This window comes from Crinia signifera, chromosome 4 (genome assembly GCF_055691185.1).
Source record: "Crinia signifera chromosome 4, ASM5569118v1, whole genome shotgun sequence".
Taxonomy (NCBI): domain Eukaryota; kingdom Metazoa; phylum Chordata; class Amphibia; order Anura; family Myobatrachidae; genus Crinia; species Crinia signifera.
The window spans coordinates 30,979,290-31,267,647 of record NC_139220.1 but is presented as its reverse complement, the minus strand read 5'-3'; the positions used below and the strand labels follow the sequence as shown (position 1 = coordinate 31,267,647).

Here is a 288,358-nt window from a genome sequence, read left to right as displayed (position 1 = left end):
CAACAGACAGACTTGGAGGTAGGAGGGCCCTGCTGCAAGCTTACAATCTATAGGGATAACTATAGGGTAGATGTACAAAGCAATGATAAGGGGGGAGAAGTGAAAAAGTACCATGTACTTTATCACCGGCCAATCAGCTCCTTACTGTTTAGTTACAGGCTGGGTATAAAAAGGAACAGTTGGGAGCTGATTGGCCAGTGATATAGTACCAAGCACTGTATCACTTCTCCTCCCTTATCACTGCTGCATACATCTACCCCTATGTGTTCTGTGGAGCAGTGGTGCTCACTGGCTCCCTCAGATAGGACAGTCCCCATTTATCAGGATTATCCGGCTGTAAATTGGGAGGTATGCGTTTACAACAGTAGGAGAGCCACACAATAGTGATATGCAAGTAACTGGCTTCATATAATTCACTGTGGTCTGCCCAGTGAATTATATCACTTGCCCCCTAACAGCTCCCCATGCAGTGGCATGACAGACCACCAGGAGAGGAGGACCACTGCACTGGCAATGCTGGGAGTTGGACATATGGCGGGATAGGTGTGGAACAAGCATATAACATGTCTATATTACTAATACTAATAGTATGTCGGCATTTGAACGTGTTGGTATTCTGCAATGGTTTTTGGTATTTTTACCATCTGTAGTTTCACTGTCCAAATTTACTGCATCCCCTTCATCAACTTCTCCAAACTTTATATGGAACGTGCACCTACCCATGTTCTGTAACGGGTAAATTTACTAAAATGGGAGTTCTATTGAAGATGGGATGTTGATCATAGCAACCAATCAGATTCTACTTCTTATTTACTGAGCCCATTTCTAGAAGATAATATATGGAATCCTATAGGCTGTATGGGTAACTTCGCATGGCGGGGGACGGGGGGGAGGGGGTGGGGGTGGGCACAGCCTCTATTCCTGCAGCCAGGGGGCTGGGGGCATAGCCAGCAGCACACGGAGCTGCTGGGCATGCCACCACAGCGGAAAATACAGGGCGTGGCGTCACAGGAGAGCTGCAAGTATAGACCATGCCCCTTTTTATTAGGCCATGCACCCCCAGAATTTTCAATGCGGCTTCGGCGTGCTTCTTACTGTCCCTCCTCCACCTTCATGAAAGTTGGGAGGTATGTTGTGACTTTTTAAAATGAGGCACCCTATATTACCATATTATTCTATTGTATTGTGTGTAATAGTCAACACAATGAAGACACAGACAGATGGAGCGAGTTCCATCTTTGCAGGGGCTGGCGATAGAACCGCCAGCCCCGCCTGCGGCTGGCTTCCACCAGGGGCGCACGAGATGCTCACACGCCCCTTTGCAAACGGAGCCTGCCGCCGGTCCCTGCCGCCTCCCCGACCTCCCCAGCTGGTCCCTCTCACTTCACCGACCCCCCCCCCCCCCCCAAACTGGGCAGCGTCTCCCTGAAGTGGAGACGGGCAGGGAGACGCTGCCCAGCCACCGTGATACTGGGACGCACGTGCGTGTGAGACGCACACTTTAGTCTCTATCGTCGGCGCTCACCAGTGCAAGGGATCTAGCGAGCGCCGGACAAGAATGATGCCCGCTCCATCTGTATTGGACTTTTGCTAACTCACTGCACATAAAACTGAAACAAAAAGTAAAACGACACAAAGAAGACTGAAAGACACATCCCTCAGACTCACATTTATAGCTCTGCTTTTAATTTGGGTTTGCCAGGTTTTAATAATGAAACAAAGAGATTTGGCACCGTAGGAAGGGTAATTTACGCCATTAAACAGTGTGTGTTATACAACATGCCACAACTAAAGGGTATTTTTGTCTTCTGGTATACAAAGATTTAATTATCTGGCACTTCCCACTGACAGCAATTGTCATAAGGCGCCAAGTGAATGGACCATAAGTCTTTTGTCTCAGTTTCTATTCGTTTTTGTCATTCTAGAAGACGTGAAAACCATACAAAAAATGAGCAAAACTTGTAGACGTTGAAAACTTTTTTTTGGCATAGAGAATTTTTATTTTTATTTACCCCTTTTTGTGCCATAAAGTCTACAAAAAGTATATTTTTGTTCAGCAAATGCCCCGATGACACATGACAATTTTTTATTTTTTATATTTAAAAAAAAATAATACGTACGGTATTTTTCTGATTTTTAAATAAATAAGTTTTTGTAAATTTAGAAATGTTCTGAAAATGGTCTCAAGGCTTACGTTACAAAAAAGAAATGCATCAATGAAAATAGCTACACCCAGGGTTTAAGGTTAGGATTTTTTGCATTAATTTCTTTAATTATGAATTTTCTCTCTGTATTGCAAAGTTCTCCTATTAAAATATATAGGAAGGTGTTGCCCATGTTGCCGTAGTCTGTCATGGCAGTTCCCACAGAGTTAAAGGGTGACATTTAATAGTCTGTGATTTTTTTAATTTTGGAGATTTTTTCGCAAAAATGGCCGAATTCGCACTTTTTTCCTAAATCACCGTGAATCCGCAAATTAAGAATTGGCGATTTCTCTATTCACATCCAGATGTTTTCCCATTGAAAAATATAGAAATCACCAATTTAATGGTTTGCGAATTTGGAAATCACCCCCCCCCCCCCATGCTAAAAATCGCAAAAAAAAATAATATATATGTAGGGGAACTTGGCGAACCACAAGTCCCAGCATGCAGGGCATTAATGGGCCTGCTGGGACTTGTAGTCCACCTGTAAAAAGAATGTTAAAATAAAAAACACACTCAGAGAAAAGTACAACTTTATTACACACACACACACACTTTACTTTTACAACAATATACTATATAGAACCAGGGTACAGCGCTGCCTCTCTCCTCCACAGCCAGCTCACCCCGCACTGACAGCGGGTGAGCCAGCTTTCTCCGTCGCTTCTGACAGCTTCTATAGCGCTGTCCCAGCGCTGAGGACAGCCATTTTCATAACTAGACCCTTTGTCATATAAAAATAGATATCTCGCAGTTGCAACTGAATTTATGAAATGTTTTTATTTTTTGGAGTTTAGACCTACCTTTGCTGAAAATCCAATCTATCTGGAAACCATGTAAACCAACAGTTTTATATAAACACTAGTTAAATGCCCGTCAAAAACGATAGCTTCTGAAATGTACTTTCAGCTTGAGCTGTGACAGTTTTTACTTTTACATTCAGCTGTGACAGTTTTTGGTCTGCTCCTAATACCAATCTGTCTTTACAGCTCCCTTTCTTCATATCCAGCAAGTCTGAAAAAAAAGTGTCCCTGCAAAAAATGCTTTCCATCCGCTGGTCTCCCTTCTGCTGCAGAGCCCGCTACCCCCGCACTGACAGCGGGGACAACCGGGTGTCTCCGATGCAGCTAACAGCTTCTGTCGCGTTGTCCCAGCGCAACAGAGGCTGAGAGCGTGATTGGGCGATGCGTCTCCATGGAGACGCATAGCTCAGCCCATAAGCCGAAGACGCTCTCAGCCTCTGTTGCACTGGGACAACGCGACAGAAGCTGTTAGCTGCATCGAAGACAGCCGGTTGTCCCCGCTGTCAGTGCGGGGGTAGCCGGCTCTGCAGCAGAAGGGAGACCAGTGCTGGATCCTGGATCGGTGAGTATGTGGGTGTAAAAGTGAGGTGTGTGGATGTGTATGTAATAAAGTTTTACTTTTCTGTGTGTGCGTTTTCTTTTAACATTCTTTTTACATGTGGACTACAAGTCCCAGCGGGCCCATTAATGTCCCACATGCTGGGACTTGTGGTTCTCCAAGTCCCAGCCTGTAGGGGAGGTCTGCTGGGACTTGTAGTTCTCCTGTATAAAGCAATGTTAGGATTGAAAGATTTTACACCATCAGGCTGGCGTCCACTGGCCAGGGACGCTGGTGACAGCTCCGGGCTTCAGCCCTGGACGGGTGAAGCCTTGGGGGGGGGACCCCTTTATTGGGGGGGTCCCCACTCCTCCAGGTACCCCATCCAAGGCTGACCAGCCACGGTGCTCATGGTACGGCCGGGGGACCTTATGTAAAAAGTGTCCCTAGGCTGTGGCATGACACTGCGGGCTGTTGGAGCCCGGTGCTGGTTTCAAAATACGGGGGACCCCCAGATTTTTTGTCCCCCGTATTTTTGGAACCAGGACCGGTCCACGTGCCCAGGGCGGGTTTCAGAAATATGGGGGACCCCTACGCTTTTTGTCTCCCGTATTTTTGGAACCAGGTCCGGCTCAATGAGCCTGGGGCTGGTTATGCTCAGGAGGGGGGACCCCACGCAATTTTTTTTTTTTTTAATACAAAACCAAAATCGCACATAAGCTGAAATGCGCACATTTTCATGGCTAAAAATTGCACATTTTCATGCCGAAAATTCGCCCATTATCGCACACAATCACACTTTTTAGCCTCTAATGCGCATCCCATTAAATATGCGAATTATGACTAAAAAATGCGAATTCAGAAATTGCGAAGTGCGGCGATGTGGAGTGCGATAAATATATGCGCTTTTCTCGCATTCCATAGAATGTCACCCCATATGTCAGGCGTATTTTGATCTCTGTTCTCCTGTTCTGCATGTACTGTACTGTACAGTAGAAGGGCATAGAGATGAATTGGAACAGAACAGTAGGAAATCTTTCAAATTAGCCTTTAACAGCAGATATTAAAAAAAAAAAAAAACATGGTGATTTAAATATAACCTTTGCCGTTGGAATAAGGAAACTGCCTGACAAAAATTCATTTTTTCCCTTTTAAAATTTTTTAAACTGCTTTCACCAGACACATCACAAAGCGAGAATTTATTGTGTAAAAAAATAAATAAAGTTTGAAGATTTCAAAGACAATTTATTTATTTAGCCAAATGTAAAAAGTTTAGCAAAAAAAAAAAAAAAAGAACAACCTACTGTACACGTAACACCACAAATGATTTACTGGATAAGACTAAAAAACACAAATACTATATACAGCTATCACTGTTCCAATCGCTCTTCTGCCTCTGTGCGCTATTTGTTTTATTGGCGTTTTTCTGATGTTAGAAGAGCAGGTACACATCCAACAGTGTGTTTCCAGATTGTTCTAATCCTGTGTGGGTACAATACAACCATTAAATTGGAAATTGGAGGTGAAATAAGGACATCTGTTGTATGCATTGTTCCCTCTGTATTAGACCATGTTGTCGAGTTTTCCTCTATTCACTCATACAAATGGTATCATCATTATTATCGTCTGCGCTTTGTGACCAGTGAAAGACCCGGTGCAGATTTTTCTTAACAATTGGAATTTTCTGATAATACGGGTGAAAAAAATAAACAACACAACAGCAAATATTAGCAGCAAATGTCCTGGTCTGGCAGCTTTTAATTCATTTTTAATAGGGTTAGATATAGAGGCCGATGCAAAGACGTGCGCTATTTACATGTTATCCGGAACTATACAGAATACAGAAATTAAAAAAAGCTAATTATCTCAGCTTTTCAATGATCGTTTAATACCTACAAAAATGATTACCTAGTAATATTGTGCATATTAACACAAAGAACATTGTTATACAATTTATCAGCACAGTGGCAAGTTCATAGTGGGCAAATAAATGCACACTGTGCCTGATTCATTCCTTTTCCCTAGGCTTACTTTTCAGATGACTGTTGCCGTCCGAATTCAGGGGTAGCGCCAGGGGCTGATTGGGACCCGATTCCGGCCCGGGAGTGGGGGGGTACGGCCGTATGTAATGCGCGCACGGAGGGGTGGTGCGGCGGTATGTAATGCTCGCCGGGGGTGGGTGGCGGTATGTAATGCGCGTGTGGGCGGTGGGTAGGCTCACCTTCTTTGTGCAGCAGCCTCCCGCAGCCATTTTGGATTTGTGCAAAGTGCTGCGCCCCCTGCCCGCGGCCCAGCCAGCCCAGGGAGGAGCACGGCCGGCCCCTTTTTAAAGAGTTTGGCCCGGCCCACCGGGAAATGGCCTGGTTTTCCGGTGGGCCAATCCGCCCCTGGGTGGAGCTGACCTCAAGTGATGTCAGCTGCCCGTGCCACGTAGACATCGATATGCCTGCATTCCCAGGGGAACGCCCAGTGATTTTCTGGGGACACCTATAGAATGTTGGGCGTTCCCCTGCTTCTAGCACCTGCCCTCCCCTTACTGTGCTAACGCCTCGCCTAACAGAGAACAATGCTCTAAAATAAAGTCTCCTCTCTATTTTTTCTTTTTACAAATGACAACAGGATGCATCAGTACAAGCTAGTGGGTATGGGTCCTAGGGTTGAAAGTCGATAGTCAATAGGTCGACCGCTATTGGTCGACAGGCCATAGGCCGACATATAAAAAAAAGTTGACAAACCTTAGGCCAGGGGTTCTCAAACTCGGTCCTCAGGACCCCACACAGTTCACGTTTTTCCAGGTCACCCGACAGGTGCAAATTTTAAAAGATCCACAAAAACTCATGTCGACCCTTTTCATGTTGACCTCTCCCTTGTCGACTTATTGCTTTTGTCGACTTTTTGACTAGGTGAAGATGGCCCTGCACATATGAGTTTACAATCTATAAGGGACATGGTGGACACAATGGCAAAAGAGGGCATACACTAAAAAGTTAGATGGATGGAAAACTAGAATGGAAAAGAAAGCTGGGGAGACTGGGTGTCAACTGGATTGCGGGGGAGAATGGCAGTCAACTGGGTGAAATCCTGAATACGGAAATGGCAATTGGTGATCAGAGAAGAATTATAAGCAGAACAAAGATGGTGTGAGGGAGTTAGGCCGAAGATGTAGGATGTAGTAGCGGCAAGGTGGAGAGTTTTAAATGTACTGTAAGAGAGATTAAAGATGTAGCGCCTCTCAGCCAGTGCTGGGAGTCGCCCTGCCCATCTCCGCTTCAGGAAATCGGGCAGGGTTAGTGCGGGGAGCTACAGGGGGGGGGGGGGGGGGGTCGGTGGGAAGCAGCAGGGAGGCGGTGCAGGGCAGCAGCGGGCTCCATCAGAATGGGCAGTGTGAGCATCTAGTGCACGCGTGGCCCATTCTGGCGGATGGCGAGCGGCGGCGGATGGCGATAGAATTGCCGGGAGCATTTCTGATGAGAGCTGCTCCATCTGTAGTATGAAATTATAAACCTATCAGATTAGGTGTGTCGTAGGCGTAAAATCACTTGAACGTTAAAAGTAAATAAGGGAATCAAGACATAGATTTGGCAGAGAAACTTAGCTCATTTATTGATTCCAATATTATTAATAATTTTAAAGAGCATGTTGGCAAAGAAAGGACAGCCAAGAAATCAGCCAATCAGCAAAGCCCAAACACACCCATCACCAATCATTGCAGGTAGAGTGCACAAACACTCAGCTTCTACCTTGACTACCATTTGGGTAGTGCCCCTCTTTAGGGTTGTACAGGATGGTACATCCAACTACCTGTCAACGAAGGGACAACTGGTGACCTGGCGATCTTTCCCGCCACAATAAAGCCAACATAAAACTGTGACCAAAACCCAAAGGGGAGGGATGGCGGGAAGCCTGGCAGGAAGAGATTAAGGCCTACATAACTTAAACACTCTCTGCAACCATGCCCCTGCCCTGCTATAGGCTTCTACACTAGCGAGCAGCACCCATGCCAGCCTCTGTTTCTCTTCTGAGTGGTTAAGGGTGCCAGGGAAGTGACATAAATCCCACAGTAGGGCCCTTATTCACATAATTCTCACTTATACATATAATGCCCACAGTAGTACCCCTTATACACATAATACCCAGAGTAGTAATGTCCCTTATACACATAATTCCCACAGTAGGGCCCTTATTCACATAATTCTCACTTATACATATAATGCCCTCATTAGTGCTCGTTATACACATAATACTGATAGTAGTAGTGCCACTTATACACATAATTCCCACAGCACTGCCCCTTATGCACATTTCTGTCTTCAGCAACCTCCCTGCCTCTTTGTGTTCCTCCAGCCCCTCTTACATTGTCCTCAGTATGCACACAGCCTGCTCCTCTTAGTGGCTCTTCTTCACTTCAGCGACGGTGATGGAATGACATCCCATACGCTGTGCCAGAAAAGCAAGCCGCTGGGATGGACTTTTCTGCTAGAACTACTGTGCATGGCTGTGGTGGAGGTGGAATTACCATTACAGTTGGTGGAACTCAGTTCCTCCCCATTCCCATGTTTACATACATCATTACATGTATGTTTATTTGTGCATCGTCCCCTCTGCAGTCTTTGATTGATGCTGCAGCCTCCACTGGTCCAGACAGACACGCAGTCCCTTAAAATTGTTACAGTACTGCAGGATTGGACCGGTTCAAGTAATGCAGCACCGTAGACTGTAGAGACTGTGCTAACATGAGAACCAGTCATCTAGAAAGAGTCCAAGAGGGGAAGGTAGCAATGGGGACGCAGTGTCAAATCGTCCATTTCACAACATATATTTAAAAATATTTCTTAGCTTGGAAGTGAAACTCTGCATTTCTGTTGATCGCAGCCTATTATAAATGGTGCAGGAGGTGTTCCCCGCCTGATTGCTTTTACCTGATGGCTCATCCGCTGTGTAATGCTAACAGTGTCTGCCTCTTTAAACACCTGGCTGCAGTTGTTAATAAACACCTTCTTTTATCGGCTTAGACCTCTCAAACAGATCCATTTATGTATAGCAATCCCAGTAAGCAGGATAAACGATAGCACAGCACATTTCTTTGGCACACAGGCAGAATCAAAAAGCAGCAAAAAAAAAATGGATATATTTCATCCACGACATATTCCTGTCCTTACAGCTTTTACTGAAACTTGTACCTTGACAGCAGTGTTATCACTTTAACCCTTCGCATGCTTGTGTATGAGGTTATTCCCCATATTTACAAATCAGCTACATTTAGCGAACTCTGGGCCAGATGCACTAAGCTTTAAAAGTGATAAAATGGAGAGTGATAAACAACCAACCAATCAGCTCCTGCCTGACATTTTTCAAACACAGTCTGTGGCATGGCAGGTCAGAGCTGATTGGCTGGCTGTTTATCATGCTGTGGTCTTAGCGGCTCTGTGACTAGAAATGAACTACAGTAGCTGCTTTTCCCTTTGGAGCCCTTCACAGGATGACAAATTTATATCATAACCCATGTTCCAAGTAGCAACCTAGGCACAGGGGCGGGCTGGGCCGGGGGGCAGGGTGCCATGTGCCCCCCGGGCCGCTTACCCAGCCACCTGCTGCGGGCCGCGCGGCGCACTTCCTCCAGCTCTCCTGCGCTGGCCGCGTCTTCCAGAACACGGCCGCGGCCACAGGAAAATGGCCGCCGGCCCCCTGCACTGAGGACATATCCTTAGTGCAGGAGGCCAGCGGCCATTTTCCTGTAGCCGCGGCCGTGTTCTGGATTCTGGAAGCAGCGGCCAGCGCAGGAGAGCTGGAGGAGGTGCGCGGCCTGCACCGGACTAGGGCTGCAGGGTGTGGGCAGGAGGGGAATGAACTGCGCTCTCCCCCGCCCCCCCTCCCCCAGCAGCAGCATCAGCAGCAGCAGATATAGTTGAAACAGCAACAATGGTGAGTTGCAAATTCTGGCACTGGGGTATATGTGTTTCTGGCACTGTGGGGGCATGTGAATATTTGGCACTGTGGGGGAATATCTGGCACTGTGGGGGCATATGTGTATCTGGCACTGTGGGGGCATATGTGTCTCTGGCACTGTGGGAGAATATCTGGCACTGTGGGGGCATATCTGGCACTGTGGGGGCATATCTGGCACTGTGGGGGCATATGTGTCTCTGGCACTGTGGGGGCATATGTGTCTCTGGCACTGTGGGGCATATCTTGTACTGTGGGGGCATATGTGTCTCTGGCACTGTGGGGGCATATCTGGCACTGTGGGGGCATATGTGTATCTGGCACTGTGGGGGCATATATGGCACTGTGGGGGCATATGTGTCTCTGGCACTGTGGGAGAATATCTGGCACTGTGGGGGCATATCTGGCACTGTGGGGGCATATGTGTCTCTGGCACTGTGGGGGCATATGTGTCTCTGGCACTGTTGGGGCATATCTGGTACTGTGGGGGCATATGTGTCTCTGGCACTGTGGGGGAATATCTGGCACTGTGGGGGCATATGTGTCTCTGGCACTGTGGGGGCATATGTGTCTCTGGCACTGTGGGGGCATATCTGGCACTGTGGGGGCATATCTGGCACTGTGGGGGCATATGTGTCTCTGGCACTGTGGGGGCATATGTGTATTTGGCACTGTGGCAGAATATCTGGCACTGTGGGGGCAAATCTGGCACTGTGGACATCACATTGTGCAGTACAATGGGCATCATGTTATGGGGCGTAATGGGCATTACAGTGTGGGGATCATTGGGTAATTGCCATCACATTATAGAGTGTAATGGGCATCAAGGTGTGCGGCATAATGTGTAATTAGCATCACAATGTGCAATCTGCAGGTACACAATACAATCATGGAATCATGTTAGGCCACAAGTCTAATTTTTCTGCGCACCTCCGGCGCGCGCAAGCGTTCCGTCTTCCAGAGAGTTGGGGGGGGGGCTATGGGCCAGTGCTCTGGACTTGCCCCCTAGGCTAAAAGTTGCCAGCCAGCCCCTGCCTAGGCATTACTTTACCACAATATGAGGCAGTTGATCGGTATGAAATCCCGGCGGTCAAAATCCCGACGCCGGAATCCCGACCGCTGAAATCCCGACTGAAAGGGGGGGGGGGTGTAGATTGCCCCCCTTGCGGGCTCGCTGCGCTCACCACGCTCAGCACACTACTTTATTCTCACTCTATGGGTGTCATGGACACCCATAGAGGGACAAAGTGCCGGGACTCCGACCGCCAGGATACTGACTGCATACCAGTTGATACAAGGGGTAAGACAGACCTGATCGCATGGCCACAAATTCGAACGGTATCAATATACTTCTCATGCATAGGGCCTGCAGTACGTATGCGCGAGGCCATCCTGCGATGAAATCCTGCTACTTTTTCTATTTGCGAGCCGCCACACGGTGTTTGACAGGAAGTAGGTGTCTGTGGGCAGAAACCGTCCATTTAGTGGGAGTGCTAAGAAAAACGCTATGTGTGCCTGGGAAAATGCTGGGAGTGTCCGGGAAAACTTGTGTCCGAATGTTTTATGGGAGGTGTGTGATGTCAGCTCCAGGCTGGATATGCCTTCGTCCATCGCACCCCCGAAGAGCGGCGTTGCCTTGTAAGAAAGGGGTGTGGCTTCACAGGAATGACACTCTCACTATCCAAACCCCCGTTGATGTCTTTGCAAGGGGCTCGACCAATGCTCAGTGATTTGCTTGCATGCCCCCAGTCCCTCTGTTCCCATGAATAGATGCTGTGTGCATGAGCAAAAGCAATGAGTGTCAGGGGGACTTTCAACTGCCTCCCCGTCGTGTAACTCTTCTGCCCGTGGGTGGGACTGCAGGACAGTCCCATAAAAACTGGACTGTCCCACAAAAATCATGACATTTAGGAGGTATGTTATTTCTCTCCTCTTTGTCAGTCTCAAAGGCTTGGTACACTTGCCCCATAAACAGTACCCCAAAGTACATGAGGGGAAATACAGAATAATGCAATTCGCAAACCTTTATTTATGTCCTGTTTATGTTTTTTTTTCTATTGCCTGGTAGTTGCAACTGTTACTACCTGCTATTTAACCAGCTCAGACCTCCCTGGTCACAATATTGGGCTTTAATAAGTAGCTTGTCTTATATTACAGAATAATAGTAATATCTAACATATGTTTGAACTATCTTATATGTTTTTTAGTTACAACTAGAGAGTACATAAAATCACAGAACTCCGCAAATCCCATAAGTTACCGTCAAATTGACAATTTGCTCTGACTCACCTGTGTAACTCTCCATGACGATCTGTCTCAACCTGGTTCAAAAATTCAAATGTTTTAAAAATACACTCTCATCTCATTTTAATAATCTTCTCAATGCACAATCTTGTGGTTACATGGGTCAGCAAAACAGAAAACGAGGAACACAGTTTGCATTTTTCAAGACACTCCAATGCTCTAACAGACTCTGCATGCACCATAATCAGAAAAACACATTCCTTCCCTATGGTTTCAAACTTAACAGTAGCATGTTGCTGCATCTGACATCACCAAAGAGTACTTTGTACTGCACATTGGGTCTTGTGCAAGCCATAGATAGCCTCCAATGGTATTCAAGTCTTCATATAACTCTCGAGCAGGCATGTCCAAACTGTGGCCCTCCAGCTGTTGTGAAACTACACATCCCAGCATGCCTTGCCAGAGTTTTAGTATTTCCTAATAGCAAAACTGGGGCAAGGCATGATGGGACGTGTAGGAGGGCCATCGTTTGGACATGCCTGCTCTAGAGTGTTTAGATGGAATATGAAAAAATTGTGACCAAAAATTTGCCTTTGAAGTTTGATAACTTAGACCAGGCATGTCCAACGTTGGCCCTCCAGATGTTGTGAAAATACACATCCCAGCATGCTTTGCCACAGTTTTGCTATTAGAGAATGCTAAAACTATTGCATAGTATGCTGGGATGTGTAGTTTCACAACATCCGGAGGGCCAACGTTGGGAATGCCTGACTTAGACAATTTAGACTCTAGTTGTACAATAGCTGCAGTGTTGTCACTATGGGGGTGTGGTCTGCTCCCAGGTGTCACCTGCTAAGGGATATCACCAAAGTTCTGACTCCTCCTCGGTGATGTAACATTACAAACAGACGAGACAGTCTCCGGGGGCAGCCAGCATCTTCAAAACCAAAACCCCCAGAGTGATAAAAAAAAAAACCTGCAGGCAATGCTCTTCTTTTACAGACATCTACTGACCATGAACCCTTCCATACCAAGTGCTAAATGAAGTAGGAGCATCATTGAGAAGCTGGATATGTATTTTATCCCAATCAATATATTATAATACTACAGTAAAATCTCAATACATATTGTTCTTGAGATCGGGACTTGGTCAATTTGATGGTTTTCCATTGTTGACACGTCACATTTTTGAATAGTTTTTACAATAGTTGTATTTGTTAGAATTGCACTGAGGTCAATGTTTTATTATAAAACGGGCAGAAACCACTTTCAAAAGCTAATGCGGAAAATATTGGTCAATCTTCTTTTGCCAATTTTCCAGCAGATTTGGAATTATAACAGGACAATTTAGGTATGACCTCCATTTACGATTTATGAATGGGATAATTGGTTGGATCATTGTCCTCTCTTCCAAAAACATAGGGGGTTATTCTGATTCACTCAGAAAGGCACAATCACTCTCTAATGGACAAAACCATTGCAGTTTGGGCTGATGTAACATGTGCAGAGACAGTTAGATTTGGGTGGGGGTATACTTCAAACTGATATCTATGTTGCAGTGAAAAAATAAAGCAGCCAGTATTTACCCTGCACAGAATCAATAAAACACCCAACTCTAACGCTCTCTGCACATGTTACATCAGCCCCACCTGCAGTGCATATAGTTTTCTACAAAAATGAGGAAAAGTTTTCTATTGCGCAAACAAAATAGCAGCCTGCCCACCTACAGGGGTTATCTTCCTGTCAATACAATATCAATACACAAATACAATGTGGTGGGTTAGCGCTATACTGAGGGTTTCAATTTGGTTTATGGATAGATCTCACACAAGCTGATCTCCTGGTTCAAAAGTTCCCAAATGTGGCTTTTTTTCTCTCTCCTTCTTTCTCTTTCTTCCAGATGTTTCCCATGGATATGTAAACAAAAAGATGGAAAGTACATATAGTGAAGTATGTCCAGATGATATAAATTAATAGGGATGGGAAACTTTAATGTTCTTCCTTATGACCCGTGTAGAGAAATGTCCTTTATAGGGTCACCACGTGTGCTGTTTTCAAATAGTGCTTACAATAAAGCTTACTTAAAGGAGTTAAGACCCCCACACATAAAGGTTTCTTTGTCCTCTATGGGGTCACCATATGTGCTGATTTTAAATGATGCTTACAATAAAGATTACATAAAGGAGTTGAGACCCCCACGCATAAAGGTTTCTTTGTACTTTATAAAGAACTGTTATCAAGTCGATGGTATAGATAAACGATGCTCACTTGTATGCTTACGTTTATAGACGTCGATCCACTCGCATCAAGGTTTCTCAGGGGGGTGATTGCTTAACGGCTGCCAGTACCTCCAATGGTTGAATAAAACAAAACGGACACCGCACCAACGCGTTTCGACCTTCACAAGGCCTTTATCAAGGTGGTCCATAAACCAAATTGAAACCCTCAGTATAGCGCTAACCCACCACATTGTATTAGTGCATATAGTTTTGTCCATTAGAGAGTGATTGTGCCTTTCCGAGTGAATCAAAACAACCCCCATAAACAGGTCTTTTAAATTTAGGTTTTAACAGATGTTCTCATTCTTTGGGTGTGAGATTTGGTGGCAAACTTATAAATTGCTTTTGTGTACTCAGTATCACTAACACTAGGGTAGGGGAGAAATACTTACACAATTTTTTTCATTTGCACATTGAATTACTAGTTTTATTGTGCGCTTGATATTTATGTGTACCACTGGGGCGTGTGTCTAAACATATCATATGCATCCAGCGATACACCTAATTTCCTTTACTTACCCAAACACCTGAGGATTGGAGGACTGAACAGAAAGTAATGGTCACTTGACCCCTAAGACCTAGAAGATTCAAGTGAAGGTACAGTAAGTCACTGCATGGCCACTAGGATGAAGTATCGACATTATAACATGTCAACATTTCATCTCTGTCTACATTTATGTAGATTTATGTTGACATGGCCAAAGATAACATTATTCATTCTTTGGATGTGAGATTTGGTGGCAAACTTATGAATTACATTTATTGTATGCACTCATTATCGCTAACATTGCAGGTTTGGAGAACACAGACCTTTCTACAGTATCACAGATATATTTAATTTCTGTGCTCCGTGAGTGAATAAAGAGTTGCTTAAGTTTTTCTGGGCACTGAGGAAGCATTGACTCCCTTCACCACGCCACAAAAACATTCCCAATTTCCTCCTGTAGCATTTTAACAACTGCACTTATTGCTATAATTATGAACGGCATTTGTATTTCTGCACCTCCGTAAGTAATAGCGTTAATGAAAAGTGCTGGAAAAAAAAAATCAGTTTTATGCAGGACGCCAGCTGATATGTGTTGCTTGGGTATTTTTATACCAATTGAGCTAACAGCACTCATGGCAATTAAAAAAAGAATTCTATTTTGTGCCTGCCTGAGTATTTTGTCAAATACAATTTCTACAATTATAATGAATTGTGCAAGCATTTCATATCCTACAGCATGATACATAGTTACATAGTAGGTGAGGCTGAATAAAGACTTGCGTCCATCTAGTTCAACCTATGTTTATAATAGTTTATCCCTTGTTGTCAGTGCTATTTTTCAGCAGGAACCAGCAGGAACTCAGTTCCTGAACCTCTAATTAAATATGACATCATCAGGAACTAAAAATGTACTTTCCATAAGATAAGTTTTATTTTAAAGTCACCTGTGAGTGCCTTTGTTTCTAAGTAAAATATATACATCTATCTCTCCCTACCTCTCTTTGGGCCTTATTCTGATCGGTGTGGCCGGATCCAAATATGTGGCCAGGACCGTGCGTGCGAAACCCCGCCTTCCATACGGATCGCCAACTCCGTCCGTACGCGGTAAGAAGCTGGCCGAACGGACCGCACGTGTATTTTTCATGGAATACGCCTCCTCCATCTCAGGGAACCTCCCCCATCATTCGATGGTCGCAGACCATCGAATGCAGGACCGAGTGGTCCACCAGCTCCCGCAACCTCAGACCACACGGACATTTTTCCATGCAAAAGCAGGGATCTGGGCGGGCGGCTGACATCCAGCGATGTCATATGTCCGCCCCCTACACGTGCGTCACGGCCGCATTACCATACGTACGCCCAGCGTTTGCATGGGAACGCCCATGAAACGCGGGGCGTATGCATATGGTAATGAGCCCAAATAGCCCTTCACGCCCCTCTCCACCCCCTGTTCGGAGTGTTCACATTTCATGCGGGATTTTGCAGTACGCCCCGCTCGCACATGCGCAGAGATGCCTCTGCACATGCGCAGACACAAAACATCGGCGGCACGAACGCACGCGGATATTACCGCACCAACCAGAGTAAGGGCCCTGATTATGTATATTATTTTTTATATAATTGTTCCATTTCCAGACCTGGAGTTCCTGGACCTATTTTTCCAGAAAAATAGTACTGCTTGTTGTACAGTATGTTCTGTTATTTTCAAGACAGGTTATGTTACTTATTCATACCCGTGGATGTTTTTAACCAATAAATGTTTATCCAACCTTATTTTAAACGTATTTTCTGTGTCTGGCGACACCACTTCTTCAGGAAGAGAGTTCCAAAATTTAACTGTTCTGACTGTAAAGAATTTTTTTATTCTAGATGAACAAAATCTTTTTTCTTCTAATCTAAACTTGTACCCTCGCGTCCTAGATTCCTGTCTAGCAGAAAAAAGGGTGTTTGACAGTTCCTTATATTGGCCCCTGATATATTTGTACATGTTGAGTATGTCCCCCCTTAAACGTCTCTTCTCTAGTGTAAATAGTCCCAGCTTGCTTAATCTCTCCCCGTAGCTTAAATTCTCCATTCCCCTAATAAGCTTAGTTGCTCTTCTTTGGATTATTTCTAATTCTATGATGTCCTTTTTATAGTGTGAGGTCCAGAACTGCACTGCGTATTCGAGGTGCGGTCTAACCAATCATTTGTACAGAGGCATAATTACTTTTGAGTCCCTAGTTTCCATGCTCCTTTTAATACATGCTAGAGTTTTGTTGGCCTTTTTGTTGCTATATTACATTGATAGGTACAGTAAATACACTGCTAACAGGGTGTAGACATAAGGGTTATGATGCAGGCAGGTGTTAAGGTTAGGCATTGAGGGGGGTTATACATAGGCAAAAGAGGGACAGTTAAGTGTAGGATTTAGGGTTAATTGTAGGGGAGAAAAACTTACCCAAATGCCTGATGATTGGAGGTCTGACCAGGAAGCAATAGTCACATGACTCCTAAGACCCAGAAGATGCTTGTGTAGCCTCCAGGAGAAGGTAAACCACTGCTGGGCAACCAGGACAAAATATCAACATTATAACATGTCAACATTTCATCTCTGTCAACATGATTCATATCGGCATGGCCAAAGTCTACTATTATTTATGACCATGATGACATTCGCAAATTGACATGAAGATTGCAGACATTATGACAAGTTATTACATACTCAACCCCTCCTAAAAAGTAAAGAATACAGTTGTGTTTTAATTACGTCACTGTGATTTAAGGGGTGATATACTGTACGCACTTTATCAGAGCAGCGGTCCTGTGTTCAGTCTCTGTGCAGCCCCCCACCACCCACCACGCTATTGACTTTTTCACATTTCAGCTACTGCCATTGGTCTTATTCTCATTCTCCAATCAATGCTATTTTTAAGGGAATATTTGTTGATGTTTTTGCTTTACAATGTAGAGATCTTGACATCTTTTGTTATTTCAATGTTGGCCAAATCCATACACCCTCTACCAATTACGTAGCTGTTGAATGGATTGTAAATAGGCACTACACCTGGCAATGTTTTGTGACAGTTGCAGGGGGTGGCATGGTTTTGCGAATTGCATCATCACAGCCGCACCTCTGATGAAATTTACAGCAATTTACAGCATTTTTTTTGCAGGAAGCAGGGCAGCAAATCACGTGTTCAGAGCCCGACTTTCCCCACTTCACTGCAGAAGGCAGGCTTGTCTGGGATCAAGGGAGAGCTCTCCAAAATCTCGGGACATGTGAGAGGGGTGTGATGCGGTCCCTGCTGCTGTGCAGGTGTAGAAATAAATCCTACCACAGGCGCCCCAATTCAGACCATCAGCACGTTTAGACTAAAAGTGGTCACCGTACAGGAATATGTAGGAAAGTATGGTTTCAGATGTGCTATTCAAATGTTGAGATAGAGGATGATATTCAAAATCGTTTTCTGCAATGGATTCCGGAATTCTCCGTATACAGTATATACAAAGAGAGAAAAAAGAATATAATCAACAGTGTAGTACTGTATAAATATAAGTCTCCTGATGTGTCAGCGGTGACTAAGGAAAAAGTGCTCCCAGTGTACCCTGAAGATTCCGAGGGTACTGCAGGATCACCTTATTCGTGAAGAAATGAAATGATGCTCACATGTCAAAGGCTGCAATCAATCATATAAAGGTTTCTTTAGATCCCTTTCCGCAGATAAAGACAGTGTTTCAAGCAATCATCACAATGGATAACTAGAAATCCTTTTTATTACATAAAACCAAGGGCAATGCTGGACCAAACATCACACAACACCTCCGACCATTCTAGATATGACCCGGGTATTAGGTATGGTACCAAAAGTGTCAGAGAATAAATGCTCCACACACTGCCACAGTAAAAAGACCATAACATCACTTAAGACACTAATATTGACGCGTTTTGGCATGCAAGATGTGTGTCAACAACAGATTATCACTAGCGCATTTCAGATCCCTCCACGTGCGCAAGATGGCCTGCCTCCCCCGCTGTCACCGCCTGGAGCCTGGAGCCTGGGGCTGGTTTAAAAAAAATAGAGGGAACCCCTATTTGGCCGGTTTTCTGATTTTTTAGAACCAGCCCCAGCTTTTTAATACTTTTTTTATACTACAACCTGCATGGGCCAAATACGCCTGGAAAATGAAGTGTATTTTCCAGGCGTATTTAGCCGGCAACTAGCGGGCATATCCCGCTTATTGCCGATAATTACCGGCCGTATTGAAAAAAGTATTCTTATGAATGGTGATTCCTATTCGTATTCTGTCGATGGCGTACACATTCGTATTTGTAAATCCAAATACGAATGTGCTATAAATACGAATACAAATATGCGTATTTTTGGCATAGTAAATGCCAAAAATACGAATATGCCTAAAAACTCTTTTTTACTATAAAAATACTATTTTTTTAGGCGTATTTGTCTTTTTAAATTCCCCCCTATATGTCACACCACTTCACCAACTTCAACAACACAGCCCTCGACCTACCACTGTGTATGTATTGCGTCACAAATTCTGACAAATAAACAATACTAACAAATGTGCCCTACACAGTGGGGCAGATGCACTAAGCTTCAAAGGTGGTAAAATCAGCACCTACCTGCCATGTCACAGCCTGTGTTTGAAAAATGTCAGACAGGAGCTGATTGGTTGGTTGTTTATCACTCTTCTTTGAAGCTTAGTGCATCTGGCCCAATGTCACAACACAGGGGCAACCAAAAGTTCTGTTCATATAGACATCTGCCTATCTAGAACTATTTAGTAACCCCTTAGTTGGCCAGATCTTTTCTATTTCCTGGGTGGAAAAAGACCACTCCTCCATACAAGGAATTTGACTGCAAAGCATCTCTTATGCCTACTTGGTCTGTATAATTACAGGCTAGTTGAGAAAATCGGGTCTAGTACCCAAGGTCAATTTTACCTGAAGGGGGCTCTTTAATGAACAGGGTCTAGTGCCTACTTAATTGTCACTCAGGCCTAAGGCCTGACTTATGGCTATGTGCCAAGTGCCCACCTATTTCACACTGGGCTGAGGGATCTTCCTACTGTGACTCAGACCTCTTACCTGTCTATGTCCATAGGCCTAGTGCATGATCACTGATGGTCTGGTAAGTTGGGGTGGGAAGACAGTAAGACCTCACACGTGACTTATATGTTCAGTTTGGAGAGGCTGCAGCAGGGAGCTACACTAGCTTTTGTACTGTACATTCCTCCACTGCAGCACTCCCCGGTCCTCATCTTCATTCTTCTGCCACTGGCTCGTCTTGGCCAGCAGTGCCACATCTTCCTTTCAGCATCTGCTGGATGTTATCCTTCTTGAGCACACCATTATCTGTCCTCTTCCATGGCTACTGGAACTCTTTAGCTGGCATCTTCTCTTCTCCTCCGATGCACTTCTTCCCCCTCTCCTGTCGGGAGGCATCTGAAAGTTGCACGCTGTGGGTCCAGCTTTGTCATGGCACAGCTCATCATGGCTGTCTCCTATTGGCTGCTATTCCTCAATATGGTGGATAGTGCCATATTCAAAAGTACACTGCCGCTTTTTATTATAAGATGTTGGAAAATGTTGCCTAGGCAACTGACCGGGCTCTGATAAATGATGGGTCGCAAAGCAGCTACTTAGCGGGAGGGAGTAATCCCTCAAATAACCAAAAGGTAGATAAGAAATCTAAGTTCTGCACACGAATGAAGATATAAAATCCTCCACGACTCTGCAGAGTGACCGCCACTGCTGCTGTATTCCCAGTCCTGGCAGGGGACATGCCCATAGACAAATACGGGGGGGGGGCTATATACCAGTGCTATGACAATAATACAATAATAGCACTGGTATATAATATGATTAGTAGAACTGCCACCACATCATGCAGTGTAAGGGACAGAGCAGAGCTGTTACACATGCCTAGTGTAGCAGCTTCTTCTACCACATTTACTGTGTGGATCTGAGGCCTCAAACATCGCAATGGACCAAAGAGCAGCTGCCAGGAGGAAGAAACAGGAGCCTTACCATGAAGTGGGAGATTGTGAGGTTAGAAAGTGCAGTACTGGTGGTGCTATAATGTTTGTGTATTTATTTATTATGGCATGTTTAACCTTTTCCTGACCACTTATTTTATTAAAATATTTGAAACAGCCTATACTATAGACCAGGGGTGTCAAACTCAAATTCATCGGGGGCCACCCTCAAAGGGCCGCTGGATAATAATAATGCAATGACACCACAGGCTGCTCCCGCTGTATAATAATAATGCAATGACACCACAGGCTGCTCCCGCTGTATAATAATAATGCAATGACAGCACAGGCTGCTCCCGCTGTATAATATAACAATAGTAATGCAATGACACAAATTATTATACAGGGGGAGCAGACTGTGGTGTCATTGCATTATTATTATACAGAGGGAGCAGCCTGTGGTGTCATGGCATTACTTTTATATTATACAGGGGGAGCAGCCTGTGGTGTCATGGCATTATTATTATACAGGGGGAGCAGCCTGTGGTGTCATGGCATAATGCCATGACACCACAGGCTGCTCCCCCTGTACAATAATAATGACACCACAGGCTGCTCCCCCTGTATAATATAAAAGTAATGCCATGACAGATATATTGTTTTTTTTTTTATGTAACTGTATTTTATCCCTCAGGCTCCTTTACTGCTGCTGCTGCTGCGGCTCCAGTAATTTCAATTCCACTCTCTGCGCCGCGGCCTGTCCTGCTGCGCCCCCCCGACTCGGCCTGCCTTCCTTCCTCTCTGCAGACGCGTGGGTGGGAGGCGTCATCGTCATGACGTCCCCACCCAGTGTCTGCCACTGCCTCGATAAGAGGGAAAAGGCTGCCGGGCCCTTCTCCACGTAGCCGTGGAGGCCGGCGGCCATGTTCCTGTGGCCGCAGACATCTTAATACATCTTAAAAGACCACAGGAACATGGCTGCCGGCAGTGCAAAAAAACCTCTAAAAAAAGATCTAAAAAAAAGAGAATAAAAGGTGAAGGCTGGCGGCGGCTGCGCGGGCCACATGACGAGGTCTGTCGGGCCGGATTTGGCCCGCGGGCCTTGTATTTGACACCCGTGCTATAGCCCATCTGTACTGTTACATATTAATACTGTATCTAGTGTATAAAAGACCAATTTTTAGGGCTTTTACATTCCCCCAGATTCCCATTCTTACTCAAATGCAGAGTGGGAGATTTTGCATTACATTTGGAAACCCCCCTCTAAAAATCATGTGTTTGCCACTGATGCATCGGGACACAATTCCACAGACACTGTGGAAGAATAGACGAGCCTGTCAGCACAAACTACAGACAATGTAGACTCACTTGGAAGATATTTTTTTTCACAGTAGCAGACATGCACCTCCGCAGACCTTACAAAACAAATTAATAATATAAAGCTTTTTATCCGCACCTAACAAAACACAGAAATAAACGGACATGTACGTGGCAGATGCTATTATTCATTTAGTGGTGAAACAGATGCCGTTTTGAACCCAGTGCAGTAGTTCACTCACTATACCAGACAGTTTAAAAGAAAAGAGAGACAGATGGATTTGGGTCACAAATAAGGGCAGTTAGTAAATTTACCAGTTTTATATGTATTTGCTTTCTTTCCATTTGCATAATAAGTGATAAATATCAAAATGTTCAACTTATTTTTTTTATTACATTTTTTACCAATTCTATATAATAATGATGAATTCACAGAACTAAGAACCTTATTCAGGTCTGTTCGCTGCCGCCCTGCATTCGCACGGGGACTGATGGGCGCTATGTGTGCATTTCTGCGCATGTGCGTACGCAGGGGGCGTGCACCCACAGTGGCCACGGCAAACACATTGTTCACCAGGTGCTTGCTCACAAGACTGCGGGTGTGGGGTGGCGGGCCGGGGGATGCAGCCATGAGAACGCCAAGCATGTCATGGGTGTGCCCATAAAAACACTGGACGTTCCCATGGACATTTCCCAGTACCACGGGTGCCGGGGGCGGGCAGCTGACATCACCGGATGCCTGCCATGAGAACAAATGCATAACTAAGGTCTGCGACCTTCAAATGATGTGGGTGTTTCCCCATAGGCTGGGAATGGATGTTTATGCTAAATGGGGGCGGCGGCATATGCAAATGGTGAGCAGGCAGAAAATGACATGCAGTGCCAACCAGAATAACCCCCATAAGGTAGAGTAACCCACAAACCCTTTCTCTTTTCCCAAAACAATGTAGATGCCCGAAGTGTGGATAAAACTTCTGGGGTCATTTAGCGCCTATCAGACTGGGCCAAAATTAACCCTGTTCGGATAGGGGGGGGTCTGTGCATGCGCTTGTGTGTATTTACCCCGGGAGCGAACGGCTTCAGTGGTTTTCATACTCACCAAACCGTTCGCTCCAGAGAGGGCCGGCAGGGATGTATAGAGGAACATATCAGGGGAGCGCTCACCGTTTTATGAGCGTTACCATGAAATCGATGGGTGTTCCCCTAAATGGAGGACAGCGAAGGAAATAAAAGCCAGTCTAGATCAGAGGTGGCCATTACATTGATTACAATCTATCGGTCGATCGCAGATTGCATTGCGCGGGTGCACAGGTGACGTCAGCGCGCACCCGCGCACTGCAAGTGAGGAGGACTGAGGAGCATGTTGTCAGCCAGCATATGTGAGCTTAGTGGGAAGGCTGAGCGGCGGAGGGCAGACCCCTGAGCGGCAGCATGGGCAATGGACAGCAGCAGCCAAGCATCGATCTGGAAGGCACCAAGGTTATTATGCACCCAGGGTTTTTTTTTATGGTTTTCATGGAGAGTGAGGGGGAAGTCGCTCTCTGTTAGTTCATTCCAGTAGAATTTATTGGAGTTTTGTGCCCCCCTCCTTTAAAAAAAAAATATATATAATTAAGATTTACTTAAACTTGCAAAGAGGTCCCCTCCCACTGCATAACAGCATATACAAATATTATATACTGTATTGTATAATATATTTAATGTGTTATGCAGTGGCAAGTGTAAATTCATCCTAGTAGTTGCTGGTGTTTTATATATAATGTTTTTTTATATGCTGTTATGTGGTGCTGTCACTCCCTGTCCCTGCTGTCACTCCCTATGTCCCTGCTGTCACTTACTATGTCCCTGCTGTCACTCCCTGTCCCTGCTGTCACTCCCTGTCCCTGCTGTCACTCCCTGTCCCTGCTGTCAGTCCCTGTTGTCAGTCTCTATGCCCCTGCTGTCAGTCCCTATGCCCCTGCTGTCACTCTCTATGTTCCTGCTGTCACTCCCTATGTCCCTGCTGTCACTCCCTATGTCCCTGCTGTCACTTCCTATGTCCCTGCTGTCACTCCCTGTCCCTGCTGTCACTCCCTATGTCTCTGCTGTCACTCCCTATGTCTCTGCTGTCACTATCTCATTCCCTGAATTTTGGCTCATTTAGTGTGGCATAATGTGAATTTTGGGTCATATTGTGTGGCATTATGTGTAAGGGGTGTATTGCACTGGGAGGGGAATACTTTTTGCAGAGGGGTAGATGCCGGTAGATCATCGGTAAGTAAGTGTACAAAAAGTAGATCCCGGGTTACAAAAGTCCGGCCACCGCTGGTCTACATTGACTTTTATTTCTGTAGGGGGGACAAATCATTCGATGGTCGTTGACCATCGATTGATTTCTCTCCCCTATGGCCGCATGCGAGGAGATGTGTTCGCGTACATCCCCTCACATGTTACCGAAGGGATTTGGCATTGGGGCGGGCATTCGGGCGAGCGGTATGCGGCATTAAGCTGCTCACTGAGCAGCAAAAGATCGCTGCTTAGCAAACTGTGTTGAATCACCCCAAAAGTAACACTACCAAATCTGTATTATATAAAAGATGAATATAAATCATACCAAGAACGGGTCCAGCCCTTGCGAGCACATATCCATGTAAAATGACTTTTTAAAAATCTCACATTGGTAACAAAAGGTTAATTGCACTTAATTACAATCAGACTCTGCACGGAATTAAGGCGGCAGCCATATTTATCGCTGATGTCATTGAGAATACATAGAGGATTAGAAGGCACGAGGAGCACTGACATTCATTTCCAATCTTCCGGAGGGTCTATTTCGGGCACACCATGAATATCTTCTATTCCCATTCACATTTTTTTTTAATCATGTAATTTACACTTCAGCCCTGAGAAAGTTGTGTTTCAAAAGGAGCAAAAACTTAAACCATTGGTGATAAATCTCAATGCACTTCAAATTGTTTACTGCTGCACGGGTGTAATTTAAAAGAGGTGAAAAGGAGACATTCAGAATATAATTAGTAAAGAAGAAAAATAAAATTAGATGCCACATGGCATATTTGGCCAGAAATTATTATCTCCAGAATGGCCGTATATTTTTTATGCAGAACACTACACAATTTTCACTGCTATGCCAGTTTTATATTTTATTAGAGTATAATATGTTAGGTGAAGCTATTTTAGCCGCTGTGAATATTTTCTGTTTTAAGGAGTTTATTACTGTATTTTATTTACAGTGCTTGGCAATTTACTAACCTTTGTACCACCTCTGTCTAATCTGAATTGTTGTTCTATACAGGTTGATTCCAAGTCACATACTGTAGACGGTATTACTCTGTACCTAGCATTGTTGAGGCAATGATATCGCCTCTTATCATTAAAAAGCTACGGTATATACAAGTTGAATATAATGCTCTATAAACTGTATATTATCAATTTATTTACAGTTTCATATATAGCTCTTTACAATTGGAAACAGTAATAAAACAAACTGGGTAGTAACAGTCCGATATAGAGGTATGAGGGCCCTGCTCGCAAGCTTGCAATCTATAGGGATAATATGAGGGATACATTAGGATAGGATTCGTGGCAGTCCCAGCAGATTTGGCGATTAGTGGAGAGTCTTATTGTGTGTGGAAGGGCATTCCATAGGGTGGGAGCAGCCCGATGAAAGTCCTGTAATAGTGAATTGGAGCTGGTGATCCATGCAGAAGAGAGACGCAGATCCTGTGCAGAGCTGATAGGTCGGGTGGGGATATATTTTGAGTTAAGCGAAGAGATGTATGTTGGTGTAGTCAGGTTAATGGCCTTGTATGTGAGTAGAAGTGTTTTAGATTGAATACGGTAGGAAACCAGTGGAGGGACTGACAGAGTGGATCAGCAGATGTTGAACGTCTAGCCAGGAAAACCACCGCTGCATTCAAAATGGATTGTAGCGGTGAGAGTCGTTTCTTAGGAAGACCGGTGAGGAGACTATTGCAATAATCAATGTGTGAGATATAAATCCCTGTATCTGTCCACAAACTAGCAGTTTCTTGATGTGCAGTGGACCAACTCATTCAATGGTCCATCCAGGGCCGGCGCTACCCACTCAGCAGTGGATGCAAAGCAGGAAGGCGCTGGCCAGGAGAGGCACACTGCCCACTTTGCATCTCTCTGCTGTCCTGCTTTTACTGCCGGCCCGGCTGCTGCACTGTCAGTGTGTACTGTGTATGACAGGCAGCGCCGGAAGCATGACCTGACCTTCAACCTCTGTCCCTTCCAATAACGCCTCCTCCCATGTCCGTCCCGGAGTCCGCACAGGCTGGCAGTAGAAGCTTCAGCAGCATCTCCCTGCTGCTTTATGTTCCTGCTATTAAGCAAGGAACTCTTCCCCCTTGCACTCCAGTTACTAGCCCTCCCCCTCTACATCAGGGTTGCCGACCCTCCCGGAATTCCCGGGAGTCTCCCGAAAATCGGGTCCTCCTCCCGGCCCCCCGGAAGGGTGGGCAATCCTCCCGGAATCTGGGGGTCCCCCCTGAGCCCCCCGAATCGCGGCATTTAAATGCCGCAATCCGCGGGTCTCAGAGGAGGGGGCGGGGCTAAAATGGCACAATCGCGTCATTTTAGCCCCGCCTCCTCCATAGAGATCAGTAATTTTTCCTGTTTCCCGTAATGGGGGCGGGGCTTAATGACGTCACAGTCAAGCCCCGCCCCCCGATCGGGTAAGGAAAGTCTCCTCTCCGGGCTTCTCCCGGAGAGGAGCATTTATAAGTCGGCAACCCTGCTCTACATTCTACATGCTGCTGCTGCTACACGAGCCAAGAGTGACTGAAAACAGCTTTAACCCTTTCACATCTGAGTTTTATACAGTAAGCTACAAGTGTGTGTGTGTGTTTAATTTTTACAGAGCTACATAGTGTGTGTATTTATATTTTCTCTCTCTCTCAAACACACACACACTCATGCACTGTATATATTGTATATTTTAACTACTTGTTGCACCCAAACTTCCCAATCTCCCATCACTGTCACCCCCTGTGGTCTCTACCTCTCTCCCACCCAACAGCTGCTGTCGCCCCCCCCCCCCCCCCCCCCCCAACCCCTGTGGTCTCTACCTCTCTCATAAATGGTCACCCCTGTGGTCTATACCTCTCTTCCACCACCGACCACTGTTGCCCCCGTGGTCTCTACCTCTCTCCCACCTAGTTGCAGCTGTCCCCCCCTGTGGTCTCTACATCTCACCCACACAGCCACTGTTGTCGCCACCCCGTTGTTTTCAGCCCGACTGCAGTGTCTCACTCCCCTCCATCTGCTATCCCACTACATACCTCCCAACATGACCCTCCCCAGGAGGGACACAGTGCTCTGCTCCTGGACTTCCCTCTTAATTTATTACTACCATCACCTGTGGTATAACGCCTTTCTTGTCCATTAACCTGTTTAAAACAGGTAACCGGAATCATAAATTATGAGGAAAGTCCAGAAACAGAGCATTGTGTCCCTCCTGGAGAGGGTCATGTTGGGAGGTATGTCACTACCTGGCTGCTACATCTCTTCCACCCAGCAGCGGCTATGTATCTGTGTGTGTCAGTGTGCGTTTCTCAGTGTCTGTGTCTCTGCATCCATGTATCAACGTCTGTGTGTCGGCTTAATCTTTGCATCTGTCAGTGCAGGTGTGACAGCTTATGTGTGTCAGCTCCTACATGTTAATGTCAGCATATGTCTGCATGTCAGCGTCCATCTCTCTGTGTTAACATCATTGTATAAGGATCTGTCAGTGTGTCAGCATAATTGTGTCAACATCATTGTGTTAGCATTTGTGTGTGTGTGTCAGTTTGTCAGCTTCGTTGTGTCAATGTCAGAAGGTTAACGTTTGTCAGCATCTGTCTTAGTGTCTTCTTGTAAGCATCTGTGTGTCAGCGTATACAAGTTAGTGTCAGCATATGTCTGCATGTCTGTGTCAGAGTCCAGCTGTCAGCATTTGTGTGTGTCATTGGCTGTCTGCTTGTCAGCATCTTTGTTCAAGTGTGACAGCGGCTGTTTGTGTGTGAGTGTCCACATACGTCTACATGTGAGTCATCGTTTGTGTGTCAGAAAACATCTGTCAGCATACATGAGTTTGTAAGCAGCTGTCTGCATGTCACCATTTGTGTGTGTATGTGTCAGCAGCTGTCTGTTTGTCATCATTCCTACCCCAGTCTTCCTCACTGCCCGTCATTTTAAGGCCATGCCCCCTAAGGGTCCCACTAGTATTTTTCTTCTTTTTATTTCTTTGTTTTGTGTTTGAGGATTTGAAAAACCCCCTTTCCTCCCTGTGGTTCCTGTATGACAGACAGGCAGCAGTGGCAGGCACTTTAGTTTCAGTACCACTGCCCCTTTCCTTCCTGTGGACATTATTAGTAAGGGGCACTACTAGTGTGGGCATTATGTGTATAAGCAGCACTACTACTGTGAGCATTATGTGTATAAGTGACACTAGGCATTATATATATAAGGAGCACTACTAGACATTGTTTATAAGCGTCACTTCAGTTAACATTGTGTATAAATTTCACTACAGTGTGGTGTAATGGGGTACTACTGTGTGTTGTAATGTGAATAAGAGGCACTACTGTATGACAATGTGAATAAGAAACATTACTGAGAGACATAATGTGGATAAGAGGGGCTACTGTGTGTCACTTTTCTGATATACACCTTCTGTCCTTTTATTAATTATGGTAGAGAGGGCGCAAATTTATAGTTTGCAGGTAGGCGCCAAACACCCTAGCACCGGCCCTGGGTCCATCGAATGATTTGGAGCGTATATGCAAATCTAAGGCACTTGCAAAAGCGCGAGTGATGAGATTTAAATCGGGCCCTCAATCACAGTTCCTTGAGATGAGAGCGACCACATCGGCACATGGCCCTTGCGATTGCTGCAAATGCGCAGTCTTTTAAAGATAAATTATTTATAATAATAAAACATAGAAATATATAAATAAAATAAATTACTCGGCCTGACAACATTTGATTAAATGAAACGTGTCTGCAATTCTCTGTCTGGCTCCAAAGGTGTGTGGTGCGCCAATTTAAAAAATAACTACGATTTGTCTCTAAGAAGTAAGGATTTTTCACATAATGCATGTGAAAATATGGGAAAATAGCCTTTTTTATTTTATTTTTGACTTATAACCAAAAGTTTAAAATATTCTGATGCACGGAAAAACGTAATAGAGAACCATTGCATAGTGTTGCTTAGATTTACATCTTCTTATACTGCATTTTTTTTCTTTTATAGTCAAACTACTATTGGTAGTTTTTCTTCTATATTTTCCTTGCAGCCGTCGCTGTGCAGTACCCGACAGTAGCCGCTCATCATGTTGACATTCCATCTTCCCTGTGCGGTTACCGCATTTCCTTCATGCCTTCGTACAATCTTTCTTCTTGCTACTCACTAACAGGTCCGAGGCTTTCAGGACAGTATTCCAAGTACTCATGCAGTTAATGAACTTTCAAGTTCATCGAACAACCTAATGCTCTTTCTATATCTAGCATATGTTCCAATAGGTGGTTAAAGTTGGGATCTTTTCAATTCTAGAAAGTAGGGGTAGTTAGGGGCACTGGTTTACAGTTAACAGTGGTGTTTATTTTACCGCTATAGTCAGCAATAAGGTACTGTACGTATAGCATTATGGTCTAGATTACCTTAATAAGAGGCAACGTTTAAGCAGACAGATGGTGCTCCCAAGAGTTATACAACTTTAATGTAAAGAAAAGATCTCTATTGGCTGGGGCCGTAGCTAATACCAGAGCCAGATTAAGGTCTAAATAGGCCTGGAGCTGAAAATGATCAAGGGCCTATTATGCGCAATAATAGTGGTTGTGGCCAGCACCTAATAATGTGGGGGACGTGACCAGTGTTCTGGTTGGGCGGTCTGCTCATGGTTGTATTTGTGTAAATACTTTCAACTAATTATATATGCCTGGAAAAGGCAGGGGGCTGGCATAGGAAAAATGCAGGGAGATATATTGGCTGCCGATGTCCTAAAATACTTGCGAGGTGAGGCAGCACTCGAGTCATCAAAAAAAAATACTGAAAGCCAAAACTTGGTAAACAACATTTCAGCACCTTTTATGTGGTCACCTGAGTTTACCACACCATATACCCCTTATACAAATCATGCAACACAATAGTAACCCCCTTATACTGTACTGGGTGCCAGATGGGGTCCCGACAGTCAAAACACAGGCATTCACCCGACGTCAGGATCCCGACTGTCAAAACACTGACAGCCAGGTTCCCGACGGCCACCAGCTATTTTGCCTCGTGGGGGTCCACGACCCCCATACAGGGAGAATAGAATAGGTGGCTCACGTAGCGAGCCACCTTGCCCGCAAGGGGCTTAGTTGCGCTCACCATGCTTTCTGGGTCCGGACATTCAGGATCCCGACGTCTGGATAATGAATGTCGGAATCCCGACTGTCGGACCCCTATACCACACCCACTGTACTTGCCTCTTACACATTATGCCACATGGAATGAGATGAAATTTACACTGATTGAGCCAAAATTCACACTATGGCACATGGATTGAGTAAAAATTGAGCTTAAAGGGGAGCTGGTAAAACCAATAACAGAATTATTCAACCAGTCATTAGCTACTGGAGTAATCCCAGAGGACTGGAAAACAGCGAATGCAGTCCCACTGCACAAAAGTGGAAGTAAGGAAGAGGTAAGCAACTATCGACCAGTGAGCCTTACATCAGTAGTAGGGAAATTGATGGAAACACTCTTAAAATAAAGAGTTGTAGAATATCTCAAAATCAGCAATTTACAGGATCCAAAACAGCATGAATTTACTGGGGGAAGATCATGTCAAACAAATCTTATTGACTTTTTTGACTGAGTGACTAAAGTAATAGATCAAGGTGGGGCTATAGATGTAGCTTACTGTATCTAGACTTTAGAAAGGCTTTTCACACTGTCCCACATTGCAGACTGTTAAATAAACTTGAAAGCTTCCGATTGGATTCTAAGATAGTTGAATGGATAAGAGCGTGGTTGCAGGACAGAAAACAGAAAGTTGTAGTAAACGGAGTACAGTCAAAGGAGGGAAAGGTTACAAGTGGAGTACCCCAGGGATCTGTACTTGGACCAGTGCTTTTAATATCTTTATTGATGATATTGCAAAGGGAATTGAGGGTAAAATGTGCCTTTTTGCAGATGACACAAAGGTATGCAACAGGGAAGACACACCAGGAGGGGTAAAACAAATGATTGATGATCTAGGTAGATTAGAGGAATGGTCAAGAGCATGACAACTTCAGTTTAATGCCAAAAAATGCTAAATCATGCACTTGGGTTGCAAAAATCCAAAGACTAAATATAGTATAAATGGCACTATAATGGAAACTACTGAGGAAGAGAGGGATCTACAGTAGGTGTCATTATTTCAGGGGACCTAAAGGCAAGTAGGCAATGTAACAAAGCAATGAAGAAGGCAGGTCAGATGCTTGGTTGCATAGGGAGAGGTATCAGCAGTAGGAAGGAAGAAGTAATAATGCCACTGTATAGATCATTGGTACGACCTCATCTAGAATATTGTGTTCAGTTCTGGAGGCCATATTTCCGGACGGATATAAATACATTAGAGACTGTACAAAGAAGGGCAACTAAAATGGTACATGGCCTACATCACAAAACATACCAGGAAAGACTAAAAGATCTTAATATGTATACTTTAGAGCAGAGAAGGGAAAGGGGGGACATGATAGAAACTTTTAAATGTATCAAGGGTTTTAACAAGGTACAGGTGGGAGACATTCTTCACAGGAAGAGGAGCAGCAGAACACAAGGACATGCACTGAAACTAGAGGGAGGAAGATTTAGGGGAAATTTGAGGAAGAATTACCTCACAGAAAGAGTAGTAGATAAGTGGAATAGCCTCCCATCAGAGGTGGTAGAGGCAAATACAGTAGTACAATTTAAACATGCTTGGGATAGGCATATTGATATCCTTACAAAAAAATAAGGATCAAATATGGCTTGAGGTAACATGTTTGAAAAAGGGGCAGACTAGATGGGCCAAGTGGTTCTTATCTGCTGTCAAATTCTATGTTTCTAAATTCACGTTATGCCACACAGATTAAGGCAAAATTTACATTTTGCCACATGGATTGAGCCAAAATACACACCAGGCATGTCCAAACAGTGGCCCTCCAGCTGTTGTGAAACTACACGTCCCAGCATGCCTTGACATAGTTTTAGCATAGTTTAAGTTTTAGCATTCCCTAATAGCAAAACTGTGGCAATGCATGATGGGACTTTTAGTCTTAAAGCTGGAGGGCCATAGTTTGGGCATGCCTGCACTATACCAAACAGATTGAGCAATAATGCACAATATGCTTCTTAAATAGGGGCACTGCGTGCCAAAGGTGCCATAATGCCCATTACATGTTAAGCCACGCACCATAATCTCCATTACGCATTATGCCAAACACCATACTGCCTATTAAAATGTATGCTACATAAGTGTTGCTTACCTACATGTTCATTGCCAGGGGTTCAATTGCTCATTGCCAGTGGTTCCATGCTCATTGCCAGTAGTTCCATGCTTGTTGCCATGTGGGATTTCATGCTCATTGCCAAGGGGGAATACATGCTCGTGGTAACTGGGGGACAGATGCCGCCGGGCAGAAGTGAAAGCCATTGACAGCCAAGCAGAGAGCAGAGGGCTGTCCGGCTGTATTCAGAGCACTGCATGTCCCAGCTATTTAAAATAATACCCCTTTCACACCAGAAAATGCAGGGATTTACCAGGTAATATGGTCCCAGGATCATGCAGGGACATTCCCGGACTGGCCCTCTCGTCCCTGAATTTTCTGGTGTGAGGGGGAGAGAAAACCACCCCCGCCCCCCTTTAAACAACCAGCTATATCTTCAGAACCAACTGACCCATGTAAATGTAGGCTTCGAAATAGTTTAGCCCCTTGAAACTGGGCCGTTTGGTTCCAGAGAAATCTGTCCTCAAACAACATGAACAGCCATGAAATTAGATTTCAGAAATTAAAAAAAAAAAATTGGTTTACCCGCAATATCTCTAGAACCAATGAACCCATATTTACCAGGTATCAGATTGAAGGCCCAGCGATATGGGTTCAACTGAGATGTCAACCTCGAGCTTCTGTGATGCCGGAGGGGGAACTGGCAGCCGTTGGAACCGGGTTGAGATCAGAATTAGTGGGTCCCATGTAATCCTATGGGGAAAACGTTCCAGGTTTTCCTGGCGGTATCTCCGGTTCCCGGGGGGCTAGCGACGCAGGGCTGGGCTTGTTGGAAAGCCCTGGCCCTCAGCTACAAAATGGGCCTATTTGGAGAGTGGGCCTGGAGCTATAGCTCCATCAGGCCCATTGTTAATCCGGCTCTGGCTAATACAATTTTATTCCTTAGATTTTCAATATTTTTTTTTACTCAAGAACTGGTTAAAAATTTCCTTGAAGATGTTTAAAGACTCTGGGAGAAATTTAATAGGATGAGAGGTTCAGACCGTGAGAGATTTGGTAAGAAATCCCTTGGGTTTTTTTTAAGCGGCAATTATTTACACTGCAAGACCAGTTTTATCTTGAAGTGTAAATGATTGCCGCTTTAAAAACCCTGGAAATTCCTTACCAAATCCGTAACTAGGGGGTGCATATTAAGCTGAGACAGTCAATATTGCAGCGGGACACTGACTGCCTTAGCGTGAGGGAGAAGACGGCGCATTCTGGCTCACTGAGCAGAATAGAAATGGCCAGGGAGAGAGAGGTGAGATGCCCGACTGTCTTCAGAGTGGGTCCACATCTGTTTGAAATTTTGTGCTGGGTCACCAGCCAATAGGAGGCCCCATGGCCCGGCAGCTACTACTCATTTGCTCCAGTGCCGCAAGCTCCTATTGGCTGGCGACCCTGCATGAAATTTCAAACAGCCGCGGATCCACTCTGAAGACAGCCGAACAATCCACCTCTCTCTGCCCAGCTGTCACATTGGTGGGGAGGCTTGCAGCCTGGTCTGGTGGTGCCATGCTAGAGTCTGTACTGCGGCTGGTGGCTGCAGTGCTGCTGGAGCCTGGATGATCCCGCCCTGTCTCTTCCCTCACGGGCCATCCTTCATGATGATGACATCAGTTCTTTTCCCGATGAGCATGTGGGTAAGTGGCACTTATGTGGCATAATATGTCATGGGCATCACAATGTGTGGCATGCATCATGTGTAATAGCCTCTAGTTTTGATTTACCACCATTTCTGCAAATTGTTATTTTTTTGTGTGTGTGGGGGGGGGGGGGGGGGGGCGCGTTGGAGGGGGGGGGGGGGGGGGGTATTGTCACCAAGTGACTGCCTTGCCCCGGGAGCCAAAAAAAAAAATAGCTTTTGCCCTGCCAAATCTCTCAATTAGCTGTTAGAAGTTTTTCAAAGTCTGGTCCAACAAAAATGTTTCTGTTCAATTTTACATCTGCCGGTCCTGGAAACTGGAAATGGTCACACCCATGTTATCTTTCTGGTCCAAAAAATAATCCTTTTACTTTAGCTACTGTATGTCAATTAATACTAAATCAAAATAATATGTTTAATTGCAAGAATAAACAAATTAATGGAAGTAAAATAACATTTTCTTTTTACTGAAAGTGGTACATGCTGGTTGGTTTGTACTGAACTCCACCAACATACAGTACACCCTATACATTAATATACCCTTCAGCACACCAAGAACCTCTCCTATTCCCCAACATACCCCCCTATACACCAACATGAACTTCAGCACGGCAAGAACCTCTCCTATCCACCAACATACCCCCTATACACCAACATGCCCTTCAGTACACCAACATGCTCTCCTATCCACCAACATATCCCCTATACACCAACATACCCTTCAGCACACCAACATCCTCTCCTATCCACCAACATTCCCCCTATACACCAACATACCCTTCAGCACACCAACATCCTCTCCTATCCACCAACATACCCCCTATACACCAACATCCCCTTCAGCACACCAACATCCTCTCTTATCCACCAACATACCCCCTATACACCAACATGTCCTTCAGCACACCAACATGCTTTCCTATCCACCAACATACCCCCTATACACCAACATGTCCTTCAGCACACCAACATCCTCTCCTATCCACCAACATACCCCCTAAACACCAACATCCCCTTCAGCACACCAACATGCTTTCCTATCCACCAACATACCCCCTATACACCAACATGCCCTTCAGCACATCAGCATGCTCTCCTATCCCCCCACATGCCCCCTCTACACCAACATGATCCCTTCACACAAACATGCTCTGCTACCCAACTATATATATTGCACATGCCCCCTGCACTCCATTACTCCCCACGCATGCCAACATGCTCCCCTGAACATAATACCCCCTGCATACCAACATACACCCTGCATACCAACATTCCCTTCTAATTCCCAACTTATTACATACAGCAGCAGCACACCGTGTCGTGAGTACAATGTGACTGCAGTAGTTACATGACAATCACAACAGCATGGGGTCATCTGAGGGGGCATTATTAGGCTATTTCCCTTCCCTAGAGATTTATTATTAAATGGAGATTGTGACCTCCTACCAACCCTGGTGACCAGAACACAAGCTCAAGCTGCTTCACCCACGCTATGCACTGCTGTTGGAAAAGAGCCAGCGTAATGTAATACAGCAAAAATCTAGACATAAATGAAAAATTATTAACATAAAATCCATGAAATTATTATACATTATATTTAGTACTCTTTACCTGTAGAATTTATAAACACAGGAAACAGAAGTTTAGAAAGGTAAACACTGATCGCCGTCAAGCTAAGCGCTCATCCTACACTGTAAATAATTGTCAATTAAATCATTTTACTGTAGCTTAAAAATATCTCTTCTCTTTTATCTTCCAACATTTCTAATAATACAGTGAAAGTTGGAAACACAGGACCATTGCATATTCTCACATAGGGCCTTATTCTAGTTCACTCTTTCTGACAAAATCCTTCTTAGATGGACAAAACCATGTGCACTGCAGGTGTAAAATGTGCAGAGAGAGTTAGATTTGGGTGAGTTACTTTGTTTCTGTGCAGGGTAAATACTGACTGCTTTATTTTTACACTGCAATATAGATCTCACTTTGAAGTAAAACCCCACCCTATTCTAATTCTCTCTGCACAAGTAACATCTGCACCACCTGCAGTGCATATGGTTTTGTCCATCTAAGGAGGATTTTGTCAGAAAGAGTGAACTAGAATAACCCCCATAGTCTCATCAGACCTCAAACTAACTATTTATGACATTTAAAGATGATTCCACCATGCATTACTTTGGCCAGCACGGTGTGTAATTGTCTCAACGCATCAAGTCAACATCTCACAGAATGCAGCCCATACAATATTTCTATAGTACAGTAAGTGGTGACCCTATTGATAATTCCATCAATGTTTGGTTACCTTTTATTGTGTCTCCAACTCAGAATTGTCAGCAGTACATTGACCAGTTTAAGGGGCACATGTAATAAGGTTCAAGTTTACAGGATACCAGCTGATCTTGGACCAGCATTTGTGTCCAGGGCCGGTGTAAGGCCCAGATTTAAGTGTTAGGCCGCCCCTAGGCACAACATTTTTCTCCGCCAACACCCCCTTCCACCCCCACCCACCCCAAGAAAGAGAGAAAGGTAGGGAGTGAGAGAGATAAATTGAGAGAGAAAGGGAGGGAGAGAATGTGGGAGGGAGAGAGAGAGAAAGCGGGAGGGAGAGAGAGAGACAAAAGGAGGGAGGCAAAGAGAGAAAGGGAGGGTGAGAGATAAGAGAAAGGGAGGGCGAGAGAGAAGAGAAAAGGAGGGAGAGATAAAGAGAGGGAGAGTGAGAGAAGGGAAAGGGCCGGAGGAAGAGAGGGAGACAAAGGGAGGTAGGCAATGAGAGAGAAAGGGAGAAAGCGAGAGAAGAGAAAAGGAAAGAGTAAGGAGAGAGGAGGGAGAGTAAGGAGAGAGAGGGAGCGCAGAGAGAGGTAGCGCACAAGCCTAGTGGGATATTCTGCCCTGCTTAGCACCCTAGAAAAAACTTCAACTTAGTACAACCGCCCAAACCCTACACTGCCACCAATACACACACTTTCCCACGACTCAATGAAAGTGTGGAGGTGGAGTCTTACAAGTTCCATAGCCGCCACCTGCATCAAGTACAAAAGGAAGCCTTCATCATAGACATCCTTAATTCTTTGATAGGCAGCCTTAATGGTGCCCCCCCCCTTTCCCAGATCCTGGTACCCTAGGCAGCTGCCAAAAGCTGCCTATTGGTAGATCCATCCCTGCTTGTATCTCCAGTAATGTGCTTTAGCCAAGTTGTAAAGATGAGAAAACACACTCCGACACACATTTATACACATGAATAAACTTTATTATGAAAAACATAAATACACCAAACCTAATAAGTACACATAATTGTTATCCATTTTAATAATAAAAGTGACAGGATAATTGAGTGCATCTCTGCAGTGCTATTTGCTAATCATCAAGAGTACTTTCCTGTTTCTGCTTACACTTCTAAGCAAATATAAATGAAATAAAACATATTTAGCTATATTCGTAAAACAAAATTGGTTCTATTAAAAAATAGAAACAAACAAAAAATACTTTGGGAAACAAGTAAGCCTGAAAAGTATTTCAGGGGCAGATGTATTAAGCCTGGTAAAGAGAGAAAGTGGAGATAAAGTGGAAGGTAACGCACCGGCTAATCAACTCCTAATCAACTGCTAATCAACTGTCATCACCTACTACTTTATTTCCACTTTATCTCTTCACCAGGCTTAATGCATCTGCCCCTTTCAATTGATGTCGAAACTGGCGTCTTGACAAAAAGACGGCAGTTTTTAACATTAATAGGTCGGAAAGGGATCCGACCTTTTCAGTGCGAGCTGTTGGTTTTTTGGCAAATGGAATAACCGCCAATCCCTCTTCTTTTTACGGAAACACAGCCAAAACTGAAAGGTTTTGCCTATGTTTCCAGCAATCTCAATCCACCATGAATAGATGTAGGATTAAGGCAGGGAGGATGACGCCGGGTGAGCAGCAGCAACTTACACTGCACTGTCCTCCTGTCCGCTGCCTCCCTTACCCTCCCGCCGCCTCCCATACTCCGACATACGTATTTGGCCACTGCATTGAATAATGGATGCCGGATCCATTCCGTCAAAAGATTTTCGGAATGGATCCGACATCCATTTAATATACTCCAGTGTCTAACAAGCACCCACTATACTGTAGCACAATGTATTCTGCATGCTAAATGTAAAGGTTAATATATACATGGGGATACTCTCGTTGTGGCCACCGGCGAACCATCCATAGGTTTCTGGCAGATGGCGATCCAGCGGCCGGGGACGGGACATGGACATGCGAAGATGGGAGGGTTTAGATGCAGTAGATCACAGACTCTCAAACTCAAATTCAGACCAGATCGCTGCTATGCTAATTTGCAGAGACCTGCTGTCAGATAGCCACCGCCTTGCCAGAGTGAAAACCCGCCTCGTACAAGTCTAAGAATGGCTTGAGAAAATATCACCGATCTTCGTCCAGCTGAAAATCCGTCCGCCCGCCACGTTTAAGTCCCCGAATATAAAAGTCATTTGAGACTCACTTTTATTTGTGTAGGCAGGAGAAATCATTAGATTGTCCGTGACCATTAAATTATTCCTCCTGCTAGCGGAGACATGTGTTTTCGTATACATTCCCTCACATGGTACCAAGGTTATTCGGCGGCCGGGAGGCATCTCAGGCGTTCAGTAAGCTGCAATCTCCGAAGTTTACTGAGCCAACCTGAATAAGGTTCGGAGGGTCACAAAACCGGGGTCAGTTGAAGGGTTTAGAAGATACCAGTTTTCACCTGGCATCATAGGACACTAAACTTGACCATATCCAAAAATATTTTGTCCAGTGTCGTAGAGGATATTTGTTCCCTAGAGAGCCGTCCAGGCAGACAGTTAATACTTCAACTTTCATTTCTCTTTCATGTCTTCTATTCCAGGATAAAGTTGATTTAAGCCGGGAACATGTACGTCATGATTTGAATCTCTGGACACGCGATCTCTCCTTTTAATCATATTTTCCAGGGAAAGCAAATGTTCGTTGTATACAACTCTATAATTCCTACTATGATGTATATTCTATAAGGTATCTGACATATTTCAAAGAAGAAAACTGTTCAATAGTTTTGTGTTTTGAAAATGAATAAAATATTTATGACATTTTAATGCGTTTGCATTACATTTATTTTCTTGCATGAAGCAAAATGATAGAAAACACGGAATGGAAGTGGTCCGTGAGATCAAGGATTATAAAATTCATTTATGAAAATTTTCATGGAAAACCCATTTTTTTTCGTGTGCAAATTGCCTATTTTTGTTCACCTGATTTTGTAGGGTAGCGCAATAATTTAGAAACCAGGATGGCAGCATCTGCAACTGTTGCAACATCTGAAAAGAGGAGCTAGATCACAAGGTTAAAATGTGACAATAGTTGCCGCATGTTTTAGTAATCTGTGGCAGACACAGTGGTAGTGGAGCAAGGTATCTTGCCTATACTGTAGTGTGGCGAGTGAAGTGAGCCTGGAAGGGTACATATTTCCACTAAAAAAGGTGTGTTGACCATTTTCATGTGGGGACTTCATTTGTTTTATGTGGGGACTTTATAAAAAATGGAAAGTCACAACAGATACTGGAGATATGCACTTACATTTGAGACAAACATAATTGTCATCCTACCCCTGGAAATATTATTCTTTTTTGGTTAAAAATTATTATTTGCTTACTACTAAAGGAAATTGTATTTTTACGTGATGCTCCCATGTTTGCACAGTGCAATTCTTGAGATTTTTCAAGCTCTCCTTTAAGCTAGTGTGTTTTTAGGGTACTTGTGTATTATCACGGCGCCCAAGTTTCTTACGTACGGCACCGTTGGAAAATCGCATCGCATGGGCCATTTTAAGGGTCATGTGATGTAATTTTTTTATGTAATTAATTCACTCCTCTGTACGCCCCCCCCCCCGGGCCTACAGAGGAGTGAATAAATTACATAAAAAAATTCGCATCCCACCGCCCGCGAAATCGCATTCGATTTTATAGGGTGTGAGATGCCATGACATTAGCTATACCATAATATCATTGTATGACATACAATGATGTTTTTTACGTACCCCCTCAATATCCACGCCATCCCGAAGCATGGCGAGCCCCGTGAGGGGCGGCGGAACGTGTATTCCGAAGTTTTCATTCCCCCACCGTCCACGTCGGCGTGGAGTTGATTTTATATAGTGTGGCGAGCGAAACAAACCACTGAGCCCGAAGCGTGGTGAGCGCAGCGAGGCCCGCGAGGGGACGCGGATTACTTTACATGCGATCGCATGCAATTTTGCGTGAAGTGTGATGCGATCCCCCGGAGCTGAGAGAGCAGTGAATAAATTACATAGGAAAATCGCATCGCACGACCCTTAAAACAGCCCATGCGATCCAATGCTATTTTCTTACTCAGAATAGCCCACTAAGCAAATTGCTTAGTGGGCGCCGTGATAATACACAAGTACCGTTTTTAGTCTTTAGACTAGATCTAATTGGCTCTTGCAAGCTAGACTAGATGTAATTGGCTAACTAGATCTAAAGGGAGATCTACAGAAATTGGCACAAAGTTACTCTGTTCTCAATCTTACATTAAGGGGTACATTTACTGAGATGGGAGTTTTATTGAAGATGAGATTTTGCCCATAGCAAGCAGATTCTACATCTTATTATGTAGCACCTTCTAAAAGAAAATATATAGAATATGATTGGTTGCTATGGGTAACATCCCTTCTTCAATAGAAATCCCATCTTAGTAAATTTACCCCACAATTAGGTCCACTAAACTGTATAACAAGTCTGGTTTCTGGACTTCTGGACCAGAGAATAGATGGGCATCACCTGGCATACATATGGCACACCCAGCAGCAGTGTAAAGTGAGCCAAAATGGACAGAGTCTGCAGTGGCCACATAGGAATAGATCACCATGCTTTCAAAGTTTCCTGAGCCAGCTGCAGGTGAAGTTTAAAGCTGAAAGGTTTCTGATTGGCTGCTGTTTTCTCTTTCAAATACCCATGAGAAGTGATTGTGCCAGTGGCAGTGTAGTAATTATAAATATGTATACACTAGTAAGCCTGCCCGAAGCAACAGCTTCCAAAGCTAGTAGATGTAGTTTCACTTGTCGCCAACAGATGGCAGTGTTTCGGTGCCGCAGTGGGGTGTGGTACGCAGGCTCATACTGGCCCAGCGGGGAACCGGGGGATTCCCCGGTGGGCCCCTTTGATTTATGACCCTGCCTGCCCACTTTAAAAGCAAGGCGGGGCCTAAAGCTATCCATCATACGCCGCCGGGTAGTCAATAGCTTTCCGCTATGCTACTAGCGGATGACTTACCCAGCAGCAGAGGCAGTGAGCTGGAGGCAGAGGGGGCAGCTAACAGGCTCTGGACGCCAGAAAGTGCGCCGGACAATGCACACGCTGCTGCTGACATCTTCAGGCCATAACACACAGGCTTCCCAGCCTGTTGCTGTGTCTCTATGGTGATGGCCCCTCCAAAAATGGCCGTCGCCTTGTAGAAGACAGACACTAGAGGTACTGCCATACATCTAGTGTCTGTCGGAGGAGCGCAGCATGCCCAGCCAGTGGTGTAACTAATGCTCCGCAGTCCGCAGGCAGAGCAGTGGTGTGGGGGAGCCAGCACCACTGGGATGCATCACGGTAATGTGACTCTCTGTGCGGCGCTAGGAATCTACATGCGCTGATCCCGCTTCCACCCTGCCCGCTACCCTTCCTCTGTGGAGCTGGGGTATGAACCGTGCGGGAGCCTGACCCTCAAAGCGGTCTTAAGCTAGAAGCAGGAGCCGGGAGATGGACCCTCGCTGCTCGCAGTTGCCGCGAGGCCGGAGCTGGCAACCAGAAGTATGGGTAAGAAGCTGGAGGTTTCCTTTCTATAGTGAGGGTGATCCAGCCTCTACTGATTTACAAGGTGTAGTAGTTCTGAGGGGCATGTGGAGACATTTTAGAAGTAGCATACCTCCCAACATGACCCTCTCCAGGACACTGTTTCTGGACTTCTCGCTTAATTTATGATTGCCATTACCTGTGTGGAAGCACCTTTCTTATCAATTAACTTTTGTGTGAAACAGGTGATGGCAATCATATATTATGAAGGAAGTCCAGAAACAGAGCAATGTGTCCCTCCTGGAGAGGGTCATGTTGGGAGGTATGAAGTAGCCCATAAGACAATTTGGGTCTGTTTTTTATTGCTAAAATGTAATGTGTGTCTCTGCCAAAATTTATTGCAGTGCACATGTGGCCCTTGAAGTATATGATGTTGCTCATCACTGAGGTAGATGGTTTGTGGTTGGGATGGAGTGATAACATAAGGCAGCATTGTCCGGTGCAGAGTATAAGTGATGTTTTCTACATCCTGTGATCCTGTAATTACAGAAGTATAGAATGTGGGAGATAAAGAAAGAGGAAGAAGCAGTGCCGTCTTTCCCATTGGGCTTAATGGCCAGTTGCCCAGGGACCCAAGGATTCGAGGGGCCCTTTCGCCCACCCCAATGGAAGATGGTACAGCCCTGTGGAGCTGCTAAGGCTGCAGTGGCGGGTGGCAGGCAGCAGTGGCTGGAAGCTGGTCGGCGAGGCGGGAAGGAAGCGCTGCTGAATTTGAAAAGACTGGCCGGACGCTGGTTGACTGGGAGGATTCAGCCAATCAGCGTCCAGCCAGTCTTTTCAAATTCAGCAGCGCTTCCCGCCGCCCGGCAAATAGCACTACAAGCTCCCTGCAGAGGGGTCTGGCCAGCTCTGTCCAGGCAGCGGGGATCCGGGCAGCGGCAATTGGGAGCTTGTAGCGCTATTTTCCTTGCGGGAAGCGCTGCTGAATTTGAAAAGACTGGCCGAACGCTGATTGGCTGAATTCTCTCAGCCAAACAGCGTCCGACCAGTCTTTTCAAATTCCCGCCTGGCAAATAGCACTACCAGCTGAGCTCCCAGCCCGCACTGCCCTGACCATGCTGCCTGCATGGAAAGGGGGAGGGGGGGCAGTGAATTATTTTGCCATGGGGCCCAGGCTAATATAAAGACAGCCCTGAGAAGAATGGTTTTGTTCCAGTGCACAGGAGGAGAATAAGGAGGGCAGTGAGCCACAGAAGTTAAAGGGTGAGGCTGGTAACACATAAGAATTCAATAAAATAATAGGAAGGAACATTATTAGAGACCGGGATCCTCTGAGCAGAGTGAAATGCTCTACAATTTATAAACTATATACTATTGAGATGTTGAACAATTTTTCTTTAGGGTTACTTAAGGCTGCATTACCACCTATTGTTGCTACACCCCTTCCCCACCCCAGAGCTGCAGCAGCTGCTCCATGCAGTATTTTTTCTCAGACCTCGGGGGTTCATCACCTGACCATCCTGGCTGAGAACCAGCGCTGGGTGACGCTGCAAGAGAATGAAGTAAGTGGGAAGGCCAATCACAAGCTGCATGCTGAAAGGTTCTGCCATATAAGTAACAATGCAGTGTTACTAACCAACCCGCAAGATTGACCCCAACTTCAGCATCTTTTTTTTAATTTGCAAACAATTGGTGGATTCTTAGTAAATAGAGAACTCTGTCTTTTAGTGATGTAAATAGTTTAGAATAAATTTAGGAATCAAAAAGGTGTCTAATCCATAACATCTCCCACTGTCATGGTGCCCCCCCCCGCCCCCTGTCATGTTGTTCTGGATCCACCCCTGGGTATTACAGTGTGTGGCATAATGTGTAATTGGCATTATGATGCGTGTCATTATGTTAAGGGCATTACGGTGTGTGGCATTATGTGTAATGGGCATTATGGTGTGTGGCATTATGTTTAATGGGCATTATGGTGTGTGGCATTATGTGTAATGGGCATAATGTTTAATGGGCATTATGGTGTGTGGCATTATGTTTAATGGGCATTATGGAGTGTGGCATTATGTTAAAGGGCATTAGGATACAGGAAAGGCATGGACAGGCGCACCTCTCTGGTCAGGAGGCCACACCCCTTTGGTAAGGAGGCCACACTCCTTAAATGACCCCGCCCCTCGGTGGGCCCCTATGAGTGCATTTCCCTGGCGGACCCTTTATACCCCAGTCCGACACTGGTGGTATGGGACTACGACAGTCGGGATCCCGACAGTCATTAGCCCGACGTCGGGATCCTGACTGCCTGTACTCAGACAGCATGGCGAGCACAAAAAAGCCCCTTGCGGGCACGGTGGCTACGCGAGCCACCTATTCTATTCTCCCTCTATGGGGCTCGTGGACCCCCACGAGGGAAAATAGCGGGTGGCCGTCGGGCACCCGGCTGTCGGCGTATTGACAGTCGGGATCCCGACGTCGGGTAAATGACTGTCAGGATCCCAACTGTCAGGAACCCGTCCGGCACCCCCGCAGTGACACTAGACATATATATATATAAATGATATTTATAGATAAAAAACAAAAAGAAGGGGGGTGGGCAGCGCTGATTGAAGTACTGTGGATATGCAATATTAAGCAAAAAATTAAAAATGGAAGATTGGTTCGATCTAGAACAATTTAATACAATTTCTAAAATAAAAAGCCAGAATAAGGCTAAAAACAATGAACAATGATAAATATAAACGATAAAAATATCATCTCACCACACCGAACCACATGTAGGGAAGACCCTGGAAGTCCCGAATGTCCAGAGGATGTGCACAGGTGGCGCCCACTCGGTGGTGGGGATTAACCGGAATGTCCAGAAGATGGTATTGATACGGTCCCCAAGCTGCAGTATGGAGGGAGGGCACAAAGATGTAGATGCCAGGAGTGGCCCAAGATGGCACGAATCACCAACTCCTGTCGCCGGATGTTGTAGGCGTGGTGTCCTCAACCTCTACTATTAGTGCAGAGATATTTGTAATCCAAGGGAATAAACGGGGGGCCAGTGAAGCTGGTGTTGGACTTCCGGAAAAAAAATATTAGATGGTTTCCTCAGAGTGGGGAGCCAATGAATCTGGTAGTGGACCTTCCAGGCTGTATATAGGATAATTTCCTCAGAGTGGTTCACCTAGGTAGGTGGTAGGGTGGGTGAGGCAGAAATCCTGACCGGTTTCGCTGCTCCAGGCAGCTTTATCAAAGTTCCTTTGATAAAGCTGCCTGGAGCAGCGAAACCGGTCAGGATTTCTGCCTCACCCACCCTACCACCTACCTAGGTGAACCACTCTGAGGAAATTATCCTATATACAGCCTGGAAGGTCCACTACCAGATTCATTGGCTCCCCACTCTGAGGAAACCATCTAATAATTTTTTTCCGGAAGTCCAACACCAGCTTCACTGGCCCCCCGTTTATTCCCTTGGATTACAAATATCTCTGCACTAATAGTAGAGGTTGAGGACACCACGCCTACAACATCCGGCGACAGAAGTTGGTGATTCGTGCCATCTTGGGCCACTCCTGGCATCTACATCTTTGTGCCCTCCCTCCATACTGCAGCTTGGGGACCGTATCAATACCATCTTCTGGACATTCCGGTTAATCCCCACCACCGAGTGGGCGCCACCTGTGCACATCCTCTGGACATTCGGGACTTCCAGGGTCTTCCCTACATGTGGTTCGGTGTGGTGAGATGATATTTTTATCGTTTATATTTATCATTGTTCATTGTTTTTAGCCTTATTCTAGCTTTTTATTTTAGAAATTGTATTAAATTGTTCTAGATCGAACCAATCTTCCATTTTTCATTTTTTGCTTAATATTGCATATCCACAGTACTTCAATCAGCGCTGCCCACCCCCCTTCTTTTTGTTTTTTGTCTACCATTTTGTACAGGACTAACTACCCTGTCCCAGGGCAGCTGCTTAGAAAAAACACTCGGTCAGGCGCACCTGTTCCTGAATCACCCAGTGTGATCCAGGTCCACCCCCCTTTTTTCCATTGATATTTATAGATAGACAATTATTATTATAAGTGTCCGTTATGATCACAAGTAGATAACTTATATCGTCATTTAATAAGACAGTAAACACACAATTATAACTAGGTATGAACCCCTTTCAGTGATGATAGGATATATTGTTTCACTTACTGCTGTAACATTTAATGGTATTAAAGACATCTAACACTGCACACGTCTTTGCAGGATAGGGAGCACTTGTTAATTATCTGTTTTAATTACTTTCACTTGTAACCTCCCTCCTCTCTGAATCCCGACATCCCCATCTCATTCCCCTAACGCTAAACCGACACACCATTCATGAATTTAACTTGTGATCTCTTTGTTATTTAGTCACAATGGCCCTTATTCTGATCGGTGCGGATATATCCGCGTGCGTTCGGCCCGCCGATGTTTTGTGTCTGCGCATGTGCAGAGGCGTCTCTGCGCATGTGCGAGCGGGGCGTACGGCGAAATTCCGCATGATATGTGAACACTCCGAACAGGGGGTGGAGAGGGGCGTGAAGGGCTATTTGGGCTCATTACCATATGCATACGCCCGCGTTTCATGGGAGTTCCCATGAAAACGCTGGGCGTACGTATGGTAATGCGGCCGTGACGCACGTGTAGGGGGCGGACATATGACATCGCCGGATGTCAGCTGCCCGCCCAGATCTCTGCTTTTGCACGGAAAAATGTCCGTGTGGTCTGAGGTTGCGGGTGCTGGTGGAGCACTCGGTCCTGCATTCGATGGTCTGCGACCATCGAATGATGGGGGAGGTTCCCTTAGATGGAGGAGGCGTATTACGTGAAAAATACACGTGCGGTCCGTTCGGACAGCTTCTTACCGCATACGGACGGAGTTGGCGATCCGTATGGAAGGCGGGGTTTCGCACGCACGGTCCTGGCCGCATAATCGGCTCCGACCGCACCGATCAGAATAAGGGCCAATGTCCTTTGTTACATTTCAACATGCTGTTATACCTGGGATTCAAACACATCACCTTTAGCATTGCAGTCATTTCTCTGGGATCATTTTTGCCATGCCCCTCGTGACAAGGGTACGCATCATATATCCCTAGAGAAAAAATAGAGCACCAAAAAGTTACTGCTCTCTTGGCAGAGACTGTATTTCTCATCCTTATTCAGCCTTTAGAGGGAAATATTGAATCTGTCCCTAGTCAGTAATTGGAGAAGAATAGTTATCTGCAGCTCATAGTGAAGCAAATCACAACCTCCTGTGAAGACGGATTAGTTTTGTTTTTGAGTTCAAGGCGATGTGACTGCACCGGTATTAACATAGTCAGCCTTCGCCCTTCTTATTGGACTTGCGTAATGAAAGCCACAGGGAGATGGAATGACAATGTGTTCTGCTAGGTCCAGCCCAACCAGAGTAGAAATGTATTGAAGATAACAACTGCTTGACACTTTAGTCTTCCTCTTGGGACAATCCCAGAGCCAGGAATGTAAATAAGCCAATCAGCTCATATTAACAGATGTCACGTTTGTAGAGCCTTGTGCTAAGAGTTTACAGCCCTTCCAAAGCTCATTCACATGATTTATGTACAGTAGATGCTCTCTGTCACCGCGGCTATTAGTAGCCTGGGTTACTACATGCTCGTTACCATTTTATTATTTTATTACCTGTTATTGATACAGTGCGCTACTGATACATACTCTGCAGCGCTTAGCAGAGAATATTTCACCATCTTACAGTACATCAGTCCTTGCATTAACGGATCTCGTACTATGTATTCCCTACTCCTAAACCTCAATCCTGCTGTCTAGGAAGTAAAGGCCCCCATACACGCTGCAATAGCAGTGCGCAATGCAAAGGGTAATCGGCTGGATCGCAACGCATGCGTTTTGCATGTGATTTGCGTGTGATGCGATCCGGGGGCAGTACAAAAAGTATATGCAGCACATACTTTTTGTACTGTGCGATGCGATGCCCGCGGGAGCGTGCATCGCATTGCACGCTGCTATTGCAATGGATAAGATTGAAAAGGACAATGGATAAGATTGAAAAGATAGATCGGTACTTGTGGAGTATCACGGCTCCCATCGCATGCCATCGCATGCCATATATAGTGGCATGCGATGGCATGCGATTGGATACGATTTTTGCAAAATTTTAACATTTTTTTAAAAAATCGTATGCGATTGTTTTTTAACAGAAAAGCATCCAAATGCATTGAAATTAGTATCAAACATGTTCAATGGCCCCCAAATGTCATTTTTGAGGCTGAACCACCCCCACTTTCAACGCGAACCCGAAGCGTGGCGAGCGCAGCAAGCCTGCGAGGGGCTGCGGTACGCGTCCTACGACCTTTTCATACCCCCACTATCCACGTCGGCGTGGAGTTGAGAATAGAAAGTGTGGCGAGTGCAGCGAGCCACCGAGCTCGAAGCGTGGCGAGCGCAGCGAGCCCCGCGAGGGGACGCGGACACCTGTGAAGCCCGCGAGGGGACGCGTATATATACCTGTGAAGGTATCCGTGTCCCCTCGCCGGGCTCGCTGCGCTCGCCACGCTTCGAGCTCGGTGGCTCGCGGGCTCGCCACACTTTCTATTCTCAACTCCACGCCGACGTGGATAGTGGGGGTATGAAAAGGTCGTAGGACGCGTACCGCTGCCCCTCACGGGCTCGCTGTGCTCGCCACGCTTCGGGTTCGCGTTGATAGTGGTTGTGGTACAGCCTCAAAAATGACATTTGGGGGCCATTGAACATGTTTGATACTAATTTCAATACCCCCACTATCCACGTCGGCGTGGAGTTGAGAATAGAAAGTGTGGCGAGTGTAGCGAGCCACCGAGCTCGAAGCGTGGCGAGCGCAGCGAGCCCCGCGAGGGGACGCGGACACCTGTGAAGCCCGCGAGGGGACGCGTATATATACCTGTGAAGGTATCCGTGTCCCCTCGCCGGGCTCGCTGCGCTCGCCACGCTTCGAGCTCGGTGGCTCGCGGGCTCGCCACACTTTCTATTCTCAACTCCACGCCGACGTGGATAGTGGGGGTATGAAAAGGTCGTAGGACGCGTACCGCCGCCCCTCACGGGCTCGCTGTGCTCGCCACGCTTCGGGTTCGCGTTGATAGTGGTTGTGGTACAGCCTCAAAAATGACATTTGGGGGCCATTGAACATGTTTGATACTAATTTCAATGCATTTGGATGCTTTTCTGTTAAAAAACGGTATACGATGCACATCGTGGGAGCCGTGATTGTCCACAAGTACCGATAGATCATTTGAGTTGTAAAATATTTAATAATAATCTTTTTCTTCATGTACATATTATTATTATTACTTTTTTTTAAATTTGTGTTTTGAAATAAAGAAAAAAAATCTTCATTTGAAACCATCTAAAAACATTTTTTTTTAGTCCTATAACTGTTAAATGTTTTGGATATTTGAAAATATAAGATTTAGTGGCAGCTCACATCACACTTTGCAGGTGGAGCCAGTTAGCACATATACTGTAAATAAACATACTGTGCATGCAGAGAAGTATGTGACATACTGTATGTTCTGGCTGGCTGCAAATTCCTGGGAATCAGTAGAGCTACTGTATGTCTATGACAGCACCCGGAACGCAGCATTAGGGATGGCCATCGACCATAGATGATTCATAATCATCGATGATTTATGGCTGATGGAGAAAAGTTTTGCCATCGATGGCGGAGAACCAGATGGTTTTCTTTATCGATGGCACAGCTTAACCCAATCGTTTTTTTTCTCTCAAAGGACAGGACACTGAGTATGGCTCCACCCCCAACCCTTGTGAAGCCCCACCCTCAGGTTCTGATTGGCACATGGGCCAATCAGTCAAACAAATGGATGACCACCTACAGGTAAAACCATTGATTGTCATCCATTGCAGAGTATGCAGCCATCTATGTCTGGTAGCACTAGTGCCATCAATGTTAACCATCAAGGACAATGGCAACAATGACCATCAGCTTCTTTCTCCTTCAAAGCCCACCTAGCAAAAGGGAGCCTGGGGAGGGCTAGTCATGCCTTATGTTGAGTCCCTCTTGCTGCATGGCGCATGTGAGATCTTTAGGGACTTGTAGCCAGCACATACATATGTTATATACATCTCTCCATATATGTTTATATGTGATAAGCTCTCCTTCACCTGCACTATTAAAGTTGGTGGTACCAGCCATGGTCTGCAGCGGCCACTGATGAAATTTGTATTTTGGGTATTGAAATACAGTATGTCTAGCATAGGCGTGCGCAGCCCATTTTCTTAGGGGGTGCACTATTGGGGGGGCGTGTCCATCACCGCCTACTGGGCATGTTCATCATTGCCTATTATTAAACATAATGGCACACACTGTAATGCCCATTAGACATAATGCCACACACAATAATGCCCATCACACATGCCCCCTATGCACACACAGGTATATACATACAGAGCCCCCACACACATAGTATACACAGCCCCCTACAGTATGCTCACACATATACACACATACACCCCCTCTATGCATGCACATGCACACACAGACATTATACATACAGGCACAGCATGCACACACATACACACACACACACACACACACACACACACAGATGTATTGTAGTATACACAGAGCCCCCTCCCACACACCCACACTGCATACATACAGTGTACACAGCCCCTTTATGCAGACACACATGCAGTATACATACAAAAAGCTGATACATACACACACACCTTTTTGACATAATAAAAAGCAGGCAGCATGATTAAAGACAAATATAAAAATAACTTTTTATACACCCCCCCCCCGAATAAAACAAAGCCATAGACTGCCCAGATAATATACAAATCCCCCTGTTACAGCACCACCCGAGTCCCGATAAGTTGAGCACACCTGCAGCAAATTTCAATCAGCAGGCAGGAAGTCCTCACTCCTCCGTCCCTCCTCACCCAGGCAGCAAAGCTGTGCATGTCAGCTCCCCCTAGAGGTAGCCAGGGGCGTCACTAGATACAGATAGTACTGTAGTATCCTGCTGCAGCAGCCTCGGCCACGTCTGTCACACACTGCATCCGGCCCGAGCTTGCTCCCCGATGTCGGCTCTGGCTGCAATTTTGAGGGGGGTGCCCATCATTAGGAGGTGCCTGTGCACCCCTGGCACCCCCTGTGCGCACGCCTATGATGTCTAGTTATTAGCCAGATGTCGATAATCTTACCCTCTCGATAATGATGGAGTAGAGGCTGTCCGAGTGATATGAAGACAAAGGAATCTTCGGGGGTCTTTGCAATGCACATGCTCCGGAATCAAGCATGGCAAGTAGAGGGCATTCAGGGTTATAGGCATGGAAAGTACAGGGCATTCGGGGTTATACGCATTTCAGACAAATCTCTACTTGGGCCTCAATGGACACAGCTGGGCTGTTTGCACATTGAGTGTAAATCCTCTTCTTAATTCAGAATGTACTGTATCCTTACATACTGTATGCTATTACCATGTAGCATAATACTAAGCAATTATATGACCGTGGGTGGGTGTTATTATTACGTAGGGTTAGGGATCACCAATATTATATTTTTATAAAGGTAGCATTCACATCTTATTGCTGATCCTTTTTATAGTGTGCAGAAAGTAATATTCTCCGATGTATCTCCGTTCTCCTGATCTCTGCTTGTATTCTGGATAGTCTTTTGTCTTCTGTCTGCCTGGAACTTGGACCATGACCGGACGGCTCTACTTGCCAGTCCATGCGCTTTGATTGCTTAATTCTGTAAACCACCTACTGTAGCTGGATGTTTTTGATGGTCAGAATCCCAACAGATGCTCAGTAAGAATACTTACCCTCTCCACCTACCCCTCCCCTTCCCCACAGCCTAACACCCCCCCTTTTAGCGGCAAACTCTATACTTTCTCCTTGTATCATAAATCTAACCCTCCCCCATAAACCTAACCCCCCCCTCTCGTGCCCCCACCTAATACCACCTCCCCCACCAACAGCCCCTAGCATAATTACGATTAGAATGCTAGCATGACTGCTAGCACCCCGACCACCGGTACTTTAAATTCACTCCCCCTCCCCGCCTGGTTACCTCTATTACACTGTCTCATCTACCTGCCAGCTCCACATTCACGGCCCCATTTACTTGCAATCTGGTCATTTCAACAATGGGATTACCTTTGGCACAAAGTTTTTAATAATCTGACTCCCCTGCCGGTTCTGTCATAACACTTCCTAGATTAGTATTTAGCTTGTTTGGATAAGCAACATGATCTTATTTTTGAACTTCTGACTTTTGGCCATTCCTGTAAGTGGGCTTAAATGGTGCCGTGTTTAACATCCAGCGCAGGATTCACTATGGCTAAAATGCTAAACTTGTTCCCTTATACAGTAGATAGATGGTGTTGATTAATAGAAATTTATGGGCTTCTCTCCACAGTCTCCTCTGAGAAGGATCCAATCAGATTCCTTCCAGTTTCCCCTGCGACTTGTAAGTCTGCCAGTGCAGTATTATTATTATTAACAGTTTCAATATAGCGCATACATTTTCCACAGAGAGAATATTTGAACACTGACACCAGTCCTTGCCCCCAGTGGAGCTTACAATCTATATTCCCTAACACACGTACACACGCACACATTCACTCTTGGATTAATTTTGTTGCAAGCCAATTAACCTACCAGTATATTTTTGGATTGTGGGAGGAAACCGGAGTACCCGGAGGAAACCCACGTAAGCACGGGGAGAATATACAAGCTCCACACAGTTAGGGCCATGGTGGGAATTGAACCCATGACCTCAGCATTGTGAGGCAGTAATGCTAACCATTACACCATCCGCGCTGCCCCAGTAGGACTCCCGGGTCATAAACTCCTTTCTGAAGAGCCGTCCTTTCCAATTATAATCGCAATTCCATTTGCAAATCAGCATTATTACTGCAACTACACACGTGATAGTTGGTGGGATGTATTGCATTCAAAATGTTTTGTGAAGCACATTCCGCCCCCAGTACGTATCCCTGAATGCAAATCCTCCACACAAGTATGGGAGGGATGGTAAGGATTGTAATTATGAGGCTATTCAAAAATCGATAATGCCCAATATGTTGAGGTGAAACATGATCATGGCAAAGAGAAAAAAAAGTTTCTGGTAGAACATATCAATGTAAAATACACTATTTTAAAAAGATAATTATTCTCAAAGCCTTTCTCAGAAAATATTACAGTATAGGATGCAATTAGTATTACGGTACATTGGTCATCCCAACCAGGAGACTGTTGCCCACATCGAAGATCCCAAATTATTTAAGGCGAGTTAGCATTAGGCCATGGGGGTTTTGGGAAGATATTTAGGAACTAGGAGGGGACTTAGTGTTAGGCTTCAGGGGGGGGGGGGGGTGTTAGGGTTGGGCTGCAGGGAGGGGGGTTTAGGTTCATAGAAGGGGGTCAGGTTTAGGTGGCAGGTAGGAGGGTTAGGTTTATGCACTAGCGGGTATAGTTAGGGTCACGCTATGGGGAAGGAGGGTTAGGGTGGGGGGAAGGACATCCATGTGTTTTCCATGAATGGAAATGTATACAAACCTTAAAGCTAGGTACAAAATAGCATTGTATGAGAATATCACGCACCATAGGAAACATGCACAGTTGACTACAATAGTTTGGAAAAACTTACAAATACAGTAATAGAAATGTTTTACATTAAAAAAAAAAATCGGTTTGATTTACACTTAATAAATTCTGTTTAACGCCACAGGGATCGGCATATATTTTACTACCCATGTCCCACAAAATAACTGAGCGATAATATAATAATTTGTTCTTAGCCAAAAAAGGTAAGCAGAGGAATACCTTGGACATTTCCGTAAGAATATGTTACAAGGTAAAGTTAGAATATTACGGCTCGTTCATTTTACCATTTTAGAGGTCATACCTGTTTTTACCTAGACTTGGATCTGTGACACAGAGACAGATCTGATAATACTTGTACAGGGTGAATCTTTTTTAAAATCCTCAAACTTAGCATTTTGACCCTAAAGCTTCATCACAATCACAATGGGATCTCATTATTTTCCGTTATGTATCCCTAGTTCTATATCTGCTAGAAAGCAAGAGGGGAAATGTCTGTTCCGGAGAGAGATTATAATCTGTTTTTTTTTGTGCTGAAATAAAGTACCGTATCCAAGGTCACTGTTAGGTGTCTGTATTATTTTTTTTTTATAAGCATGAAACAGAATTGTTTCTTAATGTTGCAGAGATTCGGAATCTGGTACAAAATACTGCAGACAAGGATTATTGCAGTGCTGCTACAATAGGCAGTCAGGGGTATTGCAGCAGATTCTCTCTGCTGTATAGTAGAGAGAATCAAACTAATTACCCATTTAACGGACCATTGTCTCATCTGCCCAGAGAACTAGAGAAAGGCACAGGAGAGGCCTTGTCTGTCGCCGGGTCCCAGATACAGGTGTAACACACCTGATGACCTTTTGTTGACCGGAGGGAACGTGCAGCTTTCGTTCTGTAGTCTTAAATGCTCTGATGATTTTCTGAAAGAGCTGGAAGGTGGGAGATGGGCTGTTTTAAAAGCCAAATCTCATAAGAAAGGTTAATTGTAAAATTAAACTCTAGTTCACGCAATGTATAACCACAGCTGCGCTTTCACAGTGTATAATAGTGGGATGACGTGCGATAAGGCGATGCATTGAGAGAGTATCTTCTATTGTGACTCATGCCGCAGACACTTTTGCTGAACTTATAAAGATATGGTGAGTAATTCAAATGAATCTTTTGTGCGTTACTTTAGTTTTAAGAATGAAGAACCTTCTTTCCGGGTTCCCATTTGCATTTCAGCAATTAACATTGGATTTGGATGTCAGCTGTTATTCAGTTTGTGCAGGGGTGGTACCATACTTGCCTACTTTTACATTGTCCTCTCCGGGAGAAGCCCGGTATGGTACCAGGAGTCTGTCAGCATCACGTGTGGGGGGTGGTGGCCTAGTGTAGATGTCAGCAAATGGCATATTTTGCATATTTAGCCCCGCCCCCTCCCGACGAATAGCTGCAAATGGCGGTAATTCAACGATGCGGCCGGGCAGCTGCTTTGGAGATCCGGAGGGTGAGGCAGAATCCGGGGGGCCGGGAGGGGGACCCGATTTCCGGGACCCTCCCACCCAATCCAGGAGGATAGGCAACCCTGGGTGGTACTACAGCTTTAGGCCTGCACATAAAAGAGGCGCATCATCATGATGACATCCAGCTGGCCACATGTTTGGCCATAGGTACAGTATATGTTCATTAGGTTGACACAGTAAATGTTGACATGCATTGGGTCCATCCCTGAAGGTTGACATGGCTTAAATTAACACCTGAAATAGGTCGACATGTCTAAGGTCAACATGGATGGAAGGTTGACACAAGCATTAGGTAGACAATGACTAGGTTGACAGTTAAAAAGTTGACATGGCTTTCTCACTTTTTTTGAGCTGACATGTGCTGACATGCGGTATTTCATGCCCTACCATCCAATATGGCATGAAGGGAGAATAGAGTAATTTGCCAAGTGTAGCGAGGCATCATGCCTGAAGCATGGTGGACACAGCAAGCCAAGCAAGGGGACGCCATACACTTAGACAGTGTCCATGTCGACGGTGTCGACATTTGGGAAAAAAAGGTGAAAAAACCTTGTTGTAAATCCGATGGCTGCGAAACGCCATCTCTAAGGAATACATCTCCCTGATCAAGACAAGTTTAGTAAACTCTGTTTGACTTGATTGGTGGAATTGTGTGGGCGGTGCCTTATGCCCTCAATCCCTAAATTATGCGCCATTGACATTTACACCAAAGCAGCAAAACATTGAGCTCTGATAAAACCTTGTCTTATCTCCTCTCTCTAAACTTACTGGACAAGTGTCTGATCCATTTTTGCCGAAGAGTTGGACTCTCCACCTTACAGTATTTCCACAGTAACCAACATTATCAGCACATCAGACTCCTAATAATGCCTTCATTGAAGGGAGTAATGTCTCCTTAATAATGTAGTTTGTGGGCGCACGTGGACATGATTCAATATGAAAAAAGACAGACCAGCTCTAACTACTGTATTTCGGTTGAATTATTCTGGACTAACAATGGCTGTTGTTAACCTGCTTGGACAATCCCTAATTGACAGTACCAATTTCCATGCTGGACAAAGACACTCATGTCTACAAGAAGAAGCTCCTGGTTCAGTAGTCTACATGCCAGCTCCACTGACAGTGCTATATAATGTATATTTATTTTGAGAAAGATTCTTTAGCCTACAAACCTAAAGTTATAATTGAATAACCAAAAGAGAAACCAAATGGCATGAAGGAACATCACATGACTTATTCTGCCTATAATGTGGTAGGCACATCATGTGACTTAGCCTGCCTATGGTATGGCAGGGAGTATTCTGTGCTGGACTTTATTTAAGGACTTGTTGCCGTGAGTAAACACTATCTGTTTCCAGTCTTTCCTCCCCTCTTGTTGCTGATAATTGAGCGTTGGTTGATTTGTGGTAGGAAAGATCGGTAGATGACCAGTCTGGATGCAATTGCTTAGTTGAGGTGTGCTCCCTGTTGACCGCTAGTTGGCTGTACCACCTTTAAGGGGTCCAGTGTCATCACCCGAATGGGTGGGTAGTCAAGATAGACAGTGAGTGTATATCCTTTGTTGCATATAACAGTTTTATGGTAGCATTGGCACTCAGGGCAATATCTGCCTACAATACAGATGTAGCCCCTGTCATCTTTGGCCGGGCTCGCTCGTTGGCTGGGCAGCGGCATCCTTCCCGTCTCCTCTTCAGGGAGATGGGCAGGGGTAGGGGGTGTCGGGCGGCGAGGGGGACCGGCAGCGGGGACCCGGGGCAAGCTCCGTTGCCACGTGGCGCGCGAGCGTCTCGTGTGCGCACGCCCCCTGGCTAGAGCCAGCGGCTAGTGTGGGCTGGCGAAAGTATCGCCAGCCCCTGCAAAGATGAAGCTAGCTTCATCTGTACCTCCTTGGGCATTGCAGAATTGGCTGATTCTTGTCGTCTTTTCTTTGCCACTGTACTCTTTAAAGTTAATCATAATATGCCATTTAATAAATTAGCAAATAATTTCTCTGCCAAATCTGCAGATGGAGCAGCTCTTTTGTGATTCTATCACCAAACGCCGCTGCTCGCCGTCTGCCAGAACGGTCACGCACGTGATGCTCACGTGCCCCATTCTGACAGAGCCCGCAGCCGACTCCCCCCCCCACTGCTCAACCGTAGCTACCCACACCCCCCTCTAACCCTGCCCGTCTCCCTGAAGCAAAGACGGACAGGGATTCCGCTCCCCGCCGCCATGTGTAGGGGACACGTACGTCCCCGTACGTCCCCGTCATATGCAGTGCTTCTCCACCAGCGTTCACCTGCCGATTCCATGAGCTGGATGAGAGGCGCTATATCTGTACATCTACATGCCTTTGATGATTAGATCTTTATTATTATTATTATTATTATTAACATTATATTATTGGCATGTGATTTACAGTACATACATGACACACCTCACCCGGTAGAAGGTTTAATAATGGTATAACTCTCTTGAAAAATAAGTTGAAAAATATAAGGAAAAAATTGAAAAGTTCATTCCTATGGATGCTCTTATCATTTACCATTGACACATGGTACAGTGCCTCCAATGTATAGTACAGAAAATAAATGTTCTGGATGGGGAATAAGGAAACACTGACAGTTTCAAGAGGCCCAAATGACATTTGACAAGCACAGTATCTTCTGTTTCATCAAGAACTTCTTCCCCTCATGTTGCGACAGCTGTGTCCCGCACAATAGCACGAGACTATCGGAGCATATGATTGGCAGAGAAACCATGAAAGGAGAAACGTTGAAACGTTAAAAGACAACTGTAGTTCTCTTAATATATGGTCTTCCCAGTCCCGGAGGTGAGAGTATTACTGTCACACCTGTTTGTGTTCATTAGGATGTAATCCTGAATACACAACGGAACTCATGTGCAGTGCTACAAAGTTCTTTCTTGTTTTCTTGTCATCTACACACTTCCCGTACTGAGCATGTGCACCGTACTGAGTATGCAGGCAGCTGGTGGTATATGCATGCAGAAGCGGCGGCATCTTACATCTGCACACGCCTTATGTGCACACAGGTGGAATGGGTGAGGGAAAGGATGGTTAGCTGAATATAATAAGGGCAAAGGTGCCGATTTATGTTTTTGCTGGTGGGTGCTCAAGCCAAAAATATAGAGGAGTGGCTTCATGGGGAAGGGGTGTGGCCACAAAATAATACCAATTTATATTACGGAGCACAGTTGATTCCAATATTCAAATTACGGCAACAGAGTTCCACATGCATAAATGCCCCCACAGTGCAGGTACTCCGCGGACAGAATACACTCTTCCCGGCATACTATTTCCCAGGTGGCGGGTCCGGCGATGTGGGTGCTGCAGCCGCATATTAGCAAGTTAATATGGTGACCAAGCAGCGGGACTCAGGCCAGTGGGTGCTCATCAATTTCCGTGGGTGCTCGGGCCCTTGAGCACCCACAGAATCGGCACCTTTGAATAAGGGTGCGTAAATTAGAGGTGATCACATCTACATATATGCATGGAGATAAGCATCAATAAAATATATTTTTTTAAAGAGTCCAAAAGAGTAAATCAAGCAACACCGGTCATATTTTAGGTGTCATGGGCAGCACGGACGGTGTAATGGTTAGCATTACCGCCTCACAGCACTGAGGTCATGGGTTCTATTCCCACCACAGCCCTAACTGTGCAGAGTTTGTATATTCTCCCCGTACTTGCGTGGGTTTCCTCCGGGTACTCCAGTTTCCTCCCACAATCCAAAAATATATTGGTAGGTTAATTGGCTCCCAACAAAGTTAACTCTAGAGTGTCTGTTTGGAAGATAACAAAATACCTAGTATAAACAAAAGAATGAATCTAGGTGTAACCCAAGAATTTCCAGTGCCCTAATTGTTCCCGGGACATGCGGGATGTAATCTCTGGGAATCAGAGTTCTTATTTCCCTAGGATGCATATTCATGGTGCACCTGTGTCATCAGTATTAGTTTGCATAAACAGACATATGGCTGTTTTCCTATATTTAGCATCCTCATAGAAGCGTAAAGTAGATTTTTTTGACTAGTCAGAGCACATAGTGTATTCATTCAACATAGCATTGGAAGGACAGGACTTTAACAACCAAAAGTGTAGAATTATATAACAGGCAAAGGGTGGTATGCAGGCAAGGGGTGGAATGTAGGCAGGGGGTGGAATGTAGGCAGGGGGTGGTATGTAGGCAGAGAGTGGTATGCAGGCAAGGGGTGGTGTGCAGGCAGGGGGTGGTATGTAGGCAGAGGGTGGTATGCAGGCAAGGAGTGGTATGCAGGCAAGGGGTGGTATGCAGGCAAGGGGTGGAATGTAGGCAGGGGGTGGTATGTAGGCAGAGGGTGGTATGTAGGCAGAGGGTGGTATGCAGGCAAGGGGTGGTATGCAGGCAAGGGGTGGTATACAGGCAAGGGGTGGAATGTAGGCAGGGGGTGGTATGTAGGCAGAGGGTGGTATGTAGGCAGAGGGTGGTATGTAGGCAGAGGGTGGTATGCAGGCAAGGGTTGGTATGCAGGCAGGGGTGGTATGTAGGCAGAGGGTGGAATGTAGGCAGGGGGTGGTGTGCAGGCAGGGGGTGGTGTGCAGGCAGGGGGTGGTATGCTGGCAAGGGGTGGAATGTAGGCAGGGGTGGTATGTAGGCAGAGGGTGGTATGTAGGCAGAAAGTGGTATGCAGGCAAGGGTTGGTGTGCAGGCAGGGATGGTATACAGGAAGGAGGTGGTATACAGACAGAGGGTTGAATGCAGGCAGGGGTTGTTATGCTGGCAGGGAGTGGTGTGCAGGCAGGGGGTGGCATGTAGGCAGTGGTGGTATGCAGATTAGAGGTGGTATGCATGCAGGTGGTGAAATGCAGGCAGGGGGTGGTATGCAGGCAGGAGGTGGTATGCAGTCAGGGGGATGTATGCAGACAGGGGGATGTATGCAGACAGGAGGTGGTGTGCAGGCAGGGGGAGGTATGCAGGCAGGGGGTGGTATGTAGCCAGGGGTGGTATGCAGTCAGGGGGTGGTGTCACAAACCGCAGATCCCACCATCGGAAACATCGCTCATTACCATCTCGATGGTCTGTACTGCGTGAGAGGCCTGTCATCCGCATGGCTTCTGATGTGTGGCGCGATGTCCCCTGTGTCCCCACGGCCCGTTGCCATGGTTCCCTGCCAAGCGCACGCCATTCCCGGGCAGCATGGGTGCCGCCATGACACTCTCAGGTCAGCTGATTCCCCAGACCAATCCCCGCTGCTCATCCACGTCACCTCTGACCCACACACCTGTACCTGGATCAAGGTGTGTGCTCCTTTCTCCAGCATTGATTGGTGCTGCAGCCGGCAGCCAATCACAGACAAGCAAGGGGGATAAAGCCGGTCTGCGGCCTTCCTTCCTTGTCTTGAACAATTGCTTACCTGCTCTCAGTATTCTCCTGTGACAGAGAAGTTCCCAAGACTCCGAGATCTCCAGGCTCCCCTGTGTTTCTCTCCAGCGTTATCTGCACCTGCTATACCTACCTGGGTTATCCATCTCCAGAAGACTCCTGCCTTTCCACCTCTGCAGTCGAGTACAGGTGCCTCGCCATTACCACCATTGGCTTCCAAGCCTTTCAGCGACTTTCTCCATCTTGTCCTGAACTAGCGACTGGCTCCGTCGACACCAGCGTCGACATTCATCTGCTGTGCTCTATAGAGACTTTACCAACTACGTCCTATTGCTCCAGCATATACCTGAGCCACCCACCAGCCGTCGGCACCATTGTCGGCACCGCAGTCTACCTCAGTTGTCGACATCCTGTGCAATCCTCCGCAGTTTCCAGATTGCCTTTTCTTCTGCATTATTACCTCCAGTATCATCTCCCTTGCCTGCGTCCAGAGAACCAGGGCAGGGGGCCGCGACCTGCCTGTCAGACGCAGCTAAGTCCAAAGTTCCTTGCGGGGCTCCCTGGTGAATACCGCTGGCAGGTTAGACTCCGCGCCCCTGTTCCTGGTCTCCGTCAACTCTCTGGTTCGCTGTGCCCTGATCTCCCCGTGTATGTCCTACATCAAACCTTCTGCCTTTAGCTCTCCAGCGCCCTCCACTGGTCCACCACGGTCACAGCCGGGAACACAGAACCCGCCTGCGTTGACAGTTTGTTCAAGACCGATGGACTCGGCTCAAGACCCCAGTGTGGGACCAGCGGTCATTCAAAATGTTACCGCCCGAATAGAGACTCAAGAAGCCACGCAGCAGCGAGTGATAAAATTCCTTCAAGAAGTATCCAATCGCTTGGACACATTGCAGCAGTCACTGCCGACTCCTGTGTCAACTGCCCAGGGGAATCTATCCCCACCCGCTGCTTTTCCTTCTCGTCTCCTGCTACCAGTTCCCAGCAAATATGACGGCGATCCAAAACTCTGCCGGGGGTTTATCAACCAGTGTCAGATCCAGTTTGAACTTCTTCCACACAATTTCCCTACCGCCAGAATTAAGATAGCCTACATGGTTTCTTTGTTAACTGGCTCCGCCCTCAACTGGGTATCACCGTTATGGGAGAGATCTGATCCCCTGTTGTCAGACTATGGCAAATTCTTACAGACTTTCCGCCGTATATTTGATGTACCTGGACGCTCTACTTCAGCATCCACAGATTTACTACGGGCCAAACAAGGGTCCCGATCCATGGGACAATATGTGATCCAGTTCCAGACTTTGGCCTCTGAGTTACAATGGAATAACGAAGCCCTGACAGCCGCGTTCTGGCTAGGGGTATCAGACCGCATTAAAGACGAACTGGCCACCCGCGATCTTCCTGATTCCTTGGAAGACTTAATCTCCTTGTGTGTAAAGATTGATCTCCGCCTCAGAGAAAGAGGTCTAGAGAGACAAAAGAAGTTAATTCCCAAGTTTACTCCTCGAGTACGCTCAGAGTCCCCTGCGAGTGAAGAACCAATGCAAATAGGTAGATCACGCCTGACTCCTGAGGAACGTTCCCGTCGGCAGCGCAACAAACTCTGCATTTACTGTGCTGCTCCCAGTCACTTCATCAATGATTGTCCCGAGCGGTCGGGAAACTCCAGGGCCTAACCTGTAACGGAGGAGTTAGGTTAGGTCATGTCTCAAAATCTCCTCCCTGTACTGACTTTACCCTTCCAGTGTCCTTAGAGACCCCTGCTGGACTCAGATCAAGCTCCGCTTTGGTCGACTCCGGGTCGGCAGGAAATTTCATTTCTCAACATCTTGTTATCAAGTTACAAATTCCCGTGATGCCTCTACATCCTCATCTCATTGTCACAGCAGTGGATGGCAGTAAAATTCCGGGCAGTGAGGTACGTGCCTGTACCGAACCGGTTCTGCTGAAAGTGGGCACATTACATCAAGAGCACATAAATTTTTTTGTCATTCCTAAAGCGTCTTATGATATTATATTGGGTCTTCCCTGGCTCAGACTCCACAACCCCACCATCAACTGGTCGCTTTTACAATTAGAGCAATGGAGTCATCATTGTCATCAGCATTGCATTAACCCTGTGATACCTGTGCGCTCTGCCGTGGCCACCTCTGTGCCTGGTCTCCCCGAAGTTTACAGAGACTTTGCTGATGTGTTCTGTGAACAATCAGCCGACACACTGCCGCCCCACCGTCAGTGGGATTGTCCAATTGACCTCCTCCCTGGAAAGATTCCTCCCAAGGGACGTACATACCCCCTATCGGTCCCTGAGACTCAAGCCATGTCTACATATATTCGTGAGAACTTACAGAAAGGCTTTATCAGGCCCTCAAAGTCCCCAGCGGGCGCAGGATTCTTTTTTGTAAAAAAAAAGGATGGTGGTCTGCGACCTTGTATTGATTACAGAGGGTTAAATAACATTACAGTCAAAAACAGCTATCCGCTCCCCTTGATTACAGAATTATTCGATCGAGTGAAAGGTGCCACCGTCTTCACCAAGCTGGACCTCCGTGGGGCATACAACTTGATACGTATCCGCAAGGGTGATGAGTGGAAGACTGCATTCAATACGAGGGATGGTCACTACGAGTATTTAGTGATGCCCTTCGGTCTCTGCAATGCCCCAGCTGTCTTTCAACAATTCGTTAATGAGGTCTTCCAGGACATGCTGTACGTCTGTCTTGTGGTCTATTTGGATGACATTCTAATATTCTCCAGAGATTTACATTCACACCGTTCCCAAGTCAAAGAGGTCCTCCTCCGTCTCTGAAAAAATCGACTCTACGGCAAGATTTCCAAATGCACATTTGAGGTACCCTCTGTTCCATTTCTAGGATACCTAATTTCCGGGTCACAATTGAGCATGGACCCCGAGAAATTGGAAGCCATCACTGGGTGGTCTCAACCCACTACATTGAAAGCCGTACAACGCTTTATTGGCTTCGCCAACTATTACCGAAAATTCATCCGGGGTTTCTCCACTCTGATTGCTCCTATTACGGCTCTCACCCGCAAGGGTAGCAACCCGTCTGTCTGGTCCCCAGAGGCCTTGTCGGCATTCCAGTTGCTGAAACAGTCATTCATCTCTGCACCCATCCTGTCCCAGCCTGATATGGAACGACCTTTTTCCCTAGAAGTCGATGCCTCTAACATAGGGGTAGGTGCAGTACTGTCTCAGACATCCGAGGATGGGAAACAGCATCCCTGTGGTTTTTTCTCACGCAAATTCTTACCAGCAGAGAGAAATTATTCCATAGGCGACCAGGAGTTACTGGCTATTAAATTAGCACTCGAAGAATGGAGGTATCTCCTGGAAGGTGCCAAGTTTCCAGTCATCATATACACTGATCATAAAAATCTCCTGTACTTGCAGTCGGCTCAGTGTATGAATCCTCGTCAGGCCCGGTGGTCTTTATTCTTTTCCAGATTTTCTTTCAAGATCTTGTACCATCCTGGTTCTCAAAATGTAAAGGCCGATGCCCTATCTCGCTCCATGGAAGAGGATCCTCTAGTACCCGAGAATCATCCCATCATTGACCCCATCGCATTTGCTCCTACGCAACTTTCTCCGGCACCTCCTCCTGGCAAAACTCTTGTACCCCCTGAGCTCCGCCAAAGACTGCTGTCCTGGGCTCACAAGTCCTTATTCTCCGGACACCCTGGCGTCCAGGGCACTTTTGAAATCCTCCAACGTTCTTACTGGTGGCCCCAGATGAGAAAAGACGTCAAAGACTTTGTGGCATCGTGTACTGTCTGTACCCAGCATAAAACCCCTCGTCAAATTCCTGCTGGGAAACTTTGCCCCTTATCTATCCCAACGCGTCCATGGACGCACATTTCAATGGACTTCATCACAGAGTTACCCAAGTCCCAAGAATACAACACCGTCTGGGTGGTAGTTGACCGTTTTTCGAAGATGGCCCGATTCATACCCCTCTCCGGGTTACCCTCCGCTCCTAGTTTGGCGCAGTTATTCGTGCAGCACATCTTCAAAAGCCATGGCCTGCCTACAGAAATCGTCTCTGACCGAGGAGTGCAATTTGTGGCACGCTTTTGGAGAGCCCTGTCTTCAGCCCTTCAAATTAAATTGAAGTTTTCATCTGCTTATCATCCGCAGTCCAATGGCCAGACAGAAAGAGTCAATCAGGACCTCGAGACATTCCTACGGCTGTATATCTCATATTCCCAAGATGATTGGGCCAAGCTACTCCATTGGGCTGAGTTTGCCCATAACTACAGGTACCATTCATCCACAGGTCACTCCCCCTTCTTCATTGTTTATGGCCAACATCCCAGGCCACCCACCTTCGAGGCATTAGCAACCATCGAAGTGCCAGCAGCTACCGCAGCCCTGAGACACTTTTCACAGATTTGGAAAAAAGTGCACTTCAATCTGAAAAAAGCTTCGGTTCGTTACAAGTTCTTTGCAGATCGTAAGAGGCGTGCAGTACCAGAATTCCGTCCTGGTGACAAAGTATGGCTTTCTACCCGAAACCTACGACTGAGGGTCCCCTCGATGAAATTTGCACCCCGATTCATAGGTCCATATATTGTCGAACAGAAGATCAACCCGGTAGCATACAAAATAAAATTACCCAAGTCTTTGCGCATTCCCAACTCCTTTCATATCTCTTTGCTACGACCTCTAATTCTTAATCGCTTCCAGTCCTCGTCCCCGGTATCACCACAAGTCAGAACTGAGCGAGGAGTTGAATTTGAGATAAAAAAGATCGTGGATTCTCGCCATCGTTATGGACGCCTTCAGTATCTCATTGACTGAAAGGGATATGGTCCTGAGGAGAGAAGTTGGACTAATGCTGAAGACGTTCATGCTCCTCGTCTAAGAGAAAAGTTCCATCAGGAACATCCTTCCAAGCCCAAAGGGTGTTCGGTGCCCACCCTAAAAGGAGGGGGTACTGTCACAAACCGCAGATCCCACCATCGGAAACATCGCTCATTACCATCTCGATGGTCTGTACTGCGTGAGAGGCCTGTCATCCGCATGGCTTCTGATGTGTGGCGCGATGTCCCCTGTGTCCCCACGGCCCGTTGCCATGGTTCCCTGCCAAGCGCACGCCGTTCCCGGGCAGCATGGGTGCCGCCATGACACTCTCAGGTCAGCTGATTCCCCAGACCAATCCCCGCTGCTCATCCAAGTCACCTCTGACCCACACACCTGTACCTGGATCAAGGTGTGTGCTCCTTTCTCCAGCATTGATTGGTGCTGCAGCCGGCAGCCAATCACAGACAAGCAAGGGGGATAAAGCCGGTCTGCGGCCTTCCTTCCTTGTCTTGAACAATTGCTTACCTGCTCTCAGTATTCTCCTGTGACAGAGAAGTTCCCAAGACTCCGAGATCTCCAGGCTCCCCTGTGTTTCTCTCCAGCGTTATCTGCACCTGCTATACCTACCTGGGTTATCCATCTCCAGAAGACTCCTGCCTTTCCACCTCTGCAGTCGAGTACAGGTGCCTCGCCATTACCACCATTGGCTTCCAAGCCTTTCAGCGACTTTCTCCATCTTGTCCTGAACTAGCGACTGGCTCCGTCGACACCAGCGTCGACATTCAGCTGCTGTGCTCTATAGAGACTTTACCAACTACGTCCTATTGCTCCAGCATATACCTGAGCCACCCACCAGCCGTCGGCACCATTGTCGGCACCGCAGTCTACCTCAGTTGTCGACATCCTGTGCAATCCTCCGCAGTTTCCAGATTGCCTTTTCTTCTGCATTATTACATCCAGTATCATCTCCCTTGCCTGCGTCCAGAGGACCAGGGCAGGGGGCCGCGACCTGCCTGTCAGACGCAGCTAAGTCCAAAGTTCCTTGCGGGGCTCCCTGGTGAATACCGCTGGCAGGTTAGACTCCGCGCCCCTGTTCCTGGTCTTCGTCAACTCTCTGGTTCGCTGTGCCCTGATCTCCCCGTGTATGTCCTACATCAAACCTTCTGCCTTTAGCTCTCCAGCGCCCTCCACTGGTCCACCACGGTCACAGCCGGGAACACAGAACCCGCCTGCGTTGACAGGTGGTATGCAGTCAGAGGGTGGTATGCAGGCAGGCGGAGGTACTGTATGCAGGCAGGGGGAGCTATGAAGGCAGGAGGTGGTATGCAGGCAGGGGGAGGTATGCAGGCAGGGGGAGGTATGCAGGCAGGGGGTGGTATGCAGGCAGGGAGTGGTATGCAGGCAGGAGGTGGTATGCAGTTAGGGGGTGGTACTATGCAGGCAGGGGGTGGTATGCAGTCAGAGGGTGATATGCAGGCAGGTGGTGGTATGCAGGCAGGCGGAGGTACTGTATGTAGGCAGGGGGAGGTATGCAGGCAGGAGGTGGTATGCAGGCAGGGGGATGTATGCAGACAGGGGGAGGTATGCAGGCAGGGGGTGGTATGCAGGCAGGGGGTGTTATGCAGGCAGGGGGAGGTATGCAGACAGGAGGTGGTAAGCAGGCAGGAGGTGGTATGCAGGCAGGGGGAGGTATGCAGATAGGAGGTGGTATGCAGACAGGGGGTGGTATGCAGGCAGGGGGTTGTATGCAGGCAGGGGGTGGTATGCAGGCAGGGGTTATGCAGGCAGGGGGTGGTATGCAGGCAGGGGGTGGTATGCAGGCAGGGGGAGGTATGCAGGCAGGGAGTGGTATGCAGGCAGGGGGAGGTATGCAGGTAGGGGGAGGTATGCAGGCAGTGGGAGGTATGCAGGCAGGGGGTGGTAAGCAGGCAGGGGGTGGTATGCAGGCAGGGAGTGGTATGCAGGCAGGAGGTGTAATGCAGTTAGGGGGTGGTACTATGCAGTCAGAGGGTGATATGCAGGCAGGTGGTGGTATGCAGGCAGGCGGAGGTACTGTATGCAGGCAGGAGGTGATATGCAGGCAGGGGGATGTATGCAGACAGGGGGTGGTATGCAGGCAGGGGGAGGTATGCAGGCAGGGGGAGGTATGCAGGCAGCGGGAGGTATGCAGGCATTGGGTGGTATGCAGGCAGGGGGTGTTATGCAGGCAGGGGGAGGTATGCAGACAGGAGGTGGTAAGCAGGCAGGAGGTGGTATGAAGGCAGGGAGAGGTATGCAGACAGGAGGTGGTATGCAGACAGGGGGTGGTATGCAGACAGGGGGTGGTATGCAGGCAGGAGGTGGTATGCAGGCAGGGGGTGGTATGCAGGCAAGGGGTGGTATGCAGGCAGGGGGGTGTATGCAGACAGGGGGTGGTATGCAGGCAGGGGGAGGTATGCAGGCAGGGGGAGGTATGCAGGCAGGGGGTGGTATGCAGGCAGGGGGTGGTATGCAGGCAGGGGCAGGTATGCAGGCAGGGGCAGGTATGCAGACAGGAGGTGGTAAGCAGGCAGGGGGTGGTATGCAGACAGGGGGTGGTGTACAAACAGGGGGTGGTATGCAGACAGGAGGTGGTAAGCAGGCAGGAGGTGGTATGCAGACAGGGGGAGGTATGCAGACAGGGGGTGGTATGCAGACAGGGGGTGGTGTACAAACAGGGGGTGGTATGCAGGCAGGAGGTGGTATGCAGGCAGGGGGAGGTATGCAGGCAGGGGGAGGTATGCTGGCAGGGGGAGGTATGCAGACAGGGGGTGGTAATCAGGCAGGAGGTAGTATGAAGGCAGGGGGAGGCATGCAGACAGGGGGAGGCATGCAGACAGGGGGAGGTATGCAGACAGGGGGTGGTATGCAGACAGGGGGTGGTATGCAGGCAGGGGGAGGCATACAGACAGGGGGAGTAGTAGTAGTACGTTTATTTATAAGGCGCCGCAAAGTGTCCGCAGTGCCGTACATAGCAAACAAAAAAACTAATTACAAGGTAACGTACAGGGTGTGTTGAAAAATACAGTATAAATAGGGGTATAGCTGGTAGAACTAAAATCAGCATCAGTTCAGAAGTAGGTGTCAAAATTGTCGAGGAGACTGAAGATGAAGTAGAGGAAGGGAAGAACAGGACAGGAGCACAGGTGAGGTAAAGAGGTAGGGTGAGTACGTGAGGAAGGAGGACCCTACTCATAAGAGTTAACATACTAAAAATAGGTGGGTGGATGAACAAAATACAATAGGATAAGTAGGAATGGAGGAGAACGGAGGCAGGATAGGAGGATCAAAAGAGGTTAGGAGGAGGGATAGGCTAGTCGAAAAAAGTGGGTTTTGAGGGAGCGCTTGAAGGAGGTAAGGGAATCAGATAGCCTGATGGGTGGCGGGAGGTTGTTCCAGTGCAGGGGGGCAGCGCGAGAGAAGTCTTGGACACGGGAGTGGGAGGAGGTGATTAGGTGAGAGGTCAGTCGGCGGTCAGCGATGGAGAGAAGAGGATGGGAGGGAGTGTGGATAGAGATCAGTGAAGAGAGGTAAGGAGCGGTGGAGGAGGAGAGAGCCTTGTAGGTGGTGGTGAGGAGTTTAAAGAGAACTCGGAAAGGAATGAGGAGCCAGTGAAGAGATAGACAGAGGGGGGAGGCGGAGGTAGAGCGGCGGGAGTGGAAGATGAGCCTAGCAGCAGCGTTAAGAATAGATTGGAGAGGTGCGAGGCGAGTGAGAGGTATGCAGACAGGGGGTGGTATGCAGACAGGGGGTGGTATGCAGGCAGGAGGTGGTATGCAGGCATGAGGTGGTATGCAGGCAGGGGGTGGTATGCAGACAGGGGTGGTATGCAAGCAGGGGGAGGCATGCACCTTCTCCTGCATTTGCATTGCCAATCGTCACATTTTCCAAGCTGCTGCAATCAGTTGAGCACATACAAATCAACCTGAACGAGTACCATAGACCATCAGTCCTCCTAACATCATTTTGCACTGACTGTCTCATTTTACAATGGTGTCCTTTTTTCGAATTTTTTGCAATATCTTCTGCTAATCGCAGTCTGCACTTCCTGCAATTTCATTGGAAAAATTACTTCCCCTGTAGGACTGAATGTCTACCAGCAGCAGAAGTCTAGTGTGAAATCACTGCCCCTACTAGGGGATTACTGGTCTTTTAAAAAAAAAAAAAACATGTCAACATATGACCACACTGACAATTTGACCATGTCGACTTTTTGACCATGTTCATCATATGCATGTTAACCTATATGGGGGTATTCAATCCGGAATTTCGTCTGTCGGAATCTTGGCCATTTTTCGCTGCCTTCCGACATGATCTCGACAATTGGTATTCATTGTTCCAACTGTCGAGTGTCGGAAAGTGTCCGTGGCTCGTTGAAAGTAGCGCCATTTTGTCAAAAAATAGCTGCGTATTCGACAATCAACAGTCGTCTCCTACAATACAGACGTGCTTCCATAGGGAGGTGAGTCTGTAGCAGGTAAATCCTGGCCGGGATTTAACCCCTTCCCGACGGGGCGTTTTTTGTTAACTTTTCTTTTTTTTTTTCTCCTCGCGTTCAAATAAGCGTAACTTTTTTAATTTTCCGGCTATATAGACACATGAGGGCTTTTTTTTTGCGGGACAAGTTGTACTTTTTAATGGTACCATTTACTATACCGTATAATATTCTGGGGAATCAGGAAATAATTCAATGTGGGGTAAAAAGGAAAAAAAAACGCAATTCCACAATTTTGCGCTGGTTACGGTTTTTTTGGAGTTCATAGTTCGTTTTAAATGATGGGTTATCTTTATTCTATGGGTCGTTACGATTCCGGTGATACCAAACTTATATAGTTTTCGTTACGTTTTACCACTAAAAAAAAAAATAGAAAATTTTACGGTTTTTCTAATTTGCGTCGCGTCGCCATGTTCTGCGGCTTATAACTTTTTTATTTTTCCACCTACGGACCTGGGTGAGGGCTCATTTTTTGCGGGCTGAAGTGTACTTTTTAATTAATACCATTATGGGATATGTGCGACTTTCTGATCTCTTTTAGTTACATTTTTTTGGGTAGGCGATACGACCAAAAAACGTAGTTTTGGCGTTGGGAATTATTTTCCGTTTACGCCTTTAACCGTGCGGGATAACTAATGTTATATTTTAATAGATCGGACTTTTATACCAAATATGTTTATTTTTTTTATTTTTTATTTATTTTTATTTGTGAAATGGGGAAAGGGGGGTGATTTGAACTTTTAATATTTTTTTTTTTTTTTTTTTTACTTTATTTTTTTTTTTTTTTACTTTTACTACAAGGCCCCCTAGTGTACTTGACCACTAGGGGGCGCGATCGCCTGTACTAGGTTCAGCCATAGAGCTCTATGGCTGAACATAGTGATTTTCAGCACTTCCTATTACATCCTGCCTCAGGCAGGACGTAATAGGAATGCTGACATGGCCAGCACAGGGTTCTACATTAGACCCCTGGCTGCCATGGCAACCGATCGGCACCCTCCGATCTCGGCACCCTCCGATCAGCTATTTAAGCACTGCGGGCGCTTTGCCCGCGGTGCTTAAAGGGTTAAACGGCCACGATCGGCGAACTCGCCGCTCGTGTCCGTGAGAGCAGGTACCTGGCTGTAATATACAGCCATTACCTGCTCTCTTTCAAGCCAGCTCCCTCCGTGAGCTGGCTTGATTCCCCCGCAACCGGCATATGACGTACATGTACGTCATATGTCGGGAAGGGGTTAATACTGGCAAAGATTGAATACCCCCAATTGGCTGTTGGCATATTGAATATTGACCAATCGACCAGAGATCGCTCCTAGGTAGTCAATCCTGGGGCATTTTTATAATCCCAGGATTTGGGATTTAATTAATCGAACCCCCCAAGTGGCCATGCTGCAGATTTAATTACATGTGCAGCAGTGGGTGGTGCAACCAGGAGCGTGGTGGGAGGCAGGGGTGTGCGACGACCGGGTGCAGGGGTGACACTGGAAGTGGGCTGGTGGCAGTGGCACAGCCTGTGCCACTTGACCTCTGACCGTCACACTGTGTAGAGCCGCACGCCGGGGATAATGAACAGGCCTGGCATTAGATTGCGCATGCGTAGTCTAATCACGAAATCCCGGGATTGGAAATTCCAATCCTGGGATTGAAATCCCGGGAATTTAGGGGCCAAATCCTTTGATCCCGTCAATCCCAATGGCCACCCTAGTATCACAAACTGTATGTTTGCATATTCTGCAATCTGTACATGTTGGTGGCAGTGCTGTGCACTGGACTAGTAGGGTAAAAGATAAATCAATGAAAGAGATGTAACACCTTAACATTTCCTCGCTATCAGTCCAATTTCGTCATGGAGAGATTATACAGTAATCAATAGTCCTCTTTGTGCCTAGACACATTCTATACATTCTGTGCTATGCACAGTGTCAGCGCCTAATGAAAATATATTACCGGACATCTATACCGAGAACATTTCTGCTTTAAGAATTGCAATAAATATGACACTGACGGACAGAACGTTAAAACAGAGACAAAATGAAAGCGGTAACTGTCTTTTCACTCCTTTTTCCTTTTTTTTTTCATCGTTCCTCTGTATTGATCTGCAGCAGATCATCTCTTCTCCTCTCAATACGAGACATGTATAACATGAGCTTTTTATAGACCCAAACCCTTCAGTCTCTTGCTTTCCCCCCCCATTCAATTTCTCCGCAACCTGCATGTCAGCATCCCCTGCCTGCATTTTCTAATCAATGTTCTTTAATCATTTGTATCTTTCTCCAATATCCATTCTCTTTATTGCCACGTTGCCCTGTGTGACACCTTGTGTCCCGCCATCACACCGCCAAATCCAGGAAGAGTGCACACGTACGTTTCATCTGTTCAAAGACAAAATAAATAAAATGAAGACACGTAAGAATTTAGCACACTTCGTTTGGACAGGTTGAGTTGTCAGACCCTGTCTACACGGAGACTCTGACTCTTCCATTTACTAGGTGAAACATGTAAAAGATCAAAGCACTCCATAACATGGGATCGATCTGGAATTAATTAAAAGTAGTGCTTATGGCTCAGGGTCTTCCTGAGAATACTGTCACATGCGATGACACTGCTGAGACAAGTAAAGTGTGTTTTGTTGCTGAGTTTTATTTTTTTATATATTTTTTAAATGGTTCTGCCATCATGGATTAAATCAATAAATCACTGAATAGGCAAAAAAAAAAACCTTTGTCCCGGGAGTTTCCTCCTTAATACTAGCGGTAGTCATACAATAGTTAGCTTTCCTGATGCATTGGGAGACAGGGCCTGATTCAAGAATGATCGCACGGCAGCAAGTTCGCGAATAGTTAACAGGCCACCCCACCATAGTGTAGTCCCGCCCTTCGCAAGCCTGCACAAATGATGTCACCACTGTGTGCAGCCTGTGTGTAGCCCTGGATTTACTCTGATTGATTGAGGCCAGAGCTGACATCGCAACCCCTCCCCTAAAACGCTTGGTCTTGCCTCTGTTTTCCTAACACTCCCAGAAAACGTCCTGTTGCCTCCCAGAAATGGCGGATTTCTGTCAATCAACTTGCCATTGGTCCACAATAAAAAGAAGCAGCACGGCGGCCTTGCACATCTAGTACCTTTGTAGCTTTGTATCACCTCTATTAGTAATATTCAACTATTTGGACTATTTATTAGCATTATTGTTATTATTATTATTACTACTGTTACTAGTAAATATTTAGTATTAGTGCTAAATCCGATAACTTTCCAGGAATACCCCCCAAAGTGCTTAATGCTGGCGATGGACATCTGTAATGCCAGTAGCGGGACCATCATAATGCCGGTACCTCTTATGCCGGCAGTGGGTCCCTTATTTAAGAAAAAAATCTCTTAAACGACAGGGGAGGTCCGTGCCTTGGTGCCCCCTCCCCTGAATCCGACAATGTTTCCAGTCTATCTTGACCACACTCTCTTTTTTGACATGGCACTTGCATTTACAAGGAAGGCGCTTACTAGCACACCAAAACCCATGATTCTGGATTTCTACCCGAAATCCGAACAGATCAGAATCAGGACGCATTTCTACTTGGATCCTCTAAATTTGGGTAAACTCTGATTTCTGTAAAACGATAAAACGACATTTCTAACAGTTACTTGGTCTGTCTGCCTTTAGTACCAACTGGCGCTGAATGCTTTAATGTAAACGGTATATTTTACCGAATTACGATATAAAAATTTGAATGCTACTATAGAGTAGCTTTTAAAACATTGATTTTTTTGAAGTTTTGCCATCCCACCTGTCACATAAACCTGTATATCCCTCTGTGACTCTCTCAGCCCTCTTTCTTAGTGCAACGCTTAAAAAAATGTACTCCCCTGGGACTAATAAAGCTCAACAATTCTAGTTTTTTTTTCCCTTCTCACCGGCCTCTAAAAGGCTTCAGTCTTCTATGCCAAAAACTGATCTACGAGCCCTATCCGAAATAGACACTCTATAAACTAGACATTATATAAAGGCTGAAGATTCTCCTTACTAATACATAATTTACAGCTCCATCGTCTGACTACATCCTATGGGAGATTGCAGGTAAAAGTTAGATGCACACAATAGATGCCGTGAATTAGTTACTTAAACATGACATCTAGAGAAAAATGAGTATGTTTAAGAGGGGGGCTGAGAGTGGGAGATGTTAGCGAAAATAAAATATAAACAATTGTCAAGAATAAATGATGGTGTTAGGGAGAAAAAGATCTAGGTTTGAGAAGGCTTAGGAATAAAATATAAATATGCACCACTGTGGATGTGAAGACAGTTCAAGTTTAGATGCAGAAGTTATAAGGAACATTACAGAGGTGGAACTCTATGGACTAAGCCTTAGAAAGTGATAAAGTGGTGAGAGAGCTAAAATTCCAATCAGCTCCTCACTGTCATGTCACGGGATGTGTTTAAAAAATGACAACAGCTGATTGGTTGGTATCAGGGGTTAAAGTGCGTGTGTTTGTGTGTGAGTATTTACAGAAATGAGTTCCACCAGCAGTAACGGTAGTTGAAACTAGTTGCAGATGACGCAGCGCATGCCCCCGAAAAAGGGGCATGACCTATGTCAGACGGGGCGTGGCCTTGTGGAGTACTGCACTTGCAAGTCACACCACATTTTTCATCACTATGGGCACATTCCCCCCCCCCCCCCCCCCCCCACTGCAGGACACTACTGGCCCAGTGCAGGACATGGGACAGTCCCAAAAAACTAAGACTGTCCTGTGCAAAAAATAATAGGGACAGTCAGAGGAGGTATGTAGTTGCATCTCCACCACAGCCTTACACGGCAACAGAAAAGCCCTTCCCAATAGCTTCCTTTTCTTGTTTGGCAGATGTGATGTAATTCCACCACCACCACCACTGAAGTGAGAAACAGTCAATAAGAGGAGCAGACTCTGTGCATGCTGGAGAAAAGCTGAGAGGGGGCTGGTGGGACAGAGAGGTGAGGAAGCTGTTGGAGGGACACAGGGCATGGAGCTTGTGGAGGTGACAGATGTGCATAAGGGGCACTACTACCGTGGGCATTATGCGGGAACTGTTAGATGTCTTGCGTATATACATGGAATGATAGAGGAATGTATACATTGAGCAGAGGCGTAGGGAGGGCGGAGCCACCGGAGCTCATGCTCCCGGCGCCGATTGGTCGAATGGCGCCGCCGGCCCGCCCCCCCTCCGCAAATGATCCTTGCATAAGGAGGATCATACTAAATAGTAAAATGGTAACGCCGGGCAGCGTGCGCGGTGGCTGCCCTGCCCGGCACCTGTCTCCTGCTCTGCTCGCCCGGCGGTCCCTGAGCCGGGAGTCGGGCAAGGAGCCGCGAGATATGGCAGGAGCCCTGTGCACAGCATACAAGCCTCCCCGGCAGCCCAGAGCGCACAGGTCCAGCAGCCGTGCGGGGTCTCAGCGGCCAGGTGTCAGCCCCCGCCTACCATTACCAGCAGCCATTGAGGGCCCCTGGGGAGAAGCATCCCACCTACGCTCTCTACCCACCACCTGCGGAAAACGTCCAGGCTGCAGCCCAGATCAAGCAGTGAGCAGAACTCCAACCCAAGGACATGGAAGGTACCTTTACCTCCCTCTCTCCCTCTCTCCCCTCCCACCCAATCCCTCTCTGCCAGCCCCACTGTCATCCATCTCTCTTTGCCTGACCCTCCCCTCTCCCTCTGCCTGACCCCACTGTCACCCATCTCTTTGCATGACCCTCCTCTCTCTCTGCCTGACCCCACTGTCACCCAATCCCTCTCTGCCAGGCCCCACTGTCACCCATATCTCTTGACATGACCCTTCTCTTTCTGCCAGACCCCACTGTCACCCTTCACTCTTTGCCTGACCTCCCCTCTCTCTCTGCCTGACCCCACTGTCACCCATTCCCTCTCTGCCAGGCCCCACTGTCACCCATATCCCTTTACATGACGCCTCTCTTTCTGCCAGACCCCACTGTCACCCTTCACTCTTTGCCTGACCCCCACTCTCTCTCTCTGCTAACCCCCCCTCCCACCCAATCCCTCTCTGCCTGACCCCACTGTCACCCATCTCTCTTTTCCTGGCCCCTCTCTCTCTCTCTGCCGAACCCCCTCTCTCTCTCTGCCTAACCACCCTCACCCAATCCTTCGCTCCTGCCTGACCCCCCTCTCTCACTCTCTCACGTAACTCCCCTCTCTCCGCATGACCTACCCTCTCTCTTTGTACCTGACCCTTCTCTCTCTTGCCTTTTAAATCATCTCACCCCCTACTCTCTATCCCTGACAGATTCCGTTACAGTGTCTTATATAGCGCAGCAGATTCCCTTACAGTGTCTTATATAGCGCAGCAGAATCCATTACAGTGTCTTATATAGCGCAGCAGATTCCGTTACAGTGTCTTATATAGCGCAGCATATTCCGTTAAGTGTCTTATACAGTACAGCAGATTCCGTTACAGTGTCTTATATAGCGCAGCAGATTCCGTTACAGCGTCTTATATAGCGCAGCAGATGCCGTTACATCGTCTTATATAGTGCAGCAGATTCCGTTACAGTGTCTTATATAGTGCAGCAGATTCCGTTACAGTGTCTTATATAGCGCAGCAGATTCCGTTACAGTGTCTTACTGTATATAGTGCAGCAGATTCCGTTAGTGTCATATATAGCGCAGCAGATTCCGTTACAGCGTCTTATATAGCGCAGAAGATTCCGTTACAGTGTCTTATATAGCGCTGCAGATTCCGTTACAGCGTCTTATATAGCGCAGCAGATTCCGTTACATCGTCTTATATAGTGCAGCAGATTCCGTTACAGTGTCTTATATAGCGTAGCAGATTCCGTTACAGTGTCTTATATAGCGCAGCAGATTCCTTTACAGTGTCTTATATAGTGCAGCAGATTCCGTTACAGTGTCTTATATAGCGCAGCAGATTCCGTTACAGTGTCTTATATAGCGCAGCAGATTCCGTTACAGTGTCTTATATAGCGCAGCAGATTCCGTTACAGTGTCTTATATAGCGCAGCAGATTCCGTTACAGTGTCTTATATAGCGCAGCAGATTCCGTTACAGCGTCTTATATATGTCCTTGCTCCGGGCACCATGGCACCTAGCTACACCGCTGACATTGAGTGAAAGAGGGACATACAAAGGGTGACAGTACTATATATACATGGGCAAATAGAGGGACATATAGGCGGAGTTACAGTGGCGTACAGTATATAAATGGGGTTACAGTGGGGCATATATGTTGGGTGACAAAGTGGCCTACAGTATACACAGGGTGACAAAGGAAAATATATATGCATGGTGATAGAGGGACAGACACACGAGATGACAGAGGGGTAACAGGAGTATACATGGGGGTGACAGAGCATACATGGGGGTGACAGAGCATACACGCAGGGTAACAGCGAGACATAAACATGGGACAGGTGGACAGTGGGTCATGTACAGTGTGACAATGCATGTTCCCCCTGCACCTCATTAGCCACTGGCCTGTACAGCCTTCTTCATGTAAAGTGACAGTCTCCCTCCTTCATCCCGTCCTTCCACTCAGGTGTACGAGTGCGGAGACTGTAATTCTTATCCTGTAGAAGATGCAGCTGCTGGCCGCTACAGCAGATGTTTGCTTGGCAGTGTGGAGTCTTTACATTTGATGTTGGGGATCCGATATGATATCCCGGCGGTCGGGATCCCGGCGGTCGGAATCCCGACACTGGAATCCCGACCGCCGAAATCCCGACAAGGGGGGGACATGGATCGCCCCCCCTTGCGGGCTCGCTGCGCTCGCCACGCAGCGGGCCCGGTGCCTCGCTACGCTCGGCACGCTATTTTATTCTCCCTCTATGGGTGTCGTTGACACCCACGGAGGGAGAAAGTTTCGGGATTTCGGCGGTCGGGATTCCAGTGTCGGGATTCCGACCGCCGGGATCCCGACCGCCGGGAAATTAACCGCATCCCGATGTTGGGAGTGTGTACTGGAAGCAGCACCAAATATATCAGCTGCCTGGCTCCTCTCTGGCCAGGCTGCAGTGATCTGCACAACATGATGGTGGTGCTGCTGCTCCAAAAGAAAAGCCAGAAATTACTGGGTAAGTGTGCCTACCCCCCACCCCCCTTAATCCGCCACTGGCGATATTACAGGCATGGCACAGCAGGGGTCGTGGCTTAAAAGACTCAGTTCTGCCGAAAATGGCTTCATCAACCACCTGTTCTGCCAACTGCACTTGGTAACTGGGCAGTTAGGTGGCATGTAGCGGCTGCCACCACTCTTCCGGGCGGTAAGTAGCACCACATGATTTTCAGGGACTAAGTAAAAATCGGACCCCGACAAGACCCCGGAACGCCGGACCAGATATCAAACTCTGCATGCCGGAGCTTGGGTTATCCGGGGGGAAGCCTGTGATAGCTTTCACCAGGGACATGGGGAAGGGGAGATTACAGCCTCCCCGTGTGGTCTGGACCATCCGGTTTTTGCTACATGCCCGTACCATACAGGGAGGTATTCTGTCCCTCCTCCTCTCCCTGGTGATAGCTGTCACAGGCAGCCCCCCAGACAAAACACCCCTGGAAAGGACATCCCCACCCGGACCGGACATCAAACTCTGCATTCCGGAGCTTGTAGTGTCCGGTCCGGCATTTCGGGGGTCTTGTTCGGGTCCAGTTTTTACCCATACCCCCAATCAGGGGAGCGTTCTGGTTAAGAAGGCAAGTACTGTGAATGAGTTGTGTAAGGAAGGAGTTACACTCTATTTCAGATACTGCTAGACTTCCTATTTCAGATACTGCTAGCCTTTTTGGAGTAGTTCCCCACAAAATAAAAGCACAGATACAAAATACTGTAGTGCCAAATATAAACCTGCATGTAACTATGGGTCTTGAATTTACATGCAGGAGTGAAAAAAAAAATACTGTAAAAAGAGTCTTGTTTTACAATGAAATCCAAGAGGGAACATGAAGAGGGCTAGCCCAGCACAAAAAAGAGAACACACAGCAATTAAACAGCGATCATAAAACAAGACAAAAGGAAAATTGTTTTACACCTTGCAGCCATGCAAACTCCCAAAGGCACTGTCTTATACTAAGGCCTTCCCTCGCAGGAGTTTGTAGGAGTGAGCCTGTAGCGCTACTAGATCAAGCTATTAGGAGATTCCAGGGGGACAAGGGTCTCTTTAATCTATAAAGGAAGACAGTGGGAGAAGCCCTGACTGCGCTCAAAATTCTAGGTGCACTGGGCAAAACATAGACTCAAACAATAAAAGGCAGCAGTATCTCTCAGGCCTTGTGATGTGTAGATGTGTCATCCCAATGACAAATCCTCTTGTATTACACACTCTAATTCCCACCCTAATATGAATAAGATTTGTATCTGGGAGCTATGATATGTCACTGTGGGCTTGATGGCTGTCACTCTTACAAATGCCTTATTAAGCCAGCGCTGCGAACATGCATGGTTTTAATAGGTTATTACAGATATTCTGTGTTCCTCCTGTGGAAGTGATTGTTATTAAATCCTTTGTAGAAAGCACAGAATGTGGGCAGCAAAAATTTGAGATGTCATACACACCGTCTAATCGCCTTACTATGGAATATTGGATCATTATGTTGGATGATTATGGCAAATATCACAAGATATAGTTAATATGGACATTAATTGCATCATTTCAAAGTTAATATATTATTCACTTGTTGAATGTCCAGCTGCAACACTGATTTCAAACAGGAGAGAGGTGTGTATAGCCAGTGGCCAGGGCCGGATTAAGGGGGGGAGGGGTGGTGGGCACAGGGGGTCAGTCACCCCTGGGCCCCCCTCTATCTATTGTTCAATAGCTAAATGTTGTGTGCTTGGGAGTGGGGTAGTGCTGCAGCTTCACCTATCTGCCAAGGCACACTGACTGCACAAGTGTGCAGTGCATTACTGGGAGTTGACTAAGTCCCATGAGACTTTGCGCAAGAGGTCAGAGGCTGAAATGCTTGTGCTGAGCTCTGCTTGGTGGAGCTCATCATATGCTTCTCAGGCCCATGGAGGACAGCAGCAGAAGTGGCCTCGTCATGGGAGGGTTTTTAATTAGAGGCAGCACTGAGCCTGTCAGGGCTCTACAGAGTAAGGTATAGAGAGACAAACACAGGCTTTTCATATGGTAATTTATATATATATATATATATATATATATATATATGTGTGTGTGTGTGTGTGTGTATTAATACCCCCCTTGCAATTACCCATTGACCAAGCTTATACTGCCTTTACTCTGTGTTTTGACAGTGTAATTTTCTCCAGTGCAGTGTAACACCCATGTTGGCTGACATGTGATGTAGTGTTATTTGTGCCTCATAGAGGCTACTTAATGTTATTGGTTAATTAATCCCCATAGGGGACAGTGAAGATTAGACAGCATATAGAGACTGGCATAAGAGGGATAAGGACAGCGGAACATATATATATATATGTTACACCGTGCCTTCACAGAAGGCAATTAGGACTTCCATAGGAAATTACTGATTACCCTCACAGAAGGGCAGCGGGGACTTTACTGTGTCACCCAGACGTTCATAGGAGGCACAACAGCTATTTTATTTGTACAGCAAGCTCCCCTCTCACAAGGGAATAACTGTATCCTCCCCGAGCCAGCGCAGTTTAATAAAGTTTTGCTGCTCGTGGCAGGAGGGGAGCGCGTGGAGAAAGAGAGGGGTTGGGAGCCGTTAACGGCTGTGGCGCAGTTCCCCTCAGACGTCCGGTTAGTGCAGAGCTACGCAGCTGGATCGGAGGCGGAGAGCGGTGCTGGGAAGGAGGAAAAAGTGTCCTGATACAGCACAGGCTCCGGTGAGGTCGTCGGTGGCTCGGGTCCGTGTCAAGCGAGGATCCGCAGCCGCATAGGAGAGCCGGACTGTGTGAGGTGGGGCTGGTGTGACGCGGCCAAGAAGGGACGGACCCGGGTGTGCCTGAGGTGAAACGTCATTCGGAGGCTGGGCCGGAGAAGGCGGTGTCATCACCGGAGATAGGTGATCCAGCGCAGACTTAGAGGCGGTGACCAGAGGACTGAGGCGGAGACCTGGCGGCCTGAGGAGGGTATAGAGGCGGTGAGTGAAGGAAAGTCTGCACCCTACACGCCCACATAGGGAGGAGACATTATCAAGAAGCAGATCCAGCCTAACTGACCCCGCAGTCTCTGTTTAGTATATTTTCCAGCTCATTACTCTGTGGGCCAACCCATCACCTCCCCAGTCTGTTGAGGAGTTTATGCAAAGAATAGGAGTGTTAAACCCGGCTCAGCAGCCAGGGGACACATTCCGGAGCCAAGCTCATTTAGTGAGACTTTATATTGCTGAACAGTAGCTTAAATCATCTTAGACTGGAGAGAGGAATAGCCAAACCCGGCTACTTTGGCCTGGGGAAGCTAGGGATAGAAAGCTAAAACACGCAAGTCAGTGATACAGGAAAGTTCGGAGCAAAGGGAACATTATTACTCTTGTGTGTAAAGAGCCAGCCCCTAAAAGCCGTACCCGCGGTAACCAAGAAGCTACAGTAATACCGGGAAAACAGCTTCTCCTATCCCCAAAACTCCATCTTCATAGACAGGACGTATTAATGGCAGTCTGTGACTAATGAGAACGGATAACCATATAGACAGTTGTGCAGTGAGGGGATAAGCCATTCCGTATAAAACTCTGGAAAAGTATGCTACTGGGCTAAACCCGGCTCCTGCCAGGGGACGCCCTCTAGGACCTCAAAAGAGTACCGCATTGGCATATCTACAGTGCAGAGAAGCATAATTAATTTAACCCAGCCCTACTGAAATACTTACTAGAGACTGAGGAACAAAACAGCATTCTTTTCGCAGGTAGACTTGGGGGACTCAGGGTAGTAGGTGATCACCTAAAGGGAAGAAAAAAAGCGCTTGTTCAGTTTATAGGTAGTACATTGTTAGAGATAAATAGAGTTGAAATTATTATTGCGCAATAATAGAGTGGCAATCAGTTTCACACACTTATGTAAAGTGCACCATAAAGAAAACGCTTGAGCTGAGTTAATTTAAATATTCAAGGGCATTAACCCCGCTTATTGCCACTTAAGAGTTTGTGTTAACCATATTTGTTATTGGCAGTGAATACGGTAAGGTGCTTTAGTAGTGTGTTAATAGGAACCATAGCGGAAGGAGGACCTTGGGAGTCGAAAGCAGGTTCCAGTACAATAAAAATCTTTTTGTGTACATTGTATTCCTTACCAACTGCCATACATTGTTCTGTTATGTATTGATGGTTCTGTGATGTTATGCTTTTGACTGTACAAGAAGCTCACTCTCTTAAATAATAAAGAAAAGTTGTAAACCGTCTGAAATCTTCTGTGGAAAATAAAAGAAAAGCAAGAAACCATACTTACCTATTGAGAGTCCGAGCCTGTCGACGGTGAGAGGTAAAGAATTTACAAATACCCAGAGGTTTACATTTGGCGTCACGAACAGGATACGATCAAGAAAAATGGCGGACGAAGTGATAGATAATGAAAATGCATCAGGAAGTCAGGTACAACCGGAGCAGTCAGTCGCGGTCAGCTCCGCATCTGGCCCTTTACCCGGTCAAAGTGGTGTAACGGGTGGAAGTGTGATTACCATGCCATATTACTTTGGCACCCCTTGGTTGCCGACGTTTTCGGGAGAGTACCCAAGGAAGGAAACCACCACGTTTACGGATTTCCAGAAGAAGATGCGGTCGACATTTAAAATTTATCCTCTAACAGTGGAGCAACAAATAGAGATCCTGATTGGTCAGCTAAAAGGATCGGCCTTACGAGAAGTACTATCATGGCCAGATACAGAAAAGGAAACCGTAGAACACATCTTCAAAAGGTTAGGCACTACTTTCGACGTTACTACGTTGTCAGAATTAAAGTCCAGATTCTATGCCAGGAAGCAGCGGCCTCACGAGACCTTGAGAGACTTTGCTTTAAGTATATTGGAGTCCTATCAAGATATTAAAGCGATTAGTAGCACGGAAATTGTGGATGTTGAGAACACCTTGATCAGCAGACTCATTGAGGGAGTCCACTGTGGTAACATCAAATCACAACTGAAATTACTGAGACTGCAAAAGACCAGAGTCTCCTTTTTGGACTTCAAAGAGGCGGCAATTAATTTGTTCGGATCGTTACAAAAGACAGAGGCAGAGGTGTCGTTCCCAGAATTGCCTGGATACCAAGAACAGGACTCAGCGGGGGAAGGAGAGTATATGGGGGCCGTGGGAGTCTCCAGGAATTTGCCTACTGTGACTCAACATGTGCAAGCACCCACCCCAGACCTCCCATCCTTATTAAAGGGACAGATGGAGGAGTTATCGTCTGAAATGGCCAACATGAGGAGGGATCTGCAAAGACTGGTGAATCAGGGGCCGTCGGGAAGACCAGAAAGTGGATGGCGCTCTGGACCTCGCAGGCCCAGAAACGAATGGCAAAATCGGGCCCAAGGACAGGGGCGAAGAGCCTCCGACCAGTTTGATTCTCAGGGTCGGCCTATCTGTCGAGGATGTGGACGGGCTGGGCATATCGAACGATTCTGTCGCGAAGAGGAGCCTTTAAACCTGAGAGCCCCGAGGACCGAGACCGACCCTCGGGGGCCATCACCCCAATAGGTCACGAACCCGACGGCTGGTGTGGAAAATATGTTGGACCCTGCCCCATCATACCAGTTAAGATCGGGGAAATCGAATTTTTTGCTACATTGGACACTGGCTCCCAGGTGTCAACTATTCAACGCAACATCTACCAACAGTGCTGGGGTACGAGTCACCCCTCTCCACCTCCCCCAACTTGGATGAGACTACTAGCCGGCAACGGTCTCGATATCCAGTGCACAGGGTATTGTGAATTTGACTTTCAAGTGGGACCGGCTACCTTCGCCAAACAGGGTTTCATCATTACAGAGGTCAGTGATGTGTCAGTCCCAGCCATTATCATTGGCATGAACATCTTAGCCCATTGTCCCGAAGCCCTGATTGAAGCCTTGACCTTTGAGGTCCGGCAAGCGGCCCCAATGCTAAAACAACCGCTACAAAAGGTCATCCGCGTCCTGCAAGCTCAACAGTGCTTTCAAAATCTGGATGGAGGAGTTGGGAGAATCAAGACAACCGATCGAAAGGCTATCCTTTTACAGCCTAACTCCGAAACTATAGTCTGGGGAAAGACCAGATGTGGACCCGCCGGGAAACCTTACGAGGCCATTGTAGAACCCTGTCATGTCTCCAGCCGAACCGATGTGATTGTGGCCCGGGCCTTAGTGACTGTACATGATGGCAGAGTTCCCGTCAGAATCCTAAACCCGCACGACTATGTGGTGAGACTACACCGAAACTATGTCCTGGCCAAGCTGTCGTGGGTCACATTTCAAGCCATCTATGACTCATTGACCCTGAGAATAATTCAAGCGGAGCAGACCTCGTCTGGCGAGTCCACAGAGCAACAATGGTGGGACGAAATTCACATTGGGGATGAACGAACCCCGGTAGAACTCAAGGAAGGCATCCTAAAGGTTGTGAAAGAGAATGCCAGTACGTTCAGCCAGCACGCGACTGACTTTGGGAAGGTCGAGACGGTGCGTCATCACATCCCTACCGGAGATGCTCCCCCCATCAAAGAACGGTATCGTCCCATAGCGCCCACTATGTATCAGCCTGTTCGGAAGTTGCTGGAAGAGATGAAGGCCGCGGGTGTGGTGCGTGAGAGTCATAGTCCCTGGGCCGCGCCAATTGTAATAGTAAAAAAGAAGGACGGGAATTTGAGATTCTGTGTGGATTACCGCAAATTAAATCAAATAACACATAAGGACGCCTACCCGTTACCCCGTATTGAGGAGGCCCTTACAGCCCTGAAGGCAGCCACCTATTTCTCAACATTGGACCTTACGTCGGGTTACTGGCAAATACAAATGACAGAGGGCGACAGAGAAAAGACAGCTTTCACTACGCCCATGGGGCTATACGAATTTAAAAGGATGCCCTTTGGCTTATGTAATGCCCCTGGGACATTTCAGAGAGCAATGGAACATTGCCTGGGGTACCGCAATTTCGATATGGTCTTACTTTATCTGGACGACATCATCGTTTTCTCAGGGACATATCACGAACACTTGGCCCATCTCGACGAAGTCTTTAAACGTCTCGCCACCTACGGATTGAAAGTTAAACCCTCCAAGTGCCATTTATTGAAGGAGAGCGTAAAGTACTTAGGGCATGTCGTGAGTGCTACTGGAGTTGTCCCAGATCCGGAGAAGATTGAGGCCATTCAAAATTGGCCCGTACCCACAAATGTAAAGGAAGTCCGCAGTTTCCTGGGGTTTGTGGGCTACTATCGTAGATTCGTCCAGAACTTTGCCCAGGTAGTAAACCCTATTCATGAACTGTTGCGTGGAGTCAGTAAGAGGGTTAGCGGCAAGAACTCCTCGATACAGTGGACTGAGCGTCAACAAACGGCTTTTGAAACCTTAAAGAAGCTCATGACAGAGACCCCGGTGCTAGCCTATCCCGACTTTAGTCAACCGTTTCAATTATACACCGACGCCAGCTACTTGGGATTAGGAGCTGTGTTGTCACAACAACAGCATGGTCAAGAAAGAATCATTGCCTGTGCGAGCAGGAGCTTGAAAAAGACCGAGAGAAATGATGCTAATTACAGCGCTTTTAAGTTAGAACTGTTGGCGCTAGTGTGGGCCGTTACAGAGAAATTCAAACATTATCTCGCCTCAACGCCATTTGTGGCCTACACTGATAATAATCCGGTCGCCCACTTGTCCACCGCACAGTTAGGGGCATTAGAACAGCGTTGGTGCTCCCGGCTAGCTAATTATGACTTTACCATTAAATATCGCAGCGGGCGGAGTAACAGCAATGCCGATGCCTTGTCCCGACTTCCGGAGAGGCAGGGCGTAGCGGAGAGAGAGGAAGACCTCTGGGAAGATCTGGAAATGCCAGCCTTCTACACCTTACTCACCTGTCGCCGTGATCCACGGCCTTGCCAACAGTTGACCTGCTCTAAAAACAAAGCCGTTAGGGATGAGCCAGGTTCAGAGGCTAAGTGGGAACAAATTCAGCATGGTAGCCCCGTGCTAAGAGAATTAAAGACACTGCTATCCTCTCCCCGGGGCTGGGGCAAAGAGGAACGTCAGAAAGCAGAGCCTGAACTGATCAAGCTGTGGCGACAACGTGACAAAATCCGGTACCAAAGGGGGCTACTAGTCCGGGCCACCATTAACACGAAAACCCATCTACCCGTATTACAGATTATCATCCCTCGTCAAGAAAGAGGTGACCTTCTTCGTGCGTATCACGATTGTTCTGGGCATTTCGGTACCGACAAAATGGAAGCCATCATCCGTCGTCGGTTCTATTGGATCGGCATGAGACAAGACATAGGGGAATGGTGCCTACAATGCCCTACCTGTGCCATAAAGAAGCAACCCTCGGGGATGCAAAAGGCCCCCCTTCATTCGATAAACAGTGGTCAGCCACTGGAACTGGTTTCAATTGACCATGTTAAACTGGAGCCTAGCCCAAGCGGTTACCAATATGCTGTGACAATTATCGATCATTTCACTAAGTATGCGGTAGCCTTGCCCGTAAAGAACTTGTCCGCTGAAACTACAGCAGAGATTGTTTGGAGAGCCTTCGTCCGGCCTTATGGTTACCCACAACGGATCCTGACGGACCAAGGACCCGCCTTTGAGTCCAGACTCTTCCAGGAGCTATGCCGGCTGTACGGATGCAAAAAAGTACGCACTACGGCCTATCATCCGCAGGGAAATGGAGCCTGCGAGAGGATTAACCGATCCTTAGTTAGCCTTCTGAGGGCTCTACCCGATGTGGAAAAGAAGAATTGGCCCACCCTGCTGCCAGAAATAACCTTTATTTATAATAACACCGAACATAGCACCACTGGGTTTACCCCATACTACCTACTTTTCGGTCGAGAGGGAAAATTGCCTGCCGATGTTCAGTTGGATGTCCCTTGCGAATCTGATTCAGAAAGACTGCCAAGGAGTAATTGGGTGCTGGAACATCGGAAGAGGTTACAAGCTGCCTATAAAATCGTGGAACAGTCGACTAGACAGTCTCAACACCAACAGACCAAGTACTATAACGAGACAGCCAAAGCCGAACCGCTGAAGACAGGTGACTTCGTATGGAGAAAGAATAATCGACGCAGCAGCAAACTGGATTCCTTCTGGGAGAAAACTCCATACCAAATCATAGATAGTTCCAAAGCCGATGTGGACGTCTATCGAGTACTCCGAGTGGGCGACGCTGCGGCTAGCAATGTGCATCGAAACCAACTCAAGAAGTGCTATCAGTTAGATGTCGATGCACCAAGAATCTCGCCAGGAGTCAGCGAGAGTTCGGCGCCCCCCAAAACAAATGAAAGCCAACAATTCTTCCATGAAATGCTGAAAATGTTCTGGCCTATCCATGGGAACTTGCTCGTAACCTATCCAGAGGCTAGTTCAAAGGCTGTGGTTGAAGTGTTTGATGTAAATACATGTGAAGAAGCTGGTGCACCCCTGAATGAGTCCGCTGTCTTGTCTTCCGGACCTGAAGCAGATCAAATGAGGGGACCGGAGGATGAGACAGTCGAAGAGCCAGTTGAATTAAGAAGGTCCATTCGGACCACCAAGGGGGTTCTGCCCCGTCGGTACTGTGATTAATCATACTGTGTATACGTGTATACCAATAGAATATATATATGTAACGTTTGTAAGTAATGTTGTAATTCTTGTGGTGTGAACAGGAATGCTGGAGGACCAGCAAATTTCAGCGGGGGAATGTGTAACACCCATGTTGGCTGACATGTGATGTAGTGTTATTTGTGCCTCATAGAGGCTACTTAATGTTATTGGTTAATTAATCCCCATAGGGGACAGTGAAGATTAGACAGCATATAGAGACTGGCATAAGAGGGATAAGGACAGCGGAACATATATATATATATGTTACACCGTGCCTTCACAGAAGGCAATTAGGACTTCCATAGGAAATTACTGATTACCCTCACAGAAGGGCAGCGGGGACTTTACTGTGTCACCCAGACGTTCATAGGAGGCACAACAGCTATTTTATTTGTACAGCAAGCTCCCCTCTCACAAGGGAATAACTGTATCCTCCCCGAGCCAGCGCAGTTTAATAAAGTTTTGCTGCTCATGGCAGGAGGGGAGCGCGTGGAGAAAGAGAGGGGTTGGGAGCCTTTAACGGCTGTGGCGCAGTTCCCCTCAGACGTCCGGTTAGGGCAGAGCTACGCAGCTGGATCGGAGGCGGAGAGCGGTGCTGGGAAGGAGGAAAAAGTGTCTAACCTGATACAGCACAGGCTCCGGTGAGGTCGTCGGTGGCTCCGGTCCGTGTCAAGCGAGGATCCGCAGCCGCATAGGAGAGCCGGACTGTGTGAGGTGGGGCTGGTGTGACGCGGCCAAGAAGGGACGGACCCGGGTGTGCCTGAGGTGAAACGTCATTCGGAGGCTGGGCCGGAGAAGGCGGTGTCATCACCGGAGATAGGTGATCCAGCGCAGACTTAGAGGCGGTGACCAGAGGACTGAGGCGGAGACCTGGCGGCCTGAGGAGGGTATAGAGGCGGTGAGTGAAGGAAAGTCTGCACCCTACACGCCCACATAGGGAGGAGACATTATCAAGAAGCAGATCCAGCCTAACTGACCCCGCAGTCTGTTTAGTATATTTTCCAGCTCATTACTCTGTGGGCCAACCCATCACCTCCCCAGTCTGTTGAGGAGTTTATGCAAAGAATAGGAGTGTTAAACCCGGCTCAGCAGCCAGGGGACACATTCCGGAGCCAAGCTCATTTAGTGAGACTTTATATTGCTGAACAGTAGCTTAAATCATCTTAGACTGGAGAGAGGAATAGCCAAACCCGGCTACTTTGGCCTGGGGAAGCTAGGGATAGAAAGCTAAAACATTATTACTCTTGTGTGTAAAGAGCCAGCCCCTAAAAGCCGTACCCGCGGTAACCAAGAAGCTACAGTAATACCGGGAAAACAGCTTCTCCTATCCCCAAAACTCCATCTTCATAGACAGGACGTATTAATGGCAGTCTGTGACTAATGAGAACGGATAACCATATAGACAGTTGTGCAGTGAGGGGATAAGCCATTCCGTATAAAACTCTGGAAAAATATGCTACTGGGCTAAACCCGGCTCCTGCCAGGGGACGCCCTCTAGGACCTCAAAAGAGTACCGCATTGGCATATCTACAGTGCAGAGAAGCATAATTAATTTAACCCAGCCCTACTGAAATACTTACTAGAGACTGAGGAACAAAACAGCATTCTTTTCGCAGGTAGACTTGGGGGACTCAGGGTAGTAGGTGATCACCTAAAGGGAAGAAAAAAAGCGCTTGTTCAGTTTATAGGTAGTACATTGTTAGAGATAAATAGAGTTGAAATTATTATTGCGCAATAATAGAGTGGCAATCAGTTTCACACACTTATGTAAAGTGCACCATAAAGAAAACGCTTGAGCTGAGTTAATTTAAATATTCAAGGGCATTAACCCCGCTTATTGCCACTTAAGAGTTTGTGTTAACCATATTTGTTATTGGCAGTGAATACGGTAAGGTGCTTTAGTAGTGTGTTAATAGGAACCATAGCGGAAGGAGGACCTTGGGAGTCGAAAGCAGGTTCCAGTACAATAAAAATCTTTTTGTGTACATTGTATTCCTTACCAACTGCCATACATTGTTCTGTTATGTATTGATGGTTCTGTGATGTTATGCTTTTGACTGTACAAGAAGCTCACTCTCTTAAATAATAAAGAAAAGTTGTAAACCGTCTGAAATCTTCTGTGGAAAATAAAAGAAAAGCAAGAAACCATACTTACCTATTGAGAGTCCGAGCCTGTCGACGGTTAGAGGTAAAGAATTTACAAATACCCAGAGGTTTACAGCAGTTTGCGGCCAGTGGAAAAGGGCCCCCTGTCTAAAGTGCCCCTTGAAGGTTTAATCCCCGCCAGTGTCTTAAATTTGCCCCAGTTGCCCGGAGGCAAGATAAATATTGGTGCCCCCCCACACACTTGCAAAAATTATGTTAGGAGGTGGAGACAGCTTCAGAAGCGATATCAACAGCTTTCAATTAATGTATTCAAACTTGCAGGTTAGGAGATGTGCACCCTTGGTAGCAGGAGCCCAGAGGTAGATGACTCCAATGTCTCCCAGTTACGCCTCTGTGTATATCAACATTCCTTGGGATCACCTGACATAGGGTATGATTTAGTTTTGTTAGCAAAGCAAAAAAATGCACACAACTGGACAAAACCCTGTAGGAAGATATATCATTAGATTTAGATTTGAGTATTCAAACTGAAATCTACAATGCAGTGTTAAAGTTAAGATGTCTAAAATATGTTGGCTACATGCAACAGTAGACGGTATTTACCCTGCACAGAAACAATATAAATGCATTATCTCTCCTGGCATCGCAACATGGTATGTCCATGAGGCTTCATAAGTGAATTATCTGCTCTCAAGATGGCCACCATGCTCAGTGCTATCTTGCCATCTTGTTTGGGCATCACAGTACTGCATGGCTGTGTAATACTTAGCTCCGGAGAGATCCTATGGTCACTACGTAAAGCACGAAATAGAACACATATCAACATAGACAACTACCTACCGTATATACTCGAGTATAAGTCGACCCGAATATAAGCCGAGGCACCTAATTTTACAACAAAAAACTGGGAAAACTCATTGACTCAAGTGGGACCCTCACTCGAGTATAAGCCGAGGGGGGATTTTTCAGCATAAAAACTGTTCTGAAAAAGTAGGCTTATACTCGAGTATATATGGTAATTCAAAAATAATAACACCATGCCTCTTGTCTACTGTAGACCTCCAGGTGTGGGGTCCTGAGGTCAGGGCCGTGCAGTAAGTTGAAGTTTTGCCTAGGGTGCTGTGAAGCCTTACACCGCCCTGTCTGAGGTGCACACTGCTAATGAGAGGTGCAACCTTGCGGAGACCTTTCAGAAGTGCTGCATACAAAGACTACTGTAGACCCCCAAAGAAGCCCTTGAGAATTATTGTCATGATTATTACCATGACAACACAACATACTGTACTGTATAAGACTGAAGCTACCATAAGCTTAACCCAAGTGCTTGCTTCATATGATACCTTAAAGCCTGGGATTAGGTGGAAGTATATCCTAATAAAACTAGCTTTGACAATCCATAAAAATGTCCAATTACTTGATTATGACAATATACCCTTCATATATAAAGCATATCACTAATCCGAATAGACTACAAAAGCAGGACTGTAATTTTGTCTTTACTTTTTTTTTATACTTTATAAAGCTGTCTTATTTTGTACATTTGTCAATCTAAGTGTCATTTGTGTCCCTTCTGTCAAGTAAATGGCTGCAATATGCTTTCTAAATCAATACAATACATAAGCAGCGGATGGTTTCAAAAACAATTTGTATCTCAGTAGTAATAAGATAGACTTTCTGAGGGGAATAATAATTGTATAGCGAATGGGGACGGAGACGGAAAGCGCTTGGAAAGAAGAACAGCTGGACTGATTAAAGACCGTAACAGATCAGAATTTAACCGTTCTCACTGTAAAGAAAATAGTTTTAGTGAATTTAACTCTTTTAGTTTTAAACCAGTGATTAATCTTGTCCATGGTCTCCTTCATGTATGGCTGCCTAGAGCTCCACAGAAACTAATGTGGTCAAGAAAGGATCGCGAGGTGCCCGTTTCACAGGCTTTTAACTTTTTGCTACGGTTAACGACAACTGCCACCCAGGTAGAGAGGAGAAAGCCATTTTATGAGATAGACAGATATTAATGAGGATTTACTAAGAGAAAGTAGCGCAGTGGAGGTAAAAATGAAAATGATTGAAGCCGCTCAGATCTTCGTCAAATGCAGGAAAGACTTTCATCAGCGTGTCCTAAGCTGATTCTTCGTACATACGTGGTAGCAGTGTTGTAGGTAACGCTGCATGGAAGTATTTGAATATCTCTACTATAAGAGTGGCAAAAAACATCAATGGTGTGCGTCCACTGAAAATTTCAATAGGAATAATAATTATTTTTTAATACTTTGCCCTGATTGGATGAAACACGCTTTTGAACTGGAAGCTACTGGACGGTTAATAAAGCATGTGACTTTATATATTCTTATTTGGCTAACTATTGTTATGAGCCCAATTTAAATATTCAGCATTCCAGATAGATTGGGCTGACCAGACTAATAGGAAAGAATAATGTGGCATATTTTGAGAACTTCAGAAAAGTAAGCCACACTATAGTTGTGATGCCAGTTGTGTCTTGCTAGGGTTTGGGGATGGGAAAGGTGTGTATACTGTGTGTGTGTGTGTGTTTGTTTGTGGATGAGCTGGGGGGGTTAGTATTATAACATGGGAAGGTCAGCAAATATAGCCTGTGATCAGTAAATAAAAACAAGGATCTGTGACAAATAAAAAAGTTCACCATAGGCTGAGAGTGCGCAGCTCTGAACTAGGGAATTTGAATGGGTGCCGGTTGACAGGGGTTCCAAGACCCCCATAGAGGGAGAATAGAACCTGTGGCGAGGGCAGCGAGCCACCAAGCCCACAGCATGGTGAGCTCAGTGAGCGCACAAGGGGCTTCTTTGCATTTGCCTCCCTGTCGGAGTACCGCTGGTCGGGATTCCGATATCAGCATACTGACCGTCTGCCGGGCCATCATACCACACCCATTTGAACTATTAAAGTTCCATAAAGTGTAAATATGTAGTAAAACAAGTGAAACGGTCATACAATAACATTTTGATGAAGGGAATTACACCTTGTATAATTTTGCACTGATACCGGCCGGTGGTGGCAGGGTGCAGCATTGTCTCCTGGAATTCTAGCTGTTAAAGTTCTATGTATTGCTGCCAGGGGCGTATCTATAGCACCGCAGCCCCCGCCACCGCGGGGGGGGCGCTGTGCATGTGGGGGCGCCGGGGGCTGCGGTGCTATAGTTAAACCCCCCCTCAATCCCCCGCAGACTTACCTATCGCGCTGGTCCCGGCGGCTCCGTTCTTCTGCTGAGGACCACCACAAAATGGCCGCCCCCATATAGCACACAGTTCTCTGAAACTGTCTGCTGTATGGGGGTGGCCATTTTCTGGTGGTCCTCAGCAGAAGAACGGAGCTGCCGGGACCAGCGCAATAGGTAAGGCTGTGGGGGATTGAGGGGGGGTTTGCATGGGCGGCGGGGTAGGGGTGCTCGGCGGGGCGGCGGGGTAGGGGTGCGGGGCGGCGACGGGGGGGGGGGCGCCCCCCCTAATGGCGGGGGGGCGCCCAAAACGTAGCTACGCCACTGATTGCTGCATATCTAGTAAGCCTGCTCAAAGCAAAAGCTTTGAACGCTAGTCTGCTACCTTCTGTGTTTGTGCATGTGTGAGAGAGAGAAAGAGATGTAGTTTTACTCCATGTAGTTTCACTTCCTGCCAACAGATGGCAGTGTTTCCTAGTTACACGGACACTAGACATATATAGCGATGATACAACGGGAGAAAAACATGGTGTCTCTGGGCCCCATTCAGACCTGATCGCATCGCTGCAAATTCGCACGGTGTCCTAATATTAATGAACTGCGTATGCTTATGGGCCACTTGGAATGTCGAGAAAAATGCAGGTGTTCCAAACCAACATAGGGGAGGGTTTGTGTCATCAGCTCCAGTCCGGATATGCCTGTTTTCATTGTAGGCACCAAATCTCTGGCTACACGGCAACCTGCAATGACTTGTGCCCTATGTACAGATGGAGTCGCACTCAATCTACCTGCGGTTGCGCCAGAGCTTTCCCTCTCCTCAGTTCATAAAGGATCCCAGATTGGTATTTTATCACCACCTGACCTGGGGTATTTAACTGGGAGAGTTAAACACCACTTTTGGCACATTTGAAGCCTGGTCATGTTGTCCTGTGTTTTTCTTTACTGCATGTATAAGTTAAGTTACTAATGTTATCTTTAAGGGGTTTACAGTAACTGTAAACAGTTACAGCAATTCACCACGACAACGACTCGCAATGACACTGATTGTGCATGACTCATCTTTCTAATTAAAATGACATATCTACTGTAAGTTAATATTATGCACTAAACTTACTGTAAACGTCAGACTTCGCAGATGTAGGACTTGTTTACATGTCTCTATAAATTCATCTGCCTGTGCACATGCCTGTCAATGTGTTATTGGAGCATCACAGTGCTTTACAGCTGTACAGAAGCTAGCCCAAGAGACTGATACCTTATTGTATGGACTACTGTTTAAATTCTCTTATCTATATCCTATTATATTCAATAAAAACAATCCTCGTTCGGAATCAACATGTGGACTGACATCCACTGTGCACCTACCAACTTGTAGGCACCTGCCAATAACCTCAGGGAACTTTGCTTAAGTAAGTAAACCACAACACCACATAGTTCCACCTATTCAGACCTATAAAAACAATACAAAATGTATATGTTTTAACATCACCGGTACTTGTGTATGTTTATTTTCTTAGCAAATGCTAATTTATGAACAGCTGCGTGTCTTCACACAATGTGGCTTCAGTTGTGTCAAACAAGCCCATGAAAGGATATTTTGCTCTCAAAATACGTGTCTGATATATATAAACAACTTGGGGTGACAAAATGACTTTACACTTATAAGTTTGATGTGTGACACTTGTACATCTGTGTGCGAATGAGTGTGAATTTGTATACAAAACGCTACAAGGCAGCAACCCTTGCTTGTTCGCACTCTAAGTTCTGTTGTGTTTTATTTGTGACATGTGTCTCTAGTGTACTGCGAGTGGCGGTTTTCTTCATCTGCAATGCAAATACTGTGCAAAAATTAAAGAAAAAGACGGTATTGCTACACCTTCCGTATTGGTTCACCAACGACAGGGACCAGATGTACAAAGTTTGAAAAGTGAAAAAAATGGAGAGTGATAAACCACCAGCCAATCAGCTCCTACCTGTCATTTTTCAAACACAGTATTTGACATGACAGTTAGGAGCTGATTGTCTGGTGGTTTATCACTCTCTGTTTTATCACTTTTCAAGTCTTAGTACATCTCCCCCCAGTTATCTTGTGCCATATGTTGTAACTATAATAGATTGTACATTTACTAAAGCTCCTAAAAATTAAAAGAGGTGATGTTGCCCTTAGCAATTGACGATATATGTATGTATGTATATATATATATATATATATATATGTATATATATATATATATATATATATATATATATATATATATATATATATATATATATATATATATATATGGTATACTAGATAAGCCCGCTAGAAGCAAAAGCTTAGAAAGCTAGTCTGCTGCCTTGGCTAGTCTGCTGCCTTGTGATTGCCTCTGTGTTATAAAGATAAAAGGCTGACTATTCCTCACTACTATGAGGTGAAGTACCACCAGTGACCACTAGAGGCCACTTGATGGAACAAATGATCCCTTTGTGTGCTAAAATATGTCATTACAGATATGAAAGCAATTATTGTAGGGACGCTGATCTGTATCAAACTTATTGGATATGGAGAGGGGGAACTGTGAAGACAGAGATTGGAGCTAGGAGCAGATAGGGATTAGGGGGGGGGGGGGGGGTGGAGAGTTTGTAGGCTAAAATCTGTCGCAGTTCAAAGTGAAAGTAAAAACTCTCACAGGTCCAAGTGTTTTTAACTAGTTATTTGATAAAAAAAAATCTTTGATGCAATTGGTAACTTATTTTTACTTATCTTGTCTTTTAATAATGCTCTAAAATGATGCATCATCTCCTTTATGCGTCTAAGCCAGGGCCGGCGCCACCACTAGGCAGCTTAAGGCATTTGCCTGTGGGCGGCACTTTGGAGCAAGGTGAGTGGCACCTGCAACCCCCATATGGACCAGGTCAGAGTCGCCCGCACCGCTCCCCCCGCAACCAAATCCCCCCCCCCCCCCCCCCGTGGAGCGCTGACATGACTTGCACCGGCCCTGGTTAAACCATTAGGCCTATAGAGCCATATTTAATAGCGTTCTACCTCTGCAGCCGTGCTGACCTCAGACTTTTTTTTAAGGGGCAATCATGTACAAGGCAAAATCATGCCCCCCTAAAAAAAAAAAGTCTGAGTTTAGTCTGAAACCTTCACAGCCGTTGAGCACCGACCCTATTACATCACCAGTCTCCATTTTAGTGCATCCTCCATATCTTGCCATCTCATGAAATGGCTGCCTGTAGTATTTACACTTAAATCTCAGCATTGTAAGCAACAATGTTTTACAGAAATCCTCTTTTTTTATATATATCTCCCCATCTGGGTCACCACAATTTGTTTTATTCTTGGCAACTTGCAATATGTCTTTATCTACACTTACTTTGCCGGAGATTATCTTTCCTTCCTCTTCATTATATGAAAAGATTTCAATCCGCTGTCATTTTAACATTTGTATTGCTAACTGATAACTCTTACATATTATGGACACTGTTATAGCGTGTTATGTTCATAACTGATAATACAGCGCTTACAATTTTCTACTACAGCAGAACGGCTTGTTCCTGTTTGCCCTTAGAGAATTGTGTTACATATATTTTTTTTTTTATTAGGATTTTTCTTTAAAATGCAAATAATGATATTGAAGGATGTTCTTACACACTAGTGCAGAAGGTAACAGATGGATAGTTACATTCGGCAATTATAAATGCAGTTTGGCTATTGATTTCAAAATACGCAAAAAAAGGGAGGACATTTTTGACATTTTGCAAGAAAACTAAAACTCGTTGGAACCAAAGAGAGGCTAACGGTCCTCAACCTTTTCCCCCATTGTGGTCTTCATTCAGAGATGTACAAAACCCGTGTGCCGCTGCAAAGGCGTACACCGTGCCCATGCGGTGGTGTACAAATGTGTCCTGGATTTGTCTTGAGATGACTTCTGCGAGTGCCAGCAGCTGTGTGCAAGACAGAGCATCAGCTGTAGATGAGTCAGTTACTGAACTTCCGTGTAGCTCGGTTGTCATGCAGCATGGAAGCGGAATTAAGCCTTCAGACCCGTTGTGTAGGAGATAGAGCTATGGAGAAGTTGCCTATAGCAACCAATCAGTTGTTACTTAAAAGTTTATAGAATGCAGAATAAACATTGCTTCAAAGCTGATTGGTTACCATTGCCGACTTCTCCACTGGCTCATTTCTCCACTCTATCACTGCTTTATACATTACATTTCCCCCTGTGTCTCTAAGTGTGCAGCATATCGCCCAAAAGTGGGAGAGTACCGCTAATTGTAGATTGTCCCGCTGTCCCTCCCAGTGTCCCATGGGCGGGGGGGGGGGGGGGGGGGCGGCAATTACAGGAGCCAATGATCGCCTCTGTGTCTGCAGAGCAGCCGCTGATTGTTAAACAGATGCTGCGCGCATTTGAAGGCTGGGGACCCTTCAAACTGACAATAATAGGGATCGCGTTGCTAGGCCCTGCCCCTATGATGGAAGCATCGTCCTTCATCATCGAAGCCCGGCCCCTTTTTGTATGGCCGCCTGGCAGTTCCTGACTTATGAGATTCAAAAAGTTGGGAGTTATGGTGCCTACAAAGCATTACAAAGCATTATGTTGCAAGTGATGTTACTTTGTGCTTCATATACAGACGAATTCACACACAAAAATTGCATATGAAATCAATCCGCAGAGTCTCCTGTTACATACTAGTTACATTGTTTTGGAAGAGACACCTGATGCTTTCAGAGTTGCACAGGTACTCACTTCAACCATGCATAATCTGCTGTGTGGTGTATTGGGGATAAATTTATAAGGCCATAGGGCACTAGTTCCCAAACTGTGTGTCGTGGCACCAGGGCCGGACTGGGAACAGAAATCGACCCTGGCATTTTGAGCACACAGGCCCACCTGCAGCAGAAAGGGGGCGTGATCTCATGGAAAGTAGGCGTGGCATCAGGAAAAGGAGGCATTACACATTATGAAACACACCATAATGCCCATTACAGAATATGACACAATCTGGACCCCACAGGCGGATCCCCTGTATAATAACAGGACACAACAGGCTGCTCCCCCTGTATTATATTAATAACTGGACCCCACAGGCGGATCCCCTGTATAATAACAGAACACAACAGGTTGCTCCTCCTGTATAATAATAATAACAACAGGACCCCACAGGCTGCTCCCCCCGACTAATAAGGGGTGGGAGAGACAGATGGGGGGGGGGGGGGTTTGAGAGAGACAGAGAAGGGGGGGGGGGAGAGACAGAGAGGGGGGGGAGACAGAGAGGGGGGGTGGGAGAGACAGAAAGAGGGGGTGGAAGGGTGAGAGACAGAGAGAGAGGGGTGGGGGAGACCAGGGACGTGCGGTGAGGTAAATGACTCAAGAGTCCCTGAGAGGGGAGCAGCAGCAGCATCTGTCTCGTGTACTCTTGCCAGCCAGCACATCCGTCCTCTCCTCAGAAAAGACTCAAAAGACTCAAATTCGGCCCACCTGGGCATCGGCCCTGCGTGGCACCCTGGGTTGCCTTGGGGGACTTGCACGGGTGCCCTGGGTCGGTGGTCCATCACTAATTCAAGTGTTTTATGTCCATTATAATAGTAAAATTGTGCACAAACAGGAGGGAATCCTGTCCATTACTACATAACTGATCCTAGGGATGAGATATAAACACAATTTGTTTAACTTAATATTCGTTTCTGACTTTCTCAATGAGAAATCTGTAACTTATGGGTGCTGCAAAATAATTCTGATGCTTTGGGGTGCCGTGATTCAAAATCTATGGGAACTCCTGCCATAGGGGTTATTCAGACCTGATCACCATGGCACGATTTCTCAGAACCTTGCAATCAGCCTGCGATTAGATAGCCACTGATAAGTCTGAGTGAAATCCAGGCCCATGCAACCCATTTGCTTACCATTTCTGGATTGTGGATTTGCTTCAAATTCTTATGCAAGCCACTTACCCTCTACTGTTTCTCCCAGTGTATGCATTCTGTGTGTAGCTCAGGACATACTCCTGGTCAGGGCCGCTGACAGGGGGGTGCCAGGGGTACAACTGTCCCAGGCCCCAGCCTCTAGAGTGGCCCGGGCAGCTGCCCATAGTGGCACGGCACCACCCCTTGCACCCGCACAAATGCCCCCACCCGGCGGCCAGGCTCGCACAATACACAGTGCAGCCTGCAGAGCGCCTAGGATACAGAGGGGATTGGCGCTCTGCAGGCTGCACTGTGCAGTGAGTGCTCTGAGCCCCGAGTCCCGGGAGAAGATGCTGCTGCGCCGCCGCCACCACCACTGGTAAGTAATGGGGGGGATGTGGGGTGCCGGCGCGCGAGGGGGGGTGCCGTGGCGCGCGAGGCGGGGGTGCCATGGTGCGCGAGGTGGGGGGTGCCAGCGCATGAAGGGGGTGGGGTGCCGCTGGGGGCCCGGGTTGAAGGTCAGTCCCGGGCCCCAACATTACTAGTGGCCCTGCTCCTGGCTGTGATACAAAAAGGCTGATCAAGGCTGGAGCTGATGTCACATGACTTCCCCTCAAACACCTGGGCACGCCTGCGTTTTCCCTGGCACTCCCAGAAAGTTTCCGGCTATAAACCCCTAAGCCATGGCTTCCTGTCAATCAACTTGCGTACCACCAGCGATGAAATAGTAGCATGCGATTTGCATGCGATGCAATCTAGTTAAACACGCATGGAATATTGTACCATGTATGGGCACCTTAAGGTCTCTTTGCCTTAAGACAATGCACCTCCTGTTCCTGTTTCTGTTGTGTTGAGTGTGGTCCTTATAGATGGCAGTAAATCACTTCATACAGTAGGCAATTTTCTGCTGAACTTTGATAGTAGCATCACCTGTATGGGTGACGTGGCAACTACAATTCAAATGACCTGGTGGTAACTGAGTGCTATTGTAAAACAAACAAAAAAACTGGTTGTTTTAGGTTTGTTTACTTAGGGCATTATTCTGATCGGTGCGGATATTCCCGCATGCGGACGGACCGCCGATGTTGATCGTCTGCGCATGTGCAGAGGTCACTCTGCGCATGTGCAGGCGATTTCGCCGCACGGATTCTTTATACGCCGCACAGGGGGCGTAGAGGGGCGTGAGGGGCTACTTAGCCTCATTACCCTATGCATACGCCCCGCGTTTCATGGGCGTTCCCATGCAAACGCGGGGCGTATGCATGGTAATGAGGCCGTGACGCGTGGGTACGGGGCGGACATCTGACATCGCCGGATGTCAGCTGCCCGCCCCCATACATGATTTCACACGGACAAGTGTCCGTGTGGTCTTGTGTGGCGGGACCTGGTGGAGCGTGCGGCCCTGCATTCGATGTTCGGCGACCATCGAATGCAGGGGCTGCTCCCAAGACGGAGGAGGCGTATCCCCGTCCAATTTCATGCGGATCGCCACATATCCGCGTACGGACGGCAGGTGGCGATCCGTATGGAAGGCGGGGATTCGCCTGCACGGTCGCGGCCGCATATTCTGATCGGGCCGCACCGATCAGAATAAGGCCCTTAGTCTGGAGTCATTCCAGTTTATCTGTGCTTTATTATTGCCAGTTTGGGGGTTTAATGCAGAAATGTAATTGACACATAATACATTTATTTTGTCGAATTTAATTATCTGTGTTTAATTATCTGTGTATTTATTAGTATTAAGCTTATATACTGTAAGTGTGGGTTATAGGTCAATAGGCGGTTGAGATTCATATTCAAATAATCGAGAAACCTATTGAGTAATTTTCGTTATCATGCAAAGGATAAAGGGCCAGATCTACTAAGATTCAAAAGTGATGAAATGGAGAGTGATAAACAGCCAGCCAATCAGCTCCTACCTGCCATGTCACAGACTGTGTTTGAAAAATGTCAGGCAGGAGCTGATTGGCTGGCTGTTTATCAGGCTCCATTTTATCACTTTTGAAGCTTGTTGCACCTCAACATCCACCTCAACATCCATGAAACATCTGGAGGGGTCATTTATTATAAAAAACACTGATTCATGTTAGAAGCTCTCCCTGAGAATTTCTGTGTAAATTCTATAAATCTAATGGAACTTTTTGACTATCTGAGTTCCACAGTAATCACCGCCTGGGCAAGGAGAATTCAAGCCTTACCTACAGTATTTATAACAAATTAACTGATCTCCTAATATAGTATTTTCAAAGGCTTGTTGGCTCAAGATAAAACTTGGGTATGTTCTCATCAAGACTATTGAAGTATGGAGTTAAATACATTAAATACATCTACTGAATCAATAAAGTGGTTGAATCTACATATTTTTTTATTGAAGCAAATGGTAGTTTGATAAATAGACATCAGAGACACTGAATGGAAAAACTTAATACAATTTCTGAAAGGTACAATATTGTCACAAAACCCCTAGAAACTAGAGCCTAGACCCTTATTATAAAGTAGTAACATCTTGGAAATACTTAATAACTATTATTCATAAGACAAATTCATTCATTCAATTTAAACAATGGGCCGAATGTAATGCTGTCCGGCGGCCATGCGGGATGAATTCTGAGGTTTATTAAAGGGGCAGTCATTTACAAGGCAAAACCATGCCTTCTAAATGAATGCCCTTTTAAAAAAAAAAACCTCTGAGCTCGCCCGGTATCCGCATGGCTTCCGGACTTTACAACCCATTACGTCCCCCATGTATATTCACTCTGTTTTGTCAAAAGGTGTGTTCTAAATTTCTTATTGTGTTGTAGTAATTTGAAAGTATTATTGTGTCTTGAATTTAGAGATGTGCAGGTTCTGATTTACTCTGATTTACTCTGATTTCAAAGCAGGATCTTATTGGCTGTCCCAAATCACATGACAGTTGACAGTTGATAGCCAATAAGATCCTGCTTTGAAATCAGAGTAAATCAAAGGCTGCACATCTCTACTTAAATTAAATATTCCCTAACAAGGATCCTGTACCCAGCATCTACTGTACAGTAGACACTGAGCATAAGATTGCTGCTTCAGAAATAAGCAGCCAACAACTGTCACCCCCCCCCCCCCGCACTCAGTGGCGTAACTAGATATTTTTAGGCTCCATAGCGAACGTTTGTAAGGGGCGCCATGTACTGTAGCATCCAATGATGAAAAATATATACAACACATGTAACTCTGACGGGGAAGGTGGGACCCTTTCAACTCTGGGCCCCATAGCAGTTGCACTTGCTGCACCCGCTCGCCACATTCTTGTGGCGCTTACTGCACCATATGCCGCTCTGATGAGAGCATTGAGCGCTCGCTCTGATAAACTCCAGTTTGCAAGGAGACAGGAGAACGTACATTTCAATAAAAATTTCAACTTTTGTGTTCTTCTCTAAATGGTATGTGTGGGATGTATGACTGCTGAATATGTTTCATTTTAGTCTTTCAAACACTGTCAAGGATGTTCAGCAATTATATTACAGGTGGCCCCTGACTCAGTAAGCATTTGTAACACTGAATCTCCAATTCTGAGTTAAAATTTTCCGGCATGAAATATGTCAAGAGCAAATATGTATTCATCGTCTGATGAATTGCCTGTCATCTTTGTTTTCATTTAATTAGCATTAGTTCTAGCTTTTACCAGCAGAAATGTCTGAGATCTTTGAAATTTTAAGTTCCTGTTTTTAAAACAACCGCAAAGTCTACTATTGTGCTGTGCCAATTACTAAATGTCCAACATATTGGCAAGTATTCAATGCCGGTGCGAGCGGCCGGCGAGGGGGTTAAACTGCGAGGATCACAGAAAACCAGTGATCCTCGCAGTTTAACCCCTGCGCCGGCCGCTCGCACTATGCAACGTTCCGGGGGAATCCTCGCAGTCACAGAACGGCGAGGATTCCCCTAAACTGCGAGAGCCGCGGCTAATGCAGCAAACTCGCTGTAATTAGCCTTGGCTCTCGCAGCTTTTGGAGGCACATTCGCAAATTCCCCCTCGCTCAAAAAACGGAGCGAGGGGGAATTTGCGAATGAGGGGGGTCAGTTGAATACTGACAGGGTGAGCGGTGACTGCGAGCAAAAAGTCCTGCTCGCAGTCACCGCTCGCCCACGGCATTGAATATATGCCATTAAGTAACGCAGGCCTGGATTATTCAGCAGGCAACATAAAGCCAGGGCGAGGGAGGGTACATACAGTACTTCTCAGGTATTTACTGGACTGAGATGCGTTTTAGGGGCTCCTCTGTCGGGACCCCCTCTTCTGTCGGTAGTGCTGTAGAGCCTGATCACTCAGACTCTAATGCGAATGCACAGATTTCTGGGATAATTGTGTGGCGGCCATTTTCCTGGTGATATTATTTCTGTGCACACGCAAAGCACAGGGAAAATGGCAGCTATACCATTTTCTCAGTGCAAGGAGTAAGTAATCGAGAAATGGGTGCAGTGTGTGTGGGGCCCCCTAGACTCATATAACTTCAGCAGTGACTGTACTGAGAAATGCAATGCAAAGAACAGCTGTCTTTTGCCATCACTGAACCCCCGAGTTTAGGGCCTGGAAATCCTTCTGTGCATTCATAGAGTGGCATGGCGGCTGCGAGGGGTGCTTGCAGTTAAAAGGTTTGATCCCTCTCAGGGGAATCGTGAAGAGAAGCCCATTGGTAATGCCAACTACAGGCAGCATTACCCGTTGGATCTAAGCTTGCTATATACAGGAATGCAGTATAAAACATTGTTTTATGAATACTTACAGCATCTTCGGCTTGATCTCATCCCGCCCTGTGGCAATTCAGTCTTTGAAACATCAACTGCTTCACTTGTTCTGGATCTGCAGTTCAGATTCTAGGTTGACACCTGACGAAGATCCTGGCCTCTTCCATCCCCTGCAATGGCAGCGAAACGTCTCCATATGAAAAAACGGAGGCCCTTCCTGCCCCCAAATGCACTCACAGTCTAATGCTGATCTTCATCCACCATCACAGACCCCTTTCGCGCATGTATAGAATAAGTCCTGCACATGAGCAAAGTACAGCTGGAGCCGATCTCTGCCAGTCCGCCAGCGTGCCATCCGCTGGTATCTGGCGGATGGCGAGTGTTGGCACACATGGGCGGACATGGATGCGTGAGGGCTGGCACTTGGCGATTGGCACACCGGTAACCAGCGGCTCCACCTGTACCAACAATCTGTACTTTGCTACATGGAACACTACTCCAAACACAAATGAATTACCCCCAATGTTATCAGGTTAAACTTTTTGTTAAGTTTCAAATAATTTTTTCTTTTCATGCAATCAGGAAAACTCATTTGTCTTGGTTTTGCCCTTAAGATGTTGCTTCAGTTGGATGTTATTCGCTATAACTTTGGGCTGACTCTATCCTAAGCAGAGATGCATCTACCCATAAGGCTTTTTTCATGACACATAAACATCCTTCCTAAAAGCTAAAAGTCTATTCACCTTATGTGTATTGTTATTTATAGAACACATTACATTAACACAGTAAATTAATCTAGAGGACGTAAAAAGAAGTCTGTATTAAGTAACTGAATGATGTGTTTTCTGGGCCGTTAAAACTGTTTTGCAGAAATAAATTACTAATGCAGCCGATGAACCCCGCAGCTGTTTAACACAAAATCAAGGGAAGACGATTTGGTTTGCTGCTGAGTTGCATTATTATAATTAGCTAAGCAGCAATTTATTGATGCCAAGAAGTGTTCATAGTCCTTTGCCAAAAATTCCCTGGTTAGGTGATTGTGGACTGCCGCCCAGAAGAGGATGCATGGCCAATGTTCGTGTAGGAACAGGGAGAATGTAATAAAATAAGCCAGTTTGTGCGTGCAAAGACAGATAGGAACTGTGCAGTGGCGATCTCTGACAATTATATATAATAGTGCTCGGGTAGGAATTACTGTAGGTCCTATTTACAGCTAGAATATCATTTGCTCTCAGTCTACCAACTGTTTTATGGGTTATGGTTGGATTTAAAACTAAACCTTTTCAAAATATACTTAACGCATACAGTAAAAAACGGATACGCCTAAAATCTAGTTTTGACATAAACTTTGCAGCCAGCAGAGAAATCGGGCTCCTAGCCCAGGAACCCTGTATTTCTGGAGAACTAGTCATTTTTAGTTATCTGGTGTAGCGTTATTGCTGACTATGCACTACGCCAAAGCTTTATGTATTTCAATATTTTATTATTATCACTACGTTTTTTTTTATAGCATTGTACGTACATTAAGGGTATTATGTTACAAAATAAATGAAGTGTAAAAATGCACCAGTATATCTAATTAGAATCTCCTTTAAAAGCACTTTTTGGATCAAATACCCCAAAATACCAGATTTAACATTCTGGAGATTTGAAACCATTACCATGGTGACTTGTAGCGGGCTCATGTACATCGCTATATCAACAACTAGTATAGCCATGCCAAATTTTGAATATCGGGATCTGGACGGGTGAAGCCTGGGGCGGTACCCCATCCAGTCATTTGCGCATGTCACGGCCGGGGGCCCTTATGTAAAAAGTGTCCCCCGGCTGTGGCATGACACAGCGGGCTGTTGGAGCCTGGTGCTGGTTACAAAATATGGGGGACCCCCAGTTTTATTGTCCCCCGTATCTTTGGAACAAGGACCGGTCCAAGAGTCCGGGGCTGGTTTCAGAAATATGTGGACCCCTACGCATTTTGTCCCTTATTAATTTGGAAACAGGTCCGGCTTAATAAGTCCGGTTTTACAAATTTTTAAAGACAGAACATCCACATGGATGGTTCTGTCAAATTCAGTCAGAACTTGGTCTATTTGAATTTCTGATTTGTGGTAATGTTTACCAAAAATCGCACCCTATTACATTTGCAATTTGTATACCATATATACTCGAGTATAAGCCTACTTTTTCAGAATATTTTTTATGCTGAAAAATACCCCCTCGGCTTATACTCGAGTGAGGGTCCCACTTGAGTCAATAAGTTTTCCCAGTTTTTTGTTGTAAAATTAGGTGCCTCGGCTTATAATCGGGTCGACTTATACTCAAATATATATGGTACTTTATAATGGGAAAACAAATGGACGTGAATTGAAGTGTGCGAATTTCCCGACAGGCCAAAATGTGCAATTTCACCCTCAAAAATGTGCAATTAACCGCAATTTACCTCCTATTACATTTGCGATTTGGACAAAACATTGCAAAAGTCTAAAATTCGCACTCTATTAAATTTCGCCCTTTGGGGGAAATTTACTACAGGAAATTTGTAAAAAAATAGGTGCATTTGTATCCAGAAATACACTTATTTTTGACATTTACTATCCCGAAAATACGGCAATTCGTATTTGTATTGATAGCACATCAATACGAATACGAATTGCCGTATTTTCGGGATAGTAAATGTCAAAAATAAGTGTATTTCTGGATAAAAATACACCTATTTTTTTACAAATTTTCTTTAGTAAATTTCCCCCTTTATGTCATCATGTCAGCATGTAGTGAAAGTTGGTATGACCCCTGAACCCTGACCCCTCTCACCTGTGTAAGAGATGTACAACATGAGTGAGTGACAGTTGATGACAGTTGATCAAGACAGCGGATAAGAAAGGAGTAGCGAATAAGAGAGAGAATGGAGGCAGGGGATAAAAGAGCAGATTTACTATCGAGTAACATTACAAAACATCAGACATGTAACAGATAACAGTAAATGCTCAGTATTCTTTGTGTAGAATTTGCACATAAATACATTTAAATTTGCTCCTAGCCTTCTTAGAGCAGGAACTACATCATAAAACCAGCACATGTCTAGCATACTGTATGTTTCCCCACGTGTCAGGCATACGGTAATTAGGCAAAGAAACACTTTGAGGTTAGAGTGTCTTTAAAATACAGTTATGCTAAACCAATTTCTAGCAATTTCCGAGGTAATTCTGTGTAAAATCAGGTTGCAAATTATAGTCATTTTCTGCATATTTGCAGGCTGACTCTGTCACATTTATAGCATCATGCAGTGTAAAGTATGTGAGATGTGAGGCAGAATTGTCACCCTGGGGACAGATGCATAGATTCTCAAGTTGCGGTCACTGAGAAATTAGTGCATCTATAAAACCAATCAAAATTGCATTGGCAAAATACCCATGGTTGATGTTACTGCTTCCTGATGCTGTCACCTACAGATACTCATACCTTGCACCGCTCTGCGTGGGAACATCGCAACCACTACTGCCTGCTCTAGCCCTGATATGATCCAATCGTAGCACATCCATTTCAGTATACCTCCCAACGGGATGCAGTTAAAATCCCGGTGGTCGGGATCCCGGCGTTCAGAATCCCGACGCCGGAATCCCGACCGCCGAAATCCCGACACATTCTCCCTCCGTGGGTGTCCACGACACCCCTGGAGGGAGAATAAATTAGTGTGCCGAGCGTAGCGAGGCACCGGGCCCGCTGCGTGGCGAGCGCAGCGAGCCCGCAAGGGTGGGGGTGGGGGTGGGGGGTGATTCACGTACCCCCCTTGTCGGCATTTCGGCTGTCGGGATTCCGGCATCTGGATTCTGAACGCCGGGATCCCAACCGCCGGGATTCAGTACTGAATCCCTCACAACTGTACTGATTTTAGCTGGACCGTCCCATTTTGTCTCACCCGCTGGCAGCAGTGTCCTGTGGTGGTGGAGGTGGGGGGGGGGGGGGGCGCAGTTGGGAGTCCCACTGTCACTTGCTGCTCTGCTTAGTTCTGGGCTGCTGGCCATGCCCCCATTGTGACAAAAAAATGGAGGTGTGGCTTGCGGGTAGAGATGAGCGGTCCGGATTCCTGCAGACCTCGGCCTTAATTGAATTAAAACAACATTGTAAGCTGTAAAGTGGTCAAAATTGTCTGGACATGGCTGGAAATTTATGTTATTCAGGTTAATATTACTTAAGAAAAAAAAAACGCAAAAATTACGTGATTTGGGCATTTTTTTTATCATAAAAAAAAATCCAAATCCAAATCCTTTCACAGCTGCTTGACAAATCCAAATCGTGGCGACGGTTCCAAATCCAAATTTTCGGCCTCGGCGCCCATCGCTACTTGCGGGAGCATCATTCTTGCAAAGCCATGCCCCTTTAGATAAGACCATACCTTTGCTGCGCCGATGTCCGAACTAACCCACCTACATTGTATGAAGGTATGATTTCAGTCCAGGGCTGAACTTGTGCAAGCCAAGCCCAATTGCATCTCCATAAATCAAAATTGTCTTAAAATAGGTGAAACGATTGTTTATTATATAGTTAACTCTGATATCTCCTGCTTACATTTATCCCCAAATGTCAGCCCCACATATATAGGCAGCATACGGGGGGTATGCTGCCTATATTCATTAAACTAAACTCAGGGAATGAAGTCTGTAATGCGAAGACGGATCCATTCAGATCCCCCCCCCCCCCCCGTTCATACACCTTCCCGAGCAGGGCGTATTCTCCACCTGAGATAATACATGCTCATTAACGCTCTGTGCTCAAACCCAGCTTAGTGCACTTTCACAGCTAATAGTTTGTCGTGAAAGTACAAGGGGCAAGGCGGGGGGACAGCGAAAGTCACAGCATCTGTCCTCATACCGGAGAGATTATTGCTCCAACTAGCAACAACTTGGAAACCAAAACGATATTATATGTGATATAGTATCACTGAGGCACAAGGTTATAAAAACAGTTAGCAATGTCTCCTCCCAATGCATCGCCTGACAATGGGAAGTCACTGCCAGTAATTGTATTAATTGTTAATAAATCTGATATTTTATTTTCTCCAAAAGGATTCAAGGCACTTTATAGACAGCTACAGCTATTGGTTGCCATATCGCCACAGCATGGACACCACCATCCCTGGATGTGGCAGCTGGCACCTCCAGACTGCACAGAAGAATCGGGACAATAGCGAGATCTTGTGCATGGCCGGATGAGCCGCCCAGGCGAGAGACACAGCGCTCTGTGCTCATTGGCAGAAATCACCAGAGTGAGGAGTTTTTTTTTAGTTTTTTTTTTTAGAAGATTTGTTTATTTGGTTTTCATTTTGTCAGTTCACATGGAAACAATAGAAATATAACAATATAACAATGCTTAGTTTTTATAATGAAAGACATAGGAATGTATAATAATGTTTGTGGTTAAGCATTAAAGATAAGGTTCAAATTAAGAGTCAAGGTATTCCCTGAGGGTATTCTATGAACATAACAGCGCATTTAACTTGACTTATACAATTAAATTATCCTATACTTGAGGGTAAGTTAAAAGGGTGGGGAGATGTAGTTGAGAGAGGGAATGGAGGTTTAAGGAAGAAGGTTAGATAGGAGAGTTGTGAATGGAGGGTAGGTAAACATTAATTTGTAGAAGTGATGGAGTCGTCGGTGGTTATTAGAGCAGTTTTATTACATTACATAGTGGTTAACGGGGCTTCGGCCTGGAAGTAGGAGGTCCAAGGCGACCAGATCTCGATAAATTTAGAGGGTGTGTCATGTAAAATAGAAGTGATTTTCTCAATTCTATATGTAGACCATACAGTATTAATCGCAGCAGTTATAGAGGGAGGTGAGGTAGACTTCCAATTTTCAGCGATGAGGCATTTAGCCGTGCCAAGGATATGATTTATCAATTTTTGGGTTGTGGGTAGAATAAGTGGTAGTGGTCTGAGTAAAAGAGAGTAGAAAGGGGATGGAGGCATTTGCACGTTTGTGATTGAGCTGATCAGATTGTGTATCTCCTTCCAGAAGGACTGTATTGTTGGGCACGACCACCAAATATGCAAAAAAGCTCCCTTCTGGCCACATTGCCTCCAGCAAAGGTCGGAAGATGTGGGGTAAATAGCACGTAGTCTTGTAGGGACCAAATACCATCTAGAATATATTTTATAAGCATTTTCTTTGATGCGAACAGATATGGAGCATTTAGCAATGGCCAATTTAATCTTGGTCCACGTAGCCGGACTTAGAATTTCGCCGACCTCCCTTTCCCACGCTAATTCGTGAGGTTCCTTTAGCGGTTGGTTATATGATAAGAGTAATTGATAGATAGAAGAGATTAACTTTTTTGATAGGTGGGAGTGACGGCATAGAGATTCAAGTGGCGAGCATGTGAGGGAGGGGTCTGGTTGGGGAAGAGAGTTATAGAGGTGGCGGAGCTGAAGGTATTGATAAAAAACTCTTGTTGGAAGGGAGTATCTGGATTGTAGTGAAGCAAAGTCTGGGAAGGATGATAAGGGGGCGATGTCTAGAGGGAAGAGAATATTGTGCTTGGTCCAAGGTAGAAAGGATTTATGATCCATACCGGGTAAAAAGATGGGATTGTTCCAGAGTGGGGTCAAGAGGGGGTGCCGTGAGCGTAAGTTATATAACTTAATAGATAGATCCCATATTCCTAAAGCATGACGAGTGGTCGGGAGGAGCGATGAGGGGGGAGGGCGGTTCGAGGGGGGGATCCATAAGAGAGTATAAAGGGAGAGGTATGCTATACTATTGGCTTCAATAGAAGTCCATATTCTCTGTGAGGGCGGGGCATGCCAGAGGATGCAAGGAGCAAGATAACCAGCACGGTAGTATTTAGTAAAGTCTGGAAGTCCCAGACCCCCCATGTTTTGGTGTTTTTGGAGTAGGCGAAGCCTAACTCTAGGCTTCTTCCCAGCCCAGATAAAGTTATTTACGTCTCCCTGGAGCTGTTTTAAAGTTTTACTAGGGACATGTATGGGTAGGGTCTGCCACAGGTATAGCAGTCGAGGGAGAATCGTCATTTTTACAGCTGCCATGCGTCCGAGCCAAGAAATGAATTGATTATTCCAGGAGGAAAGATCTGATTGAATTGAGGCTATTAGTCTGGGGAAGTTTGCTGGATAGAGATCTGTATAGCTTTTAGTCAGGTATATGCCTAGATATTTGATCTTATTACTTTGCCATCGGAGTTGGAATGTGTCTCTGAGTGATGTTAAGTCCGACGGATCTACATTTAAGTCTAGGGCTTCGGATTTAGTAGTATTTATTTTATAATTGGAAAATTGGCTATATCGTTGAATTTCTGTAAATAAGGTGGAGAGAGAATGGGAGGGTTTAGTTCATGTCAGTATAACATCATCTGCATACAAAGCTATTTCAGAGTGAGGAGTTTTCGCTCCCCCACTTCAGCAAATGAGCTGCTACTAGCTGCCTATTCCTGAACATTTTATAGTCTCGGGACGCCACCCCCCGGTACTCCGGTCTTAATTACCGTACTGTCCGGAGTAATCTCCCGGAAGGGTGGTGGTCACACTACTAGGTAGGTACAGAGGAAAAGCTAGAAGCATATCAGCATTATATCAAATTTGGAAATGTCAGGAGCTGGTTAGTTACTTTATCTCTCTCTCTCTCTACTTTATCTTCCTCTGCTATCTTTTTAATTGAGGGCAACATAAGTCACAGCAGCTGGATCACAGGAAGTCATCATGGGGAAATCAATTAGTCACCCCTCCATAATAGCTATATACGTATATATATGACTAATAATGCTATAATTAATAATTTTCTGGATTGTATTGATATGCATTCGTGCAGGAAAGACACCATTCGTGCAGGAAAGACACTTACTTGAGGCAGGATTCACTGTCATCCAAGTGGCCCTTTTAACATCTTAAGGGCCACATGTGTTGTCCAATCATTATCCTAATAGCTGTACCTCATTGTTGTTTGGTATAAGGGCTGGATACCCTGCTTTATTTATTTTTTGGGCACAAATGTGTTTCTTTAACAGCTTTCTTCAGTAAATGCAAGCCTTTCCAATTACATCAGAAACAATGTTTAGTCATTAAATTACGACGTCTATTAATGACTGTTAATGGTCAATTGCTTAAAATGCTATTAATGACTGCTAATGGCTGCTGTTCTTTAAATAATGGCTTTCTGTTGGAGACATGTCATCATGAATTCAATAAATACAGTAACAAGACATTTTTAGGTTAGAACAGGTTATGCTGTAATTTTAATAGCTAAAATATTTTATTACATTTAAATTGCACCAATATTAAGCTCAATCATTTTTTGACATTTTTTCAGATTTTGAATAATATCTCCCAAAGCCGAGATTCAGTTTTATACTGTTAAAATCAAAATATAACACAGTGAGGTTAGCTTGCAGAATTGGATCAACGTTATGTACTGTAACTAATGAATTTTGCAACATCACATCCATGGGCGCAACTATAAAGGGTGTATGCGTTGCCATTGTTACGGAGCCCAGACTCTTACGGGGGGGGGCCTGCAAGTTAAAAAGTTGCATATCAATTTTCCCAGATCAAACCATGTTGCACTGCAGGTGAAGCAGATGTAACATGTGCAGAGAGATATAGATTTATGTGGGTTATATTTTTTCTGTGCAGGGCAAATCCTGGCTACTTTTGCATGTAGCCTACAAATACTGGACCGGTTTATTTTTACACTGGAATATAGATTTCAGGTTGAACACACTCTACTCAAATCAGAGGCGCTATAAGTGAATAGGAGGCCCGTGTGCAAGCTCCACTGCTTGGGCCCCCTCCTCTCTCCCGGTCGCCGCCACCACTGCGCCGCTCTAGTACGCAGCCCAGTAGGGTCTGAGCACTAGATGGCTCAGACTCTACTGCGCATACACGTAACTGATTCCGGCAGAGCTGCTGCCTTCATCGTGGGATTCCAGAGGGGTAATTATTAAACAATGGGAGTGGTGTGCGTGGTGTTGGCCCCCCTGGGTCTCACCTCTCACATTGTTCCAATTATACACCACTGACTCAAAAATCTAACTCTCTCTGCACATGTTACATGCATCTGCCCCACCTGCAGTTCAACTTGGTTTAGCATAATTGTTATCATTTTTGCTTTACTTATAAACATGAAGCAGGCCCTATGTGTCCTAGAGTTTTTGAATGTAGCATTGACACCCACTGCAGAATCAGACCAATAGCAATGTACTGTCATGCAATCATTCATAAAAATAACATGTCTGTAACCTCTAATAAGGATTTGCAACCCCTCCTACCCTGTATTGAGAGGAATCACCTGCTGATGCTCTTGATGACTGTAACAGTATCCCAGGTTACTGTGTACCCATGTGTCTACTGCATTTTCTTTGACTAAGTGGCCAACTTCAAAGGTCAAAGGATTCCATGCCAGGAACAGAAGGTTGGCATTCAGAGTTAAAACAGGAAATGGTGGCCACAAAAAAATAGAGAGGACCTAAGGCTTGCTTACCAGATCCAGACCATTGGAGATTGTTGCGGCACCAGTAATTGTTTCTTGGTTTTTGGCTGTGGCAAGCATGAATCAGATTTAAACCCAGCCAATCAGCTGGTGGCATTTTAAGTTGGCAATATCCATGATCCACTCATGGCTTACAAGGATTAGATTAGACCAATCAGGACTAGTTGTTGCAGCATCGCATTCTGGCAGGATAGCACCAGGTGACTGGACCGGATGGAACTGGGTGACTGGACCGGATAAAACTGGGTGATTGAACAGGATGGAACCAGGTAACTGGACTGAATAGAATCAGATAACTGGATTGGATGGATCCTGCTGCAAACAAATATGCTGGCTTGTAGGCAAAACAAGGTACTCTGCACATGAAGTCCAATACAGAGGCCAAAAAGCGAATCTTGGTCAGCGACTTTGCTCAAAGCAATTATAGATTTCCTGAGCAGGGCTTTTATCCCCCTTGACTTGCCTTGATTGGAGGACTGGCTCAGATGGTAAGGTCAATGCCAGAGATTGGTGGGTTCAGACTCAACATTCAATTGGCAACAAGAGTCAAGTGACTACAGCTGAGATTACCAATGGAGGACTAGACGTCATGTGAACAAAGTGTACAGTAGCTGGAATAGAGGGAACTCTGTGTGGTATACTCTGTGCATCACAGGACTGCTCACAGAAGAGCTTGCATACATTCTGCAGACAGACACACAAGCAGTAAACAGCTAGTCTATAAACACTGCAGCAATCTGGAGTATCCACCTGTGCACAATCAGTTGTGCAGAAGATAACAGTGACACGCTGAAGACATGGAAGCTTTGAGGGTACAATCTGTATGGAACAAGGCTGGGAAGAGGGGTTAAAATGAAGGGGAACTGAGTTCCACGACCTCTAATGGTGATTTGGAACATTTTAACTTCCACATTGGCCCTGCACAGTATCTCACAGAAAAGCATTCTAGTTTGAAGTAGGATGCCAAAAACCCTACCACTGGCCCTGCCTCTGCCTAATGGGGAAGGGAGGGAAGTAATTAGGTGGTATAGAGAAATGAGTTCCCCCACCTCTGCATGACCACTTTAAGCCCTGGCTGGGAGACTCTGAAAGCACTGTGTTACACAAGGTAAGATACCAAGCCAGGGCCGGCGCTACCACTAGGCAAATCTAGGCATTTGCCTAGGGCGCCGGCCACTGGAGGGCGGTATTTCGCCCCCCCTTGCCACCCGGGTACCTGCCCTGCGGTGTATATGTGCGTAAAAGCTGGCGGCAGCGGGGGGTCCCTGCAGTCAATAAGAAATAACGAGCGATATCCGCCGGGCTATGCGGAAGCGCTTCTGTTTTGAGAAACAGAAACACTGGCCGCACGCTGATTGGCTGAGATTCAGCTAATCAGCGTGCGCCGTACGGCCAGTGTTTCCAAAACAGAAGCGCTTCCGCATAGCCCGGCGGATAGTGCTCGTTATTTCTTATTGACTGCAAGGACCCCCCGCTGCCGCCACCAGCTTTACAGCGCCGCAGGACAGGTACCCGGGCGGCAGACACCGGGGCGCCCCCACCCCGACTTGCCTGGGGCGCTCTGGTGCCTTGCACCGGCCCTGTACCAAGCAAGATGTCAGAATGTACTGTACATGAATTAGCCAGGTTTGTCACAGTGCCCATTCATTTTGGCTAATGGGAAAAGCAGAGTTCTAAAGCAAAGATTGAGCAATATAAGGGTCATACACACGGGCCATATACACGGGGCAATATGAGGGCTCTTTCTAAGCCATCAGAGAACAGTGGCCGTGATAGATCCCTCAGCACCGTACTATCGCTGGTGCATCGGTGTGTGCTGAGCAATCTGTGCTTAACTGCATCGCTAAGCAGAGAGGATCACTCACCCCATGTGTACAGGCATAAAGGCCTAAGTAAGTGCTGTTAGCAAGGCTGCAATTTTTGCAGGCGGACAAAACCATGCTGCACTGCAGGTGGGGCAGATGTAACATGTGCAGAGACAGTTAGATTTGGGTGAGTTATTTTGTTTCTGTGCAGGGTAAATATTGACTGCTTCTTACACTGCAATTTAGATGACAGTTTGAACACACCCCACCGAATCTAACTCTGCATGTTACATCTGCCCCACCTGCAGTGCAGCATGGTTTTATCCATCTGCAAAAATTGCAGCCTTCCTAACAGGACTGAAAAGACAACAGACAAGGTAACCCACCAGTTAGTAGAGAGAGACTACTTCTCAAAGTAGAGGAAATAGGAAATGTATTTATTTTACCATATGTAGTCATATCTTGGCTGTCTATTTAATTGCATTTTTCCAATTAAACCAGTGAGGTTTCAAATTTAGAATATATAATACAGTACATGATAAATGATTCACATTCTCATGTTGGAGTAATGGGAATTAATTGAACATACATGTACTATGCAATTTTAACGAAGAGCCAAGAGAAGTCAAATAATGAGCTACAGTTGTTAAAGGCAGCATTTGATTTGGTCTTCAGCGCATTATGTTGACATTTTCCTTGTAGTCTAGTGCACGCTACCATAATTTACTGAATGTTTCTTACGCACTTACAAAAAATTTGTCATTTGGACATACGGTAGTGTTTAAAAGAGGGTTGTGTAAAGTTTTCTAAAGAAAAAAAAAAAAAGGACTTTTTAAATCGACATCAATAATGGGTTTCTGAATTCCATAAAGGTTTTTATTCCGTAAAACAATCTTTCAGAAATGAAGGTACCTCCACTGTACATTATAATCATTTTGAAATTAACATAATCCATCAAGTCTTATGCGATCCTATGCAAGCACAAGTCACAAGCTGACTACTATTATAAAGGCACTTATCTCCACTTAAAAAGGTTCCTAATCAAATATAGAATCGTGGCATGACTACTCTCCAGAAAACTGGTTATATCGCTCCATACTGATTTACACTAATGTATTTTCATAAATCATATCAATGTAAAAGTCTATGAAATGTACAGAAACCTATACAGTACATTGTGGTGAGTGAATCAGCCACGTTGCACTGCAGGTGGGTTAGATTTTAAATGTGGAGGAACATTTAATTCTGAGAGGCTGTCCAGTATTTGTGGGCCTCATACAAAGGTTGCCCATATTTACCCTGCATGCAAAAACAATATGAATTTATTTACGGCCCTTGTCTTGCAACATGGTTTAATCTGAAAAAAATTAGCTATTTTGGTAATTTCGTTTCAGGCTCAGGTCCACTGTGAGCAGAAATCGGAAATGTTTTATTGGGTGGGTAATTACAAGGGGGTTCGCTACTGTGGAAGGAAAAAAAATCAGATCAGAATTATTTTTTTCTTTTAAATGTTTTTTTTTTCTTTGTGCAACACATTATTTTGATACAAACCATAATTAACACATGCAGGGGCGGATTGAGTCCCGAATCCGGCCCGGGAGGTGCTGTGCGCGCATGCGCAGCAGCCCTCCCGCGGCCATTTTGGAAGTGGTCAAAGTGCTGCGGCCCAGCCAGCCCAGGGGGGAAATGGCCCGGTTTCCCGGTGGGCCAATCCGCCCCTAAACACATGGCACATGGAACCTTAACTGATTTAGGGGGGTACTCAATCCCGGGTCACGACTGTCGACCTGTCCCGACAGCCGTGACCTTGGCTCGTTTTCGTTTTGCTCAATAGCATATCGCCAGGCGGAATTTAAGGTCCCGCCTGCCGATCGGCGAAAAGGGGGCGTGTCCCTGTAAACGGTTGTCGAGTTTCGGCCCAAATCGCAACATTTCACGGCCGTTACTGGCAAAACGGTCCTGGCAGCTTTAAAAGCTGCTATTACCCCCTCTAATATAGCGGCAGGGATTGAATACCCCCCTTAATGATCCATTCGCAGTTTCACTGTATTTTGTATAACCTTTTATTTTATTCATTTTGGTTTTGCATTAGAACCAGTGGGAAGAATTTTGTTAATTTCTTACCAAAAAATAGAGATGATAGGATGAACAACTTAAATAATGACACTGCCAAAGTGATTGACTGAGCTTATATCTAATTATCTGCATCTATTGCTTTCATTGTACCCACCGATGCCTCCATACTAGCCTCTAGACTAGCCTCAGTTGGGGTAATTCAGACTTGATGACATGGCCTTGACCAGTGTTCAGCAAAGCCACCGCCCTGGTAGAGTGAAATCCCGCCTTACAAATGAATGCGATGGCTGTGCAAGTGGACGTGTACGGCTGCAAATCTATTCACAGCCTAACGAATATTTCCAAAGCCCATCGTAACAAGCTCAACATTGACTGATTTTTATACTGGGCACCAGTCATCGCAGGCTCAGAGTATTAGAAAAAGGCATATCCTGCCTGGAGCTGGCATCACACACCCTCCCATAATATGCTCAGCCACGCCCAGCATCAGTGACGTAACTTTGTACCAGTTGCCCGGAGGCAAGATGCATATTGGTGCCCCACCCACCCACACACACCTTATATAAAATATATAATGTATCTTATGAAATATATATATAGAGAGAGAACAGATATTTCAGAACTCAGCAAAATAAGCAATATCAATGGCTTTCATTAATGGATTTAAGCTCACTTGTGCCCCCTTGGGAGCAGGAGCCCGGCGGCAGATGACTCCATTGCCTCCCAGAGTTCTGCCTCTGCCTAGCATTTTCCCAGGCACTGCCAGCGGTTTCTTAGGCACGGCTGTATTTTTCTTGGCTCTCCTACTAAACGGACGGTTACCACCCCCAGACGCCTACTTCCTGTCAATCACCTTGCAAATGGTGTATGAATACTTATGCTGAGGTCATGGGTTCGATTCCCACCACAGTCCTAACTGTGCGTAGTTTGTTTATTCTCCCTGTGCTTGCGTGGGTTTACTCCGGGTACTCCGGTTTCCTCCCACATTCCAAAAATTTACTGGAAGGTCGATTGGCTTCCAACAAAATTATCCCTAGAATATCTGTGTGCGTGTGTACATGTGGTAGGGAATATAGATTGTAAGCTCCAATGGGGCAAAGACTGATTTGAATGTTCAAATATAATCTGTACAGGGCTGCGGAATATGTGTGCGCTATATAAGAAAGTGTTAATAAATAAATAATACAAAAATGCATGCGTACCATGGGCTGAATCCGTGTCCAATCTATCGATAATCACCCACTGTGGGAATTCGCAGCCATGCGATCAGGTGCGAATAAGGCCCAGTATTGCAGTAATGCTCCAGATTGCGATTGTGGCCAACGTGATGCACAAGAACAAAATGTGATTTTATTTTTAAATAACAGGAGAAGATAATACTCTAATAACACTATTAGAGCAGACATCCTTGTGATGTGGAGGGAAGAGTCGCTGTCAGTGGCATGTCTAACCTTGGTAATGTTGGTTAATGAGCAGAGAAAACCTTCAGGAACGGATGATTACTTTGGAAACCGTTGCGACTACAGTATTTCCCTGCCCTGCAATATGCTGTACTTTGCCCATAGGAAAAAGTGGGGAAGGGCCCGCACAGCTGGAACAATTATTAAGTTTTAATCTAAGCCAATTTATTATAACCAACATAGGAACCACATGGTCATAGATACTGGTGGTTGTATGGTTGGTGGTGCGCCCAGCGTTCAGTAGCAATAACTGAGGGTGGGTTTGTTTTGTATTTGCAAGGGGCAAAACAAAGGAAAGCAAACGCTTTTTGGGCCCACTCTTAGAAAATGTGATGTTTATTATTATTTAAAACATAGCTTTTATTGTGGACTTGTTAAAATAGGATGGCATAACCCATGGATATAGTAAACATTATTCTGACTGTACTGGTTGTTTTTGTTGTGTGGTACTATTGAGTAATAAAAATTACATCATATATCAATCTTTTAGAAGTTAGCCACACATATAATTTATCATTTGTTGCATGTAGTCATCAGAGGTATAGTAACCAGAGTGACCAAAGGTGGCAAAAATGAGTTAGTTATCCCCAACTGTTAAACAGATAGGGGTTCAGTGACCCCACGTTACTGGGTAGCTCTATCCTGTAAATTGAAAGAATTAATGCCTATATTGGCAAGGATTTTAGAATCGAGCAGTAGGCGGCTCCTGTGCTGTTAGTCTGTTGACTGGGATACCTAGATGTAATACCACACCTGGACTTCTCCAGGGGTCACCCACCTGGATACTGCTCTGGCCCTTCACTGCTTGGCTTCCAAGTTCGAAAAGGGTTTGGGCACTCCAGTGAGGTATGGTGGTATACTGGTTATGAGTTGTGTCACGACCCAACAGCTCAGGTTAACTGCTAAATAACACCTTTAATAATGGATGTTTAACCCAATAATTTGGGGCAGAAAAAATGATAATAATAATAAATGAATATATATATATATATATATATATATATATATATATATATATATCCCACCAGTGACCCTGGTATAATGAGCATACAATTAGGAATTTAATTATTAGCAGCAGGTAACAGGGTGGAAAAAGATTGGATACGATATCCTAGAGAGTGGGTGATTAATTGGTAGCACCCTGGTTTTTGATGCAACTTGAGTCACAGTATGTGTCTCACCATTTGGTTAGAAACAATTCGGCATGGATTTGGTGGTAATACATTAGGATTAAATTGACAGTAATTTAGCAACAATTAGTTAACCTTTGACCGTTAGCAACAGTGTATCATAGAAAAGAGGTTGCTCCTCTGGAGGCAGTGTGCCCCGTTGTTGGTGTAACTAGGTCACAGTGTGTATCTCCAGGGCCGCCGAGAGGCAGGGGGGGCGGGTACATTTTACCTGGGCCCGGGCCTGCCAGGGGGGCCCGGGTCCCGACACAAAAAAAAAAAAAAAAAAAGTTTTTTTTTATAAAAGGGGGCGTGGCCACGGGTCCGCGATTAGGCCACGCCCCCGAATTTGCCTAAGCCCGGTCAGCGATGGCTCTCCTGCTCCATTCAGCAGCCTCCTCCCACCCGCTGTCCTCCTCTTCCGCCGCAGCCCCGCCTCCTCATATAGCGGCAGCGCGGCTCCATGATGCTGGGAATGTCAGCATCAGTGGCGTGCTGGGCAGGGTGTCAGTGGAACTGTTTGGGGTCACAGATGTGCCGTACATATCTGTGGCTGGCCGGGAGGCATTGCAGGCAGCGTGTGCTGCTGAGCCTGACTGTTCTCTGACAGCCGACAGTGGAGAGTAGACAGACGCAGTGTGAGTGCACTGACTGAACGTAGCCCATGCAACAGCTGTGCACTGTGCAGTCCCTCTTTCCCTGGGACAGCAAGTGCAACCAATGAGCTGAGCTCACGCAGGCTAGCCCCCCCCCCCCCCATGTTTCCTGACCTCAGGCTCCTCCTCTTCTCTCCTCCCGGGCAGCTTCAATTTCATGCTTCCTCCCTTCTCCACGGTGCACAGTCACACATTTACAGGAGCTGCCTGCTGCTGGGTGAGTGCTTTGGGATATCTCTTATAATAGTTGTTAACTTAATAAAAACATGTCAGTGCTGTGTGGAATGGACTAAGTATGTCTATGTGTGTAAGAATATGTGTAACTTAAGTACCTATGTGGGTGGGCCCTGTTGCTTTCATTAAATGTGCTTCCATTAAATGTGTGTGTGTGTGTGTGTGTGTGTGTGTCTGCATGTGATTGTGTGGAAAAATACATGTCAGTGTTTTGTATGTGTGTGTGTGTGGGGGGGGGGGGAGCTGTTGTTACAGTATCTGGTACTTGTATATAGATATTAGCATCTGTAGCGCTATATAAAAATATATATAGTTATGTGTGTGTGTGTGTGTGTATATGAACCATTTGTATATGTGTTTCTGACAATTGTATATGTCTATACAATCTGTATATTCCAATTTATGAGCATTTGTGTTTATATACGTGTGTGTGTGTGTATACTGTGTATATATATATATATATATATACATATATATAATATATAGCGATCCAAGGTGTCCGGCACAGCCTCCTAGGTGGGATACTGCATGGGTGCCTGCATGTGAAAGTAGGTAGACTTGGAGAGAAGATGCGGCACACCATTCACGTACAAAACGATTCTTTAATGCATTAAAGAATCGTTTTGTACGTGAATGGTGTGCCGCATCTTCTCTCCAAGTCTATATATATATATATATATATATAATGTGTACCTACTGTATGTACAGTATATGAGTTCAGTAGCATAGGGTGCAGATGGGTATGTGATGTAGTGGTAGGTATAGAGAAGTCAGTGATGTAGTGGTGGTTATAGAGAGGTCAGTGATGTAGTGGTGGGTATAGAGAGGTCAGTGATGTAGTCTCAGGTATAGAGAGGTCAGTGATGTAGTGGCGGGTATAGAGAGGTCAGTGATGTAGTGGCGGGTATAGAGAGGTCAGTGATGTAGTGGCGAGTATAGAGAGGTCAGTGATGTAGTGGTGGGTATAGAGCGGTCAGTGATGTAGTGTAGAGTATAGAGCGGTCAGTGGTATAGATATAAAAATATACACTATGTGTACCTACTGTATGTACAGTATATGAGTTCAGTAGCATAGGGTGCAGATGGGTATGTAATGTAGTGGTGGGTATAGAGCGGTCAGTGATGTAGTGGGTATAGAGGGGTCAGTGATGTAGTGGTGTGTATAGAGCGGTCAGTGATGTAGTGGTTGGGTATAGAGGGGTCAGTGATGTAGTGGTGGGTATAGAGCGGTCAGTGGTGTAGTGTCGGGTATAGAGCGGTCAGTGATGTAGTGGCGGGTATAGAGCGGTCAGTGATGTAGTGGTGGGTATAGAGCGGTCAGTGATGTAGTGGGTATAGAGGGGTCAGTGATGTAGTGGTGTGTATAGAGCGGTCAGTGATGTAGTGGTTGGGTATAGAGGGGTCAGTGATGTAGTGGTGGGTATAGAGCGGTCAGTGGTGTAGTGTCGGGTATAGAGCGGTCAGTGATGTAGTGGCGGGTATAGAGCGGTCAGTGATGTAGTGGTGGGTATAGAGCGGTCAGTGGTGTAGTGTCGGGTATAGAGCGGTCAGTGATGTAGTGGCGGGTGTAGAGCGGTCAGTGATGTAGTGGCGGGTATAGAGCGGTCAGTGATGTAGTGGCGGGTATAGAGGGGTCAGTGATGTAGTGGCGGGTGTAGAGCGGTCAGTAATGTAGTGGCGGGTATAGAGGGGTCAGTGATGTAGTGGTTGGGTATAGAGCGGTCAGTGATGTAGTGGTTGGGTATAGAGCGGTCAGTGATGTAGTGGCTGGTATAGAGCGGTCAGTGATGTAGTGGTTGGTATAGAGCGGTCAGTGATGTAGTGGTTGGTATAGAGCGGTCAGTGATATAGTGGGTATAGAGGGGTCAGGAACCCCCTCTACCGCCGGCGCTAATGTCAGGGACCCGCTGTCGTTGCTGCACTGATTATGGGAGCCACTGCCATCTATGCCAATTACAGATACTCCAGCTGCCGAAAGCATTAGTGACAGGGGTACCCAGCGTGTATTGTGAGGGGAGGTAGAGAGGTTTGGTTCAGCACACGAATACCTCTGCTGGGGGTGTGGAGAGATACAGTGATGCCTGTTGCAGCCCCCCTCTCATTGGCTCCCAGGGTCTGTGCAGGCTCACGACCATCGGGGATAGGGCCGAATTTGGATCCAAAATAACGTGTCTGAATCGACCCCTCTTTTCACTCTGAAGGATTAGGAGGCGCAAAGAAATTTATATAACAACTGCCTGCTCTCCCTTCTCTACCAACCCCCTCTCCTCCTCTACCCCCTCTCTCCCCCATACCACCCCCTTCTCCTCATACTCTACCACCCCCTTCTCCTCTACTACCCCCATCTCCTCCTCCTTTACCACCCCCTCCCATCCTATACCATCCCCTCTCCCACCCCCCATCTCCTCCTCTTCTAAACCCCCTTGTGTTGCATAAAGGGTATATGGTGTGGTACACACCCCTATATCCTTTAATGGCCACACCTCTTTTCTGTTGCTCGCCACTCCAGGGGGGCCCCATGACGCTGTTGTACCGGGGCCCAGGATTTCTCTTGGCAGCCCTGTGTATCTCACAGTTTGGTTAGGAACACATAGGCATAAATTTGGTTGTGATACGTTAAGATTGAATAATTTTACTGCAATTGGTTAATAGATAATCGTTAGCAACAGAGTATCACAGGAAAAAGGTTGGTAAACTGGCTCCTCTGGAGGCAATGTGCCTCGTTAATGACAAATGGCAGATTGAGGATAATGTTGCACTCAGACTGAACTTGTCCTCAGTGAGAATGAAGAGAATCAGTGGTTGTGACTGACACACTGTGAGTACACTGTAGCAAGTGGCCCTTGATAGCAATGTTCGAGCCTGATATTCCTAGAGCAGAAAAAATAGAAAAAATATAAAGTAACGTTAAGGAGTGTACCACAGACTGTGGCAACTCCTGTACCTGATCCTGTAGTGTGCGAATGGAAGCCTGGATGCTCATGTGGTTTTAGCCGTCCTCAGCCGAGATGCGGCTGGGCGGGTGACGCGGTCCGTCCGGGTGTTTGGAGTGAGAGCTCCGATGCGGATGGTGATAAAGTCAATGGCCGCCGTGCACCGCGGCTGGCGTAGGGAAGTGAGTAGGTCCGTTAAAATCTCGCAAAGTCAGGCTGTATGCAAGGGGGGTTGGTGGGAGAGCACAGGTCCGTCTCTGACGAGTGGAAGTAACGTGGAGCGCTGGATTAGGACACGTGTTTCGCCTCCGTTGGCTTCTTCATGCAGCGCCATCTTGTTTGAGGGCAGCTGCCCTTTATTCTGATTCCTGACCAATGCTGAGCATCAACCGTAGATTGACAGTTTGGGGAGCCAATGAGCTAATTATGAGTGTTCGTAATTGACAATTCTCAGCTGTTTATCATTGTTCCAGCTAGGCTTGACATTATGGGACTGATTGTTTCTGTAAGATACAGAGGGATTTGGCAGTTGTTTACTATATTACAAAGGAAGAAAGGTTTTCTGTATTATTAAAATTGTTGATTATTTGGTTTTTGTATTTATTATTTTTTATTTTGTCATTGTTTTTTAATTTTTTTATTTTGTATTTAGTATTTTTTATTTTTTTTATTTTTTGTATTATGTATTTTGTATTAATTATTTTTAATTGTTTGTTATTTGTTTTTTTATTTTTTATTTTATTTGTTATTTTTTAATTTTGTATTATTTATTTTTTATTTATGCAGTGTTCTGGTTTCTTTATTTGCCAGTGTTGATTATTAGAGAGTAGAGAGTGGAACTAGAACAACTCTATGCGCCGTTATAAGACAAATTAATACGGAGACCATTGATTGGTGGGTTGTACAAGAAAAAGGGCCCAAGAATAGAAATATGAAACGAAGGGAAGTTATATATGGGACGATTTGAAGCTCTGGGTCCTTGGGGGGCCTGAGGCAGTGATGGGTATAAGTAGTTAGTTGAGGAGAGCATAGCATAAGGATATCGGGACTTTAGGGAGGTAGAGGTAGACTTGTGAGGTTAGGTGATGGGGACCCAATGGGTCTGGGGTGCATATTGGAACAGGAGGGTATAATCCCAGGAGTGGCTGTGTGGCTGGACTGGGAAGTGCAGAGCATTATATAAACTGTGAAAAAATAGTGAGAGAAAACACAAAAAAATCGTGAAAAAGTGAAAGATGGGGTGATATGAATTGGGGTGATATAAATTGTTAGTGGGGTCAGGTGATACCCAGTGGTTAAGATAGTAGCTTAGTGCAAATGATAATATATAAACTGCTGAAAAAATTGGTTTCTGGAAGGACCAGTATATTGTATCCTAAATTGTTAGTTTATAGGACTTTTTTTCAAAAAATTATTTGGTTGTTTGATTATTTGAGAAAGGATCCATATTTCATGTCCTCATTTAGACCATGTGGGGCTAACGATCCTAGGCGAAATATCCATTTGCTCTCTTTTTGGAGTAATGTTACATTGAGGTCTCCTCCTCTTTGGCCCAAATGGATCTGTTCCAGACCGCAAATGGAAAATCCCTTGGGTTTCCCATTGTGGGCTCGATGAAAGTGCCTGGCCACAGTGTTTAGTTGTTTTATTTTTAAAATATCGGTGGGGGCGTTTCGGATATTGCCCAGATGCTCCAATGCCCTTAGCTTCAACATCCGTGAGGTCATTCCTACGTACCGCATATTGCATTCGCATGAGATGCAATATATTACATTTTTGCTTTTGCAGTTGAAGTAATCATTGATTGGAATGATCTGATCATGTTTGTCCACTATATCTTTGGTCTTCTTGATATATTGACATAACTTGCAGTTCCCACATGGATAGCTACCTTTAGGTAGGGTAGTTCTTGATTTCTCTCGTGTGAGATGACTCCGTACAAGTTGGTCTTTGAGGTTTGGAGCCCGCCTCCAGCTCATATCTACCGTTGGTTTCAGGTTAGCTGCCAGGTCACCATCACTCATGATAATGGGCCAATGTTTTTGTATGATGTCATTTATTTGTCGCCATTCAGAACAAAAATTGGCAACAAATCTGATAGTCTTATCTGTAGTTTTTGAGGGAGATTGTACGTTCTGGAATAGGATTTTTGATCGATCTGTTGTATGGATACTTTGTTGTGCTTTCTTTATGGACCTGTTGGAATATCCTCTGACCTTCAGCCTCTCAGCAAGATCTTTACTTTTGGATTTATACACCTCATCACTTGAACAGTTTCTTCTCAGTCTTAAATACTCACCCTTTGGTATGTTGGTTATCGTGGGTGGGAAGTGAGCGCTGGATTGGTGTAACAGAGTGTTGGTAGCCGTGTTTTTTTCTAAAGAGCTCTGTCTCAATTTTGTTATCTTCTCCTCTGTAAATTCTCAAATCCAGGAACGTAATGCTTGAGTGGTTGTGTTCGTATGTTAATTTAAGGTTTAATGAGTTGTTATTCAAATTATCCACAAACTGAGTCAGTAATTGTTCCGAGCCCTTCCAGATCAGGAGGATATCGTCTATGTATCTCATCCAAGTAGTGATGCTACTTTCATAGACGGGGTTGTTGTCATTAAACACATGTTCACGTTCCCACCATCCAAGGAAGAGGTTTGCATAGGTTGGGGCACAAGCTGCGCCCATAGCAGTACCTCTTCCTTGGATGTAGTATCGACTGTTGAAGATGAAATAGTTCTTCTTAAGGACAAAGTCCAGTAGTTCCAAGAGAAAAAGGTGGAAGTCATCTGTTTCTTCCATTTCAAGGAAATATTTAACAGCTTGGATACCCAGATCATGTTTTATGCTGGTATACAGTGCCTCAACGTCCATACTCACCAAATACTCGTCATCCTCCAAATGCATTTCATTGAGTTTTTTCAACCCATCTGCTGTGTCTTGTGTGTATGATGGTAATGAAAGTACGTGTTTCCTTAGATGAGTATCAAGGAAGATACAGGCCTGTTCAATAAGGGCACCATTGCCCGACACTATGGGTCGTCCAGGTGGTTCATTGATGTTCTTATGGACCTTTGGTAACATATAAAATGTTGCAATCCTTGGATGTGGCGTTTGGAGGAATTGGTGTTCACTTTTAGAGATGATATTGTTGTTTCTGGCTTTGTCTATGATCCGGTCATATAAAATCTTGAAGTTTGAGGTGGGGTCAAATATTGTCTTGGTATAGCATGTGGTGTCATTTAGTTGTTTGTCTGCTTCCTAGAGGTATAATTGCAAGGGCCAAATAACAATATTGCCCCCTTTATCTGAAGGTTTCAGTATTACATCCTCCCATTGTTTAATCTCCTGAATGGCCTTCCTCTGAGTTCTTGTGATGTTGCTGTTGTACATTTTGTTGGTTCTTAGATGTAACTTATCCAAATCACGTGGAACCAAATTGGTGAAGACCTGTACCTCCGGACAGATATTAGTGGGAGGAAAAAAAGTGGATCTTTTTTTACACTTCGGTCTGGTTGATAGTTCCTTGGGCTCCTCATCATTGTCTAAGTCTTCCAAAATGGCAAGTGCTTCCTGTTCTTGGCTGGTCCATGTGATGGCTGGTATTTCATACTGATCTTTTTTAGCATGAAATTTTGTGAGAAGTAACTTCCGGCCGAAAAGTTGAAGATTTGTCTCCCACTGAAATCGATCAAAGTTAGATGTTGGGCAGAAGGTTAGTCCTTTTTGTAACACTTCTTGTTGGGCTTCTGATAATATATGTGAGGATAAATTTATTATCTGTAACTTTGATATCCCCGCTCCTTGGGTTGTCTGTCCCGTTGAGGATAGCGGTTTGGAGTTTGTTGTTCCCATCTTGGTCTGTCCCTTCTTCCTCTTTGTGTGGCTCCGTCTGGTCTTTCTTTTTGTTTTTGGCCTCTGTTGCCCCAGCCAAACTCTAAAAAAGGTTCAGTTGTGTGGTAGACTGGAGTAGATAGTTGTGAACGTTGAGTTAGATTTGAGGATCTGCTGGATGTAATAGCCACTGGCAGTAGATTATCGTCACTGTAATCTTCTACACTCGAATAATTCTGTGTCAGAAGCAGAAGGTGGATATCTGGGGTTTGCTCTCCTAAAATTTCTTCTGGTCCAATTAAATACACGGCCTGATTGGAAGTCTATTTGGTCTCTCTGAAACTTGGATTTCTTCCTTTCAATTATGGTTTTTTTGTAGTCTTCTAATTCTTTTTAGTTTTTTTTCGAAATTGAGTTGAAATGCTGGGGTTTGTTCCCAGGGTTCAAGTTTCTTACCTAGCGTCTCTATATCTTTGGAAATTGTTTCCAAAGTTAGGTTATTATGTTGGATTAAAATGCTCATCAACTCCTGAGAGCATTTCAATAGGCTGTTTTCCCAGTCTCTTTTTAAATTCTCCGTGCAGAGTTCAAAAGCTGGGAATGTCTTAGGGCGTAGTCCTCGTGGTGTAATCTTAAGTCTACAGTAGTTCTCAAGACTGGTCAGGTCCCAATTTGTTCTAATTTGACGTTGTAAGGTATATTTGAGTTTACTCAGATCGTCCGTCCAATTGGAATCTGGTATGGTGTCGTTTAAGGTGTTAGGGAAAATATTATCTAGGTTGTCAATTCTCCTTTTCTGTTGTAATTCTTGTTTCAGACTGAAATTAGACATTGGGTTCGGTAATTAAAATGGTCCTTAGAAAAAAGAAGATCTATTATCTTAAGGTTGATGCACAAGTCCAATTTTTCTGTACCAATACTGAGTTAGCGTGCTGGATCCTTGGAGCTGAGAAAGACCTCAGTGAGAATGGATGCAAGGAAAAAGTGGGGAAGGGCCCGCACAGCTGGAACAATTATTAAGTTTTAATCTAAGCCAATTTATTATAACCAACATAGGAACCACATGGTCATAGATACTGGTGGTTGTATGGTTGGTGGTGCGCCCAGCGTTCAGTAGCAATAACTGAGGGTGGGTTTGTTTTGTATTTGCAAGGGGCAAAACAAAGGAAAGCAAACGCTTTTTGGGCGCACTCTTAGAAAATGTGATGTTTATTATTATTTAAAACATAGCTTTTATTGTGGACTTGTTAAAATAGGATGGCATAACGCATGGATACAGTAAACATTATTCTGACTGTACTGGTTGTTTTTGTTGTGTGGTACTATTGAGTTATACAAATTACATCATATATCAATCTTTTAGAAGTTAGCCACACATATAATTTATCATTTGTTGCATGTAGTCATCAGAGGTATAGTAACCAGAGTGACCAAAGGTGGCAAAAAATGAGTTAGTTGTCCCCAACTGTTAAACAGATAGGGGTTCAGTGACCCCACGTTACTGGGTAGCTCTATCCTGTAAATTGAAAGAATTAATGCCTATATTGGCAAGGTTTTAGATTTTAGAATCGAGCAGTAGGCGGCTCCTGTGCTGTTAGTCTGTTGACTGGGATACCTAGATGTAATACCACACCTGGACTTCTCCAGGGGGTCACCCACCTGGATACTGCCCTGGCCCTTCACTGCTTGGCTTCCAAGTTCGAAAAGGGTTTGGGCACTCCAGTAAGGTATGGTGGTATACTGGTTATGAGTTGTGTCACGACCCAACAGCTCAGGTTAACTGCTAAATAACACCTTTAATAATGGATGTTTAACCCAAATATTTGGGGCAGAAAAAATGATAATAATAATAAATGAATATATATATATATATATCCCACCAGTGACCCTGGTATAATCAGCATACAATTAGGAATTCAATTATTAGCAGCAGGTAACAGGGTGGAAAAAGATTGGATACGATATCCTAGAGAGTGGGTGATTAATTGGAAGCACCCTGGTTTTTGATGTAACTTGAGTCACAGTATGTGTCTTACCATTTGGTTAGAAACAATTCGGCATGGATTTGGTGGTAATACATTAGGATTAAATTGACAGTAATTTAGCAACAATTAGTTAACCTTTGACCGTTAGCAACAGTGTATCATAGAAAAGAGGTTGCTCCTCTGGAGGCAGTGTGCCCCGTTGTTGGTGTAACTAGGTCACAGTGTGTATCTCACAGTTTGGTTAGGAACACATAGGCATAAATTTGGTTGTGATACGTTAAGATTGAATAATTTTACTGCAATTGGTTAATAGATAATCGTTAGCAACAGAGTATCACAGGAAAAAGGTTGGTAAACTGGCTCCTCTGGAGGCAATGTGCCTCGTTAATGACAAATGGCAGATTGAGGATAATGTTGCACTCAGACTGAACTTGTCCTCAGTGAGAATGAAGAGAATCAGTGGTTGTGACTGACACACTGTGAGTACACTGTAGCAAGTGGCCCTTGATAGCAATGTTCGAGCCTGATATTCCTAGAGCAGAAAAAATAGAAAAAATATAAAGTAACGTTAAGGAGTGTACCACAGACTGTGGCAACTCCTGTACCTGATCCTGTAGTGTGCGAATGGAAGCCTGGATGCTCATGTGGTTTTAGCCGTCCTCAGCCGAGATGCGGCTGGGCGGGTGACGCGGTCCGTCCGGGTGTTTGGAGTGAGAGCTCCGATGCGGATGGTGATAAAGTCAATGGCCGCCGTGCACCGCGGCTGGCGTAGGGAAGCGAGTAGGTCCGTTAAAATCTCGCAAAGTCAGGCTGTATGCAAGGGGGGTTGGTGGGAGAGCACAGGTCCGTCTCTGACGAGTGGAAGTAACGTGGGGCGCTGGATTAGGACACGTGTTTCGCCTCCGTTGGCTTCTTCATGCAGCGGAATTTAATGTCCTGCCTGCCGATCGGCGAAAAGGGGGCTTGTCAACATTTCACGGCCATTACTAGCAAAACGGGCCTGGCAGCTTTAAAAGCCGCTATTACCCCCCTCGAATATAGCGGCGGGGATTGAATACCCCCCTTACTGATCCATTCGCAGTTTCACTGTATTTTGTATAACCTTTTATTTTATTCATTTTGGTTTTGCATTAGAACCAGTGGGAAGAATTTTGTTAATTTCTTACCAAAAAATAGAGATGATAGGATGAACAACTTAAATAATGACACTGCCAAAGTGATTGACTGAGCTTATATCTAATTATCTGCATCTATTGCTTTCATTGTACCCACCGATGCCTCCATACTAGCCTCTAGACTAGCCTCAGTTGGGGTAATTCAGACTTGATGACATGGCCGTGACCAGTGTTCAGCAAAGCCACCACCCTGGTAGAGTGAAATCTCGCCTTACAAATAAATGCGATGGCTGTGCAAGTGGACGTGTACGGATACAAATCTATTCACAGCCTAACGAATATTTCCAAAGCCCATCGTAACAAGCTCAACATTGACTGATTTTTACACTGGGCACCAGTCATCGCAGGCTCAGAGTATTAGAAAAAGGCATATCCTGCCTGGAGCTGGCATCACACACCCTCCAATAATATGCTCAGCCAACGCCCAGCATCAGTGACGTAACTTTGTCCCAGTTGTCCGGAGGCAAGATGCATATTGGTGCCGCACCCACCCACACACACCTTATATAAAATATATAATGTATCTTATGAAATATATATATAGAGAGAGAACAGATATTTCAGAACTCAGCAAAATAAGCGATATCAATGGCTTTCAATTAATGGATTTAAGCTCACTTGTGCCCCCTTGGGAGCAGGAGCCCAGCGGCAGATGACTCCATTGCCTCCCAGAGTTCTGTCTCTGCCTAGCATTTTCCCAGGCACTCCCAGCGGTTTCTTAGGCACGTCTGTGTTTTTCTTGGCACTCCTACTAAACGGACGGTTACCACCCCCAGACGCCTACTTCCTGTCAATCACCTTGCAAATGGTGTATGAATACTTATGCTGAGGTCATGGGTTCGATTCCCACCACAGTCCTAACTGTGCGTAGTTTGTTTATTCTCCCTGTGCTTGCGTGGGTTTACTCCGGGTACTCCGGTTTCCTCCCACATTCCAAAAATTTACTGGAAGGTCGATTGGCTTCCAACAAAATTAACCCTAGAATGTCTGTGTGCATGTGTACATGTGGTAGGGAATATAGATTGTAAGCTCCAATGGGGCAAAGACTGATTTGAATGTTCAAATATAATCTGTACAGCGCTGCGGAATATGTTTGCGCTATATAAGAAAGTGTTAATAAATAAATAATACAAAAATGCATGCATACCATGGGCTGAACTCGTGTCCAATCTATCGATAATCACCCACTGTGGGAATTCGCAGCCATGCGATCAGGTGTGAATAAGGCCCAGTATTGCAGTAATGCACCAGATTGCGATTGTGGCCAACGTGATGCACAAGAACAAAATGTGATTTTATTTTTAAATAACAGGAGAAGATAATACTCTAATAACACTATTAGAGCAGACATCCTTGTGATGTGAAGGGAAGAGTCGCTGTCAGTGGCATGTCTAACCTTGGTAATGTTGGTTAATGAGCAGAGAAAACCTTCAGGAACGGATGATTACTTTGGAAACCGTTGCGACTACAGTATTTCCCTGCCCTGCAATATGCTGTACTTTGCCCATAGACTGAAGCTGATTCTGTATACTGTATTGAAGAAATGCATATATGAGGACAGTGGGGGTTATTCAAACCTGATTGCGAGCCTTCTGACAATCCGTCTACTGCGCATGTGTTCTTATCGTAGCACGCATGCAGGTCACCATCCTGCGATAAAATCCGGCATATTTTTTTTTTTTTGCAAAAGCCGTCTACAAGTTGATTGTCAGAAAGCCGCCACTTGGGGGGGGGGTTATTCGGCCATTTTCTGGGAGTGTCAGGGAAAACACAGGCGTGCCCAGGCATTTTCAGGGATTTACAGCTAATCACCAATATATATTTTCATAGGCCGTTTGCTACCTTGCACTTTTCGTGTTTCATGTTTTGGGATTTGGGTCTGTATCTCTGGTTATTCGGCCATTTTCTGGGAGTGTCAGGGAAAACACAGGCATGCCCAGGCATTTTCAGGGATTTACAGCTAATCACCAATATATATTTTCATAGGCTGTTTGCTACCTTGCACTTTTCGTGTTTCATGTTTTGGGATTTGGGTCTGTATCTCCGGTCGTGCTTGGGCCTGGATGTGTTCCAAAACACCGCCCTTCTGTGTTTTGGATCTGAATTTTAAAAACAAAACATAAAAAAACGCAAAGTTTTTTTTCTTGCTCGTATGCTATTATTAACCTCAATAACATTCACTTACACTCATTTCCAGTCTACCCTGATCACCTCACACCTCACAGTGTTGTTTTTAGGCCAAAAGGTTGCACCGAGGTACAGAGCCGGATTAATAATGGGCCTGATGGAGCTATTGCTCCAGGCCCACTCTCCAAATAGGCCCATTTTGTAGCTGAGGGTCAGGGCTTTCCAACGAGACCAGCCCCGCGTCGCTAGCCCCCCGGGAACCGGAGATACCGCCAGGCAAACCTGGAACGTTTTCCCCATAAGATAACATGGGACCCGCTAATTCCGACCTCCACCCGGTTCCAACGGCTGCCAGTTCCCCCTATAGCATCACAGAAACTCGAGGTTGATCTCAGTCGAACCCAAATCGCTGGGCCTTCAATCTGATAACTGGCCCATATGGGTTCATTGGTTCTAGAGATATTGCAGGTAAAACTATTTTTTTTTTTCATTTCTGAAATGTAATTTTATGGCTGTTCATGTTGTTTGAGGGCAGATTTCTCTGGAACCAAACGGCCCAGTTTCACAGGACCAAAATCATCCGAATGCTACATGTAAATGGGTCAGTTGGTTCCGAAGATATAGCTGGTTGTTTAAAGGGGGGCGGGGGTGGTTTTCTCTCCCCCCTCACACCAGAAAATGCAGGGACTAGGCTGGTGTAAAAGGCGCCAGTCCGAGAATGTCCCTGCAAGATCCTGGGACCATATTCGCTGCATTTTCTGGTATGAAAGGGGTATTATTTCAAATAGCCGGGACATGCAGTGCTCTGAATACAGCCGGGCAGCCCCCTGCTCTCTGCCCGGCTGTTAATGGCTGTCATTTCTGCCCGGCGTCGACTGTCCCCCAGTTACCGCGAGCATGTATTCCCCCTTGGCAATGAGCATGTAATCCCACATGGCAATGAGCATGTAATCCCACATGGCAATGAGCATGGAACCCCTGGCAATGAGCATGGAACCCCTGGCAATGAACATGGAACCCCTGGCAATGAACATGTAGGTAAGCAACACTTATGTAGCATCATTTTTAATAGGCATTATGGTGTTTGGCATAATACGTAATGGAGATTATGGTGTGAGGCTTAACATGTAATGAACATTATGGTGTAAATTTTTAATGTGCGCCTTTGGCGCGCAATGCCCCTATTTATGAAGCATATTGTGCATTATTGCTCAATCTGGTTGGTATAGTGCAGGCATGTCCAAACTATGGCCCTCCAGCTGTGAAACTACAAGTCCCATCATGCATTGCCACAGTTTTGCAATTATGGAATGCTAAAACTATGTCAAGGCATGCTGGGACGTGTAGTTTCACAACAGCTGGAGGGCCACTGTTTGGACATGCCTGGTATAGTGTGTATTTTGGCTCAAGCCATGTGGCAAAATGTGAATTTTGCCTTAATCTGTGTGGCATAACGTGAATTTTGACTCCATCTGTGTGCCATAGTGTGAATTTTTGCTCAATCGATGTGAATTTTGTCTCATTCCATGTGGCATAATGTGTAAGAAGCAAGTACAGTATAACGGGTTACTATTGTGTTGCATGATTTGTATAAGGGGTATATGGTGTGGTAAACTTAGGTTACCACATAAAAGGTGCTGACATACTGTCTACCAAGTTTCGGTTTTCAGTATTTTTTTATACTGAAAATTTTTTTTTATACTGGAGTGCCGTCTCACCCCGCAAGTATCTTAGGACATCGGCGTCCTGCGGGTGCACCTTTGGAGTGCACCCGCCAATATATCTCCCTGCATTTTTCTTATGCCAGCCCCCTGCATTTTCCAGGCATATATAATTAGTTGAAAGTATTTACACAAATAGAGACTCACCCATGAGCAGATCACACAACCAGAACACTGGTCACGTCCCCTACATTATTAGATGCTGGCGGCAACCCCTATTATTGCGCATAATAGGCCCTTGATAATTTTCAGCTCCAGGCCCATTTAGACCTTAATCTGGCTCTGCCGAGGTAGCTAGATGGCAGGCATGTCAGACAGTCCATTTATTATTTACATTTTCTCATAGAGCGCAGCATATTCCGTTGCGCATTGCAATTGGAACAAACTAGGTAGTACTAGTAACAGACCGATATAGAGGTAGGAGGGCCCTGCTTGGTAGCTTACAGTCATGTAATATATTAGCAGGAAAAAGATGCAATATTTCAGCAGTTGGGCCTTCCACAAACTACCTTTGTTTTACTCCAGTGTCTACTCTTCATTGCAATTTAATATCTTATACCCCTTTTACACCGCTGCAAAACCCTGGGTCTTCGGCGGGTCAGACCCGGGTCCCGGCGCTTGGAAAAGATGTCATCTCCAAGCGCCGCCTCTATCTACAATGCGGGTGGGCACCGCAGTGTAAACGGTGTAAATCCCGGATCCGACCCGGCTTGGATCCTTCTTCCAAACGGATCCGGGATTTATGGTGTAAAAGGGGTATAAGACAGCACTACCCCTCTCCCTCAGTGCCCAGATATTTCTCAAGTGTGTCATCACTTGCAAGTAACGCAATTTAAAATTTACAGCAGCACCCCTCTCCCACAGGACTGGAAAATAATACAACAGTATCACTGGACTGAAATTATACAGCAGTATCACTGGACTGGTATTATACAACAGTATCCCTGGACCAGGATTACAGCTGTATTAGTGGACTGGAATTACGCACCAGTATTTTGACTGGACTGGAATTATGCACCAGTAGCATCACTGGACTGGAATTATGCACCAGTAGTATCATTGGACTAGAATTATGCACAAGTAGTATCACCGAACTGGAATTATGCACCAGTAGTATGACTGGACTGGAATTACACACCAGTAGCATCAGTGGGCTGGAATTATGCACCAGTAGTATCATTGGACTATAATTATGCACCAGTAGTATCACTGGACTGGAATTAGGCACCAGTAGTATCACTGGACTGGAATTAGACACCAGTAGCATCACTGGACTGAAAATATGCACCAGTAGTATCATTGGACTAGAATTATGCACCAGCAGTATGACTGGAGACAAAGGATATAAGCCAATGCCAAGGTATGGTGTTTTTAGAATTAAAAACGAATCATTAAAAAGTAATTATGTATAGTAAGTGAACAGATTTTGACCATTAGAACAAACATAGTATGCAATTGTCCCTATATATATATATATATATATATATATACCAAAAGCAGGATAAAAATGTGCCCTGTGCAACCCTGACCCTGGATCAAGTGACATTAAGATGTTGGGCTGCAGGACTGCTGGGATCAAGGAGAAGCCAAGGATCTGGAACATTTTGAAAACAGTATAAGCTCCCGTAGTGTCTTAAGGTCTCTTCTGGTGGTAGCTTTCTAGTTGACATGGTGCCCATCTAGGCACTGTGCGTGTCAAATACTGTAGAGGTGCCACGGAGCAGTGCCAGTGACGCCTCCTAGTTTTTTTTGCCTTGGACAGCTAAATTGCTAGCCCATCCTTAGTTATGGCAGTGAACGAAGAAGATGATCTTGAAAACTACACACTCCTTACTGAACAAGATAATGCAGATGGTTTGGTTATGGTGGTAATACCTTCTAGGATAGGGGTGGCCAAACCAATCCTCGAGATCTACAAACAGTCCATGTTTTCCCGGCCACCTGTGAATCTGTAGGATGTGTCGGTTAGAAATGAATGCAGCACGTTTAAAAATGGGATAGTAAATAATCCGTGCACCAGCTAGATGGTCTGGAAAATGTGAACTGTTGGTAGATCTCGAAGACCGGTTTGGCCAGCCCTGCTCTAGGGCATGACATCTTTGTGGCACATTGGAATGTGAACATGGAGACCGATTCAGGTTGACTTGCTAAGCTGCTAACATTGCAGCTTACCACGCGCCTGAGCCGCAGCCCTTCCAAATGCATTTTTATTTTGTATTTTTGCCCTTGCCTGACCTTCAATCAACCTATTCTATTATGTTAAACTTCTACCTTCTCTAATAACAATAATGCTGTCAATGATTTTAGCTCTCTGCTCAACACTGGCAGATGTGCATATTAAAAAATACTCCCCATAATCACTTCAAAATAACAAATAATTTTAAATTGTATATAATTATTTTAAAGAGCACTCAATAAACATAGAGGTCTATGAAATCTCCTTTGTTTGAAATGTAAAATGTTCAAAACAATATGAGGAAAACAATAAATAAAGGATTGGGTGCACTTACATTTAATATCTGCTCTTTTCTAATTGTTTCCTGAAGGAGCCATTAACCCCCCTTTTATTAGGGAGCACTCCCCACTGGGCAAGATTTTTATGGGAAGCGCTCCCTAAAAAAAACCCCACCACTGCCTCCCCGGGTCCGGTCAGCGCTGCTGAACTGTCAATCAGCCACTGTCCGGCCCTGCGCCCCACTGCCCCGTCCCTGCTCCCGGCAGCTGGCTTATCATAAGCCGATGCCGGAGCCTTCTAAAGAAAAGCCGGAGGGGAGGGGGGAGTAGGAGGAGCGGCAGAAGAGAGGGAGCCGGACAGCACTGAAGCTGCCTGACTTCAGCGATTGAACTCAGCAATGCTGCCCGGCTCAAAACAGTGGCAATCCTGAGAATTTTCTGGCCTTGCCAGACTGGGCACTGAGGCACAGCCCGGAAAATTTGGGGGATTGCCACTGAAGGGGTTAATGTCCATAACTGTCAATGAGACTGTGTTATAACAGAAGGCTGTGTTAACATTGAAGGCTGTTAAAACTACGAATGAGCACATTTGGGTTTTGGGAATCCGAATACATCCGGACACCCCCAATCCGAGCCCGGATCAAAACACTGTTCGGCGAATACTTACCGGAGCGAAAAACGCGGCAAAAAGTCATCATCCTGCAGCGGATCTTGCAAGATCCAGACTTTATATATATCCCATGCTGGCGCATTAAAGAGGGTAGTGGGTAGATGTGCTGCCTAGTGCTACTGGTGTCCTGTGCTGCTGATGTCCTGTGCTGCTGGTGTCCTGTGCTGCTGGTGTCCTGTGATGCCTAGTGCTGCTGATGTCCTGTGCTGCTTGTGTCCTGTGCTGCCTAGTGCTACTGGTATCCTGTGCTGCCTAGTGCTACTGGTATCCTGTGCTGTCTAGTGCTGCTGGTGTCCTGTGCTGCCTAGTGCTACTGATGTCCTGTGCTGCCTAGTGCTGCTGGTGTCCTGTGCTGCCTAGTGCTACTGGTCTCCTGTGCTGCCTAGTTCTGCTGGTGTAAGGAGAACTGATCAATCTGCAAGTGGCATTAGATTAATGCAAAATGTTGAAATATTACAAATTATGCAGATAATAAAAATGTATGTAGAACATGATGTACTGTGAGCTGGAACCATCGTAATAAATAATTCAATGATTTCGTTTTATTAAACTCCCTGGGGCTTATACAGTATGCCTGTGATCCAGCCACGTGTGAACATAAACAATACGATAACTAAACATACTTAAAGACTATAATACGACATATTCGGTGAAATTTATTTTAACAATTAGAATTTGAATTGTAAATTTTAATTTAGAACTTCATCGGGGCAATAAGTATGGTAGTGGAATAAAGAATGTCCAGAAAGAACATAACCTCATTCACCAACGTTCAACTCTGCGTCAAAAGCTGAAGCCATTCAGTTGGATGGCGACTTCGTTCCTAGTAGGGGATGTGTCCAGCGACCAACTTTGCCGTATGAGGAAAGTTCACTGAAATGCTCATAAAACTTGTGACAGTAGCAAATTGTTGTTCTTTACCGTCAAAAACAAACAAGTTCCATCACCAAGACAAATTGGATTAGTGGCCATCTATTCATCAAACTAAAACAGTGCCTTAAATTAAATAGGACAGAATAGGCTGATTTTCAGCTCTATATCTCTGCATCAGTGGAAATGTAATTTAAAAAAAATATTAAAAATTCTAGCAATTTCTATCTGCAGTCAAGATTGTTGTAATTTATGGATACTGCACGGAACTCAGCAAAGTTTTGACCTACACCTTGGCTATTTCCATTTTGCCTGCTCACCAAATATTTTTCAATGTATAGTTTTCGTTAGGGTTATAGAGCATGATATAAAATTTTATGCTGATGCTGCAGCAGCAAATATAAAAAAATAGGCAAATGCTGCAGTTGCCTGAATTTGTATTACGATACCATTGGCAGTCCCAACGTTGGGCACAGGTCCGTAGATCATAAAACTTTGGAGTAGCCCTATGATTGAGCAGCATGGCCGCAGGAAGTGAGTATGGCCACCATAACTGCCCAGAGTATGACAGTTGGTAGACTTAGACTGTGACATAACCCAACTGGTATTAAATAATAAAACTGGTTGTCCCTCTTCTGCATTTTTGCCGCCACTCCCTGTAACATCTGCCAGATGATCCCCTATTTGAATATTTAACTGTCCTGCATCTCCACCTCTGGTGCTTATACTGGTGAGCACAATATAGCAAAAGCGCCTATCAACCAATTATGTGCCTCTCCTCCTATGTGAGCAATTTATCGTCTTTGTAAGCCACAGCTTTTGGTGACATGCCGCTGACACTATAAGAGGGAACATCGCCGCACATCTTCTTACCCGTCCCTTTACCTCCAGTTCTTCAGCCCCTTATAATTTCCGATACCACGCATACAAATCTGTAGTGCAACTTCTTATGAACAAGAACGGGATGCATGTGCAGTGCAACTCCGACACATGCGCCTACCAAAGATATCGCTTGTTGTGTCTGGTTTAGTATAAGGCTCAATATATTCATAAGGTGATAATGCTTCCGAGGCTAAATATGAATTCCCACCGAAATATAGTAGGAACCAGTGATTTACAGTGATTTGAGCATTTCATAGCATCCGTTTCTATCTATATGTAGATATAAAGCAAGGATCTTCCTTTAGGAAGCTATTTTTTCTTTATGTCTAAGCGGCAGATGAGACAACACAGAAGACGCGCTCAGTAGAAACTTGCCATAGAAGAAGCCATTTTGCCATCTGTTAATCATTTTAATGCCATTCTGTCATCTCACTTACAGATTACAGTTTGACAAAATTTGAAATCCCTTAGTAAACACATCTCGTTTCCACTAAAGAGGAGTTCTAAAAGCAGACGTAATTTTTAATCAGTTTCTTAGCATTCCTTAGAAATATAAATTAGCATTTTATCTCAGATTAAACTTCACTTGTAAGACATGTTTAGCGGATGCATTTAACAAGTAGTTATGAAATTCTTTTGGTCCAAGTTAGTTATGGAAGGAGAACAAAGACAAATCCCATTTGACATCTTTTTTTTTTGAAATGCCAGCTTTTCCCCAAACTAACTGAGAAGCCTTCTGATTCCATCATGCTCTGTACTAAGAGTTAGATTTCTGGCATTCGCTCTTTGAAAACATTTTATACTGCATGTAATAATATCCAGACTTGTAAAACATAAATGGATACATGAAATTTGAGTTGGCAGACAGAAAAAATAATAATTGCTTTTTAATATTTTGTTTGATTAAAATGGTTGACCACCACCCAGATTTAAATATAAATAACTAGCTTGGGCAATTAGGGAGACACATATACAATGGGGATTGGTACGAAATCCCGGTGGTCGGAATCCTGGCTGTCAAAATCCTGACGCAGAAATCCCGACTGCCGAAATCCCGACAATGGGGGGACTTGGATCGCCCCCCCTTGCGGACTCGCTGCGCTCGCCACGCAGCAGGCCCGGTGCCTCGCTACGCTCAGCATACTAATTTATTCTCCCTCTATGGGTGTCGTGGACACCCATAGAAGGAGAAAGTGTCGGGATTCCGGCGTCAGGATTTGGACCGACGGGATTTTAACTGCATCCCATACAATGTACAGATGGAGCCCCTCTCATTCACTCTAAGCACTCGCCAGAATGTCCCCGCTGGCGAGCGCTTGCTGAGAGGGACTCCATTAGACTGGGACATGTGAGCTTCTCATACGCATGCACGTCCCAGTCACTCGGTGGAAACCCTGCCCGTCTCCGCTTCAGGGAGATGGGCAGGGTTGGGGGGGGGTTCTGGGAGGCAATGGGGACCGGAGACGGTAAGCAGGTAGCATCTCATGCGCGCACACCCCCTTCCGACGGATGCTGGGGCCTGGCGGCTGGTGGGGGCTGGCGTTTCTATTGTGTGTCCAAACTTTTTTATCCTAACAAAGAACATCAAAGGGACTTTGGGAGTGTGTACATGTCCATATAATGTCATGATGTCATGCAGTAGTCATGCAGTGATCATCTGGGAACATTTTGGGATATCTTTTTGGGGACCCTTTGGATGTGTTTGGCACCAGGCAGGTGCCAAGTTTGCCTTGTGGAAACTCCTCCTCTGCAGACAAGCATAAATGCAGTGAAATAGCCTATTTAAAACTAAGAATAAAGTCAGGTATGGTGGCAGGGAGAGGAACAGTCTAGCAACATAAACCAGGCCAGCTGCTCTTCAACAATACAAGGATGACCCAAATGCTCAACATCCTTGTATAAAATCAGTGCCAACACCAGAGTATCCAGTTTCTTCGGTGAACAATTGAATTACCACATTGGAATAGTGTTGACCAAATTCGAACCCCCATTAAAGCTCACTAAAAACTTATCCCACACAATTCTTGGCACACTTCAGATGACAATGTAAAAAAAATTGCACCCATGCAGTCCACCTCTCAGAAAATTCTGCAAGTGCAGTTAAAGAGACCCAGCAGTGACTGTGCTTACCTTAAAGTAACTTTAACAGAGCCATTACTATCCCTACACACAACCTCATATATTTTGATGCCGGCAGCTGGCAATGACCAAGCACCCTGTCAATCTCTATTCCCAAGAATATTATCTGACTAGATGGCCCCTCTATCTTCTCACTAACTATTGGTACCCCAAACTCTGCAAACAAATTTGCAGGCACAAATTGTTACCTGAGTGGCACAACTAAAAGAAATTCATCTAAATAATTTGCGATAGACACACCAGTAGACACCGCCTCCAAACTACATTGAAAACAAATAGATACATCCCGTTAAATATGCAAAATAAATGGCAGGACACATTGGTAAACACTTAAACCCCCTCTATACTAAATCCCATGAACCCCCCCCCCCCCCCAAAAAAAAATGTGTGAAGCGGTAACTGAGGGGTTAATTTTTCTCGTGGGGGTCCCACAGCGTGGCAAGTGAAGCAAACCCACAAGGAGCTTCTCTGCGCTCACCTTCCTGTCGGAGTAATGGTTGTTGGTATTCAAATGTCGGTATGATGGCCATCTGAACACAACTATCGGAGCCGCATACCACACCACATTAAGCATAACTCAGGATTGGTGTAGGCATTTTGGATAATAATTTCCACATGTTGTGTATTCCACCCTAACAATGTATCAGGTGAGGCAGCCACCTTGGGCTTATTGTATAGGATGACCTTGGGTGGAATAGGTTACACACAGAAGAACTGAAACAAAACCAAGCAAAACCAGCGATGACTATACACATTTTAGAAACAAATTATTGTGACTTATTTATGCCAACAAGTTAATACAAGTTATGCCATCAGTTTTCTTAAATGAAATTTATAATGCAAACAATTTTTTTTTATATTATTAAAGAAAACTTAACACTTACATGAATATTTCTATAACCTACACACTCAAAGTAATCAGGTAAAGTATACTAGTTTATGTAAATTAAAAATAAGAAAAAAACTGAATTTTTATATTGTATTTACACCCTACGAGGAGCAAATAGAAAACCGTGTTAATGCATACAATATCCTGCTTTAATGTAAAGCTTGTGGCTAATTGAATAGATTTATGCCATGAATGAGCATATTACCTGAAAAATATGGGGAAAAGGTGCTCGTTACTTATAAATGTAGGTTAAAAAATCCAATTGCATTAACATGGGTTATTTAACTACTTTTTTCATGGCCAACTTAAAACTAATTGAATTCATCCCCTACTATAAATCGTACCCCATTCCACAGCTTTTTCATTTTAAAGAATAATTCATTTATAAAACTTAAAGTAATGTCCTTGAAATAAATGCAAAACAACTTTTATTTTATTTGATAAGTTTTGACTCAAATTAAGATTTTATTGGCAAAAACTTTCTGCAAAATTCCACTGTCAACATTTTCATTGTCAACATTCTGAATCAGTCTACTATGTTTTGAGTATCAACACTTTGTACATGTCAGCATCTTGATGACAAAAAAATTGTTATGTATTCCCCCAAATACGGGGGGGGGGGGGGAATAGTGGAGATCCCCAGCTCTTGAACCATTCCAGGTTCCAAAAATATGGGGGACACAAAAACTGGGCCACCCCTTGTATTTTGGTACAGTACCGGGCTCCAACAGCCAGCAGTGTCATGCCACAGCCGGGGGACACTTTTTATACAATGTCCCATGGTCGAAACATGACTACGATGGCTGGTCAGCCCTGGATGGGATACCTGGGGGAGTGGCGACCCCTCCAATAAAGGGGTCATTCCCCTGGCTTCACTTATCCAGGGCTGACGCACCACTGCTGCATGGTGGGTGGCGGGTTGATTTTTTGGGTGTAAAAATAAGAATAAAAACAAATTGGTTTTCACAGTACAACTCCAGTCCCAGAAGGCCTCCCCCACATACTGGGACATGGAGAACAACAAGTCCCAGCATTAATGGGCCTGCTTAGTACTACTGTGAATACATTGTAAAAAAGAGAGACAGACACAGAAAGGTATAACTTTAATACAAACAGTAACACACAAACACACACACACATTTACCATATCCACGTTCCCACAATGGAGCAGCTCCTTTCCTCTAAGGGAGCCCATGTTAAGTGGGGAGACCCTGAGCCTGATCTGAGCCATGATTGGCTGTAGGAGTCTCCATGGAAATGCTTACAGCCAATCAGGGCTAAGTGGAGTTTTTCTTTATTAAAATGGTGTATTTACTTCTATAGTACCCTGTCCATCTTCATGTATACATTTAACATAGCTTGTTATATTAATATGACGATAATTGTTAGACGTAAGCTCTTTTTTTTTAATGAAGACATTTTTAGTGTCGAAATAGTAGAAGAATTTGAAGAATAGTTTCATAAAATAAATCACTGCAAGCAATTTTCTATAGTGCTGCAAATCATTTGTGAACTTTCAAATTGTTTTAACTTAAAGGAACTTTAAAGTAAAAAAAAATATATGCGTTATAATTATACACTTAAGTGTTTGGCAATGGTTTCAGCCTTTTAACTTCATACTATAATTTTATCTGCTACTTTTTCTCCTAAGGGTATTTTTTTATTCATTTTTGTTTACTGTTTGCCCTTATGTTAGTTTAAGAACTTTCAAATTCCTCACTCTTTTTTTTTCTATAATTAAATGTTTTGTTTTTTTTCCATGACGAGAAAAGAAAAAAAGAAAGAAGAGAATCTCGTTGCAGCCATTAAAACACAAACACATTTATCTTCTGATTGCATTTTGCAGTCAGACAGAGTATGTTGGCTAAGGTATTCAAGACAGGTTTTAAGAGAAGGTGGCAGACTTCACCAACAGGGGACATATTTTAAGCATAGGCCTTAGGCTAATGATGTTGCTAAAGCTATCACTGATTCAGCAAATGGATTGCTTTCCTTAACACCGCAATCAAGCACAATATTAGCTCAGCTTTGTTGTAGTCATTGTGACTTATAACTAGATAAAATAAAATGCTATTATAAGTACTGCACAGTTAAAGCCAACAGCTCTGTTTCCCACAATGATGCACTCATATTAATTTCATGTACATAACTGTATTAACTGTCAAACCTTTAAAATTAACTATGCAGACAATTGTTGGACATTGTCAAGGTCTATTGTTTCAAGTAGAGACATTCAAACTAGGGCTTTCAAAGTTTCTCTTAAAGGTGCATACACACTACAAATTATTTGACCAACTTTTTTGACCAATTTCGTTCGTTTCGACCATTCTGAACTAAAATGGTCAAAATATCATTCAGTGTGGGTTTTGCAATGCAATGAGATGCAATGAATGAGATCTAGTACAAAAAGGATGTGCAGCACATACTTTTTGAGCTGTGCGATGAGATGTTTGACGGTAGCGCGCATCTCATCGCACACAACAATTGTACCGTCTATGGGCACCTTAAAATGTTAACAGTTGTTATCCGGCAATAAAAATTAACATTACCTATTATAACAACATATTGCATCAATTGTTGTTTGTTGCAGACATTATCCATGGTGGAGAATGATGATGAGGATGATTGTTATTAGTAGATCTTTCTATTGCAAAATGGATATTTTACTTTTTTACTTACAGATGATTTTACGGAGTAACTTAATGATTTTTGCCAGGTTTCTCAGTAGATGAAAGGTGTCAGTACGATAAAACTCTGTACAGTACGATAGTACCTGTAAAGTATCTGTAAAAGTGATAAAAAGAAATCACACAGAAATTTTCTGTCTTAACAGGTGTCACGACAGGTGTGACCATGGCCCGTTTTCGTTTCCCTTGAATGCATATTTTCAGGTGGGATCCAATGTCCCACCTGCTGATCGGCAAAAAGAGGGCGTGGTCGTGAGATACGGCCATGGATCGTCGAGATCTGGCCATTATCTCGACAATCAATGGCTGTTCTGGGCATAACGGGCTTGACAGCTTTTAAAAACAGGCTTGTTCTTTAGGGAAAGACAGCATTGAATAGGTGCCCTTCCTATTTCCCCTGTCGGAAATAGCGGCGGGGATTGAATATCCCCATTAGTCTATTTGTCATCGATTTTTTTTTAACCATTTAAAGTCAATATTGTTCTTTTTAAATATAATGAAGATCTTAAATAAATAATAGGTCAGGAAAAAAGGCTCTATCTAGTAAAACAATAACAGCAGAGAGAAGTGGCGAACGTACCCCATATGGAGTTGGTCCGGGGCTGGCTGGCAAATATCAGCCAGGGGGGCAGACACAAGCAAGTAGCTCAGCTTTTCACAGAGGATAGCCGTGACAAAAATATTGAGGGAGTGGCTTGTGTAATGTGGGTGTGGTTTAAATAGGCACATGTGGGGAGTAACCCACATGTGCAAAAAGTTTGATATTTGCACTTGCCCTCTTGATGGAGCACCAGCAGTTGTAATTCCAACGTCGGTATACTGACCGTCAGGATGCCCTCTGTCAGACCGCCATACCACACCCACCTAAACTACCCCTGACCCACACCTGCTTTCCACAAACATTACACTAGCCCTAACCATGCACCTGTTCCCTGCATGCACTACCCCAACCCTAACCATGCACCTGCTCCTTGCATTCACTACCCCACCCCTAACCATGCACCTGCATGCACTACCCCACCCTTAACCATGCACCTGCTCCCTGCATGCACGACTCCACCCCTAACCATGCACCTGCTACATTAACACACTACACTACCCCTACTTACACTAAATCACCCCTAACCATGCACCTGCATTCACTACCCCACCCCTAACCATGCACCTGCTCCCTGCATGCACTACCCCACCCCTAACCATGCACCTGCTCCATTAACACACTACACTACCCCTACTTACACTAAATCACCCCTAACCCTGCACCTGCTCCCTGCACACACTACACCACCCCTAACCCTGCACCTGCTCCCTGCACACACTACACCACCCCTAACCCAGCACCCACTCACACACCATTGACAGCCACCTGCACGCTGCTGGCTAATTAACAAACAAAACAAAACATCTCTCATAGGTAAGCGTCTCCAGCAGATGACATCATCTTCAGGTGCCCCTAAAGAACCAATAAACGGCCTCAGAGCGTTTCCCGGATATAAAAACCCAGTTAATGTGCGTTTACACTGCGTACAGGCACGTGTCATTGCCGTGTTTTACCCTGGTAGATACCCCCCCCCCCCCTGGAGTTGGTGATGTGTTGCTCCTCCAAAAAGTTAAGTTAAAGTTAAAAAAGAAAATAAGGGCCTGATTGAGATCTGGTTGCACATAGTCCCTCATCAGGGCGTTCGCATAATGATGGACAGGCAAGGGGCGGTCACAGAGGTCCACCCATTGTTCTATGTATGTGCCCACAAACACGGTGTGTGCGTGGCTGCAAGCAAGTATATGTGTAAGTGTACACATCCGCTCACCAGGGCTGCTGACAGGGGGGTTCCCTGGGTACAGCTGTCCCGGGCCCTGACCTCTGGAGGGGCCCTGGCAGCTGCCCACAACGCTCACATTAAGTCACAGGGATACGGCTGGGGTGTGCGGTCGGGGTGTCGGCGTTTATCTGCTCGCTAGGCAGCAAATATACGCAGCCGAGTGAGCAGGTCTGAATTACCCCATAAATTCAAGCTCATATTACTTTCATTCAATCCTGCTTCATAAATGCTGCAACGCACGAACACCTTCTGAAATATATTACAGTGACATCCGAGAACAAAAAAATAAAAATAAAATAAGTTACAGTACTGTAGCTTTAGATATTCCAGGAGTGGACACATGCAAGCATAAACAAGTTAAGAAAATGAAGATACAGTACTGTGGTGTCAGCTACTTGTATCAGCAATATATCTTTGCAATTGAAGTTTTGCAAATGTTGCGCTTAATGAGAATAGGCAATAACTATTATGGGTCGTAGCTCTGGGCATGGTCATTGCGCTAGATAGACTGGTTATTTTACTGGATATTGCCCAAGCAGAAAATAACATGTATTTCTGTCACTTTGCATTTCTACATAATTAGTACAGTGTAGCACAGTATAGACCGCCATTAATAACTTCAATACTTATTTTATGTTTAAATCATGGGCATTTGGTAGGGTTATCGCTCACCCAGTCCCCGGTTCCTGAACTAAGAGCACATTGTCCCGCTTCCCAGTGCCAGATCAAGGTCTAAATGTATTGACAGCACTGAGAGCATCGGATGACATATATGCATACTCCCTCCAGCCAAAGAATGCAATGGCATATATATATATATATATATATATATATATATATATGTATGTCTGTATATATATATATATATATATATATATATATATATATATATATATATATATATAGTACTTGTGTAATAGCACAGCGCCTGGCTATGCTACGTCTTCAGTGTAGGCTAAGCTACACTGTCAACATAGCGCAACCGCTGCCTAGCGTACTTAGCGTAGTGACTCCGCGGCACCCCAATGGCTGCCTAGCGTAGTTAGCGAAGTAACTCTCACACAGCGGCTGTAAGGCATCGGCGGAGAAGCGCTCCATCTGTCTAAGAGGCAGAGAGCGTGGGGGCTGCCTGGCTGTATTCAGAGCACTTCAGGTCCCGGCTATTTGAAATAACTTAATACCCCTTTTACACCAGAAAATGCAGGAACTTATCCTTGAATATGGTCCCAGGATCATGCAGGGAATATGGTCCCAGTATCTGGCCCTTTTTACTCCCCTTTTACGCCAGCCTAGTCCCTGCATTTTCCTATGTGAAGGGGAGAGAAAACCACCTACCTTTAACCGGCTGTACCGTTTAAGCGGCTATATCTTCGGAACCAACTGACCCATTTACATAAGACCAGTATCATATTGAACAATTTTTAAGTGGGCTTCGAATGAAACTGGGCTATTTAGTTCCAGAGAAATCTGCCCTCAATTAAAATGAACAGCCATGAAATTGCATTTCAGACATAAAAAAATGGTTTATCTGCAATATCTCTGGAACCAATTAATCAATATGAACCAGCCTGGTATTAGATTGAAGGCCCAACGATTTGGGTTCAAATGAGATCAACCTCATGCTTCTGTGATGACAGGGGAAACTGGCAGCTGTCAGAATTAGCGAGTCCCATGTTATCCTATGGGGAAAAGGTTCCAGATTTGCCCAGCAGTATCTCCGGTTCCTGGGGGCTAACGACACGGGTCTGGGCTCATTGGAAAGCCCTATTCTTCATCTCCAAAATGGGCTTATTTGGAGAGCGGACCTGGAGCTGCAGCTCCATTTTGCCCATTGTTAATCCAGCCCTGCCGCTTCCATCAGCCACTACTGCGGTCTGCCTTCTCCTCTTGTTCCAGCTCTACTTCCGGCCAAGATTGCAGCTCCACCTCTACTCATCCCAGACACACAGAGGCCAGCGCCATCTTGGATTCTGACTGGGTGGTGTTGGCATGTTGTGTTCTTCACAAGTCACTGCTGTAAGCAGAGCCAGGGAGAGGAGCCCTAGGGGGACTACGGCTACCAGTGCAGTGCATACACTGTTGCGCTGTCTCACCTCTTGTATAGGGTTGGTAACCCTTGGTGCACATATTGTAGCAGTCTCAGGGAGCGATCAATACATTGATTTTTAGTGCGTACACTGTACACTAGAGATGTGCAGATCCGGATTTACCAGGATCTCAAAATGGGATCTTATTGGCTATCTCCTGTCACATGTTTTGGCTCCAAAACATGTGACAGCTGGAGATCACAGCTGGAGATCACAGCATGGGACAGCCGTTTTGAGATCTCAGAAAATCTGGGTAAATCCGAATCTGCACATCTCGAGTTGACACCCATGTAGTTCAGCTGTCGGTATTCTGGCAACAACATCTTGTCTTGATCCTTTCGAGGATGTAGTGCCATTCTTCTGATGGCAATTGGGATGCAGGCATCGATATAAGGACAGATGGCATCCTGACCGCTGGGATGCTGACTACAATGGTTCCACACTGCACAGTATGGATTAACGCAAAATCTGTATAGTGAAACCCAGAAATATGGCCGCTCCCTTTTGGGACACACAGGGACACAAACAATATCTATAAATATGGCGATAATCCCCTCTATCTGTTGTATTCTTATTCTTAATGATTTCTCAAGATTATGAAGGCTTCATATGGTCCATTTTGTCACAATAGGGCAGATGTATTAAGCCTTAACAAAAGATAAATGCAAAGGTGATAAAGACAGATAAACATCCAGCCAATCAGCTCCTAACTGACTTTTTTGAAACACAGCCTGTAACATGTCAGTTAGCGGGTGATTGGCTGGACATTTTTTTTTTTTTATCACCCTTGCATTTATCTCTTGTTAAGGCTTAATACATCTGCCCCAATGAATCTACAGTTGGATTGATGTTATTGTGTGGAGACAAAAATCCTTGTGGATGTTTCACGTTTTCTTTTCCACTTTCTGCTGAACGGGATCCCTCTGTGGAGGATGGGGCTACCCCTGGCATAGAAACATATGCGCGATCCTAGGTCCGGAACATGCACAGTATCGTTCTCAGTACTGCGCATGCACAGAAACAGTATGGATTAAGATGACGTCCAGGTGGTCAATGATTTTTTTTTTTTAGAATGTAATGTGTAATGACAGCTATTTTCTGATTGGCTGAAATTGGCAACACCTCATTTTTATTTTTGAAAGTTTTAGTAAATCTACCTCTAAAAGCGAAGACTATTTTCTAATTTGATTAGGAATACAAATAGCGTACAAGCTGTCAACTGACACATTCTAAGCAGCTTATAGTATCATAAAAAGTACAAGAATAACACAACATACTGCAGAATAAAAGGATGAGGAATAAAATGTGAGAACACGCATGCACGCAAACACTTATTTTTATATATATATATATTTCTTCATTCTCCATCTGTTCACTTCTCACCCCCTTCTTTACCATTTTGCCTTTTCCCTAAATTTTCGACTTTATGGGCGTATTGTTCTATCTCATTACATCAACAAAATCACCCTCTGCAGGTAATGATAGTGAAAGGACCCCATCCCCATCTCATTAAAAAACTAACCCCATCAACACCGACTCAGAAGGGTTTAATTATAAAAACTTTAACTGGTAGTTACACAGAATGGGGGCAGTAGAAGAAAAAATAACACAATGAATAAAACATGCCATCTGTTCAAAGTCAGATTCATTAATTAGGTGCTTCACACTTTTGGTTTAAAAATATACATATATTTATAAGCCTCTGAGAATTAGAGAACAAGTCAACTAAACGTAGCAGAAAAACGGAAAAATAACCGTCAATGGCTGCACACAGAGTAAACTCCGCTGAAACCGTGTCAAAATGCCGGTACACATGCACTGTATTACATAACATTTAGTCTATCTTTGAGATGTTAATTTAACTGAGTTTCTGCGTTATCTGTAGACTTTGCTAATTAAAATGATTGCAAATTGTTGTGTCCCTGAACTATTATCGATTTTTTTTTTTAGCCTAGCTAAAGTAAAAATAAAATGTATCATTATGATTAAATAATCATGTTTGACATTTAATGTAATGTATCGCCGGATGACCTTCTGTGCTCAATGACAAATGCCGATGATTTCTCTTTATTTAGAAAACATTTTATTAACATTATTAATGTTGGTCTCATTTTATTCTAATTGTTTTAAACAGTACTCTAAGCACAGTGTCTAGCAAAGAAGATGTATCATGTTTCCTTGCCTTCGACAGAGGGAGGTTTGACAATTGTAAGTAAAAAAAAAGTCCCAACCAGACATTATCTGGTTGATACGTCTACAGCAGGGGTGGCCAAACCTGTCCTCAAGATCTACCAGCAGTTTATGTTTTCCAGGCCACCGATAGATCTGTAGAATGTGTCGGTTAGGAATGAGCGCATCATGTTTGAAAATGTGACAGTTAGTAATGACTACAGAAAAATTAAAAATACTTATCACTACCTTTTCATTTTGCATCTCGAAATTTTTTCAATGTTGACCTTTTTCATATAGACTTTTAGGTGTTAACCTATTGTCTGTCTACCTAGACACTGTAGACAGCAGGGGTGGCCAAACCTGTCCTCAAGATCTACCAAAAGGTCATGGCAACCAGTGGATCTATAGTTGGAATGAATGCAGAAGCTTTGAAAATGTGACTGCACCTGTGCACCAGCTAGGGAGTCTGCAAAATGGGATAGTTAGTAATGACTACAGCTGTGCACCAGTTAGGGGATTTGGAAAATGTGGACCGTTGGCAGATCTCGAGGACCGGTTTGGCCACCCCTGCTGTAGACCTTTCCATCGTCACCCATCTACACTGTAGCAAATATTTGCCTTTGCTTTAAACTCTGTGTTTTTTTGCCACCGATCTAGGGCTAGTTAGACAATAATTAAACTTCAGAGGCACTAACGATTATCAATAAGGATGCCATTAGACATAAGGACACATATGTTAGGATGATATTTAAATATATATATATATATATATATATATATATATATATATATATATATATATATATATATATATATATATAGAGAGAGAGAGAGAGATAGAGAGAGAGAGCGAGCGAGAGAGAGTACACCAGGCGGCACTTGGGTGACTTAGAAGAAATGGAGACCACACACAGGTTCTTCAATGGCATTGCTCTTTGACAGAATATATTGTTTACACAGACGTTTCTGAATGTCAACTCTGTAAAGGAATCAGTAGGAAAGGGGTTTACACGTGTTCTGAGAATACGATGGTCTGACAGTACTTATGGATACTTATAGATACTGGTCGATTTTAATTCTTTGGTATTATCCAAATTGGGTCTCCATATCGTTTGAAAAACTAGTGATACACTGCTACCTAGCTACCCCTGAAGAAGTTCTGTATGGGACGAAACGCGAAGGGTAATTTCAGGAAAACAGTGACTTTAAGTGGTATCAAGCTCTGTACAAGTTGATGTAAAAATCTGTATGAAAAACTATTGTGTGTTTTTTATATTGTTATATGGAATACATTTTATATATTTTATACGGATGTGTATTTGTCCCTGGTGAAACACCCATCAGCGCACTTCTATACCCTTTCTTCTCATCTTTATTCTGTACCCTTTATTAACATCGAGGTACAAGTGCTGCTATCTAAACAGCACAGGGAAGGTCACAACCCTGTTCTTTTAGATATATATATATACACAGATGAAGCTGCTGTCATCTTTGCAGGAGCTGGCGGTGGATTCACCATGCGCCAGTCCCCGCCAGCTGCTGGAAGGGGACGTACATGCTCATGCTCCTCCTGGGTCCCAGCCACCTCGCCGCTGGTGCCCGCCGCATTCCCCCACCTCCCTGCTCCCCCCCTAACCCTGCCCGTCTCCCTGAAGCAGAAACGGCACGGTTCCCATCCCCCCGCCGACGGGAAACTGTGGCGCTCGTGCATGTGGGACTCTCGCACGTCCCATTCAGATGTAGCGCCGCTCGCCAGTGGGGGTAGTTTGGCGAGCACCAGCGCTGGATGAGCGGCGCTACATCTGTATATAAGATATTTGTTTGCATAACACTATGTATGACTCAGTGGTAGAACATGGGTCACAAAGTAAAATTTAGATGAAGCCTTAGCAATTTCACTTTACCCACCCAGACCTCCAATTGCCATATGAAGAGTGGGGTGAAGCCTCTTTCAACGATCCGGCACATGTACAATATGGACTCAAATGTTTAACAGTAACTTGATATTGGTATTCAAGTCTCAAGGCTAAATAATCAGATATTGGACACAATCACAACATATTGTACAGATTCGCCAATGAATGCAAGAACAATGTTCTCTGTAATAACATACTATATAGTCCCTCTGTACAAGTTTAAAGTACATATGGAATCAATACCTGGTACTTCATCATAGGAACCTTTGACAAAACAGCTGTGGCAAATGCTTGCTGTGGTTGAAGAGATCAAACAAGTCACTGTGCCTCATACACAATTGGACATAAGACTTTTATTCACGCCAAATGTACATACCTAAGCTCCACATGCACATTGCTGGTACACTTGTATTGACAGGCATCCAAACAATGAGGCAATTTATTGCTTCCAGAGCTTGCTGGGATCAGTGGTACCATTTATAAAATACAAGTGTTTTACTGTAAAAACGTATTACAGCAAAACAATCACAAGATGTGTTGAGTGGAGATCCATTTATTTATATCCTTTCCGCCGAGGAAAGTCAGCCCCAATAATCTGATCACCTCTGTATGTCACAACCTGGTGGTGCAGGCGACTTTTTCAAGTGGGTCCAAAGCCGGTCCTGGAACTAAGAAACTTTTTTCAGGAGAAGCACCCGCCAGCACACACTACCGGGAGGAGCCACCAGCAGGAGTAGCAACTTGATTATGTGCACACAATTTTGATATTAAGAGGTGGAGAAGATACAAATGATTCCAGTCACTACATTCCCTAGGCCTATCTGTGGTGATTACTGAGGCAAGTAAGGGCCCATGTGTACACAGTATTATGAGATAAGTGTTCCAGCGGTAGTACAGTGTATGAACAATGATTGATGAGGGCATGAATGTGATATTCACCAGTTGTTGATAATATTCCAAGAGATCAAACATGATTCCAACATTGTTAGAATAGAATAGAATCAACTTTATTGGCCATGTGTGCTTGCGCACACTAGGAATTTTTTGTGGATTACAGTGCAGCATCAAGCAGGGATGAAAAGGGGGGAGGGAGACATTACTTATATTACATAAAGACATTACAAGCATTTAATTTCTAGCTACGACTATGGTGGTTACCCATGATTAGTGAAATATTGCCCAGTCTAAGAGCACCGGTGCTTATAGCACAATTATTTGGGAAAAGTGGGCACACTTTTATATAATAAAAATAAATCATCATCAAGTTAATAATGATGACTGGCATTGATAACACTGTACACGCCTGTCAAGATGTGCCTAAAGTATTTCTTTAGATGCTCAAAATGTAGCTTCATGTAGATGCATGTATAACACTATGCCGGGTGTTGGTATCCAGGCCATTTCCTGACTGCTGGGTTCCCATATCCGACCGGCATCTATCGTGCAAAATCCATGCCATTCAGTGCAAGCTTATATATGTAAATGTTTAGTGCACGTATTTTAATTGTTCATTTAGGAAGCAATTGTATCCTACCTTACATGATACCCAATGTGAGTCTGGCATCTAAATCTGTTTCAATTAAAGGACATATGCATAGCCCTTTAGCCTATCATTAAAAATAAAAGTTGAGTCTTGAACGTTTCATCCTCGATGGTTTGACGAATCAAGTAAACACATTAATTATAATATTTCATTCAGCCGCACAGCCCCAGATTGAGCTGTAATTTGGCAAACACACTTTGCCTTAAGAATTTGGCAGAACTGGAAGCTGCCCATTAGTATACACACCTTCTCGCTTAGTTTATTTATCCCCGTGTGTTTTTCTTTTTCTTTATCTAATCAGTAACTAGAGCAGGTGTCTCTGACCTTCCCTGTCAGGTTATGAAATACGCCGAGCTCGCCAAGTTCCCTAACATCCCGGGTAATCAGAAAAACACATCTGCTTTGTCTAAGTGTTTCCGGCCCCTTATACAAAATGAAGCACAGAATTAGCATTCTTTGAGTTTGCGAAGACAGGCTAAAATCATTCTGCCATTAACCAGTTCCCGGCCAGCTAGCCCTCCTTTGGGCTCAAATAAATGTTATACTTGAAACCACAAAATAACATGCAGGAAATGTTCTAAACTATTAATGAAGCAGCAAAGGAGCTGAATGATAAGGGGCTTTAAGAGCCCTTTTGCTAGACTGTAGATCAACTTTGCATGTTATGCTGCCTGAAGTCTCATCAGAAGTGATTTTCTTTAACATCCTATTAAAAAGTCCTTTGTTGACCTTGCTGATTATAGAGTCTGAAGATTGGGAAGTGTACTTTCATCAGATCTTTAACTCTGCTGCACGGCAGGCCAAGACTTACTTAGAACACTTGTTTAAATATGGTTTTTGACCTGTTTTGTTGGGCTTGGTGAATTAAAAAAAAAAATCCTTGTTCTATAAAATAGCTCCAACACTAATGACGCCTGCCCACCTACCAGTGACTTTCCTACAGTCATGGTAATATAGACTATTGAAGTGCAGCTCTTTTCCACTAAACTCCCTTTCTAGGTGCCTTAACCTAACTCTCCCTCCCTGTGGCCTAACCATAATCTCTCCCCACCGCAGTCCCTAAACCCCCTAGCCTAACCTTTAGTCCCTCCACTAGTGCCTGAATTGAACGCCCGCCATCCTAAGCCACTCGCTCGCATTGTGAACTTTTGGCAGTTCCTTAAGGTAGAATGGGTTCATAGGCAAAATTAGAATGTTGGTATTGGGTAATCCCGGTTACAAATTTCAGATTTCTGAATGAAACAAATTGCGTGCACCAATCAAAAAAGGGGATGTGGCCTCATTGCATTGGGCGTGCTCTTGTCAGTGTACTTTTTTTGTCCCAAATTATATAAGAATAATATATAAATATTATATATATATATATATATATATATATATATATATATATTGCATAGATACAATAAATAGATAATTACAATATCCTAATTTTTGCGCTAATTTTAAAGAAATCAATTTCGTAGGCTGCCCAATGACCTCCAAATCCCATGTTGGCAGGGATCAAAACACAAATACATACAACACTGGAGGACTGGCACCAATGCAATGGTCGCCACTTTGTGACCTGATCCAGGACAATGTAATAATGCACCCAAATAAATGTCAATTCAGTTTATTAAAAAGTCCATAAAAAGAATAAAAAAATTTGTGTCAATTTTTAAAGAGTCTTCACAGTTGCCTGTATCAAATTACAGTTGTACAAGTTCCCAATGCGTTTCATCTCATAGAAACTTTATCTGGGGCATAACTTGATTAGATACATGATGTGATACATATCATTTAAATGGAAGAAGACTTGACGTCCAATAAGAGGGGAAATCAACAATTTTGTACAACAGATCCTTAGGGAGATACCCTTATCATGTGATAATTAAAATGTCCACATATTCAGTTGTAGGATGACACTTTGGTACCATATCACACTTGAACCAGTATATTCTGTGAAAAATTATGTTCATTATAGAGTGAAATAGAAAACCTCTAGGGTAGTGCACACTAGGCAACCTCCACAGGATTCCTACTACTGTATTGCTCAAAATAATTACATAGCTATCAGATTATTATTATGTTAAGGCCACCATACACTTATCCGATTTGGACCGATTTTGCCTGATTCCGACGGGTCGGGGCAAGAAATCAGTCAAAATCGGAAGTGTTTAACACCTCATCTGCTGCAGGTTCAATCTGTCGGATCAGACCCATCAGCGGCACATCTTGGGTGCTTTTTAGCATCCACTATGTATCCCGTCCGATCCTGAGGTGTGCACACACCTTTCAGAGTGTCCTACCTCTGCAGTGGGCGGTGTGGGGCGGATGGCAGGTGCTGAACGGCAGAGACCGGTGAGAAGCAGTGGGGTGGACGGTGATCAGTGGGACGAGCTGAGCAGCGGCAGGTATTAGAATTTTTTTTAAAGTGTGAAATGACTAGCTGTCCTCTGATGCCCATCCTGCTGATCAATGCCCGCCCCACTGCTTCTCAACGGCCGCTGCTGCTCCTCATCAGCCACCCAGTCCACTGTAAAAAATGGCACATCAAGTGCCAAATCATATTTGAGCCTCCCGGGGAGCTGACGGGCGGCTCACAGGAGAATTGGGTCTGACTTGTCCTTAGGACAAGTAGGCATAATGTATGGGGGCCTTTAGACTTTGGGCATGCTATCTGGTCTATTGCTCACTGCAACTTTGCTCTTTAAAGTTGAAGCAATTACCAACACACCTGTTGCAAAGTACCTGGGCCCAGGGAAATGGTTGACACAAGCTATGATGAATAAGTTAAAACATGGTGCATGAGAAAATGTGACCACAAAGAGACTATTTAAAATTGATCTAATAAACAAAAAAGCACGAATCATCAGCAATCACCTTTTCTAGGTTTCTGTGCTCTATGGTTTGTGCCCACATTGTTTAAATAGAAATCACAGGGGCTCTGCATTCACTAAATTAACAAACAATAATAAACAGTGGAGAAGTAGGACCTTGTTCTATAGGGGAGCAATGTTTGCCCATATACTTTTATGTGCAGCCGCTTGGTGCAAGCGGTATCTGCAAATTGCTTATTCGACGGCCCATTTGCTCCTTGCAGTGTGGGCAGTGGGCGGCGTGGGGCTGCACCCATGGGAACGCCCAGTGTTTCATGGGCTTCCCCATGTAAATCCGCCGGTAATGTGGGTGCGGTGGAGCAGGCGGCTGACGTCAGCAGATGTCAGTTGCCCACCCGCTTCCCCTACAGGGAGCCCACAGATCTAAGACACCATAAAGGTGTCTTAGATCTGCGAACGCTTGCACAAATCATTCGATGGTCGGTGACAATCAAATGATTTTGTCCCCGCCTGCAAGGCTGTGAATGGATGTTTATGCTAAACAACCATTCGCATGCGTGCGGGCATATTCAGCATGAGCGGACGGCCGTGCTGGTGGCGTTTAGTGGTCTAGCACAGCTGCGAAGTTTGCAGTTCTGTGAGTCAACTATATATATATATATATATATATATATATATATATATAGAGGGGGGATGGATCGGCGGCACTCACAAAATAACTCAGACCACACCAAGTGGTTATCCACTTGGTGTGGTCTGAGTTATTTTGCAAGTGCCATCGCCGATCCATCCCCCTCTGTGCATTGACAGACTAGAGCTGCCGTTGGAAGGGCACCGCCTTATTCATCCTGCCGTTTACCTACTTACCCTTGCTTGGAGTGCCACCCCCTAGAACTATATATATATATATATATATATATATATATATATATAAACAAGGAAGGACGAACCGGCACTCTAATTTCCAATGAAATAAATGCCCCGGGTGCCAACAATGGAAGTGGACAGAAGTTTGTAAAAAACGTGTCACTCCAGGGGACTTTTCAATAGAGATTTTATCAAATATTAATGCAGGTTACATGTAAAGAAGTCAACGTTTCGATACCCGTGGGTATCGTTATCAAGACAACATGTACCAATAAACAATGAATAATAATAATATATATATATATATATATATATAAAACTTGTATTTTGCTTTATATTCTTTTTCCTTAGAGAAGAACTTTTAGGTGTTTATCAGAACAGCTTGTTGCTAAGCTCAGTGATTAACCTTTTCTGTTATTTAAATGCTCATTTCTCATCTCCAGCAGAAAGTTGCTGTTTATTGACCTTGCTGTATTAGAGAGGACAGAAACATTTTAAACCAACCAGGCTGTCTGCATTTTGTGCCAGATGCATTGGTAATGTATGTTTGTAATAAAAGACATGCCGTCAGTATAAGAGCAGCAATGCACAGTGACTGCTGTATGCAAAGAGGATACTTTCCGTGACTATAGATGGCTGTCCTAGTTTCAACCAGTTATATTTGCTGCATACAGTTTTTGCCTTTGTAAGTAATTCACAGTTTCGTTCCAGTATTTGGGCCTTGAAATGAAGTTCAGACTTTCATGGCCAGGTTAGTTTTATTTGACAGAACTAAAAAAAATAGATAGTAGATACAGTAGTAGGAATATATAGATTGTATGGATGTATAGATTGTGGGTAAAAAAAATGTATAGATTGAGTAAAAAAAACACTTACATTCTTAATTGGGGCTTAGTGTATATAGAGTAGTAATGGTTTTGTCATACCGCCCAACATTTACATTGCAGAAGTCGGGATGCCCTGGGAAAAGGGGCGTGGCCTATGTTATAGGGGGCGTGTCCTCATGGGAATGCTGCAGCCACAGGCCACTCACCACTGCTGGTCATGCCCCCAGCCTCTCTGATTAGATGCACCGGACAGGAGGGACTTCCAATTGCCCCCCACCCCCCTTCCCACGGGACACTGCCAGCCCCAGACGGGATGCGGAAACGTCCCCCCAAAAAAGGACGGTCCCGCTGAAGGCAGGATAGTTGGGTTGTATGGTTTTGTATTAGTAGAAGAAGTACTAGGCCAGGGCTGGGCAACATTGGCCCTCCAGATGTTGATGAACTACACATCCCAGCATGTCTTGCATCAGTTACAGCATTGCCACATAGCAAAACTAAAGCAAAGCATCCTGGGATGTGTAGTTCATTAACATCTGGAGGGCCTGTGTTGCCCAGCCCTGTACTAGGCTCTTAATGGGTCTATTCACCAAGATGGGAGTTGAAGATGGGATGTTGCCCATATCAACCAATCAGATTCTATATATTATCTTCTAGTTGGTGCTAAATAAATAAGAAAAAAGAAGCTGATTCGTTGCCCATAGCAACAACCCATCTTCAAAAAAAATTCCATCTCAGCAAATAAACCTCTGAGTATCCAAATGGGGTACAGTCGGGGTAATTGGGAAAGACAGCTTGCAGCATGATACTGAGAAAATCTAAAGCTGTCGTCAAACCCTTTGCTGCAGAAAATGGGAAAATTGAAATAATCCTCCGATTTTTTAAATGGGTTTTTAATCTTTCAAATGAATTTACTTGAATGAATAAACTCTATGGTCTGCATGTAGTGTTCTGTGGGCATACCTCCCATACATCCCAATTCCCAGGCATTGTCCCACCATCCCATCAGTGTACCACAGTATAGAAGCCCCCTTAGCCCAGCAAGTGATCAAAAAAAGCCATGCTTCTGTGTGTGGCATCTATTTATTGGAGAGAAGAATAAGGGGCATTCCCAAAACGGGGGTAGGGTCTTGTGGAAAGTGTTACTGCCTTATGACACCCCCCATTTCACTGTGGGGTTATGCCCAGCCTTAACTACATATAGATGCTGTGCACATTGCACAGCATCTAATCACGGGTGTGGTATGGGACTCCGACAGTCGGGATCCCGACAGTCATTATCCCGACGTTGGGATCCCGACTGCCCGGAGTCAGACAGCATGGCGAGTGCAAAAAAGCCCCTTGCGGGCACGCTGCGCTCGCCACGCTGCGGGCACGGTGGCTCGCTACGCGAGCCACCTATTCTATTCTCCCTCTATGGGGGTCGTGGACCCCCACGAGGGAAAATAGCGGGTGGCCGTCGGTCACCCGGCTGCCGGTGTTTTGACAGTCGGGATGCCGACGTCGGGTAAATGACTGTCGGCATCCCGACTGTCGGGAACCCATCCGGCACCCCTAATCACATGCTGCTCTCCTTTGTACAGCAGTGGTGATTGCGCTCAAACCTCATGTTTCCAACGGTGTTAGATTGTTTCATATTCAACCCTTTGAGTGCCAAAATCTCTGAGAGAGATCTTCAAAATATCTGCTAAAAATTCCAGCATTTGTTATATAAATTCAAACAAAAAAAAATGTTTTGTAAAAAAAAAAAAAAAAGATTATATTTCCTATGTTAGGTAAACATTCCAGGTCAACGTGATGAATTAAAATGTTTGCTCGACAATTTTCACACCTATTTTGACAAACTCACGCAGCACTCAAAGGGTTAAAGGTCAAATCTGCAGAAAGCTACTTTATTAATATCAATTTTAAAAAAAAAGTTTATAAGTATTTCCCTTATAAGTAAAAAGTACTCGTATATATATCTATGATGGCTTGTTCCTTAACAGTGAGCACATAGTTTTTATTTCTATCAGTTTAAAAGAGGTGGAAAAACTTGTTATCCTATTTTCTTCCACATCGCAGGACCTCTCAGGAACCGAGGTTAACACCATCTAATGACTTGTTTTCTGCACAAGAACAAAGGCAGCAGTTACAGGTATAGTGTATTGACTGCTATGAGTTCATAACATTTCATAGGGTTCAGAACAAATAACAACTGTGATGAAGAATACAGTCCAGTCAGAATAGAACGGGTATTTAAGTAGATGGAACTATCTTTTTTTTTTTTTAAGCGGTACATGCAGCAGTGGTAAATGTACAGAATTACACAATGATACATTAACATTATTAAACCTTCTAACGAGGGCACATGAGAAGGTGCCCATACAACCAATCAGATTTTAGGTATAATTTATCTAGTACATTTTTAAAAATATCTGATTGGTATGAAATATGCTACTGTATGTTTTATACATTCAACTCAATTCAAATCAGTAATATCATTCTACGTGATTTACTGTATGGATAGGTCTTAAAACAATGGAACACGGACACCTGGAACACGGTTGAGCGTCACCGGCTTATACAGTGTCTTTGGACTGAAGATAATACAATGTAACATTTCATATCAAACCTGGGTCAGTCATAGATTATATTTTTCAGAGACTGAAATATATTAAGGTTAATATACAGGTATGAGATATAGATCCATTTTCTTCCATGAAATCCCCAAATATTAGCAACCAGCCAGCCCCTAACTGTCATCGTTCAAACACAGTCGGTGATGTGACAGTTAGGGGTTGATTGGCTGGTACTTTATCACTATCCATTTTATCTCCACCCAAGACTTAGTAATCAGACCAATCGCCATCTTTCAGTCTCTCCAGTGATGACACACTATAACTATTGTGAGCTTGTCACAATCCTTACCTACAGTAGGTTACTGTACCTCTCTCTTAAATCTTCCTTTATATACATGCAACGGTCCACATTTACAGTATCTGCAGCTGGGTCGGTTATGAATTCCTAGCATTCGGAGCCTTGATGGTTGGGATGCCGACAGCAGATTCCAGCGGACCCCAGTAACTATTTAAACCTATCACTATCCCTTACCCTCCCTTACCACAGCCTAACCCTAACTGTCACTTCCCGCAACCTAACACTAACCATCCACTCAGCAGCCTAACCCTGTCACCTCCTGCAACCTAACCTTAACCATCAACTCCTACATCCTAACCCTAACCATCCCCTCCCACAACCTAACCCTAGCCATCACCTCCCGCAACCTACAGATGGAGCGGGTCTCTTCTTTGCAGGGGATGGCGATGGCGACACCAGCCGCCATCCCCGCCATCTGTATCTGCGAAAGGGGACGTGCGCGCACGAGATGCGCACACGTGGCCCCTTACGCACGGTTCCCCCGGGTCCCTGTCCCTTGTCGGTGGTCACCCGGGGTCCCCACCGCCTCCCCGCACCCCCCCCCCAACCCTGTCCGTCTCCCTGAAGCGGAGACGGACAGGGTTCCCGTCGCCCCACCGCCCGGAAACGGAGACGCGCTTGCGCGTGAGACGCACGCGCGTCTCAGTCAGATGAGAGCCAGCAAGAGGGAGCCCGGCTCCATCTGTAACCCTAACTATCCACTCACACAGCCTAACCTTTACTCTTGCCCCTTGCAGCTTAATTCTAACCACCCCTTGCAGCCTAAACCTAACCAACCTCACCTCCGCAGCCTATCCCTGACCCTACACCCTGTACTTACCATAACGAGCCGTTGGGATTATGACCATCTGGATGGATCCTGTAGTAGATATTCCTTACCGCATACCCTACAGTAGGTGTTGGCAAAGCGGTCCTCAAGATCAACGGTCCAGGTGTACCATATTGCCAACAGTAGTTGGTACACAGCTGTAGTCATTACTAACTGTCACAATTTCAAACATGCTGCATTAATTCCTACTATAGATCCACAGGTTACCTGAGAAACATGAACTGTTGGTAAATATAGGTTTGGCCACCCCTGCCCTACAGCTAACTTCAAGCTCCTGTGTGATTACATGGGTCCCTTACATTACATCATGTACATATGACCCAATCATTTTTTTCATACATTCTTCTTACTAAGTAACACTGACATCCGTATCTCATGTCTTGCATGTGTTTGACAACATTGAATAAATCAATTTGAATGTTGTGACTTAGCAGCTATTAGGCATGGTATCTTGCATGTGTTTCTAACAGGTTTAAAGATATCCCAGTGTTCCATCTGTCTGAGTACTAGCACGTTATGGAAAAGTTCAACGCTGTTTCCTTTTACATATAAATATATATCATTTTATTTTAACTCAAAGACTAAAGAAAAGTCACCTGCAGTGCAGTGTATCATTATATCTGTGTTGGGAAGCTGAGTTCCAAAAAAAAACCCTACCAAAGTTAGTAAAGTATTGGGGCTTTTTCTTTTTAATACAACTTTTGCAATAAATAACCTGCCTTCAGACTAATAAGTGGTGTGATGCTTTATTAAACAGTGACTCAAGACATTCGGAATGTGTTTTTTTTTTTTTTAAAGGAATTCACTTTATTTTGTAACTTTCGAATGTGCAAATTCTCTATTTGGGAAAAAGGAAAACAAAACACTCTCGGTCGCTGGCAAGTGGCTAGTGGTCTTTCTGATCATGGGAAGTATTCACCATACTTCACAACCATAGTGTACAAGAAGAAAAGTTTATGATACAAAAAAACAGTAAGCTCTGATGAGAATACTTCCCTGAAAATTCGAGGGAAAGAGATCAACTTTGTGGCACAGGATATGATCTGGAAATCGCATGTCAGGTCAGAGGTGGAAACTGCCAAACTGTGGCCTGATAAGTGGGGATTTTTAAAAACATCTCATAACCAGATTTTTTCCGTATAATGTCACGTCATTTCATGAGGAAAACATTCCATGATATGTTTCATCTAACCATCTAGACCCTGAGTAGTGGAACGCCTTCTAACATCAATATGGGCTGAGATATAAAGATACCTTTACATGTGGCTGCATATATCCTTTATTGTGAGGGTGGGGTACGCATCAATTTAAAGAAACCCATATGTTATTACCCTTTCATTAAAAGTGTGACTTTGAGTACGCAAGATAGCCATATGAAAAAGAACTGGCCTGTATGTGTCCACGTTATTGCATCTGTTAACTCTTAGTGGTGAAGGTCCCTCAAGCAACATAGCATTCACCCCCTCTGGAAAAGAACCAAAGCACTGGGGATTTCTAGAGTCATCATCTCATTGACTGTACTACACATTACGTTTATTCTTGTTTTACATGTTCCACAATCTTGGGAAATTAACAAGAGAAACTATTTGAAAATTGTGACACCCTCGAATTTTTAGAGAAGTAATCTCATCAGCGCTTACTGTTTTTTTAATCATAATCTTTACTTCGTATATTCTCTATTTAACCCATTTATGATCAAAGGTGCTTTAAATATTTGTGAATTTAAACAGTTATTTAAGCGATATAAGATGATAAGATTATTTCTTAACCCTCCATAGTTATGAAGCAGGTGTATATGAACCATTTGAGTGCCAACATCTCTGTGAGATGTGCAAATATCCGCTAAAAATGCCAACTTTGATCACATTTGTTACATAAATTCAAATAGAAGTAATTGCTTGGCAATTTTCATACCTATTGTGACAAATTCACTCAAATGGTGAAGAATTACAGTATACAGAAGTTACCCTTAGATATTGTATCCCTGTACCATGCAAGAGAGCAGGAGACATTTAATAATCCTCTCTTTTATCTACATTATAATTATTTTATTCTACTTAGTGGTCTATTTGTTAAAAATTAACCTGTTTCAGCATTCTGTGCCAGTACCTACTACAGATGTAGCCCCTGTCATCTTTGGCCGACGGACAGGGGCTACACTGAACTGGGATGCATGTGCGTCCCATCCTCCTTTGGCGGGGCAGCAGCATCCTGCCCATTTCTGCTTCATGGAGATAGACAGGGAAGGGGGGAGGGGCGGCGAGGGGGACCGGCGGCGGGGAGGCGGCGGGGACCCGGGAGAAGCACCGTTGCTACTGGGCGTGCGAGCATCTCTTGCACGCGCGCCCCCCTGGCGTACAAGCCCCTGCAAAGTTTAGCCTGGCTCCATCTGGACCTTCATTTACTCACTGGCTGGTGAGCTGAATGAGACCCTGCTCCACTCAAGCTCTGCTCCATGACCAGAGCTAAAACATTATTTGGGCCCCCCTCCTCCACTCCAATCCTAGTGTTCACAATATGCTACACAGAAGAGGGTGACAGTGTAAGCCCGGGAGAAGCAGAGGGTGACAGTGGAAAGTGTGTAAAAAGGGCAGGGGGAACCAGTGGGTAACAGAAAGAGTCAAAATGTGACAGCATAAGGCAGTGGGATTCAGATGTTGAAAGCAAAAGAGAGGAATGCAGGAGGGCACTGAGTGACAGGGAGAAACAGAGGATGATGCACTGGGCTTTCTAGCTTATGCTAGTTTTTTTCGGCGACCATCGAATGATGTGGGTGTTCCCCCGCAGGCTGCGAATGGATGTTTATGTAAAACATCCATGCACAGCCATTGCGAACATACAGAAACACATCACCTCGCATGCTGCCTCTGCCAGAGAGATCATTGTAGGATGATTTCTCCTGGCTTCACAAATAAAAGTCAGTGGGAAGTAACTTTTATTTACAAGCGCTGGGATGAAGACAAGGGGACGCTGGGCGTTCCCATGGTCGACTCCCATCCCCACCGTGGTCCACCTCCAGCCTGCTCCGACCTTTGCGAACAGCTCGGCGACAATGCAAGATGCCAAAGCCATTCTCAAAGGGGAGTTGCACATGCACAAAAAAAATTTGCATGCGCAGACCCCCAAAAATCTGAACAGGGGGCTGAATTGGACCACGTCCGAATGAATAAGAATCACCCCCATTCTTCGGAATAGAAAGGATGGTATTTACAGAAACATCAATCTCCTTTCACTGTGCAAAAATGTTGCTGTATCTTTATCAATGGTGGTTCCAGAGGCGCAGTCCAAAATTCAAATAGTGGAGCAATACCAACCACCGCCCTTCCTCCCCCACCCCAAGTGCTGTCTACATGCTGCTGATGCTCACTGGCAGTTGGTGTGCCTCCCTTAGTTAAATTGTGTCCCCAACACTGTCACCATTACTGGTCTTTACTCACCTCTTGGCAAGCACCAAATCTCCATGCCAGAAAAAAGATGAAGGCATCCTAATGATACTGTTCATGACTGCCCTAAAATGTCATTATTCTTCTGCAAGGGAAGCTGAGCTTATATATTCTCTGAGTGTTTTCATTAGCTGTTTTATTTGTTTGCTTTTTTTTCATTCCTCTTTGTAGACCTTACGTTCGTCAGACTCATAATAAGAGAGCGCGTGTGTCAGAGCCCAGGCCGGCCACAATGTACTCCCACTACACATTACCTGCCAACAATAAGGCACAATGAAATGTAAATCAAATATTTTCTCATTATGAGAACCATAGAAACCTATTAGAGACATAACCTTGATACATTTGTTTTAATAGACTCACAGTGGTGTGAGATGTTGCCCTAGATATACTGTATATTTGCTGTTTCAGTTTATTGTGAAATATTAATAACTGGGATGAATTTCAGAAGTTTTGCACTGCATTATTGTCCATAAAATGTAGGTAAATTGTACATATAAAAATCCATTGGGGCTGCGTGCAAGGCCCACTAGCACTGCCCATCGGTGCATTGTTCAAAGGCTGGTTCACCTGGAAGCATCCTGGTAGGTCGGTGCACCTGTGAGCTAGTGGGTTATTGGGTCAGATGAAGTGCACTTAATGCTAGTTAACTGGAGAGAATAAAGTTTTTTCAAATGTATTATCAGCGCACCTGACATGCACTAGGGAAAGTCCACCGAATAACGCTTGGCGTGGCTGTCCCTTTCAATCCCCCAGCAATTAGCGGCATGGGTGATGTATGACCAGCCTCCTAGGCATACTGTACATCGTCCGTTAGCCACCTGGCCACTTTGCCAGCCCAGGGCTAACATTGTCCTATTCCCACTGGAGGGACAATGCTAGCGCTGCTGCTGGCTCCAGGCTATGCTTGAGATCTCATGATAATAGCGAGATCTCACACACGCCCAGTGAGCCAGCCAGGCAGTCAGAGACATCGCATCAGTCTGAACTGACGCACTGTCTCCAGGAAGGGACATAGCCATAGAGAGGAGTTTGCACTCCCCAGCTTTGGCTGACAAGATACAGTATTAATACAGTGTCAGTGTCAGTTCCTGCTCCGCCTCGTTAATGAGGCAAAGCAGGAAGCAGGCGCAATAAGTGCCGTTATAGTACATCTACCCCACTATTTGAAATGTGGAGGTTTGTGGTTTGTCACAGCAGCTTAAAGGTCTGGGTGTCACTAGATTGCCAAGCATATTGAAACTAATAGCTTCCACAGAGGTGGTTCCTTCTACATTTTATTTGGAGGCACACACACTTTCAGTTCCCAATCCACCTCTGCCACTGCCCCATTCCACCCCACATATAACGGGAGCTCATTCTTGGTATAATCCATTCTTTTTCCTACTAGACTCTGTGTCAGCAATTCTGTGATGACTCAGGGCTTACATGTAGGATTTGAGAAATATGGGAATCATTGTAATGGGGTAGCAGCAGGGATGGACTGGGATGCCTGCTTTGTGGATGCTAAGGGCAAAATAATTTTTAATAATTTTTTTAACAAAATTATAAAATCATGAAAACTCATGTTAACCTATCAAACATACAATCCTACGGATCCTGTCTATTCAATACATTTCCAGTACATTAACGGAACTATACGTCTCAATCACTACTGCTACATATTTTGGGACGCATGTACTGTATGACTTTTTAGCTAGTTAGACAACTGTCCAGTATTACGTGCGAATCAAGCCCATACAAAACAATATAAAAACTGGAATAATATGAGTGAAATACTGTACAATGCATAGAACACATAGGAAAAGCAAAAAATGGGCAATACAGAGTCAGATGAAAGAGGAAAGTCAGACAGATGTCACACATATCAACATACTAGAAACGGTGGCTGTGAATATCTCTGTGTCCATGGCTGAGTCAGGCATGGACACAGAGACAGACATCTCTAAGGCTAAAATGAGTAATCTGTCTGCCAATTGACCACATTTTACATGAAATAGGCCTTTACAGATGGTAACTTGGAAGTGAACATGTGATTGCATGGTCACTTGCAAAGTGGAGAAGAAGGGTTAGAGATTGACAGGGGAAATGGGTTTGGAGATTTAGGAGGGAGGAAGGGCCGGAGTAGGAGCAGGTGTGGAGGAAGGCAACCAACCGGAGGCTGCAACAGCTATAATGAGAAAGTTGACAGGCTCAAGGTGTGGAAAAGTCTGTTTAAAGGTGGAAGTAAAAGAATTGAATGAGGGGTTTATTGTTGGAAGTGAGTGGGAGGAAGGAGTCGAGGGCAACATCCATTCAGCAGACATAACTAGAGGACAGTTTTGATATTGTCAATGGTGAGGGAAAGCCACCTCTAGTGGTAAGGAAGTTGATGGGTTCTTTTTTGGGCTAGATAAGATTGTGAAGATGTGGGAGTCCCATAAAGAGCCACAAGAGATAATACAGGTGGAGAGAATACATTGGAGAGAGAAGCAGACACTTTAGGGAACATATTGGGTTGGGTGTTATCAGTATGGAGCTGTTACTGGAGATTGAAGGAGAGTATCATGTCACCAAGGGAATAGTTGTCTAACAAAATGAAATGCGGATTGAGAATAGACTATTGTGGGCATACAATGGGTAAAGGGAGAGAGGAAGGAGGAGTGGTGTTTGGAAAGGTAGAATGTTTACAATGGAGAACATGGAGTGACGGATGGACAGAAAAACTGGGACAAAAGCCACAGAATTGCCGGACAGGATAACCAAGAAGTAATGGTCCTTAGACTTTTCAATGATAATAATAGAGGAATGTACAGGAGAAAGGATGAGATGGTACTGTACTTAGATTAGAGTGGGTTGAGAAAGAGAAGAGAGAAGAGAAACTGCTATGGACAAGATACTGAAATACTTTGGTTATTAAAGGGAGGACGGAGAGAGATTGGGTGGCACTGTAGTTAGAAAGGGAGGGGCAGGGTCAAGACGCAAATATATATATATATATATATATATATATATATATATATATATATATATATATATTATTAAGGCGATACCCACACTGAGGGATACTGGGTGTATCTAACCTGATGTGGAGAAGTGGCCAAGAGCAACTAATCAGTTTCTGTCATTTATTTAGCACAGACATTGAAATGACAGTTAGACTTTGATTGTTTTTTTTTTTGGGCCATTTCTCCAGTTTATCACTCGCTTGATACACCTCACATCGCTGTGAGATTAGTATTGCATTTTAAATGGAAACTTATTATTTATAGATTTATTATCGAATTAAATTTTTTCAATGACCTTATCCAAGAGTGTATTACTAAAGCAATGCAATCATTTGGTGTTTGGATCTCAGTGACCCACCTTTGTACTGTACATATATGTTTTGTTATATACTGTAGAACTAAGTGTTCTGGTTACCACGACACTAGAATGCGCTATTGATATATATTCTTATGGCCGCTCATGTAACTTATCTCATTGCTAAGAATGGGTTATTCAAGTCAAGTGAATAACATGACAGTCATTGTGGACCAGATCAGAGCCACTCACCATGCATTTGCATTCCATGGACCAGAAGTCAGAGAACTCCATTAATTGCTCTGGACTCTGCTGCAGTTTAAAAGTCTGGCCACAGACCTATTGGTGGTGCCCCACTAGGCCATCTATATCTGATTCCATAATGACGGGAACATAATCTGGACACATGTGCAATCCATAAGCCGGAAGTACAGGACGACATGCGTCCCACTGGCCTCAAGTAGACACTACCCGGATATCCAGAAACTGATCCCAGTTGTTTTGGAATTCTAAATGTTCTAAGGTAACACTAACAGCTCCATTTTCTTTTATAAAAGTATTACAATTATGTAAATTCTGCCTCCTAACACATTTAAACTTTTTATAATTATCATACCTTAATAAGGAGATTTACATCTTGAAACAGATGGGGGAGTTGTTCACATGAAACATCCACTCACGGTCCATTCGATCGGCATCTTATAGCATTCGAACGGTGTGAACGATCCATACGTTAGGCAGGGCTAAGTACACTCGGTGGCCGTCCGAATATATGCATCTGTCCGAGTCAACTAGAATAAGGGCCTCTGCCTCCCCCTGCCTCTCTCTGTCACCCTCTGAGTCACCTGTCACCCACTGCCGTGTTTCATATTGTAAACTTGGGTTGGGGTGGAGGGGGGGGGTAGATTATATTTTTGCATCTGGGCAATCACCAGGGCCGGCGCCACCACTAGGCAGGACTAGGCATTTGCCTAGGGCGCCGGCCATGGAGGGCGGTACTGAGCCGCCAAGGTACCATAGAGAGGTACCAGAAAGCAGGGAGCGGGGAGCAGGTAAGTCTGTCATCCTCCCTCTCCCCTCCATCGCGGGCGGCGGGCAGTGCGGGGGGGCTTTGCCTGGGGGCGGGGGAGCTTTGCCTGGGGCGGGCGGGGGGCGGGCGGGGGGCTTGCACCGGCCCTGGCAATCACTCACAAGTTCCACCACTAATATACAGTACAGGAACTGCAAAATGAGTGCAAAAAAATAAAAGGTATACATAAATAAATGCAAAACAATGTGTAGATAGATAGATAGATAGATAGATATTTACATTTCTACATTGCCTAACTTTTCATCTCCTATATATTTGGCTACATCTGTCACTCAAAGTGGGTGTCTGTGTCTATAACGCTCTGTTCCTGGACTTTCCTCTTAATGTGTGATTGCCTTCATCTGTGCTGAACACCTTTCTGAGAAATTAACCTGTTTAAAACAGGTGATGGCAATCATACATTAAGGGGAAGTCTAGAAACAGAGCATTGTGTCCCTCCTGGAGAGGGTCATGTTGGGAGGTATGTGACAGAGAACCAGCCCAGTGAGCCCACAGACAGTGCCAGACACCCACTGCCTTCCCATGTTGCCCAGCACTGCTACTCCACAGCCACCAGGTGAGCGCCCCCGTCCCGCGATTTGCGGCAAAACCTCCCCCCCCCGCGCCCCCCCCCTCCCGCGATTCACGGCAAAAACACCCAAAAACACGCCAAAGCATTAACCCTACCGACCAGTCAGCCTGGCCAGGGGCCCTGGGGGAGTGGGGACCCCCCCAATAAAGGGGTCCCCCCCCTCCAGGACTTACCTGACCAGGCTGAAGCCTGGTGCTGTCCTCGATGCCCCTTCGACATGGACACCAATGAAGTGGCACACTTATGTCAACATTTACATGTGTTGACCTTTCTGTGTTGATTTTTTCTTGTGGCGATTCGCGTCACACCCCCCCGAAACCCCCCCTCCCGCGATTCGCGGCACCCCCCGTGACCCCCTACCTCCCGCAATTCGCGGCAACCCCCCACCGGAACCCCTGTGGACCCCGCCCTCCCGCGATTCGCGGCACCCACCCCCGTGACCCCCCCTCCCGCAATTCGCGGCACCCCCCCGTGATTCGCGGCAGCTCCAGAATTAAATTGCACATGGAAAACACTGACATGGCTATGGTCGACAATGAAAAAGGTTGACATGAGTTTTTGAAGTTTTTTTGGGTACTCTTTACCTAGAACGGCGCCCGCGATTAGAATCGCGGGCGTCGGGGGTAAAAAATCGCGGTCATCGCGGGCATCGCGGGTAAATCGCGGGTACATAAAAATCGTGTACCCTCGATCACCGCGATTTTCCCATAGGGAACAATGTTAAAAAGCCTGATTGACCGCGATTTTACTTTAAAATGCCTCAATGCCCGCGATTTTCACATAGGAATCAATGTTAAATGGGCTACAGAGCCCAAATAGGCACAATTAACCCTTAAATGTCACCCCAATTTTTGGACGCCACCCCACGATCCACGCCAACCCGAAGCATGGCGAGCGCAGCGAGCCCGCGAGGGGCGGCGGTACGCGTCCTCCGACCTTTTCATGCCCTACTATCCACGTCGGCGTGGAGTTGAGAATAGAATAGTGTGGCGAGCGCAGCGAGCCACCGAGCCCGAAGCGTGGCGAGCGCAGCGAGCCCCGCGAGGGGACGCGGACACCTTCACAGTTATACGCGTCCCCTCGCGGGCTTCACAGGTATCCGTGGCAAAAAGCGGACACCTGTGAAGCCCGCGAGGGGACGCGTTTACCTGTGAAGGTATCCGCGTCCCCTCGCGGGGCTCGCTGCGCTCGCCACGCTTCGGGCTCGGTGGCTCGCTACGCTCGCCACACTATTCTATTCTCAACTCCACGCCGACGTGGATAGTAGGGCATGAAAAGGTCGGAGGACGCGTACCGCCGCCCCTCGCGGGCTCGCTGCGCTCGCCACGCTTCGGGTTGGCGTGGATCGTGGGGTGGCGTACAAAAATTGGGGGGACATTTAAGGGTTAATTCTTACTTTTTGGGCTCTGTAGCCCATTTAACATTGATTCCTATGTGAAAATCGCGGGCATTGAGGCATTGAATGCAAAATCGCGGTCAATCAGGCTTTTTAACATTGTTCCCTATGGGAAAATCGCGGTGATCGCGGGCATCGCGTCGCGGCCGTTTATGTACTGCCCGCGATGTCGCGATCACCGCGATGGGCGCCGTTCTAGGTAAAGAGTACCTTTTTTTGTAATTTTTTGAATATTTTCATATTCATTCTCATGTGTCGACATGGACACCATTGAAGTGCCACACTTATGTCAACATTTACATGTGTTGACCTTTCTGTGTTGATTTTTTTCTTGTGGCGATTCGTGTCACACCCCCCCCGCAACCCCCCCTCCGGCGATTCGCGGCACCCCGGCACCCCCCCGCGACCCCCCCCTCCCGCAATTCGCGGCAACCCCCCACCGAACCCCCATGAACCCCGCTCTCCCGCGATTCGCGGCACCCACCCCCCGCAAACCCCCCCCCCCCCCCGCAAATCGCGGCACCCCCCGCGATTCACGGCAGCCCCAGGATTAAATGGCACATGCAAAACACTGGCACGGCTATGGTCGACAATGAAAAAGGTTGACATGAGTTTTTGAAGATTTATTTCATTTTTTGAATGTTTTCATATTCATTGTCATGTGTCAACATGGACACCAATGAAGTGGCACACTTATGTCAACATTTACTTGTGTTGACCTTTCTGTGTTGATTTTTTCTTGTGGCGATTCGCGTCACAACCCCCCCGCAACCCCCCCGCAACCCCCCCTCCCGCGATTCGCGGCACCCCCCGTGACCCCCCACCTCCCGCAATTCACGGCAACCCCCCACCGGAACCCCTGTGAACCCCGCCCTCCCACGATTCGCGGCACCCAACCCGCGACCCCCCCTCCCGCAATTCGCGGCACCCCCCGTGATTCGCGGCAGCTCCAGAATTAAATTGCACATGGAAAACACTGACATGGCTATGGTCGACAATGAAAAAGGTTGACATGAGTTTTTGAAGTTTTTTTTTTTCATTTTTTTAATATTTTCAGATTCATTCTCAAGTGTCGACATGGACACCAATGAAGTGCCACACTTATGTCAACATTTACATGTGTTGACCTTTCTGTGTTGATTTTTTCTTGTGGCGATTTGCGTCACACCCCCCCCCCCCCACAACCCCCACTCCCGCGATTCATGGCACACACACACACACCTCCCCCGCGATTCTCGGCACCCCACCCCGTGACCCCCCCTCCCGTGATTCACGGCACACCCCCGCGACCCCCCCTCCCATGATTCGCCGCAACCCCCGCCCCGTAACCCCCCCTCCCGCAATTCGCGGCACCCACCCCCGCGACCCCCCCTCCCGCAATTCGCGGCACCCCCCCGCGATTCGCGGCAGCTCCAGAATTAAATTGCACATGGAAAACACTGACATGGCTATGGTCGACAATGAAAAAGGTTGACATGAGTTTTTGAAGGTTTTTTTTTTCATTTTTTGAATGTTTTCATATTCATTCTCATGTGTCGACATGGACACCAATGAAGTGCCACACTTATGTCAACATTTACATGTGTTGACCTTTCTGTCTTGATTTTTTCTTGTGGCAATTCGCGTCACACCCCCCCACCCCCCCGCAACCCCCACTCCCGCGATTCACGGCACACACACACACCCCCCGCGATTCTCGGCACCCCACCCCGTGACCCCCCCTCCCGTGATTCACGGCACACCCCCCGCGACCCCCCCTACCATGATTCGCCGCAGCCCCCGTAACCCCCCTCCCGCGATTTGCGGCAACCCACCCCGCGACCCCCCTCCCGCGATTCTCTGCAATCCCTCCCCTCCCGCGATTCGCAGCATCCACCCCCCCACAACCCCCCCTCCTGCAATTCGCGGCACCCCCCGCGACCCCCCCTCCTGCAATTCGCGGCACCCTCCGCGACCCTACCTCCCGCGATTCGCGGACACCTAAGTTGCAATACAGGGCATCTTTCATACAATTCTTTTTTTTTTTTTTAAATTGAGTAATTTTTATTATTTTTTCCACAAATCAAACATAACTATAACTTAAACTAGCGAAAAAAAAAAAAAAAAAAAAAAAAAAAAGAAATTAAATATAAAATAAAATAAAAAAATAAAAATTACAAACATTTATATGACTATCACAAGATAATCAATTATATCTTACATTAACAATATCTTATTTATGGGAATAATATAAATTTTCTCTTGTAATTACTTTAACCTAAAAGAATCATATTCATGTATTAACTTTAAGAACACCGCAAACATCAATTATCCTGAGAAACCATAAAAGGCCACAGTTAGTTATATTGAATATATAGATATAAAGAACGGTCTGTATAACCCCTCAAAAAAATTGTTTAAAAAAAAAAAAAAAAACACAATCAAAAACACAGCCATTAATTAATGGATTGTTGTGGGGATGCATATTTTGAAGAAAGCCATCGACCCCAAATACGATTAAATTTGGATTCAGTCTTACGAGTTATATATAAATATCGCTCATGTTGCACTGTAGCATTAACCAAAGAAGTCCAGGCCTTAAAGTCAGGACCCGAGGAAGCCATCCAGAGTCTGGCTAGGCAGACTTTAGCCAACGTACATAGATTAATTGCATACTGCCTAGTATGTTTATCCAGGACATCATCTCCAGACACCCCAAGGCAACAAAACTTAGGTGTTAGACTACTCTGGGGTATTCCTGTAACAGTCATAGCTTATCTTTCATACAATTCTAACCATATTTCTCATATACAAACATTCACAAATTAAGGGGGCGCAGCCCCTTACGACGGTGTGAAGAGCGCCCGTAGGGCGCGATGAATCACCTAGTGTTAATAATATTTACCTATTTTTATTTCCATAAATTTATTTATGTATTAAAAATGAAATATATGAAATTCAGTAAGAAATCCCGACAAATTTATATTTAATTTTAATCAAACATGCATAAAAATAGATACTGTGACTTTCATTGTACACGTGTCTACCTAAGTGTGTTTCATGCCTTTTTACAACAATGTTTTGACACAATATAAGTACCGCATGTAGTGATTATTTAGTAATTTGCTTATCTGCAAAAAAAATGCTAGTTTTAAGTCTACATATTTCCCTACTCCCCAGAGCCTTTACCTGATGTTTTATACATCTTGCATGGAGAATCCTTGGACGAAAAACCCTACAAATTCATTGACCCTCCTCAAAGCCAGCTGTTCAATCCTGATGGACGCATCAGCTTCACTTAAACTGCTGATGCTGCACACTGGGAAGAAGTGTATTGTGGATATAAGCATATTTGGCTTATGGCGAGGGGGTGAAAAAAAAATAATGACAAAATTAAAAAAATTCACTTTGCAAACAAAGACAACAATATGAACTATTTTTTTTTTTTATATTTTTTAATATCCTGAATAATATATCCTAGTGTATATACTGTATAGCAGAGCAGATGTTATACTTTAGAATGTGAGTCTGGTGCTGGTACAGGTTGAGTATCCGGTATCCATTATCCGAATTATTCCAAAAAAGTTTTTTTTTTTTAATAGTTCAAATTCCCCCCCCCCCCCGACCTTTTTTTATACTTATCTAGTCCTCCGGCGTCCACGGCAGGCCTTTAGCCTCACCGGCGCACTTGGGAACTCGTGCAATGCACTCCTGGGACCGCTGGAGACGCCGGAGATGAAGCTGAAGGAATGCCATGGTCGCCAGAGGAATCCATGGACACCGAGGGACCATCAAGGACCCACCAGGGGACAAGTAAGTATGTACTAAAAAAATTATTCCAAAAAACGGAAAAATCCCTTATTCGGAATGCTCGTGGTCCCGTGCATTTTGGATAAGGGATACTCAACCTGTATAACCATAAGGTATAGAAGTGATGTAACTTGTGCCACATGACAAAAACAGTGTTTTGTGAATGTCTTTCAGTGTCGACAGAATACAAGTAGATATTAACCCCGCGAGTGCCAACGCAGCTTATTTTGGATCATTCCACTAAACTTTTCACATAACAAAAATCTACAATACCACATAGAGGGGTAGATGTATGAAGCAGGGATAAGGAAGGAGAAGTGAGCCAGAGGAAATGTGGCCCATGGCAACCTATCAGCTGCTCTGTATAATGTTATATTATGCAAATTACAGATGTTGCTTCATTGCTGATTGGTTGCCATGGGCCACTTCTCCTCTGGCTCATTTCTCTCTTATCTCTGCTTCATATATCTACTCCAGAGTATGCAAAAGGCATTCTCCTTTACCATTTCATTTAGCGATATGAGAGCTGATTCTACAATGACTGTCATCTATTTGTAGGATGGTTTTATTAGAACAGAGAACATGACATTCAAAGTGAGACACATATGTACCACTAAGGCCGTGCATAAAGTATATACACGTACTGCATATGCTGTGTAAGGGCATAACAAGCGGGTATACTATTAGTATGCTGTGTGATGGTAGCAAGATAGAACAAGGAAGACGTAGAAACTACATTAAGTTATGGCTTACCAGTGTGAGTAGTAATTGTACAAATCAACCTGTTTGTTCACAATAAATAATACATTTAATTGTTTTTACAGCTCAATATACAGATGGAGTGAGCTCCATCTTTGCAGGGGCTGGCGACAGAATCGCCAGCCCCGCCAGGGGCGTGCACGCATGAGACGCTCGCGCGCCCCATTGCAAACGGAGCCTGCCACCTCCCCCGCTGGTCCCCTTCGCTTCACCGACCCCCCCCCATGGACTGGGCAGCGTCTCCCTGAAGCGGAGATGGGCAGGGTGACTCTGCCCAGCCCCCATGATACTGGGATGCACATGCGTGTGAGACGCACGTGCGTCCCAGTCTCTATCGCCGGCACTCGCCAGTGCAAGGGATTTGGTGAGCGCCGGCCAAGGATGATGCCCGCTCCATCTGTACAAAACAATCTGGCCCTATATTGCCGTAAGTACCATCAACTGAAGCCATCAGTATATTATTCAATGTATCTAACTATCTGAAGAGTGGAGAAGTGGACAGATAACCAATCAGATTCCACTTTTCATTTTAGACAATATACTTGATAAATGCTAGCCAGAATCTGATTGGTTGGCAACTTCTCTCTCTCTCTCTCTCTCTCTCTCTCTCTCTCTCTCTCTCTCTCTCTGCTTGTCCACTCCTCAGCTCTTCTAATTACTGTATATTATAATTACTGTAAATGAAAGTTACCAATCATCATACCTGCACACAGTGGCGGAACTCCCGGAGGCAATGGAGTCATCTGCCGCCGGGCGCCCGGCTTAAAGGGGGCAATGGCTCCATTGCCTCCGATGTTCACATGCTTAATTGTGTGCCCCAGTTATTTTATGCGGCAGCCAGGAGCCGGATGCCAGTGCCCCCCCCCTCCGGGTGCGAGTGCCCCCCCCTCCGGGTGCGAGTGCCCCTCCCCCCTTGTACACAGCGGCTGTATCACCGCCCGCTCCTCCCTGTCACCTGGCTGCTCACTTGTTCTCTGTGGAAGTACCGACGCGACATCCGCCGGCGTCTGATTGAGCTGCAAGCCAGTCTCAGTGACGAAGAGCCGGGAGGGTCACTGTAGCGACGGGAGCTGATGCTGGGCAATGGTGGGTGAGTGACAGCGTGTGATGAAGCAGGGTAGCAGATGCTGCAGCAGCAGCCTGGCCCTGTGAGTGTGAGAGATAATAGTGAAAGCCTGGCCAGCACACTATAGTATGGATATCCTGATGGAAATATATATATATATATATATATATATATATATATATATATATATATATATGTATAATCTCCTATATATTTGGCTACATCTGTCACTCAAAGTGGGTGTCTGTGTCTATAACGCTCTGTTCCTGGACTTTCCTCTTAATGTGTGATTGCCTTCATCTGTGCTGAACACCTTTCTGAGAAATTAACCTGTTTAAAACAGGTGATGGCAATCATTCATTAAGGGGAAGTCTAGAAACAGAGCATTGTGTCCCTCCTGGAGAGGGTCATGTTGGGAGGTATGTGACAGAGAACCAGCCCAGTGAGCCCACAGACAGTGCCAGACACCCACTGCCTTCCCATGTTGCCCAGCACTGCTACTCCACAGCCACCAGGTGAGCGCCCCCCTCCCGCGATTTGCGGCAAAACCTCCCCCCCCGCGCGCCCCCCCTCCCGCGATTCGCGGCAAAAACACCCGCTCCCCCGTGACCCCCCCTACCGCGATTCGCAGCAAAAACACCCCGGTGACCCCCCCTCCCGCGATTCGCTGCAAAAAGAACCCCCCCCCACGACCCCTCCCGCAATTCGCGGCATAACCACCACCCCGCGACCCCCCCCTCCCGCGAATCGCGGCAAACCCTCCCCCGTGACCCCCCCGATTCGCTAAAAAAAACACCCCCCGCGACCTCCCTCCCGCGATTCGCGGCAAAAAGAACCCCCCCCGCGACCCCCCCTTGCACAATTGGCGGCACCCCCCCTGCGACCCCCCTCCTGCGATTCGCGGCACCCCCGCCCCCCCCCCGCAATTCGCAGCAGCCCCAGGATTAAATGGCACATGCAAAACACTGACATGGCTATGGTCGACAATGAAAAAGGTTGACATGAGTTTTTGAAGATTTATTTTTAATTTTTTTAATTTTTTCATATTCATTGTCATGTGTCGACATGGACACCAATGAAGTGGCACACTTATGTCAACATTTACATGTGTTGACCTTTCTGTGTTGATTTTTTCTTGTGGCGATTCGCGTCACACCCCCCCGCAACCCCCCCTCCCGCGATTCGCGGCACCCCCGTGACCCCCCACCTCCCGCAATTCGCGGCAACCCCCCACCGGAACCCCTGTGAACCCCGCCCTCCCGCGATTCGCGGCACCCACCCCCGCGACCCCCCTCCCGCAATTCGCGGCACCCCCCCCCCCCCCCCGTGATTCGCGGCAGCTCCAGAATTAAATTGCACATGGAAAACACTGACATGGCTATGGTCGACAATGAAAAAGGTTGACATGAGTTTTTGAAGTTTTTTTGTAATTTTTTGAATATTTTCATATTCATTCTCATGTGTCGACATGGACACCAATGAAGTGCCACACTTATGTCAACATTTACATGTGTTGACCTTTCTGTGTTGATTTTTTTCTTGTGGCGATTCGCGTCACACCCCCCGCAACCCCCCCTCCGGCGATTCGCGGCACCCCGGCACCCCCCCCGCGACCCCCCCCCTCCCGCAATTCGCGGCAACCCCCCACCGGAACCCCCATGAACCCCGCTCTCCCGCGATTCGCGGCACCCACCCCCCGCAACCCCCCCCCCTCCCGCAAATCGCGGCACCCCCCGCGATTCGCGGCAGCCCCAGGATTAAATGGCACATGCAAAACACTGGCACGGCTATGGTCGACAATGAAAAAGGTTGACATGAGTTTTTGAAGATTTATTTTATTTTTTGAATGTTTTCATATTCATTGTCATGTGTCAACATGGACACCAATGAAGTGGCACACTTATGTCAACATTTACATGTGTTGACCTTTCTGTGTTGATTTTTTCTTGTGGCGATTCGCGTCACACCCCCCGCAACCCCCCCTCCCGCGATTCGCGTTACCCCCCGTGACCCCCCACCTCCCGCAATTCGCGGCAACCCCCCACCGGAACCCCTGTGAACCCCGCCCTCCCGCGATTCGCGGCACCCAAACCCGCGACCCCCCCTCCCGCAATTCGCGGCACCCCCCGTGATTCGCGGCAGCTCCAGAATTAAATTGCACATGTAAAACACTGACATGGCTATGGTCGACAATGAAAAAGGTTGACATGAGTTTTTGAAGTTTTTTTTTCGAATATTTTCATATTCATTCTCATGTGTCGACATGGACACCAATGAAGTGCCACACTTATGTCAACATTTAAATGTGTTGACCTTTCTGTGTTGATTTTTTCTTGTGGCGATTTGTGTCACCCCCCCCCACAACCCCCACTCCCGCGATTCACGGCACACACACACACACCTCCCCCGCGATTCTCGGCACCCCACCCCGTGACCCCCCCTCCCGTGATTCACGGCACACCCCCGCGACCCCCCCTCCCATGATTCGCCACAACCCCCGCCCCGTAACCCCCCCTCCCGCGATTCACGGCACCCACCCCCGCGACCCCCCCTCCCGCAATTCGCGGCACCCCCCCGCGATTCGCGGCAGCTCCAGAATTAAATTGCACATGGAAAACACTGACATGGCTATGGTCGACAAAGAAAAAGGTTGACATGAGTTTTTGAAGTTTTTTTTTTCATTTTTTGAATGTTTTCATATTCATTCTCATGTGTCGACATGGACACCAATGAAGTGCCACACTTATGTCAACATTTACATGTGTTGACCTTTCTGTCTTGATTTTTTCTTGTGGCGATTCGCGTCATACCCCCCCCCCCCCGCAACCCCCACTCCCGCGAATCACGGCACACACACACACCCCCGCGATTCTCGGCACCCCACCCCGTGACCCCCCCTCCCGTGATTCACGGCACACCCCCCGCGACCCCCCCTACCATGATTCGCCGCAACCCCTGCCCCCGTAACCCCCCTCCCGCGATTTGCGGCAACCCACCCCGCGACCCTCCTCCCGCGATTCTCTGCAATCCCTCCCCTCCCGCGATTCGCAGCATCCACCCCCCCCACAACCCCCCCTCCTGCAATTCGCGGCACCCCCCACGACCCCCCCTCCTGCAATTCGCGGCACCCTCCGCGACCGCCCCTCCCGCGATTCGCGGACACCTAAGTTGCAATACAGGGCATCTTTCATACAATTCTAACCATATTTCTCATATACAAACGTTCACAAATTAAGGGGGTGCAGCCCCTTACGACGGTGTGAAGAGCGCCCGTAGGGCGCGATGAATCACCTAGTATATTATATATGTGTATATATATTTATTTATAATATATAGATAATGTATATATTTCCTGATGAATTGATACATTGGGGCCTGTGTTTTCCGTAGATATCGAGACATCAGCCTGATGTGGACCCTGAGCCTGGATGGGTGATGGGCCCCCAAAAGGGCATTGACCATGGATAGACATTGTCCATGCCTGTGGACATGGACGATGTCTGATTTGTATATATGTATATACTTTTGTTTGTTTTGATATAATTTGTTCTGTATATTAAGTGTCAGGGCGGAACTACCGCTGGTGCAGGCGGTGCATTTCATTGGGGCCCAAGGGGTTGAGGGAGCCCGCTGCGCTGCCGTCTGCACCGTGGTTTACGTGGTTTCATATCTATTCTGTGTGTCATGGGTGAGCTTTCATTGCTGTGCGTGACAGGGCCGCCCTGCAGTTGAAACGCTGTAGCATACACAGCGAGAACGGCGCAGCTTAGTCAGCAGGAAACCGCTTAGAGAGCACTGCACTGACAGTGAGTGACAGCATCAGCGCTTGCTCCTGATTGGCTGCCAGGCCGCGAGCACAGGCGCAACATTTGAAATGCTGCCTGTCAGTGCTGACAGGCACACACATGGGGGAACAACACAGTGGGTCAGTGTCCCCGGTCCTCTGCCACTCTATGCCTTTTGCCAAGATGCCAGTGACCTGCCCACTGCATCCACCCCTTCCCCGCACTGCAATAAATCCAGTCTGTGCGGACCGCAGGATTACATGGCACACAGGGCAAGCAACAACAGGAGGAGAATGGGGAAGGAACAGCGAGGTGAGAGTAGGGGGAATTTCTTCAAGTGTCCTGCACAGCTTAAGCAGATGTTACAAAAAGGGCTTTATACAGTATATCCATTCTTATCCATATTTATTTTTATTCATTTATATTCATTTATATCCTATTCATTTTTAATCGTAATTTATATTATTTTTATTTTTGTTATGTTTGTTTTTATTTGTTGCTGCTAACATCACACTTTATCATATAACTTATTCATGAAAACAGAGGCAGAATTCTGGGAGGCAATGGAGTCATTTGCCGCTGGGCTCCGGCTCCCAAGGGGGCACCTCTCCTCCCCTGCAATTTTAAATGAGTTAATTGAATCTTTATTCTAAATAGAATTTTTGCAAGTGTAATACCCTGTATTAGACATAAAAACACTTGCATACAAATATTTATATAAGGGTGTGTGTGTGTGTGTGTGTGTGTGGGGGGGGGGGCACCAATATTTATCTTGCCTCCGGGCAACTGGGATGAACTTACGCCACTGCCTGCACATATGCCTGCTGGTACGGATGTGCAAGGGCAAAGATTATTATTGGCTAGCACAGAACAAGCCAACCCTCCTGACAATTAGGGATAAAAGGTCAGAATACAAATACAGTACCTACAAATTCTTTTCTCTCTGATAACAAAGGTATACGATGACTCAGAAGGCATGCATCAAGATGACAACTGAAGAGCCAACATTTACAAGATAAGCGAGGGTCATCAAGTGTCTTGACAGACTCATTGAGACTTGTCAATTTTAACTAGAAGCAGCAGTCACATTTTCAAAGGCAAATATGTTTTTTATAAGTGCTGTAAAATGGTTCGGCTAGTGTCATATGCATGCAGCAGTAGTTATTTATATGATGAGCAAGGAGCGCTTGTCCTTATGGAAATGAATGCACCAAAATAAATACAGAAGATGCTACTAGCAGAAGGTTTCAGGAACGAAACACTACAAAGAAGAACAGAAGTAATGTTATAATAATACTGATGTTGTAAATAATATATTTTTTGTTGTAACGCTGTACTAAATAATCAGATATTAGTAATGTCCTGTATTCCTGTAGTTCCTGTATATCTTTGATGGGCAGCAGGCCCATCTTCACGTATAGGAACATCGGGCAGCTGTACAGGGCTTGATGATTCTAGTGGTCTTCGAGCAGGGTCAGGCTGGGTCAAGGAGCTTCTAGAGCAGTTAGAGAATGCTGTCTCTGATTGGGAATTACACAAAAATCAGAACAGCCAATCAGAATTCCTCTCAGCCTACAGCGAAATAGTGAATGGCTGTCTAATTGGTGTATGGCTTAAGCAGAGTACTGGCAGTCATTCTTTGTAGAGAATCATCAGGAGACTCAGGGGGTGATGCTGTAGTGATCAGACAGGGCCAAATTCGACACCGTTCCGATGGTGGGGGGTCTGAGCATGTGCAAACCCACTGTACCTACGCCTTCATTGAGTATCACACTCGCTGAGGTGCTCACATGGGTAGGATGGGGGGGGGGGGTCCTCCCGATCTTTTCATACCCCCACTATCCACGTTGGCATGGAGCAGATTTTATGTAGTGTGGCGAGCGCAGCAAGTCACCGAGCCCGAAGCGTGGTAAGTGTAACGAGGGACGCGGATTACTTTACATGTATTCCGCATCCACTCGCCACACTACGGGCTCGGTAGCTCACGGCGCTCACCACATTATAAAAAATCAACTCCATGGCGATGTGGATAGTGGGGGTATGAAAAGGTCGGGAGGACGTGTTCCGCCGCCCCCTGCGGGGCTCGCTGCGCTTGCCACGCTTCGGGGTGGCACGGATAGGGGGGGGGGGTTTAGGAACACATTCACATCTGCCATACCATACATCTGACACAGTAATGAGGACATGTGTTAACGATGAACTTTAAATTTACTTAATAATTACTAATAAAGATAACAAATTAATTAATTAGATTTATAAACAGAAATCAAGTGAAAAAACAAGAATAATGATAATTAATGAAGAAAAAAAAGAACAATAATAGAGTCACTAAGAAGGCAGTGCATTTACCTTGGGAAGCAGCGTCAGAGCATGGAGAATGCGGCAAAAGGGATTAGTTGAGTCTTCCTCCATATGAACTCTTCCAGGTACGACTCCAAATTTTTTGCGGGACGTGCTTCTTTGACACTTGTTTCGCCATTTACACCAACCCCCACATCTGCTCAATTTTATGTGTGTGAACCCGTGACTCAGGGTCAACAAAGTTAAATCGATGGTTCACACGTGCATGCTTATATCCTGCCTGCTGATGCTGCTCCGTGTTGTAGTCCCTCCAACAATCCGAATAGATCATCGATCCAGGAGCAACAAAATTGTTGATGGCGGCCATCAACATATTGTCATCTCTCTTCTCCAATGCAGTGACAAAGCAGGCACCAGTCTCCCTGCAAATCCCTCCAAAAATCCACTGCTGAGGCAGCACCCTTCCCACATGATTTTTACGCTTAACGATTAGAATTTCGTCCACTTGGAACATCATGCCGGGACCACCAATTTAAGTCCATAGTGCATGCCTCCCGCATCAAGCAGATGTACTCAATGTTCCCTCTAATTTTACGAAGGCTGTGTGGCAAAAGATATTGGCTGTGCAACTTTAGAAGGAAATTTAAATTTCTGTGCGTCACATAACGTATAAAAGCCTAGGTTTCGAGTTCTGTCGAGTTAATAAAGCAATTTGAATGTTTACAGACTTCACACCACCACACGTATAGGCTATAGCAGTGATTTTCAACCTTATTAAACTCGTGGCACACTAAACAAGATTTTAACATACCTTTGTGCGCTCATTTGTAATGTCTGTGCACAGGCTTGGCGAGTTGTGTGCACGTGCACAAGCACAGCTTAGAGTAGAGGTGGGCAACAGGCGGCCCGCGGGCCGGATGCGGCCCGCGAGACGCTTATGTCTGGCCCGCCGCACAGACCTTTATTACTATGACAAGCGGCCCGACTAGCATTAGCGGCCGCTTGTCATTTAATCAGCAGATTTTGCTTGCAGGGATAAAACAGCTTTTCTGGCGACGCCGCGAAATGCCCAACTGCGCCGCGCACGGCATTACTGGGAGCGTGGGAGGGGACACGGTGACGCGGCAGCCGCCTCCCCACCATTGGTTGGTGCGGCCGACGTGTCACCGCGTCCCCTCCCACAGCCCAGTAATGTTGTGCAGGCCAGGGCGGGCGCTCTCTGGTTTTGGCGGGCACAAGCAGCTACGCAGATGCTGTAAGCTGCAAGTTCTCCGGAGTCTCTCCTGGCTCCCCCCCCCCCCACACACACATGTGTGTGTGTATATATACACACACACACACGTGTGTGTGTGTGTGTGTGTGTGTGTGTGTGTATATACACACACCAAATGCACATAACATAATTGACTGTGTGTGTGTGTGTGTGTGTGTGTGTGTGTGTGTATATATATACAGTATATATATATACAAATACTGGCAGAAAGCAGTGTCCTGATGAAGGGGTGATATCCCCGAAACTGTAGACGAGTAAAGTTTTCACTTTTTTGCACCGTTTTGAAGTCTCAGAGTGCCGCTGCTTTCTGCCAGTATTTGCATATTTCTGGCTTTCCAGCCAGCACAGGAGGGCAACTGAGCAAGTTACCCCGTGGGGGGGTCTGAGTGCCGGGCTAACCAAGACTGCTATATATATATATATATATATATATACACACACATGCATGTGTAACACTTTGAGGGTGCGTGTATATATATATATGTATGTGATCGCAATGGGAGCACACTTATTTATGCTTGGACTTTTGTCTCAATTATTCTGATTATGATCACTATACACCTGATGATGTGACTGAGACTCTTAAACTTTGCATGCTAAATTGCCTACATAACGCTCCACTGGCTTGGGGGGTCTGTGTTACTGTCATAATACTGCACCGCTGTGTGCAAGTCATGTCCCTGGACAGCCTGAGTTATATTTCAAATGTTTAAGGCACCGCCGAGTGTCAGTAATGCACTTTTTTTCTTCACCTTAACTATGTGAGTGCTGGTCTGTTTCCTACCTGGTCCCCAGGATAGGTAAGTGCTGTGTGTGTATATATATATATATATATAGAGAGAGAGCATCAAGAACGTGCAGCACTCCAACCAGGATCGTGGAAATCAAGAATGGCTTTTATTGGACAACGTTTCAATATCTCAGCGATATTGTCATCGGGTTAAAATACATAATACAACACTCACCTTAAATACACAGCGCAAATAGCGTCACAGAGGGGTGTGCGCCGGGGTAACGCGCCAACAGCGTCATCAGAGCACGTCAGCACGTGTCCCAGACACACCTCCCCAGAGGGCGCAACCAAATGACATCACCCATCACCATGGTAGCCGCGTCACAACAAATGGGTGACCGGCAACCACGGAAATGTAAATAAATACAACACGATGAAAACAAAAATAGGAAACATGATAAATACAAAATATATCAAAAACGACGACACAAAGTGCCGATAAGTCAAGAAAACTTGACAAACAATGTACAAAAACGCTGTATGCAATTTATATGAAAAAATCAGTGATACCGTGCAAATGTGCTTAGATGCTCTATATTGCTTATGCAAGTGAAGGCACCCACATATCACTAAAGGCGGAGGAAGTGCCTGGCTGTTTGTATATATATATATATATATATATATATATATATATATATATATATATATATTATTCCAAGGCTATGGCACTCGCTTATTAAATATCTGTCCCTGTTGCCTTCCACAGTCAACTGCTGTGTATAAAATCGACATGTCAACTGTATACACAGCCGGTAACTGCGGAAGGCAACAGGGACAGATATTTAATAAGCAGTGAGTGCCATAGCCTTGGATTCTACATTACGGGGTCACTGATACTGTTGTGACACCCACTTTTGCTCCGGCACCCTGGTGTGATTGTTTTTCCCTATTCTTCATCAACACTTTCTTGATAAAAATATTAAAGCATTTTTGGTGATTTGTATTGTATATATAAGATATTTTGTGTGCGGCCCTCAAATATTTTCTGGAAGTGTTAAGCGGCCCCCCAGCCAAAATAATTGCCCACCCCTGGCTTAGAGGGAACACTGGTTGAACTGCACTGCGGTTTAATAGACATGTGCAGTTCCCGGTCACAATATGCCACACTTGTCATCTCCTCCGCCCAGGAATAGATAAAGCGGACAAGTGTGAGGAAGGGTAAACGGCACCCGGGAACCAGTGCGCCGCTCTGCGGCTCACCTTTTTGTGGCAGGCTTTAATGTGGTGCTGGAAAAACATTACGGCCTCCTCCTCTGTATTTGGCAAGGTGAACATGGTGACTGGTTCACCTGCCATCACTGTCACCTCTGTCGCGTTCTCAGGTTTCCCTGATGCAGCCATCATTGTCAGTTATTCACCTAAGACTGATTCTGACAGTGACTGGGAACACTTACGCAAGTTCTTACTGACTATGCCATTTGCGTAGCTTATGCTTATTTTGAAAGCACAGCTACGATAACTGGCAAATGTCCATACCATATTCACTACTGAGATCGCATCGCACAGCACTTAAACAGGGCCGTGCAATGCGATGTGATTTGGTACTACATAAGTACCGCCATTTATGTATATACATATCACTATTTTTATTCTTTAGTTTTTTTCTAGTGACCGCTCCTCCCAAGTCATTGCTGGCAAATACACATCTCTATTACAGAACCTGTCATGCTGAGACTACCATGAGCATGGCATCCCTCTAAGTGAATTCTTTAACCTCTGAATATAATTAGTATGACCCAAGCAAGCAGCGAGATAGAATTACACCTACAGATGGACTATTATTAAGACATAAATGTTTCTTCCTACCACCTCCAATTAATCCTCTGTTGGTAGTCTGGAATGCAGCCTAAAGATTTATTATTTATTAACAGTTTCTTATATAGCGCACACATATTCCGCAGCGCTTTATAGAGAATATTTGAACATTCACATCAGTCCCTGCCCCAGTGGAGCTTACAATCTATATTCCCTACCACATATATATGCATACACAGACATTATAGGGTTCATTTTTTTGTTGGAAGCCAAATAACCTAACAGCATATTTTTGGATTGTGGGAGGAAACAGGAGTACCCTGAGTAAACCCACGCAAGCACGGGGAGAATATACAAACTCCGCACAGTTGGGCCATGGTGGGGATCGAACCCATGACCTCAGCGCTGTGAGGCAGTAATGCTTACCACTACACCATCCGTGCTGCCCAAAGATCAACCAATATCTATTTGTATATATCATAGATGAAAAAAAAATGTGTGTGTATATATATATATATATATATATATATATATATAAATATATATGTATATATATATATAAACACATATACACACATATACACACAATCATTACTTTTATATTAAAAAGCAATCTGAAATGTACTTAAATGTCATCTGTCACCATTGAATAAGATTATCACTACCCTGCAATGCTTTTTCATTGTGTGTTGTATAACATGTGATGGCTTCATAATTACTGTATATTACAAAATATAATTTGCAGTCAAGGTCATAAATTTTATGACGGATTAGAAGAGATGGAAACTAAAAGCAATGCATGCAATTATCATGGAATCATTCAAAAGTTGAAAACATTTAAAACATGCTAAAGTAATGAATTTATTCTTTTTTATTTTTTGCCATCATTTTAAACTGATATGAATAACAAATATTTATAATTTATTCCAACATGTAGTTAGCCGGATAGTGTAATGGTTAGCATTACTAGTACACAGTGCTGAGGCCATGGGTTCACTTCCCACCACGGCCCTAATGGTATATTCCTCTGACAATCCCCCAAAATACTGACAGGTTAAATGGACAAAATTAACCTTAGAATGAATGTGTGTGTGCGTGTACATGTGTTAGGGAATATAGATTGTAAGCTCCACTGGGGCAGGGACTGATGTGAATGTTTAGATATTCTCTGAAAGTGCTGAAAAAGATGTGTGGGCTATATAAATAACTGGTAATAAACGAGAGAGTCTGACCTTGGTTTTTCTTGGGCACTGCACATATTGGGGGAAATTTACTAAAAAAATACCCGAGCGCGAAACTCGGTTCCTGATTGGCTGCTTGGTGGCCAAACATGCATTTCAGGGGAGGAGCAGAGACTATAATTAGCCTGGTGCCCACCGTTCTGGGGCACCGGGGACAACCCTGGGCTTCAGCCCAGGCAGGGTTAATTCTGGAGGGGAGGGCCCCTTCATTAGGTGGGTCCCCACTACCCCAAGGTCCCTGCCTGGCCTGACCAACCACAGGGTGCTAGAAAAATGTGACAATAGTCACCCAAAAGCGCTGGACAGTAAATGCACTACACTATAATATTCAGAATATTTGTTACACTAAAATGTGCAATAACCCAGATAATAACACAGTCACTTAATTGATTGGGCAGTGCTGCAGCCCCTATTAAGAGGGTGTGTACCTCTAAATGCAGACAATAGGAGTGTGACAGTCTAAGTGGCAATAAGCCGCAAAGTCTGTTTAGGGGCGCTGCTGTGCTCAATCATACAAATACAACCATATACTGTAAATTTATATTTTATTTAAAAAAATAATAGACAGAATAAAATACATGAAAGTGCACTTTTACATCAACTAGACACGACAGACAAGACTTACAACAAATAACACAAAAAAGTCATTTGAATAGCTGAGGCTGTAAGGCTAGAAATGGCTCTTTAACACCTTTATATATAGGTAGAGTAGGATAGATGCCACCTTATAGTTACCAGTCCCGCTCTTGGTGGATAGTCCTTGGACAAGTATTTGTAATCCAAATGAATGATAGTAAGCAGCAGGGTAGCAGTTTCCCTTTCTTACCAGAGTTGCGCTCCGGATATTGGATTTGTAGAAGGTACTCCTGCACCAATAGGACTCCAGCAAGCCACAATGGAGACTTTTAGCCAGCGAACTTTTTACCAGCAGTAATCTGGAGAAGTGACACAGTTCAAAACGCGTTTGTAGACCACATCAGCGGCTTCCTCAGTTGAACTGTGTATGTGTATACAAACGGGTTTTATAGCCGCAATTTTCCCGCGACTCATTAGCGCCGTACTTCCTGGTGTGCGCTCCAAGCCTCGTTCTGAGCTGCACATATTTATGGTTTCTCGCGGCCATCTTAAATTTGCGTTCCACGCCTCGTTTTAACTTTCCAAACCATTTGTATGTAAACCGGCAGCCATTTTTATTCACGATCTTTAGTGAATGACAGAACTTTTGTATTCCAAGCCTCGTTTTGGATATCGTATTACTCTGTAGTCAGCAGTGATTCTGTGTGCCGTATTTTATACCAGAAGTAAATGTATTCCAAGCCTCTTTATTTGTAAACCCTCAGAGCCAAGCCTCGATATACACAGCCATATTTGTTTCATGCCATTCTAGCTACAGCCATCAGTTTAACCAAAAATAACATAACAACATATAAACATATAATAACAGGACAATAATTTTAATGGTACCATTAATCATATCATTATAGCAGAAAAATCATCCCAACCCATAAGAATTATTATTATTAAATAAGAATAAATATAAATATAGAAATGAAAATAAAAATAAAAATAAATAAATACAAAAAAATATATACAAAATAAAATTAAATAAATTCATAGATGAATCATTAATATTCCCAAAAAAATATTAATATAAATGGATAAATATAAATATAGATATAAAAATAAGAAAATAAAAATGAGAATATAAATACCGATGATTATAATTATAGAATAAAAATGAGTAGAATAATGATTTCTCCTTGTAGGGAATAATCTAGTAATCATAATTTCACAATTCACTGAATATTTCATAAATCCTTAACATCCAATATAACAAATTAAAAATATATATAAAAATACTAAACGAAAGTAAGACTGCAGACAAGTACCCACAGAAATACATTTTACATACTGGTTATAAAGGTAATAAAAGTAATATGCCTCAACCTAACCAAAAACCCTCAGCCTACCAATCAGATATTATTAAGTTCTATACTATCATTGAGGCCTAGTGGATTTAATGTAAGTAAACAAAAAATCCAGTAGGCCTCTCTTTTGCATAACCGAACATACCTATCACCCCCTCTCGGTGTATTTTTAATATGCTCGATCCCCACCATCCTGATGCCTCTCATCTCTCCTCTTTGGCATCCTGCCATATGTCTGTATAGACTATTGTTGTGGCTGAATTTTAAGATATTACGCTTGTGTTCCATAAACCGCACATGCACATTCCTAATTGTGCGGCCTACATATTGAAGGCCGCACCCGCATGTCAAAAGATAGATGACATATTTTGTTTTGCAATTAATAAAACCTTTTACCGGGAAAGTTTCCCCTGTGACATAGGAGGTGAAATTGGTGGTCTTCCTATCAATAATTGCACATGATGCACAGATTTTAGTTCCACCCCCCAACCCCCCACAAACATGATAACCCTCCGGTTTTTCTGGCAGCCATGTACTTTTCTTACTAGTTTGCCCCCTCTCTTTATAGAAACTGGGCGCTAGCCGGTCTTTCAAATTTCGAGACTTTCTAAACACAATTGTGTTCTCAAAGTTAATTTCTTTATTCAAAATTTCATCTGATTTAAGTAAACATAAATTCCTCTTAACTATTTTCTTGATTTCCATGGCTTTACTGTTAAATTGTGTTACAAACACAGCACTTTTATCTTTTCTCTTTTTTCTCCGGGGGTTGGATCCTGAACTGTCTATTTCCTCTAATTCTCGCATTTCTTGTTCCCCATCTTTCTGTTTATTGACCAATGAATCCCTTTCTATTTTTCTTACGACAGCCAATGACTCATCTAGAATCTTCCTAGGGTACCCCTGTTCCATGAAGGCTTCATACAGTACCAGACATTGTTTTTCAAAAGCGGCGTCAGTAGAACAATTCCGCCTAATCCTCAGGAATTGACTCTTAGGAATGTTGTTTTTCCATTTATTACAATGATTACTATGATAATTTAGATACCGGTTTTGGTCAACATTTTTGACATAAGTTTCTGTCACAATTTTTCCTCCTTCAACTTTCAGGGCGATATCCAAAAAATTAATACCACCTTTGTGAAAACTACTTGTGAATTTCAAACCAAATATATTATTGTTTAAACTATTAGTGAATTGAATAACAGAATTGTGGTCCCCATCCCAAATGAAAAATAAATCGTCTATATACCTTCCATAAAGGACCAGGCTCGCCCCGAGGTCGCGCCCCCAAATGTGCTCCTCCTCAAAGTTGCCCATGAGGAGGTTAGCGAAACTCGGGGCGAACCTGGTCCCCATAGCCGTACCATGTGACTGTAAATAAAAACCCGAATCAAAAATAAAATAGTTGTGAGTTAAAATGAACCTAATAGATTGTGTAATAAATGTCACCAGGTCGCCCGACAGCTCGGGATCTTTGGATATGTCCGGGAATTACGGTCGTATATCAAAGATACCACCAGTTTTTTGCAGTTTTTTACTTATTGTTTCATTACTAGCGATGTGGAAGCATTGTATTCTAATATCAGCCATGAGCTTGGTATAGCCGCAGTGGATTATTATTTATCCAAAGATCCCGAGCTGTCGGGCGACCTGGTGACATTTATTACACAATCTATTAGGTTCATTTTAACTCACAACTATTTTATTTTTGATTCGGGTTTTTATTTACAGTCACATGGTACGGCTATGGGGACCAGGTTCGCCCAGAGTTTTGCTAACCTCTTCATGGGCAACTTTGAGGAGGAGCACATTTGGGGGTGCGACCTCGGGGCGAGCCTGGTCCTTTATGGAAGGTATATAGACGATTTATTTTTCATTTGGGATGGGGACCACGATTCTGTTATTCAATTCACTAATAGTTTAAACAATAATAAATTTGGTTTGAAATTCACAAGAAGTTTTCACAAAGGTGGTATTAATTTTTTGGATATCGCCCTGAAAGTTGAAGGAGGAAAAATTGTGACAGAAACTTATGTAAAAAATGTTGACCAAAACCGGTATCTAAATTATCATAGTAATCATTATAATAAATGGAAAAACAACATTCCTAAGAGTCAATTCCTGAGGATTAGGCAGAATTGTTCTACTGACGCCGCTTTTGAAAAACAATGTCTGGTACTGTATGAAGCCTTCATGGAACAGGGGTACCCTAGGAAGATTCTAGATGAGTCATTGGCTGTCGTAAGAAAAATAGAAAGGGATTCATTGGTCAATAAACAGAAAGATGGGGAACAAGAAATGCGAGAATTAGAGGAAATAGACAGTTCAGGATCCAACCCCCGGAGAAAAAAGAGAAAAGATAAAAGTGCTGTGTTTGTAACACAATTTAACAGTAAAGCCATGGAAATCAAGAAAATAGTTAAGAGGAATTTATGTTTACTTAAATCAGATGAAATTTTGAATAAAGAAATTAACTTTGAGAACACAATTGTGTTTAGAAAGTCTCGAAATTTGAAAGACCGGCTAGCGCCCAGTTTCTATAAAGAGAGGGGGCAAACTAGTAAGATAAGTACATGGCTGCCAGAAAAACCGGAGGGTTATCATGTTTGTGGGGGGTTGGGGGGGTGGAACTAAAATCTGTGCATCATGTGCAATTATTGATAGGAAGACCACCAATTTCACCTCCTATGTCACAGGGGAAACTTTCCCGGTAAAAGGTTTTATTAATTGCAAAACAAAATATGTCATCTATCTTTTGACATGCGGGTGCGGCCTTCAATATGTAGGCCGCACAATTAGGAATGTGCATGTGCGGTTTATGGAACACAAGCGTAATATCTTAAAATTCAGCCACAACAATAGTCTATACAGACATATGGCAGGATGCCAAAGAGGAGAGATGAGAGGCATCAGGATGGTGGGGATCGAGCATATTAAAAATACACCGAGAGGGGAGGATAGGTATGTTCGGTTATGCAAAAGAGAGGCCTACTGGATTTTTTGTTTACGTACATTAAATCCACTAGGCCTCAATGATAGTATAGAACTTAATAATATCTGATTGGTAGGCTGAGGGTTTTTGGTTAGGTTGGGGCATATTACTTTTATTACCTTTATGACCAGTATGTAAAATGTATTTCTGTGGGTACTTGTCTGCAGTCTTACTTTCGTTTAGTATTTTTATATATATTTTTAATTTGTTATATTGGATGTTAAGGATTTATAAAATATTCAGTGAATTGTGAAATTATGATTACTAGATTATTCCCTACAAAGAGAAATCATTATTCTACTCATTTTTATTCTATAATTATAATCATCAGTATTTATATTCTCATTTTTATTTTCTTATTTTTATATCTATATTTATATTTATCCATTTATATTAATATTTTTTCGGGAATATTAATGATTCATCTATGAATTTATTTAATTTAATTTTGTATATATTTTTTTGTATTTATTTATTTTTATTTTTATTTTCATTTCTATATTTATATTTATATTTATTCTTATTTAATAATAATAATTCTTATGGGTTGGGATGATTTTTCTGCTATAATGATATGATTAATGGTACCATTAAAATTATTGTCCTGTTATTATATGTTTATATGTTGTTATGTTATTTTTGGTTAAACTGATGGCTGTAGCTAGAATGGCATGAAACAAATATGGCTGTGTATATCGAGGCTTGGCTCTGAGGGTTTACAAATAAAGAGGCTTGGAATACATTTACTTCTGGTATAAAATACGGCACACAGAATCACTGCTGACTACAGAGTAATACAAAAGTTCTGTCATTCACTAAAGATCGTGAATAAAAATGGCCGCCGGTTTACATACAAATGGTTTGGAAAGTTAAAACGAGGCGTGAAACGCAAATTAAAGATGGCCGCGAGAAACCATAAATATGTGCAGCTCAGAATGAGGCTTGGAGCACACACCAGGAAGTACGGCGCTAATGAGTCGCGGGAAAATTGCGGCTATAAAACCCGTTTGTATACACATACACAGTTCAACTGAGGAAGCTGCTGATGTGGTCTACATAGGCGGAGAAACACGTTTTGAACTGTGTCACTTCTCCAGATTACTGCTGGTAAAAAGTCCGCTGGCTAAAAGTCTCCATTGTGGCTTGCTGGAGTCCTATTGGTGCAGGAGTACCTTCTACAAATCCAATATCCGGAGCGCAACTCTGGTAAGAAAGGGAAACTGCTACCCTGCTGCTTACTATCATTCATTTGGATTACAAATACTTGTCCAAGGACTATCCACCAAGAGCGGGACTGGTAACTATAAGGTGGCATCTATCCTACTCTACCTATATATAAAGGTGTTAAAGAGCCATTTCTAGCCTCACAGCCTCAGCTATTTAAATGACTTTTTTGTGTTATTTGTTGTAAGTCTTGTCTGTCTTGTGTCTAGTTGATGTAAAAGTGCACTTTCATGTATTTTATTCTGTCTATTATTTTTTAAAAATAAAATATAAATTTATATGGTTATATTGGTATTTGTATGATTGAGCACAGCAGCGCCCCTTAACAGACTTTGCGGCTTATTGCCACTTAGACTGTCACACTCCTATCAACCACAGGGTGAAAGCTTTGGCTGGGGGGAACTAATATATATAGTTTCACCGGTTGTGGCATTAGCCTGCTAATTGTTTGAGCCCGGTGCTGGATCTCAAAATACGGGGGACCCCTACTCCTTTTGTCCCCAATATTTAGGGAACTAAGAGCCCGGTGCTGGTTTCAGAAATTCAGTGGGACCCCAACTTCTTTTTTACCTGAATTTCTGGCACCAGGACCAGTTCTTTGAGCCCGGTGCCAGTAATTGCCGGACGGGGTACTGCATGTCAGGTATTTTTATTTATTTATTTTGTACTATTTTTTTTACACTTCTGCCAAATGCACCTGGAAAAGGAGTAAATTCATAAATTACGAATTTATGGACATATACGGCTAGAAATGGCTACACATAGGTGTATTTGTAGCTATTTCTCCTTAGAAATCCCCCCCCCCCCCCTCATTATCTTCTTTATCGTCTCTTAAAAAAGTATTCCCAGCTCTTTTGAGCATGTGGCTTTATCATTGATGAGGGCCTGTGTGATTCAGTGATGATAACTAGCTCGGCCAGTCAACTCCCAACGATACTTACTTTGATGAGATCGTATAGATTAGTTTGGTCTGAGGAATGTATGGAAAGCATAGAAGCGTGGGTACAAAGGGTACTGTCTACCATAGGGCAAAACTTTCAAAGTACCTTCTATGTAGCATCCCAAAAGTAACCATCACACTAACTTCTCTATCCCCAGCAAGTATGTAACAGAATATACTACTTCTAGCATTAGCAAAAATATAGAACATTAGACTAAATTATACTGTGTATACTGTACATTCATTTTCTTTCCTCATTATGTTTCAAGCCATGGAACTGACTGGATACTTTTGTGCTTTAAGGCACTTATTGCCTCTTTCACAATGAACCCTGGGCCGCCTCAAAGACTGCGAAAGTAATAAGGGTGGTCTGTTGCTTAGAAGGTTTTATAAGTATTCAATAAAAGAGTGTACTGTTGTACAGAATAAGAGGCATTAATGTAAAGGATCTCTTTGAAGTTGGTTTTATGAAGTTATATATGAAGTAACAAAAGGGATAGCATCCGAGTTGATTAGCCTGAGATGATGTTGGGTGTTGTATACTGTAAGTATCATTTAATGGTGGGTGACAAAGGTCGAGTACCAGGAACATAATAGGCAGAAGAAAATATGAATAGGGAAGCATGGAGCAGATAACTTTAAGTGCTTAAAGATAAATAAAGCCATTTAAGTAAGTTCCTGCTGTGTTCAATGACAGGATTTTTTGATTATGTCATTGCTGTAGCTGTGAAGAGCAAGTGCATAGGGTATAAATTTGCAAAAATGGATACAAGATAGTGAGTCAGCTGGTAGGTACAGTACAGTACATAGAACTTATCATTTACAGAAATCCAGCCCAGTTTGCCAAGGTACAGTACATGTCTTAAGTCTTATGAAAAGGGATGAGGACCATGCAATCACCACCATATGCTGCTGGTACACCAGATATTTTGTTTTATTTGGTCATTGATGGGCCCAGAGTCAGACTGGGGTATGAAGGGCCCACCAGGGTAATGCAGTCAGGGGTTAAAGTGTGGTGGGTATGGATCATTATGTCAACAAGCATTGGTTTGACAGTGAACATGTCAACCATTATAGGTCGACAGACAGAAGGCTGACACATGACAAAGACCAGAAAGGTGTCTTAGGTCTGCGAGCGCTTGCCAACTCAATCGATGGTCGGCGACCAATGAATGATTTTGCACCCACGCGCAAGGATACAAATGCTAAACATCCATTCTCGAAGTGTGTGTGTAAACCCGTGGCATTTAATAAATCTGCTATAAGCACATTGGGTGAGATTTAATAGGATGAGAGATTCAGAAAGTGAGAGATTTGGTGAGAAATCTCCATTTTTTTTAAAGTGGCAATCATTTACACTTCAAAATCAAACTGGTATTGCAGTGTAAATGATTGCCACTTTAAAAAAACCTGGAGATTTCTCACCAAATTTCTCACTTTCTGAATATCTCATCCTATTAAATTCCCAGAGTGTATAAAATGTAAAAAAAACCGGGCACACAATAAGCCCACAGAGGCAAATTGTGTATGACCTTTTTACATTTACTTAACCTATAACAGGCGAACCGTGTACCACAAACAACACTTAGGGGGTTATTCTAGTTCATTCTTTCTGACAAAATCCTTCTTAGATGGACAAAACCATGTGCACTGCGGGTGGGGCAGATGTAACTTGTGCAGAGAGAATTAGATTTGGGTGGGGTTTTTCTTCAAAGTGAGATCTATATTGCAGTGTACAGTAAAATAAAGCAGTCAGTATTTTCCCTGCACAGAAACAAAATAACTCACCCAAATCTAATTCTATCTGCACATGTTACATCTACCCCCCTGCAGTGCACATGGTTTTGTCCATCTAAGAAGGATTTTGTCAGAAAGAATGAACTAGAATAAACCCCTTAATAAGCCAATATAGGCCTACTATGTAACAGCATAAATGGTGTACATAAGCCAACATAGGCTTTTACAAGGTGAACAGTGCATGTGTGTAGAGGGCAGATACTAGCCAATATAAAGTTCAGCGCTAACCACACTAAACGGACCAACATAGTTCATGCCATAATGTACGTGTCTTGGTAATCTTCACCACAAGTGGAATATATTAGTCAGCTTACTAATGTAATCTTACCACGCATAAGCAGAACTGCATGATACAACCAGTTCCAATATTTGGATACCCTAGTACTAAATAGGGGGCCCTCCTAGAATTCCCAACAATTATTTCCTTTCATACGTGTTAACAAAGCCAATACAGGCACAAATGATAGAATATTGTAAAGTACACGTTTATAGAATATTGTCTCCGCTAGAGTCCGGCTAGACACAATCCAAGTGCACAATAAGCGCTACCCCGTCCAGCCCCAACTGCCTATATTTTCAAATCTATTTCACTAACGTTTATCCAATCTTTTTTCACTTCACCGTGTAAATGTATGTTGTAAGTCTAACCCCTCCTTATTTCGCAATTTATTGGTGGTGTATCCCATATCCTGAAATAAATAAAGATGATAGAGGATACCCCACTTTTTTGAGAATCTACTCGTAAAATAGTTATATAAAAATAAAATGTATATAAACCCCGTACAACTAGCTTTTGCATCCGTACAACTAGCTTTTCTCTTTTTTCTTGTTTAGTTCAACATAGAACAGGCACCTGCAGATCTAAGACACCAGAGAGGTGTCTTAGATCTGCGAGCGCCTCCAAAATCAATCCATGGTCGGCGGCCGTTGAATGATTTTGCCCCCACACGCAAGGATGCGAATGCTTAACACCCATTCGCATATGCGCAGGGATATTCGGCGTGCGAGGGGGAGACGGGTGCTCATGCAGGTGGCGTTGAAATTTTTCTCAAATATGTGAAATTTGCAGCTTTGCGAGTCAACCAGAATCACCCTCTTAGTATAGAGTATATCACCACCATACACATAGGACCTTATTCAGGTCCATTCGCTCGTATGTGAATTGGCATGCGAGCTCGATATTTTGGCAATGTGCATGCGCCGGGTGCCTAAGGCCGCGGTGAACACATTGTTTGCAAACACTTTTTATTTGCTTACTGGATAACTTCTATATGGGACACCACCACCTGCTTACAACTTGGAGCCTATACTGATTGCCCTGGATAGGGCCACCATCCTACCACACAAGGTGCAAGGCATCCAGCCAGGCCTGCAAAAAGATTAACTGTTAGCCTTGCGGCCTAGAGTTAAAGGGCGCCTGGTAGGGTGGTTTTGTCAAGCTGCTCCTACTAGGGGTTGTCAAACCCCTAAGAGAACTACAATGGAAAAAGGATAGGTGGCGCAAAAACATGAGTAATTGGTTACAATTGATATATAAACATGAAAAACTTTCATTTTGGTTGTTTAAAAAGTTATTATGTTAGCGTACAATTGCACTGGGTATGGTACAAAATAAAAAACACATATATTGCACAATTCATTTGCAAAAAATAAGCGAGATTCTATATAATAAAAATGTACATTACTAAGTAAGTAATAAAAAGTGGGTCTGATACTTATTTGGTCTGAAGTACCGTATTGTGACCCTTGGGGTAAGGAGACGTTTGTAGATATGGATTATCCTTGGGTCAGTCCATAATGAGCTGAATAGTAGGTGGGTCCATAAACCTTGCCGGATTGTTTTCACGCTGGAGGATGGAAGTGAGCCCCTTTGGAATGTGGGGAATCCTCAACGATGATGCGGAAATTGTAATCCTCAGTATGCAGGTGGTGGTATCCTGAGTTGATGTTACAGCTGTTAGCCAAATGGTGCAAAGGTGGAATTTGTCTCCAAGGTTGGGTAGAAAGGGGGGATGAGATCAGACAAAGGTGCTCAGTAAAATCAGCAGGTGCTCCCTGACATGTTTCGCCGTACAACTGACAGCTTTTTCAAAGGTGTGATGGACACACCCACTAAACCAGTATTGTCAGTGAAGTACCATCTGGGACATTATACCCATCTGCAGGAGAACATACAAGCGGGAGACATTCTAAGTATACGGTTCATCCAACCATTCTTTCTTTGAAATGCATTTTTTATTGCTTACTTTTTATTGTTTATGCATTATGACTTGTATATTATGTTGTTAATTATTATATCTTCATTAAATAAATTGTTATATGGTGATACCCAATTGATCAGACCTTAATAATGATTTCAATAAATGTTTTAAAATAATAGTATTGAGTGCTCCACCACCTTTGTTTCTTTGTTTTCATTTGCCAGTTTTTTTGGGGCTGACCACCCCCCCCCCCCGTGTGTGAGCTGCTAACAAAACACCCCACCTCATTAGCGCCCCTTTTTCACTTAGGTGAATCTTTTTCCTTTGCACGCACCCAACGTTGCGGCTGGTGGGCGGGGGGAGGTATGGGGCGGCGGACCGGGGGACCTGCCCATGGGAACGCCCAGCGTTTCATGGGCGTTCCCATGAAAAGGCTGGGCGTTCCCATGGGAATCGTTGGGTGACGTGGGCGCCAGGGGTGGGCAGCTGACATCAACGGCGACAGTCATTTTTGATATGCGTGCACTCACCACATCATTCGCAAGCCTTGCGAATGAGCAATGGGGGGAGGGCGACCCGTCATTCACAGGGTGGCATCTGGTGGACTTGCAAGGCTGGGAATACTGGTGCACCATGATGCAGTGACAGCTTAGCCCGGTGACACGACCGTAACATTACACACACTACAAAACCTTGTGACAGAAACTGATCCCTTTATTTAAAAAAAAAAATCTTACAGTATTTCCAGACGGACAAAACCACTCCAAACCATTGTGTGTACAATTACAGTAGTCATGCCGTCTGTACAATGGAACAAACAGGCACAAAACTATCACAACCAACCATAACTGTGTCATTCAAATGAGACAGGTAAGCAAATGTTTGATTGGGTGGTGTGACTTTATTGTAAGTGTGTACCTCGTAGAGGTGTCAGTAAATAAAGCTTGCTGTTAGATATTGTGAAGCAGCTATCATTAGCATTACGGCTTAACAGATAAAAATCACTGTAACAAACACTTAATTGGTTTCTCCTTTTGTCATAACATTTCATAAACCAGGTGCAAATTATGACAGATCATTAAATTACAAAAGTGTTTTACGTTTTTTAGAGCGATGTCTACGGTGCAGAGACTGGTAAGAAATGGTCGGCCTTTTTCTTAATGAGGGAATTTGAAACTTTGCAGCTTACTGAGGGAATAGTGTGTTTTAAAGACTATATAATGTGTGTGTTTGTGTGTGTGTGTGTGTGTATATAGATAGCTAGCTAGATAGATAGATAGATAGATAGATAGATAGTCAGAGACTAGCAATTAGTGTCAATGTTTAGGTCTTACCCTTATAGCTTAGTTTTTCGCTTGTGTGCTGCTGCCCTGGGGTGACTGGCTTATACCGGCCTTTTTGGGGTTCCGCACCCCAGATTCAAACTTAGTATTAGTCTTATTGTCTTATGCCGGGCAGTGCCGGTGGCAGGCGGGAGATAGTATATTGCTGGCGGTTCAACGAGGCTACAGGAAAGCCGCTTTGCTGCACTGATGAGCGGTGGCCTCCGTTAATGCCTCTGAGGTTTGGCTGAAAGGTAGGTGGCTGCTGCTAAGGCCAGTTAAAGTAAATTGAAACCTGGGGGGGGGGGCGTCGATTAGGGGTGCCGGACGGGGTCCCGACAGTTTGCAGTCTGTGGCTACCAGGGACCAAACTGGTGAACTAATGTTCAGATCAGGTGGGCGGGGTGCTACTCTAAGTTGAAGGAGTCCCAACCTTCAGGTGTACAGGTGTGCACAATATTAGCTTATGGGGGGGGGTGTCTTCCAGAAATGAGGTCACCATGAAGTTGGTTGGTGGGCAAATATTTATTTGCCAATGAATATACCAAGAACCTCTATTATTGATTAATAATATGGAGTGTGCATCTGCACCATGTGTTTTTCTTTGCAGAACTACAAGTCCCAGCATGCTAGCACCTCATGTAAATAGGGTATGCATTCTAAGACACCCCCCCCCCCCCATAAGCTAATATTGTGCAAACCTGTACACCTGAAGGTTGGGACTCCTTCAACTTAGAGTAGCACCCCGCCCACCTGATCTGAACATTAGTTCACCAGTTTGGTCCCTGGTAGCCACAGACTGCAAACTGTCGGGACCCCGTCCGGCACCCCTAACGCCCCCCCCCCCCCCCCCCCCCCCCCCCCAGGTTTCAATTTACTTTAACTGGCCTTAGCAGCAGCCACCTACCTTTCAGCCAAACCTCAGAGGCATTAACGGAGGCCACCGCTCATCAGTGCAGCAAAGCGGCTTTCCTGTAGCCTCGTTGAACCGCCAGCAATATACTATCTCCCGCCTGCCACCGGCACTGCCCGGCATAAGACACACCGGAGGTATCTGTGGCCCGCTAACTGACTGGCTCAGGCCACCAACGAATCCATTCACCATTCATACATGAGACTCTTGTTCAATACCTAAATAAGGTGTGCAGGTGAGCTATTGTGTGCAGTGCAATCTCTAAGCGGCCAACCGGCTTACTACCATCTATTCTGCATATATTGAAACTCATTAGAGGTTAATGGAAGAGTAGTTCAGCTACGTGCATCACTTATGACATCAAGGACAGATGTATCAAGCTCCAGTAATTGATAAAGCAGAGAGTGATAAACCCGCCAGCCAATCAGCTCTGATGTTACAGGCTGGGTTTGAAAAATGACAGGTAGGAGCACTTTATCCCTTTTTGAAGCTTGATACATCTGGTCCTAACTGTCTGTCTGCAATAACACTGCTGCTGTTTTTTTACAAAGAAGTTAATTTTCATTTAAATAGCTGGGACGCCAGCTTTCCTCAGTTATTTGTCCTATTCAGTGCTATTTTTGTAGGAAAAGAGGTTCAAGAACTGTGGGCGGGGCAGATGTGGGCGGTGATGTGGGTGGAGCTACTAAAGGGGCGGGGCATCAATTGTTGTGGCTGTGAGAGGAGAGGGTTCGTTCGGCTGTCAGAGGGAAGGGAGGTTAGGTAGGCTGCAGGGGGGTGTTTGGTTAGATTTAGCAGCACATCCAGCCTCTTCTCCCACTATTGCCAGCAGCAAAGAATTCCTTATGTACAAACACTCAGAGCTACTAAAATTTGACCACTGCCCCTGATACTATGCCGCACACCATAATGCCCCTGCACAATATGCTGCACACTGTAATGCCCGACACATTATGCCACACACCGCCATTTTTCTGAAACATGATGCAGCACACCACAATGCCTATGATACTATGCTGCACACTGTAATGCCCCTGATACATTATGCCACACATTGCAATGCCCCTCACACCTAATACATACCTCCCAACTTTTGCAGTGGAGAAAGGAAAACTGTATATGTGCGTGCCGGAGGCACGCAGCAAATTTTTGGGGGCGCAGTTTTGTCGCTGTGAGGGCATGGCCAGTGCTGTGTGAACTGCTGGCCATGCCTTCAGCCCCCCAGCCTTCCTGATTAGACGCATGCACATGCATGTGTCTAACTCCCGCAGGACCGTCCCAAAAAATGGGATGTCACACAAAAATCGATACACACTGACTATGCCACACCACGTTGCCCCCCACAGCAAGGCTTCTAATAAATTATAAATTACCTGCTTGTTGCCAAGGTGGTTAATGTCGGTTGCCAAGGTGGTTAATGTCGGTTGCCAAGGGTTGTTAATGTCCGTTACCAAGGGGTTAATATGCATTGCCAGGGGTTCTTGCTCGTTGCCAAGGGGGGGTTAATGTCCGTTGCCAGGGGTTCTTGCTCGTTGCCAAGGGGGGGGGGAGTTAATGTCCATTGCCAGGGGTTCTTGCTCATTGCCAATGGGTTAATATGCATTGCCAGGGGTTATTGGTTGTTGCCAAGGGGTTTATATTTGTTGCCAGGGGTTAATGCTCAGTGCCAAAGGAGGTTAATGTCCGTTGCCAGGGGTTCTTGCTCGTTGCCAGGGGGGGGGGGTTAATGTCCATTGCCAGGGGTTCTTGCTCATTGCCATGGGGTTAATATGCGTTGCCAGGGCTTATTGGATGTTGCCAAGGGGTTAATCATTTTTGCCAGGGGTTAATGCTCATTGCCAAGGGGGGTTAATTTCCGTTGCCAGGGGTTTTAGCTCGTTGCCAAGGGGTTAATATGTGCCCGGCCACCCGCCCATCAGTTGCTGCTGCTGCCCCTGCCTTACCCTGCATACAGTGAGAAAGACGCTAGAAGTCATTTTTCACTTCCAGCCTCTGACAGGAAGCACAGCTCTGCAGCATCACCAGGAAGTCGCAGAGCTGTGCTTCCTGTCAGACGCAAGAGGTGAACTATGACTTCTAGCGTCTGTCTAACTTTGTGCAGGGGATACCAGGGGCAGGAGCAGCTGACAGGCGGGTGGCCGGACACGCAGCGGCACATAATTGGGGCAGGCCGCGGAGGTCCCGGAACGCCGTTCCTGATGACCTCATTTTGCAAAAGAGCTTCAGGAACGGCGTTCCGGCACAAAAATAGCCCTGGTCCTATTCAAATATATGTTTTTTATGTGTTTAGTTTTGTAGAATTATTTTATTAATATCTGTAATGGACATACAGTACTGTATGTTATACATTCAGGGCCGGCTCTACCACTAGGCAGCTTTATGCAGCTGCCTAGGGCACCAGGATCTAGAGGGGCGCCACCAAGTCTGCCTATCAAAAAAATCAAGGATGTCTGTGAGGATCCTTGTTGTACTTAATTCTGTGGAACCTTTACAAAACTCACCTCCATACTTTCTCTTGAGGTATACTTCCCTATTTTGCTTCCCTCTCTTCCTGTACTCTGTTGTGGGTGACAAAGGGGAGGGTTCTGGGGGCCTCCAGAAAAAGCATGGGTCTTTTCCACCTACCTGGGGGGCAGAGAGGACCACTCAATTTTGGGAGGCTCTCTGCCATTCCAGAATGTAAGGCAAGTGTGCATTAGGGGGTTGGAAAATGGTTATTGGTGGCAGTATGGGGGGGGGGGGGCAGTAGGTTGAAGTTTTGCCTAGGGTGCTGAGAAGCCACCGGCCCTGTATACATTATTAATTTATCCATTTGTGCAAGTGTTAACGTTGTTACTGTCTCCAAACTGTTTTTTCTTTACTCTGTCACATGCAACTCTACTGGCTTATTATCAATGATAACTCCATTTATAGCACCCGAGGTAAGGTGTGACAGTCACTACCTCCCTTTCCTTTTATTTTTACATTGCAGTATAAATATCAGTTTGAACAAACACTGCACTCAAATGTAACCCTCTCTGTGCATGTTACATCTGCCCCACCTTCAGTGCAGCATGGTATTGCCCATTTTGCCCAAAAAATTAGCCCTGTGATCAAATCTAAATTAAGCCCTTAATCTCCCCACGAGACCTAAGAAATCTCCCTTACATACCCTCCAACTGTACCGATTTTGCCGGTACAGTACCGTTTTTTAACAGTCTGTACCGGCAAAATCACTTTGTACCGAATGTACCGGGTTTTTTTTTGTAACTCACTGTCACTGTGAAAAGTCATTCCTCCTCCGCTCCTGAGTCCTGGCTGTCAGAGAGAGTTCCTGTGCTTGCTGCTGCCCTGCGCCGGCTCTCCCCTCCCAGGTTCCGTTCCCATGCGCAGACTGAGGGGGCGCGAATGAGGTCATGTGAGGCCAGACAGAGTGCGCCGTGCGGTGGCCAGCTGGGGCACGCATGAGGTTGTATCTCTTAGGACTCGGAAGTTAACGCTGCTGCCTGCAAGACAGTCTGATCCTCCACTGTCTCATGAGTCTGCAGCAAGTAGGTGTAGGCGCTACAGTCTAAATGATAACACTAGCTGCGCTCTGTGAGTCACAGTAAAAAATACAGCCATCGTGTTCCACCTGTTTTGTGCAGGGTCTGACATGATGGTAAGTGGGCTGCATCTGCCCCTAAATCGCTCCGGCTGTGTCTTCTATATCCAGCATTGTGTCGCGACCACCAGCTGTGTGTTGGAAGTGTCCCCCGCAGCCTCCTGAGCGGTGAGTGTGCAGGCTCTGCCTGTGTTCTGGCCATGGGGGATCACCGCGGTTTATATCTTCTGTGTGCCTGGCTCCCTCCTCTGCCTCCTGTAACATTCGGTGGTGGGCTGTTATACTGCTTTGAGGTCTGGGGCTGTAGTTAGATGGGACTCAGCCATTGTAGATATCTGGCTCCCCCCACCCTTGTATATACATGCCAAATAATAATATTATAATGCTCACCACGATCGGAAAGAGATGACCACGCCCCTTTCCACGTGGCCACGCCTCCTTTGCAATCAGCCACGCCCCTTTTGGGGAAGTGTACCGATTTCTGCCCTTCAAATGTTGGAGGGTATGCCCTTATAACTAGTAAATAGTAGTATCGTCCTATTTGTGGGGGGCAGTCCCATGTTCCACCCTGGGCCGGCAGTGTCCTGCGGTGGGGAGGGGGGGGGGGGCAGCTGGGAGTCCAGCAACCTGCCACGGCTTAGCGCAAATTGTTGATTCAGTGAGTCAGAAGGGCTGTGGGCATGCCCCAGGAATGATGTCAGCGGGGAGGTGTGGCTCACAAGAGCATCATCCCCATGAAGCCATGCCCCTTTTTGATAGGTCACGCCCTGTTAATGGGAGTCCCACTGCAGGGATTAGGACAGTTTGGTGGTATGCTTTTATATCATTATTATCATTGTTATTATTATTATTATTATTATTATTATTATTCAAAGAATTTATTGCAGTAAATCAGGAAAAGGACTTACATTTACCCTTGTATATAAATAGACAACATTAAGCCTGTTACAGGGTTTTTTTCTGGTTGATTAACACTTGTCAGAATGAGTTCTGAATCTAACTCGTAGATCGTCTTACCATGTCACAAATACATTTATATATTATGTATTCTTCCCTGGCTTCCAAGTTCTCTCTCATTATACTGCCGGAGAACCTGCTAACACATCCGATAATTAAACGCTATCTTAGAAACATTTTTTTTTCACACATATTTCGAAGTCAATATACTAAGTGGACAGTTTATCTTCTATTTTTTATTTTTTTTAGGGGGTTTAAATTGCCATTAACCCACTCAATCGTATAAAGCTCCTAATTCATAGCAACCACATCCCTCCCTTTTTTTTCAGTGAAGGGTTTAATTATGTCCCTGGAATTGCTTTGCGAGATGACTTGACGTGCGGTCTAGCGGAATACAAAATGTGTTTTCTTCTATGGGTTTTGTAGTGTTCCCTCAACAGGTACTTATTTAAGTCTATTGATTTCCCGAGGTTAGATAGGGATAGGCCTCAGGCGGTGTTTGTATAATGCTGTAAAAGAAGATCTTATGTATCTCGGAGACTTGAAAAGAGTAAGACCACCCAGTTGCTATGTCCTGTTTAATGCCTTGTTTGTCTCTCAGCTTTTTTAGCTGTAGCAAGTTGCTGCGGATTGTCATTCATTAGGGACTACTGGGGGCATTGAAATAAAAGCCAGCGGTGGAAAAATAATGATAAGGGATGGTGTAACTAAAAGAATACACACGTACCATCTGCCTTTCATTCTTATGTAAAAGGGACTATATTGTATGTAATATAATGTATTTGATATATTTTTAAAGGAATGATGTAGCGCACAGCTTAACTGTATAATTGAGGTTTACAGCACAGCACCACTGGACAGTAATGGGCAAATATCACTTACACTGCGTTAGAACTAAGTAATAAATGTACAGGTGAAGATTGTGCAAGTTCTATTTCTGTTTTATTGAGTTGTAATAGTCCGCACAAACACCATATGCATACGGCGGCATAGCGCAGTGGCCAATACCATTTATTGCTATTTAACAGGACATCCCTATATAGAGTAGACACCCCAGTGTAGTACATATTTCCCTTAAGGGAATTGGGTACAATATCCCATATATTTATATATATATATATATATTTATATATATATTTATATATATATAGAAAGCACTTGCCCACCACTTGGAGAAGGACTGGAGCCAGTACACAGCAATAAGTGAAAAAAGTGAAAAAGGTTTAATGCGAAAGCATAGTTGCAGACAGTAACAGCTGTGGACCTGACAGCTGTTTCAATTGCTCGCAGGCAGTTTTCATCATAGGTCTTACTATGCCAACAACCTCATATATGACATATAAGAATGTTAGTGGTGTATGGTGCACCTTCTACTCTGTTCCTAGGTTGTGATACTAAGGGGGAAATTTACCAATATGGATTCGTAAAAAATAGGTGTATTCATAGGCAGAAATACACCTATTTTTTACACATTTGTATTTTCGGTATTTATTATACCGAAAATACAGCAATTCGTATTCCTAATGATGGGACATTCGTATTTGTATTTACAAATATGAATGTCTAGACCATCGATAGAATACGACAGGAATCACCATTAAAAAGAATGGTGGTTCCTGATGTACTAAGCAGCCGTAGTGATAATACGGCTGCTAATTGGTGTAAAACAGGCACGCAAATACGACAGGAAAATACACCTTGATGTTCCTTGATGTTCCCCAAAGGCAGAATGATTCCATTGGCCGCCTACCGGCCAATCAGGAGCCGACTTTCTTGGCTGAAACAGTCGTATGCAGTCGTAGGGAAAATACTAATACGAAAAACTAGGTTTTTTATATTAGTAAATTTCCCCCTAAGTCTCAGTTAAGTAGAACATCCCATTATTAGTATCTAGGGTGTGCAGTCCATGCCCCTCTCCAAATGAGCATGAAACCCCTGGCAATGAACATTTAAATATAATAAATGTATGTATGGGGGTTAAGCCTCAGGGGGGTGCAACATTTCTAGTTACACCACTGAATACACAGGTTCCAAATATTAGAGATCCCTCAGGGCGGCAAGATGGACATGATTGCTGCGAATGAGCACTGAAATACTGTACAAAAAGACACATACTGTAGATTCAATCAGTTGAAAAAAAAAAAGTGTTTCCTCTAGTACAGTAAATTGCAAGACCAGGATTGTGTTGGAGAAGTCAATCTAGGTCACAGTCTTATTTTATCATCACACCATAGACGGTGTCCTGTAATCTTTTAAAAATATTTTTACACCGATGACAATTTAAAATTAAAGCACTAATCAATCTCTGACATTTTTCCTGCATTTTGATAGTAAGCTGACATTTAAAGATGGCATAATGTTCTCCAAGTTAATCAATTACATCCACAGCTGAGTTTAGCTCATTTTAATGTTAGGGCAGACAATTCCACTACTATAATAAGTGACAGACACATGAATAGATAGGTAGATATCAGTATTATTGCTTTATTAATAAAGTATCAACACATTCTGTAGCATTGTACAATGCATTAGTAAAAGAAGCATCTTTTGCGACATTAAAATATAGAAATAATGGTACAGATGGGACAGGCCTCTTCCTGGCTGGCGAATAACCAGAACGTCCCCGCTGGCGATCCGCCAGCAGCCTCGCCAGCCATCAGACTGAGACGCGCGTGCGTCTCACGTGCACGCGCATCTCAATCTCCGTCGGCAGGGCGACGGGAACCCTGTCCGTCTCCACCTCAGGGAGACGAATAGGGTTAGGGGGGTGCGGGCAGGCGGTGGGGACCCCGGGTTACCGCCGACAAGCCGGCAGGGACCCGGGGGAGCAGCTGGAAGTGCCGTCGGAAGGGGACGCGCGCGACTCTCGTACGCGCGCGTCCCCTTCTCGCAATCGATATGGCGCTGGCGGGGGATGGCGGCTGGCGTCGCCGTCGCCATCCCCTGCCAAGATGGGACCTGCCCCATCTGTATATATTTGTCAAATGTGCCCAAAAAGTTCTAATTATTAAAATTGTTGCTGTTCCTGAAAGCAGTTAATTATCCAGTGCATGATCCAGTTAGCAATCATAATATACTGGGACCGATTCAGGCCAGATTGTTGCAATTACACACAGCCCACTGTCTTCCCCGACACTCCAAAATTGAGTACCAGTTTCTAAGTTAATTATATTATGCCATACACTGCTAACGAGAGATGTGCAGTACAGTTCTCTAAAAATCTGAATCCACCTGAATTTTGTGGATCCCAACCAAACCAAAATCCAGTAAGGATCTCCTGAGCCTTGTAGTGCTGCCAGTTCAAATTTTGTAGACTATTGTGTGGCACTCCAGTGCAGTGGTGCCCCTTGTCCCAACTTTTATCCTGTGAAGGAGAGCTGCAGCGTGGAGTTGCAGAGCGCAGTGTCCGAGAGAAAAGGAGTGTGAGAGAAAGGTGAGTAAGGCTGCTGTCCCAAGTGTGAGGAGAAACAGGAAGAGAGACAGAGAGAGAACACTGCAGCACCCAGCAGAGGGGCCAGACAGCATGCAGCAGAATAGAGAGAGAGTGAGCACACTGCAGCACCCAGCAGAGGGGCCAGACAGCATGCAGCAGTATAGTCAGTGATCTATGTGGCAGGAGCCAGCAACACCCAAGGTACTGATTCAGTCCCCGTCCCCCCCCCCCCTCCGTGGCAGTACTGCACCCCTTGTAAGGAGATATCAGGAAATAGAGACACCTCATAAACTCCCACTACAAATGCTAGTACCCTACTGAGCCCTACAGACAGGACAAGGTCTGCCTAACCCCAGTAAAAGGATATAGAAGCAGGGCAAAGAAGTGCCTGCTAGATTCACCCTGTCCATGACAGCTCTATATTGAGGCTACCCCTGCAGCCTGTTTTACAGTTACAAACAGGAGGTTACCCCTGAGCCGGGAATCTGCCTGTCCCTCAGCTTGAGGGCTGTTTAACCCTTTCCTGGGAGTTAGTTAGTGTGCACAGTGTTATAGGTACTTACTCTTCTATACTTTGAGGACCTGTCATCGTGGGACCATTGTTTTGCACCCGTGGCTGTTTATTTGGGACAGTGTACTGTATATTGTTTTGCTAATAATCTGCATTAAGTTTATTGAAGTGTTTAGATTGGCCGCAGGGCCAGAGAGTGAAGCTAGACATAGACTAGTTAAGTAGTGCCACCTGGCGGACGATGGTTAGAGCTGCCACAGTCTATACAAGATTAGAGCATTGGAGTAATTACTGCTTTCTTTTATGCTTTACTGTAAACATCTGTTTATTGAGTATTTGATATGTCACTTGCAGCCGCCAGGCTGTGTGTTAGTAAACAAGTTACTGTTGCTGCAAAATGTGGTAGTGTTGCTTTTGTGGGTCTCCTTGGGTTGTGCCATTGCCTGCTACAGGTTCTAATAAGAAGAGGCCGTGAAGATTTGAAGCAAGCAAGTTCAGAGTCCAGGTACGCCATTGCACCACACCGTTACAGGGGCATTGTCACAATTGTTCACATTATGGCATAGTTCAGTGCCCCTATTTCATAAGACCTTTGAAAAAGTTGTCTGTAGACAACGAAACGCATCAGGCAAGGTGCTACAGTCTGACTTTGGGACTCTAAACAGAAACCACCCTCACTTGAACCAACTCTCCACCTCCCAAGCCCTTCCATCTGGGACAATCTAACTGGACATTGCAAGGGACACCACCACCTGCTATTCTCCGGATTGCCTTACTAAGGACTGAGACCAAGTATCCAAATTCAACCAGGATCAGGCTCCTGTCTCCGGTCAGGTTTATGGACACCCGCCATTCCAGCTTTCCCCCAATACCATCTGGGAGTATGTGATATATCCATCTGGGAGAGTAACCTCAGGAACAAGTGAGAAACTGTGTATTGTATGCATCTATACCCATAAGTGCTTGAGATCTCTATCAGGCTGTAGACCATTACTCATTGCTATTATCCTATCTATGCAATTGCTTTTAATTTGTTTTTTACCAGTAAGAATAAAATAAATTGTAATACCCAATTGGTCATACGTTACCTACTTATATTGTTTAGCGCTCCACCACCCCCCGTGTGTTCCGATTTCATCATTATACCACATTGTAGTATCCCCAGTTCACATCATGCCAATTACATGGAGTTACAGTAAATGTGGTTGGCTTACAGATAGAAGTAGTAGCAACAGCACTTATATCATCATCTATGTATCATCATGCCTCTTGCTACATTACTGATTCCAAAGACACAGTATTGGAAGATTAGGTACTGCACCCAAATACGCAGTATTGGATCTTCCCTGTCACCATTGGGTGGCTTTCAACACTCATGGAAACATGCAAACCATCCTTTGAAGAGGCCTAGAAATCTCCAAGCAACGACAGAGATCCCTGGCCTCTTCCCTCCCTCTAAATGGTGGCGAGACACCACCATTTTCACAAGTCTATCAATGCCCCCCACCCATGGCCGGTGCAAGGCACTGGAGCACCCCAGGCGAGTTGGGGTGGGGGCGCCCCGGTGCTGGGGGTGGGGGGTACCTGTTGCGCCATCTGGGGAGCGGGCAGGGGGGTCCATGCTGGCATCTGACAGGAGCCTGCAGTGTACCTGCGGCGCTGTGTATAAAGCTGGCGGGGGGGTCCCTGCAGTGAATAAAAAATAACTAGCGCTATGCGGTGGCTCGGGAAGTGCTTCTGTTTTAAAAAAACACTGTCCGCACGCTGATTGGCTGAATCTCAGGCAATCAGCGTGCGGCCAGCACCGCCGCATATCCCGGCGGATAGCGCTAGTTATTTCTTATTCACTGCAGGGACCCCCCGCCGCTAGCTTTATACACAGCGCCGCAGGTACCCACGCGGCAAGGACACCACTGTAGGCTCCTGTCAGAAGCCGGCATGGACCCCCCTGCCCGCTCCCCTAACGGCGAAGCAGGTACCCCCTTTGCACGGGGGGGCGAGGGGCGAACTGCCGCCCTCCAGTGGCCAGCGCCCTAGGCAAATGCCTAGACCTGCCTAGTGGTGGTACCGGCTCTTCCCCCACCCTTCAAATTATAAATTACATTAGACTGTCAATCACTGATAGTCTTATGCTGTCCTTGCATCCTGTGTAGCAGGACGTGCTTGCAAATGTGCAAAGTACTAAACCAATATCCACCAGTAATGCGTATCCACCATGTAGTACAGTATGTGGGGGACAGGCTGTTTCCAGCCCCCCCCCCCCCCCCCCCCCCCTCCCCATTTCATAGTAGAGTTCTAAGCACACTAGAGATTTTCAAAATAACCCATCTTTGTAAATCTGACTCTGGGGCAGCGCTATGGGCAACTGTAGCTTTTTATTTGTTCTGTTTATCTATTCTAAGTTTATTTATATTTTTTTGTTGTTTTTATGCAAATGTACATTACTTTGAGTTCTAGTCATTTATTATTATTATTATTATTATTATTATTATTATTATTATTATTATTATTATTATTATTTTTATTTCATCACTTGTATTTTATGCCCACTTGCTAACATGAAGAACTTCTAGCTTTTCTTTGCAATAAATGAAAGATATCCTGAAAAATATCTAATCATAATTAATGTTATTTCCTCTTTAATTAAAGAAGCATGCAAATTGAATAAGATTTTTAAAACAATAATTATAGCTTGCTTTTAAAGTACATTATTATCATGCAGCTGAATATATTATTATGATTAAGGAACTTTGTTAATTTGAAATGCAGATTAGAGTGTCACACTGTGCAGAGCATCAAAACAGACATCCCTCTGTTATTGTACCATCTCTTATACAATGTCATCTGATGTTTAATCAATATGTCTCCGCAAGCAGAAATGTACTGTACTGCTTCGCTCTCATAAAAGCAGCAGAGGAAGTGTTGCCATAATTACATCTGTTCCTACGGCCTAATTCATACTTGAACGCAGGGCAAATTTGTTCTCAAAATAGGCAAAGCAATGCTGCACTGCAGGTGGGGCAGATGTAACATGTGCGGGGAGAGCTAGATTTGGTTGCGATGCGTTGCAACTAAAATCTAAATTGCCGTTTAAAAATTAAGCAACCAGAAGTTACACTGCACAGAAACAAAATAACTCACCCAAATCTAACTCTCTCTGCACATATTACATCTGCCCCACCTGCAGTGCAGTATGGGTTTGTCCATTTTGAGAACAGATTTGTCCTGCAATCAGGTCTGAAATAGACCCTTAGTTTGGGTGATTAGCTTTTTCTGTGGACATTATAGAATAGACAATAGCAAGTTTTGGCATGTGGCATTTTACAACGAAGTCCCTGATTGGTTGGGAGGTCAATGGAGGTAAAAAATCCCAGGTAAAATAACAAGTTCATAGTGGAAATGAGTGGAACTGTTTTGCAGTCTGGCTTCATACATAAACCTCATTGTGCAGTATTTATGATTGGTTAGATGGGGTTAAATAGTGTTAATTACACCTGGCAATGGGGACAAGCAAAACTTGTGTCCCATGTGGGCTCCAATTAACTGAAAATGACTGCTGATTGCTCCACCCACTCATCCGGTGACCCTCCCTTACTTTTTTTTATAAAGCACGTTGCATGAAAATACTGTGTATCTATCTAGAATCGAAATACAGTGATCACCCTTATTATATATGGTGTGCCCAAATAAAAAGGAACCTTTTGGTCTAGCCGCGTTGTATCTAATCGCAGTAGGTTAATGTGGCCTTTTACCACTTTTTGCGCATGTGTAGCGAATGGGTTTGCCTCAGTTTCTTCATTCTTGGAGGAAATTGGATAACAGCTCTTCTAGAGGAATCCGTTATGCATCCTACCACGTAAAACAACAATGTGATTTCATAGTTTTTTTTATTTTTAATAAATTGCAAAAATCTCCCCAAAACTTTTTTATGTTGTTATTTTGGGATTTGTGTGTGTGTGTGTAGAATTTTGAGGGAAATAATAAATTTATTCTATTTGGGAATATTACTGTAACATAACAAAATGTGAAAAAGTGAGGCGCTGTGAATGCTATATACTGCGTTCTCTTTATACAATAGATTGGCTTAATTGACTTAAGGCCTCCATACCTTAGTAAGATTTGGGCTGATTTCACCCGATCCCGATGGATCCGGCTGAAAAATTGGCCCTAATCAGATCCAGCTCAATGCACGGTCCCGTGCACATCGCGTCGGACCCTGCGCATACAATTTAGCAATAACAATGCATTGGGTCCGATCGATAGGTGTGTGCCAGTGATAAAGCACCGATGGCACACACCTATGTCCAGGGGCAGACAGCGGAGGGTGCTGTGTAGTGGGTGGGCAGCGGTGGGGGGGGGGGGGGGGGAAGCAGCTCCAGAATAAAAAAATTCAAAAAATTCAAAAGACTGGCCGACCTCCCATCTCAGTTCTCCTGCTCCCTGTTGCTGTTGCAGCTATCCGGGAGTTTACATGCAATAAATCAAGTGCCAAATCATAAGTGAACCTTCTGGGTTGCTCAAGAGGAATTCGGTCTGACTTGTACTTAGGACAAGTCTGACTAGTGTATGGTGGACTTTACAATAATTGCTAAATTGCAATTGCATATGAGTACACCCAACATTAATATTTTATATATTTTTTTGAGATGTAGCGCAATGGAATTTTGCATGATAAAAAAACTATGTGTACGGCAATGTAGCACTTCATATACAGAGTCCGACACATTTGCATACAGATGTACAGTACTGTACAAATGTTTGTGCATAACTAAAGCCAAAGTATACAGTCTGAGGACTTAAGTAATGCAGTTTGGTTACCAAGAAATCCAAATCCACACACATTTTGTGGATACAAACAGAACCACAATCCAATCTGGATCCCGCTGGGAGATTGGAACTGATCCGGTTATATTCTTCCCATTATTTTTGGAATTTATATTTTAAAGCCAAATTTTGAGATTTTGATTGCAAAAAATTTCATCATTTTACGTGTTTTTCATTGATGTTTATCAGTGATTATTTTTTTTTTGTTTTTTTGGTGCTTTCTAAAGCAAACCAACATTCAAATCTGAACCAAAACATTGAGGGTGGTTTTTCCAAAACTAAACCTAAAAATACACTTATAAATTGGTACCAAAACAATATGGGGGCTGCTCTTCTCTATTGAAGACACCTGTATATAAATTATGCCAGAACTTGCTTTGGACTGAAATAATATACACAATGATCTAATAAGGCTTTTAGGAAAGTTGCACTAATTGTAATAATAATAATAATAATAATAATAATAACAACAGTAATTTATCGTGATGGAATCTTACCCAATCATAATGATTCTTTTCTTTTAGAGACAAAATTTAAACTTTAAATCATTCATAAAATAATATTCATGATGCTAAACCTTGCTACTGCATTTGGAGTTACTGCAATAAAGTGCACAATGCACTTGAGAATAGATGAAAATAAAAAATGATTAATAAAGGGTAGTGAAAATACCTAGCATGTAAGGAGCTGTAAGATTACCTCTCTCAAGGCTGGTAAATAGCTATAAAGTCACATACAATCTACAACTTGTTACAAGGATTTCTACTAATTTATTTCTCATAAAAAGATGATAGGAATTCCTGTAAGTTTAACTTCAATTTTCCATTTTCCATGGCGCAAGGTCATATGGAAATCTGATGGCAAACTTGTGAAAGATGCGCAACTTCAAAAGAAAATAAATATTTTAATTGGTCATAAATATTTAAAATCAGTGTTATATCACATCTCACAGATATTCATTGTGAAAAAACATAGGAAACTTCAACTTTTTGAAACAATATTTTTTACAAAATTACCTGGAAAGTATTAAAAAAAAAATTGCCGAATTGCCCATTTCATTTGCAAAAAAGTAAATATAATAGAGGAAAATTTTGGATTTTTTTTAACTGAATAAATAAGTTGAAAATATTTATATATTGAGACTAGTTTTATAATTGTAATATGTCTACTCATGACTACAAAAAACAAGTCTAAGCCCCTGCATTTAAAGAAATTACTATTTTGTGAACGTTCAGTGATAATATCTCTAAACTAGATATTGAATATGACATGATACATGTTATTTATGATCCACACTTGTGTATTTTAATTACTAATCAATCCACAGAGTTTGTCTATATTTAACTTTTTATGAAGCTACAAACTGTTTTCCCCTACTGACCTGTTTTCAATAATTCGCACCCCACCGCACAAATGTCACATGAAGTCCACGGCCATGTACATTCTCGTGCACATTAGAAGTAATGCTTGGCTCTAATTACATTTGTTGACCAATGTCCACCATCTCTAGTTTATTCCAGCTAATCATTAACTTTGTTTATTATACAAATAGGTCATGGAGAGTTAAAAATCATTAATGGAAATTGCTAAATGTATACATATGCCAAGATAAATGGAGGCAAGATGTTGTTATTGCAAAATAAAATATAACATAAATAAAGTTTTTATTTATATTAATTTCCGAAGAAATAACCAAATAAAATAAAAAGAATTTTAAAATTTAAAATTTTTTATAACGGCCATTTATGAAGATTCTAGTAAGATAATATTTTATTCAGGAGTTCAAAATAAGTCAAAATCACCGTAATAAAATCAGAAATTGATCAACCAAACTCTTGCATTCTGTAAATATTGATTATATTCATATAGTACAAAGCATTTTTACATTTTGGGTATTTGTTTCCTAGCACGGCACCAGAGATAAAAATTGTATCCATCGGGACCCCAAAAATCGCGTCGATCAAATCGCATGCAACCAAATCGCATGCGATGCGATTGACACAATTTTTACATTGGAATCAATGTAAAATGGTCCCTGAGACCTGATTTTACATTGGCCCCAATGTTAAATGCCCCCCAGACCCCAATTTATATTGTTTCCCAACCCTCATGGGTCAAATGCCCCCCATTGTTAACGCCACCCCACAATGAACGCCAACCCGAAGCGTGGCGAGCGCAGCGGTACGCATCCTCCGACCTTTTCATACCCCACTATCCACGTCGGCGTGGAGTTGATTATATACAGTGTGGCGAGCCCTGCGAGGGGACGCGCATTACTTCCACGTGGATAGTGGGGGTATGAAAAGGTCGGAGGACGCGTACCGCTGCCTATCGCGGGCTCGCTGCGCTCGCCACGCTTCGGGTTGGCGTTCATCGTGGGGTGGCGTTAACAATGGGGGGCCATTTGTCATGTAAAATACCCATAAGGGTGGGTATACAATGAAAAATCGGGTCCATTGGCCCATTTAACATTGTTCCCTATGTGAAATCGCGTCGGTCACATCGCATGCCTTAACTTAAGGCATGTGATGGACGCAGTGGATGCGATTTTTTCAATGTCGGTAAAAAGGCTAAAAATAGCCTTAAAATCGCGTCGCTCGCGTCCATCGCATACCTTAAGTTAAGGTATGCGATCACCTATGACGGGCGCCGTGCTAGGAAACAAGTACCAAATTTTGTTTTAAAAATTTTACTATGACAGGACTAAAACTTTATAGGGTAATAAAGTAGTGAGATATGGATTTTGGGGTCTCTCTATATATACAGTAAATAAAATTTGTTCATCCTATGTATAACTTTTATATGTATTGTAGAGCTACAAGTTGACTATTAGTTTATAAAAAAAGTATTTACTAGAGTTTCTTTCCCATTCATTTCAATGGACTATTCCTTTCAATAGTGGTTGCACTATTGAAATGAATAGGAAATCTCACTCAACTATTTTGGTTTTGGAAATATTATATAAATAGTGACTAAGAAATTGATTACGCATTTGACAGGATCTATGTAATGTAAGAATAAGAGATATCTGCATCTGACTTGCCTATAAAAAGAAAAAAACAGCACAAAAAGCAGCGCTACCAATTAAAGATGAGTGAATCAGATATCAAAAAGTAACAACAATTTATTAAAAACAATAATTAAAAATACACATATATAGCAGCATTAATTATCCCATAGCATATGCATCACAAGTGGGCGCAAATGAAGTGTGTGCACATAAACATTTGAAATAATGGCAATAAAAGGTGACCAGATCTCACGTGTCGGTATTATACCCCGTCCGGGGTGGAGGATTAAAGTCCCGCACTGTCCACACTAGGTGGTCCCATATGAATTGGCGGAGTCCAGATTAACGGCGGTTTGTATTCCTGTGGGCTCACCGAGGGAGTGGCTGTTGTTATATGAGCCTACCTTCAACCTCGCGGCCAGATATCCAGGTAACGTCCAAGTTGGTGATGAATTAAGCCGTGGACTTCCAGGTGTTGTTTGGGAAAGATGGTGGTCAGGTAATTGGGCAGGAACCTCCAAAGTATAGGTTGAGATCTTGGTATCAAGGGGGGGCCAACGCGTTTCGCTGTCCAAACGTCAGCTTTGTCAAAGCTGACTTTGTCAAACCTTGACAAAGCTGACGTTTGGACAGCGAAACGCGTTGGCCCCCCTTTGATACCAAGATCTCAACCTATACTTTGGAGGTTCCTGCCCAATTACCTGACCACCATCTTTCCCAAACAACACCTGGAAGTCCACGGCTTAATTCATCACCAACTTGGACGTTACCTGGATATCTGGCCGCGAGGTTGAAGGTAGGCTCATATAACAACAGCCACTCCCTCGGTGAGCCCACAGGAATACAAACCGCCGTTAATCTGGACTCCGCCAATTCATATGGGACCACCTAGTGTGGACAGTGCGGGACTTTAATTCTCCACCCCGGACGGGGTATAATACCGACACGTGAGATCTGGTCACCTTTTATTGCCATTATTTCAAATGTTTATGTGCACACACTTCATTTGCGCCCACTTGTGATGCATATGCTATGGGATAATTAATGCTGCTATATATGTGTATTTTTAATTATTGTTTTTAATAAATTGTTGTTACTTTTTGATATCTGATTCACTCATCTTTAATTGGTAGCGCTGCTTTTTGTGCTGTTTTTTCTATATATTTTTGGGGACTGACCCTCCCCATTCAAGCAGCTGCTTCAGATTGAGGTCACAACACTTTAAGCGCTCCTATGAGTATACACACTAGTGTCTACTCAAATTCTTTTGCCTATAAAAAGTACAGTAAGCATCAGAAACATTTTTTATTAGAGATATGCAGGTTCGGATTTACCCAGATCTCAAAACAGGATTATTAAAAAAAAATTTGAAATGGGTATAGATTCTAAAAACACACTTTTGGGGGAAATGGACAACAAGGGGGTATATTTACTAAAATGGGAGTTCTATTTAAGATGGGATGTTGCTATGGGCAACCAATCAGATTATGGACCAGATGCACTTAGCTTCAAAAGTGATCAAACAGAGAGTGATAAACAGCCAGCCAATAAGCTCCTTCCTGCCATGTCACAGACTGTGTTTGAAAAATGTCAGGCAGGAGCTGACATTGGGATAGCATTGCAGGGAGGGACCTGGCCTGCTGACATACCCATGCTGGCCACAGGAGTTCAGTTTAGCTGAAATAATCCCAATGTATGCACTACAGTAAATTAGGGGTAGCCAACTCTGGTCAACTACCAACAGGTCAAGTTTTCTAGGCCACGATGTATTGGGTAGGCCCCTGATCCCTTGATGGTCTGGTCGGGGGATCAGGGATATTAAACATGTTTCAAAATCCAGATCCCCGATCATGGTGGGGATTGCGGAACCGGGACATTTTACATAACTTTATTTTCTCCGATCCACAGACGGATCATCGACAGCCAAGGATAGGAGTAGATATAAATTATATATTATCCTATAACATCCAATTCTAGGTAATGTGCACTTAAAAAAATAGTGTATATCTAACATACTGTATACAAAGACGGCATATTTGGTGAGATTTGGAGCAACACTTTGTAAATATGTAATATAACCATTTGTTACAGGGCTGCAGCGTTAATAGAAGTAATTTGTTTGAGAAAAGAGCAATCCCACTGAGACAATTGGTAAATGTGTAGGATGGGTAATTTGTCTTAGTCCATTCTTTTGTGGGATTACTGTAGAGTGGTATTCAACCTGCGTTGCCTCAACAAAAAGCTCTTTCCAAGAACTCAAGTTATTCAAAATGCTGGCTCGTACTGTATAGTTTCCAAACCCTAAATAAAAATGTCTCTGATTAACAATGGCTTGGTCGCGCAGTGGGCTAGATATTAGAGTGGCAAGAAGGTTTTGGGAGGCAGTCTAATATGAACTGGCAAAATCTCTTCATGCCCCGTGGTTTACGTGAATATATTTTTGATTAACAATAATGGCTTGTAAATTCTTACAAATAAGACATGAAAAGGAAATAAAGAAAACAATAATGCGACTATATATTTAAATATAAATAAAATAATGAAACCACTGAAAAAAAAAAATATATATTTTAAAGAGTAGGCAGGACATAAAAAGGGTAATGTGAAGAGTTTATAACTTAAAGTACATCATTTATAACCCACGGAGTAGGGGTGACCAAATCGGTCCTCGAGATCTATCAACAGTTCATGTTTCCAGGCCACCTGTGGATCTGTAGAATTTGTCGGTTAGGAATCACATGTTAGAAAATGTGACAGTAATGACTACATTTGTGCACCAACTAGGTGGTCTTGTAAAAAGTGAACTGTACATTTTTCGAGGACCGGTTTGGCTAGTACTGCCATCGAGTAAAGTATGTTCTCAAAAGAGAATCCCTTATCTGATATCAGTGAAGATGTTTGGCTTTTCCCCTTTCACCTCACCCTTGTATTGGCCCCTTGGGTGGGACAAGACCCTCTACAGTATCCCAAGTGATACACAGGGATCTGGAACTCTAGTCTGTTGCAAGAGTCAAACCACTATTCAGACAGCTTGAGATGATATGATGAATATAGGCTTGAAGAATATACTGTAGGCTGGACATAAGTTGACATTAATATATACTGGCCAGTCCATTAGATCGTGCCACGACTGAACTTCTTAAACATGTTTCCTTGAAAAATATAAGAAGAGAAATCTAGGGTATTATATTGGCTTATGGCTGACATTAAAATTCGATATGCCACCATTCTTTCTCCATGCCAGTTGGCTACTGGTCAACAACCAGCTTCGTGTCCCCAGTGAGTGGAAGGTCCTAAGATGTAGCAGAAGCAACAAAACTGGTGGCCATCTCTGACCAATAACTGGTATTTATGTCCATGTGCAGTTATTGGATGCTCTGTGTCACCATGCCAAGATCCAATCTATCTAGCCCTGTGTCCCCCACAGATTCAGCCTTTATTTTTCTGTGCTCCCCAGGTCCAGACATAATTGTCCTATGTCTCCAACCAAGCATGTCTATCGATATTTGTGATCCCAGAAGATCCATCCCTGCCTGTCCTGTACCTCCCTTATAGTAGCCCCACTAGCCAATAATATTTACATCATAGTACAAAAGTGAGGGGGCCACCATTATGTGATTCAATGTTAATCTATCATCAAACCTCCAAGCTGCACAGTAATATGATACAGAGGAGGAGCCATAACCACACCTCCTTCCTTACATGGTAGCTATCCTTCTGGAGTCACTAGACCCAGCATTGGCTACACCATTGAAACTTGCCCTAACTACATGGCAGGTGCAGATTATTCATCTTATATGGCCTCCTTTGTAAAAGATTCTGTTTTCTGTACACAACCGATTTCATCAACACACCTACAACACTACCATAAAATGTCCATAAGGTTGACCACCGCCATGTGTCTGCTCAGCCAACTCGCTGTCACCCCACATACCCCAATTCTTTAAACATTTGCATGATTCCTGCTAATATATCCCTCCAAAAATGGAGGAAGTCTAGGAGGAAACAAATGCTAGAGGTCCTACTGGACAGGGAAGTGTGGTGCATTACCCAAAAGTGCCAGATGCTGGTAACACTTGCACCACCAGCAAGCTTGAAACCCTTTGCAATGAGCATAAAACCATTGTCAGCAAGCATGAAACCCATGGCAACAAACACAATACCTTTGGTAACAAGCATGAAACAACTGGCAATGAGCATGAAACCCCTATCAGCGAGCGTGAAACCCCGGGCAATGAGCATGAAATCATGAGCATGTACCACTTGGCAATGAGCAAGAAACCCCTGGCAAAAAGCAAGAAACTCATGGGAATAAGCATTAAATCCCTGGCAACCATGATGAAACCACTGGCAACGAGCATGTAGGTAAAAATGAGCATTGATGTTTAAGGGGGGGATAAACCTTTTTGGCAGGGGGTTTAAACTCTTTAGCTACGCCACTGAGCACAAGTGTCATCTTAATCCCGGGATATAGAAAAACGTTATGCTTTCGATTTATGCTTTGCCTTGGTGCTACTTATTAACTGTTACGAACTTTCCCTAGAACTCTTTATTCCATCTTAGCACATGTATATTTTTTAAACCCTTAATTGCCTTTGGAATTTCTGTAAATATGACACTTGGCAATACTCTAAGGTAACTTTGCATACCTCCCAACTGTCATGATTTTCATGGGACGGTAATGTTTTTTTTAGGACTAATCCACTGTTCTGCCCACAGATAGAAGTTTCCCACAGTGGGGGCGGGGGGAGCGGGAGCTTGCGAGACCCTCTGTTACTCACCAGTCTACTTAGCAGTGCACCGGTGAATAGATGCTGTGTGAATGCGAACAGTGTCTATTCATGGGAATCAGAGGCACTGGGGGAGTGGCACTGACCATGCTCCAATAGTGAAGGAAAATGGAGGTGTGGCTCATGGGAGGGGCATTCTTGTGAAACCACGCCCCCATCAACAAGACTGCACCAGTATCTTACATGGGTCCCCAATTTAAAAGCTGAAATGTTAGTAGGTAATAATATCATTTAATTGCATAGAGAATCTATATATAGATATATATATATATATATATGTATATATCTATCTATCTATCTATCTATCTATCTATATATATATATATATATATATATATATATATATATATATATATATATATATATATATATATATATATATATATATATATATATATATATATGAGAATAATAGATGTAATGTATGATAAAACCCACTGAGGAGCCCTTGAAAATTGTTGTTCATATGAAATAATTCTTACCATAATGTCCTCACCGCATAAACAATCCTGTTTACGTTGTACATTAACTCACTTTTTGAGCTCTCCTAATCCCTATTTTGTCATTCATCCCTCTACTTCAGGCAACTTCCATAATTAAGTCTCGGTAAGTGCCCTTGATACAAAATGTGCTAAAAACACTACATTTCTCTGTCAATGACCTGTAACAAAACAACACAATACTCACTGTACTAAAAGCCCTTTTTACATTCCACATTAACATGCACGAAGGCTCTACATCTGCTTCTAAAATACCTTATGCATGATATCAGTGTTTTGTTGTTCCAAATCCAAATAGCTGACATTCTAAACAATACAAATACATTGTGTCCACACTGAACTCTCTTTGTATAGCAATAAATATTGTACAATCATTCAAAAAAAATGTTTTGCCAAAATGTTATATTACTGTACATAGGGCCTTATTCAGGCTGGCTCGCTAGCCAGCGTACATTCACTGCTCATCAAGCCCATAAACGCCGCCCGGCTGAAATCCCCCCCCCCAATGAATGGTTGCTGACCATCGAATGATTTATCTCCCCTTCAGTAATATTAGGCAGTCTATACAGACTTTTGTTTCCGTCGCTCTTTTCCGAAGACGGGCCAGGAGCTGACATCATGTGATGTCAGCCGCCCATCTCAAGCAGGCATTGCCACGCCTGCTTCTAGAAAACACTGGGCTGCGGCATGCCCCCCGGCCCTCCATTACCCGCGAGTGTGCAACTCGCCAAAGCTGTTTGCTGCCAGGCGCATGCGCAAACCCCGACCATTGGGGATGGGGATGAATTTTGGATTGCAATAAATGATCCTGAATTGGCCCCATAGCAAGTAAAAGCTGATAAGGAATAACTGTTCTATATAATAGAAGGTGAACGCTGCTCCTCAGCTCTATGAAGGCGAAAACAATTGTTTAGTTAGGACACTAGATGGCACCCAATGGAGCAATACCGTTGTTGCTCTGTTCGGGTGTGCACAGCCGCCAGTGCTGACATTAATGTTACTTTGTCAGAGGGTTGGGTGAGCACTGAAGGCCTTATTCTAGTTGGATTCGGTATGAAATCCCGACGGTCAAAATCCTGACAGGGTCAAAATCCCGAATGGGTCAAAATACCGACATGGACGAAATCCCGACATTTAACATCCCGACAGGGTCAAAATCCCGACATTTAAAATCCTGACAGGGTCAAAATCCCGACATATAGAATGTACAGGTGAAACAGTCTACATGACTTTCGGTCAACAGGTGCGAGGTTGACATGGGTTTTTTCACTGTTTTTTTAACCCGAATGTCGACACAGTCGACATGATCACAGTTGCAAGTGAACCGCAGCCCCTCGCATCGCTCGCGATGCTTCGGGTACGCTGCTCTCGGCACACTATTTTATTCTCCCACCACGCCCTAGTGGATAAGTAGGGCATGAAATACTGCCTGTCGGCACATGTCGGCTCAAAAAAACAGTGAAAAACCCCATGTCGACATCGCACCTGTCGACCGAAAGGCATGTAGACTGTTTCACCTGTACATTCTATATGTCGGATTTTGACACTGTCGGGATTTTAAATGTCGGGATTTTGTCCATGACGGTATTTTGTCCTTGTCGGTATTTTGACCCATTCAGGATTTTGACACTGTCGGGATTTTGACTGCATCCCATTCTAGTTACCTCTTTCTGACAAATTCCTTCGTAGATGGACAAAACCATGTGCACTGCAGGTGGGGCAGATGTAACCTGTGCAGAGAGAATTAGAATTGGGTGGGATTTTACTTCAAAGTGAGATCTATATTGCAGTGTAAAAATAAAGCAGACAGTATTTACCCTGCACAGAAACAAAATAACTCACCCAAATCGAATTCTCTCTGCACATTTTACATCTGCCCCACCTGCAGTGCACATGGTTTTGTCCATCTAAGAAGGATTTTGTCAGAAAGAGTGAACTAGAATAAGGCCCTGAGAGAGAACACAAGTTTTGTGTGAACTGTGTATATGGAAAGCAATCGGTTAAAATGGGATGCGGTTAATTTCCCGGCGGTCGGGATCCCGGCGGTCGGAATCCCGACACTGGAATCCCGACCGCCGAAATCCCGAAACTTTCTCCCTCCGTGGGTGTCCACGACACCCATAGAGGGAGAATAAAATAGCGTGCCGAGCGTAGCGAGGCACCGGGCCCGCTGCGTGGCGAGCGCAGCGAGCCCGCAAGGGGGGGCGATCCATGTCCCCCCCTTGTCGGGATTTCGGCGGTCGGGATTCCAGTGTCGGGATTCCGACCGCCGGGATCCCGACCGCCGGGATATCATATCGGATCCGGTTAAAATACCTTATAAAGGCTATTCTGGGTGGATCAAGAATTTGATTAAATTGCCTGAATAGGAAAGCCATAGCCACCACCTCTACGCCCAACCATTCAATCAATCATTTGGCATCTGCCGCCATATATGGCAATTCAAAGCTGCACGGTACGGGCTGAATTCACTGCCCCCAGGCCAATGTTTGGGGTTTGCAGATGTGCTTGTGCATGGGGGCAGACGCAGGGGACCTCTGCAAATACAGGCATGGCTGCCTGCTTGGGGTGGGCAGCTTACATCACATGACGTCAGCACCCACCCCCATTTCGGCGGATAGCACGCACCTGAAAAGTATAGACTTACATTTCAGAGCTAAACCTAGAGAAAGCATGGATGGTGAGTGACCATCAATTGTTGTCAAGTTTTCACGACCAGGACCTAAAAGTGTGGACCAACTTGCCCAGTGTTGACTATTGGATACCAGATACCCCCTTGCTACAAAACTACAACATTGTGGCGGACACTGCTCCCTGAGCCCCCCAGTGGCTTATACCATCCAGCCAGCACAGTGGGAGGACCTTGTGAGCAGAAGCCTATTCCCAGCGATATTTCATCTCCTTGGCGGACACCGCACCCTGGACTACCCTTGTGGCTATAACCCAACATAGACCACTAGTGCAAAACACCAGCAAAAATCGGAAGCCTATGGATCTTTTCCTCCAACGGCCTACATTATACCGTGATAAATAGTGAGGATCAACATCGCTTTTTGAAAAAGTAGACTTCTCTGGACCAAAAGGTCACTCAACAACCGGTAAAGTGCACTTACCTGTGGCCCACTGTACCCCTATATCCCCATGTTCCCCTGGGCCATTCTACACTCCATCCACCTTCCTGTGGCGTGATTTTAACATTAGGTTCATATTATGTATTAATATTGTGCATCTTTGTGTATATTGTTTATATACTTGTTTTTATTTCTAGTAAAAAATATTACCAATTTTCCATCAAACTGGTTTAAATTCATTAAGCGCTGCTCACATGCCTTGTGCGTGATTGGTTGTGTGTTTTTTTCTCCTTTGTGCGTCCGCATGCCAGTGGATGTGTGCACATCCACTGGCATGCTAGTGCGGGTATTCACTCGGCAGGCGTGCTTGCTAGGCAGCACCTATATACGCTGCTTAGTGAGCAGGTGTGAATCAGGCCCATAGTGTATTCAATGCTGCAGGACCCACACTGCACATGCACTGTAACGGTCCAGTGCATGTGACTGGTGCCGGCCATAGGTACACTATGACATGCTGTCAAGTTGCATTGGAACCTGAATCAGGCTCCACCTACTAGGCAGGGTGTATAACAGTGAGTACATATGTACCTGCTTTATCAGTAAATCAACTCCACCGGTTAAGTAACTTGGTTGTTTGTAGGTGTGAGACATCCGCTGGTGTGTACAGAAATTCTGCCACATTCTGAAGTCTGTATACACATTTTTCCAACAAGAATGAACCGACTTATGGGCAGCTTAGAAACTGTTTGGTAACATCATCACATTTTGCAGAGACTGTTATGTAAGATCTCTTGGTAATTACATGCAAATTCACATGTGGTTGAAAACTTTTTACAATTCACTAGAACATATTAAAAAGCTCGAAATCAGGAGATCATTCCGAAGACAGCTGTTCCATCTGGTGAGCACATGAATTGATGCTTGATTGCTGATTCTGCATTGTAAATCTGTGTTCTGCCAAAAGCAGATGTAGGGAGGTCATGACATACCCCACACGCAGCCGCACTTCACCCTCTGCATTATATACAAATATAACTCATGCTTTAATATCTTAACATACTGCACATTTGGCAGATTTGTGGTAAGACCCATCATCAACACATTGGCAGGGCCGGATATTTAAGTAACAGGCCACCCATAGGCACAACATTGTGTGACCCCCCCACGTACCTGATGATGCCCCTCCCCTTCCACATACCTGCTGATGTAGCCATCATAGTCCCAGGTCTGGAGGAAGCATCCTGTCCTCCCCTCCTCCCCAGTGCAGGAGATGTCACTGCTGCCACTGCAGCTGGTGCTCCAGTCACTTCTACTGCCGCTGCCATAGTGCTGGTGGGATATAACCCCCCCTCCTGCATTTCTCTGACCCCCCGCGACCCCCCCTCCTGCAATTCACCCCCCCCAGCATTTTGTTGGACCCCCGTCCCCCCCCCCCCATAATTTGCGGACCTAAGTCACCACAGACTGACTTACAGATGAGCTGCTCTAATTAGAGAAGCTCCTGGTGACCTGATCGCCATACACCGTCCCCCACCAGCCTGCGCCGCCCCCCATGCCCCCAACCAGCCTCCGACAGCGCTATGGATATGTGTCGTGCTGGTGGGCTGGTTGAGACTGCCCCCTTTCTCCATTGAAATTCATCTTATTCACAAACAGAATTCACAAGCAGCTTCTGCAGATTAAAATGATATGCAGCATGCCTATATTCTGTGTGACTGAATATAGGCATGCTGCATATCATTTTAATCAGCAGAAGTGGTTTGTGCATCATGTTCAATCTCATATAGTTAGAAATCTCACCGTTTTCATTACATGGGATCTTTTCATATTTAGTAAATTTACCCCACACTCTTTTGATGAGCTATCTGACCCTGTATAGAAAGCTCGAAAGCAGATGCGGAACTACCATCGGTGAAGTAAGTGCAATGTAGCGGAGGCACCTGAGGACTGCTGCCCCTATCACTAGGGTGGCCAATCCGGGGATCGCCCTGAATTCGGACATCTCCTGGCCAGGATGATAGTCAGTTTAGACTTTTTTCTGCAAAGGGGAGAAAACTAATTCGATAGTCAGCAACCATCTGTACACATCCACTTGCATACATATGCGGGGATTTAAATGTCAGGGGGGACCGGCAAGCCCTCGGGTGGCATTTACTTGCTTTGCTAGGCTGTGAAAATGTGCAGCCTAGCGAGCATATCTGAATAAGGCCCTTTGCTTATTCCTTCTCCTGAACAGTGAACTCAATGTAATGCTGCAATTATCACACAATAAAAGCAGCTTTCAACTCAATAATCTCCTGTTTTTAGAAACTCACAAGGTTGTGCGAGAATTTGTTTTTAAATTTAAGTTTCACAGCAAAAAACATTATTTCCCGTATGGATATTGCAAAGCCTGGGGCTAAACCGCAGCGGAACCTGAGCAGAGATGAGGTCTATAATACAGCACATTTTGAGATTATATTAACACTTACAGTGCATTGCAAGAGAATTGCTACAATTAACTATGCAGAAGGGTAATTACCAGTTCAAACAGGCCCCAAAGACAGTCATTTTCTACCTAGGTGCAATGTCCTTTCCTCGGGCCATGGGTAACACCGAAATCTTTAGAGTGAAATTAGGTTGGAAAGAGATAAAACATTTTAAATGCAACCTTTTTTAATAAAGAATATTCCTGAGTACAGGCAGATTTTTTTTTTAAATAGATGATGTTATCTCACTGTGTATTTCACGTCTTTGTATCACATCATCGTCCGATGGAAATGTTTAGTTTCTTACTAGAATAAAGAGAGCGTGATGTCTATGGTACTGCTAGGAGGTGCAGTCAGCCACAGAAGCGATATTGATGGCTTTCAAATAACTGATTCAAACTCGCAGGGGAGGAGAAGTGCCCCCTTGGGAGCAGGAGCCCGGCTGCAGATGACTCCCATGGTTACTGTACGCCTCGGAATTGATGCAGTTCACTGGCCAGCTGTGTCAAGAACTCAATATAATTAGGGTAAGCACCCCTTGTTATTATTATACTGCTGGCACTCCTGCGCGGCAGACACAACAGCCACCCCACAATTCCAACACCTTTGGCACTTCTGCACTGTTGACACCATTGTCACCCTCAAACTGCGGACACCTCCACCACCCCTGTGCTACCGACACCACTGACAACCCCTGTCACAGGAAGTGTACCGTCGGTGTATGCAATGCATACTGTATCCTTCCCACACTATATCCCTCACTCTATCCAACCTGCTCTGTATCCAATGCTGTATCCAACCCATACTGTATCCATCCCAAATTGTATCTAACCCAAACTATATCCCTCACTGTAGCCCTGATCTATATCCCGTGCTGTATCCAACCACACTGTATCCATTGTAAGCATTGTATGGAGCCAGCACTGTATACAAATTACTCTATATCCCGCACTGTATCAACCCATACTGTATTCATCAAGCATTGTACCCAACCTGATCTATATTCCAGACTGTGTCCAAACCACACTGTATCAATCCCGCTCTGTATCCAGCCCGCACTGTATCCAACCTGCTATATATCCTGCTCTGTATCTAATCCACACTGTATCCATCCAGCATTGTATCCAGCCTGCACTGTATCCAACCCACACTATATCTCACATTGTATGCAGCCTGCTCTATATACCACACTGTAACCAACCGCACTGTATCCAACCCATATTGTATCCACCCTGACCTGTATTCAGCCTGCTCTATATGCCACACTGTATCCAACCCACATGGTATCCATCCCACATTGTATCCAGACCGCACTGTATCCAGCCCACACTATATTCCACACTCTATCCAACTTTCTCTATTCAACCGTGATGTATCCAACCCACACTGTATCCATCCAACATTGTATTGATCCTGCACTGTATCTAACCTACTCTATAACCCTCACTGTATCCAATTGCACTGTATCTAACCCGCACTGTATCCTGAACTACTGTATCTAATGTACATTGTATTTAACCCACAAGATATCCACCACTGTATCCAACCCAACCCGCACTATATCCAACCCGATCTGTATCCCGCACTGTGTCCAAACCATATAAGAATGCAGTGAAATAGATAAATCGCAGAGCTGCATATTAATTGGTCATGAATTGACTTCATCACTGTCCAGCTGACTTATATCTCTTTGCTGGCCATTCATAGCTGTGGGTATTGGTTTGTGGCAATGGATGGAACTGAGCGGGTGTGCGGTGTGGGATGGACACAATAAAGCTCATACAGAGCTACTCGATATAAGGCAGATGGGAGCAGGACTCCCACACTGCGGTCAAGTGAAATAGTTAAAGTGCCACTAGACTATTGTTGTTGGGCTGCCATAGTATCCTCACACATTGTATGCATTTAGGCTATTGGGTGGCATGCATCATCATTTTCATAGAAAGCTTTGATTGTGAATAATGCTTTTATGCTACTTTGGAATCATGCTTTTACCATTTGATGCTGACAGATTACCTTTAAAGTTAGAAGTGTGGGATTCACTCTTCCAATTAAAGCTGATAAATGACGAACCAGCTCAAACAAAGTAAAATTTAGCAGAATTTAACTTTACATTTTTTTTATTAAATCTAAAATTTAAAAGTATTTTGCAAAATTCAACTAACCTGTTTTGAGAAACACTTTTACAGATTTCAACACTCGTCTTTATGAAGTGTTAGCAGATGCTGGAAGTTGAATAACAACCGAGCGAGAACCAATGACAAACTACAGTTTCAAAAATACCGTTTTCTGCACTCCAGAGGTTACAGTAAACAAGAAATTCTAGTCTAAGCCAGGCAAGGGAAGGGTTTTTGGTGTCTGAAGTGGGGAAGGACAAGGAGCATGGAAATATGACAGAGGAGGTGGTAGTCTTGGCTCGAGTCAATGCAGAAGTGTTGAAAGTAGTGTACTGTAAGTACAACTACTGGTCCTTTCAGATAAGTAGGACAGCACAGTAGTATTGCGTAGAGTGATTACAAATGCTTAAAGAGCCATCAAGAGAAAAATTTCCTCACAAGAGGAAATTAACTTAATGTGCCATCCTTCTGGCACGAGTAGGATATCTGTACGGTATGACTGCATTAACAATGATCATGAATAGATCTGTCTATATATACTGTAATTGTTATGATTCGGCTCCTGGCTAAGCGGACAATAGAATCATTCGGAGGAGAGGCGCTGAAGATGAAACTTCAGCGCCTCTCCATCAGTGTTATGGTGACGGGACTGCCGGTTTGTTACCTGGGGACTACTGCGGACTGAAGCGGACTGATCTTCGCCGGAGGACCTTGGTAAGTAGGATTTACTTCCACAGGTCCCCCAATGGATTTCTACGGACCCTGGACCCAAGATCGCCGGACCCTGGACCCAGGATCGCCAGACCCAGGATCAGCAGACCCCCAGACCCAAGATCAGCAGACCCCCGGACCCAGGGCTACCTACGGGCTCAAGAAAGGTAAGTATCAGTATGTGTGGGCTTTGAATGTAATAAAGCTTTATTACTGTGTGTCAGTGTGTGTTTTTTTTTACTATTTCTATTACTGTGGAGTTACAAATGCCAGCGGGCCCTTTAATGCCCCGCATGCTGGGACTTGTGGTTCTCCAAGTCCCAGCATGCGGGAGAGGCTTGCTGGGACTCATAGTCCCACAGTTTTAGACAATGGTTTATAATTCTATTTTTTTTACACTTTATCAGCCCGGTACCCAACGCCCAGGTGTACCGGGGACAGCACCAGGCTTCAGCCTGGGCAGGTAAGTTCTAGAGGGCGGTTCTTCATTGGAGGGGTCCCCACTCCCCCAGGACCCCTGCCCAGGCTGACTGGTCAGTAGGGATGAATTCTTTGGCCGGGGGGACTTGTATAAAAATAGGGCATGCAAATAGGGCAGGGGAGACAGGTCAGTAACACAGGTACTGTGTATTGATACTTTATAACTGAAGTCTCCTTGATAAGCCTCTCCGTGTCTTGTGGTTAACGTTTGGATGACTATCGAGTGAATAAGAAGAGGACTGAAGAACTTCTCTCACAACTATTCAGGACAACGCAATAGTCTTCACAATTTCTGTACAAATATTGTCTATTGGTGTGGTAACACTTGGTAATGACTGTGCAGCAGCCCAGGGGCGCAAGTTTCTCCATATTTGCTTTTTGTTTGTATTGTTGGGCCTGGGGCTGGTTCTTAAAATACGGGGGAGCCTTATTCATTTGGTCCCCCGTATTTTGGGAACCAGACCCTGCCCTGGTGCCTGGGGCTGCTTTTAAAAGTCAGTGAAGCCCTATGTCGAGGTTTCCTGATTTTTTTTAGAACCAGCCCCGGCTCTTTGAGCCTGGAGCTGGTTATGGCCATGTGGGAGGACCCCACACTGTTTTTTTTTCTGTTTTTTTTTACACTGAAGCCTGCACAGATCTGACTGATCCGTGCAGGCTGAAGCCAAATACGCCTGGAAAATGAAGCGTATTTTCAAGGCGTATTTGGCCGGCAATTAGCGGGCGTATCCCTCTAATTGCCGATAATAACCGGCCGTATTGAAAATACGGCCGGTTGGTAAATTAGGAATCACCATTCTTTTGAATGGTGATTCCTATTGGTATTCTGTCGATGGCGTATACATTTGTATTTGTAAAACCAAATACGAATGTGCCATAAATATGAATACTGTTGGACGTATTTTCGGGATAGTAAATCCCGAAAATACAAATAGGTATAAAATAGGCGTATTTTTGGATACGAATACGCCTATATTATCCGAATTAGGCTTAGTAAATTTCCCCCGTTACCTTTTACCCCAAAAATGTAACAGCTACATAATGTGGGATAGGTGAAATGAGGGAGATTGCTAATCTTATAAGGGAGAGGGAGATTGTTGCTATTTCGGGGAGTCTCCTGCAGAATGCAGGAGGGTAGGCAACTATGCAACTACAGTATATAAAAATACCCTTATTATATTACACTCCTTGATGTAGTCTACGTGGCCTGCTACGGTTTGCACTTTTTATATAACTCCCGCAAGCGTCCAAGGTACAGACAATAAAATAGCTATTTTATCTGCTCCATATCTGACAAAGTGTATTGAATCTCAAGCCACATTATGCGAGATAGCCTTGAAATGATTTATCCAATCCATTAGTTTTTTGTCATCAGGCATGACAATAACCATAATAGCTCATTCAAATAGTGCTAAGGTAAAAAAAAAAAAGGGAAAAAAAAGGGAAAAAAAAAGATTGTCTTAATCTTAAGTAACAAACTATAATCACTAGTAAAGGATAACAATTTTTTCAAAACATTTGCATTTCCGAGAACAGAGTCTGACCTAGAAAAATGCATTTTGCAGAATCTAAAGGGCCCATTCACTTGGGTGTGAATACTTTGCTTTATGCATGGAAATAGATATTTTCAAACCAGAAAAAAATACAGGTTTAGATAAACAGTTCTCATTTCCTTACATTCATCAGTTATGTGTATAACAACAAAATTTGTCACAATTTGTTCTGGTCCACTAAACTGAATATTCACATGTTGTTCAATGCATTGAGTAATCATATTTTACATAGAGCTGCTTGCCCAGAAACCTAATTTCATTCTATCTCCGGCCAAATTTCACTGAGCTATTTTTTTTATAGCTAGGAAAATACTATTACACTGACAGAAACAAAGAATGGACATTGATTTGCATTATTTAAGACCTTCTTTTCTAAAACGTAAAACGTATATATATAAATGCAGTGCCAGATTATGGTCCACAAGGGCCTATTGTGTGCCACCACCGGGGGGGTGTGACTAGAGATGGGGGGGGGGGCATGACCATTGCTGTAGGGGTCTGGTCTACAAAGGGGGTGTGGCCCGAGTGACGGACTGTGGCTTATTACCTCAGTTGCCCTCCCCATTATGCTTAAATCAACATTTAAAAAAATGGCGCTCGTTAACATGGGGAAAAAAAATGTTTGATACAGCAATTTCATACTAGTACAATATATTTATAAAATGTACACAATTGTGTAAAGAAAGCTTGCCATACTATCCCTTCACACTGGGATACGCATGAAGTATGCAGGTTCTGTGGCTGATTAAAACCAGGTTAAGGCTTGAAGTCAGCCAGCCACAGAACCTGTGTAATTCATGACTGTCCCGGTATACTATGGTAATCCTGACATAAATGCAAAAAGTAATAACTAATCTATGACTTATTAGTGCATTGAACAAATCCAATTGAATGCAGTCATACAAATGCTAATGAATAAGGGCCAGATGTATCAAGTTTCAAAAAGTGGAAAGTGATACACAATCAGCCAATCAGCTCCTACCTGTCATGTTATAGGCTGGGTTTGAAAAAAATTACAGGTAGGAGCTGATTGTCTGGTTGTTTATCACTCTCCCATATATCATTTTTTGAAAGCTGATACATCTGGCCGTATATATATGTTTAACCTAAAAAAAAGTTAGCCTTCTTAAGCAATTGATATAGGGTCTCGGTACCTATAATTTCATTACAAAAAGCACCTAATCTATATTTATAATTTGTATCCCAAAGCATTCAAATGGCCTATTCTACAGTTGAGCCGAAACCCCAACAACAGCAGTCTTCGGCAGTAATAAGAAAGGCACCTTTATAATACTATGGGCAGCTGTAAGTACTGCTCATACCAAATTACTGTATAGCAATGAATCAGATTCTACTTCTTATTCTTATTTATTTTGCACCTTCTAGAAGATAATAGAATCTGATTGGTTGCTATGGGCAACATCCCATCCTCAATAGAACTGCAATCAGTAAATGTATCTCAAAGAGTCCGGGTGCACCAGCAGCATGAGGGCAGATACCTCACAACTTTTGCTGGCTGGGAAGAGGACTAAATTTGTGCCCCTAAGGTGCATGCATAAAAGGGGGTATCGGGTTGGAGCTAGGGGTAATGACCCATGATAGTGGCACTTTCCATGAGGCCGAGCCCCCATGTTCACCACTGTGACAGCATGCCCAGCGCTCTTTGAACTTTTGGCATACTCACTGTCCCTCTAGTCCGCTATATACTGTAGATGCTGTGCATGTGCACAGCATCTATACACCACTGCTCTGCAAAGGAGAACAGCAAAGGTCTCCCAACTGCCCCACACCCGGCACACTGCGACCCGCTAGTGGGACTGCAGGACAGTCGGAAAAAATGGACTATCCTACCAAAATTGTGACAGTTGTGAGGTACGGGGTGGTTTCAGGAAGGATGAGGACCTTGTCCATAGTGCTTAGGTCAATGGTGGGGTTCTAGCAGTTGCCTCCTCCCCTTCATCATAGATAATGGTTACCATTGGCTTTCTTGAATAAAGATAATTACATGGTAGTGAGGGCAAGACCCGTTAAACTAAGGAGCCTGTGACTGATGAACTTCTATGGTCCTGGGGTGGATTAACTTTAAATGAAACATGGTGGCCTGCACTGTCTCAAAACTCAAAGGAAAATATTTCTGCCTATACTACAGTATACCCATCACAGAACATCAATAGCTGCTATACAATACAGAGAGCATCACTGCCTGCTATATACAGAGCGCATCTCCAACTGCTATGGTTACAGGTAGGAGGTAGGACATGATGTAACTCTGCCCTGTGCTGATCCCGTTCCCCAAGCTTGTGACGGCCACCACCAAGACCAAGGAGGAGCAGAGCAGCATCTGGATCTACGTGGGTGGTTCTATGGTGGCATCGGGCAGCACTGTAGGGTGCAGATTGCCTTTCTACACATTCTGCAATCCAAATGCTGGTGCTATGGGGGATTGGCAGTGTTACCACATTAGCCCAGGTGGCAGCAGCATTTATGTCCCCTTATTTATGGCCCTGACCTGCATAGACATATACCATAAAACCCTCATAAAAAACATAAACCTGGGACAGAAGTAATCGCATCCGGAAATGTTTACAAATAATGTTGTCAAAGTATAAAATAAAATAGTCTTTGCGGACAGTATATAAAAGTGTCACTCTGCTGGTGGTGGGCAATGGGATTTTTTAAGGAGCTTCTCCTGTGACCCTTAAAATATATGCATTTATGTCCATGCACACAATACAGATGCAATTACTGACGACATTCATTCAACTTTGCATAGAAGCCCTAAAAAGTCATTGCTACAAGACCTCTTCAAGAAACTGTTTTCTTAAGCAGCTTCGGAACACAAACATAACATCTTATCAGTGGACAATGTAAATGTTTATAATGACATCACCATATATTCAGGGCAAGGGCCATTGAGACTATTGTAGCAAGGGAGGAGGGTGTGGCTACAGGAATGGGTGTGGCTTCACCTCTTTGTCCAGTCTCTAATTTATGTAAGGTGCGTGCTGCTCTTACTGACCAGTGTGCATAGTTGCAGCTTCCCTGCACTACCAGGCCGCTATGGAGAACTGGGCTATGGTAATCCATTCCCATCCCACCCCTCCTGGCACTCCTGGCCAGGGCTAACTTTGCTGATAAGGGGTCCTAGGATACAGCTGGAGGGATATTTGATGTAGGAGACCAGATACAGACAGAGACACAGCTCTACAATGTATATGGTATGAGTGGACAACTGAAAATGTAATGGGCTGGATGTACTACCAGCAAGATGCGGTTAAACCGGCAAAAATGTATGTTTTTGGAGATTTATCATCAAACTCTCCAAAGCAATACTTTCCGGACTTGAACCCAATAAACAACACCATCTGCAGATAACGTAACCTATGGAAGCCAATGGGCAACTTTCAGCAGTTCATATCTTCCCACGGTTTTGAGAATTTGAATTTCAGATCCAAATTTTAGGTTTTTAAATTGAAAAAAAAAAAATGACATGATTTTAGCTATAATTATATATTTTTAGAGATTTTTAGCAATGATAAACAATTTTGTTAACCAAACTAAAAACCGATACCCAAATCAAAATACTTGACGGTGGTTTTGCCAATACCAAAGCACAATGAATTCGAACAAAGACTAAAACACGTCGGTCCACGGACATCTCAACTATGCATGCAATAACTAGCGAAATGTAGAACATGGAATACTCGATTTATGATACATCCCATCCAATTTAAGAATCCTTCATGTTTCATTATGTAAAGTACATAAATACCAGTACATTGACTAATAAAAAGTCATGCCGCAGCAATCTGACATGGAAAAACACAGAATAACCCATCTACATTTCTAAAATACAGGAAAATCTATGTTTGTTTTTTTTATGTTTTTCTCATCCGAGTCATTTTAGCTTCAGAAAATAACAGGAGGAAGACAGAATGGATATAAGGCTTTAAAGGAATGTAATGGGGGTAATTGTGCTAGATACAGTACCATCACAAGTAATCACGGTATTTATATTGCTTAAAACGTGCACCCCAAACTTCCATAGCAACACGATAGTGTGATTATAAGATCCATTGTTACAAAAGCTAAAAGGTTTCCAATTACCTGTCTGCAAAACCAACGAGAGAAGGGAGAGACGCATGCATTTTCCTCCTGCCTGTCGTTTTGGGCTTGCAGCATCTTCCCTAAAATACATTAATTGGATTTTAAACAGAGATATGAGACATGCTTCTCTGCAAGGCTGCTATCTGGCTGTCAGTACGGCTCCCCGTACATTCACACCTTCTCCAGGAGAAGAGAGCCCAATGTTTCCCTCTGGTCTTTTCATAAAACATATCGGTAAAACATTAATTTTATTTTTGGTAATTATTTAATATAACAATCATACTGTATGTAACGAGCGTGAAAGGCTTCATGCACATTGGGTATTTGTGCTGAGCGACCAGTGGCAGCTCCAGCGGGGGAAGGGGGGGGGGGGGTTGTGGCGCAGCACAGTTCAAAATTCAAATAGGGGAGAAACACCAACTGCCAGTGAGTCAGATTGGAATGAAAGTTGGTGGTAGTGGGTGTGCCCCCCCCCTCTCTTGAGCCCTTGAGACTGGAAAGGAAATATACTCACAATATTATTCCAGTAGAATGCTAGTGTAGGGATTTGTTGAGATTGATGTCCCTTGACATCAGGCTGCCGCCTTAATGTATCGATCAAACTATGGACGAAATCCCCATACTCTATTTGCCCGATACAGTTTGCAGTGCTAGGGTAAGCGCTGACAATACCTGTTGTAGTGCACAGGGCTGGAGACAGTCTGAACGGGCCTGTTAAAATTGTGGGTGTGGCCTAATCACAGCAGTTTGACCACAACTCTTTTAAAAACATTCAGGAGGGGATGGAGGGTGCTTGGTGGAAGGGATCCAAGGAGTGTGATCAGGTAGAAGGCTAACCTCCATGCAGGTATGGGAGACTGCATGATTTCCGACACTCGACTGTCGGTAATTTGAATACCAACAGTCAAATTAGTGTTGGATGCTGGTGAAAATGGCCGTGATTCTGAATGGAGGGGCGTTCCGATAGTCGTAATCCCACCTTGAATAACCCCCTTAATCTCTCTCCATGTATATATTTTCAAAAGCATTTGGCATAAATATTTTCTTGCGACTTTTAACACATCTCTGTGTACTGTCATTATAATGTTACACGGTACTGACCTACCAGGAATATGACACACAGATGGAGGAGATTTCAGGTGACTTTCTGTGATGCTCAATGCTGCAGTTCAAACTGATTGGTTCTAATTAGAGCACTGAGTGACATAAATGCTGGAATGAAACCTTTTTGTTTGTATACATCGTAGGCAGTAATGGCTAAAACCCATAGGAATCAGTTATAATGTTCTCAAGGTTTCCCAGGTGATGGATCAGGCATGATCATGTATTGGATATGGCACTAAAATACCTGTGGGAATGGGGCATTGGGTTGACTCCATTTAGGTTGACCTGCATTAGTTCGACCACTGAAGGTCAACAGGGCTTCGGTCGACATGTGAAATAGGTCGACATAGCTAAGTTCAACAGAGTTGGAAGGTCAACACAAGCATTAGCTCCACAATGGGAAGGTTGACAGTCAAAATGTCAACATGAGTTTTTGGGGTATTTGTGTATTATCTGGGCGCCCGATATATCGCATCGCATGCCACTAATTAAGGCATGCGATGCGATGGGACCCGATTTGAGGCTTTCCCGGGCAGAGAATACAATTTTAATATCGCATCGCATGCCATTATAATGGCATGCGATGCAACGCAATTATACCCGATAATACATTGTACAGGCACCCTGATGCCTGATTCCAATGTTAAATGCACCCCCAGACCTGATTTTTAATCGTACACCCACCCTGATGGGTGATTACTATGTAAATTGCCCCCCCCCCCTTTGTTACGCCACCCCAGTATCAACGCCAACCCGAAGCGTGGCGAGTGGCGGCAATACGCGTCCTCCGAGTTTTTCATACCCCCACTAATCACGTCGGCGTGGAGTTGAATTTATATAGTGTGGCGAGCGCAGCGAGCCACCGAGCTCGAAGCGTGGCAAGCGCAGCGAGCACCGCGAGGGGACGCAGAATATATGTGAAGTAATCCGTGGCCCCTCGCGGGGCTCACTGTGCTCACCACACTTCGGGTTCAGTGGCTCGCTGCGCTTGCCACACTATATAGAATCAACTCCACGCCGACGTGGATAGTGGGGGTGTGATTTTTTTTTTTATGTTTTAATATAACCTACTCAGGTGGAACAGTGTTGGTACTGTGACTTCAATACAAGAATGTTACTCAAGATTATAAGAGAAAAAGACAGAACAAGCATAACATATCTACAAACTAAGTTAAAAAGGCAATAAGTGATTTCAGCAGAACTTTCCTTAAATGTATATAGCTCGCCAAGCTTCAGGTTGGCGTTGATAGTGGGGTGGCGTTAACAATGGGTGGCCATTTAACATAGTAATTACCCATCAGGGTGGGTGTACAATAAAAAAAATCGGGTCGGGGGGGGCATTTAACATAGGAATCAGGCATCTGGGTGCCTGTACAATTAAATATCGGGTCCAATCGCATTGCACCGCATGCGATCTCAATGCATGCGATGTAATGCAACGTGATTTTTTTGCCCTACGATGAAAATATCGGGCGCCCAGATAATACACAAGTACCGTTTTTTTTTTTGTCCTGAATGTCAATATGTTCGACATGGACACCCTCTAAGTGATGACCATCTGCAATGCTTCGGACAGGGCGCCTCGCTGAGCTTGGCACACTATTATAAATTATTTTCCCACCACGCCGTAGCGAATGGTAGGGTATGAAATACTGCCTTTCGGCACATGTCGGCTAAAAATTTGAAAAAACTCCTAATGCTAATTGATTTTCAACTTAGTCATGTGTCGACCATGGTTCCAAACACTGTAGGCTAAAACGTAGCCAGTGTGGGGCATTTTTAGGCCCCATAGCAACATAAGGGCTTATGCGATGTACTATCACTTTGAGCTGTGACAGTTTTTATTTTCACTTTGAGCTGTGACAGCCCACAAACGTTCCACCCCACCCTCAGTCCCTATCTGCTCCTACTTTCAATCTCTGTCTTCATAGCTCCCTCTCTCCCTATCCGGTAAGTTTGAAACAGATCAGTGTCCCTGCTAAAATACTTTCACTTTCTGTTATGATGTCTTTTAGCACACAAAGGAGGTCCATCAAGTGGCGTCTAGTGGTCAGTGGTGGAACTTCAACTCCTTGAGGTGAGGAGTAGTTAGACGAAGTCTTGTGATGAAACGCGTTGGGGCGTGGTCTCCTGACGTACTGGATCTGTGTATGCCGTTCCGTCTCGTGGTCGCAGTGTGGAGAACGCCGCCGCTTCCGTGCCGGGTCTGCTGCAGTCGCATCTAGTCTCTGAGCTACAGTGTGCTGTGTGAGCGGTGAATACTCCCCATTCCGATCTTATTTTACTGAAATGTATATGAGCCTATACTATTTTTTGTAAATTTGTCCAATACTCTGCTCATGTGTGTGCTCCTTCTTATCTTCTTGTTACATGTTCTCTGGTGCTGAGGCCGAGACAAGCCTCAATGGAGTGAACTGCACTATCACTATTATATATCAAATGATTCTTACTTTGTATCAATGTGTATCAATCTATCTATCAATCTATCTCTCTCTCATATATATATATATATATATATATATATATATATATATATATATAGTATTTTATTTGTTGGAACAAATGTTTTTATCTGGTCTAGAAGATGGCCACGTTGTTAGTCAGTTGTGCTTTATATAATGCACAAGAACAGGTATTCTTCAGCAGCAATATGCTTTAAAACAACAAACCTGAAAATAAATCCCACTTTGGTGTTAATATACAATATGCCCTAAGGTCCTATTTTAACAAATTAAAGATGAATTAGTTTCAGTTTGTGTTGATGAAAGTTGTCTCATCATTTACGTAAACATCATTAACAGCTGAGCTGTTTATTATCTGTGTATTACATTCTTTTACCACATGTTGTTTTTATTTGACTTTGTAACATGGTATGCTCTCTTATATTACATTAGACGCAATGAGGTTTTAGTTTTTTTTTTATAATAAAGAACTATTTTATCTTATGGTTTTTAGTAGTTTTATAGTAATTTTATTAGTAAATGTGAATTCATTCTTTTGCCTCCTAAAGCCGCAAAATAGTAATGAGATGTCACCACTAGGTGGCGCTCATTGGTGCGCTGAGATACTTTCTATTTCTCATGCCCTATCAGCAAATGTACTGCAATACAGCTTAATTATTAACAAGACAGGGAACATATCTCCAGTGGCAGCACGTCAAAGAGTAAAATATAGTACGCAATAAAAAGTATTATGGGTCATGCCTTATCTGGCGAGTATCCACACTAATGAAAATCATAGATTAAAAATATCAACGTACAGTAGTTCATAATGCTATACTTTTATAATAAATGATCTGAACTTTATTTACTTATTCATTTAATGGATTGTAATGCTCCCAATGCATTTAGAAATAGCTCAGTCAAATAGCATAATAAATATATGATGACGGTTTGTAGCCACATATAACAGCCTGCATTCAAGATGCCAAAGAAATGAAAATGAGGCCATGTATAATACAGTATTTATTTTCATCAGTATTATTGCATACTTCAATAGTCTCTTGTTAGATGGATTAGACAAAGCCATTTGTACAGTATGCTTGTACGGTGCTTCTGAATGACTCCTTCAGTCAACAAGGGTACGATGGCATTACAAGGGCATGTGATACACAGTGGGATCCTGAGGAAGAGAGCAAGGCTCTCTAAACATGTTGATCCAGACTTAAGGTCCATACACACTGGGCGACTATGCCCAGCGTGTATGGACAGCGATGATGTCAATCATCACTGGGGGAAAGCCACTTAGTGCATACACACTGAGCGGCTTTCCCCCTGCCCAGTGCGGTCAGCAGGGGGTGGATGGCTTTACATAGCGCAGCGCTATGCAAAGCCATCCTCAAAGCCGCTCATCTGCTGGTAATACCAGCAGATGAACGGCTTTCCTGGTGATGATGCGGGAGCGCGCAGCAGCACTCACCACTCATCCCGAGGCCATACACACTGGGCGGCTTTGAGCTGAAAGCCGCTCAAACTTGTTGTTTTGAGTGGCTTTCAGCTCAAAGTCACCCGGTGTGTATGGGCCCTTAGTGTGATTTTTGTGGGGAGAAGCTCCGTCAAGTGAGTTGGTGACACTGTAACTACCTTTTCGTGTGTTATCCTGAGAGACACTTTAAATTCTGCCCACTTTTCCAGCCTCAAACCATTTTTTTATTCTTTGTTTTATACCTTGTTATCAAATAAATCCATATGGAAAAGATACCTTGATGAGTGTTGTCAACTGCAATTCAACGTGAATATGGGTATGCCACCAAGATGACCTTTTAAAGAAACCTCGATGTGCATAATTTATTCTCTTATTTTGTGAGTTTGGTACGCCACCATCCTCCAAAATAATTTTATAATTGCTGACAATACTTCAAATTGCCATTTTTTATTTTGTTTTTGTTTCCATCCCCATTGTTGCCCTTATTCTGATTGAGTCGGACAGCTCTGTGTGTGGACGGACGGCCGATGTTTTTTGTTTCTGCGCATGTGCGAACGCCTCGCACGTCCGAACACGGCTTGAATTCCGTGCAGAAAACTATCGTACAGAACCATCCGAGCAGGGGGTGGAGAGGGGCGTGAAGGGCTGTTTGGGCTCATTACAATATGCGTACACCCCACGTTTTAGGGGCGTTCCCATGAAAATGCTGGGCGTACGTATGGTAATCTGTCCGTGATGCACATGTGGGGGAGGACAGCTGACATAGCCGCCCATATACCTGCTTTCACACAGAAAAATGTCTGAGTGGTCTGGAGCACTCGGGGCTGCCTGACCGCTCGGTCCATCATTCAATGGTCAGCGACCAATCGGAGAATGGGGGAGGTTCCCACAGATGGGGGAGGTGTTCACGTGAAACATCCACTCGCGGTCCATGCGCTTGGTGTCTTACCGCATTCGGACGGCGTGAGCGATCCGTACGGTAGTCGGGGCACTAGTGCCTGTCCGAAATACGCATCCGTCTGATACGTTTGGACCAAGCCAAACATTTTTCATTATAAATTCCTTACAAAAGTATATTTAAAGAATAAGATTGTGTTTCATATTTTGATTATAACTTTTATATTGACTTGATCGAAGAGTGCATACCTTTCAAGCCTTTTATCAAGAAGGTTGGGTGTCACCTTACAGTAACATTTGGGCCTAATTAATGTTTGTAAGTAAAGAAAGAAAAGTGGTTTTCATAGAATATTTTACATACAGTGGGGGAAATTTACTAATGCAAATATGCCTATTTTAGGCATATTCAAAGGCAGTCGTATGCAAATACAACTGCCTATACGTATTTTCCTGTTGGAAGACGGATACCTCCCGACGTGTCAAGGTAGGTAAGTATATGTATGTATGTATGGGCTCTGTATGTTATAAAGTTTACTTTAATTGTGTCAGTGTATGTTTATTTAACTATTTGTACTGCTGTGGAACTACAAGTTCCAGCGAGCCCATTAATGCCCCACATGCTGGGACTTGTGGTTCTCCAAGTCCCTGCATGCAGGCTTGTAGTTGCACAGCTATACACAATAGTTTTTTCTATTTTTTACACTACCACTGCCCAGGGGCACTGGGGACAGCCCCTGGCTTCAACCTGGGCAGGTAAATTCTGGAATGTGGAATCCCTTCATTAGGGGGGTCCCCACTTCCCCAGGATCCCTGCCCAGGCTGACTGGTCAGGGGGTAAATGCATTGGCCGGGGGGACTTGTGGGAAAAGTCTTTCCCCGGCTGTGGCATTACCCTGCTGGCTGGTTGGGCCTGGTGCTGGTTCTCGAAATACGGGGGACCCCTACTCGTTTTGTCTCCCTGTATTTTGGGAACCAGGACCAGTACTGACAGATCTGTGCAGGCAGCCAACTATATATGGCCGCTAAACATGTATAGGAATCCATCGGAATACGCCTGCCTGCGCCATCTGTTAAATACAAATTCATAAATAAGGCAGCTTAGTAAATCTGCGCAATTTACGAACCGTTTTTCGAGTCGTATTCATATTCTTAGTAAATTTCTCCTAATATGTACTAAAAGGTTTGACTTTTTTTGTATTTTACTTTCTCATACTACTGTACATCAATCTTCACTGGCTGAATCCATTAAATGTCTATGACCCATATATATATTCTCTATCCTTTTCACATTGATAAAGACATTCAGCATAAAACTCTGGCCTTTCCCCATCCAGCACATGGGCAAGCACAGACCCCCCCACCATCGGAACGGGAATTCGCCCCTTCTGAGCCAAGCTGAATCCCCCCCATTGTTTATGCTTGATAGACCCTTTATGTATGGGCCCGGGACTGGAGTCCCTTCAGCTCCCCCCTGATGGCAGCCCTGAGTTGCTTTGCTGTCCTTAAATCAAACAGTCTTCCTGTACTAATGTGAATATTTATATTCCGGTACATTCACGTTCCCACACATGCTATAGTTCTTTGCATGCAGATGTTTATGAACATTAGTTGAGAAGTTGGAGATAAATATTTATATAAATACAAAATACATGTACCTATTAGTTACTATGGAGATATCAGATTATTCCGTTTTAAATTACACTTGTTGCTAATAAACAGTTATAGTGCCCATAATTAATTTCTGTGTATTTACTTAATATAATAAGCTAGCCATTTAACTTCAAAGCATCCTTTATCTCCTGCTCACAGGCTTTACAAAATGATAATAATAACAACAACAATAACAACAATAATAATATTAATAATAATAGTAATAATAATAATAATAATAATAATAATAATAATAATAATAATATTAATAATATAGACAATAAGAGAAAATATATTTCTGTAGCATTACAAAAAAAGGAAGGGACAAAGGGATGGTCATCGACCATCGATGATTCAAAATCATCGATGATTTATGGCTGATGTAGAATAATTTTGCCATAGATGGGGAGAACCAGATGGTTTCCCTACTGTATATCAATGTCATAGCCTAACCCAATAGTTTAGAACCAGTCAGACCAATGCCGTCTTTCCCATTGGGCTTAATGTGCAGTTGCCTAGGGGTCCAAGGATTCTATGGGCTCACCCCAATGGGAAAGACAGCACTGCCCCGGAGAGCTGCGGCTGTAGTGGCGGGTGGCGGGCAGCGACGTCCAGGCAGCGGGAATCCGGCAGTGGCGGCTGTGAGCTTGTACTGTAGCGCTATTTGCCGGGCAGTGGGGCGGGAAGCACTGCTGAATTGAAAGCATACTGAAAAGACTGGCCAGATGCTGATTGGCTGAATTGTCTAAGCGTCCGGCTAGTCTTTTCAAAATGTTTTCAAATTCAGCAGCGCTTCACGCCCCACTGCCTGGCAAATAGCGCTACAGTACAAGCTCTCAGCCACCGTTGCCCAGATCCCCGCTTCCAGTACGACGCTGCCCGGACCCACTGCTGCACATAGGTGGGATGTGTGTGTGTGTGGGGGTGGGGAATGAATTATTTTGCCCAGGGGCCCACGCTGATATTAAGATGGCCCTGAGCTAAATAAAAGGGATGGCCATTGATAGTTTAAACTAGGGTGACCGACTAATCCCTTTAATCCGGGACACATATTAATTACACAGGTTCTGTGGCAGTTTAAACCAGGTGAAATGGAGTCTTGAAGTGTGGCAGTTTAAAACCAGGTGAAAGCCAGCCACAGAACCTGTGTAATTAATATGTGTCCCGGATTAAAGGGATGAGTTGGTCACCCTAGTTAAAACCATCCATGGTCATACATCACATAGTATGCTACCAATAGTGGTTGTTTGCACTATCGCCATTGATGGCAAACATCAATAACGTCCAGTGTCTTGTGTCTCTTGAATGCTTTGTCAGGCACCATTTAGTAGCCCCATAGAGGTGAGGAGCAGCAATAGCATTTTATTATATAGGATACTGCATGGGCAGGGCTGCCCAGTGCTCCATGATTGTAAGACTGTTGGCGCAGGGACAGGCTGTGCTGGGGGCATCTTGCTCATGTACTAGGGCTTCTGAAGCTTATTGGGAGGCTGGCAAAGAATGCTGCTCTGATCAATCATAACAGCTACAGTATGTAACATTCTCTTCCTGCATCCCAGCATGCAGCTGGACAGTGAACGGATGTCAACATGATGATTGGAGCTATACACCAATCAGAGAGCTGACAGCCAATCACTGTGTGGAAGCATGTGGAGAGAAGGTACAGGACCAGGGGGGTCAATGCTGTTAAATGGTTCCTTATTTGGGTAAAAAATAAACTTAAAAGGGCCGATGGCCAGGTGGGCCGAAATTTGTCCAGCTTCAGTGGGCACTATTGAATGCCCAGAGCAGCGGTCCATTCCCTACCTCTCCCCCGGGTAGAGAGATGCACTGCAACAGGGTAAGCTGCCGGCTGCTCTGAAGGGCTGAAGGGAGCCCCCAGTGCAGCGGCTTTCCCAGCTCTCCATGACTGCTTCGTGGTGCTGCGCTATGGCGGGGAACTCCTGGCAGTGCTCTCACTAGTAAGTACTGCGGGCTGTGTGCCGGGGAGCTGGCCTCATGTGTGCTTCTTGGGTCACAGAGGAGTGTCGCTGTCTGTTTCTTCGTGCATTCACCCTGATGCAGAGATGGGGTGTCTGTGTGAAATGCTGGGAATCCCAGAGCCTGTGCATTACTGCTGCGGTCTGCATGGCCATTCTGTCCCTCTCCCAGTGGCCTGTCTGTGCAAATGTTGGTGTATGTGCATATGTGGCTGTGTGTATACATGTGTTCTATTTGTATGTGGCTGCATCCTGGTAAACGCGTGTGTTTGTATGTTTCCATGAGACCACGCCCCCTTTTCGCCGCAACAAGGGTCCCGCCTACTTTAGGTGGGCCTGTGTGTTCAATATGCCAGGGCCGATTTCTGATCCCAGTCCGGCCCTGCACTTAGGGAATGTTGATAAAATAGTGATACATGTGCATACATACATACATACATACATACATACATATATGTAAATATGCCAGTGTTCAACTTCAGACACATTATAGGCAGCTAATATACAGATGGAGCGCCCTTCATTCTTGCAGGGGCTGTTGGTCGGATATCCAGCCACCAGCCCCCACCAGGTGCCGGAAGGGGACACGCACGTACGAGACTCACGGAGCTCCCCGCTGTTCCCCAGTACTTCGCCGACGGTCCCTGCCACCCAATTCCACCTTGCCGCTCCCCCCCCCTAAGAGTTTGTGTCCTTTGCTGCCCAGAAACTGGGATGCGCGTGCGTGTGAGGCGCTCATGCGTCCCAGTCAGATGGCGTGCCATCTCGCCAGCGGGGGCAATCTGGCGAGCCTCGTTGCTGGCTGAGAGGCTCTCCATCTGTAGGATGCACATGCACTCCGATGATAATGACGGGTATCAACCAAGCATATGGATGGGACAGTCCCACTGTAGGGATGCATACAACTCTGCATACTGTATGCATTCAGTTAGACACACACACACACACACACACACACCTGGCAATCAACCCATCAGATTATTTATGAGCAATCGCTCAGGGAGTGTAGACTCCTTCCATTTTTGTAATACAGTGGAACGCTTCTGCCTGTCCAAGAAGGTAAAGAAAAACATTCATCACCAGGTATTACAATGAAGGGTATTGCTAGGAACGTAGAGAAGATGGGTTCTAATTCTTGCATTCACTCTAAAACAAAATCAAAAAGAAATGGAAACACGGAACATTCTTAAGGAAAAGCTCTTGGAAAGAATCATAGGAAAGTACCAACATAAGGGTGACAATACAAAATGTAAGAACCGAGGTGCAGTGCCGTGACTCGGAGTGTGTGAGTGATGGCACTGTCCAGGGGGTGGTAACATTGCTGCCCCATGGCACCTATATTTGGCATGCAGGTTAACTGGTTTGATGCACTGCATAGCAGAACACTCTGCTTCCCGGTCCCAAAGCAGCCAGGCCCCTTCTCTGTGACATCATGATGTTGTTGGGTATTTGTGTTTATTTATAGTGTTGGATGTACTCAGTGGTGGAACTTGTGGGTGGTGAGCCCAGGCACAAAAATATAGGTGTGACAGGGAGAGGCAGAGGGTGACACGGAGAGGCAGTGGGAGGCAGAGCATGACAGGGAAAAACAGTGGGTGACAGGGGCAGCAGTGGGCCCCTTAGTCCTCAGAGACCCCGGTGCACTGCAACTGCTGCACCAATGGTAGTTCCGACTCTTTCTGTACTCACTGTTAAAGATATTGTATATAGAATAGAATTCCTTTATTCGTCTCACAATGGAGAAATTTACAATTGTTACAGCAAGGTTCAAGTACAGATAAGGGTGAAAATAGCAAATAAGATAAGAAGTCCAAACAATATAAATCTAGAATCTAAGAACATGTAGGTCTCTACAGACCATGACAGTTGTACATTCTGATTGCAGCAGGTAGAAAAGACCTGCGGTACCTCTCCGTTGAGCATCGAGGGTGAAGCAACCTATCACTGAAAGTGCTACACAGATCCGTCAAAATATTTTTGAGAGGGTGTGAAGCATTATCCAATAATGATGTTATCTTGCTGATCATTCTCCTCTCACCCACAATCTCTACAGAATCCAAAGGCATTCCTAGGACAGAACTGGCCTTCCTTACCAGCCTGTTAAGTCTCTTATTGTCGGCTGTTGAAACACTGCTGCCCCAGCAGACCACTCCGTAGAATATGGCTGATGCCACTACACAGTCAAAGAAGGTCTTCAGGAGCACTCCCTGCACTCCAAAGGACCTCAGTCTCCTCAACAGATAAAGTCTACTCTGCCCTTTCCTATACAAAGCAGCAGAATTATCAGTCCAGTCCAATTTATTGTTCAGATGTAAACCCAGATACTTGTAAGTTCTTACGATCTCAATATCCATTCCCTGAATACTCACAGGAGTTGGGGGGGTATGCTGACGTTTCCTGAAATCCACTACCAACTCCCTAGTCTTCCTCGTATTGAGTTGAAGATGGTTCCCCTGACACCAAGTAGCAAAGTTCTGCACAAGTTCTCTGTACTCCCTATCTTCGTCTTCTACAATAAGGCACACAATAGCAGAGTCATCAGAGAACTTTTGTAGATGACAGGTTGATGAATTATATGTGAAATCTGCAGTGTAGAGGGTAAAGAGAAATGGTGCCAAAACTGTTCCTTGAGGTGCCCCTGTACTACAAATAATAGTATCAGAATGGCACTCGCTGGTCCTCACATACTGTGGGCGGTTAGTAAGGTAATCCAGGATCCAGGTGATTAGATGATGATCCACCCCAGAGTTGACCAGTTTTTCCCCCAGAAGCATGGGCTGGATGGTGTTAAAAGCACTGGAGAAGTCAAAGAACATTATTCTCACGGTGGCCCCAGCCCTCTCCAGATGAGGTAGGGATCTCTGCATTAAATATATGACAGCGTCATCCACACCAATTCCCGGCTGATAAGCAAACTGCAACGGGTCCATAGAAGTTCTCACCAGGGGTCGAAGATAGCCTAGGACCAACCTCTCCAGGGACTTCATCAGCTGAGATGTCAGCGCATCCGGCCTATAGTCATTGAAGTCCTTGGGACGTGATGACTTTGGCACAGGTACCACACATGAGGTTTTCCACAGCTTTGGTACTCTCCTTTGCTCCAGACTTAGATTAAAGAGGGTTGCCACTATCCCACACAGCTGCCCAGCACAGGACTTAAGTGCTCGTGAACTGATACCATCTGGACCCTCAGCCTTTCTTACATTACACCTACTTAGTTCTCTCCTCACCTGATTTGTTGTAAAGGACAGGGTGGAGGTGATAGGGATAGTAGAGCTATGCCCTGGCTTGGGTGATTGAGGACACCGCTGTTGATGATGACAGTTTACCGGGGGTGAAGTGCCAGCCTGATCAAATCTGTTGAAAAAATTGTTCAGATCATTCACCCACTTAAAATCCTCCTTAGGCTGGGATACCACATCTTTGAACCCGGAAATAGTTTTTAGATCACTCCAGACTCCCCTAACATTCTTAAGCTGGAGCTGCTCCTCCATCCTCCTTCTATAGCTCACCTTAACCTCCCTAATCTTCCCCCTCAATTCCCTCTGCACAGATCTCAGCTCCTCCTTATTGCCTGACTTAAAAGCCCTCTTTCAACCACGTGAAGCTTGTCATAGAGACGGTGTGCGGACATCATGTGACCGTCCTCTCTCAGGGTAGCTGTGCAGGGTTTGGAACAGATAAAGCAGGGTAGCATTGCTGCTCTGAGGTACAGATGGAGCCTCCTTCAACTAGCCATCTCTGGTTAGCCATGGTGAGCCATGGCTCACCAAGGCCATATTGTTCTCAGATGCAATACATTACATAGACCATTATAGTAAGGGATTAGCATAGGATTAAGTCCGACATTTTTCAAACACAGTCTGTGACATGGCAGGTAGGAGCTGATTGGCTGGCTGTTTATCACTCTCCACTTTATCATTTTTGAAGCTTAGAGAATCTAGCCCAAAATCCTATTAAAGGGCTAAGTGAAGATGGCTCTAACTATAGAGGATGTCATTCATAATCAATAATGTTGCTCTTACACAGTGGCAAGTTGGTGCAGCCTATGAGTAAATACGCTATTGGCACCCATCTTGAGGAGCCATTTTGTTGGAGACTGCGTAGTAGTGCACTCTGCTTCTAATAGCTATTACGGGGGACATTTACCAAAATGGATTCGTAGAAAAAAGGTGTATGCGTAGGGAGAAATACACCTTTTTTTTACGAATTTGTATTTTCGGGATTTACAATCCCAAAAATACAACAATTCGTAGTCCTAAAGATGGAACATTCGTATTTGTAGTTACAAATACGAATGCCCTACACCATCGATAGGATACGACAGAAATCACCATTCAAAAGAATGGTGGTTTCTGATTTACTAAGCAGCCGTACTGACAATACGGCTGCTTAGTGGTGTAAAACACCCACGCAAATACGACAGGAAAATAGAACACCATTTTCCTGTTCTATTTGCGTTTTAGCCTGCACGGATCAGTCAGATCCGTGCAGGCTTCAGTGTAAAAAAAATAGAAAAATTAAATAAATAAAAAAAAAAAACGGCGTGGGGTCCCCCCCACAGCCGAAACCAGCACCAGGCTGACAGAGCCTGGAGCCGGTAATTAAAAATCAGGGAACCCGACAAATAGGGGCTCCCCGATTTTTAACAACCAGCCCCAGGCTCCAGGTCCGGGGCTGGTTCCCAAAATACGGGGGACAAAATGACTAGGGGTCCCCCGTATTTTAAGAACCAGCCCCAGGCAAAACCAGCCAGCAGGGTAATGCCACAGCCGGGGGGAGACTTTTTATGCAAGTCCCCCCGGCCAAAGCATTAACCCTACCGACCAGTCAGCCTGGCCAGGGGCCCTGGGGGAGTGGGGACCCCCCCAATAAAGGGGTCCCCCCCCTCCAGGACTTACCTGACCAGGCTGAAGCCTGGTGCTGTCCTCGATGCCCCTGGGCGGTGGGCATCGAGCTGATAGCGGTGTAAAAAAAAGATGAATCTATTGTTTTTTACTGTGGCACTACAAGTGCCAGCAAGCCTCCCCAGCAAGCTGGGACTTGGAGAACCACAAGTCCCAGCCTGCTGGGCATTAAAGGGCCCGCTGGGTCTTGTAGTGCCACAGTAAAAAAAATAGTTAAATAAAACACACTGACACCCATTTTAAATAAAAGTTTAATACACACATTATACACATACTGATACTTACCTATCTTGATCCCGTTGGTAGGTCGCTGGCTCCGGTGTCGGCGGCTCCGTGTCGGCGGCTCCGTGTCGGCGGCTCCGGGGACGGCGTCCTGTCCGAGGATAATCCATGTTGGACCTGTGGAAGGAAATCCTACTCACCCAGGTCCTGCATGGATGGTCTTCTTCATCTGTCGACATCCAGGTCTTCTGACAGCTGCTGGCGACTTCCAGCAGCTGTCGGCATCTTCCGCGACGCTCCCCGGCTTTCAGAGCCGGAGAGAACCTTCCTCGTCGGTGTCTGGGCTCAGAATGAATTCTGGCCAATCAGGAGCCGCCTAGCCGCCTAGCGGCCAATCAGGAAAGGTCTTTCCTGATTGGCCGCTAGGCGGCTCCTGATTGGCCAGAAGTCGCCAGCAGCTGTCAGAAGACCTGGATGTCGACAGATGAAGAAGACCATCCATGCAGGACCTGGGTGAGTAGGATTTCCTTCCACAGGTCCAACATGGATTATCCTCGGACAGGACGCCGTCCCCGGAGCCGCCGACACGGAGCCGCCGACACGGAGCCGCCGACACCGGAGCCAGCGACCTACCAACGGGATCAAGATAGGTAAGTATCAGTATGTGTGTAATGTGTGTATTAAACTTTTATTTAAAATGGGTGTCAGTGTGTTTTATTTAACTATTTTTTTTACTGTGGCACTACAAGACCCAGCGGGCCCTTTAATGCCCAGCAGGCTGGGACTTGTGGTTCTCCAAGTCCCAGCTTGCTGGGGAGGCTTGCTGGCACTTGTAGTGCCACAGTAAAAAACAATAGATTCATCTTTTTTTTACACCGCTATCAGCTCGATGCCCACCGCCCAGGGGCATCGAGGACAGCACCAGGCTTCAGCCTGGTCAGGTAAGTCCTGGAGGGGGGGGACCCCTTTATTGGGGGGGTCCCCACTCCCCCAGGGCCCCTGGCCAGGCTGACTGGTCGGTAGGGTTAATGCTTTGGCCGGGGGGACTTGCATAAAAAGTCTCCCCCCGGCTGTGGCATTACCCTGCTGGCTGGTTTTGCCTGGGGCTGGTTCTTAAAATACGGGGGACCCCTAGTCATTTTGTCCCCCGTATTTTGGGAACCAGCCCCGGACCTGGAGCCTGGGGCTGGTTGTTAAAAATCGGGGAGCCCCTATTTGTCGGGTTCCCTGATTTTTAATTACCGGCTCCAGGCTCTGTCAGCCTGGTGCTGGTTTCGGCTGTGGGGGGGACCCCACGCCGTTTTTTTTTTTATTTATTTAATTTTTCTATTTTTTTTTACACCTTGCAGCCTGCACGGATCTGATTGATCCGTGCAGACTGCTAGAACTAATTCGTATTAGCAGCCGTATATACGGCCGCTAATACGGATGGCTACACCATCGGAGGGTTACAAAGCAATCGTATCTGACTGCTTTGTAACTGACCCTCCGGAACACGAGTTTGCATACGACTTAAACAGTCGTATGCAACCGTAGGGGAAATACCAATACGAAAAACTAGGTTTTTCATATTGGTAAATTTCCCCCTATATGTGCAGGGGTGGAACCGGGTTTTATGCTGATCTACAAGCATCCCTGGCCATCAGCAGCAAGCTAGGGCAGCTTTTGCATGTTTCCGGCGGTAGCAGTATAGACATGAGGAGGAGACAGGTGATATATCATATGGCAGTGTACAATGACTCAGATAATAGTAATAAAGGAGCAGAGAGTGGGAGTTATTCATGTGCACTGCAGGTGGGGCTGATGTAACATGAGCAGAGAGAGTTAGAGTTGGGTGGGGTTGTACATCAAACTGATATCTTTATTGCAGTGTAAAAATAAAGCAGCCAGTATTTACCCTGCACAGAAACAATAAAACACCTAAATCTAACTCTCTTTGCACATATTACATCAGCACCATCTGCAGTGCACATGGTTTTGTCCATTAGAGAGTGATTGTGCCTTTCCGATTGAATCAGAATAACCCCCATTGCGTATATGCGAGGAAATTCGGTGCATTCCAGTAGAGCAAACACCATTTCTCTATATATATAAAAGGACTCCAGCACTTAATGTTTTTAATGACTTTTTCAAAAACAAAGCAATTTTTTTTTATTTGCTTTGTGTTAAATGGTCAATTATGCTATTAACTAAATGCTCTGTAGCATTAATTATAGGCAATTGGCTTAATATTTACAGACAACAAGATTTTCTTGGAAACAACAAGCCGGAGTTAGTTTGTTTTAATATAATAATGTATTTACATAATATTTCTGCACAGAAAATAATATAAAATAAAGCAAAAAACAGCTGATAAAAGAGACATTAATTCATCTTTTTTTAAGCCACTCATTTATTAAGCTCGGTGAAGTGATAAAGTGTCTGGTTGTTATCACTGATCAATCAGCTTCTACCTGTCATTTTTCAAACCAAGCCTGTAACTTCACAGGTAGGAGCTGATTGGCCGGTGATAAAAACCAGACACTTTATCACTTCACTAAGTTTAATAAATCTACCCCTCAGAGCTTATTAAAATACCTTGGATAGAGTTAGTTATGGCCACAAAAAACATAGATATCCGTAGGCCCCATCGCAAAAGTTATTACTTAGACAGTAGAGATGGGCCCCCTTCAGCTCTGGGCTCCATAGAAAGTGCACCCCTTGCATCTATGGTAGTTATGTCCTTGTTTGTAATGTTGAAATGAGGAAGACTAAAACTAACCTGAATCATCCCAAAGTAGCAGCAGCCAGTCAGCCCCCAACTGTCATTTTCAACCACCTCCTTTGTCAGTCCTAGGCCCCACAATATCTGTTGGCAGCCCTGAATACAGGGCATACATGCTCAGATAAAATGCTTGTCAGACATTTTTCTGACCCGGCAGGTATTCGGGACATACACTGAGAGATCTCTCACAGTGGCCTTTAATTCAGATCTGATTGCAGTACACATTTGTTTGGAAAATGGGCAAAACCATGTGCACTGCAGGTGGGGCAGATGTAACATGTGCAGAGAGAGTTAGATGTGGGTGAGTTATCTTGTTTCTGTGCAGGGAAAATACTGACTGCTTTATTTGCACACTGCAATATAGATTTCAGTTTCAGCACACCCCACCCAAATTTAACTCTCTCTGCACATGTTACATCTGCCTCACCTGCAGTGCACATGGTTTTGCCCATTTTCCAAACAAATTTGTACTGCAATCAGATCTGAATAAGGGCCAGTGTACTGTATGTCACCTGATATTGGTACTCCGCCCCTGGGGAGGAGACAGGGGAAATGCCCATTCATGGTTGACTAGACACTTTCTAAGTCTATCTATCTATCTATCTATCTATCTATCTATCTATCTATCTATCTATCTAGCTATCTATCTATCTATCTATCTATCTATAGATCTTGACTTGTTTAGCATTTATATATGCTTTCTTTATTTTTTGCATTCATTTTACAGTTCCTAACTTAAATGTTTTTCGATAAGGAAAGTAAGCACACTGCAATAATATAGAAAAATGGATTTCCATAGTTACCAATAGATGCATTAGTAAAATTACCTTTAAGTGGCTTGTTTTTAACACTTAGGTGCGCTCTGGCAATGCTGGGATACAGTGGATCCCTCTCGTAGCATTTGTCCTCTTATTTGAACACAAGAACTTAATAAGAGCTGAAATTGCATTACATTGCTGAACAGCTCAGTCACTCTGTGTTTCCCTCAACAACTTCATTTACCAAATCGTAGCGCTCAGATATGATGTTCTTCTATGGCACGCAATGCCTTGCATTATATAGCAGACAATGCATTACCCCTGGATTATACTGCAGTCGCTTCATTTTCTCTCTATTATATGCTGGTCACTGATTCTTCAAGTATTGTATGGTGGTCACTGATGCTCCCTATATTATATGGCGGTCACTGATGCTCCCTGTATTGTAAAGCGGTCACTGATGCTCCCTGTATTGTATGGCGGTCACTGATGCTCCCTGTATTGTAAAGCGGTCACTGATGCTCCCTGTATTGTATGGCGGTCAGCATTGCATCACTCTATGCAATGCCCCATTAATCTCCTGGTCACACCTCTACAGCTTTGCACCTTCAGTGGGCCCCTACCAATGCATTCCACCGAAGGGCCCTCTCGCCCCAGTCTGAAACTGGCCTCTCTGGTCTACATGTAAACTGGTAATAAACCAGTTCTCCACAACTTCCATGTGTTTGTGGATCTTTACCAGATATATAAGTCCTATATGTCAGGGCGGAGTGCCACCGGGAATTACCGTGATGTCCAGCTGCGCAAGTTACTGTAATACACATTTGCAATTTATGTACACCTTGGAAGACAGAAGGAGAGGGGGAAGAACATGTGGGAGTGGGGAAAAAGGGGGGACATGATGTAATAAGAAAGGAGGAAGTGCACGTGGGAGATGGGAAGAAAGGGGAAAGAACATGTAAAAACAGGAAGAATATGATGAGATGAGAGGAAAGGGGGGAAGAACATAGGGAAACATGAGGAGTTGTAAAAAAACATGGGAAGGCAGGATGGATGGGGGAGAACATAGGGAGACATGAGGAATTAGGAGAGAACCTGGAGAGGCAGGAGGGATGGAGGAAGAACAAAGGGAGACATAAGGAATCTGGGATAAAAACATTCTGAGGCAGGAGGGATGGGGAGAACATAGGGAGACATGAGGAATTAGGAAAGAACATGGGGAGGCAGAAGGGATGGGAGAGAATATATGGAGGCATGAGGAATTGAGAAAGAACATTGGAAGGCAGGAGGGATGGAGGATGTACAGTACATAGGGAGACATGAGGAATTGTGAAAGAACATGGGGAGGCATGAGGGATGGGGGGATAACATAGGGAGACATGAGGAATCTGGGAAAACATGGGAAGACAGGGAGAGATGAGGGAAGAATATAGGAAGACAGTAGGAAAGGGAAAGCACATGGGGAGACAGGAGGGATGGGGAAGAACATGGGAAGACAGTGGGAAAACATGGGGAGGCAGGAGATATGGGGAAAGAACATGGGAAGACAGTAGGAAAGGGGAAGAACATGGGGAGGCAGGAGAGATTGGGAAAGAACATGGGAAGACAGTAGGAAAGGGGAAGAACATGGGGAGGCAGGAGAGATGGGGAAAAACTTGGGGAGGCAGGAGAGATGGGGGAATAACATGGGAAGACAGTAGGAAAGGGGGAAGGACATGGGGAGGCAGGAGGGATAGGGAAGAACATGGGGAGACAGTAGGAAAGGGGAAGAACATGGGAAGGTAAGAGGGATGGGGAAGAACATGGGAAGACAGTAGGAAAGGGGGAAGGACATGGAGTGGCAGGAGGGATGGGGAAGAACATAGGGAGACAGTGGGAAAGGGGTAAAGAACATGGGGAGGCAGGAGGGATGGGAAAGAACACGGGAAGACAGTAGGAAAGGGGAAGAACATGGGGAGGCAGTAGGAAAGGAGAAGAACATGGGGAGGCAGGAGGGATGGGGAAGAAGAGGTGCTAAAAATGAGGTGAGGAGATTAACAAGGGAAGTAAGAGTAGGGGAAGAGAAGGAGGGGGGGATTATCAATACATAATAGCTACGCCCCCCCCCCCCCCCCCCCCCCGATTAAAGACAGGTCCAAAATACTAGCTAGCACTGATAAGAAAATGTATTTATTCAGCTGCTAAATATGGAAATTGGTGTATAATACATGAGGTAGAAAAGTAGTTCAGCGCTTTGTATCCAGCACTCACTTATAAGGTTTGATGAACCCAGATCAGATCCCCTGCAGCTGAAATACAATGGGGTGCTCAGTCCCTAAGCCCAAGGAAATCAAACAAAAAAATGTATAGCAGCGTTGGGAAATAGGGCAACACGATTCAATATATCAATATATCCAATTATCACAAAAAAGAGTTCACGGATCAAAATCCTAGGTGTTTTTGCTGGATTGCTGGAAAAGTAAAGATCAGTTCCGCTCTTGAGTGTACAAAGGTTAAGCACTAACGCGTTTTCCCACCTTCTTTCGATCCAGCAAAAACTCCTTGGATTTGTGGACTGGAGATAGCTGCTATTCTGGCTATAAGCACCAGCAGCTGGGAGACATGGAGAGCTGATGGAGAGCTGATGGAGAGCTGATGTTCACCCAAATGTTTGGATGGAGCGCCTCTCAGCCAGCAGCGGGGCTCGCCAAAATGTCCCCAATGGCGATCGCCGGCGGAGACGGGCTCCATCTGACTGGGAAGCGTGAACGTCTCACACGCACACGCGTCCCAGATTTCAGGCGGCGGGGGACTTCAGGGAGATGGGCAGGGTAGGGGGTGGGGGGGTGGGGGGAGGCGGTGGGGACTTGCGAACAGATACTGGGAGGCGGGGGGGGGGTCTGACAGTGAGCTCCGTCAGAAAGGGACACGCGAGCATTTCGTGTGCACGCGTCCCCTTCTGGCGGTTGGTGATCGGACCGCTAGAACCATGCTAGACGGCAGCGGCCCCATCTGTACCTGTTATAACTGTGGCCAAACTAAATTTACCCTGCATATCAATCATAAGAAATTAACATAATCTACAGAACTAACAATACCTTTTTTTGATTACAAACAAGGGCATGCTGTAACTACCATAGGTGCTAGGGGTGCAGCTGCTATGGGACCCAGAGGTGAAGGGGGCCCATCTTTGCTGTCTAACTAATATGTTTTACATACATTTATCACCATCAGTTGCTAAATAGGGGGACCTTACAAACTTTTGCTCTGGGGCCTACAAATATCTAGGTACGCCTCTAATTACAAATATGTGCAAAAGTGGACAGTACTACTAAAAATATTAACCAAGTGCCATTAATGTCCATTGGACTGCATAATATATTTGATAGCTAAAAAAAGGGCCGGCTGCTAACTGGAGTTTAGTAATGAACCTAACATACACATGTGAAGTGCATACAGTCGTTATGTACTAACCTTTACTCAATTTGAATTTTTTTATTCTTTTATTTTTATAATGTATTTAATATTTTTATTGAAGAACATACTGTACAGTATTATTGCTTTTAATAATTAGGATTAATTATTAGGATTTAATTGTACCTGTTTGTCTTATTTGTGATAGTTGGATACATTGATGTATTAAATTGTGTTGCCCTATTCGCCAGCGCTGCTATACATTTTTTTTGTTTGATTTCCTTGTGTATAATACATACTACTCATATTAATACATAGACATTGTTGGTTGCGAAAAGGCTCCACCGAGTGTGAAATCAGCAAAATTCAGATCAGGCAAAAGTAAAGACGGAAAATTCATCTTTTGAGTTCTCCAGCCTAATATTTTGCATCGCGTATTCTTAGAACCTCATGAAACACACAATAGTATAAACCTACCAGGTAATTTAAAGCTAATGGCTTTGCGGAATTATTCAAATTCATGTGCATATATTCTTTTCACATATAATCTATAGCATTAGTCAATAGCAATAGGCCATTAAACATATATCTCCTACCAGTTCTCTTTTATACTAATGTACATTGCACTGTGTGTTACTGTTCCTGGCAGCCACTGTGTGTATGACTTTTCAGCAACAAGCAGAGATCACAGGCCTTTTAGAACCACTTTTAGTTAGCGGGGGATTGGGTAATCCATTGCCATAATTGCACTGTTAAAGGATTTTCATTTTTTAGCTAACACTGTACAGTTTATGTAATAAGTAATAGAGGTGAGAAGATAAGAAAACAGAATCAACCGATACAATGATAATTTGGAGCATTTTTTTTGTGTTACTGAGCGATACTATAAATTGTTCTTGCACATTAGAACCAGCAAGGGGATTAACCAAACTACTGCGCATGACAGCTGAGAGGTAAGTACTAGCAGAACGTGGGATGAAGTAATGTGTTAAACAGGGGAGATGGGATGAAGGAGGGCCCTGCTTGTAACAGATTACAATCTTCTGATACAATATCGATTGATGGCTGACATTGAATACTTTTGCCATTGAGGGGAGAGAACCAGATAGTTTCCCTCCATCGATAGCAAAGTATAACTTTTTTTTCTTACAAGTGTCAGGAAATGGAGCACTGCCCCCAGGTTCTGATTCACCGACAGCCCAGTCAGTCACAAAAACTGAGATGACCATGGACCATTGTGTAAGGGACATTGTGGCATTATGTGTATAAAGGGCACTACTACTGTGTGGCATTGCATGTAAACACCAGGCTAGGAATACTGGAAGACCGACACACTTCCCTCACTATATTTTAAACAGCACCCACATTTTGTGCATCCTTGCCTCTGTCTTAATATTGCTCTGCTCTTTCCAAACATACACATGTAAAACATATAGCGATATTGGTCCAATTACCGAGCCACACACAGATCGGCATGCAGTTACAGTAGAGCAGGGGAAGTTTAGCAATCAGTGCATGTGCAGTAGTGATTATATGCATCTTTGGGTATCAGACAGATCTCACCCATTACTCGCCATCTGTGACATGGTAATGTCTGGCTGGCAGCTGGAGGCAACATTACGGACAAATTCAATAGAACCATTTCAGGGGAGTGCCATGAGAGTTGGGTGCATGCCGAGGGGACAGATCTCTTGCACTCAGCATGATGATGACAATTGTGACTATGAATGAAAGCTGTGGATGGTGCTACTACACGCATTAAGCCATTCATATACCCACAGTGGATCTCACTCCCATTTAATACAAAAGCAATGGAGATGGTAAAATAAGTAACTTGTGATTCCCTGTGTTAGTGAATTACGCAATATAGATCATACTATATTGTACATTGCAATGAACAACTTAATATCTGTATGCATAGCAGTCACGGTTTGATTGGCAGCCAGCATTTAGGGGTGGAAACATGTTTTTTTCTGTATGCTCAGGCCTTTTATGGGCGGGTCTTTGACATCATCGATGTCCAGTCTGGTTCTTTAGCAGATTAGTGGAAGCATTAGACTGGTGCAGATGGAAAAAATTGTTCGATGTTCGGCGTTTGTGACATGATCTGCGAATGCATCGCTATTTACAATGTATTCGCACTTTAGCAAGAACTGTTTATTCTTTCTATCTGGGTGGTGACTTTTTGATCGCAGGCAAGTGTTTTTCTCTAATTAATGATCCATACTGAATTAGGCCTTGTGGGCCTCACTCAGACCTGTTTGCTAGGCTGCGTATATTCACATCTCCCTCGCCATCTAATGATTTCTCCTGCCTTCGCTAAAAGTAACACAACACGGATGGACTTTTCCAACACCCGCTATCTGCCGAATTTAGGGCGGGCACTTATGTCATGTGATGTCATCCACCCAAAACAGGCACACCCATAAAACGCTGGGCATTCCCCTGCCTCCACCAAATGGCCCGGTGAGTGTGAAACTTGGTGTGCTCCTGGGGATTGCACATACGCATATACCAGCGTTGCCTATACTCCCGGAATGACCGGGAGGCTCCCGAAAATCATGTCCCCCTCCCGGCCCCCGGATACTGGTACCCTCCCCCCACATCTCCGCCGCAGCAGTGTTAATTTCCTGTGATTTGTGGCTTTTCCGGGGGAGGGGCAGGGCTACAGATTCAAATCATGTCATTTAGCCCTGCCCCCTCCTTGAAGACCAGCGAATTGCGGTATTGCGAATTTGCAGTACCGGTGGGCGGGGCTTGATGACTTCTACAATTATATGAAACCCTGGCATAAAAGCGCATGACCCGACAGATCGGGGGCGGGGACAAATTCGGCCTGCGGGTCTGAATCGGCTCCTATATGAGAAGGTGGAGACAGGGAACATTAGGTTAACATTTTACCTTGATGAAAATACAAGAAAAATATACAGTGCCTGTATGTTTTAAGGCACATGCCATTAGAGGTCAGCTTGTGACTTAAAGGTAATCTCTCTATGGCTAATGTGATAATCTATGGATAAACTCTAACTAATTGACCTGGAAAGTGGTTCGTTTAAGTGTTTTCCAATAGTCTCTTTGCTTTCTAAGGTGTGCACTGGGCTGAACTGATGACTTACGGTTTTTCGGCATCATTACCAGGCAAGCAGGCTGACAAACACGAGATGGACACAGTCCTTCACACATCCTCAGGGGCCGAGGGGGGAAATGAAAAAGCGCCTGGAATGCGGTTTACTTAATCATGGGTAATGGTGTGCAAGCATGTCCACTCATCTACAGCTCTAATGAGGACCCAGATCTTTAAAACAACAGACAAATCAAAGGTGCAAACTACTGTGTAGAGACTCTTTACTGCAAGACTGATGTTATCATTAATAAATAGAATACAAATGTGCGTAAAGGAACCTAGTGGACTGCAACACTGTTCTCTATGGCCCATTTACAATGTATGCTAAAGGCCAGATGCGTAGAGAAATCTGCTTTGTACAAACCTAGAAGCTATCTGACTTCATTTCTTCACTTATGGTAACATTCCCTATGGCACAAACATGAAAGACAACACAAAGACCTATTTTGGAGTTATTTTGGAGTTAAACATAGCTTTCAGACTATACAGTAGACCTAGAGAGAGAGAGAGAGAGAGAGAGAGAGAGGGAGAGAGGGAGAGAGGGTGAGAGAGAGAGAGAGAGAGAGAGAGAGAGAGAGAGAGGGAGAGAGAGAGGGAGAGGGAGAGGGAGAGAGAAATAGAGACAGAGATAGATAGATAGATAGATAGATAGATATAGAGAGAGGGTACTTGTTTCCTTGCACGGCACCCACGATACTCAGTCGTATGGCATTGTATTCAATTTATATATGGCATACAATGGCGTACAATGCAATGCAATGTGATTTTAAATTGTATAAGCACCCTAATGGGTTTTTTCCAATGTTAAATAATCCCCCCATACGATTTTTAATTGTATAAGCACCTTAATAGGTGCTTACAATGTTAAATGCACCCCCACGCCACCACCACTATCAACGTCAATCCGAAGCGTGGCGAGTGCAGCGAACCCGCGCAGGGAGGCGGTACGCGTCCTCCGACCTTTTCATACCCCCACTATCCCCACGCGCATTACTTCACATGTATTCCGCGTCCGCTCGCCACGCTGCGGGCTCGATGGCTCGCTGTGCTCGCCACACTATATAAAATCAGCTCCACGCCGACGTGGATAGTGGGGGTATGAAAAGGTCAGAGGACACGTACCGCCGCCCCTCACGAGCTCGATGCGCTCGCTACGCTTCAGGTTGGCGTTGATAGCACGGGTGGCGTGGGGGTGCTTTTAACATTGTAAGCACCTGTTACGGTGCTTATACAATTATTTATCTTATAGGGGGCACATTCAACATTGAAAAAACCCATTAGGGTGCTTATACAATTTAAAATCGTGGTACTTATGTAATATCTGGGCTCCCGTTTTTCTTATGAGACTGCGTGCGCTCGCCACGCTTCGGGCACGGTGGCTCGCTGCGCTCGCCACACTATATAAAATCAACTCCATGCGTAGTTGGACAGTAGGGGTATGAAAAAATGGGGTGCATTTAACATGGGAGTCCAGATAATACATAAGTACCAAAATCGTATACCATTGTATATGCCATGGGTCCTCAAACTGCGGCCCTCCAGATGTTGTGAAACTACAAATTCCTTCATGCCTTGCCACAGTTTTAACACTCCCTTATAGCAAAACTGTGGCAAGGCATGCTGGCATCTGGAGGGCTGCAGTTTGAGGACCCATGGTATATGCCATACAGTGGCATACAATTCGATGGTATACAATTTAAAATTGTATAACATCGGCTAACATCGTATCGCATCGTATCGCATCGCATACCATCATATGCCTTATGGTATGTGATGCGATGGGCACCGTGCTAGGAAACAAGTACCAGAGAGAGAGAAGTAGAGAGACAAATAGATAGATAGAGATAGATAGAGAGACAAATAGAGATAGAGAGTAAAGCCCTGTACACACGTTTAGATTTGCTTTAGATTTGATGTTAGATTCGATTTTCAATTAGATCTGGCATTAGATCATCCCATTCGGTTTGGCATTAGATCTGTACTTTTGCATTCGATTCGATTTCCATTTCACAATGTAGGCACAATGTACTCATTCGATTTACTGGATCGAATTCGAGATTTCCTTGGCTGCACAGTAGATTTTTCAATTCGATTTTGAGAAAACGGGAGCGCGCATTGAATCGAATGCAGATCGAAAGTGTCCTAAGAACCATTCGATGTGGATTCGATTTTGCTTTTATAAGCAAAATCGCATCGAAAACAGGGAAAAATCTAAGCATGTGTTCACAGCTATAGAGAGAGAAATAGATAGAGATAGAGAGAGAAATAGATAGAGAGAAATAGAGAGATAGACATAGAGATAGATAGATAGAGGGAGGCTCCAGAGGTTCATCACAGTTCAAAATTCAAATAGGGAAGCCACACCAATTGCCATTCCAAACAAACTCATTGGCAGTTGGTGGGACTACCCTATTTGAATTTTGGACTGTGCTGGAGCCCCACCTCTGGATCCGTCTGTGTATACTGTATACTGGATGCGTTCAGCATCCCAGCAGTGGGGTTGATGGCGTTCACAATAATGACACCGGCATCCTGACTACTGTCAGGAGACCATTTGTTTTTAATTTGATTTGCAGTTTTAGTGAATCATTATCATAACACGTTATTAACCGGAAAACAAGAAATAACATCTGTCATACAATGATATGTACCCTGCATGTGTGAGAGTACGATTTGAAGCAAAAGGCTGCATTTTTACGTCTACGTAAAATGGGTGTGTCTGTGGGCAAGCAAAGCAAAACAGAAGGGAGGAGATTGTAGCTGACAACCTAAGGTGGAATAGTTATCAGTTGGCAAAGTAGTTATCAGGGCAAAGATCTTAACTCTTTGAGTGGCAAGTGAATTTGCCAAAATAGGTGTGTAAATTGCCAAGCAAACATTTATATTCAGCATAATGACCTTTACCTTAAATAAGAAATAACATCTTTTTTCTACAGAACATTTTATTTGAATTTATATAACACATGTGAGCGACGCTGGTATTTTTAGTGGCTATTTTGCACATCTCTCACAGAGATGTTGGCACTCAAAGAGTTAATTTTGGTATAGACTTCCTACACTGGCTCCACCATGTATTTATGATAGTGTCTCTCTAAATCGCGGTACATCTGTCAGAACAGACTTAGGTCTACAGTCATTAGGTCGACCCCGGAAGGTCGACTGTCCCCAAGGTCGATAGGGTTAAAGGTCGACATGGCTCAAGGTCGACATGACGTAAGGTCGACATGGGCCAAGGTGGACATGGTTTTAGGTCGACAGTCATTAGGTCGACATGAGTTTTTCACTTTTTTTTACCCGAATGTCGACACAGTTGGACACAGTTTAAGTTGAACCGCAGCCCCTCGCATCGCTCGCTTCGCTCGGCACACTATTTTATTCTCCCACCACGCCCTAGTGGATGGTAGGGCATGAAATACCGCCTGTCGGCACATGTCGGGTCAAAAAACAGTGAAAAACTCATGTCGACCTAATAACTGTCGACCTAAAACCATGTCGACCTTTGCCCATGTCGACATTAAGCCATGTCGACCTTGAGCCATGTCGACATTTAACCCTGTCGACCTTGGGGACAGTCGACCTTCTGGGGTAGACCTAATGACTGTCGACCTAAGTCTGGTCTGACAGATGACCGTTTCCCAGCAGGATAAACCTACTAGGGCAAGTTTGTCCTGCCCCAGCAAAACCCACCACGGATAATAGAAAGCCGCCCCCCACCGCCCCCCCCCCACTCCCCCCCCCCCCTCACCTCCGCTCCCCCCTCTTTAGTACGCCAGAGCTTCCCTGCTGCCGCTTCCCCCTGCCGCCTTTCAGTCATCACACAGGCGGCAGGCTCGGGGATGTTTCGCGGCGGCTCGGAAGGACTCGGGTGCCTGAACTCTCCCGAGTCCCCCGAGCTGCGCAGACCATCCCCGAGCCTGCCGCCTACGTCACTAATGCAAGCATTGAATGGTGGCTGCCGGCAGGGGAGATCCGGCGTACGATCGCAGGAGTGGAATGGAGGAGGGGGGGAGGCAACAGGAGGGGGATGACGGGGGGACCCCTAAAGGTAGTGCGCCAGTGGTGCTCAACTGGAGGCACCACTGGTGCGCACCTAATGAAAAGTGGTATGGCTGGAAATTTTTCGGGACAGACCGCTGCGGCAGCGCAGCTGAGTCTGGATAATTTCCGGGTATACCACCCAAGGGGTTAAGTAACGTTGAGTAGTCTAACATCACCTCTCTGAAGCATCTATCAGAAAAGAGCTGGATCTCTCTCTCTCTCTCTCTCTCTCTCTCTCTCTCTCCTGGTAGAACAGTATATATGCTCAATTTAGTTTATCTTTTATTTATCACCTTGTCCGTATCTTTCACCATTAAGTAGTTAACCAGTTATCTGAAGAACTGAAAATCATTTTTAGATTGAGAACACAAGTGTTGCCTTCATACGGATTGTATCCAACCCAACGTTTACTTTTAATTATGTATCTGTAACCAATTTGGAAGGAGAGCCAATTTAAAAAGCATGTGATTAACGGCCCACGCATTTTTACAGGCACCTCATTTAAATGCCTATATACTGTATACGCACAATTTGAAGATGGTTTAGCTGGGTGCCTGCCTTTTATATGCAATAAATATAATTAAGTATACAAGCATGCTTTTTATTATTTATAGAACCTATTGCCAGGAAATAAATATATTTAAGTTTGTAAAGTAAAGACAAAAAGAAAATGACTTCTGCACAAGTATAATCATACTGTACCGTATATATGTTTATAGATACCCTGAATTCGTTATCTCAGTATAATTAATTAGGACATCGGAGGTGCTGTCTCTAACAAACAATTTAATAGACACCAAATAAAGATGAAAGGAAGAGAAATGTTTTACGGAGGTACAGGAATAATGACATGCACATTGTATATTGCAAGTAAAGTGAGGCATGACAGGGTACACGCTACACTAATTGGGGTCCATGTTGACAGGTGTTGACATTGACACCCAAAAACTTAAAAAACTCATGTTGAGCTTTTCATGTGTCTACCTTTTTCAGGCCAACATTTTTCTTGTGTCAACCTTTTCTTAATACCGATCTTTTCCATTTGTACCTTTTGTTGACTTTGTGCCGACATTTTAGTGTTGACCTATTGACTATTGACCAAAACACTGTCAACCCTTTGTATACAAACAGGTCGGTAAGGAATAGTATACCATCCCTGAGTTGACAATATCTAGGTCGACCACTAATGTTTGATAGTAACTAGGTCAACACCAGGAAATGGTTGACATACCAGAGGTCGGCATTGACCCTCAAAGGGTCGACACAAGATTATTATTATTTTTTTGGTGTATACCAACTCGATACACTTACTGTACATACAAGGTGTTCATGTTGACATATGTACATGATGGCATGGTGGGAGAATAGAATAGTGTGCCCAGTGCAGTGAGGTTCCGCGCCCGAAGCATGGCAAGTGCAGAGAGCCATGTGAGGGGAAGCGGGACACTTAGACAGTGCCCATGTTGAAAGAAGTTTAACACTGGATTTTAGAACAATTATTAAGAAAATTACTTTTTAAATGGAAAAATGAGAATGGACTAATTTCTCTGTTTATTCACTAGTCATTTACTGTTAACGAAGGTAAGCCTTGGATAATCTGATTGACTAGCACTTGGGTACTGTTTTATATGTACTTACAGTCAATCCTTTGATCCACAAACAGAGAGAGATACATTTCCAACCATTCAGGATATATTTTTCAAACACTGCCTGTGAAGTATCAGTAAGGAGCTGATTGGCTGGTATCTCTCTCCAAGGCTTAGTAAATCACCCCCACCGTGTGTATCTACTGTATTGTGATCATGCAAACATATTAATAAACTTTCTAAAATACAGGCAGGACCGGATTAAGGGCCTAATGGGCCTGGTGCTGGAAATGTTCAAGGCCCTATTATGAGAAGTGGAGGAGTTGCTGCCAATGCCATGGTCGTTGGTGAAGGGCGGGGGGGGGGGGGGGTCAGTGGGTCAAATGACGCAATTGCGTCATTTTAACCCCGCCCCCCACAGTGCAATGCATAAAATACCGGCATTACACGGTGGGGACGTGGCTAAAATGATGCTTTCACTCTAGCCATGCCCCCAAACAGATCAGCCTGGCTGTGGCTCCGCCCCCCACACGACCACTTTCTTTTCTCCCAGCATTGGCCCCGCCCCCCTGCCTTACTGAGCTGGCAGCCAGAAAGTCGGCAACCTTGAAATATGTGTAAAATTAGAAAGCATTTTGAATACTTAGGATTTATGGGCAACCATGTGGCCAGCTGGTGTCTGTCTGGTGATCGCCATGCTGTCATGTTGATGGGCCGTTTTTTTTTATGGAGGCCTGGAGCTGCAACTTTATCCGTCCCGTTGTTCGTCTGGCCCTAAACACACTGTCCATGTGCAGTTATTTGTGGTTTGAAGTCAATACTTTTGTCTTCACATAATCCTGCTCGTACTGCTTCTTGTATCAGAATGCTGTTATTAAGTCAGCTGTTATTATTTGTCAGTCTCCATTGTAGAGGAAGCACATCGCAGAGATAGAGGAGCGGTCCGCACTTTCTGGAAGTTGTTGGATTTATAGCTCGGCACAGATACATTTCTAAACTTGACCTCTATTGTCAGAGCTGAGGATTGAACAGTGATTGTGTTGCAGCTTATTTATTTCCAGGGGGGGGGGGGGGATAACTGGTCGATAAACTAAAGTAAAAAAGTTTCTGCAAGAACACACTGAGATCATTACAAAACATTAATAACAAAGCTCATCAATCTGTGCCCAATTAATGTAACTTTAGTATTAAAAAGCATCAATCTGTGTCTGCGAAAGTACTGAAATAATCATCTTATATTAAAATGGACTTTTTAAGTTTACAAGAACAGATTACAGTGTTCAGAGAATCCAAGGGACCTGCCATATGAATTAATATTGAATAGAAAATATACCCAATTTATTTGCAGGGCTGCAGTTTCAATCTATGGGAGAGAGGTACAGACGGAGCGCCTCTCAGCCAGCGACGGGGCTCGCCAGAATGCCCCCCGATGGTGACGCTCCATCTGACTGGGACGTGTGAGCGTCTCTCCGTTTCAGGGGGATGGGCAGGGTTGGGGGGGAGGGTGTGTGGGCGATCGGAGGGGACCAGCGGGGATCTCTGTTGGAGGGGACGCATGAGCGCCTTGTGCGTGTGCATCCCCTTCCGGCGGTTGGCAATACGACTGCCAGACCCCTGCTGGCTATGAGCAGCTCCATCTGTATCAAGCATTTGGCGAGAGTGGACAGAGACAGTGGGCCTTATTCTGGTTCACTCCTTCTTGCAAATTCCTTCTTAGATGGACAAAACCATGTGCACTGCAGGGGGGCAGATGTAACATGTGCAGAGAGAATTAGAATTGGGTGAGTTATTTTGTTTCTGTGCAGGGAAAATACTGACTGCATGATTTTACACTTCAATATAGATCTCACTTTGAAGTAAAACCCCACCCAAATCTAATTCTATCTGCACAAGTTACATCTGCCCCACCCGCAGTGCACATGGTTTTGTCCTTCTAAGAAGGAATTTGGAGAAGAAGTGAACTAGAATAAGGCCCAAAGTATCAGCCAATCAGCTACTAACTGACACATCACCGGCTGTGTTCGAAAAAGAACAGTTAGGGGCCAACCGATTGTTACTTTGGGGGATATTGATCAAAGATTGGAGAAATATCCCACGGAGAAAGATACAGTACAAACCAATCAGCTCATAACTGGCATGTTTCAAACACAGCATGTGAAGTGACAGTTAGAAGCTGATTGGTCAGTACCTCTCCATTTTATTTCGTAAGCTTTGATAAGTAGCCCACTTTATCTCTCTCCGCTTTACTACTTTCTAAGGTGTTCTTCATCACACCCTACGGGGGTTTATTTACTAAGATAGGAGTACTATTGAAGATGAGACGTTGCTATCGGCAACCAATTCGATTCTATCTATTATCTTCTTGAAGGTGCTAAATGAATAAGTAGTTTATGATGGTTGCGCATAGCAACGTCCCATCTTAAGTAGAACTCTCATCTTAGTAAATGGGTATGGATCATTAGGTTACCAGCATTATTGTCGACAAGCATTAGGTCAACACCATTAGGTCAACATGCATTTAGGACCACATGAGTTAAGGTCAACATGCAGTAAGGTCGACATGACTTTAGGTCGACAACATGACCCTGTCGACCTAATGACCCTGTCGACCTTAAGTCTCGTCAACCTTCCTGCATGTCGACCTTAAGTCATGTCAACCTAATGGTGTCGACCTAATGCTTATATTTTTTTCCCATTTAAATGTAATATCATAATACCAATACTGCTAACATTGTATTACACATAGTAATAAATAGTGTGGGCAAAACGAAAAACATTTATGAAGGAACCTGAAACAGATTACGTACACACAGGAGTCGTCAGAGAACGTCAGAGTGCAGTATTAAATGACTACTCGGATTTTTAATTTTCAAAGACCGTCTACGGAGTGGTTTGCTACTGATGGATTGTCAAAAAGCAAAACAAGAAATATTAACCCCTTCCCGACATTTGACGTATATATACGTCATGGCCGGGATGTACTTCCCGACACATGACGTATATATACGTCATGACTTTAAACTGTCCCCGCGTCTATAGACGCGGTGACAGTTTAAACATGTCTGCTGTCCCTGACAGCAGACATGTCCCAGCATGTCCAGGGGGGGGGCGATGCCTCCCCCCCGTCGGCGATCGCTGTGATTGGCTGTTCAATGTGAACAGCCAATCGCAGCGTTTTCCTGTGTTATTGGCGAATATGACGCTCGGTAACACAGGTGTCAATCACCGCCGCGTGTGAGGGGGCGTGAGGGGGTCACCGGTGATGACCACACCTCACCCCACCTGCCCCCAAGGCTGTGATTGGTCCGTCGGACCGACGGACCAATCACAGCCATAGCGCGTTATTTAAACTAACGGTGACTGCTCTGCAGACGCCATTCCGGTCTGGAATTGCGTGCAGAGCGGTCACCGGCCAATCTGTCGTGATATACATACCTGATCCTTGCCTGATCCTTGCTGATACTTACCTGATCATCGCTGGTAGCGTGCTGCCAGCAGCTGGATGCTTCCTGGATCTTGTCACTTCCTGTGTGCTGCTGCTGCAGTGTCATAGAGTGAGAGATAGTGAGAGATAGTGAGAGATAGTGAGAGATAGTGACAGAGAGTGATAGAGAGTGCTATATTTTGTGTCTGCTGCACCCCCTTTTGTGCTGATCAGTATATCTGTGCTGATCAGCAACTTTTTGGGGGTGCAGGGGTTATTTTTTTTATATATATACCTGTCAGTTGCACCAAAGCTTGTGCTGCCTGTGCAACTGACTGCTGCCCCCCTGCTGCCCCCCCTTTTGTGCTGATCAGTATAAATTAACTGATCAGCAACTTTTTGGGGGTCCAGGTTTTTTTTTTTTATATATACCCTGTCAGGTTGCACCCACAGTTGTGTGCCTGCTGCCCCTCACTGCTAATCAGTGTTGCATCACTGCATCACTGATCTGCAGTTTTTTTTTTTGGAGAGTGCAGTGGGGTTTTGTTTTTACACCCACGTTGCTTTTGTGGGTGTCCTGTGGCCGCTGAGCGCTGATCAGTGACGTACATCACTGAACAGCATTTTTGGCACAGGGTTGATATCATTTTTTTTCTGCAGTTTTTTTAAATTGTTTTTTTTTGGAGAGTGCTGTGGTTTATTCTTTTTAAATTGTTTTTACACCCACGTTGCTTTTGTGGGTGTCCTGTGGCCGCTGAGCGCTGATCAGTGACGTACATCACTGAACAGCATTTTTGGCACAGGGTTGATATAATTTTTTTTCTGCAGATTTTTTAAATTGTTTTTTTTTGGAGAGTGCTGTGGTTTATTCTTTTTAAATTGTTTTTACACCCACGTTGCTTTTGTGGGTGTCCTGTGGCCGCTGAGCGCTGATCAGTGACGTACATCACTGAACAGCATTTTTGGCACAGGGTTGATATAATTTTTTTATTTTTTTTAAATCAAATTCCTGTTGCCTTTGAGCGCTGTTCAGTGACGGACATTACTGACCAACATCTGTGCTCAATTTTTGGCGCAGGACCTTTTTTTTTTTTTTTTAACCCCTTCAATTTTTTTTTTTTTTATTGGGATCAAATTCCTGTATAAAGTATTTTTTTTTCTGCACTACATACACACTACACACTACATACCCCCCGTGTTGAAATAAAGTTTGTACCCCCCCTACACTATACACGTGTTGAAACATTACACTTACAGAAACACAAAAATAAAAATGGCATCCCAAATGTCATCCCAAATGTCATCCCAGTCATCCAGAAGAATGTATTCAGCGGAGGAGGCATATGCCATGCTTGCCTCTGACTCTGACACAGCCAGTGATGCAAGCGGGGAATTTGAAGGATTCGTCTTAAGCTCCTCTTCCTCCTCTAGTGATGAGGGACCCCCTCAAAGACGCCCCCGTAGAGCAGCTGAGACCCCCCCCCCAAATGATTGATCCCGTATGGACCCCACCACCAGACAATTTTGAGCCCCAGGTTCCTGAGTTTTTGGCCATCCCAGGAATCCAATTTGATTCAACAGGTCTCAGAGAAATTGACTTTTTCAAATTATTTTTCTCTGATGATTTTATAAATTTAATGGTGGACCAAAGTAATTTATATGCCCAGCAGTTTATTGCTTTAAACCCCACGTCATCATTTGCTAGGTGGACCCCTGTAGATGCAGTAGAGATGATGATGTTTTGGGGTCTGGTGTTACATATGGGCATAGTAAAAAAGCCAGAAATTAGGCAATATTGGAGTACAGATGTTCTGTACAGCACCCCACTTTACCGTATGGCCATGACTCGGACTCGTTTTGAGACAATCCTTAAATTTTTACATTACACCGATAATGCACAGTGCCCACCCAGAGATGATCCCACCTTTGACCGGCTATTCAAAGTCAGGCCGGTCATTGATCATTTCAGTGCCAAATTTGCAGAGATGTACATCCCTGAAAAATTTATTTGTATCGACGAGTCCCTTATACATTTTAAAGGAAGGGTTAAATTCCGCCAGTACCTTCCCAATAAGAGGGCAAGGTATGGCATAAAAATGTATAAGCTGTGTGAAAGCACCTCAGGGTACACCCACAGGTTTAGGGTATATGAAGGGAAGGACTCAAGAATTGAACCGCCAGAATGCCCCCCCTCCCTCGTAGGTGTTAGTGGAAAAATTGTCTGGGATTTAGTGCACCCTTCCTGGATAAAGGTTATCACCTCTATGTGGATAACTTTTACACTAGCATCCCCCTGTTTAAGGCCCTTGGTTCAAGAGGTACAGCAGCTTGCGGTACTGTGCGCAAGAACCAAAGGGGCCTCCCAAAAACGCACATTGCCCAAGTACTGAGAAGGGGTGAAAGCAGGGCACAATCCACCGAAAATATGTTGTTGGTCAAATATAAGGACAAGAGGGATGTCCTTATACTGACAACAATTCATGGAGACAGTACCACCTCCGTCCCTGTATGAGGTACCAGTACCCACACCTCAAAACCTAATTGTATCCTAGATTACAATAAGTACATGGGCGGAGTGGATCTTTCAGATCAGGTACTGAAGCCGTACAGTCCCCTGCGGAAAACAAAAATCTGGTACAAGAAGCTGGCCGTGTATATCATCCAGATGGCACTATATAACGCTTACGTGCTATTCCGTTCTACCAGCCAGAGGGGGACATTTATGCACTTTCAAGAGGAAGTCATAAAGGGCCTAATATTTGGGAACCAGCAGGCAGAGGGCCCCAGTACTTCTAGTACTGGCCCACGTATTGTACCAGGGCAGCATTTTCCTAACGAAATCCCCTCCATTGCAAAAAAGGGCAGGACACAAAAAAGGTGCAAAGTTTGCTATAAAAAGGGAATAAGAAAGGATACTATTTTCCACTGTGAAACTTGCCCCGACAAACCCGGCCTATGTATAAAGGAGTGTTTTAAAATATACCACACATCTATGGATTATTAGGTTCATCATTTCACCGTGCTTCGGGGGTCTTGCTAATGCCACATAGCACCCACCATTCATTCCACCAGAATCTGAGCTGCAAAATCCAAAAATCACTCCTTCCCTTCTGAGTCCTGCCATGCACCCAACTGGTATTTTTTGGTCACATATGAGGCATTGCCATACTCGGGAGAAATTGGGGCACAGATATTGGGGTGCTTTTTCTCCTTCATACCTTATGAAAATGAAAAATTTTGAGCCAGAACTGCATTTTTGTGTAAAAAAATGTAATTTTTCATTTGCACAGCCCAGTTGTATCAAAATTGGTGAAACCCCTGGGGGTTTGAAATGTACACTATACCCCTAGATGAATTCCCTGAGGGGTGTAGTTTGCAAAATGGGGTCACTTGTGGGGGGGTTCCACTGTATTGGTGCTTTGGGGGTCTTGCTAATGCGACATAGCACCCACCAACATTCCACCAGAATCTGTGCTGCAAAATCCAAATATCACTCCTTCCCTTCTGAGTCCTGCCATTTTTTGGTCACACATGAGGCATTGCCGTACTCGGGAGAAATTGGGGCACAGATTTTGGGGTGCTTTGTCTCCTTCATTCCTTGTGAAAATGAAAAATTTTGAGCCAGAACTGCATTTTTGTGTAAAAAATTTAATTTTTCATTTTCACTGCCCAGTTGTACCACAATTGGTGAAACCCCTGGGGGTTTGAAATGTACACTATACCCCTAGATGAATTTCCTAAGGGGTGTAGTTTGCAAAATGGGATCACTTGTGGGGGGGTTCCACTGTATTGGTGCTTCGGGGGTCTTGCTAATGCCACATAGCACCCACCATTCATTCCACCAGAATCTGAGCTGCAAAATCTAAAAATCACTCCTTCCCTTCTGAGTCCTGCCATGCACCCAAATGGTATTTTTTGGTCACATGTGAGGCATTGCCATACTCGGGAGAAATTGGGGCACAGATTTTGGGGTGCTTTGTCTCCTTCATTCCTTGTGAAAATGAAATATTTTGAGCCAGAACTGCATTTTTGTGTAAAAAAATTTAATTTTTCATTTTTACTGCCCAGTTGTACCACAATTGGTGAAACCCCTGGGGGTTTGAAATGTACACTATACCCCTAGATGAATTCCCTGAGGGGTGTAGTTTGCAAAATGGGGTCACTTGTGGGGGGGTTCCACTGTATTGGTGCTTCGGGGGTCTTGCTAATGCGACATAGCACCCACCAACATTCCACCAGAATCTGAGCTGCAAAATCCAAAAATCACTCCTTCCCTTCTGAGTCCTGCCATGCACCCAAATGGTATTTTTTGGTCACATGTGAGGCATTGCCGTACTCGGGAGAAATTGGGGCACAGATTTTGGGGTGCTTTTTCTCCTTCATACCTTATAAAAATGAAAATTTTTGAGCCAGAACTGCATTTTTGTGTAAAAAAATGTAATTTTTCATTTGCACAGCCCAGTTGTATCAAAATTGGTGAAACCCCTGGGGGTTTGAAATGTACACTATACCCCTAGATGAATTCCCTGAGGGGTGTAGTTTGCAAAATGGGATCACTTGTGGGGGGGGGGTTCCACTGTATTGGTGCTTCGGGGGTCTTGCTAATGCGACATAGCACCCACCAACATTCCACCAGAATCTGAGCTGCAAAATCTAAAAATCACTCCTTCCCTTCTGAGTCCTGCCATGCACCCAAATGGTATTTTTTGGTCACATGTGAGGCATTGCCGTACTCGGGAGAAATTGGGGCACAGATTATGGGGTGCTTTGTCTCCTTCATTCCTTGTGAAAATGAAATATTTTGAGCCAGAACTGCATTTTTGTGTACAAAATTTAATTTTTCATTTTCACTGCCCAGTTGTACCACAATTGGTGAAACCCCTGGGGGTTTGAAATGTACACTATACCCCTAAATGAATTCCCTGAGGGGTGTAGTTTGCAAAATGGGGTCACTTGTGGGGGGGTTCCACTGTATTGGTGCTTCGGGGGTCTTGCTAATGCGACATAGCACCCACCAACATTCCACCAGAATCTGAGCTGCAAAATCCAAAAATCACTCCTTCCCTTCTGAGTCCTGCCATGCACCCAAATGGTATTTTTTGGTCACATGTGAGGCATTGCCCTACTCGGGAGAGATTGGGGCACAGATTTTGGGGTGCTTTTTCTCCTTCATACCTTATGAAAATGAAAAATTTTGAGCCAGAACTGCATTTTTGTGTAAAAAAATGTAATTTTTCATTTGCACAGCCCAGTTGTATCAAAATTGGTGAAACCCCTGGGGGTTTGAAATGTACACTATACCCCTAGATGAATTCCCTGAGGGGTGTAGTTTGCAAAATGGGATCACTTGTAGAGGGGTTCCACTGTATTGGTGCTTCGGGGGTCTTGCTAATGCGACATAGCACCGACCAACATTCCACCAGAATCTGAGCTGCAAAATCTAAAAATCACTCCTTCCCTTCTGAGTCCTGCCATGCACCCAAATGGTATTTTTTGGTCACATGTGAGGCATTGCCATACTCGGGAGAAATTGGGGCACAGATTTTGGGGTGCTTTGTCTCCTTCATTCCTTGTGAAAATGAAAAATTTTGAGCCAGAACTGCATTTTTGTGTAAAAAATGTAATTTTTCATTTTCACAGCCCAGTTGTACCACAATTGGTGAAACCCCTGGGGGTTTGAAATGTACACTATACCCCTAGATGAATTCCCTGAGGGGTGTAGTTTGCAAAATGGGGTCACTTGTGGGGGGGTTCCTAACTTTTAGCATCTTATGGTGCCTAGAAACCTACATGGTGCCTAAAAAAATAATCTCATAAAAAGGAGGCTCCAAAATCAAGTAGGTGCTCCTTCTATTATGAAGCCTGTGGTTTGGTCAAAGTGCACACTAGGGCCACATATAGGATATTTATGAAAACAAAAGAATTGGGGGAATCAATTTTTAGTCCCATTTCTCTAGTAAAATCTACTGTGTTCCTTAGAAAAATGTATTAAAATTGAAAATCTGCAAAAAAAATGAAATTTTGAAATTTCACCTACACTTTGTTTTAATTCCTGTGAAACACCTAAAGGGTTAAAAAACTTCCAAAATGCTGTTTTGAATACTGTGAGGGGTGCAGTTTTTGAAATGGCATCATTTATGGGGGTGTCTCACATACAAGTCCCTCAAAGTCACATCAGAACTGAACTGGTCCCTAAAAAAATCAGTGTTTGAAATTTTCTTGAAAATTTGAGAATTTGCTATTCAAATTTTAAGCCTCCTAGTGTCCAAAAAAATTAAAAGGAGGTTGAAATAATGATGGAAACATAAAGTAGACATATGGTCTATGTTAGTTATTAACTATTTTGAGTGGTATGATTATTTGTCTCACAAGCAGAAAATTTAACATTTTGAAAATTGCTAAATTTTCCATTTTTTTACAACATTTTGGTATTTTTCACAAAAAAACACAGACTGTATCGACCCAAATTTACCACTAATTTGAAGTACAATGTGTCACGAGAAAACAATCTCAAAATCACTGGGATAAGTAAAAGCAAAAAAAAGTTATCCCCACTTAAGTGATACATGTCAGATTTGAAAAAAAGGGCTCTGTCAGGAAGGCAAAAACAGGCTGCGGCGGGAAGGGGTTAAAAACGGGTTACCGAATAATTAGCTCATGGGAGTTTGAAGCAGCTCTTAAAGGTTCAAGTTAATTCTTTACCCACTGGTGCCACAGTGAGACAGTGCTCCACCTACAGACAGACAGTGGTGTTACAGTTCATTGAGGGGGTTATTCTAGTTCACTCTTTCTGACTTCTTAGATGGACAAAACCATTTGTACTGCAGGGGGGCAGATGTAAAATGTGCAGAGAGAATTAGATTTGGGTGAGTTATTTTGTTTCTGTGCAGGGTAAATACTGACTGCTTTATTTTGACACTGCACTATAGATCTCACTTTGAAGTAAAACCCCACCCAAATCTAATTCTCTCTGCACAACTTACATCTGCCCCCCTGCAGTGCGCATGGTTTTGTCCTTCTAAGAAGGATTTTGTCAGAAAGAGTGAACTAGAATAAGGCCCTGTGTGCTACAGAGAAACTGAAATAATGAAGGAAACAGAAATCTAGATGCCAGGTTTTAGCCATGGCCTATTAAAAAGTCCAATAGCCAATGCATTAGCTAAAAAGTCTGCTCTCATTCCCCAATGTGCCGGGAGATGGAGCATAGCTCCGCCTCCCTGACAACCCCGAAACCCCGCCCCACATTCTGATTGGTCCAAGGGGCAGTCAGTCAAAGAAAATGGATGACCATAGAAGGTCATCCTTCACATAGGCCCTTATTCTAATCGGATCGGTACGGCCCGCGTGCGGCCGTACCGCCGATGTTTTTACTCTGCACATGCGCAGAGGTGAATCTGCGCATGTGCAGCCCCCTTCGCCGCAGACGTATTTCGTCCGCCGCAAAGGGGGCGTATAGGGGCGTGAGAGGCATCATGCCCTCATTTCCCTATGTGTACGCCCCGCGTTTCATGGGCGTTCCCATGCAAACGCGGGGCGTATGCATGGTAATGAGGCCATGACGCAACTCATGGGGGCGGAAAGCTGACGTCGCCGGATGTCAGCTTTCAGCTCCCATACAAGCTACCACACGGACGATTGTCCGTGTGGTCTCAGCTTGCGGGAGCTGCCGCGGCGTGCGGACCTGCCTTCGATGGTCGACGACCATCGAATGCAGGGGGCAGCTCCCACCATGGTGGAGGCGTAGCCTCCACCATTTTTATGCGGATCGCCAGCCGTCCGTGTACGGACGGCCGTGGCGATCCGTAGGGTGGGCGGGGATTGGTTTGTGCGGCCGGAGCCCCGTGTGCGGCTCTGGCCGCACCAACCAGAATAAGGGCCATAGTATGTTACTATCAATGACTGTTTACAGTATTGTCATCGATGGCCATTCCTAAATGCTGCAGTTGCGGTTATTGGTGGTCGCCCATCTGTGACTTTTTACAAATCCCACTGCAAAGTCCTGCCCTGGTGCATGGACTGAGATACACCCAGCACTTTTCTCATCTCCAACACCGTCCTATTGTGAGTACACTATGTACCCCATTAGCCTTGCAAGTTGTTAGAGATGTTTTGCAAGTACAGCTGCATGTAATTGATACCTCTACATATCCCTGAAAACATTTTCCCAGCCTGCAGAGGATGAGAGGGGAAACATAGGGCTATTTCACACACTCCGGCTCCTGCCGGACGGCGAAATCCCGCACGGCCAGGAAGCCGTGCCGCACTAAGAAGTTTAGAATGGAGGGGATGGCCACAGTCTGGCAGCCATTCCTTCCAGTGGTGGGATCTGGCTGCAACCGGACGGCCGGGCCATGGCTGTACCGTGTGAATGGACACAATAGTGTCCATTGACAACTACTTTGCACGGCACGGCTTTTGGCCATGCGGATTTTGCCGTCCGGAGCCGGAGTGTGTGAAATAGCCCTTAGGATCTGGTTTACACCAGGGTTACCTCCCTGACCCTCTCCTCTGTTTCTGGACTTCCTTGGTAATGTATGATTGCCATCACCTCTGGGGAGCTAGGTAATTGATAAGAAAGGTGTCACCACAGGCAGAGGCGTAACTAGAACGATGTGGGCCCCATAGCAAAATCTTGGACGGGGCCCCCCCATGTCACTACAATGCCCATGGGGGGTGGGGGGGGGAGGGGCGACAGAAGAAAGAGCGAGAGAGTGTGTCGGGAGAGAAACCGTGCCAGGTAGAGTTGGGGAGAAAGACTGACAGAGGGTGTCGGGATGAGACAGGGCTAGAGAGAGAGAGAGAGAGAGAGAGAGTGCACAGGTAAGGGAGAGGGGTTGAAGACTGCCAGAGAGAGAGGAGAGGGAGGAAAGAGAGAGGGAGGAAGCGAGGAGAAGAGAGGACTAAGACTAGGTGGAGTGAGAGTTTGGGCTCTGCTACTTTACCCCCATTACTGCTACTTTACCCCCATTACTTACAGGTGCCACTGTGTACCTTTTAATTACCCACCCCGATACCCAGTAAATGTGCCGCTGTGTACATGGTGTGTGTCCTCACCGAGTACTCACCCTGCCGGGTCTCCGCAGCACACCACAGCACATCAGCGCGTAAACATCAGGGGGCGGGGCTAACAGCAGAGCAAGCAGCAGCATAGCGTGCCTTGCACGGACTCTCTCTCCCACAAGCCGGACAAGCGGCCGGGCCTGGGGCTCGCTAATACCAGCAGCAGGAGCTGCTGCTGCAGACCCGCGAGGCGCGATAATGATGATCACGTCGGTGGCGTCCTCCCCCGCCAGCCCAGCATACTATACTGTACAGTGACTGACTCACTGCACAGACAGACAGCCAGCACAAGCCTCTTATTGGTGGTCATGGTGCAGGGGGTGCTTGCTTGCTGTCCATGGGGCCCGGGCCCCCCCAGCCGCCGGGCCCCATAGCAGCTGCACCCACGGTAGTTCCGCCACTGCACCCACGGTAGTTCCGCCACTGACCACAGGTGATGGCAATCCTACATTACCAGGGAAGCCCAGGAACAGAGCATTTTCTCCCTGAAGGAGAGCGTCAGGGAGGCAACCCTGGTTTACACTGCAGGCGAAATTTAATAGGATGAGAGATTCAGAAAGTGAGAGATTTGGTAAGAAATCTCCAGTTTAAAGCGGCAATCATTTACACTTCAAAATCAAACTGGTTTTGCAGTGTAAATGATTGCCGCTTTAATAAAACTGGAGATTTCTTACAAAATCTCTCACTTTCTGATCCTATTAAATTCCCCCCAGCATTTCTCCTCCACATCATCTGGTAAATTGTGTTCTATGACCTGCTGGCAGTGTTATGCTGTGTACACACGGGGGAGATATATTGCTCAGCCATATATGGCTGAGCAATATATGGCTGAGCAATATATTGCTCAGTTTCTACTTTACATCAGCGACCAGAGATGGTCGCTGATGAAAAAGAAACTGCCGGGGGGAGCCCGGCAGTGGTAATCAGCTGGTCGCAGGCGCATGTTCCTGCGACCAGCGATAACCACAGGGGCAAAAACGGGAGCGCGCACCCGGCGATATATCGCCGGTGCACACTCCCATTGCGGGCAATATGGTCGCTCAGCGACCATATTTCCTGCGATTTTGGACAAAATCGCCCCCGTGTGTACGCACCTTAAAGCTCAAATTATGGTGAAACTGTCTGCGCTCTGTTTAGTGTTACTGGGGCAGATGTATTAAGCCTTAACAAGAGATAAATGCAAGGGTGATAAAGGGGGAGATTCTCTAAGGTAAAAATGCGGTAAAAACCCCGTTATCGGGGGTTTTACCACATTTTGGGATGCTGTAACCATTTACCCGCCGGCGGGGGCCAATGGGCTTCTACCGCATCCCACCGCCGCCCCGCAACGACCCCCCGCCACCCTGCACGGACCCCCGCCGCCCCGCATCACCCCCTCCCCCCTCACCTGTGTCCGGGCAGCACAGAGCTGCTGTTTGGACCTGTGACCTCCTCCCTGCACTGATCCTCTTCTGGGTGCAGGGAGGAGGAGAGCCCGGCGCAGCAGCAGCGCCACGTGTGTGAGGGAGGGGGGAGCCGCCAGGACCTGCTGGGACCCGGCGACTCTCACCGCAAAGGACAGCTCTTAACGCAAGAGCTGTCCTTTGCCATAATTATCGCATATGTTAGAACATATGCGATAATTATAATTACGAAGAGAGGCGAAGGGGGGCGGAGATTCTTAGAGAATCTCCCCCATTGAGAGATAAATGTCCAGCCAATCAGCCTGTAACATGGCAGTTAGCAGCTGATTGGCTGGACATTTATCTCTCTTTATCACGCTTGCATTTATCTCTTGTTCAGGCTTAAGCCGTGTACACACGGCTGAGATAGGGGCTGAAATCGCTGGGAATATGGTCGCTGGTGACGATATTGCCAGTGATAGGAGTGTGCCAGGCCGGGTGCGCGCTCCCGTTTTCAGCCCCGTTCTAATCGCTGGTCGCAAGAGCATGCTCCTGCAGCTGCTTACCTCTGCGGCACCGCCGGCAGAGGTTCCCTTTCATCAGCGACCATCTCTGGTCGCTGATGAAAAGGAGACACTGAGCAATATATTGCTAGCAATATATTGCTCAGCAATATATCTCCCCCGTGTGTACGCACCTTTAATACATCTGCCTCATTATATGCAGAGTAAAAGTCAGAATGGGGCACATCAGGTAGCAGGATTTCATTTGTATTTAATTAAGCCTCTCCAACTCTGTGTATGAGGTACATGGCATAACATACACTGGGTACAAGATATACGGTGGCTTATCTACATATTTTCCTGGCACTTCTAGACAGATCTGCCCTCATTAGTTTACGGTAAGGAGCTCAAACTGATATTGTTGGTCTACTGGTGGCGATGATCCTGCCACTGTGGTTGGGTCATTGTGGAGCCAGATTAAAGTGGAATGCAGGGGTAAGTGTCATGGGCAACGGGCATAGTGCTATGGTGTACATAGTTCCCCAGGTCATTGTAGAGGTAAGAGCAGGATTAAACTGTACCCCATTTGTTTTAGGTGCACCCCTTGCCAGGCAAAGCATTGATATCACCAGCTCTCCTTTTTGTGCAGCAGCAGGAGGACGAAGCCGGCAGCCAGAATGTGAGAGAGATAGCACATTGCTTACCAACTATACCTATACATATTGAATTCATCAGAATCAGAATCAGCTTTATTGGCCAGGTATACTTGCAGATACAGTACAAGGAATTTGTTGTGGATTGCTGAGCAACAGCCAGGTAGGTAAAAAAGTAAATAGTGACAGTACATATATATATATATATATATATATATATATATATATATATATATATATATATATATATATATAACACATACAGATATACACTAGATGTACCCTGGGAGGGTGAAGGACAAGGATAAGGAGACACGGGAAACATATTTTGGCTGAGCGGCACTGATCCTAGGCAGCCATCAGTGGAGCCATCTTGGTCATTGCTTCTCACAGTAGGGCCCAACAGGCCATCTCCCCATAAGCACTCCATAGGATTCAGCCAACGTAAATAGATCCTGTCCCTCTGTGAAGCTGGGGTGAGCCAGCATGTCTAGGGCCCTGGCTGGGGCCGCAGCTGGAGGGAAAGCAAGTGTGTGGGGAGAGATAGTGGGTCAGGGACTGGAGTTAGGCCCTTTCTGGGCTGAGGCCCACCGCCACTACCTCCTGCCTTGGTTCTCCTCCTGTGGGGGCCGTCGCTGGAAAGTCGCCTGGGGCAGACGGGCTCTCTCAGCCCACTAGAGGTTGTGGCCGGGGGCTACAGGCTGGGACCCTACCCCAATAGGGTCTCGGCAGGGGATACTTCAGGCCAGGGGGGCGTCACAGTGTCTTCTGCCAGGGGTCGCAACCGTGGCAGGGGAGTCCCACTGGCCGAGATGTACCCCCTCCAGGGGTCTTGATTGGGAATTCTCCAGGCTAAGGGAGTCACCGTATATTCCTTCGGGGGCCATTGCGGGGGGTTCTGCTGGCTGCAATGCCAGCTATCTCCAGGGGCACTGCGACCTATGCCGTTGGGGGCACTGCATCCACCCAATGCCCCTTCATTAGTTCTCCGAGAAGTACAGTATTGCAAATATGAAGGAAAGTGTATGGGTGCTAATATCTGCAGGATTTTATATGTGAATTCCAGCTCCAAACTCCCGTTTCCTGCCATCCACTTTTAGAACTATGAACCAGACTCAGGAAGTGGAACTGATACAATAGGGTTTGTATTTTAAATTGGGATGTCTATTAAAGATGGCCCATAGTGACCAATCAGAATGGGGGGGGGGATTCGAAATAAACAGATGTAACATCTGGTTGCACTTTTATTTTCAATATTTTCTACTTGCATAAATAATCTGTTATTGTAAACATGGTTTCCCTTTATTAATTAAAGTCACCCAATAAAAACACTGTATACTACAGGGTTGCCGACTTTGAAGAAATCCTCTCCGGGAGAAGCCCGGAGAGGAATCTAGCATTACTCGTTTTGGGGGCGGGGCTTAACTGTGACGTCATTAAGCCCCGCCCCCATTACAAGAAATAGCCGAAATGACAGTATCCATGGAGGGGGCGGTGCTAAAACGTCACGATTGTGCCGTTTTAGCTCCGCCCCCTCCCCTGAGACCCGCGGATTGCGGCATATAAATGCCGCGATCGGGGGGCTCAGTGGGGGTCCCCCTGATTCCGGGAGGGTTGCCCACCCTTCCGGGGGCCGGGAGGAAGGACCCGATTTTCGGGAGACTCCCGCAAATTCCGGGAGGGTCGGCAACCCTGGTATACTAATTGCATCTAATAAAGCATTTTAAATCTATTTCAATGTTTAGTACACTGGGACTAAGAGTATCCATTTCATGCACCACTGGTAACTGCATAGAAATGATCGCTTTATTATTAGCGGCTTATAATGCTGCTGCCTTACAATAGCCACAAACACCTTCTCCACCAACAGCCATAATTGTTATTCTACAGCCTTATATATCAAGTGTTCCTGACACCTCTTTAATTGTAAGCTCATTTGCACAAGGTTGTCTTTACCTTCTGGTTTACTTCTTTGCATGTCATTTATTTGTGTTGTGATCAGCGATGGCTGCAGCACCGACTACCTAGTGCAGGAAATATTACATTTACATACATAAATGTAATATATGTACAGTACTGGCAGTTTATCCAGATCGGTAGCGGAGCTGAACCTGGTACTTAGAATAAGGCTTCACTCTCCTAAGCCCGCCCCCAGACTCTTATTGGCTACGTTCACAGTCTGGGGGTAGGCTTATGAAACTTATTGGAGAGTCTTGGGTTCACGGTGGTGGTTTGTAACACATGGACACATCAGAAGGTACAGTAGGTGGCATATCTTGAATCAATGGGGGTCATTCTAATGCATATGCTCCCATGTGCGTTCACACAAGGGGAACGATGGTTTGAGACTGCACATGCGCATAGGGGAGTACTGTAATGTCCATCACGGACTCCAAAGCCCGCCTCTTCCTGGGCTGGGCTGAATCTTGGCACTTAATTAACCCCTGGTTGTCCTTCCCAGCGGGGTGCCACACCACCTCCTGCCTACCACATCCTTCCTGCATTTGGCAAGCAGTAAAACTGTGATGCGGTCATAGTTGTACATGAACCTCACAACCATCAGTCATGATGTCTATCTACGACTGCAGTCTGAGAAACTTTGACCTTATGCAGGCTAGCAGTAGTAGGGGCATTGTGAGGCCAAGGAAGGTGTGCTCAGGACGCAGCCCTTGGCTTCGCTACACCTGAATGCACCCACCAACTGTCATTCCCCCTAAATGCCTCTGCCTGTCAATCAGGGAGAGGCGATTGCACTTCTGCGCTGCAATCGCAGGACCTCTTCTAAGCCATCCAACCTGAATTAGCCCCATGGCCAGTAAAAGCTAGGGAAGTTAGACAGTAATGAGAAGTATAATGAGAAGTCCTCCCCATTATAAATACAAATGTCTGCCTTCGTTTTAACTGGTCAAATAAAATAAAAAAAAACTCCTCTAAATGTAATACCGCATTTAGAAAATATCACAGGAGTAACCAACACTACCAGAAAGCTTAATGTCAAATGATGGAAAATAAATGTGGAGTAACATTTTCATTACTAATATCAGATTCGCAGATGTCATTTGATGCTTTGTGAGTTTCATTCAACACTGTCATGTTTGTAAGCGACGTTTGTAATTATCTACTGGAGACGAGACTAAGATGTAGATGAGTCTAGAGATGCGTTAACCCATCAAGATTCAATTCGGAGAGTCTTATATTTTGTTTTACCACCAACAAACTTGTAAATTGAATAGAACACTCATGAAAAATATCCCCATCTGCTGACATCGAGGCTGACTTTTAAGCTTCTCTTTTCACAGACGCAAATAGCAAGTTATTGTACTGTATATAGGGGTCCGGATTCATCCCTGCCCCCAATGGCGCTGGACAACACATACTGGAATGGCAATTTGGCATTGACAATGTAAACCCAAGTAATTGATCTGTATTGTGGCAGTGTCGGCACGTGAAGAGTACAACACATTGAAGTCTATTTAAGTAGGTCTCTCATTGTCAGCAAGTGCCGATGCTAAAAAAGGATGAATGCTGTTGTGTATAAAAAAAAGTTGGCGGAGTGGCATCATACTAGAAGCAGACGCAATGCCAAATGTTGGAGGGGCCCGAGTGCCAATGTAGAAGTCTCTCTTTCTCCATCCAGCACACTCTGCACAGTGCTGTGTGTTGAGTGGGGGAGAGAGGCCACGCCTCCTCCTGTTGGCCGCCCCTCCCTTATTTTTCCGGGGCCTGGCATTACTGCGCATATTTACTAAGCTTTGAAGAGGAGATAGAAAAAGCCAATAAGCTCCAGACAAGCTGTCATTTTTCACACCCTTTACCATGGCAGTTATCAGCTGATTGGCTGCTACTTTATTCCTCTCCACTTTATCCCTCTCCAAGGTTTAGTACATATTTTCCTATATCTGCAGATACATCCACTTTGTGTCTAAAAATCATACTTGCCGACTTTTGAATACTAGTTTCGGGGAGATTATAGTTGGTAGGAGAATTTTGCACAGCAACCCATTGAGTGGGCGTGTCATGCTACACCCAAAGGGCGTGTCTAATTCCATATATGGAGAGATTGTGAAAAGAGATTGTGAACGTGGCACCTAGAAGCGTGGGTGTGTGCACTGCTACATCTGAGAGGAATCTTTTAAAATTACTTACATCCAAATGTAGATGAGCCCCAAAGCAGTTAGTAAGAGATACTATACTTGGTAAAGTGCTGGGAAATGGCGCTGATGATTCAATGTAAATGTATCTGTATCTCATTCCTTTTTTCCCCAAAAACTGTAACAGTGTAACGTGGGCTAGGTGAAATGAGGGAGATTGCTAGACTAATGAGGGAGAGAGGGAGATTGCTGCTATTTCAGGGAGTCTCCTGCAGAATGCAGGAGGGTAGGCAGCTGTGTTCTGTAGGTGGTAACCAAGACAGCAGTGGGCTCTGTTATCCCCTTGCTGAAACATTCCTTTACTGCTAGGTCTGTGTCCTATGACTAAAAAAAAAAATAGAAATATGGAGATAAAAGGAAAGTGTAAACCGCTGGTGCTTAATGCTGATTTTACCTTTCCTTATAGCCCTTAATTCTGATATAGCTTGACATTTAGGTCTGGGTGTTCTAGCACAACTCAGCTGCAGTATAGAAGAAGGAAAGTAAAGCGCTCACCTATTGTATAGGTAGTATAGGAGATGCAGAGTCAGGAAGTAAGGAAAAGTAATTTATTGTAATGCAATTTATCTCTACAGTGAGTAGGGGTGAAAATGCAATATAAATGACAAATACAGTTAAATATAAATAGGGCGTAGG

The 288,358-nt window shown here is 44.7% G+C and overlaps 1 long non-coding RNA gene and 2 pseudogenes across 3 annotated transcripts; all 3 read right to left on the bottom strand.

Moving 5' to 3' along the window:
* Positions 1 to 70,619: 70,619 nt before the first annotated feature.
* LOC146072269 (uncharacterized) lies at positions 70,620 to 238,370 on the bottom strand. Of its 3 annotated transcripts, XR_014473020.1 has the most exons (6): positions 238,204 to 238,370; positions 103,213 to 103,344; positions 88,841 to 88,911; positions 87,882 to 88,138; positions 81,360 to 81,430; positions 80,404 to 80,614 (listed from the first exon to the last, which is right to left on the bottom strand). It is a non-coding gene; the product is annotated as an uncharacterized LOC146072269 (long non-coding RNA). The 3 variants fall into 3 exon arrangements; XR_014473019.1 differs by lacking the exons at positions 80,404 to 80,614; positions 103,213 to 103,344 and adding an exon at positions 70,620 to 71,938; XR_014473018.1 differs by lacking the exon at positions 103,213 to 103,344.
* LOC146076179 (5S ribosomal RNA) lies at positions 118,757 to 118,875 on the bottom strand (annotated as a pseudogene).
* LOC146076184 (5S ribosomal RNA) lies at positions 128,454 to 128,573 on the bottom strand (annotated as a pseudogene).
* Positions 238,371 to 288,358: the final 49,988 nt, after the last annotated feature.